This window comes from Oryza glaberrima, chromosome 4 (genome assembly GCF_000147395.1).
Source record: "Oryza glaberrima chromosome 4, OglaRS2, whole genome shotgun sequence".
Classification (NCBI taxonomy): Eukaryota; Viridiplantae; Streptophyta; class Magnoliopsida; order Poales; family Poaceae; genus Oryza; species Oryza glaberrima.
In genome coordinates this window covers 26339368-26557201 of record NC_068329.1, presented here as the reverse complement: position 1 = coordinate 26557201, position 217834 = coordinate 26339368, and the positions used below count along the sequence as shown (strand labels likewise).

The window sequence follows — 217834 nt, the reverse complement described above, 5'->3', positions numbered from 1 at the left end:
ATAAAGGACCATTTTTGTTTGATGCCAAAATATATCCTATCAAATTATTGTTATTTTAAATAATAGTTTAGCTAGTGTTTGGTTTGTTATCAAAATGTGTCAATAAGACGTCAAAAGATTTGGCACTATCAAAATCTACATACCTATATTTTGGCATAATAGTAAACCAAATAAGCCCAACTTAGTTTAAGATGCAAGCATGCAAGCCTGCCTGCGCTGCGCCTAACATTATAATATCTCTTCAGTTCATATCAATTTGATATAGAGACATGCGTTTCGAGAAGTGATTGGGGTTATTTCTTCCATTAGTTCTAACAGTACTCGTACGTTCTTCACGCTTTCTTTTATAATATCAAAACTTTTACAGGTTAATTTTATAATTATTACTCCCTACGTTTTCAAATAATTATCGATCTTGACTGTAGTACTATCTATTTTAATTTTGACCACTAATAACTCTTAAACAATAAGATTATGATGAACGGAAGTTTATCCTTTTTAATTATTTCTATTGTGTTGGAATAGACAACTGGTAAAAGTTCAAAGATGAATCGAGTTTGGTGATAATTATTCAAATTTGGGTCATTGGGTTTTTATCTCTTAGAGAGCGTGTTATAGGAGACACATTCACGGATGTATGCCAGTATAGTGTTGCATGTGTGTGCGCGCTTCTGCTGTGTAATCGCAAAATAAAAATTACGATGAATGAAAGTTCATCCTTTTTAATTATTACTATTGTGTTGGAGTAGACGAGTAGTAAAATTTTGAAAATGGATGGAGTTTGGTGATAATTATTTAAATTTGGAGGGAGTAAAACTTATTACTAGTACGATTTTCATTTTTGATAACGTGGTTTGTCCAAACTAGCTAATAATTTGCTTATTGGCTTATTAGTCACCATCAAAAATTGAAATATTAGGGTGTGTTTGAGGAGAAGGGGATTAAGGAGATTGAGAATATACGCAAAACGAGGTGAACCATTAACTCATAATTAATTGAGTATTAACTATTTTAAATTTCAAAAATGGATTAATATGATTTTTTAAAACAACTTTCATATAGAAAATTTTTACAAAAAAACACACCGTTTAGTAGTTTAGGAAACGTGCGCGTGGAAAACGATGTGCATTCTCACTCCCTATCACCCAAACGAACGCAGCCTTAGAGTAGATTCTTGAGGGGTTGTACTCTTGGCTTTTAATTATTGTCAATAATATAGATATAAAGTTTTGTTATAACTTATTTTTGGTTGCTTTAATTGTTTTTTATGGCTTATCTGCCGAAGCTCAAAAATTTAGAGTTGTTTATAGTCTACTTAATTTGGTTCCACCAACAAAAATTAATGAGGCAAGCTTTCTACCATTATGCCAGAATCAACCAGGTTATTGTTCCAGGCTACCAATAACTTGAAAGTTGTTAAATCTATCTATTATCTATTATATACTAAAAGTCCATGAAACTTCCTATAAACACTCTCAAGCCGCCACGTGGCGCTCTAATAAAATAGAGAAAATCCTAGAAATTCTAAGAAAAAAGCAAAACATCTATCCCTTAATTTTCACTTAAATTGGTGGGTCCAATATTATACACCGTTAGATAAAATTAATCTTAAAACAAACTAAATACCATGGTCCCACCTATCCTCTTCCCACACATTGGCAGGTGTAATATATACGTACGTATGTACATACGTACGCCTCCTTCCCCCCCTTTTTTTTTTCCTTTTTTTCTTTTTTTCTTATTTTTTCCATTTATATATATATATATATATAATGGATATATTTTTAAATAATTAATCATAATTTTACAAACAAATAATCTACCACCATATAACTTAAACCGGTGTACTTTTTTACTTTGTACTACTATTTTCAAATAATACACTATTTTAAAATAAATTTTACACAATTATATCATGTACCTATCAAATAAACAATATCTATATTAACTAATTTATACGTGCACTAAAACTGATGGCCCCATTATATAAATCATCGGATCTACTTTTTATTACATTGGTCTATTATTCTCACGTAATGCACTGTTTCAAAGTAAGGTCTACACCATTATATTATGTACCCATTAAAATAAAAATTTAAAATCTATATTAACTAATTTACACTTACACTAGAACTGGTGGACATATTATTATAATCATCGGATCTATTGTTTGCTAATAAATAAAGCGTCCGAAATTCTCTTTTTGCTCGCTGCACAATACACGTCTGCACCTTTGCCTTTCGCACATGTAACAAAGCGCAGTGTCTGAGACATCTAAGGTGATCACAACCGATGTAGCGCTACCGTTTTGCCACATATCAAATCATATATGGAGATGATTAATTTTATTAATAACATGAAAAGAAAATTAAAGGTGTGATGCAACGATTAATTATTTTCCCGATTCCATATTTTGGATTTTTGTTTGCACGCTTTCTAAGTTTCTAAATGGTGTCTTCTTTAAACAACATTTTAACGTTTTAGAAGTTAATTCATTCGTTTATACCCTCAAATAGCTATCACATAAATTATATACTTCATCAATTTCAGCTATCCTAAACCTTACTACATATTTTTTTTTTCATGCAAGTCATGGTGATTAGTAAATTGGTGATCAATGGATTATCGAAGTCGTAAGATGAATATATAAGAGTTACTCTGAACAATTGTAAATAGGTGTCAAAATTAATTGCTATTAGTTAGACATCTAATGGCTTGCTAGCCACAAAATTAATTTCTCTCTACATTTATATAAACAAGGACGAAGCTGGAACAAATATTACCATATGTCCCATACATATATATTGCGCAGTTAATATTCTAATTAGTCATTTAAAATTCCTTAAAATGCTCTCAAGCTGCCGCGTGGTGCTCTAATAAATTAGGGCAAATATTAGAAATTCTAAGAAAAAAATAAAATTATCTATTACTTAATTTTCACTTAAATCGGTAGGTCCAATATTATAAACCGTTAGATTAAATTGATCTTAGAACAAACTAAATATTACGGGGTCCCACCTCAGCATAGGTGCGCACCTACGTGCACGGGTTCGTACGCATCCCCTACCTTTTTTCATTTTTCTCTTTCTTCTTTTTTCCCATGCATATGCTTCCCTCCCTTTATTACTATATCATACGCCTTTATGAGATGATTTAATCAAAAGAGTTTTGAATATCTTGCACTCGCATTTTTCATTTGCGGCCATACTACACGGTATGTATATAGATGGACTGTATGATAATTAACTACCAATAGTTTCTTATTTACTCGAGAAAAAAAACATGATTTAAAAGTTGTAAGTACTAAACCCATCTCCTACTCAAAAGTTCGTGAATGGTTTTCTAAGATACCTTAAGAAAAATAGAACCCTTAAATTATTATAAAATAAAATTATCCAAACTTTAGTTTGCCTAAATCTATGAGACAAAATTTTTGAACAAACAATAATCTTACCTTTCAATAATATAAATGCCCGCGCATACGCGCGGGCCACCTTCCTAGTTATATATAAAAAGTGTGTAATTACCACGTGACATACTTCAATATGAAGTATTATAGTCTATTTCTAAGTGTTTATAAATTTGTTGCTAGAAAGGAACCACCAAAATGGTGTCTGGTAACAAAAGTAGAGTGAAATGCAGGCACTCCTTTTCTTCTTATAAAGGAAGCCTTTATTGAATTCAAGATAACTATATCAAGATGATATAGTCGTGAAAATACATCTAGCCTCTGTATAGCTAAGATATACACAGCCCAAAAAGAAACAAACAGTTATGAAAATGAACTCAAAAAAATTAGTAATATTAAGGACCATCAATCTGATCGAAGAGATTAGACCACCACCCATAACCATGGATCCACCTGCTCCAACCAATTGTTGACAGGGAACTGCAACCAAGTCATGTAAATCCGGTGTCTTTTGGAGCATAAAGACCCATGTACGAAGCTATTGGATAAGTAAGTAGATAGCCTATATTAAAGAAGATGATTTTTTTTCTTATCAGAAAAATATATCTTTCACGCATAGCCATAGCGAGCAGTAAGTAATAGTTGCGTCAATAGAACTAACGATTTCATATTGCATCGTCAATTTCGCTTAGATAGATTAATTGTCATCATTTGTCAGTTCTACCCCTTGTAACGGAAATACCAAAGGAAGATCATTCTACCCCTTGTAACGGAAATACCAAAAGAAGATCTTTGTTTTCAATGGCATCTTTAATTTCCATGGGTGTTTGTTACTCCCTCCGTCTCACAATATAAGGAATTTTGAGTTTTTGCTTGCAACGTTTGACTACTGTCTTATTCAAAATTTTTTTGCAAATATAAAAAATAAAAAGTTGTGCGTAAATAAATAATAAGACGAGTGGTCAAACGTTGCAAGCAAAAACTCAAAATACCTTATATTATGGGATAGAGGGAGTAGGATTTAGGACATCTATATGTAATAATGCTTTTTTTTTTTTGGAAAAAGGCCAAAGCCCAGCTTTTATAACAAAGCGTAACAGAGTCATACAACCGCTGGGATCATGATACCAGCTCAAGATGTCAAGCACAGAAACTAAGTAGGACAGGACGCTGCTGGCACAACCATAACAAGCTAGATATAGATCTGTCCAATTTGGGTTTATGTTCTAGGTAAGTTCATCTAGGTCCAGTGACAAAATTTGACATCCGCCCAATTTAGATGGCCCATTTGTGGCCTGAGAGCCGTGGATACATGCACGTTTAATACCACATTGCTAGTTTAGTTGGGTGGAACCAATTTATAAGATATTGTCCATTCAACCATACCACTCCCGGATTAACTTTTTTACACGAAACGAGAACAAAAATGTAAGTAGGTTGCTATGTGTAAGTGTGGCCGCTCATTTGATGGATTGGCTTGCACGGTAGTGTTACACTAAACAATATTAGCACCACATGGAAGCAAAGCATTCCAAGCTAGTAGTACTAATTTTTGCCCAATAAAATCCTTTCTCAAAGAGAAGTTTTAGGAGGATATAAAGTTAGTTAGAGCTTATGCAACCGTGGACCTGTTTGTATCTACCAATATTATACAAAACGGATATTGTTCTTGCAAAGTTGTATTTCCTACCTGTTTATCCTGCCAGAACATTTTCGACAAACACGCACGCAAAAGCTCTATATGTTGAATATTTTAGAATAAACAGTACTAGCAGACAAATACAAGCAGCTTCAACGAAAGGTGAGGATGTATGTAGCAGAAACGGAGAAGACGAGCCGCCGTTGAAGAACTATTGCAGGGTATGCACCACCTGGGATCAGAGAAAGAAAATGAAGAGAGCTACAGCGCTCGCTATCCTTGCGGCAAAGGTACAAATTCGCCCAGGTGTCGAGTTCCTCATCCATCCAGATCAGCGCTTATATATAGCTTCCTTGCATCATCTTTAATTAATTAGTTAAACATCAATATTAATATTGCTGTTTACTACAGGTATCTTGGTTCAATAAGTACAAAATAATATTTGTTTTTCAAAAATAAAACATTTATTCTCCGGGCGAGTATATATACCTCGTACAAATGAGCGAGTGGTGGATGCACGTACATATCATGCTGCATGTATCCACAGACACCGTTACAATGACTTGAGTCTTCAGATACATTTAACCACAAGACACATCCACATGCTCACATCCAGCTACAACAGACACATACCATATCCTGCATATGGCATTAGTCCTCGCATAGTCGCATTGTCCCTACTCACTTGTAGTGAAGCTAGAAGTACTATTGATGAATGGGAAATGGTGTTAATCCAGTGGGCCAAATCAAAGGCCAGATGCCACGTATATACATTTTTTTAGCAGTGCATGTATTTACTTCCTGCATGATACTGCAGGTAGCTAGAGGATGCAGCTATCTAGTTCCATATACAAATAGTACTGCACAGATATACATGTATATACCAGTACAATATTATCACATGTGTGTAGTACTGAACTACTGATGTACATATACGTATTCATGGGGTGAGCCCGTGAGGGGATTGATGAGTAATGTATATCTCAAAAATGTTTGGCCATTAGATGAACAGGAGAAGTAAATGCATTTCCTTGGCGCAGAGACAAAAATATGTACCATCTCCAGCGAATCCAACATATGCCCTCCTTATGCAAGCAAAGAGGAAGAGGAGGCCAGCTAGTGTTCCTTGGCATCCCCTATATTGTTTCAGATTCTCACTGGCAGACACGCATGCACTATTCTGCCAACTTTGAGAGGAGTAGTGTGTGCGTGTTTGTGATTCATACTCTAGCTATTTCACGCACCGTGTTTCACTTGAGGTCACATCCAAGGGCATATCACTTCCGTTGCAAGCTAGCAATGCATGCATGTCCCGATCTCTGTCACATCATATCTATCCCCTTCAGGAATGCAGGTCGATCTCACACACTCTTGTTGTTCTTCTTCTTCCATCTATCAACTTCAAAAACCCCATTTTAATTTTACTTGTTCAGCTGCTATCCCTATACCCCAGCAGTACATCCACATAGAATATAATCTTCTTATATCTGTTAGATAACCATAAACACAGTGCACACACATCGAGCGACAGAGAGAGAGATAGAGTGGTCATCATCTCATGCATAAGTACAACAAGTTGACACAGCCTAAAAAATGAGGTCCATATACCTAGACCTTGAAACAAAATTTAATTCTCACACACAATAATATGAAGAAGCAGAGAGACCAAATGAAGAAAAGAAAAGTAAAAAAAAAAATCTCATCTTTCCTTTGCTGACATTGTCACAATCTTTATGGTTATTAGCTGGGATCAAGTTTATGTAACCGTATGCATGCATAAACCCTCATGCATGGCTTTATGCCCATGGGTTTAGCCTCTCTTCCCTTGCTCAAATGAGCTCCCTGCCGAAGAGTTAGTAGTAGTAGACCAGTCTAGCATGTCGAATGGATCCAATTCCTTGGCCATTGCCTTCTCCTGGGCATGATCGCCACCACTTGGCTTGGCTTCCATGTACTCCTTCGAGAAGATTAAGCTCATGGGATCTGACTCCAACTCGGCGAGGTCTGCGAAGAAATCATCCGGCTGGCCAGTCTCCGGTATCATCGGCTTGTAGTTCTCACTGAAAACATGATCCATGAGCTCACTGTGGTCTACTACTCCAGCTGCAGTAGTGTCCATGACTCTCTCCAACTCCAATGCTTCCGACGATCCTGCCAGTGCCGCCTCTTCCTCCTTCACAACCACAGGAGAAGCACTATTCGTGGTAGTGATTGTGCTGGTGGTCGTCGTCGTCGCCGTCGTCGCCTGATCCTTCTGCTCTTCTTTAACGCTTGGCTGCTGCTGTGACTTGTCGTTCTGAGAGCCCTTGGAACCCGAGCCGCCGCCTCCGCCGCTGTTCTTGCTGTGGTGAGACCGGGTTGAGCCGGCGAGGGCGTTGCGCTGGGTCGGCCATGGGTGGTTGTGCTCCGAGGTGTAGGTGATGACGAGCATGTTTGGGTCAGTACGGCTGCGCTCTACTTGCTTCCTTGCAGAGCAACCTTTTGAACTGCTGCATCTATAATAGCCTCTGCAAATTGTTCATTTCAACAAGATATATTTGTTTAGATCGACTAATTAAGCTTGCATGCACTTCATCACTTGTTCTGATATTAAACCAATGCTGTAGGTAAATTAATAAGTACTAGTAGTAGTACTCCTATGTGCTTCCTCTAAGTTATGGAAGATATATCCGGCCGTTTCCAATAAAAAAAATGTTTTGACTTTCATACTGAAATCACAGTGGTCTCAAACTGGTTACAGTACTTGATTTAATTTTACTCACTTCATTACACTTCCATTTTTATTTTAAGAGAAAGAGAAACATCATATCTGATGTGTGTACAAAAAAAAAATCCTGGTCTTAACTGCATCTAGCTTGCCAGAAAGATATAGGAGTATACTCCATCTAATGGTGTGAGCTAGCTAGTTACCTGCAGTGTCACCGAGAGTTGAGACTTGCTGATTTAAAACTTGTACAAATTAATACATGGATAAACTAAGTACTACACCCTTGGAATAAGGATAAACTAATCTCAGCAGATATTATTTCAGTACATTTTATCTAGCTAATTAATTCGTCACACATTTATGGAGTACTATCTGTATGTGATGAGGTGTGCAACCCCAAAAATACCACAAAAATTACAGAAGCTAGTAGAACTAGTTGGATATGAGAATTAGCTAGAAGCATGCATGCATCTTTCATGCTACCCTATACCTATCTAACCATTTGTTTAGTATCTTCCAATTAATCTCTTGACTTCCATGCATGGATCGTGCAGACGCAATGTGGAGTACTGGATAAAATTATATAATGATGATGGACTATATATATACATGGATGCCAGATGATTAAAAAGAGTTTGTTCAAACATTTTAATGCATACACACTCAATTCAATCAAATTTATTACCTTATCAAACCAATTAGCTTATGTTAAAACAGAAAATGCATTTGCTAGAATGATAAACATGCATGTACCTTGGGTAGGGTGAGCCCTTGATAGGCTTCTGGCCGTACTTCCTCCAAGCCCAGAGATCAGAAGGCACCACCTCACCACTGGGTCTTCCTCCCGCCGCCGTCGGCGCCGGGATGCACACCACCTTCCTCGCCTGGTTCTTCCTGCAATTTAATTAGCACTTGGATAAGTATCACTTATATATCTCACAGTTTTTTCTTTTTTTGTTTTACATATCCATATGTGTACGCACGCAATGTCGCAGCCAAGTTAATTAACTCGTTTGCAAATTTTGCATCGATCAAATCGAGGCGATGCGTATGTGCTAGCTTAGGGTTTCAAAAGCCGACCTTGCCGGCCGGAAAAAAAGCTGTGGCCGGTTAGGTCTAGATGCAGATATGCACATCACCCGATATGCAATGCGTTTTTGCCAATCCAGAAATATTCCCACCGTTCACCATGTGTTCATGATAACTCTTGTGCCTAAAATTTTGAGCTGTAGGTAACATCTGTGACCTTGCCACAGCCCGAAGAATCCTCGGAATTCCTCCTCGATCTCTCTTCTTACTTTCTTCGGCGGTGCAGTGCAGAACACGGAAAAAAAGAACAGCAAATTTGCTTGTTTCGAAAAAAGAACAGCAAATTGGATAGCGAAAGAGAGAAAAAAAAACAAGGAGAAGTTGTACAATCACTTCCCCCCTAATTAATCAAAATCCGGTCACGAATTACGAAATTAACCCAAGATATTGTGCATGCAACCAAACGAAGAATTCTTTTTGGATCGATCTAATTAGATCTAGCTATAGGATGGTGGTTGCCGGCCCAACCTGCGCTTGATCCCGCCGGAGCGCGGCGACGACATCTGCATGCCGGCGACGGCGGCGTCGATGGCGCACCCGGCCGCCTGCCCTGCCGTGATGCCGAGCTTCATCATGTCGCCTGCGGAGATCGGCGGGTACGGCCGTATGGCTCGCGGCGACAGCGGCGATGGCATCACCCTCGGCGCCGCCAGCCCACCGACGGCCGCCATCGGCATCCCTCTGGGCAAGAGAGGCTTCCTGCTCATGTCTAACAGGTGTCCACCGCTCCCACCACCACCTCCGCCGCCGCCGTCGCAGCCGCCGCCGACAGCTGTGTCGAAGCCGACCTTCGCCATCGCGTCCGGCATGGCGTCCAAGAAGTCCGCGCCGGACGAGTAGTCGCTGCTGAACGGGTCCACGAGGCCGGAGAAAAGGTCGCCGCCGCCACCGCCGAAGATGTCGGCGCCTGCCGCTCCCCCGGCGCCACAGCCGTCCGTCGTCGACGACAACGACGGCGGCGGCGGGAAGAGCATCGGCTCAGCCGGGAGCTGCCACTCGGCGGCCGTCGACGGGAGGTCGACGACGACGCTCCCCGGCATGGCCCCTCCCCCGGCGCGGACGATGTCGGTGAGGTCGCCGCCGGCCTGGTCGCCCTCCATCCTCTGCAGGAAGTAGTCGCACATGGCTAGCTTAGCTAGCTAGAGCTTCCTCTCAGCTAGGGCTTTCTCTCCACCGATCTCTCTATAGTGGATGCTATTTGCTTAGCTCGACGCAAGCATCCACTTCCAACCGCTCAATAATTCTCCTCCCGCTTCTGCACACAATTCCGCACCAAAGCTACCTAAGCTGAAAGCTTCTTCTCCGTTCTTGACACTAGGTAATTGAGCTGATCTGCTTGTGCTAGCGAGCTACTAGTCAGCAGCAAGCGTGTGAGCAAGCAAACAAACTTGTTGGGGTGTTGTGGAGAGGGGGCAGAAAAGGAGGTAGGGTGGAAGGGAAGCAGGGATGTGAGAGATGGGCAGTGGAAAGGGAGCTATCTTTTCTTTACACCAAGCAAGCAAACAAGAAAACAAAGAGAAGAGAAGAGAGAGAGAGAGAGAGAGAGATGGGTAACTTGAGTTGGCTTCCAAGATGACAATAAAGAAGTATGTAGCAGCAGAGATGAGAGAGAGGGAGACGTGGTTTTAGTAATATTTTTTGTGGCTGTGGATGTGTATGCATGTATATGCAAATGCAAACGCATACATACACGGGCGCGCGCGGGGCCGGACGGACGGACGCTGACCTCGCCCGCCCAAGCGGCCGGGGGGGAGAGAAGAGAGAGAGAGGTGTGTGCGATCCCCACACGCAAGGCGGCATGGCCGCGGCGGGCGCTTGTCGCGCGCGCGCGCGGTAAAACCAAAGAAGAAAAAAAAAACGTACGCAGCGCGCGCGTACCACCACGGCTCGCTCATGAGATCTCTCTGTCTCGCGCGCGGCGCATCGCGTGCAAGGTAAGAACAAAAAAAACTGAATCGGAAAGCGGACGCGCGGCGCGTCGTACCCTTGCCGTCTTGACCGGCGACGGGCGGCCACCGGCCGGACGATCGAGCTGGCGTGCTCCGTGACACTCTTCCCTGATGAACGGCACCAGTACGTGCTGATTTCTTGCCCCCGGCCGACACTCTCTATCGAGAAGTATCGGTATAGTACGAGTCCTATAGCAAAAAAGACATGTAATTGATACCTATAATGCAAACCGAGCATAGCTTGACAGTTTAGGTTCACGTTTGCCGTATGGTATCTGTGTTGATTTTATCAATCTCAAAATATATTGATCCAGTTTCTTGAAAGTGTTTATAGATATAGTGTACGTGCGTGTGTACATTCATTAGGGATGAGTGTATGCTGTGTTTTGCAAAAGAAAAGAGAGAGAAGGAATTAACCCTATAGTTAATTAGCCCATGGTTTAATAAATCTGGATAATGTGATAACCACCATTTCAATTTTGTATAGGAATTAACAAGTGATATAATAGTTGCCCCGGGCTTCACAGTTAATATACTGACTGAGCCGTGCTCGATCGATGACACCATGTACATGCATGCGGCATTGTACACTTTGTACACAGTGACTCATAGTCCTGTTTACTTTTGGTCATGTTACCGCAGGGCACTGTGGCAAACATGCATGCATCGTGGATGTGTGTGTACTTTGATCTCTGAAAATGGGCGTGCAATATTGTTCGCCTTTATCCTACGTACTCATGAAACTTTATTAACCGGTGCAAGTGATGAATAGGTAGGTTGGTTGTACCACAGCCATTGACCCAGCTGACTAGCTAGCAACACCATTACACCAACAACGACAGACAGACATACATATATACAGCCTCACCATGTATTTCACTTGACCTCTTTCTGTACCAAAGCATACTACTTTCAGCACCTATGTAATCGTAGCATATAGTAAGGTGTTTGAATTCTTAATTGGATCTTAGCTGATTCGAAAGTGACATGATCATAATTTTCTTGGGAACACATACTACATTGCCATCCTTTTATATTCTATTTTATAATATCTTTCAGTTGTTTCCTTATCGATTTGTTTTGATATATTTCCTTCTGAATGAACGTGCCCGTGGTATTGAAATGAAGCACATCTCAGTATCACACACACAGCTAGCGATATGTGTGTTGCTTGCTGGAGAAAATTATTTATAATCGATCCGGCCGGCCTGCAGGCACAGGAGTAGTATATATTGCTAAGCTAGCATAGTTTTATATTGTTCTCGTCCAACTATCCACTTCATGTAAGATTACATATTTTAGCAGAGAAATAGTTAACTAATAATTAACTATATAGTTGTAAATAAATTAGTAACTGTAAATATATAGGAGTAGCTAATAATTAATAAACAGAACGATAAGAGAGATGCACATACCCGGCCTACAGACATAAATTAATTAATTATATTGCACTTGGATTATTCTCATTATTCAATTATGTCGATAGCACAAACTGCGAATGCAAAACCAATGATGCACGCATATATGTGAATTCCTTTTGCTAAGCAACCATTCAGACATATCCCACTGCAATCGATTAAGCACATAGATTATGCTCATTTGGAATCTATCAATTCACTTAGCTAGCTCTTGGTACTTAACTAATGTGATGATTATGTATTGTTTAAGAATCAATTGCAAGTGGGTTCTTGAAGGTGATGCTGCAGCAGAATTGAACAAAGGAGAGTTGCTTTCTGTAGGAAGTTTCTTTGAATCTAATGACATCCTGGATATGGGATCGCATGCGGCCGGACATAATATCCGTACCTTTATTTTTAATCAAACTAGAATGATGTAGACGAAATATTGCACATATTATGACCAGTTGGATAAATACTTTCTTCAGTTCAGACAGGTATATATATATACAGCGCTATTTGGACGCACAGAAGATACGGTGTCCATATATTTGAAGGAAATTTTTTGGCGCAAATTAAAGGACATGCTTGATTGATGTGGAGATGATACGGTATTAGAGTTCGATATTATCTCTTCACTGAGATGGATATTGATTAAATTTTGCTCAAGCTTATCGATCGACTCTGCTCTAATTATATGTTATGAGCTTAATTCGTTCGTCAGACCAGTCCTGTACCTCTGAACAGGCGACAGGATAAAATATATATCTGATGACTCATGATAGAAACATATTAATTCAGACTTTTTTGTTTTGTTCTCTCTCTACTAGTACACCAGTAGCATTGATTAGTGATCTAATCCCAACTAAACCAAAGTGTTATAGTGTCCATAGATCCTTATTAATCCATGGAATAGTGAGAACTTGACGTAGGGAAGAAAGAACAGAGTATAGTAGTAGATCAGTATAACAAATTGATTAATAACTAACGTGTGCATGAATAGACAACAGTTGTAAAGAAATAATTAGCTGAGAAAAGTTTTCACGCATGCATGTCCGATCCATCCATATATAGCGTGATAGTCAAACCATATTCAACCCACGTCGTTCTCCTTTTTACCTTGGCCTGCACAATGTGCCATTTGTTATCTAGGCATATCTTGGTAAAATAATTAAGAAACCATGAGCTTATGATTTGATCAGTTTGACTTCGTGCATTACTGGAGTTGAGTCAAGGCTAAAGAGTCTTGTCACTTAACCACACACAAATACAAGCACAGAGTATTTTTTGAGGTATGTGCACTAATGTTTCTTTTCCTGACAACTACACATTGTGTCAGTTTAGGGTTTCTTTTCCCATCTCTATCTCTCTCTAGTAGCTGCCCCAAAGATTCCAAATTGTGCCATGTGCCAAACTGCCAATGGCCTCACTAATTAATCACTAGTAGTATACTACGTATATACTTTTAGTACTCCTACACTGATCAACTTGGATTGACTTCTTGACTTGCTGTAGAGTAGTACTGTCCAAATTAAAGCAAACGCTAATCACTTGTCTCTCCTTAATTTGTTTTCACAAAGCACCAGAAAGAATTGTTTTGGAGTTAGTCACGGAGAACTGTCTCTGAATTTTGGAATTGATCGGAGGCAGCCTGTGTCAGGCCATATGGCACATTAGATATACAGTAGTACTATATACTGATCACTTCACAGTTTTTAAATGGGTAACTTAAACAAATGGGGATAGGGTAGTCTAGATGTAATACATTTGCTCATTGTGTGTCATGCTGCGATTAATGTGATCTGTTTAATTAAATGGTGGAGAATCCGCATCAAAGGGTGGGCATATATTTTAGTCAGGATCATGATCAATTGAAGATATGAACGACAACCCATTTATGAGTAAGCGCACTTGGTGTTGGATTAATAATCACACTAATCTTAAGATCAGTGGCTAAAATATTTGATATGAATAAATGCCACTTTTTTTTTAAAAAAAAGGTATATATATGGCGCTTTGCAATCGTGCATTTGCTAGTACTATTTTGGGTAACTCGCAAACACACACATGGTGACAACATTCCACACAAAACAAGCATTTATGCATGCATCTCGATCGTTGAATATCTCTCCACTTTTTTGTGGAGCTAGCTAGTTTAAGCGCGGTCAAATATGTGATACTCATCTGCTCTTTTTAAAGGTTCATATGCTGTTTTTTCTTTCTAATTTCACTTCTCCTGGTTAATTAATTTTGGCTTTATTTTTACTGAAATGTTAATTAGTGTGGTCCTACGCTCAACAAAATGCAAGTTTGTAAGCTTTGTCTACTTAACTAGGTGAAACCTCGCGCGTTGATGTGAGAGTTTAGTATAATATATAGTGATAATAAGTATAAATAATACTCCCTCCGTCCCAAAATATTTGACGCCGTTGATTTTTTAAAACATGTTTGACCGTTTGTCTTATTAAAAAAAGTAAGTAATTATTAATTCTTTTTTTATCATTTGATTCATTATTAAATATACTACTACTACTCAAGTTTTTTAATAATATTCACAAAAAGTTTTTAATAAGACGAATGGTCAAATATGTTTTAAAAAGTCAACAGCATCTAATATTTAGGTACGAGGGAGTATATAATAGATAGCTACATGGCATAAGCTTACGTAAGTTGATATTTTTTATGATAATTTAAATAGTATATAGAATGATGATCCAAATATAAAAGTAAGGTGATGCGGCTTATGAGAGAGAAAAAGGAGGGAGATAATTTGAATCATAGATTAGTAATCTAAGGACTAAAAACAATTGATATGGCTTACTAAGAGAATAAAATGAGGAAAATAATTTTGACCATAGATGTGATGTGATGTGATATACTTAATGAGAGAAGAGAGGAACAGCATTAACTAAGTGAAGATGAACTATATAAGGATATCATACAAAAATGCTGGAGATATATATTAAAATATTATGTGAATTATGTGGGATGATGATTTAATATGCTTGCATTTTAAAACTACAGAATTTAATACATTTTAGAATTATAGATAATATAGCATGCTTACGTTATGTTTAAGATGTATTAATTGTTAGTGGATGATAATGTAGCATCTTTGCATGTTGAGTTTTAGAATTTAGTGAGTTTTAACTCTACAGTGCTCCTAAGATATATAGAATTACTTCCTATTAATTATATTCCTCCTGTTCTGGACTAGCTACTACTAACATACAAGGGAGCTGGGAGTTGAAAGACATATATACACATACATGATAAACACAGAGTTTAGTTTGTACTTAAAATAAAGACAAGATAACACCTACCTTTCACTTGTTCCAGCCGGACAGAATGCTAGCTAGCTGCAAGCTCATGCATGCCGTTGTCTTTGTTTAGAGGTTCCTGAAATTAAGCATAGTCATATAACTTTATTAACAAGCTTTAGTAATACTTTAGATCGATCTTCGTGACGTTGGGATAAAGTAATCGGTCTTGGTCCCTTCAGACTATGGCAAAGGTATGGCTTGTCCTGATATGGAGATTCATTGTTTTTGTTGATGAGATTCCAAAATACTTGTTTTTGGCCTTACTAATTGTTGATCACACACCTTACACCAATTTTTCCGTATATACCAATTTTCTATTCACGCCCTTTAATTTGTTTTCGCAGGAGTATAATTGTGCTGTGAATTATCAGGGTTTTGCCAAGAAAAAACATTTGTCATACTATATTTATCAATTTTTCCATACGTTATTGCAAATGACAATTGTTGGTTCACCTTTTTTTTCCAATATTGATAAGATTTCTTTTTCCGTATGAAACTACACCCTCTGTAAAAAAAATAATGTAGAGATGATTTTGAAAAAGTATTTGTCAAGTTCATCTCTAGAAGTTTTTTTCTTTAGAAGGCGAACCAACAATTGTGCATTTGCAATAACAAAATATGAGAGTAACAGTGGAAAAACAACGGGTGGTTCGCCTTTTTTTTTTGGGGGGGGAGGAAAAATGCATGATGCATGATTCATGGTTACTCAAATGATTAGCCCATTAGGTAATTGTATTTTCATTGCTCTGATCTTTCTTTTTGATTAGCTATACTTTCTTAGAGTTATTAGTTGAGAGAATCCATTATATGCCACTGACTTTGTCACACGTCCACGATTTGCCACTGACTTTATCACGTTCTACAATATGCATCGACTTTTGTTTAACTTCTACGATTTACCATCGCCGTCCGGTTAGTCTCCGTTAGTACTCTACAAATTTGTCGAAATGACCAAAATACCCCTGAGACAAAAACTTTCAAAATTCGGATACAAATTCTAAAATATCAGATTTTAAATTTTTGGCCAAATTTTGGATGTTTACAATCTTATATTTATAATATGATATTTTGTTAATTTTATCCAATTTTTTCAAGTTTTTGTCCTAGGGGTATTTTGGTCATTTGGACAAAATCGTAGAAGTTAAGCAAAAGTCAATAGCATATTATAGAACATGACAAAGCCAGTGGTAAATCGTAGAGGTGTGACAAAGTCAGTGGCATATAATGGATTCTCTCTTATTAGTTTGAGCAATTTTATGATACTTGAGAGGAGTCACCGCATTTTTCAGCGTTGAAACATCGTATATCTCCAGCAGGAGCGTAAAAGCTCTTTAGAAGTTTACATATCTCCACCATACTAAATTATGACGCCAAATAATTATACTTTCCTGGTTCAAAATAACTTCATCTTTTCCCTGGGATGCTCAAAATAAGATGAAGCGTAAGAGACTAAATCGATCATATCAATATGAAAATATATAGTATTGTTAATTAGGTCGGTAGGTGAGACTTGGTAAGGGTATTAGAGAAATAAAGCTTATCAATTTACAGATTGAGGGTATGCAGGAGATAGAAATGTTTTTTTTTTACAAATGGTTGAAGCTAAAAACAAACTTGTTTGAAAATGAATGGAGTAATAACTTAAAAAGGAAAATTTGCAAAGCATCCTGCCGGGTGCCAATTAATTAATTAATGAATGCAAGCAGCATTCATCACTCGATCGATCCCCAATCCTATATTCTAGTATTCCCAGTAACCGATGCCTCTTTCAAAGTTCGTTACAAAAGGGAGGGAGAGCTATAGCCAGGCCACCAACCTTCACATCATGGATCATATGATTTTGGATTTTGTCCAGCTCACGCACGGCCGGCGCCATTAATTCCATGCCCAACTCCCACGTTCACGCCTGTGCCGATCACCTTAAAAAAATTCCAGCGCCATCACATCGATCTGATCAATATATCGTCGTAGTAGTAGCAGTAGTATCTCACTTGAGAACAAAACAAAACAGAAGGCCATGGCTGCATCTCTCTCTGCATCCAGGCCCTAGCTTAGCTCTATCAGTTTTTATCGTCCCCATCTCTGATCGATCGATCGATCTCGATTCAACCTAGCTAGCACCAAGTGGAGTATAATATATATCACATTATCATATGACGTCGCAAGTATGCATGCATGTACTACTGCTGGGATTCTCTGATCTTGGTTGTGCTTGCAACCGTATGCATGCATCATGCCTGCGCATGTATAGGAGGAGATGGGCCAAAGAGGGAATGAGAAGCATCCTGCCATGTGACAACCAGCCATATATTCTAGTGCAACCATGTCACAGCAGAGAGAAGGGCATCTCATCTCTATCACTAGCTACTCTTTGGCACTCGTAGATGATTAGTTCGTACAGAAATCTGCATGTACAATTCTGCAAATGGCATTGTTTTATTTATAAAGAAAAAAATTTAGAGGGGGAGAGATTGTACTATGAGAATTAGAATTATAGAGGTTATTAATTCGCAAGGCATCACATGGACCACCAGCACCAGGATGCAAATATTTCATGCATGGTGTACGGCGTGAAAATTGTAGCCTTGTTCATCTAGAAACCACTAATGTCGAACCTATATATGTGCTCACTCACCCCTAGGTTTCTTGTAATACTGAATTTAGACTTTATCGCCTCTTCCTTTTCTTAAAGACGTGTTAGTTATTGTTGTCATTTCACCTGCAAGGAATGATTTAATTTGTGCTTTTCATCAATATATGTTAATTAATATATACTGTGTGTCGAGGAACCATTTCTTATTACCTCCACTATTTTTGTGGGATAAGTGATGGATCGATCAACAACATCAATTACATACACAACAAAAATCCGTAATTTTTTGGCAGCCAACTGATTTCCTTGGCGATTCTAACTGTCAAGAATAAGTAGTTTCCTTAGCGGTTTCTTGGCAGCTAAGGAAAGATATATTCTTGTCGGTTCAGACCGACAAGGTTACATTTCTTGGTGCTTTCGAAAGTTCGCAATCTTCTTAATTTTCTTGGCGGTGGCTGTCCGACCGCTAAGAAAACATTCCCTTACGGTTAGCAGCCAAGAAACCTGAATATCCTTGGCTTTATAGACTTGACGGTCAGCTAACAGAATAATGAACCTTGGCGGTTTTGATGCTATGCTTGACAGTTTTTGACCGTCAAGAAAATTACGGATTCTTGTCTTTTATAAGAGACACTGGCATATATATCAGTGCCATTTATCTTATTTCATTGTAGAAAAGAGATGAGATGCGTCCTTTGCCATTGCCAGCACCCCACAACCTAATATCGAGTGCTCCAATATATTCTCTCGAATATGCGGTGGCACATCTCGTCATTTTCAATTCGGATCCACCATATGCATGCATGTAGGAAATATATGACAAGCCAAACTTTGTATATCATTCTAGAATATAATTAAGGAAAAAATAGAATTAATTGTTGCGCCCGTCCTCAAGGTGGCATAAAGGATTTGCCACTTCATGTCATAGATCAACCCCACGTGTCGTAGTTGACACGTGTGTAATTATGCGGTAAATCTTGAATTACAAACTGTTGGAGAGCAAAATAATATATCTTGATCCCTTTTGGTGATACTATTGCTAGCTTGTCCAAGCAGAGGTTATTTAGACCAAAATCCTAGTTGGAAAAATGAACAAGAATAGCTCTCAGCTAGCTTGTTTACTCTAACACAAGGGGTTCTTCCCCACACTAGCTTGCTAGGCTATTAGGGGGAATTCAAACATAAGCAAGTGGTGGTAATCAAAATTGTTCACAACCATAGACTACTCAACTGGCATTAATTTTCGTACGTGTGTACGTACACGATCTTCGACGCCATGTATAAGCTTGATCGATCGTACGTGTGGTTGATGCTGAAAAGTGTGGTTTAACATGCATGTGCTACCGGCTCCATTTTAAAATATAGGTATTTTATCGGTAAGCACGGATATTAAAAAGTATATTATATATGATTGGAGAAAAAATTATTATTTGAGAAGAGAAATTAGATAAATAAATTAAATGGAGAATAATGTTGATTGGTTAAGAGTAAATTGTAAGTGAAGAAATAGCTTTATTTTAAGATCAAGATGCTAGAAATAGCTGCATATACATTTTAAGACCGATGTGGTAGCTTATACATATACAGTATGGATCTACACAGTACGTAGTATGCATCTACACTTACTTACACACATATGGGGAGTCGTGCTATGTTTGTAGGGGTAGTGAGAGCATCGTGTCTATCGATTTGATTTGCGTTGCAGCGCCTTACGTGCCGGCTTGCAGCCTGCCCTGCAGCTAGCTAGCTGTGCAGAATAGATGCACGTACGCACGCATCGATCGAGAATTTACGAGCGATTTGTTAATTTTTTTGATCGCTGAGTTTGAGAAAGTTGGTGGCGTTTTCTGCACACGAATTCAAATGGTGTCCAAAGGGTTACACTAATTAATTAAAATGGCCTGAAACAATTTCGATCATTTCATTTGGTTTAGGGTTACACTAATTAATTATTGATAACCACTCGGCCTGTCCTTTTACACTCGAGAATTTGAAACGACGATCCACATCGTTCTTTATTGTGCATTCGCTCATCAGGTCTAGCACCATTTGTTGTCTGACCTCGGTTCATCCGGTGGCTGCTCGTTTCAGATCTGGTGGCATGCTCGCTTCAAGTTTATCTAGTGGCCGACTTATAAGGCATGCCTGCCTGAGCACTTTTTATGGGTTTCGACTCCCTAGTTCTACTGGTTTATTTGCAACTGTGTGTCACACCCCAATCTGGTACCGCCGTACAACGGCACCTGACAGGAGCGTGTCGTAGGGAGAACGGCGCAAACCGCTTCCTACGAAACCGCGATCTCAGTACCAGTCCTAGGACATAGCGCTGGTACCCACGGTGACAAATATGAGTCATTGCAATCCTTAAAATAAATAAAGGACTTATTTACCTTAACTTAGGTTGCAACTCAGAATAGCCTGAGAATGCAACCGACGACGCGGACGAGAAAACACCAACAACAACAGCAGCAGCGGAACCAACGGTCTAACACCCAACACCACAGGCGATGGCTGGGAACCAGGACGAAACCCTAATCTTCACTTCACTTCATCTTCACTTCAAGGCAGAGGAACTATATATATTTATATAGAGCAAGGGTGAGTACTTTCATACTCAGCAAGTCACGGGAATTTAGGTGTTTAATGCAAGCTTGGAAGAGAGGCGAGGTTGTTTTGCAAATATTTTGTTTGAAATCATCTTGGAATCACTAAGTGATTATTTCTTTTCAGGTTTTGGGTTGAAATGAGACTTGCGTCTCGATTCAACTTTAAGAGATGCTTTTCAACAACTCAAATGGTAATGTACTGACCACCTGGGTCAGATCATTACTTCTCGGCTCCCAGGGCCCTTTCACTTGATTAATCGGCTCCCAGAGCCTTTTTCATTTTCTCGGACTCCTAGAGTCCAGCTGCCCAGCAGCACAACAATCTGCTTACACTCGGGAAGCCTAGTCTATGATGCCCGCAGACATCCCGAATCACACAGATTCGTTTCTGACCACTCAGGTCATCCATCTGCCACATAGGCTAATTCTGGTGACGATTCCCATTCCACAACAACTTTTCACAAAGCACAGGCAAACAAATCTACGCAACGGGAAACACCTCACATCCGCCCATGACCGTGGGCACGGCTGTTCGAACAGTTTGTTAACCTCTGCAGAGGGGTACACTTTACCCACAACGCGAACTTGCTCTCATCACCTAACCCGTGTTCATGACGCACGGCTGGAAAAGGGAGATTCACGACAAGGCATTTCCAAAGCTAACTCTGGGTTACCTCATGCCACATAGAGGGTCTCCCTGACCAACATCGGGCCAACCCCGGCTTTCCTTTTAGGACTCCCGGGTGCCTTCCTCTGTTTCGAACTTCCAGGATGCCTCTACCCCCACATCCCGGCTTTCCGCCTCTATTGGTATACAAGATTTCCCAAAATCAGCTAATTACTTAGCCAGGGTGTCCCATACCACCATGTGGTTGCACTTGTTATGCTTGATGAATTTCCCACAGGAATCGGTCCTTATATGCAAATACGGGATGGCGCCACCCAGGCACAACACCCGCATCGCGAGTTTTCACAATTCATTTTATTTTCAAACACACCGACACCACATGTCAGGTTTTCAAGGCTTCTCAAACCCATTTCCCAAATTTTCAACAAACAACGGTGTATGTGGAATAGTTCTTATACGCGCTCAGAGAGCATAGATACCGAAGTACCAAAGGTGGAGCGACAAGGAATCAGGGTAGTACAGCCTACAGGAATTAGTACGACTATTGGGTAGGTCCATCAGTTTGGCACGCAAACTGAGGCCAAGCATGTTATAAATGTGTGTTGCTAATAATGCGATTTGCAAACATATTAATAATGATTTTCCAATTATAGGAGCAATTGGTCAAAGGGTGACTTGCCTTGCTCAAGGCCTTCACGGAGCTTCACGAATCTTCGAGATAACCACGATCGACGAAAATCCGCAACCGCAACTATACGCAAACAATCGAAAACCTAAACAAAAGACCAAAAGAAGGATCCTATTTAGACTAATTAATAGTGCCATTAAATAGATCTCAATTTTATAGAAATACTGGAAGTGGAACGGAGTCGATCGGAGCTACGGATTGAGAGATATGAATATTGGAAGTTTATCTGAATTTTCTGGACAAGGAAATGATTTATCGAATTTTTCTAGAATACGAGAGATGGTTTATTGAATTCGTGGAAAAGAATATTCCCAAGAATATTCTTTAATTACTCATTGACATGTGGGGCCTACAAAAGGTGAGAGAGGAGTAAATTGGGAGGGAGCAGATATGGACTTTTAGCTCATGAGAGATGGACACTGACTTGGACGGAGGGAGGAAATATGGACTTTTAGGCCGAGCGTGAGACGCGGCCCAATGGGTTGAAGGAGGCTCGGCCGAGCCATTGGGCCGGCGCGGGCGCAAGGAGGCGGCCCATTAGGGGCGCGCGGAAGGGAGAGGGGGCGGTCCGGGTGGACCGAACCCACCATGCGAGGTCCCGGGTGGGGCCCGCATGTCGGCGACACGGTTCACGGAGGGATGGGAGCACGCGGGCGGCGTTTAGGGTTTCGGGTGGATATGGCTCACGATTGGTGCGCCGGGTGGACCGAGGCGCGATGGGCCCACGTGCAGCCGCATGGCGCACCGTGGTCCGTGCGCACGGAGGGGGCTAGCCAGGCTGGCCGGTTTGACTCGGTCTAGCCGAGTTGGCACCGACATGGCGCCTACGTGGCAGCCACGCGGGCCGGCGAGAGGAGGAAGACAAGACCGACCAGAAGATGGACGGCGGGCGGCGGCGTGCGTCGGCGGAGCGGCCGCGAGGCGAGGCGGGAGGAAGGGAGACCACCGGAGGGAGGGAAAAGGAGACGCAGACTCCATTCCTCGGCTCGGATGTGGCCGGGACTGGACGGAGGCGGCGGATTTCGATGGCGGCCACCGGCGGCGAGCAAAAGGGGGAAAACACGCCGGGAGAGAATGGGGTCAATTCGTGGTGGCGGGAGCATCTCTAGGACTCTGGGAACTTGTTCCCGGGGTCGGATGGGGCGGAGAGACTCTGAGAGAGCCCGACGACGGCGAGGCGCGGTGCGGGGAAGGGCGGAACGCCGCCGGGGAGGGAGAGGGGTCCGGCGGTCAAAGCGGCGGTTCGGGAGTGTTCTACGGTGATCCAGGAGGGTGACAACGAGGAGGATTAGGTGAAGAGCTCACCGATGGCGATGAACGGCGTCGGTGGCGAGCAAACGGGAAGCCGGCGAAGGAAAACGGCCGGGCTTCGGGGAGGGCGGTGCCGGGTCTGGAGGATGGTGTTCGCGGCGGGCAGCACCGCATTGGCCGAGCGGCGACGCAAGGCGGCGAGGAAGGGAACACCAGCGACGGAGGAGGCCGCGGCGTTGGGCGAGCGTTCTTGGCCTGAGAAACGGTGCGATGGTGGAGAGGCTAGGAGCCGAACGAGGGAGGGGAGTGCGGGTTTTATAGGTGGAGATGGGGCTTCGAGGGGAAGGAACCAACGAGGGCGGTCAAGGGGAGCTCGGCTGGCGGCCTCGCGGTCAAGTGGCGACAGATGGTCACGGGAGGCAGAGGATGTGACGCCAGCTGAGAGGGGGAAAAGCAGAAAAAGGGGGAAGGGAAAGGAGCTCGGCTCCTTGTCGATTTTGGACGAGGAGAGGGAGGATGGAGCACGTGGGAGAGAGAGGCGCTTCCTCCGCGTCTTTGGACGCGAGCGCACAGAGCAGCGGGGTCGGGCGGCGACAGGGCACGGGCGGCGCAGGCGCTGACGGCAGCGGCGACCAGGCGGTCGGCCACCACGGCGCGCGCGCGTGGAGCAGCTGGCACGGCCGAATTTCGAACGGCGGTGGCGGGAAATCGGCGCCGGTGGGGGAGCTCGACGAGAGAGAGAGAGAAACAGAGAGAAGAGAGAGAGAATAGAAGGAACAGAGCTCTCTCTCTCTCGGCCATGGCGCACGCGCGAGCACGCGAGGGGAGGAGTGGCGGGGAAGGTGGGCCGAGGGGAGGAAATCCGGCCCATCCAAAACATGGGGAGGCGAAATAGACTTATACAGAGAATTTGAGTTGGAGAGGTTTGGGGCTTGGATTTGAATTGAGATTCGAATTCAAATTGCATGTTTGAACTCAGCTAAATATGAAGGAGGCAAGGAAGGGAGATCAAGGTGAGAAATTGATATTTTCGGGATAGATTTGTATTTGGCGGTTAAAGGGATTATTTGAGAGGGATTCGAAGGAAACCACATATTTTCGGAGTTGGGACAATTGTTTGGGAAGGAGTTCGATGGTAGATAGGTGATTAGATCGATAGACGGATTGATTGGTAGGTAGGTAGATAGATCGGTTGATAGATAGGGAGGGATTCAAGGGAATAGATTGAATGTCGAAATTTGATTTTGGGAGCTTGAATTGGAATTGGAAATTTCGGGGTGGCAATTTATGTTGATGAGAGGGAGACAAGGACAGGATTGAATTGAGATCCTTGGCACAACTTAGACTCGCATACAAAGGATGAAAATTTTCGCAATTAGGATTTTGCCGAATTAGTTTTTAACGTCTTGCGAAAGGCGGAGCGTTACATTGTGAAAGGAGCGAAACTCTAGGATTTTCGATTACTCTCTCTCGTTAGTCTCAGTGATTCTGAAGTCTATCCTACAGTAAGGCCGTCTGTGGTCATCTGCTGGAGCCGTTGTTTTTGTGGGCTTGTTAGTAGTGTAGTGGGGTTCTGCCACCACCCTCCCTAGAAGTATCGTTTTTTCTGTAGTATTTTTCTTTACTTTATCAATCTTTTTGTTTCTTTCTTTTTGCCCCCCTGTCCCCAGGCAATGGCCGTCTGACCAGTTGCATTATGTAATAAAAACTCTTATTTCTTTTAATATATTGATGTGTAATTTTTTTGCGTATTCGCAAATATTTGGTTTAGGGTAGAATGATCGGATGGTAAAAAGGCCTCCCTCCATCCAAAATGTTTGACGCCGTTGATTTTTTTAAAAATGTTTGACCGTTCGTCTTATTCAAAAAATTTAAGTAATTATTAATTCTTTTCCTATCATTTGATTTATTGTTAAATATACTTTTATGTATATATATAGTTTTACACATTTCACAAAAGTTTTTAAATAAGACGAACGGTCAAACATGTTTAAAAAAGTCAACGGCATTAAACATTTACGGAAGGAGGGAGTAGTAAGTTGCATATTTTACCACTCCACGCAAATGGGAATAGTTAAACTCGAGGTATCAGATCAGAATATATAGTGGAATACTCTTGTTACGTCATCTTTGTATGGAAGTCTACTATTGAAATAATTGATCATCAACCTAGCTCGCAACTTTGTGGTCAAAATGTTTCAAATTAAGTTGAGCTAGCTAGCTAGTACTCTGCTATGGCCTATAGCTAGGTGTATTAAACTTAATTAGTGACACATCTACGGTCTTGTTTAGATCACACCATAAAATTTTTCATCCTGTTATATCGAATGTTTGTACACCTGCATGTAGTATTATATATGGGCTAAAAAATAACTAATTGCACAGATTACGAGTATTTTGCGAAACGAAACTTTTAAGTCTAATTGCTCCATGATTTAACAATGTGGTGCTACAGTAAGCATTTGCTAATGACGAATTAATTAGGCTTAATAAATTCGTCTCGTGGTTTATTGACGGATTCTGTAATTAGTTTTTTTATTTGTGCCCGAGCACTCTATATGACACCTTATATAATATCCGATGTGATACGCCAAAACTTTACACCCTATATCTAAACACCCCCTACATGTATGACTATAGCTTGATGCAAATGCTACTATAGGCCAGCCATCATCTACACTCCTACAAAAATATATATTTGCATGATAGTTGAATTTGATCCAGTAATTTCAAAGTACATTGGATCCCATATTTGTGCTGCCACCATATGCATGTAACTGTGTGTCATGTGTGGATGGTTACAGTCAAGCTAGGCACCTCTAATTTGAATACTTGATCCATGCCCAAAGGCGTCCTATAGAAGCATAGTACCATAGCCAGTTGCTATACTGTTCTAGAAGTAACTTTGGATCTCGATTAGCACCTACCTTTGCTAGCTAGGGCTCCCCGCTAAGAGGCAGGAAAGCATGTGTCTCCAAATTGACCATGCATAAACCATACCCCCTACTGAAATTAACAAGAATTATATATAATCCCCCCCACCCCACTCACACCTCAATATCAGCCACTACCTCCGTCTCGTAATAATTATAACTCTAAATTATTTAGCATATATTAAGATTTGAGAAGAAAAAAAATATGTTGCTCCTCATTAATGGTGTACATGTAAGAGTGGGAGAGTGGCTAAGATTAAAATAGATAGAAATTTTTATTTCCTTCAGAGAGTTTACATAACTCAGAACGAAGCGTTTAGAAACTTCCACATATGGCGCCGCTTTATCGTGAGTAATCTCATTGCGTGTATACCAGATTCGCCACAATGACATAAGAAAGACAGGGCGATCATCCTCTGAAATTGATTCCAAAAGATCAAGGATCCAGCCAGACCCCTCCCCAGACCCGTGCAGGATACGCTGTACTTGCATCTCAGAGCTCATTAGGTCCCGGTATCGCCTGGCATGCGGGCAACGCCACAAAGCATGGGCCACATCTTCAGGCTCTAGGCCGCAGATACTGCAGATGTCCGACAATTCCAGGTTTCGTTTCTTTTTATTCACCATAGTGGGAAGACAGTTTGAGATAGCTCTCCATGAGAACACTTTGACCTTTTGGGGGATATTACACTTCCAAACATGGTTCCACGCTTTCTTAGTATCATTTCCTGAGGAGCTAGAGCTCTCCCCAGCATTTGCGAGCTGAACCGCTAACATATAAGCACTTCTAACCGAAAACTGGCCCATTTTATCAGGATGCCAAGCGATAAAATCCTCATCCTGCCGACTGGAGAGCCTTATTGATTTGATTATTTCACCATCCAAAGGCCAGAAAACCCGAGAGATGACATCCCTAATGCAAACTTGGGATCTGGGATGCATGTAATTGGAGAAGACAGGCCCAAGTGCAAGAAGCAATCTGTCTTGGCAAAATGGGAGAAACCTCCGAGTGGATGGATGAAGCTGAATGTTGATGGCTCCTATCAGGAGAATAACACAGGGGGCATCGGTGCTATCCTGCGGAACAGCACTGGAGATGTAATATTTGCAGTCTGTGGCTTTGTTGAGCAGTGCCAGAGTGCGCTGGAAGCAGAAATTTTGGCTTGCAAGGAAAGTATCAGACTGGCTCTCCAATGGACCCTTCTACCGATTATCATTGAATCTGACTGTGCGGAGGCGATACAGCTGATTCTTTCTGAAGGGAAGCTGCGATCGGCGCATACGTTTTTAGTCAGGGAGATCCAAGGCATGGTGAAGGGGGCCAGGGAGATGAAGCTGAAGAAGGTGAACAGGAACTGCAATCGCATCAGCCATGTTTTAGCTAATAAAGGTCGGTGTGAGTCTCTTACGGACTTTTGGCCGGACGGAAGTTGTAACTTTATTTCCGAACTTATGTCTGCGGACAGCTATGGCTAAGTAATAAAGTTCCTGTTTTTCCCCGCAAAAAAAAGATAGAAATTTAATTGAGAAGTGATTGATGGGATAATTAGTATTTTATTATAATAACTATATATTTTAAGATAAATTTAAATCCTATAAATACAGTTATTATGGATTGAGGAAGTATCATGCACATGGATGATGGATGGATAACTATTAATTAATCTAATTAATGGCACAAGCTAAACAAAGATCACCACTTGATCAGCATACTCATGGAACATATACTCCCTCTATTCATAAAATTTAACTAATTAAACACAAATTAATCAGAATGTTAAAATATTACTTTGCCTTTTATTAATGCCGAGAGAAAACAAGGATTGGAGGAGGAGGAGATCAGAGTACTACTTGTTTGATGGTTAAAAACAAAAAGAAAACAATGAAGTCGTATTAAAGAGATCTAATGGACCAATCTAAGGACCCGTTCGCCGTTCGTTTGGGCAACTCGGTTGTTATATGTTAGCACAATTCTGGAACTAATAAACGGTGCGCTTTGTGTAAAAATTTATATTTGTTTGAAAAAAAAATCAAATAAATCAATATTTCAGTTTTATAGTAATTGATATTCGATCCATCATATACTAACGATTCACTCCATTTTTCGAGCCGCCAACAACTGCGGTCTTACATTTGATTTAAATTGAGCCTAAAACTACACTTAACTAACAATTCACTCCATTTTTCGAGCCGCCAACAACTGCGGTCTTACATCTGATTTAAATTCAGCCTAAAACTACACTTATTTAGGAACAAATATTTTGCGTAAAACTACGGAGATAGAGGGAATGGGTGTACTAGCCGAGTAGCCATTAGCTCAGCTCCAACCTTTTCCTGTCCATCTTAGCTAGCGTGTTTACGTGTACGTGATTAACGTAAGCAACACAAAACACACAGCTCCTAGTGAAGAGTTTCAAGTCCGGGCGCCTTGTGATAAGCTTGGGGAGACGTGCGGGGGGCATGTGATGGAAGCTCGCACATGGGCTAAATTAAATGTGACTGGGTTAGAAAACAAGATAGTAGAAGGGGGCCTTTGCTTGCATTGAGAGGCATTTGGGTCATGGACGGATAGATCCATCTCCCCCTAATTTCAGGTCCTTTTTTAAATAACTCCCCAAATCTCATGTCATCTTCTCGAAGTGAGCTCCGATGACTCCTCTCACGCGGAAAAAACTTTGACTCTCGGTGAAGAAGTCAAACTGAGTCCAGGTAGAAGGCCCAAATTACAAGCAAAAACAAATGTACTAGTATTAGGCCTAAATTCGGCCTAATTCCAAGTAAAGTGGGCCGTTTCGGCTTTGGCATAATGGGCTGGCTGGATGATGGGCCGTGGGCTTTCCTTCACGGGGCGCGCGCCGCGACGAAGCGTGTTGGAGGGGACCGAACCCCCCCCCCCCCCCCCCCCCACTTCAGTCACGTCACGTGAGAAAAAGCGGCGCAAAGCGAGTGAACCGCTTGGAACCGGAAGCGACTCGAGTCCAAGCCAAGCCACGCGCTACACCACTCGCCGCTTTCCCCGCCGTTCTCCTCCTCCTCCTCCACGCGCGGCGGCGAGGCGGAGCCAAGCCCTAGGAAGGAGCGGCGCGTCACCGGCGGCGGCGGCGGCATGCATCACGACCCCAACCCGTTCGACGAGGGCAACGCTGACGACAACCCCTTCTCCGTGAGCCGACACTCCTCTCCTCGCACGCTTCGTTTTTTTGGGTGATTTTTTGTCTGGTTACTGGGTGTTCGTGGATCGTGGAGTGGTGGTAGATCTGGGATTTTTTCGCGTGCTGTTTTTCTGATGAGGTGTGGCTGTGGCGCTGCAGAATGGGGGAGGTGGTGGTGGCGGCGGCGGCAGCAGGCAGCAGTACGGGTTCCGCCCCACGGAGCCCGCCGGCTTCGGCGCCGGCAGGGGGGACGCCACCGTCGATGTCCCGCTCGACACCATGGGCGTAAGATGCTTTACGTGATAGTGCTCCCTCTTTTTTCCCCCCTCCTTTCTCCTGTTGTTCTCGTACGCGAATCTGAGGGTTTTGGGGGCGTGTACGCTGCACAGGACTCCAAGAGCAAGGCAAGGGAGCTCTCATCGTGGGAAACAGATCTGAAGCGGCGGGAGGCGGTGGGTTTTTGCTCTCCATTCCACTTGTAAACTTTTAAAATGCTGGTTGATTCGGTAGTGTATCATTGTGGTTTTGTTGTGGCTGCAGGATATCAAAAGGAGGGAGGAAGCGCTGAGGAATGGTATGCTCTTGTTTGACTGATGGTGGACTCAGTGATAATTCAATTGCCAGTTGTGTTAAGAGGAGTGCGCTCATTTTCGCATTATTTTTTTTCCTTTTTGATGCAGCTGGAGTGCCAATGGAGGATAAGAACTGGCCACCATTCTTCCCGATCATTCACCATGACATTGCCAATGAGATACCGGCTAATTTGCAGAAATTGCAGTATCTCGCGTTCGCAAGCTGGCTTGGTAGGTGTAGATTGGACATTGTTATTGCAATTTGCTACATCAATTGTTTGGTAGTACTACATTGTTTGCTTATCTAGCTGAGTCTCTGGATTAATCAATTGTGGTGGTAGCTACGGTGCGCTTCAAAGGCAGCTTTGATTTTTCTCAGTATGTCCTGTCTGTGTTATTTTAATCTACAGGTATCGTGCTTTGCCTCTCATGGAACTTCATCGCTGTCATAGTCTGTTGGATCAAGGAGGGAGGTGGGTTGCATGGGTTTCTATAAATGCCAAAGTGTTTTTGTACATTGGCTCATGCTTAATGGTTCTTGTCTTATGCTTGTAGATTCGAAGCTGTTTTTCCTTGCCACTATCTATGCCTTGCTTGGAATTCCCCTGTCGTACTTGATATGGTATAGGCCTCTCTACCGTGCTATGAGGTATATTTTTCTGCTTTACCACTCTTTCTGTTAATGTGTCTTTCAAAGAGTATTATTTTTGTTAGCGCATCTTGCTACAGGTGTTATATTTTAGTTAGCGCATTTCAGTTATCTTGCTTATTTCCATCAGTGCATTTTACAGAGAATGCATCTCTTTTGCACAAAAGTTTATGCAGACCTGCACTGCTCCTTTGTGGAGCTAGTATAAAACATTTCAGTGGACCTGAACTATGGTTTGTGCTGTATAGTTCTGGAACCATGGCTTTATTATTGTATCTGACACTTTCTTTTACTTGTTAAACAGGACTAACAGTGCGTTCAGTTTTGGATGGTTCTTTCTCTGTTACTTGGTAAGTTATAGCTGAAAACTGTTTTTTTATGTTTTCTTGACATTACAACTACTGCTTATCAAATGGATCATATCATCTTCTTTTCATTGATATTTGGCACAGATCCACATTGGCTTTTGCATTATTGCTGCCATTGCCCCGCCAATTGTGTTTCATGGAAAATCATTAACGTAAGTTATATCAAGTGTTTGCTTATTAATATGCAGTTATTTGGTATTTAAATATTGACTGATGAATTATGAAATTCTAGAGCTCATTCTTGGTAGTATTTTTGCATGTTCTTGTTTCTGAGATATTAATATTACATGTTTATTTCTCTTTTGCTTATCAGGGGCATACTGGCTGCCATAGACACCTTTTCTGAGCATGTGATAATTGGGGTGAGTTGAATTGCCTCGTTCCATTTCAAATCCTCCTGATAAATAAGCAAGCTGGATAGCTTTTCTGCAATATGTTGTGTGTCCAGCACTTTGAATTAACCTTAAGGTGCCAACTAGTAGGAAATTAAGTACTGATGTTTTTCTTTTCTTGCAGATCTTTTACTTTGTGGGGTTCGCGCTGTTTTGCTTGGAGACACTGCTGAGCATTGGAGTTCTTCAGGTCTGGAACAAAATCGTGTTCTCATAAACTGATATCCCCTCTGTCAAATGAGCTATCAATTCTATCCATAACTCTTCGAGGGATCTGTCGTCTTCTCTGTCCTTATATATATGTGTTTTAGCACTAGTTAGCTTAGCACAAGAGAAGCCCACGTTATTTTAGGGTAAATCAGGGTGCACACATGAAATGAATGTAAGGCAGATATTAACTTATGAATGCTCTATGCATGTATTAAATGCACCACATATTTCTTAACCTCTGGTCTGCTTAAAGCATTAAACTTGTTACTTCTCTTTCCATATTATAGATATCTGCATAGTAGTAACTAATAAAGTAGTAATTTGTTGTCAGGATACTGAATGCATGAGGAAGTAGTCCGTATTCCTTGTAAAATTACATACTACTTCTGTAGATTATTATGCATTGAGATTAGAGCCACAGTTTCAAAAAAATGGAAACTATTGTAGTAATTCGCTATGTAAACTAAAAGTTAAGTACTTCTGCTTTCACATTGCTCTGCACCCTTTCTTAGTTTAATTTCAGAGCTAGTAAACCTCGTGAATACAATTCATAGTTCACTAAAATAAATGTCAAGGGGAAGTAATTTTCCTAATTTCTTGGTACTACAATTCCATTGTACTGCCCAATTTTCATTACCTATTAGTTAGTGTAAGTTTATACTCAATGTTAATTGAAGATTGCTTTTTTTTTTGGTTCCTGCAAGTCATCGAATACCCAGCTTGTCCATGGTTATGATCATTACTTGATTTGTTTGTTTTTTAAAGGGTACAAAATGTGTACATTTAATATTTTTTATTACTTCTCTATCGGTGGATGCAGAGAGTGTACATGTACTTCAGAGGGAACAAGTGAAGCTATTCATCATGATGGAAAGTTTCCGGTGATCACCAGTAGCACACCTCTTCATGCATCGCTTCTGTGCATACAAATCAGTACACCCTGAGAATGTCTCTTCATGTCAGTTTATTGTGAAACCTTTTCAAGCTTGTTATGGGGTAGGTTGTTAGCATCGTTATCATAGGTTTGTGTCTGGAACGAGGTGTTTTGATTCTTGGCAAACTGTAGTCCGTATGTGATTGGATAGATCGCCGGTTTGCCTGTTGGTTACCGTTAAATGAGCTAAGGCTATTCTCGCTCGGGAAAATAGACACAAAATTGCATTCAGACCTGGATCATATCTATGCACCCTTGCGGATTGTTGGCTTGATGCTGTGCTTCCCGATTTTTACTATCCATCTAACTCAAAGCAGATTCATCTGGCACAATTCGTTGCAAGTTTCCAGTTTTATCTGCACAATTGTATGTGATGCCTACCTGGAATTTCTATCTACCTGATTTTTTTCCCCTGCTGTTAAAGATGCTACCGCAGTCCGGTATGCTTGCTGATCGCATGGTACGGTTGCTGTTACTCTTTGACAATAAGGCAGAGAAGCGGCGGTGCATGCAATCATGCAGCGTGGCAGGGATCTTCTCTAGAACCAGCGCCCTGAACTTTGAATTGAAACCAAAGCACCCCTGTGGGTCAGTTTGGGCGGTCGTTTTGGCGTTCACAGCAACTTGACAAACTATGGGCCATCTTCTGTGTTGCTCCAATACTCGACGCGTCCGCTTCTGCAGTCCATTTCAGCCAGCTCCTCGGTGGAAACCCATGTTTGTACCTTCTTTGACAGAGTCTGTTCTAGGATGGCTAGCCTTGGTCATCAGTGACAAGTAACATCGCACGTGATTGCGGCTATCAGTTAGTTTAGGCAGTTAAAGCAAGCTCAAATCAACGGATAAACAATTGAGCAATGCGCTCGTGGCAAATCCTACAACTCACGTGTGGTGCGTTAAAAAAGGAAGAGTAGAATCAGTAGTACTTAGTATCTTTGTATGGTTAACCGAGTGTGTTTCAAGAGAATCACCATTTTCACCAATGGAATCATAATGCAATTCGCCAAATACACCAAACAAACACATACGTTGGCGCCCTCCGTTTTCAGCCGGCCACCCTCGTGCCGCCACCACGTAGGACCACCATAATCTGCAACCCCGCGAAAACCACCAGTCCACCACCAAGATTTCTCCTCTTCCGCCGGCCGGCCGGCCCTGCTGCGCGCGTCTCTAGCTAGATATCGGCATGGAGGCATGCAGGACAAAGAAAGCCCATGAAAATCCAGTCTCAATCATCTCAAGCTAGCTAAGCATCCTGCAGTACATCTAGCTCAACTCATTTGATCGATATTTCGTCGCTGAGCTGAGGCTGAGCTGACAGCGAGCTAACAGAGGAAGCAACTCATCAAGCAAGAACGGACACCACACTGCAAGCTCTCCCTACTCCTTGGTCTCACTCTCTTGGACCTAGCTTTGCAACGCCCTGATCAATGGCGGCCAGGTCGTTCAGCTCGGCGAGCACGACGACCATCCTGCTGAGAAGCGGGAGGTGGAGGAGGACAATAAGGGCGGCGGCGTTCCCGTTCCGCGTGTCGTGCTCCGCGGCGGCGGCGGCGGCGGCGGGCGGGACGGTGGTGATCGGGCTGGCTGCCGACTCCGGGTGCGGGAAGACCACGTTCGTGCGTCGCCTGACGAGCGTGCTCGGCGCCGGCACCGCGGCGGCGGCGGCGCCTCCGTGGGGCGGCAACCCGGGCTCCAACACGCTCCTCGGCGACGCCGCCACGGTGATCTGCCTCGACGACTACCACTCGCTGGACCGCGCGGGGCGGAAGGAGAGGGGCGTGACGGCGCTGGACCCGCGCGCCAACGACTTCGACCTCATGTACCGGCAGCTGAAGGCCATCAAGGAGGGCCGCGCCGTCGCGAAGCCCATCTACAACCACGCCACGGGCCTCCTCGACCCGCCAGAGCTCATCACTCCCCCCAAGATCCTCGTCGTCGAGGGCCTGCACCCAATGTGATTAATTTTTGCAATTTTTCTTCTCATGTTGATCTACAACTTCTACTACACTATATGCCGGGCAATGCACATTAACGTGTGTTGTGTTTGCGTTACTCCAGGTATGATGAGCGTGTCAGGGGCCTGCTGGACTTCAGCATCTACCTGGACATCAGCAGCGACATCAAGTTTGCATGGAAAATTCAGGTCTGTTTGTGTCACGATTTGCTCGGGAACAGTGACAGAGTTCAGTTCTCTTACTTATGAATAGTACTAGCATTTTGCGGCGTCCCATTTGTGCAGAGAGACATGGCAGAGCGTGGGCACAGCCTGGAGAGCATCAAGGCCAGCATTGAAGCCCGGAAGCCCGACTTCGATGCGTATATTGGTAAAAACACACTAATCCACCACTAAATCAAAAGATCGAGCTCAACAAGGTCAACACTGGCATCCATTTTTGTGTACGTCTTCTGTGCAGACCCGCAGAAGCAGTACGCCGATGCCGTGATCGAGGTCCTGCCGACGCGGCTGATCGCCGCCGCGGACGACGACGGCGACGAAGGCAAGGTGCTGCGCGTGAAGCTGATCATGAAGGAAGGCGTCGAGCACTTCGCGCCGGCCTACCTCTTCGACGAAGGATCGACCATCAGCTGGATCCCCTGCGGCAGGAAGCTCTCCTGCTCCTACCCTGGCATCAAATTCTCGTACTTCCCGGACACCTACTTCGGCCACGAGGTAGTAATTATCAACAACCCATCACCGATTCAGCAGATGTGAGGAGAAATTGCAAAATTGATGTGGTTTTGTGAGCTGCAGGTTTCGGTGCTGGAGATGGACGGGAAGTTCGACAAGCTGGACGAGCTGATCTACGTGGAGAGTCACCTCAGCAACCTGTCGACCAAGTACTACGGAGAGGTGACGCAGCAGATGCTGAAGCACGCCGACTTCCCCGGGAGCAACAACGGCACGGGGCTCTTCCAGACCATCGTCGGGCTCAAGATCAGGGACCTCTACGAGCAGGTCGTCGCCGAGAGGGCCGCTTCGCCGCCGGCACTGGCTGCCGTTGCCTGATCGCCGCCGCCGGGCCACCGGCATCCGCCGGAGTTCGGGCGTATCGGTTAATTTGTATTTCTTGTAACTGTAATATTTGTATGGTGTATTCATGTGATTTGATTGCATTGGCTTTTAGCCCAATTGGGCTTGGAAAGTTGAAACGTGAAGAGCTCGTTGGCGCTCTACCTCTAATCGTCTATCTACATGCCATTTCTTCCCACGAAAAAGGAAGATATCCCTGCCAACGTTAGCGATCCAAGTGGAACGCAACCTTTATTTAATGGGCCATATTGGGCTGAACTACCGCATGAGCCTGCTACAACGCGGCCTGTTTGAGGAGCTTCTATCAATCTTCATCGGAAAAAGTATACTTTGATTCCCTTAACTATCTCCGAGTATGATTCATATCCTCCAACCACAAAACCGGGTATATCGACTTCTCCAACTATCAAAACCGGTGCAAACAATATCCTTAGGTGGTTTTGGCTGACGTGACGCCTACGTGGCTCTTACGTGGCATTAGAATAAAAACAAAATTTAAAAAATACTTGGGACCCATATGTCATTCACACACAAAAATGATATTGTGGGACCCACATATCATCCTCCCTCTCCTCTTCTTCCTCCCCTCTCTCTCCCTTACCTCTCTCTCCCCCCGACCTCTTCACCAGAGCGGCGGCGGTCGGGAGCGGCGGCAGTGGCGATGGGGAGGTTGTTGGAATTAATGAATGGGCCTTAGCCCACTCGAAGATTAATTCTTTGGAAAATCACAAAAGCCCACCTCATGGGATGGCATGCATGTGGAGTTTAGTACCACCTTACTTATTCTAGGAGAGGGGGACCTCCTTAAAAGGGAGGATGCCCTCCTAGCCACTTGAAGCATGTGTGGTGGAGAGAAGAGGGGAAACACACGCGCGCGCGCTCGCTCGCCTCGCCTCGCCTCGCAGGGCAGGGCGGCTTATCCGGTTCAGTTACGCGCAGTAGAGATCGTGCGGGCGCCCTGATCAAGCGACCCTTCTCTATATAAACCGACCCGCCGTCTTCACGCAACATACGCGAAATCAATCTAGGGTTTGCCTCCTACTCTGTACCGCGCCGTCGCTCGTAGACTACTCCATCTCGCTCGCCGGCGTGCACCGGCGATCGGGAGAGCAGGTCTCCGGAACCTCTGCCTTCGACGTCCTGCACCGGGAGAAGGCGGCAATAAGGTTTTTGGGAAGCGCTTCGCGCGACTGCTCCCTGTTCGTTCACGACGGCTCGCCTTCATCTTCGCTCGCGTGTTTCGTGCCTTCGTAGACGCCTGCGAAAAGTTTCGACCAACCAGCCGGTCTCTCCGTCACCTCGGTACGTGTTCAATATGTTGCGCATATTTGATCTGTTCATGTTATACTGTGTAGTTTACATGTGTAGATCTAATGATGCGTTCATGCTGGTTTTCATCTGTAATGTCATGATTTATTTATGGAATAGATTAAATCATTATATGCCTATAATCTCAAGAATCCAAAAACCTTAGTATAGGCACTGTGATTTTACTATGGCTGGTTTTGCCGATGCACTGAGGCCAGATAAATTTACCGGTGTGCATTTTAAGAGATGGCAGATCAGGGTCACTCTGTGGCTGACAGCTATGAAATGCTTCTGGGTAAGTACTGGCAAACCTGAAGGAGTTCTTACTGCTGAACAGCAGAAGCAATTCGAGGAAGCCACTACTCTCTTTTTGGGATGCATTCTTAGCGTTCTTGGCGATCGTCTGGTCGAAGTGTATATGCATATGACCGACGCTAAGGAGTTGTGGGATGCACTGAATACTAAATTCGGTGCTACTAATGCTTAGCAATGATCTGTATATCATGGAGCAGTTTCATGACTACAAGATGGCTGACAACCGTTCTGTAGTCGAACAGGCTCATGAGATACAAACCATGGCTAAGGAACTCGAAATCCTTAAGTGTGTCTTACCCGACAAATTTGTGGCCGGGTGCATTATTGCGAAATTACCTCCATCTTGGAGAAGTTTCGGTACTGCACTCAAACACAAGAGACAGGAATACTCCGTTGAGGGGTTGATAGCGTCTCTTGATGTTGAGGAGAAAGCTCGGGAAAAGGATGCCGCGTCTAAGGGTGATGGTGGGCAGTCCAGTGCCAATGTTGTGCACAAGGCCCAGAACAAGAGCAAGGGGAAATACAAAGCTCAGCAGACCACCAACTTCAAGAAGCAGAAGAAGAACAACAACAATCCTAATCAGGATGAGAGGACTTGCTTTGTGTGTGGCCAAGTTGGTCATCTGGCTAGGAAGTGTCCACAGCGCAAGGGGATGAAGGCACCTGCAGGGCAGACTTCTTGAAGTCTGGTAATTTACCTACTGTTTTTTCAGTTAATCAGTCTACTAATTGGTGGGTTGACACTGGGGCCAATGTACATGTTTGTGCTGACATCTCATTGTTTTCTTCTTATCAGGTCGCACGGGGTTCCACCGTCCTAATGGGGAATGGGTCACATGCTTCTGTTCATGGTGTTGGCACGGTAGATCTGAAGTTTACTTCGGGAAAGATCGTGCAGCATGTCCCTTCTATCAACAGGAATCTTGTTAGTGGCTCCCGTCTGACTAGAGACGGATTTAAGTTGGTTTTTGAGTCTAATAAAGTAGTCGTGTCTAAACATGGATATTTTATTGGTAAAGGTTATGAGTGCGGAGGCCTGTTCTGTTTTTCCCTTTCTGATTTCTGCAATAAGTCTGTGAACCATATTTGTGGCAGTGTGGATTGTGAGGCTAATGTTTGGCACTCACGTTTATGTCATATTAATTTTGGCTTGATGTCTCGGCTTTCCAGCATGTGTTTAATTCCTAAGTTTTCCATTGTCAAAGGTTCTAAGTGCCATAGTTGTGTGCAATCGAAGCAACCTCGCAAGCCTCACAAGGCTGCCGAGGAGAGAAACTTGGCACCACTAGAACTCCTACATTCAGATCTTTGTGAAATGAATGGGGTGTTTACGAAGGGTGGAAAACGATATTTCATGACGTTGATTGATGATGCTACTAGATTTTGCTATGTGTACTTGTTGAAAACGAAAGACGAGGCTCTAGACTATTTTAAAATTTATAAGGCAGAAGTTGAAAATCAACTTGACAGAAAGATAAAAAGGCTTAGGTCTGATCGTGGTGGAGAGTTTTTCTCGAACGAGTTTGACTTATTCTGTGAGGAACATGTCATCATACATGAGAGGACGCCTCCCTATTCTCTCGAGTCTAATGGGATTGCTGAAAGGAAGAACCGCACACTGACTGACTTGGTGAATGCCATGTTGGACACCGCGGGACTGCCTAAGGCATGGTGGGGGGAGGCATTGTTGACCTCAAATCATGTGTTAAACAGAGTTCCTAACAGAAATAAGGACAAAACACCATATGAGATATGGATTGGGAGAAAACCATCACTTTCTTATTTGCGCACATGGGGGTGCTTGGCGAAAGTCAATTACTAATAACGAAGAAGCACAAACTTGGACCTAAGACTGTGGACTGTCTTTCTGGGATATGCTCATCATAGCATTGCCTATAGATTTTTAATAGTTAAATCCGAGATACCGGACATGCATGTTGGTACAATTATGGAGTCTCGTGATGCTACCTTCTTTGAGAGCTTTTTCCCAATGAAGGATACACATAGTGGTTCGAACCAATCATCTGAAATAATTCCCAGTTCAATCACACCACCAGAACAAACTGAACATACACATGAACATGTCTCTGAGGAGGATGTCAGTGAAGCTCCTCGAAGGAGTAAGAGACAAAGGACGGCTAAGTCTTTTGGTGATGATTTCACTGTGTACCTCGTGGATGACACTCCTAAGTCAATTTCAGAAGCATATGCATCTCCTGATGCAGACTACTGGAAGGAGGCTGTCCGTAGTGAAATGGATTTCATTATCGCTAACGGGACTTGGGAGGTGACAGAGCGACCCTATGGGTGTAAACCTGTGGGGTGCAAGTAGGTGTTCAAGAAGAAGCTTAGGCCTGACGGTACTATTGAAAAGTACAAGGCTCGGCTTGTTGCTAAGGGCTATACTCAGAAAGAAGGCGAAGATTTCTTTGACACTTACTCACCTGTTGCTAGATTGACCACAATTCGTGTGCTACTTTCCCTAGCAGCCTCACATGGTCTTCTCGTTCATCAAATGGACGTTAAGACAGCTTTTCTTAATGGAGAGCTGGATGAGGAGATCTATATGGATCAACCTGATGGGTTTGTAGTTAAAGGTCAAGAAGGCAAAGTGTGCAAATTGTTGAAGTCTTTGTATGGTCTGAAACAAGCTCCTAAGCAATGGCACGAGAAATTTGACAAAACATTGACATCTGCAGGCTTTGCAGTCAATGAGGCAGATAAATATGTGTACTATCGCCATGGTGGGGTGAGGGAGTTATTTTGTGCTTGTATGTTGACGACATACTGATATTTGGGACAAACCTTGAGGTGATAAATGAGGTTAAATCATTCTTGTCTCAAAATTTTGATATGAAGGATTTGGGAGTAGCTGATGTTATCTTAAACATTAAGCTAATTAGAGGTGAGAATGGGATTACACTCTTGCAGTCCCATTATGTGGAGAAGATTTTGAATCGCTTTGGCTACATTGATAGTAAGCCTTCTCCAACACCTTATGATCCTAGCTTATTGCTTCGCAAGAACAAGAGAATTGCTATGAATCAACTGGAATACTCCCAAATCATTGGCTCGTTGATGTACCTGGCTAGTGCAACTAGGCCTGATATCTCCTTTGCTGTGAGCAAGTTGAGCCGATTTACCTCTAATCCGGGAGATGATCACTGGCGTGCGCTTGAGCGAGTAATGCGCTATCTGAAAGGTACTGTGGAATTGGGCCTTCACTATACTGGGTATCCTGCGGTACTGGAGGGTTATAGTGATTCTAACTGGATCTCTGATGTGGATGAGATCAAAGCCACTAGTGGATATATCTTTACACTGGGTGGTGGTGCTGTTTCATGGAGGTCTTGCAAACAGACCATTTTGACGAGGTCAACCATGGAAGTAGAGCTGACGGCACTGGATACTGCTACTGTTGAGGCAGAATGGCTGCGTGATCTATTAATGGATCTGCCTATTGTTGAAAAACCGGTGCCGGCTATCCTTATGAACTGTGACAATCAAACGGTAATTGTCAAAGTGAATAGTTCTAAGGATAATATGAAATCGTCTAGACATGTGAAAAGACGATTGAAGTCTGTCAGGAAATTAAGAAACTCCGGAGTTATAACGTTGGATTACATCCAAACAGCGAGAAACCTGGCAGATCCCTTCACGAATGGACTATCACGAAATGTGATAGACAATGCATCGAAGGAGATGAGTTTGAGACCTATGTGAGTTATACTATAGTGGTAACCCAGTCTATGTGATCGGAGATCCCGTGAATTAGATCCTGGGAAGAACAAATCATTAGTAAACTAGAGGAGAGTACCAATATATACCCTCTCCAAGTGAAGATGCATGTACTCTCGTGAGCTGCAAAGCAGGTTGGCTATGCCTTAATGAGTTCTGTTGGCTTTAATTAGCGAAGATGTTGTCCTGCAGAGCATTCTTGAAAGAACTCACCTTTGTGAGCTTGACTGTTGGTCGCAGTCTATGAAGATTTTGGGTGAATCTTCTAGGAAGCTTACTAAAGACCTAGGAGTATGACTTATACGTTCCACCCGAGGGGTAGTCTACAGACGGTCTAGTACCAGATAAGACTTTGAGTGAAACTTGCTTGCACAAGACTTGCAATTCAAGGCGTAGTCCATTGTTCAAGTTGTGAGTAAGTGTAGCTTGGAAAAGGTATATAAACAGTACATTGTGAGTAATCGGTCTCTATCGAACCGCTGGTATATAAACAGTACATTGGAAAAGGCAAATCTTAGTGGGATTTTGAGATTTGGTGGGGGATTGTTGGAATTAATGAATGGGCCTTAGCCCACTCGAAGATTAATTCTTTGGAAAATCACAAAAGCCCACCTCATGGGATGGCATGCATGTGGAGTTTAGTACCACCTTGCTTATTCTAGGAGAGGGGGACCTCCTTAAAAGGGAGGATGCCCTCCTAGCCACTTGAAGCATGTGTGGTGGAGAGAAGAGGGGAAACACACGCGCGCGCTCGCTCGCCTCGCCTCGCCTAGCAGGGTAGGGCAGGGCAGGCGGCGCGCGTGCACGACGTACGCGTCGAATGGTCCGAAAAATTGGCTCCTCACCCTTGCGCAAATGCAGCCTCCTTTTGCAGTTTTGTTTTGCTGCAAATTCGGATTCATTTTTTGTTTTGGAAACGTTCCAAAAAATCCGGTGCGTGCAAACGGCGTGGAGTCCGGATAAGTTACGCGCGACTTATCCGGTTCGGTTACGCGCAGTAGAGATCGTGCGGGCGTCCTGATCAAGCGACCCTTCTCTATATAAACCGACCCGCCGTCTTCACGCAACATACGCGAAATCAATCTAGGGTTTGCCTCCTACTCTGTACTGCGCCGTCGCTCGTAGACTACTCCATCTCGCTCGCCGGCGTGCACCGGCGATCGGGAGAGCAGGTCTCCGGAACCTCTGCCTTCGACGTCCTGCACTGGGAGAAGGTGGCAATAAGGTTTTTGGGAAGCGCTTCGCGCGACTGCTCCCTGTTCGTTCGCGACGGCTCGCCTTCCTCTTCGCTCGCGTGTTTCGTGCCTTCGTAGACGCCTGCGAAAAGTTTCGACCAACCAGCCGGTCTTTCCGTCACCTCGGTACGTGTTCAATATGTTGCGCATATTTGATCTGTTCATGTTATACTGTGTAGTTTACATGTGTAGATCTAATGATGCGTTCATGCTAGTTTTCATCTGTAATGTCATGATTTATTTATGGAATAGATTAAATCATTATATGCCTATAATCTCAACAGAGGTTGGGTTCTTGATTGGTGTCGGATTCTTGGTTGGTTGATGGGGTTTGTGAGGTGTGGCGCTGAGTTGGAAAGATCCGATATATACTCCGGCGCGGATAGGTCGGGTCTCGCCGCTGCCGCCGTGAGGGGGGAGATGGATCGGGACGACGAGTAGCTGCGCCGCGCGCTGGCGGCATTTGGAGGAGGAGGTAGCGGCGTGTGGGAGCTCGTGGATGCCGCGCTGGCCTGTGCCGCGCACGACCGCCCCGACGAGCTGCGCGCGCGGCGCGACGGTATCGTGGAGCGGCTCTACGCCGCCGCCGCCGCCGGCGGCTGCAGCAACTGAGGTTTTTTTTTTTTAATTTTCTTTCACCACCTCGCCGACGAATTCAAAGAAACCACAGAAATTTGACACGAGCTGCACGTTTTTTCGTTTGTTTCCTCACAGCCGGAGGACGAGCTGCTGAGCTTGCTGCAGAGCCTGGCAGACATGGACATCACGTACAAGGCGCTCCAGGTGAAAACAAAAGCTTTTTACTCCCATTCTTCTTTCACCGTCACTGCTGTTCTGTTCCCCTTGCAACAAAAGGAGAGGAGATGAAGTTGAAGTTCCTGCTTTGTGCTTTTCCAGGAGACGGACATCGGACGGCATGTGAACGGTCTGCGCAAACATCCCTCCGGTGAAGTCCGGCTACTCGCCATCTCATCCTCGTCTTCCTCATCGGCCTCGCCATGGACCGGCTCCTCAGCGGCCGCGACGGCGGCATCGTGGCGCGAGTCCGGATCTGGCTCCGCGACGGGGAGCACCACGGTGGTCGCCGTTGCCGGCTCGACGGGCATCTCGGCCACCAGCTGCTTCTCGTTGCCATGGAAGCCGCCGTACCTGTACGCGTCCCGCCGGTGGAGGCCGCCGCCGTGGCGCCGCGCCAAACCGCCGCCGCCGCTCCTCCGGTGAAGAGAAAAGCCGGGGGGAGCGAGAGAGATAAAGGAGAGAGAGGGGGAGGAAGAAGGGAAGGAGAGGGATGATGATATGTGTGTCCCACAATATATTTTTTAGTGTGAATGACATATGGGTCCCATGTATTTTCAAAATTTTGTTTTTATTCTAATGCTATGTAAGTGCCACGTAGGACAAAGACTCGGTCAAAACCACCACGTAGGCGCCACGTCAGCCAAAACCACCTTCAAAACCACCTAGGGACATTGTTTGCACCGGTTTTGATAGTTGGAGGAGTCGATATACCCGTTTTGTGGATGGAGGATATGAATCATACTCGGACGATAGTTGAAGGAGTCAAAGTATACTTTTTCCATCTTCATCTCCTCCAAACAGTCTAGATTGTCGCCCAAATTCTGAGAATATGTAGTTGTATAACTAACACTCCGTGCACGCAAAGCAGAGCAACATATTAGCACATGATTAATTTATTATTAGTTAATTTTTTTAAAAAAAGATTAATATGATTTTTAAAGCAACTTTTTATAGAAAATATTTACAAAAGACGTATTGTTTAGTAGTTTAAAAAGTGTGCCACGTCAAACGAGAGATATGAGTTGGGAAAGTGAATAACCGAACTCAGTATAAAAGGGGAAGTGAGGGGTTAACTTCGTGGGGTCTTTGGAATTTGTATTGAAAATCCAATTTTAGAATTCATTTTATTTTATTTGAAATTTTATTTAATATAATGTTGGGTTTTAGATGAACTATTCTTTCAATATTACTTATTTTAATTCTCGTATTTTAGTTTGCTAAATTGTATTCCTAGTTGAATTCTTTGGAATTCGTATAAAAATCCACTTTGGGGATTTATGTTATTTTTAAATTGTAATTTTAATTAATCTTATTTTGTATTCTAGATGGACTCTTATTCCAATATACTATATATTTTATTCTGGTTTTCAGTAATTTATAATTTGTATTTCTACTTGAACTCTTTAGAAATTGTATTGGAATCTAATTTTGGGATTTATTTTATTTTTAGTTTCTAAATTTAATTAATCTTGTTTGTGTTTTAGATGGACTCTTCTTTTAATATATTTTTCAGATCCGAAATTTAATTAATATTATGTTGTATTCTAGATGGATTTTCTTCCAATACTTATTTTTTAAAATTTATAATTTCAGTAATTTCTAAATTGTGTTTCTACTCGAGCCTTTGAAAATTGTATTTAAACTCTAATTTCTGAAAATTGTATTGAAATTTTTTAAATCATATTTCTTAAACTCTAATTTTCTTCTGATTAAGTTAAGAATTTCTAGTCTCCTTTTCAAAATGTCTTAATAATATATTTTCTGATTCCAGTGTTAGTCTCGTACTCCCGTCGCAGGTGGTGCCGGCGTCCGCTACGAATTTGCCGCCGCCGCCGCATACTCTCTCCTCCTCCCCTCCTGACTCCCCCAACTCGATCTCCCCGTTTTTGTCGGCCTCAACTTCCGTCTCCTCGCTTCTTTGCTAGCCTTCGCCGTTCTCCATCCACTCCGCAGGCAGCGTGTGGGTGTCGTCATCGTGCGCTCTCGCTGCTTTCCCTTCCCGCTGTAGCGACCCACGTATTCCATTTCCGAGATAGAATACCGGTCTACGGCTCATTCCTTAGTAAGAACCAACTTACTAAGAAATGGGCACACTAAAGTAGCATAGCAGAAACAATTATAGTGAAACCCATTAAATAAAAACCATAAGAAATTAGTTTTTACCAAAATAGTAACACTAACAATACCTTGCTCTTCTAGATTTTTATCACCTTCAACAATAAGTTGATGTAGAGAAATGCAACACTTAGATCAATTTTGTCGAATCTTCTCTTCACCTAATTGTTAGCTCAACACTACAAGGAATAATATATATATATATATATATATATATATATATATATATATATATATATATATATATATATATATATATATATATATATATATATATATATATATATATATATATATATACACGCGCGCGCGCGCAAATATGCCCGTGCGTTGCACTTGGTGAATATCAACTAAATATGAATGGTTAGGATTGCTGCATAAAAATCTTGAATTTGTACATACCTCACAAATATCTTCAAATTTTATACAGGGAAATATCAAAACATATTTCATATTGTATACACATTCAGATTCATGTCGTATCTCAAACTTTATAATTCATGCGTGAGATATTTCAAATTTTCTACACGTTCAAAACATATTCCAACTTTCACAAATTTTCACAAACAGGGGAGGGGGGGCAGTTATAGATCTGACTTAACCATCCTCTGCAAAAGAAAAAAGGTAAAAGGCATCCGCAATGACAAAGAAACATGCACTTAAGGAAATAAAAATCATCTTTTCATTGGTTTCATTTATCTAAAAATAATTTACTGAGTGACCAAATAATTGATCATAATTTCCCAACAATTTTAAATGTCTTAAAATAGTGACAAATAAGTTTCTGTAATTCTAAAATTAATTAAATCAGTTGCTTAAAAAATAAACTGATTTCGGCCTAAAAGGCTCGAACCGGCCTGGCACTGTGCGGCATACAAGCGCTTGTGCTAGTGCACAGCGGCCCAGCCGATAGTGCCAGCCCATGAAGACGTGGCGGCCCAGCCAAGCTAGAAGTCCTAGCGAGCAGCACAGGCGACCCAATGCGGGAGAGAGAATGGCCGTCCTAGATTGCAGCTGTTCCGGCATGTCCCTAATCCCATTATCTTCTCTTCTCCCTGATCCCCTTCTCTCCGGCACGTCCGAGCAAGCGAGTAGAGCGATGGTGGCGATGGCGGTCCGGCGAGGTGGCGCGTGCGCGACAGGGAATCCGTCGTGCGGCTCCAGCTCTTCATCAGCGGGGGGCTGCCTCTTCCCATCCTTTGCACGACAATGGCATGGGCAGGGACGGATGGCGCCAATCGGTATACGGACAAAAAATTTTCGTGTAACAATTGGAAAATTATGTATTTTTTAAGTAGTTAAGATATTTAAAAATAAAATAATGAGCAAGTTAGACAGTGGTTGGACAAGTTTGTCTTGTTTTTCACGTGCACGCTTCCTAAACTACTAAACGGTATGTTTTTTTAAAAGATTTTCTATAAAAAAATGCTTTAAAAATCATATTAATTCATTTTTAAATTTAAAATAGTTAATACTCAATTAAATATGCGCTAATGCCTCATCTCGTTTTGTATATTTTTTTAATCTTCTCTTTTCCTCCCCTCTTTTATTCGCCGCTTCTTTTCTTGATATCTCTCCCCCACTATAGTTATTTTATTTTTTCTCTTCCCCTGTCGATCTCTCCAAAGGCTCGGTCCAGAAAGTTCCCTCTTTTTCTCATCTTCTCCGCCCTCTTCCGATCCCCTTCTGTCTCCTGCCTCCTTCCTCTCGATCCCCTTCTTTGTCTCCTTCCCCTTCACAAATTCCATCTCAAGCAGCAAGATCTAGACCTAGCACTCATGGATCAAGTGAGCAGCTGTATCGTGAGCCTCAGATCCAGTGCTAGCAGTAGGAATAGATCAGTATTACGGCGGTATTGGCGGCGGAGCTCACGAATGGCCAACGGAACGGCGAGCCTGCAGGAGGGGCGGAGGCGGCGGGCCGGACCTCGCCTCCGCCAGATCCGACGGCGTGGAGGCGGCTGCGGCCCGGTGGGGACGGGAGGGGAGGCGGCCGGCTGGACCTCGCCACCTCCAAATCCGGCGGCGTGGAGGCGGCTGCAGCCCGGATGGCGTGGAGGCGGTGGGCCAGGCCTCGCCTCCGCCATATTCGGTGGCATGGAGGCGGCTGCGGCCCGACGCGAGCGGGAGGGGCGGCGGCGTCGTCTCTCTCTCTCTCTCTTTCTTCGGCGGATGGCATGGTGGCGGCAAAGGTTCATGTGTGTTCCCCCTCCCACGGTGACGCCGTCGTCTCTCCTCCGCCGCGGCAGCGCTGCTCCCCCTCCCCCTCCCACGGTGGCTGGCTGTGGCAAGCGGCAAAAGGGGAGGCGGCGGGCAGGGGCGGCGCCCTCCCCTCCATAGGATCTAGTGGGAGGAGAGGCAACGGTGGCGCGGCGTCCCAACAGGCGGCGCCTCTCCCCCTCCACCGCGGGGGCGCCACTCCCCCTCCCCCACTGGCAGCGGCGCCGTTCCCCCTCCCCCTCCCACGGTGGCGGGCGGGTGCGGCGTCTTCCCCTCCGCCGGATCCAGCGGGAGGGGAGGCTCCCCCTCCCCCACCGGCGGTGGAGCCGTTCCCCCTCCTGCGGTGGCGGGCAGGGACAGCGCCCTCCCCTCCTCCGGATCTAGCGGGAGGGGAGGCAGCGGCGGCCTGGCGTCCCTGCGACGACGGTGGTGACGGCGGCACCCTCCCCTTCCAGCGTCGGTGTTTTTGTGCTTGTGATGTTCCTGTGTTGTCGTTGTTGTTGATGAGATATGTTCTTGTGATCTTGTAGTAGTGTTTTCTCTAGGATTTTGTGATGATTCCAATTTGTATTTGGATTGAGATTAAGATTTTGTTTTTGGATTGGATTGGAATTGGAATTGGATGTGGGATTTGGAGAGGAGGTGCGCGTGGGGTTATGGAGGGACGAAAAATCGGTGTGACGACCGGAAAAATCCAAATATTTCATACTCATTTGAATTGGGTATATACTCAATTTGAACAATGGTGCCCGGACACCATGGAGCACCAAACAAATTTACTATTGCTCCATGGTGCCCGGCCACTATTGTTGAAATTGAGTATATACCCAATTCAAATGAGTATGAAACTTTTTCAATTACTTAGGTATTAACATTAACTACTTTACTAACTAGTTCAAAGCAAGTTTGAACTGAATTTGAACTTGTTTTTGTTAGGTTTTGATTCTAGGTATATAGCATCCATATATATAATTAGTTAGGTATGTAATCATGGATTGTGAAATAAAATTAAATTTAAGTTGTTTTATTGATAGGTATAGATATGAATCGAATTATTATAACTAGGTATATACTCACAATTTGAAAATTTTAAAAAATTTTAGTGATTTTGTGCATTTGATACCATGGTGCCCGGGCACCATGATGCCCCATATGAGTGCCCCATTCTGTACTCCAACCTGCTTGTATCCACCGTTCATCAAAGGCCCCTCGCATCATCCATGCTACCGGGTCTCATCCTAGAATACCCGCTTTGATTTTTTCGTTTTTAAAAACAATAACATGCATGATTCTTAATTATCCCATTCTTTTCGGATCAACAAACTGTCCACGTAATTAAATCAAATGACTAATCCTAGCGTACTACTCCCAGCCATTCAACGTCGCCACGAGCGGCGGCTAGCTCTCGTCCCTCCTGTACCAATCGTCGTCGGCGGTTGTGGTGGCATCTCCGACGAGATTCCCTGGTGAGGTCGTACGTGCTCCACTTCTCCCCGTCGACAGCGAATGAAGTGCTGCAGTTTCTAATCCTCGGCGGATCCATGGAGGAGGTAGACAAGTAGTATATATAGTCTTCTTCTGAGTTGATCTGAGTCCCTCCCGTCCAGATCAAATCTTCGATGGTGCTGGTAATACAAGTCCTTTGTTGTAGACCGAAAAGATTCCCTGAATCACTTCGATTAATTTGTCTGCTTAATTAGATCCATTACTTCTCGTTTGTTTGATGCGAGGCCCTTTGTATGATTAGGCATATGATTTCTTTGTTGCATGCAGTGTCGTAGATTCAAGAACCGTGCATGCACGTGCTGGCCGGCTGATCGGCAAAACCCCTCGCACAGCAGTGGTGGCGCTACTCGATCTCGATCGTCGGCCGGCGTTCCCAGAAGGCGCAAACGGGCGGCGTCAACTCATCCTCCCAGCCCTCACCCTCAGCGTTCCCAGCCGAGTGGTGCGCGGCCGCTGTGTCAGTGCAATTTGTTTTCTGGACCGGCGAGAGCTCCGGCAGATCAACCCCATTGCGTCACACTGAAAATTGCAATATACTATTTTGCTGACAGCTTCTACAGTGAAGGTACCAATCAATGAGCTAGCTAGTGTAAGACTGTAAGCTCAGTCGATAATAGCACCTCTCGGTAGTACATATTTTTAGGTATTAATACTCTGTTACTAGATATATAGTATATACTGATTTTAAACTAAAAACAGTATGCACAGCTACTAAACTAAAAAACAGTATACACTAGCTGGTACAAACTTAAAAAAAATACTATATACTGATGTGGCCAGTACATACTTTTTTTAGTTTAAAAACAGTATATACTGCTACTAACATAAAAAATAGTATACACCGTCTTTAAAAACTATCAGCACAAAGATAACATATTTGATTGCTCCATTAATTCACAACGGCAGCCGTACATGCTGGTGATGAACATGTTTCCGGATGACGCAAACCAAGAAGCCGGAAGAATGAAACGGTATGTGACAAATGAAACCAGACTAATGAACCACTATGCATAACATCGCTATGAGCATTTGCCAGTGAGCCAGTATCAGTATGTGATCCTGATGGGCATGTCTTAGTATATATAATATACTGCTACTACATTAAAAAGTATATACTGCTTAAAACAAATTAAATATGCGTTTATACTACTTCTAACTATAAAAGTAGTATATGCCCGACTTAAGTATATATATATATACTGGATTAAAAAAGCATTACATACTGGGATAGAACAGTATATACTGAAAACAAATAGTATATTCTACTATAAACAGAACAAAATATGTACTGAAAAAATATAGTATATACTAGTGAAAAGAGTATATACTTGTACTAACTAAGCAAAAAGTATATATAAAATTTTGAATGTCGCCATTCCTCACCGTCCGGTGTGCATGCATATGAAAATTTGAAAAAACAAATAGAACACAACCGACATGCATGCAGAAATTTGAAAACAATTAAACATTATTTTTTAAACCCAACTATTCATTACCAACTAATGGATATCCAACAAGGAGGAGGGAGTATGTACACCCAGGTGTACAAAACAGCCGTAGCAATCCAACAAATATATATAGGGGATGAGAACGATTGGTACTCAACAAGTCCAACTATAGCAATCCAACAAATATATGCCCATAATCCACCTGCATAATACATATATCTCTAAATCCCATAATCCAACAAGGAAGTTTTATGCATGTTCAGAAACACAGTGTAGTAAAAGCTCATATTAAGCAATTATAAAATCTACTGCATATAAGGCACCACAGGTATTAGAACCTCCGATAGGTTCCTTTCCTGTCGCATTCGCAGTTTCTACCCGAAAAGGGAGTGACATATCACAATTCATACACTCTGCAGAGGTGTGTCGCTGTACCCATAGAAGCCTTAAACCTTTTAACACCCGTGCTACACCGCCACCACGCCAGCGCCTAAGCACACTTTATGGTGTATATCGGCAAGGCTAAGGTCACAAGCTTTTCATCAATCCCATCTGGCAATTATCTCTGCGGGTGATTCCCAGAACAACGGCGAATCATCGGATCCCGCAACAATGGCGATCCACATCATCTAATCGGATTCCGCAACAACGGCAACCCTCATCGGTAGCCCACGCTCACAGGATTCGCGAAAGTCCTTAAGCCCGCAGGATAAAGCCATTAAGAAAGAACTAGTAAGCCAGCCTGTCCCATTCTAGGTCATATGGTCGACACGATCGCTACGGCGCTTGAATGCCATATAACAGTTGTTATTTAACCTTATGATGATAAATATATGCAACTGAACCCCCACCACCATAGCAGGTTCAGAATACATCTATAATATGATTGACTGCTCCACCAGTCAATCCAATCCATCAGCATATTTATTTCAATTATAGAAAATATAATTTAATGCAAGGTGATACATATAGATTGTAATTACGAAAATATAACAAGAGTTGATCAAAGGTGTTGGACTTGCCTGAGATACCCAAAATTGAAGAACGAATAAACCAATGAAGATTTCCAGAAATCCAAGATAAACGCCCAACTGAAAGAAACAATAAAACACAACTAAATACAAGAATATTTATATGAATGCGATGCACATGATATATTTAACATGAATGCACATACTAGATCTATATAGGTTATGGACTTACTTTTATTAAACTTTCATTTTAAGGAAGAGTAGTTATTTTACTTAGAAGAAAATTTGCTTCTCAAGAGAAAAATATATTTAATAGCCACAAGTTATATTGATTTATATAGAAATATACATCTTTACTTTCTTTGATCAATAAAGTAGTTCATAAGATATATTTTGAAGGAGATACTTCTATTAGGATTATGATATGCAAAGTTAAGTTGTATTTGTATGTACTTAAATTACCAATCTGATAAAATGAATAGACCAGTGACTGTAATAATATATCAAGATTTTCAAGAATTTATTTTAAAGAGTTTAAACCAATTTAAATATTCTATAATAATTTCTTTTTTATCCAAGCTCTACTTCTCAATTTCTTTAGAGTGTGTTTGGATAATAGGAAATGGGGGATGGAATTGGGATTGGGAAATAAATGAAGGGTTAGGATTAAATGAAAGAGGGAGAATAAATGGTTAGGATTTAAAGATGGGTGGAAAATCATTTCCCTTTCCCATTTGCCAAACACTACCTTAGTTTCCACCATCTACAGCCCATTAGCAAAAGCCCAACAAAACACAACCCACCTAACCCACCTTCTTGATTCTTCCTCTTCTCTCTCTCTCTCTCTTTTTTTTTCCTCGTTCTCTTCTCCTCCCTCACGCTCTCTCCCAGGCCGCGCCATCAACGCCGCCGCGCTCCCCCGCTCCGGTCGCCGGACTCCAACTCCGGTAACCCTCCAGTACCCGCTGCCGCCGCGAATCGGTTCCCCTGGCTCCCACGAGCCTGCTCCTGCTAACCCTAGCCATCCGCCTCCTGCTGCTGCAGCCCCCATGGAGATGGCCGGTGGAAAACACAGCACAACTGGTGGCTGCACCCTATCCCCATTGGTGAACACCCCAGTGTCCAATTCTTCCTCTCATTCTTCCTCTCTCTTCTGCTCCTCTGATATGATATTTGTGCTCTCCTGTGTGGTGTGTGTGGTAATATACTGTGGATTATGGTGTATGGGTGATGTTTGTGAATTTTTCCTAAATAACTCTCGTGATGGTGATATACTCATGACTGCCCTTGCTGGCTCTTCTTGACTAATTGGTTTACTATGGCTAAATGATGCCTAGATGCTATGAATGGATAAAATACCCACATACACAAGCATGCGCTTTTGCAATATAAGATTAAAAATAGAAATCACATTATCAGGAGTGGTCCTTATATATGCTTGTATTCAATGGTGATTAAAATATTGAAATCTGCTATATGCTAATATGTTAGCAGGATCAGCTCCCCTATGCTACTATTCAGAGCATAATACAGGAATTCAATATTAATTCCTACATGCATGATGCAGTATGGTAGTATGACAAAAGTGATCAAATGACCTATGAACAATGAATATTGATCTATATGACAAAGTATACTGATTACTAAAAGCTCTGATAAGTAATTTTGTGTTTTATGGTATTGATCATAGCAAGGTTATATTACCAACTCCTACGGTTCTGATTTTGATATAATTCTCTTCTAGGTGACTTGCTGTAGAGGCCCATAGGTTTCGGTTTATGGATTTGCATTCAAAACTAAAAATATACATGTACACCTGCTAACCATATTAATCCTATAGATTCAATATTACTTATTTTAAGAACTCCATTCGCATGATGATTCTTGCTACAGCTAATTAACATAATTTGGCTGATAATGCGATGCTACTATTTCTTACTGCTTACTAATTGATAAATGATTTATCTACAATTGAATTATCCTAATTGACAGAATTGCTATAGTTGTCCTCCTTCATGATAACTTAAATCTATGCTAGGGTTCAGATACTAATTTCCAAGTCCATGGCTAAATCTAAAATCTGATTTTATCTATATGTCGAAAAAATCAATATTTGTACTATGGACAAAAATCTGCAGTTAGTAAACTTGATAAAGACATAAGATTGATGATATCTTTATATACATTCTACTGTTTCTTGATTTATCACCTGAACACTTGTTTATCTATAGTAAAATTTTAGTTACACATATATAACTATACTATCCAGATTCTTATGATCAAAGCCAGGTTCTTGCATCAATAAAGCATCAATAATCCCATGCATGTACTGAACCCTGATTTCTTCTATTAGCTACATGATGACATAATTAATCTCAGCCAGAATTTATCTTCTACTTGACATTTAGATGAAAATATTTATATCATATTAGTTACACATTCTGTTTTGAAGCTCAAACTATTTAATATGAATATTTTACTGAATCTAAGATGCTCTGGTTCATCTTCTAATGGATGCAAATGCAACACCCAAGTCCTACGCATACTAATATATGCATCACACAAGAATCATGCCATGATATGATTTTAGTTCTATTCTAATCTCCAGATTACCTGGTTAATGACTCTAGTATAATTATGAAGGTTGTATGATTTTCTCTTCTCTGGTTTCTACAGATACTCCCCCTGGACTCCGGTTCAAGGATTCTCCTATTGGAACTCTAGCTTCTCCCCTTGCAGTTGATGCACCAACTCAGCTCCTCCTCCTGGAGCTGAAACCCCTCTCCTCTTGAAGCTCAGGTACCTCCTGCTTGATTGAAACCCTGACCTGCTACTGAATTATTTGGTTTCTTGTTCCTTGCTGGTTTTGCCTCCTAATCCAATTTACAACAGTTTCCTTTTCTCTTTCTTGATTTGAAGATTCTTGCTTCTCCTGGATCTCAAGCATCTCCTACTCATCTACTTTGATTTGTCTATATGATTTCCTGGCCATGGTCGCTATGGTTGCTCTGATTGTTTTGTACTAAACTAATGAACTACAACAGCAACTATCTCTCTCTCTCTGTGTCACCCTAGTCTCCTCTGCTGCTCACTCTAGGCTGCTACGGCTGTGGTGTTGCATGACTGAGGTGTTTACTATTGATATGCTACCTATGATTATTTCTCTGTCTTCAGCTGAGTCTCTAGCCGAATTGCTGGCTACTACTGCTTGATTCTGTGGTTGATTGTTCTTGCGACTGAGGAGTATTTTACTATGGCTGCTGCTTGAGATTGGTTTCCAACCGATGTAACCAAGACTGGTTCTCTAGTAGCTGGGTTGATATATGGGTTAATTTTTTTCTTTTGTGACTCACCTGCTTGCATGCCGGTTGGATAAGGGCTTGCTGCCACCTCAACAAAGCTGGTTTGGTGTGATAATCTCAAGCTATATTTACTATCAATAGAAATTTTGTAAAGCCTGACATGTTTAGTGCTTTTGCACTTGAGTCCCACAAGTTTAGTAAAATTTAAGATTACTACGAATTTAGGGACTGATATGCAATTGCCCTAGAACTCAAGAGTTTTTCTGAAAAATAAATAATTATTGAATCTTTGACTGAGATGGTTCAGTTTATGATATGATATCTATAATCACCATGTATATGCACAATATATAGAATGCATACTGTATAAAATTTCTAGTGTACAATTATATGCATGTATGTATGCAGACCTATAGTGGTAAACTGTAAATAAAGAACTGTGATTTCTACTGTGCATATGTGTACCTCGCTTCGTAACGACTAATCTACACTATATTTTAACCAAAACTAAATTATCCCACTCCTCACCAGGTTTAGTCTAACTAAGAATAAATCAATGATGCATATGGATATGACTAAATAAATAAATGACAAGGAAACAATCGAGAAACCATTTAATATCCAGAATAAAACAACAATCAATATATTTATAGGTCCTAGCCAGCATCGTGGCTCAATCAACACCGCTCTCAGCCAGTGTGACCAAGTCATTAGCATGACTAAGACTATAGCTAAATACCTATGATGTTACACCCGCCTCCGGTGAGCACCCGTGCCGACACACATCCTCTTTCTTTGCCATCCCTCCCGTTCTACCCACACCCTTTTTCTCACGAATTTGCCTCAACCTTATCTTCTCTTCTAGATCTGAAAGCTAGGTTTTCTCTTTGCCTTTTTATTAACCTTTTAGTTTTACTAATAACACTAATTTTTGTTCCCCATTAGGTACGCCGCCGCAGGATGCCACGCAAGGTTGTCTCTGGGCCTGACTACGATGACGAGTACGACGATGACTATGACGAGTATGATGAGGACTACGATGATTACGGTGAGACCGGCCACAGTGACGACATTCAGCACCCCGTGAAGGAGGAGAAAGGTATTATGTCGAAGGTTTGAAGCTAGTACTAGACAGTGTACACCTCAGCTTGTAAGAATGGTGAAATAGCTATTAGAGTCGCTTCATGATGCACACTTAACATATCTACTCGTGTAGGTTAGTTACGGCGGTGTAGGTTACAAGGAGCGTTCACGCGGTTATCATAATTTGCTCAGTGGTGTTAAATGTTGTTAATGACGTTACATTGTTTCCATCCTGCATTCGTACTTGCTATCGCATCCTCTATTGCCTGAATATGCAAATAAGAACACGGTATGCTTAATTACTCTAAAACTTCCAATAGCATTGCTTGTTCAAACAAATGCAGTGATCGTGTAGCTTATGTCTGCCGATTACCTGGCCTTGCTCTAATTTCCTTGCCCATTTATCCCATCATATGCACTTCAGATATTTGTTGTCTCGAAGGCATTGTTATTCAACATGCATTTTTTGGAATGAGTCAAATATCATTCATCCAGTTAGTCCATCAAAATAAAAACTTACTGCAAATCAAATCTACCCAAATTGGGTGAGAATCGAAACATAGCTGGCTGCCAGTTAGAACTACCAGGGTTACCTACTGGTTGCTTACTGAATCCTGGTGCATATGCATATTATTGTTCTATATATTTGAGGCCTTTTGAAATAATTCATATGCCTATACATTTAACCGTTGCTTTCCTCATAAGCTCCATGCACTGAATGCTTCACTTTGTTGTTGTACAGTGAGTTTTTTTTTGTGATTTATTCAGCATATCAAGCTAACTGCGTCTAGTACAGCTCCTTGATCTCTAATATTATGTCACCACTCTATTGTGCAGAGTCATCGAAGAAGTCCTCAAGTACGGTGCCTGTGCTTTGGAGATGCTCCATGTGCATGTTCGATAATCATGAAAGCATGGTGTATTGTGAGATGTGTGGGGTTTTTCGAGAATCCTTTATGAAATCTGCCAAGGATGGTTCAATAAAAGGTAACATGCTTCACCCATTCTAATTTTCTTTGAATCACAATTTGTATTCCAACAAGGAATTCTAATGTAATCATAGTGTACTTATAACTATTAAATTACAGTCCATGGGATACCAAGTGATTTTGGGACACCTTCGATGCCGAAATCTGACTGTACCAAGATGCCAGTGAATACTCGTACTACAGACTTTGATGGTGACCCTGAGATAAAGAATGCTAGCATACCTCATGAGAAAGGTACTGCTGGTGCAAATGGTAGATGTTTTACAATTTTGTGTATGCAACTCTGTTCTACCTTTAAACTAGCTTCTCCTTCTATAACACCTTATTGAGTTATGAAAAGGATAATTCATAATTCACCATATAAAAGAAGCACATTAGATCATCTTATGTGCGGGAAGCAGATTTTGATCCTTTTCTTTCCCAAGCACCATTGTTACTTAGTGTGGCTGAACAGATTGTTCCCTTGCATACCACTTAAAAATGTTTCACCTGTTGGGCAACAACAACCCACAGCTCACGTGTCATGCACTCCAAAGTCTGAACCAAGCTACTTTTGTAAGGGTGACTTATTTGTACTCGATTTGCAGATCTTCCCAACCAGTTGTATCATCTGTTGGTTGATAAGCCTTCCTGTTGAAAAAAAAAATCCTGTTAGCTGTGTTTTTTATTGTCACCTTAATTTAAATTATTTTATTATTCAACAGTTGGTTCCACGCAGTACACATCTGCTGGTAGCTCATCAGGCGCTGGGAAAAAGGTGAAACACATTGCACTTCCTGAAGATGTGCCTGTCGAGAGGACAGCTCAATTGATTTCTGATCATTTTCAGCTGAAGGAGGACCAGAGTAGTAGGGCTAGCAGTTCTGCGCAGAATGAGGATGTGGCCCAGAAACTTTCTTCTGACATACAGAAGCTAGGTTTAGAAAAGAATGAAGTAGATACTGCAAAACCTTATTTACCTGAAGAATATAAGCCTGAGAAGTGGATGTTCGCTAATGAGGAATCAGGAGTGCTGAGCCAACTAAACCTTGCAATAGTATGCTATACGCATCTTCTGTTCTGAATATGGCATATGTTCCTTAACAATTTTGTTATTCTAAAAGTGCTTTGTCTAAATAGGTTACTGTCTACGAACAATTTGTTTAGGTAGGTCATGTTGATTCTGGCAAGTCAACACTCTCTGGGAGACTGCTACATCTGTTAGGAAGGATATCGAAAAAAGATATGCACAAGAATGAGAAGGAGGCTAAAGAAAAAGTAAGTTTATTATTGTTGTTATTGTACTCTACTTGATCCTGATGTTCCATTCATATTCTTTGTATTATGGAAATTATTTTTTACCAGGGAAAAGGATCATTTGCTTATGCGTGGGCTATGGATGAAAGCAGTGAAGAAAGAGAAAGAGGCGTGACAATGACTGTGGCCGTGGCTTATTTGGAGACTAAGAAGTACCGTGTAGTTTTGCTTGACTCTCCAGGCCATAAAGATTTTGTACCAAATATGATATCTGGCGCAACGCAAGCTGATGCAGCTATTCTTGTTGTTGATGCTTGCACTGGTTCATTTGAAGCTGGCATGGACGGTGAAGGAGGGAAAAGTGTTGGCCAGACAAAAGAACATGCTCAGCTTATTAGAAGCTTCGGCGTTGAACAGCTTATTGTTGCGGTCAACAAGATGGATGCCATCGGCTACTCGAAAGAAAGATTTGAGTTCATCAAGGTTCAACTTGGTAGTTTTCTGCGGTCATGCAATTTCAAAGATTCATCTGTTACCTGGATTCCTCTTAGTGCTGTCGAAAATCAGAATTTGATCAAAATTCCTTCTGATGTCCGTTTAACTTCCTGGTAAGTTATGTTTTGACACACTACTTCCATGCCATTCGGAACACTACATCGTGTAGAATTTTTCAACAGAGGTGGCTGTTTCATGCATCTTGCAATTTCTAACCTTTTCACATGGTAATATCGACATATCGTAGTAAGCACCCATTTGGGTCAAATCAGATAGTTTGGATGATTTGAACATATATGAGAATAGCATTACTGATCTTTTGAAATATTTGGGACCATACCGTCTTCTCAGAATAAAAAAAATCATATATCTGAACAACAGGAATCTTGAACTGATGTCCTTTCAGGTATCAAGGATTTTGTCTCTTGGATGCTATAGATTCCTTGCAGCTTCCATCTCGGGATGTTTCAAAGCCCCTCATTCTTCCTATCTGTGATGTTATCAAGTCTCAGTCAACAGGACAGTTTGCAGCCTTTGGAAAATTAGAGACTGGAGCTATTCGAATTGGTTCAAAGGTACATTCCTCACAAATCAGCAGGGACTGTTGATACTTGTATATTTAACTGAGATCAGCTCCAAATATGAGGATAGAGGAAAGATTGATAAATAGCGTTTACATTGTGACATTTGCTAGTTGCATATTTGCATGCCAATCTTTCAGTAACAGCATGGTGTCGGAATTTGGTCTTTTTTCAAAAAAAATATATTTATACTTGCTTTTGTACACAAATATTTGTCTTGACATTTCTATCTGTTCTGACAGCTTGGAACTTGCTGTTGCAGGTTTTAATTTCACCTTGTGGGGAAGTGGCGGCAGTGAAATCCATCGAGCGGGATTCAAATTCATGTGACATAGCAAGAGCTGGTGATAATGTAGCGGTTAGTTTACAGGGTATCGATGGGAGTAAGCTAATACCAGGTGGGATTCTTTGCAACCCTGGTTTCCCAGTGCCTGTCTCTAACTTCTTGGAGCTAAGGGTTCTAGTGTTAGACGTCACCATTCCTATCCTTATTGGCTATCAGGTAAAGATATGACCAAAAGCTCTCTTTGATTATTTTCTTCCCTGATGCAATCTGATAATAATACGGGCCTAGGTCGAATTTCACATACATCATGTGAAGGAGGCTGCGAGGGTTACGAAAATCGTGGCATTGCTTGACAAGGCTGGCAAACCAAGCAAAACTGCACCTCGTTTTCTTAAGTCAAAGCAGAATGCAGTTGTGCAGGTAACAACTGATCACAGATCCTTGTGAGGAGCCATTGCTTACGAAGTCATCATCTGCGATGTTTTGATTTTCTTGATATTTGTCAGGTTACCTTAGACGCTCCGGTCTGTGTTCAAGAATTCTCCAAATGCCGAGCTCTTGGCAGGGCATTCTTAAGGTCTTCTGGAAGCACGATCGCTGTTGGAGTCGTAACGCGGGTACTCCGGCAAGATCAGAACTGAAAGACCTCCGCCCAACATCTGAAAATTTGAACGTATCTGCAGCCGTGCTTTGGGGCCCATATTGTAGCTGACTCAAAACGGTACTGTAGTATTGTCGATCAGAAGTTTGGCGACGGCATTTTTCACTGTGTGGTCGTCGCCATTTCCATCGTGCATTTCAGAATTTGCGTTGAGATATGGCCTGTAAAATAGTCACTTTCACGAGTTCCAACCCCCAGTTTTGTGAATCACGGAATTTCTTTTGCGATCCTTCACTCTCTTTTTGTCTGGCGGTTATATATTTGGTGGTTATTTGTAATTTTCTTGTGCCTAATGAAAAAGGGGTTTCAGGATTTCATTTTTATTTAGTTCCTTAATAGGCCAAAGCAACAACACAAGAAAAGAAGACACTAACATACTGCATATAAATCGCATCCGATCTGACCAATACTAGCATAGGGAGAAAACTTAGGGGGCTCCTAATCGGCGCGTAGTATTAGATAGTTAGGATTTTCTTTTTTTCTATGAGAAACAAACAAATTGAAAAGAAATATATATCTGAAGTCAAAATTTTAAAATTTTAAACCCAGATTTGTAAACTTTTAACTCGAAAATTGAATTTTTTTTAAGTCAAATTTTGAAAACTTTCAACTTTTCATCTCAAATTTAAAAAACTTTCAACCCAGATTTGAAAACTTTCAATTCAGATTTGAAAACTTTCAACTTGAGATTTGAAATCTTTCAACTCAGATTCGAAAACTTTCAACTCGAGAATTGATATTCGAAAACTTTCAAGTCCAGATTTGAAAATTTTAAAAACTTTCAATTTGATATTTGAAAACTTTCAAATCAAGAGTTGAAAATTTTCAAATCGAGATTTGAAAACTTTCAAGTCGAGATTTAAAAACTTTTAAGAAAACTTTCAACTCAAAATTTATAAACTTTTAAACTCAAAACATGCTAAAGATAAAAAAATCAGAAAAAAGTGGGAAAGAAAAGGAAAAATATTAAAAAAAACCAAAAAAAATACACGGAGAAGGGGCGCGCGCCGGTGCGGCGCTGGGCCTAAAACTCGCTCCGCCGGCGGTCGCTAACTAGCATTCGCGGAAAACTTAACCATTGACTGTTCGTGATTTGTGAGTGTCTTGCGAATGTATCATAGCATAGCATGATTAGCGCTCGGCTCACTTTGCGTTTTGCGACGAATGGCTGATCCGCTCAATCTAGATCGCACATATTTGATCGAACGGCCAGTAAATACCCAAAGGGCTTCGGAGTTTCGAACCCCGAACCCCCTGTCGATGCATGCTTGTTGGACTCTGGCAATGTCGGCCCATACACAGCCCGGCCCAGATGTTACAAGCGAAGTCAGAATGGAACACCGCCATATCTCCACCATTAGACCGGCTCAAACGCCCCCACGGTGGTCTTCCTCCCCGACGCAAGCAGACGAGCCCACGGCCGCTGACGCCGCCCGCCGCCGGACTTCGCCGGTGAGCTTTTCTTCTCTTCCGAGCTCACCCCTTCCTGCCCGCTTCCTGTGGTTGGAGTTGGAGGGGGGGGGGGGGGGGAGTTATCTCATCTGCAGTGTTTGCTCCTCCCTGCCCTAGCCGATCGATCTCCCCGTCCCCAATCTCCTCGCGGGCTCGGCTCGCCGGCCGGCGGCGCTGATCTCCATCCGCGGGAGCAGCGTCACCGGCGTCCTGCCGCATCCTCTCCGGTGCATGGTCTGGTTCGATTTAGTCTCCTCCGGCGGCCCGTCTTCTCCGCCTGTTCGTTCGTTCGGCCCCCAAATCCCAGGCCGCCTCCTCCGCTGGCGGCGCGAGGCAACGCTTCCCGGCGACCTCGGGCGGCGTCCCCTTCTCCCCGATGGTCTTCGCCTCGCGCGACGACGAGGCCTGCTCTCCGGTGGCCTCTGCCTCGCGCAGCTCCGCCGCTTCCTGCGCGACGGTTGCTATACTCCTTACTATCGCGACGTTTGCTGCGGGTTCTGTTTGATTTGGGGCGACACTGTCAATGCGCTTAGCTTCTCTTGCAATACGGAAGCGTTACTCCTTGCCTTTGCCTTAACCTAGCAAATTTCCGAAAGAACAGTTTGTTTCCGAAAGAATTTGGGGTTCAGCTGAACCTCCATGCCCCATGTTAGATCAGTCCTTGCAGTCTTTAGTGATTTAACCATATGGCGACCGCTTCAGAGTTTAGCCTGCTAAATATTCTTTAGCAAATTTCTTATCACACCTTTATTTTGCATTTCTGTTTAGCAATCTGTGCTATCACCGGGGTGTTGAGCGATCAAATTACATTTCATAGTTTAACGAGCACAATTTAGTATTGATTGTTAACAGTCCATAATAATAGTACTAGACTACTAGTGATAGATTGGGCGGGGAATATCTTCATTGGATGTTTATCATGATTAACAAAATTATTGAAGACTGATATTGGTATAATTTCCATGTTTTCAACTTGCAGGAATTTCGCCATTCTGATATAAATTAGTGCATTGCATCAGAAAAATGGTTGTGGGGTTAATAAATGCTAACCCTGTAGTTTATGAGAAAAAAGAGAGGCGTTCTCGGCAGGCACCAGAAACCACAGATGAAAATGCGGCAGAGGCTATTGACCAGCTAGAAATATTTGATATCCTTTCTTTGTTTCCTTATCTACATGCTGTGTACCTCTCTTTCCTGTTATACTTACCTCTATCTGGAGTTCTGCTGCCCTCAATTTTTCTTTTGTTTGCACTCCTTAACCTTCTTACATCATATTAGAGACATAAAGGATCCAGAGCACCCATACTCACTCGAAGAGCTTAATGTTGTAACTGAGGATTCAGTTGAAATCAATGATGAACTTAGTCATGTCAGGTAAGTTTACGTCTCTCTATCATTGGATGCTACAATGGGTTGTTAATGAAATTCAGTCACAACAATTCACTGTTATTCTCTTCAGGGTTACTTTTACCCCAACAGTGGAGCATTGCAGTATGGCGACCGTCATTGGACTTTGCCTGCGTGTGAAACTTATGCGGAGTCTTCCCCCTCGATACAAGGTATGATACATGGAGCATCTCTATGGTAGCTTGCAATCGTAAGAAGTCTGAATGAGCCCTTAATATATTGCCTGACATATACAATTTAGAAAGTCCTATAGTACTGTGACAGACATGTAATTTAGGTAACAACTATTTTCCCTTTACCTTAAAAAATATTTCACATGCTCTTCATTTATTTTGCTCCATGGTACTTTTCAGAACTCATTTAGGCATATGCCTGAATGTATACCTCAAAATATCTGCAGAATAAGTTTCTAATTGTGCAGAAACCTGTGTTGTATGTGAAACTTAATCATTATGGTTAGGAACACAGATAGGTTGTGAAGATACCATCCAAGGCATTTCATGATCGAGCTGGAGACTGATACCTAGTGATTCAGTCTTGCACATTCCATGAACAAATCGAAGACTACTCCTTTTTTTGGTGAATTGCAGTTTGGGCCACTTTTTATTACCATGGATTCACTTTAGACCACCCTTTGACCATCATTTTCACTTTGGGCTAGGTATTTTCACCTTTGTTGCAATTTGGACTACCCTAAACCACTTCTTCAGCACATCAATTCCAGCCCACCGGTGAACTCCTCCACCTCTTTGCAGATTCATATCTTTGCTGGAGGAGAGGCCAGACATGGCTAGGGAAGAGAGTTGGGGTGGTCCAAAGTGCAACAAAGTAAAAAATACCTGGTCCAAAGTAAAAGATTAGACAAAGAGTGGTCCAAAGTGAAATTTTGGCAATAAAAGATGGTCCAAAGTACAATTCTCTCTCTTTTTTAGTTCATTAACATGACGAGGAAATTATGTCTTCCTGCTGTTTACTATTCATATTTCTTCGGAAATTTTTGGCAGCTTAGTCATTTATAATTTGTGCAGGTGGACATAAGGGTGGCGCCTGGATCACATGCAACTGAAACTGCAGGTACATATGTTTTAGAGGCTACAGTTTATGCTTTCACTTACCACATTCTCTTGCTTGGCTGAGTATCTCATTGTATTGTCCCTTTCTTGTAGTGAACAAGCAACTGAACGACAAAGAACGTGTTGCAGCTGCACTGGAAAATCCAAACCTTCTGGACATTGTTGAGGAGTGCTTGTCACCAACGTTTGCTTGAGACCTGAATACAAGTATACAACTGGGAGCCTGTGTGTTGAAATGTTTCAAAACTACACTGAATTACCCTACGACGTGTAGCATGACCTTGTCATTTGAGATACCTTATGTGGTGCAGGGCGTGTGCATGAATTTTGATGGTCTGTACCTTTCTATAAGGATACTACTGCTCTACCGTTTCATACCTTTTTTCTTTTTATGGCCTGTGACCTGCCAGAGCATAATTGAAACGATATAAGGAAATACTCGTATATGAAGTATATTGCGCTGTAGGCTTTTTACCTCTCGAATATGAAGTACTGTCTGGATGTCAATATCCATGAAAAGAAACTGAAGGATATTCCATGATTTTATGCCATCTCTGTAATTATATCAGGTTGCTCTTGAACTATGCAGTCAGTTAGTACTGTGATACGATGTCTGTCAGTTGTATCGAGTCTGTCGATTCTGTGGAGCCTCTAGAGGAATTAATTATGCAAAACATGGGCCACAGATTGAATATTTTATAGGTTTGTAGTATATGTTCTGTTGAAGTTGAACCTCATCAAGATGATTTTTCAACGCACAAATGAGCCAGAAAAGAACACATCATTGGGCACGATAAGCATGTGGCATGTTTAGACTTCAGACCATGATTCCAAAAAGTTTGGACTTCAAATTGTTGTTATCACTATTTTGAGGTAAAAAAAAAAAAGACTCGAATCGTTGACTGATAAAACCTGGTAATTCTGGCCAAACCGGTATTCCCAATCCTTCTTGTACCATCGCAAAACATCAGCCACAGAAGAAAATTCGAGGACTTTGAAGTTTGAATTGGAAGTTGGAATTGCCAAAACCAAAACACGTTTCTACAGTGTTTACACAGTCCCATACGCTAACGCCAACGCCAACGCCAGGCAGAGAGGGCGATCACCCAATGCGACCCGGCGAGCGAGAGACGAGAGAGCCGTGCCCGTCCGCGGCGCGCCTGACGGCGACGAGCTTTGGACGAGATCGCACTCGCACTCGCACGCCGATCCCGATAAAAAGATCGGCGCGGGCTGCCTACTAGTAATAATATCTCCGGTAGAGGCCGGGCCAGCCTGTCTGACGTCACACTAGCAGCGAAGCCCAAGCAGCCGACGGAATCCCGAATCCCCACCCACCCGCCTCCTCCTCCTCTCGTCCGCCCCTCCTCCGATGGCGGCGTGGGCTGACGCCGCGCTGCTCCGCGCCTCCTCCTCCCCCGCCTCCGCCACCGCCGCCGCGTCCTCCTCCTCCTCGTCCTGCTGCCTCGCCAGGCCGCGCGCATCCCTGGAGTCCAGGCTACACCGCCGCAAGGTGCGTTACGTGCTCCCTCCCCTCCTCGCTCCCTGTCAATTTGATGTGTCGCTGCCGCTGCGCGCTTCTGTTCCTCCGTTGGGATTCGCTCGGCAACTGTTTGTTGAATGCCCTGACGGGGGTTCTCGTGAGTGTATTGGCAACCTGGGATCGTCAGCTATTCTGTTCATCCATGTATGTATGATGGGGCTCCTTAAAAATTGGAGCGCCTCCTTGCTAGTAGTAAGATTTATTTAGCTGAGATTTTTGGTGGAAAGTGTTGGATGTACGTCGGGTTGCAAAAGAAAGGGGGTCTGGAGAATAATTTAGGAATATAATACTTGGTTAAATCATTTCCAATATGGTATGCAGTCCGCTTTGCTTTGCTATAGTAACCGTAACCAATAGCTGTGTTGCACTGTGTGCTCTGTGCTGCTTTACTTTGAAATACATCTTCTCCTGCTATAGCAACATTGATAAGGTGCTTCCTTTAGTATACGAGATATGGTATTTAGGCTTTTTGATAAGGTGCTTCCTTTAGTATACGAGATATGGTATTTAGGCTTTTTGGATGCCGGGTTTTACTTTTCAGTTTTCAGCATAAATTGTACACGTTTAGTTCTTGTATTTGATTCGAGCTACGCTATAGATTTTTGATATTTTGTGATTCCTGCCATTGCAAAGCCAACTCCTAAGATGTTCTGTCAGATTATCCATATTTCTCACTTGTTATGCTCATTCAATTGCCAAGGGAGTTGGCTGTCCAATCTCTTGGTTGATTTTTTTAGACAACGTGAGGCTTGTATTGTAGTTGACATTGGATAATGATCATCACATTAAGCCTTTCTGGCCATTGGGCTTAGCATTAGTCTCCTAATTTACCAGTGTTACAACTCAATGCTTATACCATGATTCTTAATGGAATGATAAACACTGATATATTGTATAGCAGTAATATACTAGTGTACACCCCTGCCCCAACCTAAGTTATCGGGTCAACTGGATGATGGTTTGTTGTTCTGCAGAGCTTTCTTTATACCAGTAGCCCCAAATCTGGTTTCCTAATTAATAGTTGTCGAGCAAGGAGCTTGAAGGTTAAAGCAAAAATGGATTCTGGTGATGGCCTTACAAGACTTGCTCCACTTATGTTAGAAACTCCAAGCGGTCAACTTCTGGTCCAGATACTCCAATCACACCCTCACCTACTTCCTGCAACAGTTGACCAGCAACTTGAAAACCTTCAATCAGAGAAAGATGTTCAAGAGAAAGAAGCCTCGAAAGTTCCCCAGGACCTCCTTTACAAGTAAGTATCCCCAGAATTGTAGGATGCCATTTCCTTCATGATCATTTATGCTATTCTATTATTCATCATGTTTTAGTGTTTTACCCTCAGATATAACCCCACTACCTGGCATGTATTGTTAGTCGCACAATATTTAAAAACAAGTCCATATGTTCTACTGCCAAAGGCTGCAATTCAGTGCATATAAAAAAAAGACGTGGAGAAAAATCTTAGTATGCATAGCATAGATGATAAAGAAATGGTAAGGACAGAACATTAGATGTTCTAGTGGAGGATGCATTTAAAGAACTGACTGAAAAGCTAAGCTGATTGAATTACAGGAGAATAGCAGAAGTCAAAGAGAAGGAAAGGCAGAACACCTTGGAAGAGATCATCTACTGTTGGATTATTTATAAGTTCATGGAGAATGACATATCAATGACACCTGCATTAGCACCATTAGGTGGCCCTGTACGTGACATCTCCTCATTGCCTAACCAAGAGGATAGGTTGCAAAGCATACATTCCCCGGACGCTCTTGAGATGATACAAAATCATCTCAACCTTATAATGGGTGAAAAGGTAGCAGCCCCACTAGATACAGTTGTTGAAATCAGCAACTTAAATCTGGGAAAGCTTTATGCAGCATCCATCATGTATGGCTACTTCCTAAAGAGGGTAGATGAGCGATTCCAACTCGAGAAGAACATGAAGACTCTCCCGCCAAATCCTAAGCAACAGATAGTACTTGAAAACCTGAAGCCTAATCCATTCTGGGATATGGAATCATTGGTGCAAATTACACCTGATGGGGAGGAGATCGATTTGGATGATGAAGAATCAAATCCAAACAAGCTGAGGTCCTATGTTTCACGCTTGGATGCTGATACGTTGCAAAGGTATGCTACTATCAGATCAAAAGAGGCCGTCTCACTGATAGAGAAGCAAACACAGGCGTTGTTTGGACGGCCAGATATTAAAGTCTTAGATGATGGCTCTGTCAATGCAAAGGATGGTCAAATGATAACAATAACTTTCATAGAACTCACCCATCTTGTTTTGGAGGCAGCTGCTTTTGGATCCTTTTTGTGGGAAGCTGAGAGTCATGTAGAATCCAAATACCATTTTGTTAACAGTTAATTGTGTATTCGTTAATCTGGAAATGATTTGTGTACACTGGATAGGATAGGATCCAGCTCTGATATGCTTTCAGTATGAGCGATGAGCGAAGCCGCAACAGCCATGGAGCATAAATCAAATCATCCTTGTCCATTTCTCCATGCTCCTAAGGCCCTAACAGATTTGTTGTGTTAAGAGCATCACCAACAGTCTACCTATATGATTCCCAAAACTGATTTTGAGGGATTTTAGTCCAAAAATCAGCTCCAGCAGATCCCCTACTCTCCTACCCGAGTTTTGGAGTTCTCTTCTCCCGGTTCCTCGCTCCGTTTATATGCGGGCGCGAAAGGCGCTCCCAATCACGCAATCCCGCCTCTCTACTTCGTTCCCGCGCGTGGGAGATAGCGATCTTTCTGCGCGTGAAAGAAAAAAAACGCTTTCTGCGCGTGAAAGAAAAAAACGGAATTTTCTTTAACAGAAGGGCCTACTTTTAAGTTTTGGGGATTGAATTTAGGCTATCTGTTGGATGGAGGAGTTTTTTCACTTCCTATTTTCGGTTTAGGAAACCCAAAAACAAATTTTTAGGAGAAAATTATAGATAATCTGTTGGTGATGCTCTAATCAAACGGAGATGATTGATCGAGAATGTAATTTTCTAACTGAAAGAAAACGGCACTCATATGCCCTGTCAATAGACCATTTTTCTCTGGTGATCATTGCATTTGAAAAAGTATATTAAGAAAGGGAATATAATGTATAAAAATAATGATTTCTCACTGATAGTCGCTGCTAACTTCTGTTCGTACAGACTAACATTAGAGAGGAGCTGAAATGCAGAGCGACAGCATGAAAAATATTAACAAACATCAGCTACCACTACACACGATCACACTGATCACGATCAAACGCTATCTCCATGGTGGACAGATCATACCCGACGTTGATGTTACGCTGAGGATACACTCCCAGTATCGCCCTGTTCCCCGCAGCAACAGCTAGACAAACCCAGTCTTCTGTTAAATTCTCGTCAGTGAAGAACAGCGAAGTGCCAAACAGCTCGAGATCCGCGCCTCCACCGAAGCCGAGCGTCACTGAAACCGCCTCGACATCCGTCATGTTTCCGAGGTAGCAGTAGAGGCTTGGATGCGTGAGGTCGTACCTCCTGGTGAGAGAGATGTCCTCCTCGATCCTCCTCTGCAGAGGGTAGAAGACGCTGCCCGGTAGCCAGAGCAGCGTCGTTCCGGAGTCCACCAGCATCGGCATGGCTGCTGCTGCTTCTTCTCCGGCAACATATACGGGTACAGGTTGCTGCTGATTCAGGCGACCGCCGTGCTGGTACACCACGCTCTTCAGGCGAACGGCGTAGCCGCTGCCGTCCTGCTTGAACGGGGCCCTCTTCCCTGTCATTCTTGCGTGAGAACCAAACCGGAGGAAGCTCGCCGATCTCTCCTCCTCGTCGTCGTCGTCGTCGTCGGTTATCTCTGATGCTGGGATGCAGTACGAGAACCTATCCACACCCAGCTGCGTCACGAACGACGGCTTGCCGATGCCAAGCGCGAGGATGCCGGTGCTGTAACCCCTGACAGCCTTGGAATCCTCGACGTGCGCGCAGCCGAACGCGACGTCCCGCTCGAGCTGGTACCCGCCGCCGTCGCCTGCCGCGCCGAAGTGGAAGACGTCCGACACGAGCTCGCCTGACACGGCGCCGCCGTCGCCGTAGCGCCGCCTGAACAGGCACCCTGCAGATCCGCCTCCGCCATCGACGACGGCGGTGCACAACTCGCACATCGGGTCGAAGCAGGAGAGGCGGCGGAACGTGCGGGACTTGGACGGATCGTGGGGCGGGTACGGGGTGAAGGAGGAGCAGTTGGTGCAGGGCTCGCACTGCGTCCACGAGAGGTCGCTGCCGGTGTCGAACAGGACGTACCTCGGCGAGATCCGGTCCGTGGGCGTGCCGATGCGGAGCTGCACGAGGTAGGTGCTGCCGCCTTGTGGCCGGCCGTACAACGGCACGAGGAGCTTCTTGTCTCCGGCGGCGATGGCGGTGGCAAGCTGGATCTCCTCTTTGGCAACGTCGATCATGGTGGTGGTGGTGGTGGACCTCCGGCGAACGAGGGGGAGAGAAAATCCGCCACCGCCGCCGTCGATGGAATCAGCCTCGTCAGAAGAAGGTGCAGCAGCAGCAGCAGCAACTGGCTCATGGACGATGGTTGCATCGCCGGAGATGAACGCCAATGCAGCAATGCTAACAAGAACAGTGACAGGGAGAGGAGAAAACATGTTGCAAAGATTTGAACGAATTGATGGCTGGCTAAAACTACAAGCAGCTGCTGAAATGTGCATGGAAACATAATTTTTTTTCTCCTGGCTGAAGCCTGAAAATTAGCAGCAAGCATGCATCAGTCATGACGAACAATTCCTGTTCTGGTAGCTCACGCCGCCACGGCGGCAAGGCGGCAATGGAGAACTAGCTCTGCATCTGCTTGGGCCAAAAGCATTTCATGGGCCGGATCCGCAAGCCCATGAAAGGCCGAGCGAAAGAGCCCACGGCCCAAAAACTACAAGCGCGCCACTCGGAGAAGGATTCGACTACGGCAATTAGCAATGGATGGTAGAGGATTAGTACCACATCGCTTGGCGACGTGAGAAGGGTAGCAGGGGAAGGGTATAAAAGGAGAGGCAGGACTGCGTACAAACTTACTTACCTGGACGGGGTCTATGGGCGATCAAGAAGGTCCATGGCCTAGGCTAGTGGCCTCCATTGCACTTGGGAGGAGCACTGGCTTACCATCTCCCCAAGAGGGAGAGTGGACGTCATAATTTGTGGCAAGAGGGGGTACGCGTCCGCGCGGCCCCTACCAAATTAAATCAAATTTTTAGATGTTTACAGTGTCCTAGATTGTTTATACCAGAGATCCGTTTAACACTGTTGAATGAATTTGCTAATTGTTTCACCGGGAACATCACATACTCCCAAGTTTGTTCATATCTAAATTCATCGACCAGAGGATGAAAGAAAGCCCGCCGCCGTCAATTGAGTCGTCGTCGGAAGTAGGAGCAGCAGCAACTGGCTCATGGACGGCGGCTGCATCGCGGGAGATGAACCGTACAACGAGTGCTAATGCAGCAATGCAGATCAGGACAGTGATAGGGAGACGAGAAAACGTTGTTCTGAATATTTGGGCGAATTGATGGCTAGATGGTGAGTTGCTGAAACATGAATTCCTGAAAGGTACATGTAAACATTTTCTGCCTGCTGCAGGTTAGCAGCAGGCATGATGCATCAGCATCAGTGTCCTGATTGATAGCTAGCTCACGCGGCGATGAGGGGCAACGCGGTTACGCGAGCACCGGCAGCGGAACGGCAACGGAGAATTGGAGAGTCAAAAGTTGCAGAACTGCAAGAAGTGTCAAGGCTGTCAGCTTCTGGACTACCTCTCTTTGTCTGGGCCAATAACCGTTTCACGGGCCAGATCTGCAAGCCCGTGACAAATTGTGGGCTGGATTTGCAACGGTGTGAATCCTGACTCCTGAGACGCAGAGAGAAACAGGCCGGCCCAAAAACTACAAGCGCGCTCTTTCCGGAAACGAATCGACTACGACAGTTGGCGATAGATATATGAAAGATTAGTACCACATCGCTTGGCGACTTATGAAGGGCAGCACGGAGGGGTATAAGTACGAAGGCAGGGGAACCATGCAAACATACTTACCTGGACGGGGCCGATGGGCGATCATGAAGGTCCATGACCTAGGCTAGTGGCCTCCATTGCACTTGGGAGGAGCATTAGCTTACCATCTCCCCAAGTGGGAGACTGGACGTCATAATTTGTGGCAGAGGGGGTACGCGTTCGCGCGGCCCCTATCAATTTAACACAAAAAAATTTCGAATTTTATTAAATCAATTTTGAATTTTAGATGTTAATATTAATATTTGTGATTGCTACATATATGGGAGAAATTGAGCTACCCAGAACATATATTGCAGAGGCGAGACAGAGATATACTCCATTGCTGGAATTAACCAATATATATCTCATTGAACTCAATTAAAACACAGCAATAAAACTCCATTGGAGCGAAACCAATTCTATAATATACTAACTGGGTAACTGAGCGCACTGAACTTGGTTAAAACACGAAAAAGAAGAGCATTTGGAAACCTAAAAACCCAAATGATATATACAACTTTAAATAAGAACAGCATCAGTCCTGCCATATTAAACGAGTAGAGATTCAGATTCTGATTGATTTTACTGATCTAGTTTCGCACGAAGAACACATCTACGGGGGAAATATGTATATTGGATGGATGATCGATCAGAAGACGGGACATCCCTCCACAATGACGCCCTTGGCGGTGGGGCAGGTGGAGAGGTCGCAGTGGTCGATGTTGATGTCGCTGTTGCCCCACCAGTCTGGGGTGATGCCGCGGCTGGACAGGCAGAAGTAGATGAGCACGCCCATGATGGCCACGCCGGCGTCCATCGCCGCCGACAGCACGTAGTTGTACCGCTGCCACCACGCCTTGCGGCGGCGGAACACCAGGTAGTTGAACACGGCGCCGACGGAGCACCACGCCGTGTAGTTGAGCGTCGACGCCGGCGGCATGTTGGCGGTGGCGCCGAGGAGCACGGGGAGGTGGATGAGCCTGATCCAGCCGGCGTGCCGCGGCAGCGCCCTCGCCAGCAGCCACACCACCGCCGGCCCCGCCAGCCCGCCGAGGAAGAACCAGTTGAGCGCGCCGTAGTAGCCGAGCGGGCCGAAGATCCGGCGAGGCCCGACCAGTCCCCAGATCACCGACGCGTCGAAGAACACGCGGGAGCCCGGGCACGTCCACGGGCTCCCCTCCGGGAGGTGCTTCTTGTCGCAGATGTGCGGCACCGTCGACAGCAGCCACCACGCCACCGACATGTTCACCGTCCCCGCCACGATCGACCCGATGAACTGATACGTATATTTTCTTGGTTATATAATGGATTAAGTTGGGATTTTAACGATATGAATATATGTGCCGGTAGTAGTACCTGGACTAGAAACATGGATCTTGGAGGAATCTTCATGTAGTGGCCGAGTTTGAAGTCAGTGAGGAAGGAGACGGCCTGGTTCATGCTGATGTAACCATACACCTTGAAGCACACGTTGGCTATCGGCTTCCCCGGCATGATCAGCCCCATCACATACTCCGTGATGATGTTCAGCCCTGGGGTCTGCAGGTGAACGTCATAATTACAACACTCCAGTACCTCCAAACTTCCAAGTTTGCAGCTAAGAGGTAAGAAACAAGATACTAGTACGCACCGTGTTTGTGGTGGCGGTGATAACACTGATGGGGAGCGTGAAGAAGAAGGCCACGGCCACGGCGCAGAGTAGCGCCCACCACGGCAGCTGCACCTCGTCCTTGAACACGGTGCAGAGCAACAGCGCCGCCACCATGGCCAACGCGAGCATGCCGTAGAACCACCAGTTGGGGATGTCATCGTACCTCCTCATCAGCCTCGTGTGCACGTCCGGCTTCTCCCTGGCCGCCTGCCGGAACCTGCGATACATCTCCCTGCATCCATCCACGAACGCACGCACACAACATCAAATCGATCGATCGATCAAAACCATCAAAACAAAACACACAAATTAATTAAGACACGTACGTTCCATAGAAGAGCGTGACGTGGGACAGGGTGGCGGCGATGGTGGCGAAGCCGAGGCCGTAGGAGGTGGCGAAGAAGAGGCTGAGGTGGATCTTCCCCTGCCGCGCGTAGGCGTCCGTGTCGAGCTCGAACCTGTCGTTGACGATCTCCGAGATCCTGTACTCCTCGCCGGTGTGGTCGAACAGGCTCGCGGAGAAAAAGGGGAACGTGCTGGCCTGGTACAGGTTGAGCACCCAGTAGGCGATGGGCAGCATGACGTAGACGAGGAGCACGAAGCCGACCCAGACGTTGACGATGGCGAAGAACGGGTACACGAGCGGGCTGCCCAGGAAGGAGACGACGGTGGCCCAGTCGAGCGTGAAGGCGCCGACGCCGAGGCCGCTCATGCCGGACCCGATCTGCTGCATCGTCACCGACCTCGGGAACGCCCAGCACAGCCACGACACCGCGCCCACGGTCGGGAACAGGTAGCCCGGCACCACGTACCACGCCGCGCTGCAGATCAGCGCGATCAGGAAGAACTTGGCCCGCGTCATCCGCAGGTTCTCCTTCTCGTGCAACGCCCTGCATGCACGCACACGCACGCGCGCGTATGTGAATTCCCTATGAATTTTCCGTGAATCCATCGACCGATCGATCAGGGTGATCGGGTGCTCACCTCAGGAGGGAAACCTGCACGAGACTCTGCGGCCACCACATGTGCGCCGGCTCCACCACGTACTTCCTCATCAGCCCTGCCCATCCGTAGCCCAACACCTGTGTATGCGTACGTGCGTCCAGTGATCGAAACATCATATTAGTTGCAGCTACGCAAGAATGGATCGTTGCATGAATGTGTGTAGTACGTAACCTGGGTGGTGATGACGAGGAGGAGGCTGGTGGGGAAGGAGATGCTGCGGTGGTAGAACGCCTTGATGATGTTGATGATGTCGATGGCGTAGGCGCCGCCGTTGCCGAACGCGGCGCCGGCGTTGGCGAAGATGGATATCAGGACGTGCTCCTTCACGTTGAATGGCCCAGGGTTCAGCGAGCACTCCCGCCCGAACACCGTGAACTTCCTCTTCGGCAGCACGCGTGCCAAGAAGTGCCCTATTGGCAGCGCCGCCACCTGCATCCATCCATCCATTGCACATATATATAAACAACATTACATCCATGGACTCCTCGTGGTTTTGTGCGTGAATTCTGCATCGACAAACTGACCTGGACAGTGATCTGGGTGATGACGATGGGCTCAGAGCGGTAGGAGAAGAACTGGTTGATGTAGGAGAGCATGGCGCAGGAGAGGAGCCCGATGGTCCACATCCGGAACGTCCATACCGGCAGAGACGGGTCGTCGGTCGTCGGCACGGTCAGCCGGACCTGCTCCACCGGCGACTGGTCATCCTCGCCGGCGGCGGCGGCCGCGCGGGCGCCGAGATGCTCAATCTCCATTGCTACCCCGCGCGAGGAGGCGCCTGCAAAACCTCGCGCTTCAGAATAATCTGTCAAAGTGACGGAATTGCTGGCATGGGCTTGCACGGTGCGCCGCCGTGTATATATCCCGTGGAGATAGTCAAGATCTGCAAGGGATGGGAGGTTATGTGGTTACAACTTACAAGATGAGAGAATCTTGGGGTCAAGGAGGGTATCTTTAGCCAGACATGCGCCCTGCACACCGTAATAATGGGAATCTCTGTTTACTGCTGATTCCTATCACGTTACATGTTCATAACTTTTACTACGAATCTGACAATCTCACAATCCATATTCATTGTATTAACTCCTATTCTTTTAAAATCTTTTATATTTTAAAACAAAAGGATTAATTACTAGTAGGTAGCCAGCTTCTAAGAATCTGGAAAAGCTGGGTTTTCAGGCTTCTGACTTCTAGTTCATTTTCTAGATTCTACAACTGCAGCTTCTCAGAATCTGAAAAAAAAAAACTATACTGTTTTGGGAGCTTCTGATTCTAGGAGAAGCTGCAGCAGCTAGAAACTCCCCCAAACAGTCCCTAGATATCGCGTCGGTAGGGGAGTGGATATGCACGTTCAATATGAAAATATTTACTACTCCCTCCATTTAATATTGTAAAATACTTTGATATTTTTAGCCAAACATTTTTTTTTCCTTTAGCACAGAACAAACACACTATCAAAAAAATATTAAAAAAATTAGATTTAATAGACTAATTTGGTGGTATAGATATTGCTGTATTTTTCCATAAATTTAGTTAAATTTGAAATGCTTTGGTTTAGAAAAAAAAAAGTTAAAGCAACTTATAATATGAAATGGACGGAGTATTTTATATGGGAAAACTCTTTTACTCTCTTTAGCGTGTTCTCTCGTTTACTCAAATACCATGAAAAAAACAAAAAAAACAATTGACAGCTTTCGTAAAACATACGCATACCACTTCACAACTTTTCATGCCTAAAATCAACTTACAATTGAGAAATATATAAAAAGGGACAAATATTGCATATAAACATCACTTCTACTATTCATGCCGGAGTTTGTTTCTTCCCCCTCAATGTGTTGATAGATTTTTATCTTGATTTTTGGCTGAGTACTATATATCGTCAATTTTGTTTTAACACTTTTCCAAAACCATTTACATTATATGTGTGAATATGACTGTTGTCAAATTTTTTGAGAACTTTTCATAATTATTTGTATGATGTTTGAATAAGGGGATGATATCCCGTTTGGATGGGATGATACATCTTATGTATCGCCTGATACTGGTTAAGTACGAGGACATGATACCTTTAAGGTATTATCCCGTCTGATACAATTATGTAGTATTTTCCTTAAATAAATAGGACATCCACTCGAGAAATTAAAACAGCTTCCCTTTAAAAATATCATGGTTTGTCTAGCCAGAACTAGAAGAATTTCCTCCTTTTGAAATATTACGGTTTGTGTGGTCAAAATTAGGTTGTGCACAGCTTTGCATCCTTTGTACCATTAATGGGGTTACACCCACTATAGTAAATGTTTAAGATTTTCTACTGTTTAACATGATAACTATGGGAGCGTATCCTATGCACACAGGCCCTCACATGTACACACCGTGTACACCAACTAAAAATTATCACAAAAAATTCTAGGAAAATTCATACATATACTTTCAATAGTATTACATCTACGTGCAAAGTCGCATCTTCAAATTCATTCTACATAGAGAATAACAAAAAAGATAAAATTCTGACAAAATTGCAACCTTAAAACTGTCAGATTTTTTGTTTTTTTTGTTACGGCTAAAATATAATGAATTTGACGTTAAGATTTTAACCCTAGGTGTAATACAATTGAAAGTATGTGTATGATTTTTTCTAGATTTTTTGGTGACATTTTTTAGTTGGTGTGCACGTGTGTACACGTGAGGGCCTGTGTGCATAGGATATGTTGCCGATTACTATAGGACGGATGAACATGTCTATCTGTAACATTTAGAGCCACCTAAAGTATACAATTCAGTTACCATATACTACTCATATAGGAGGATTATTTACTGCTACCTCCATTTTAAAATATAAGGGCCCCTTTGAATAGCAGGAATATAAAAACGGAAGAATAGGAAAAACGCATGATTCTGACAGGAATACAGGTGCAAAACAGAGGATTGGAAAACACAGGAAAAACACAGTAATGACCGTTTGATTGGACCGCAGGAAAAGTGCATGAATCGGATGAGAGAGATAGACTCAAAGGAATTTTTTCAAGAGGTTAGACCTCTTGCTAATTTTCCTCCAAAATCTCTATAGGATTAGCCATTCCATAGGAATTTTAAAGGATAGTATAGAATTCAATCCTTTGTTTCAAAGGCTTTCATAGGATTTTTTTTTCCATAGAATTGAAATCCTTCAAATTTCCTACACTTTTCTTACAAATCAAAGAAGCCCTTAATGATTTTATCTATGTAGTTTCTTAGACGGAGGTAGTAAAGTATCATGCGACAGCTATAACACTCGTATTTGCTGTATTTTGCCTTGCCGTTGCGTCTGGCTGACCGGCTCCCCAAACTCTCTCGGCCTCCCTGACCGCACGGAGCTCTCAACGATCATGGTACAGGGATAGGGATATGTATATGCCCTTGCACGTCGGCGACCGGTGCGACGCACAGGCGCCGCGCACCGCGGCAAGGAAGCGCAGGCCTGCAGGATGGGGAGATTTGCGCGCGCGTGCAGGCAGCGCGCTCCTCGCTTCTTCTCCCGCTGCAGGACAACCCGCCCACCCCGCGCGCCGGTTCGTGTCGCGCAGTCACCGGGGACGGTTGACACGCACGCAAAGCAAGCACGCGCGCGCACCAGACCGCGCTCACGCTATTTTGTGGGCTTTCATGGGAGTTGGGACATTTATCTGGGCTGCTTGGAAGGGGTGGTCAAATTTGGTTGCGCTGAGCGGCCTTCGGTAAAAAGGCCGGGAGCTGGGCCCAAACGATGGATAAGGCGCATTGCGCAAAGCCGCAAACGCCTTTCAATCGTCGGCTCGTCGCATGAAATTCCCAGCGACGAAAACAATTACTAAAAGGGAGCTAAACAGCTTCTAGTTGGAAAATGTGATAACTACCAGCATGCAGAAGCAGAAGTCGACGTGTTTCGATAGCAGACTGGAGTACATCTGAATCAAGCTTCCTGCAACTATTCAGATTCTACGGAATTTAAGCTCAGCATAAATGCCTGCCTTTGAGAATCGCACTGTGTGCCTATGTAGAAGAGGGGGGGGGGGGGGGGGGGGGGAGCATCGCCTTGAGCCACACAACTCACAACACATAGGCAGACACCACCGTCTACACCATGTCGACGTCGAACAATGGAGGGCCAACGGTTGCTGTCAAGCTGTACATCGACAAGGAGAAGAAGAAGGTGCTGTTCGCGGAGTCTGACAAGGAGTTCGTCGACGTGCTCTTCAGCTTCCTCACTCTGCCTCTCGGCACGATCGTTCGCCTTCTTGGTAAGCAATCACAGATAGGATGCCTCGATGAGCTGTACAAGAGCGTAGAGGCCCTCAGCGAAGATTACTTCCAGACCAAAGCTTGCAAGGCCATGCTTCTTAGACCCCGCAATGCTGCAGGAAGTCATTGCGATCGGCTTAAGGTAAAAGTTGATGACACCAATGAAAGATTAATTTATGTTTGCCCAACATCCAGTTGTGATGCTCGTAGTTTTAGCTCATTCTGGGGTGTCTGCAACTCTTGCACTGTCACAACTACACTGATATTGAGGGAAACGCCAGTGGATTGTCGAACTGTTGAATCCAACGATGATGGGGTTTTTGTCAAGAGTGATCTGAAGTTCATCATCTTTGATGATCTCCATGTAGCTGCTGCTTCTACAAGTACCATGTTTCCCTTGCTTGGTAAGTTTGGGCTACTTGAGCAACGCAATATCGAGGAAAAGGTTCTTGAGCTTAATTCGCACAAGGTAACAATATCTCTTTCTGAACCGGAAATGCATTGTAGTAACTGGAGAATTTGCATATTTAATAGTAATGTTACAGACTTACCTATCGTCATGTTTGTATTTCAGATAATTAACTTGCTCAAGAGGGCACTGGTATCAAAGCAATCTTTAACTGGACTATTATGTGATCATCCTGTCGAAACGGACTCTGTGAATCTAGATCACCTCCGAGAGAAGTTGTTCCCTAAACAAGAGAACACGACTGATCCCAAGTTCAACGCTGTCAGGATAACAATTGTTCAGACGAAGGATGACTCATCAGTGTTATATGCTGAGGTCGGCTATGATTTTGTGGATCTTGTCTTCGGCCTCCTTAGCCTTCCACTTGGATCCACAATCAAGGCTTATGGACAGGTGACCTCCGGTGGAAGTAGTGGTCTTGATAACCTCTACAGAAGTATAAATGGAAGCGGAATAGGATGCGTAAAACAAGAATGCCAAAGCCTGCTACTGTCCCCAATGCTAGCACCCTTCTTTGGTTGCGGTAGCAGTGTTCTGCTACAAGTTCAAGAATCACCTATAAAAAGTTGGTACTCTACAAGCTGTTATACGTGCCTCAGGCTCTATGGTAGTAGCTCAACTCTTTTTTGTAACGGTGGCCATTCCAAACATGGGACTGTTAATGAGTTCAATCCAAAAAACCGCGTGGGCAGTAGTACGTCAGGTGATGCATATCTCAAGGGTGGACTCGGAAAGTTCATTGTGACCAACGATCTGAATATAGGTCCTTAATCCTTTGACAGTTCGCTCCGAGTAATCCGTGCAGCCAAGATTCCGAACGAGATGCTTGTGAAGAAAGAGCTCACCCTCGACAGAACCCAGGTAGATCACGATTTAAACGAAACTGGTAGTACTACCACTTTTATCTACTACTATTATCCAATTTGTATGTTCTCACCAGGTTTTCCATTTGCTGCTACAGGTTCTGAAGCTACTGAGGCCTGCATTGGTGACTCGCAACGCACTCAGCAGCGTGCTTTTGCCACCAAAGAAGTGACATCTGCACACCTTGGTCATAACTCTGAAGATGGGATGAAGATGTCTAATAAGGAGTACTATTTCATCAGTTCGGTTTACTTGTTTTTAGAGGTTGTTTCATGTCGGAGGAACTTAGTTCTTTATTGATATGGCCTATTTGTGATCAGTGAAATTTCTTTCGTACTTTCGGGTCAATGTTACCACCGCACTTTATGTGTGTAATGCAAAAGCAACGATCATTTCATCTGTGCCCTTTGCGGCAGTTGTGTTGCTCTTTATGTTTCTCTTCTTGGTAATTCTCTGTGTGTACTTTCTATCCCTCAGGATTTCTGCACTTGCGTAGCCAAAGCTTTGCCCTGTGTAAGACAATTTGACATAACATATTCAGGTTGACATTTCGTTCCCAAGTGTCCGTAAAAAAAATCATTCATCTATGAAATGTAGACATTTTCTTTTCAGTTAGTTTTATACTACAAAAGAAGCAATCATTTCATCTCGCCTAGCTTGTCGTTACTGCTCCAAATTCTAAAGACGGGTTAAATGTCATAAGTTGTTCATCCGTTTGTTCTTTATACTGGAGTACTTTTTATAATTCTTCCATGTCGAAGGAACGTACCCATAATTCTTTATGTTTCTGTAGGCCCATGGGATTTGGGATCAATGGAAATTTCTTTCATGTTTTCTAGTAAGTTATGCTAGTGGCCTAGTGCACTTGAAATATGAGGAAATACAGAAGCAACAAACAGGTGCACCATAGGTAGACATTATTGTCAGCAAGTTATACATGCCTTCTGATTGTGTTAAAGAAAACTCGTACAAAAGTTCGTACTCTACCCATGCGTTCTTCCTATTCTAGTTCTGCGTTATTGCAGTGACCACAGACATCACAAGTCCCTCTGTTGTCTTTAAACCATCTCTCTGATAGTTCTGCCATCCAGCCATCATCATCGCAAAATTATATATGAAGATGTAAATTAGCACTCCATGCGGCCGGCGACGCTCAATTCATGCATTCCAATTTCTACGAGTGTTTTGTTTGAAACAGATTGCTAGCGAATTAAATATTTGTAAAAGAAAGATAAATTATATATTTTAATAAATAAATAAATTTAACAGATAACTTAAAAACAGATTGTCTAAAAGTAGGAAAAAGTTTTTGTAGTAAATATATTTTTTGAATCGTGGAGCAAACAATACATTTCAATATTTCGATAAATAATGTGAAAAGAACTAAGACCAAAGAAATTTTGCATGCGTCCCGCGCATCCCGGCGATAAGGACAACACTTAGGGTGTGTCTGGATAATGGGAAATGGAGGGTGGGATTAGTATTGGGAAATAAATAAAGGATTGGGATTAAATGTAAGAGGAAGAATGAATGGTTAGGATTTAAAGATGTCTTTTGGTATGTGAGAATTCATTTCCGTATCCTATTAGCCAAACACTGCCTTAGCGTCAAACATTTGATATAATTAAATAATATTATCCGTTTTGTAACTATTTGTTTTTACCTTTTTGCCCAATGCTATTGCATTTACGTGCTATATCGGATGAAAATTATATCAACGCGCCACGTAGAAATGAAGTAGAATGAAACCACTCCCAAAATAACTGAGGAACTCGTACACTGCTTTAATAAACCAGGAGACGTTCTTTGTGGTTGAAGGACGCAAATCAAACTTGTTACATACTTGAGGGGTGCAAAATGGACGTTTTCAATGTGAGTAATCTGTTGTACTCTCGGCTCGGCCGTTCAGGCCCAGCAAAAGTGACGGCCTGCAAATGAGTTACGGGCATCACAGCAAAGTAGACTCATCAACTCCCCCACCAGCCACCTGCCGTTTCAGATTCTACGCGACTCATCGTCTTCCTCTTCCCTCGAGCAGCCAGCCACTGGAATTATTTAGCCAAACCCTCAGCAGCAGAAGCATTCATTCCTCCCGGCTCCCCCCACCCAACGCACACGCTTCACCTCCTCCTCCTCCTCCTCCTCCACCACCACCACCATGGCGGAGACGAAGATCGAAGGGCCAACCATCGCCGTGAAGCTGTTCGTCGACAAGGAGAGGAGCCGGGTGCTGTTCGCGGAGTCCGACAAGGACTTCGTCGACGTCCTCTTCGGCTTCCTCACGCTGCCTCTCGGCACCGTCGTCCGCCTCCTCGGCAGGCAGTCGCAGGTCGGATGCCTCGACGAGCTGTACAAGAGTGTGGAGGATCTCAGCGCCGACTACTTCCACACCAAGGCCTGCAAGGCGATGCTTCTGAAGCCTCACAACACCGCAGCGGAGCAGTGCTGCCTGCTCAAGGTCAAGGTAGATGACACCGATCAGTCGGCGGTTTATGTTTGCAGAGATGCAAACTGCAGCGCCAATGGCGATTGCGGGGTAACCTCGGTCGCTGGTTCCGTTTGCAAATGTGGCAAGGTCATGGAGTACATTGGGGAGTGGCCACAGGATGGTGGTAGCACTGCTGCTGCTGGTTCCGACGGTGGAGTTTTTGTCAAGGGATGCTATAAGTTCATCGTCACTGATGATCTCCATGTCGCACCTGCATCGACATCTCTAATGATGTCCATTTTTGACAAGTATGGAGTGCGTGATCCGGCTAATCTTGAACAAAAGATTCTCCATCTCAATGCAGAAAAGGTTTCTCTATGTTGCTTAGTATATCTTGGATTTTATATAACATTTAACTTGGATTTAGTTGACCTATGATCCATTTCTCGCAGATAACTTGCTTGCTCAAAAGATCACTGACATCCAAGCAAACTTTAACTGGGTACTACTTCGATGTCCCTAATCCAAACGATGAAGCAAATCTCTATGTGCTACCAGAGAGCTTGTATTCTGAACAAGATGCTGAAGTGGATCACAAGCTAAACAATATGAAGATAAAAGTTCTTCAGAGGAAAAACAACACCTCGCTGCTGTATGCTGAAGTTGGTGAAGATTTTGTCGATCTTCTCTTTGGCTTGCTAAGCATTCCACTTGGCTCCATATTAAAGACTTATGGTAAGTGGTCATCAAATGGATGTGTTGATAATATTTACATGAGCATAGATGGGAGCGCCAAAGGTTGTATGAATCCAGAACGCCAGATGTTGCTAGTATCCCCAAATGTGGCTTCTTTCTTTGGCTGCAGCGCTACTAATATGTTAATACAACTTGGAGAAGCAGCTCCAAAGCAGAGAAATATCAGTGGCTGCTTCAAGTGCTTCAAGATTGCTGGGTTTTCTTGTTATGGCCATTGTAGCGACCAAATTTGGAACACTGGTAAAAAGGCTTACGTATATAAAAATTGCCTCGGCACTACAAAGACTTGTAAGCTTTGTGAGATTAATCCAAAAGTACCAAGCGGAGGTAGTCACAAGGGCGAAGGGTATGTCAAGCCAGGGGTTCAAAAATTCATGGTCACTGATGATCTGCATATTCTTCCTCTGTCCTTGACAAGCACCCTACAAGTAGTTAGTGAATCCAAGGTACAGGCTAAGGATCTCGTGGAGAAAGAATTCACTCTAACAAAAATCCTGGTTATCATCTAGAACTATTCCAACTACACTGCTTGCCAGAAACAGTAGTTGATTAAATCTGACTATGGGTAGTATGCTGATTAAATCTGTGCAGGTTATGGAGCTTATAAGGGCTGTTCTGGTGACTCGCAACACACTCAGCTCCGTGCTTCTGCCTCCCAAGAAGAAGAAGAGACTGCATCTCCAGTCTAGTCTGTATTAGGTTACTGCCTCGTCGTTCCAGTATTTCTGTATCCTCAAGTACTAATCCGAGTATCCAAGTTGCCGTAGACGAACATGCTGGTGCTTTTGTTTAACTAAATGAAAACATTTACCCAAGATTTGGTAGGGCCGAGCGAACGCGCACCCCGCTGCCAAAAATTGTTACTGCCATCTCCCACGGGAGGAGATAGAAGGCCCAGTAGCCTTCTTGATGGGCCATTGACCACCGTCCGGTAAAGGAAAAAGTGCACCAAAGGTCCCTCGACTTGTCAGCGAGATACAAAAACATCCTCCAACCGCAAAACTAGATATGCGGGGTCCCTTATCTATACAAAACCGGTCACTCGAGATCCTTCGGTAGTTTTGATCCTGGTTTTAGTCTACGTGGCAGCTGAGTCAGCGTGGACCCCACGTGTCAGCCAACCACTCTCTCTCTCCCCTCTTCTCTCTCACTTATCTCCTCTCGGGCAAGCCGGGGCGGGCGGGGAGGAGGTCGCTGGGGTGGCCGGCTACACGGCCGACGACAAGACGGCGGGAACCGGGGCGGCGCTGCATTCACGACCGCCTGCCGTTGGTCTCCCGCCGTCACCCGGAACTCCGACGTCGGCAAATTCTGACAACGCCCGCTAGCTAGTCTGACCACCATGACCAGTCTCCCTCGGGATTCCACGAGGTAGCGAGCAAGGACCTGCTCCTCCTCCTCCTCCTCGTCACGGCGCCGGCGCCGACGGCGCGTGCATCACGCTCCAGTACATCCCCAACGTCATCATCCACAACATCCACGTCCACGACTGCGTCCCCGCTGAAAACGCGAACATGCGCGCCTCGCCGACGCACTACGGGTGGCGCACCCGTTCCGACGGCGACGGCATCTCGCTCTACTCGGCGCGCGACGCGTGGGTGGACCACTGCGCGCTGTCGCGGTGCGCCGACGGGCTCATCGACGCCATCATGGGGTCGACGGCGATCACCGTGTCGAACAGCTACTTCTCGCACCACAACGAGGTGATGTTGCTGGGGCACAGCGACGAGTACCTGTCGGACTAGGCGATGCAGGTGACCATCGCGTTCAACCACTTCGGGATCCAGCTCGTGCAGCGGATGCCATTGTTTGCCGATGTTTGCCGTGTTCTTGGCTTATTTGCCGATGCAAGTAAATAAGCGACGCCATTGTTTGCCGTGTTCTTGGCTTGTTTTGCTTGTGAGTTGTGACAGCATAAGAGGGGAAAAAAATATTTTTTTTTGTGTGTTGGATTGGATTTCGTCTGTTTGTTTCTCATTTTGTTTCCCGCGGTGCTCCCGCCGCCGCCGCGCCGGCCGCGTCGCCTCGTGCTCCTGTCGCCGCCGCGTCGCCTCGTGCTCCTGTCGCCGCCGCGTCGCCAGCCGTCCCGGCGGCCTCCTACCCACCCGCCCCGGCTTGCCCGAGAGGAGAGAAGTGAGGGAGAGATGGGAGAGAAAAGGGGAGAGAGAGTGGTTAGTTGACACGTGGGGCTCATGTGGGGCCCACGCTGACCCAGCTGCCACGTAGACCAAAACTGGGATTAAAATTGTCGAAGAATCTCGGGTGACCGGTTTTGTATAGTTAAGGGATCCCGCATATCTGGTTTTGCGGTTCGAGGACGTTTTTTTATCTCGCTGATAAGTTGAGGGACCTTTGGTGCACTTTTTCCTCCGGTAAATATAAGTTTTTTATGCTACCTGTGCATGCCGCACAGTTTTTTTGTTTTCTTACGGTGAACCTGTGCCTCAATTAATTTCCCCTACTTCGTGTCCTCACTCACTCAACTTTCCATGTGGTATTACTCTATTCTTTTTGGTTACCAAAAGGCAAATGCATTTCTCAGTGTTCTATTCCAACTCCTTTTGGGCCTATTAAGTATTTACGAGTCGAAACGAGACCCACTACAGAATCCGCAGTATCGATCCAATGGGCCTATACAGATTTCAGCCCATAAAAGCCTAGTCGCTAGGCCACCTCGGGTTCGGCGGCCAGTTGGGCCCACAGCTAAAAGGCCCAAAGGAGGTGGGACCCACACGACCGGCGTGCCCCACACGTCGCCACGTCACCGCCCCCACGTCTACGCGCTCTTGTCTTGGACTTGGACGCCATCGCCGCCGCTTCTCCTATAAAACCCCCGCCCCCGTGGTCGCCGCGGCCGGATCCATTTCCCAGAATTTTTTTTTTCTTCTAATTTTCTTCTTCCCGTTTCCCGACTCAAGTCAGCGGTTAGGGTTCCGAGATCTCCGCCTCGCACGGCAGCCATGGCGGTGAGCATCCTGCTCTCTGTTTTTTTTTCTCTCTCTTTCTCTTGATTGTATTGTTCGTGTCTTCATGAATCTCGTTTGGGGCCGGATGGTGGTGGCTTTGGCATTTCCGATCCGAGCATTTTGTTGTGCTTTGGTATCGGAGCTTGAACAGATTTGGGGTTTATGCTACGGGTTCTTGATTTGGGTATAAGCTTAGTGTCGGCCGCATCTGGTTGACTACACGGGAAAGTAGCGATTCGTGGCTGGCTCCGCCTAATGGTGTTTGGTAGAAATGAAATGGACTGGCATTGGTTTGGCAGATTGCCAGGAAGCAGCCATTACCCCATTAGTTATCACTTGCCAAGTGCTACCCGGCCAAATCTCGATTTTACTACTTTAGCCAGCATTTTAGTCCTGTATGAGCTATATGGAATTACTGCCGCAGCAAATCTCACTGTAGATTGTTCTCTGGGTGCTGGAAATGTTTAAAAGATGCGGTCTCCTAGTTGATTCCTACAGATGGCACTGCTGATAAGCCATCAGTATGATTTATCTAGCTTGCTTGTTTAGTTGATATATAGCCTTATTCTGTCTTTATGCCTACTTGCTTATGCCCTAGGAGGCAAGGACTGATAAAGAAGGCCATTTAAACTTTGGTTCGTTACTTGTCCTCCTTGCAGCTTAATTAGTCACTAGTGACTCAAGTATGTAAGGAGACAAACATTATAGTGGCTTCCTTGCTGGTGGGCAAAACAATACCAACTATGCTGGATTGCTGGTTTATAATGTATGGTGATATTGAAGTATTGAACTGTATGCTATACTGACTAGAAAGCAAGTTGCAACTATAATAAGATTTAATAGTACACACATACTATGCACATAAGCATATAGGCATTGAAAAGCTTCATACAGATGGTCAATATTGTCCCCAAAAGGTTGTCTGGCATTACCCTATTTAAAACCGTTTGAAAAGAACTGGGAGCAGAGGCCTTGCTTACGTCACAGGATGGAAGCACTGATTCCTTTGTGTAGATTGGGACTGCATGCCGTTTATTAGTTAGGTCTATGCAGCAATTGTTCCCATTGGATGTGAGAATGGTTAGTTGCTTACAGCTCCTGGCAAACTACAATGATTTTATAAGTACAATTGGACCATTTGGTATGATTCAAACTGTCTGTAAGAAATTGGGCATTTGGACATGCAAAGTTTGAGGGATGAAACAAAGTTCACATTTGCATTAACCTTTTTAAGATCTTATAAACATTTACGGTGTTATTTGTATATATTAGCACACCACCATCAGATCACTGATTAGAATTTTTTTCCATGTATTGTTTTAAGGCAAACACTTTTAGCACAGTCAAGGTGAGCAATGTGTCACTGAAAGCATCACTGCGAGATGTAAAGGAATTCTTTTCCTTTTCTGGTGACATTGTGCATGTTGAAATGCAAAGGTCAGTGCCATTTTCATGTTGCTTGTTTTCCACATTTGTACCATGAATTGCAATAACCTTTTAGTGCTTTGCAGCAGTGATGAGCTGTCTCAAGTTGCCTACATTACTTTTAAAGACAATCAAGGATCTGAGACGGCTATGCTTCTTACGGTATTCTTTCTCACATCAATGGAAATATAAGTTTTCCATTGGTGCCCTTGTATTGTTCAGAGATTGTGCACAGATTGATGGTTGAAGACATACTTGATGAATGTGGTCGACCAACTTCATTAACCTAAACCTTTTTGGGGTATGAAACAAAATACACTGCAGATTATTGGGAAAAAACTCGAACGACAGGGAAAAGACCGCCCCCACGGCTTTTCCTAAGAAGAAACTCAGCCACAGTCAGCTGAGAAAAAGGCCACGAACCCTGGCCCCTTGATACGTTGATACTCCCCTCGGGCCTTAACCCGTGCTTTGAGGCCCTTGCTCCATACACAAACACAAGGGCCCACCCACCATAGGCCATTTCTTAACATGTGTTTTAACCAAGGGGCCAGCGAGTGACCTTTTTAAACCAACTCTGAAAATTCATTCCTGAGGGGAGTCGAACCCTGGCGCTGGTAGGTGCTACTGCAGTGCGGCAACCACTAGGTTATAGACTCGTCAGCACACACTGCAGATTATTGCCATGGCATTCTCATATCCTAACAAAAAATGGTCTGAAAAATATTGTTTGATTGATTTAAGAGAAATACTTTGTTAAGACTTGCAAAAAAGGATACCTAAGTTACATTAAGGAAACCTTAATGATAGACCAAATTCCCAGACTTGCTTGTTTGAATTCTGCCATTTACACAATCCAGAATCCAACTAATATTTTAATATCTACTAGGAAAATCCTGAGCTTTTGATATGAAGGATAATTTATTTGCAAAAATATAATTGGTCACATTACTATGTCCTTATATGCTGCCTAATCATATATCCCTGCTGGAACAGCTTATGTATTCGAAAATTTGTAACATATATTTTGTTGTTGTCCCAGGGTGCCACAATAGTTGATATGGCTGTCATTGTCACGCCAGCTACCGATTATGAGCTACCAGCTTCTGTTTTAGCTGCTCTAGAGGTACAATTAGAACTGCAGAATATTTACAGTCTGATATGATATTCTTCTGGTGGTAATATAACTCCATAGCATGCTTTGCAGCCCAAGGATAGTAAGCCTTCTGCCCTTCAAAAGGCAGAGGACATTGTTGGGACCATGCTGGCCAAGGGATTCATTTTAGGTAGGGATGCACTGGACAGAGCAAAGGCCTTGGATGAGAAGCATCAACTCACATCAACTGCAACTGCTAGAGTATCTTCCTTTGACAAGAAAATGGGTTTAAGCGAGAAGATCAGTGTTGGCACTTCGGCTGTAAATGATAAAGTGAAGGAAATGGATCAGAAATACCAAGTCTCTGAGAAGACAAGGTCAGCACTGGCAGCTGCTGAACAGAGTGTCTCTACTGCTGGATCTGCCATCATGAAGAACAGGTATGTCCTTACTGGAGCAGCATGGGTAACTGGTGCTTTCAATAAGGTTGCCAATGCTGCAAATGATGTTGGCACAAAAGCAAAGGAAAAAATAGCATCTGAGCAGGAGCACAAGACTGTAGAGCTTGAGTCTGCAGAACCTAACAGCTCAGAAGGCCATGGAACACAAAAGGATGTGGATGGTGAATTCGCCAAGATACAGGTCTCTGAATCCCCTGAAGATATTCCCATCTCTACGACTGCAACCGTCCCCATTACTGATGAGGATTCCAGTCAGGCGTCTCCACCTGCCGCCTCTCCCAAAAAGCCAGAACCTGCGCAGGGGTTGATACTATGATTCCATTGATACATGAGTGTAAATAGACACGAAATGGTCGCTGAATTCAGGCTGTAGTGTTGTTGTGATCCTTCAAACTAAACCTCTTTGAAGTTTGGATTTGGGACCTGGAATAGGTTGCAGTTTGTAGCATCTATTTTTCTCAATTGAACATCATTTTCTTGCATTAGCGACCTTCTTAATAGGCACCAACCATTGATATACCATTTTGACATGGGATATTGATGTGGATTTGGTGGAATATATGAGAAATTATGTTTGAGTACTTCACTGTAACTCGACATTAGTATTCCCTCTGAGGTTTATTTTGAATTGGTTATGACGTCCAAAATTAAACTTTGGTTTAGTTTCGAAGTATTTGTGTCATTATTAAACATGGTACAATCATTTGTGTCATGGTATAATTATGTTATATATAAATACTTCCAAATATGAATATACAGTACAGTTTTGTGTCATTAATTAAGCATGTATAATGTTGGACTAACAGTAGACATCTATATCCTGATGATCTGATAAAGCATGATATTGGAGTATTTTCTAAAACCTATTACTCTGAGATTGTGCTGCAGAAATGCTATTTTCCCCCATTCTTAGCATACTAAAGTTTTGAGTAAAATCCATCACCGGTCCCTAAATTTGTACCGTTGTGTTATCGCGGTTCCTAAACTTGCAAATCGACCGTTCAGGTCCTCAAACTCGTTCGACTGTGTCATCCCGGTCCCTAAACTTACAGATCACTCGTTTAGGTCCGCCAGCTTGTGTCACCCTGGTCCCTAAACAGGACAGTCTAAAAACTTTATATCAAAAAATAATTCATAACTTTTTCATGTGAACTCTAATGAAGACAAACTTTATATCAAAATTGTAGCCCTCGACGCGACCTACAACTTTGTAGTTGAAAAGTTTTTGAATTAAAACTGTTTAGGGCTCCAAAATATTGTTGCATGTTTATAAATTTTGAAATTTTAATTTTAAAATTACATTTCGGGACAAAAAATGACTTAAAATAAAAAAAATTAACTACAAAGTTGTAGATCGCGTCGAGGGCTACAAGTTTAATATAAAGTTTATCTTCATTAGAGTTCACATGAAAAAGTTATGAATTATTTTTAAATATAAAATCTTTAGACCGTCATATTTGACCCAGATGATATTCAAATCCTAGTTTAGGGACCGTGGTGACATAATTGAACAAGTTGGAGGACCTAAACGAGTGATCTGCAAGTTTAGGGACCGGGATGACACAGTCGAACAAGTTTGAGGACCTGAATGGGCGATTTGCGAGTTTAGGGACCGGGATGACACAACGGTACAAGTTTAAGGACCGGTGATGGACTTTACTCTAAAGTTTTCATTGTTTTAGTGCATAAAATACATCCATTCTCTCTGAAAGTTCTTCTGGCTACAAGATATAGGATTCAACTGCAGTGTGTGGTGTACGGTTTACAGGTGGAGATAGACTGATGGAGTACTAGAGGTCTAGAGCAAGTGCCTGAAAAATAAAGGGAAAGGGAAGTTGGGCCGCAGACCATCTCCCTGCAGTTTCAGACACCGACGTTTTTCAACCAAAAGATTATTTGGATGTCACCATTATTATTCCACTGATCACTGATATGTACATTCATCATTCACATATGGATGTGGGATTGTGGTTATTCCTCAAATGTTTTCATGTTACACTTTTCTCCTTACTTTAAGCCAGCTAAAGAATATCATTGGATAATAAAGGTCAAACGGTTTTATTAGCAATGTAGGAGTACTACTTTGCGAGTTATTTATGGCTGCAAAAAGGTCCATACACATTTGTGTTTATACTTCAGATTTGAGATCAAATATCCAAATACACGTTTTCAGAAAGAAAAAATATATATATATATATATCACTTCGGTTCTTCTTGCTATCACATAGTAATTCACATTAGAACAACTTGTGCTTCCGATTCCCAACCTTGCCTCCAAAACTGGACATTTCTGCAGAACAGAACAGAACAAAAATGCAGTGCTCAACAACAAACACAAAACGAACTCATACTAAAAATTGCCACACTAAAATTTCCAAAATTTAATATGCCCAAGTGCTACGAATGAATCAAGAATCAAGATGAAATGTGACCATGCACACAATTAAACACAGGCACGAACCGGAAGCAGAAGGGTCATGAGAGAAGAGGAAGAGGATGACGAAGCAGAGGGCGGTGAGCAGCGGTATGAGGTGAACGGACCGCTCCTTCGCCGACGGCCGGGCGGCCGGTGCCTTCTCCGGCTTCGCCTCCAGGTCGTCGCCGTCCTCCTCCTCCTGGTACAGCCTCGGCATCGCCGAGAGGCTCAGCTGCCTCTGCATTTCCCGGCACGGGCGAGGCGTGGCGTGTTCAAAGAGGTTCAGAGAGCAGCAGAGAAACAGCCTCCCTCTTCCTTAGCTTGGCTACACTCCAGGTAAGGTATATGCCCCCGGTGATGTACAAGTGTGTGTACGTTAATACGCATCCAGCTCTGTATATATGCTCACCAAAATAGTGTATCAGGAGAGATCGATTACTGAATTAACAACTACTAGTAGTGTTGTTCTTCTTTTGATTATGTGCTCTGAATTTCACGCATTGGCTCACATGCGCCTCTCGCTTTGCTTTACTGATACCTCGCTTAGTTTGAGTTGCTTAACAAGAGTCTGCCAGTCTGGTGCTTTGAGTACATGAGAGGGATGTTATCTGAATCCCCCCCTTTTGGCCTTTCATTTTCTGAAGCAAAAGCCAGAAGAAATGTACTACTAGTCTACTACCACTCCAACTTAATAGTAGCCTGTACATGCTGCAATACTACCACGAATTATAGAATTATTTCAGAGCGAATTCTTCTCAAAATCTGCATCTCGATTGTTCGACAGTGTTGGGTGAAACGGCACATCGATGGGGCTATCCTCGTCTAGGGTCTCCATCAGGTGTCCATGAAGCGGCGTTGGCAAGTTGGCGACGTTCCTGAGCATTATGTGTGGCCGCCGGAATGCGGTGTCAGTCACCGGAGCATTGCAAGTCAACATGGTCGAGGAGAAAAAAAAAAAAGAGCCCCAAGTTGGGCACTTCACTGCCACATCGTACATCGTGCTGAATCAGCTGTAGCTAGAACTTCCCTGTCAATGCCGGGAGAAATCAAACGGGAGTACACCTTGTATGATTTCGTGGCTGGCTGAGGGGTATATGTTCATACGGTGCTGGCACCTTAGCAGGCTTGAACTATGGGATGGATGGATGCTGCTATCAAACGGGATCAAAAGTCACGAGCTGAGTCATAAATCGGCAGATCTAATTGCATTTCGTTGCTTAATCCTTTCCCTAAAACAAAAACTCTTGTGTTTTCTACTGATTCACTGGTACAGAGAAACTCATATTGAGAGATCCTAAGCAGAACAGAAGGGGGGAAAAAAAGTCCGTTTCATCATTCATGTACAAATAGTAAGGCCCATGTTTTCTTGAACGGGCCCAAAATCAGGCCCAAAAAAGTGACGACTTCGACGTACACTGTCCTACCTTCCACTTCGAAAAGGACACCCAGCACGTCGTACAGCTTCATAATCTTGGTTTTTTTTTTCTGATACATTATTTCAGCTCATCTTCTTATCTGCATCACTGCATATGTCGTAATCTTCTCAACTGAAAGGAGCAAAAAAGCTTAAAAACGATAATCCAATTTGCCCGCAAAGTTTCCTACATATCAAAAGGCAAGAAGGCACAGTAGCTTTCAGCTTCAGTGCTTCAGTGCCCTGTAGCCTGGTGATGTGCACCCTGAACTGAAAGGGATTAATTCATCCGTGACGACGAATTACGCTGGGCTTACAGCAGCAGGGGGGGTGTCATTACGACCCAACAAACTCGATCGAGCAATGGCACAGTGAATCTCACCAAATTCGCTAACAACGAAAGCCATCTTTAGAGACTTGGTTTAATTAATTCGAGCTCCCTACCTAATCTCCTACTGAAAACTACAGCTAGTGTAGTACCGCTAGCTTGCAGTACTGCCCAGTTGAAAATCTAAGCAGCAACAAGCAAGTAGCAGTCCAGTTTGTCAAAACTCTAAAAAAAGGAATCGCCATTTACCAATCATCAGGTACGGTGCTAGTAGTACTGGGGTTAATTAATTTCTGCGTTATCTCAACATCGTCGTCGATCATGACGAGGTTGAATTAATATCGATCAGGTGGTTGTCAATCAATAATTCGGCACCCTTATGTAACTCTAATCATATGTAGAGTAGTAGTAGCACATCCTGTTTGCATCTTTCGTACTGCAACAGAGTCGTCACTTTCGTCATTTTTTACCTGTAAATCTTGTAGCAGCAGCAGTTAAAATTTGTCATTTGTGGTTACCTTTCTGAATTAGGCGCGTCTCTGAACCCTGAAGTTTTGTTTCATTTGGAAGCAGCTGGTACTGTCGGCACAAACCAACCAGCTAGGCGTTGCGAGTGATCAAAGATACTGTCTTTTGTTATCCTCTGAAACTGAAAGGAATGTGAGCTGATTTGATCTAACGAGATGTGTTTTCACCTGTAACTTGGACAAGATCGTAGGGCTAAAAATATCCGATTAATCACCAGCTAGCTGTGCAAACCAAACCATCACACAACGCGTTCAAAGTTCACACCGATCACCACCATCAGTCGTCGGCTACAACCTTGAACAAGAAAAATGCTCGATCGAAGCTCGTTTCACTGACGTAGGTAGACGACACCAACCTGAAGAAAAAAGACGTGTAGAGCTAAAAAGGCTAAAGGCAGGGAGAGGAAAATCGATGTTCGTCGCAGTCGACGATCGAGCTAGCTAGCGAGGAGAGGAGCAGCAGCGATGGCGAGATGTCTACACAAGTCGCAAAGTTTTCCGGGATCGTTTGACGTATCGGGGCGACGGCGTACGAACGCCGATGGAGACACGGCCGTGCCACGGCGAGCCAGCGGCGACCGGGAATTTTTCCGACAGAAGGTCAGCGTCCGCCGCGAATCGCCCGGCGATCTTTCACACACTCCGTCCGGCGGATCGTCGCCTCGATTCTAGGTCGAATTAACAATTCGTCTTTGATTCCTTCTGAATTTTGAATGATGATGAGTCGCAAGTAGTAGTACTGAAATACGTACTGTGATGCGTCAGTTCCATCCTCAGACTCTGAAGCCAATGGGGGTGCGAGAGCCAGTGTGTCTCGGCACTGTTCTGATCGATGGTTACGTGATATAGGTAATCTAACCACCCTGGCTGGCATATTTGGAGCCGTCGGTTAAGAATAGCTAGTGGATGACAGAAATTTGATTATATTAAAATCCTCTAAGAAATTATTGGTTCATTTTTATTTCATATATGAACACGGGGTTCTCAAACTTGCTCCATTATTATGTTATTACTTGCAGTATGTTTGGTTCGGGAGAAGGGGCGGGCCCAGCTCAAGTCAAAGACATTTAGATAAATACCCAAATTTCTTGATTAAAAAATTTAGTTATATATAGTACGTGATGCGTATGTGTATGAAAAAGAAAAAAAAGTTTGTATTCAATCCAAGAGGTAGGGCTTGTTCACTTTGCTACCATTTTTAACCTTAATTTTTTTTTTGCAAAGTTACCAAAAAAAGTGGCTATATTTAGTTTGTTGTCAAATTTTAGTAAGTACTCTTCCCTTTTCATAATGTAAGTCATTCTAGCATTTCTTACATTCATATTGTTGCTAATGAATCTAGACATATATATCTATATAGATTCATTAACATCAATATGAATGTGAGAAATGCTAGAATGACTTACATTGTGAAACGGAGGAAGTAGATATGAAAAACTTACCAAAATTTGACAATACCAAAACCTGGTAAGGTTGAAAATAGTAGCAAAGTGAACAAGCTCGTAGTATACAACACATATTATATATCTACGCTAAATAGTGTACCGTTAGTACTATGTAATATTATACATGCGAAATATTAGAATTTTGGTGGTAATTTTTTTTATCCCTTCATATTTTGAATACACAACTTCGGATTGTTACTAGGAGATAGAGGACGTTGTCTCTTCCACCTTCACTCCCATGCTTGAATTGATCCACGGCTTCCACCACCTACACCATGGCTTTGCCTTCTCATGACAATTTTCGATTGTACTTTCAAAATACTGGCAATCCATTATAGTTATATTTATTAGTACAATATTACCTTTTCAAGTTAGTACAATATTCCCTTAAAAAAATAGATATATTAATTCTTAAAAATGAATAAAAGTACTGCAAAATATATAATCAAATTGATAGGATAATGGCTTGATGGACATTTTATCTTATCGTTACTCTCTCCGTCCCACAATATAATGGATTTTGAGTTTTTGCTTACAACGTTTGACCACTCGTCTTATTCAAATTTTTTTTGCAAATATAAAAAATGAAAAGTTGTGCTTAAAATACTGTAGATAATAAAGTAAGTCACAAATAAAATAAATAATAATTTCAAAAATTTTTGAATAAGACGAGTGATCAAACGTTGCAAGCAAAAACTCAAAATCCCTTATATTATGGGATGGAGGGAGTAAGTCTTATCTATATCACACTCTCTATGTTCAGCCTGAAATGTTAATTTAGTTGCTTAGTACTGATTGTTTTTCGTGGAGTTGATTAATTATTGTCTTATCTTTAAGCATTTAAATAGTAATCTAGACATCTAGCTTGTGCATAAAAATTCTCCAAAAAATAGTACATATTTATATTTCTTACTAAGTACATTTGGGTTAAACATGTCCCATCAAGGCATATGAACGATAAAAATTTTGATTACACCTCCAAATCTCTTTATGAATATTCAAAGCAGCCTAGATAGCTTCAGGTTGTACGTTGTTGTAGCATGCAAATCGAATATCAAGAGTTCATAGTAAGGAATGACGTTCGCCCTATCTGTATATATATCTCGAAAGGGCTCATATGTTAGTACTCCCTCCGTCTCTCTTTCTAGGTTGAGTTTTTTTTGGACGGAGGGAGTAGCACTTAGGGCAGGTGGACTCATATGTCGTAGCACTTACGGCAGGTGTCATATAGGTGTCATACAACAGAGGGAATCGATCGCTTCATCTACCAAACCCCTAGTACATCTTTTTTTCATCTGCACCCATGTCCAATTTGATCCAAACCACCCCTGCTCACCCCTACTTCTCCTCCCGATCATTTAACCCTATCTAATGTCATTCTATTGCAATCGTATTTATTTGTATGAAATCACTTATTTATTCTAGCGTACTGATTTCTTGAGATGGAATAACTAGTACTTGCAATATTTAGAATAAACTTAATAGGATGTATAATAGTAGCTTGAAGGTTATTTTATCTGACGGTTAATCTTTTTCATATAGTATCTTAATAGTCGCTAGGACGGCATGTAGACCTCGTACTCTCTCTCCCGTTCTAGTTGTCTGGTACAGGGTTTGAAATTTCGAAAGAAGGATTTCTGTCGCAGGTGGGCGATAGAACCAAAATTTTGGATTTTTTTCGTACGATTTTTTTTAAATTTTGACTGATTTTGAATGGATTTAGTAAAAATTGACCAAATTCATAAAAATTTGCAAAAAACCGAAAGTTTCGGGCGAGATATCAACATTTCGGTGGGGGCGAAATTTCAGAACCCTGGTCTGGTACTGGATGTTTATAGTGGAGTTAAAGTAATATTTATCTTTAGGCCGTTAAGTTGTGTGTCATTTTCATCTCCACCCTTTCTTCATTAATGCCGACAATGCTAACACTTACAATAATATGCTATTCCGGACACTAATGAAATTAAAGTACCCAAAAATATACCTCTTGGCTTGAAGAAAAAATAGTGTGCAACTTATTATTATTATTATTGGGTCAAGTTTTTAAAGAAGCCATAGATGTACAAAAATAATGGTGATGGTCCAGAAAATTAATTAAGCAATATCATATTTCAACAACTAGATTATGATCTTTCGCTGTACTTAGATATTCAGACTTCTTGTCATGGAAACGGTCGCTCTGATTCTAGCCACTTGCGGGAAAGCACTATGTGGTTAGGCCAGAGCTTTGCCGTGACCTTTTTGCCATTTCTTTTGAACAAATAAAGTACTATTGTGCTTGTATACTGAAGCTTTTATGTTTTATTTAGGGTGAATAGTCCATACGGTCCCTAAAGTTTCGTTTCGGGCTCAGTTTAGTTCTCGATGTTTCAAATCGTCCAAACGAGTCCTCTAAATTAATCATTTGGGTTAATATAGTCCTTGGACCAAAAAAAAAGTGCCACGTGAGCACGCCAAGTCATCCTCGCATGCAGCGGTATGAATAAAATGACCATTCTACCCTTATATACCATATAGAAAAAAAAGAAAAGACACAAAAAAAAAATAGGCCAGCCCAGGCCTAGCATTGTTACGGATGGGTGGCCGACAAAGGAATTACACGATCAATGCTTGGCTACAGCAATCATAAGTGACAATTCTAAAACGATCATACACATGTGAAACATTTATCTTCTTTTTTTCTTTCTTTTATATGTGGTATATAAGGGTAGAATGGTCCATTTCATTCATACCTCTATATGCGAGGATGATTTGGCGTGCTCGCGTGGCACTTTTTATGCGTCCAAGGACTATATTAACCCAAATGATTAATTTAGAGGAGTTGTTTAGACTATTTGAAATCTCAAGGACTAAATTGAGCCTGAAGCGAAACTTCAGGGACCGCATTAGTTATTCACCCTTTTATTTATCAAGGCAATTTCAATAACACATTTCATTCAATATTTCTGAGGAGTACGATGACTAGGTGGAGTTCTAGTATATTATTCATGAATTAATAATTTGGAGAAGGGGGAAATAAATAAGTACGTAGACTTCGCCCGTGACGGCAGATGAAAGAAACTATTCTCATTAATGTGTAGGTTGCCTATGTATCTCTTTTATAGATATAGAGACCAAAAATATTAGTGTGTAGGCATATTGTTTAAGGAAAAGTTTTTTTTCTTCTCCAAAGTTTTAGTTAGTCCAGATTTTATCTCATTTACTTCAAAACCACATAGAATTAGTTTCTAAACATTGGAAACACAAATTCTTATGGCTCCATCGTTTGGCTTATTCAAGGGCATATTTACAAACGAAAAATAATTTGTGAATAAAAATTTTATATGCGTGTTCTTACCGATCTAAAAGTAAAGGCTGAAAAATAAACTTCGATGAAAAAACCTTAAAATCAACTACAAATTTAAGGTTGAAAATTCAAATTTTGACTTATAAGCATAAGCGAAAAGATGAGGCTACTTTTATGTATTGGTCTGGCTTGATAAGTTGTGAGTGTCAAATGTTTAGTTTTGTAGTTTGGGGAGGTGATGATAATTTGAACTAGTGCGATAGTTAGGGGTAATCCGTTCATTTTAGTAAGTCATGAATCACATCTTCAAAATTGGAAAAGAAGATAGATTGCCTCGCATTTTGCTTCATTTTAAAGATATATAAGAGCGTGTTTGGTAGGGCTCTAACTAGAAGTGGGGTCTAGTGGAGCTGTCCGAACCCTGCTCCACCTACGTAGGGTTCTTTTAAGATAAAAAAAAAAACTTGCTTAGCTTCTTTTTTTTTAGCTAGAACCGTATGGTAGAGGTGAATAAAGCTAAAGTCTTGTCAAACATACCCTTGAAATCACACATAAAACCAGCCAGAGTATGTAATTTGTCTAGTTTTGGATGTTTAGAGGCTGATTGTAAGTGGATTAAAGTTGAGAAATGAAAATAAGAGAAACTAAACCAATGAATGAAAATACTCTTTTTTTTTAACAATAACCTCGTCAACGAACTGTCTTTATCACGAGTTTTAATTTTAAATTGCACATACAAAAAGGGAAATTTGCAAACGTGGTTATTATATTTCCAGAGCGCCCCCCTGTCAATAGACGTTGATAATTGGCCCATGCCTTGGCTCATTGCGATGATCTATTTAATCATGTCGATCTATAGCTAATAGCGTGATAATTAAGCATTAGATTGACTGCTTGATTACACATGGTGGGAGATTTGCCGGACCATCAAAGCCATCAAGATATCATTTATATGACTGACATATACTCCATCAAAAGTTCATTCAGATAAAAAAGGGGAGGACGCATATGTCAAAACTCACGACCTGACATGTCGACGCTGACGGCGACGGGCTTCGCGTTTCACCTCACAGTAGCAGTGGTTACAACACTTGCGCACACGGACGTGAAACCGACGCGAATATGCGCCCAGCGAGATGGATAATCCACAAGTAATCCTTTCATGGCCGGCCGCAAGGTAAAAGAACGAGACGCATATGCATCGTTGCCGGCGATTTCTCTGTTTCTCGGTCAGAAAACACAGGCTCGGAGAGGGAGCCATGTGTGTATGCCAGCGACGTGACACTGGGCTGGCTGTGTCTGCGTCACTCGCGCCTTTGGAGTTTTGCACACATCAACACATGCGGATCGATCGGCCAATTCGACGATCCATCTGTATGGCACGCACGCAGGCAGACCGATGTGCGTCCCGGAACGAACGGGCGTCGCCACTCGCCAGCCATGGCGCGCGCGCGGGGTCTCCGCTGCGAGACCGGAAGAAGCCTCGTCATCCGTGGCTGCATGCAGCGCAGGCCGGCGGCGTCGCAATAAACCCCGCGAAACCCACGCCGCGCGAGCGAGACCTTCTTGAAGCTGCAGGCAGCAGGTCACGTACTGGACGAACACCGGGACACGACACGCTCGAAACCGCCGCCTGTGTCAGCAGCAGAAGCCATGCATCAGAATGTCGTAGCGGCACACACGTACGTGTGTCCCTCTCGTACTCCGCTACCGGCGCCGCGCGAGCCGTACTACGGTTGGTTTCGGCCTTTTTGCCGGTCAAACGCGCGCGCGGCGGCCGGCGGCGCCAACTGCTGCGCCTGCAGTCGCCGCGCGCATCGCATCGATCACCCCCGTCCCCCGCGCGCGCGGTTCACACAGTGGATTTCTCGTTTGTCTCCGTTGCCTTTCCGCACGCGTACGTGGCTGGTGCAAAAGCAAGCGACCTTCACGTTTCATCAATTCTGCTGCTTCTGCGGGTGATACGAAATCACTGTGGAGCGGTTTTTTGAAGGCTCTTTTGGTGCCATGCGCGCAACGGCGACGGGATCGATCACGAATTCTCGATCATATGCAGCAGAGCTAGCGAGCGTGCGTGCATGGCCATTAAAAAGGCCATGCTGGTGTTTGATTAATTATCGGTTTTTGGGGGTAAGTTCACAGTCAGCAAGTCATCACCTACCTGCACTGAGGTGCCATGATTCTGCAGGTGTGCTCGCTCGCCTCTTTTTTCAACTTTATATCTCCTTTTCTTTCTCTCTCTGAAAGGGGACATTCTAGCTACAGTAGTCTACACCGTACCGGTCTCGGTCGTATTTTTCAGGACGGGAAAGCGCACATGCTTCATGGGTTCACTCTACGTGTCTTTCTTTAGCTACATCTGCAGTATTTTTCTACACCCAACAGCACATCGAAAATGCACATATTGTGAGGATACGAATCTGCAGTGACGCAGAGAGAGTAGCGTACAAAGTGCAAACTTGATTATTTTACAAAAAAAAATTTACTGCGTACAGTGGTGGCATACCAATATCTTTACCCATTTTTAACTGTAGCTGCATATTTGGGTCGTCGGTTTTGGATCGGACGGTTGGCTTTTGCATCTCCAATGCTTCTCTGCACTGGATCCAAAATGTTATAAGTGCTAAGAATTTTTTAATTAGTATTTCTAGTCTCTCAAACTATTTTACTCGATCATTTGACCCTCTAAACTATTGATGACAATTATGACACCATTGTTGAATTTTACATTTTTTTAAAAAAAAAGACTTTCATGACCGTTTGCTTAATTTTTGAAATATCGTTGTTTAAATTAGTATTTGGTACTTCCAACCTACATTAACAGTGATAAAGAAAATTCTGAAAACTATTGAGATGTAAGTTGTGTCAGGGTTATGAATACCACATACCTAATAGTAGTCGACTACATCTCGGCAGGACCCACCACATACCATGTCTTATACGGAAACTTATCTCTAATATGGAGGAAAATCTGGATAAGGAAAGATAACCAGAGTTCTACATGGAAACGACAAGAACTACTCGGATCGTATCCATATTGGTTTCCTTAGTTCTACTTGGACAAGGGGACACCTATGGATACAAATACAAGGCCCCCTAGGAGGAGAGGGGACACGGACAACCAACACACCCACCACAATCTACGGAACAATAGAAGGCACAACATACAAACCAACATACGCCAAGACAAGACGCCAGATATCGACTTCAGGGATAAGCACGGATAGTCCCCTACGGTGTCTCCGGATACTGTCAGGAGAGACGAAAGCGTTATCTCTGATCTCGCCGGGCACGGATTCGAGGAGGAAGACTACCATGTTGTCGACTACGAGTCAGACCTTCAGACCGTCATGTCGACAACAGTTAGATAGGTTACCCCACATATTGTACTGGTGTGATTATGATGAATAAGAGCAACAATCGGCTTCGGCCAACAGGATGTAGGGTTATTACCTGACAATTCAGGGGCCCAAACCTGTATAAAAATCCTCGCCCCCATCTCTTTTGCCTCTGTCTCGCGTATATCCTAGTACCGACGATCCCCATACTATGCAAATACCAGAATCGCGACATCAAACGTCGACAAGTTGTAATACACCTATCATCCATTCAGATTTTAGTGCAAGAGAAAAAAAAAGGCCTGTTTTCAAAAGTTCAGAGTCTATTTAGAGGGTCAAGTGTTCAGTAAAATAGTTTGACAAAGAAAAATTGACTACTTTCTTCTTATTATTTTTTAATGAAGAGTTCTCATTTTTTTTGAAAGGATGGCAAAATCAAATATTAATAGAGAAGCAGAAATACAGGTAAAAAATATGTAGAGGGTCAGCCAAAAAAAACAGCCAACCCACAAAAGGAACGCACTAGGTGATATCTCCCAAAATTCCAAAGTCCTATAGCTTTGTCGCTCAATTATCAACTTCAGTAAGCTAGTCATACTTTCTAAATATAACCAGTGCATGCTTCATGTCTCTAATCTCATTTTCAGAGTGTTTCTTTGAGCAATATATAAGGATATCTAACACCAATTATATAGAGTATTGCATTGTTTGAACAATGTGAAAAGGGACTAGCATGTTTCCTCTCGAAATTATTACCGTGTTAGTTGGGAAAAAGGAGATCTATGGCATTTAGTACAGCAAAGGTCAGGATTATAATGGCATAATATGTTTTAAAAAAGAAACATTTTAAATAAAATTTAGAAATAACTGAAAAATTGACTCACAATATTGGATAGTTCAATCCATCACAAATACAATATACAAATATATGAAATCTGGAATAAAAACAAATAGCTAAAGAAGCCAACACTATCATTCTCAACCTCTATAAATTATCATACTAATATTATTCAGAGAAAATAACAAAAGATCTATATGATGATTGTGGCATGGATCTAGATTAAAATGGAGTAAGTTTAAACATATATAGAATTGACATCAGATACAATTTGAAAATAATTAAGTTCAGAATAAAAATAATAAAATTGTAGAGTCTATGTCAAAAAGCTATCTAGCTATAGATAATATTAAGAAATAAAAACAAAACAATAACAACGCAAACTGCAATAATTCAGTTGTATCCAGCCCGCATATATAAATTAGAGATGAGATTTCCTACTGTGGCTTCAAAGTTTGGACTAACTCTGGAGAAAATCCGAGTTAAAAAGGCGTATAAACACATTAAAATAATCAAGATGATCATGCAGGCAAGATCTGCTTGCAACTGACACAGAAAAGAAATGCCTTTCTGATCTTCCTCAAGCGCTTGCTGCCTCCATCCGGTGTAAACATGCTACCGATGAGGTTAGCTAAAATGTCATCCATGATCTAGGTAAGGGGATCAGCAGGCAGGTCAAGAAACTTTAACTAAAGAACAAGGTATTTCATTCTTTTTTTCATTTCCATCACCTCCCGGTCTACAGAGACTGATGATCTATCGAACTGCACACGGTGACACTGCGCAAGTCCAAAGATGCGACATTTTCTAGGGTTTTCCACAATCAGAGAAAGCATGTCAAATGTTAGGTGCAGGGGAAGGTAAAACGGCAATAAATGTAGTTACCCTAACTCAAAGACTCATCAAGCCAAAGAATCTGCATTCTTCAGTCTCCCTTGGAAAGGGACTGGTTGTTGAAGGGCATGCACCAGTTAAGTCATCACCAAAAACATTTTTTTTTAGTCCTGCAATCATCGTAGCTATACATCGATATGGAACTATACTATCTTTAAAGCTAGTAGTAGTAGTACTAGTATGCGATTTGCTGTTGGATTAGATCATAAGATGTATTGCAACTCTCACAACTACTGTAGAATGTTTTAATGGATTAGAGATTCTGAACCATTTGCAGCCTAAAGAAACCAAGATTCTGAGCCGTACGTGATTGTTTTCTCTGCTGGATGAGTCATATACGGAGTAGCATATTGTCGGACTCGCTACAGGAATCATGGTTTCAACAGAAAAGTGATTCTTACTGACATTGGAAATACTAATTTACAAACGAGCGTGTAGTGTGAAGGGCATGCTCTGTTTCTTTCTGTAATGAAGGAGACACGAAGTTCATTTTCGAAATGGCAATGTGACACTTGCGAGTTAATAGTATGTGTGTTGCATTTTCATAATGAATAAGATAATGTTATCGCCTTTCCCATTCAATTAAATAAGAAAGACGACGTGGCACCGGCCGTGTGCTGTTGGCTGGTCAAAGAATTTTGTTTCTACAATTGGCAGCCAATTAGCTAATGACACGATTAGCTTATACAAGAAGGGTTGCATTTTTGAGAACTCTGGGCAAGTACTGATTGATTCGACACTTTGATACGGCTTTGCTCAAATTTGGTTGCATACAGGACTGAATTTGATGTGTAATCTAGCCTTGGGTAACATCATTAGGACAGGAGAAGGTGCAGGAATATCATGCTTGTGGACTACAACAAAGAACAGATATGTTTTACATTTGCGTGCTTCCACTGATCAGCATGAGCAGTAAATTATTATTTGGCTAATCAGATTTCTGTTTGACAAATGACGAGATGCGTCTCGCAGAAGAAATTAAGACAAGGACTCAGCGAGTAGGTAGTCTATTTTTGCTCTTCTATTTTCAACTGCATTAAAAAGTTGTATGAGTAGGTAGTGGGTGCATATTGAAAGGAATACAAGTTGATACGAGGGGAAAAAATAAAAGGAAATATATCCCAAAACATGAGTTTGTGGAAGTGTCACTACTGTTAATGTAAACATTATTAATTCTCAGAGTTTATATAACAACGTTGATATTAATATCTTTAAGAGAAAGACAACAGAGTGGTCCATGTGTACCAAATGCCAGCAATTTTTTTTTTTGCATCTATGCAGTCTTGGGTACAGATAAAACTAGCATTCCTGACAGAACATTTCAACTGCAAAATTAGCGGATATTCTTCCCTCCCTTTTAATGTGCCTGCTGTCAGTGGAATTTGTAGACATGACAGTTCAAAGAGATCTTAGCGGTGAGAATCTGCCCTTCATAAAAAAAAAATGTTTTGATCACATCCACAGCTGCAGGTACTGAAAATTTAAATACATTTCGATGATTCGATCACATTCATACACCCATACGAAGGAACTTGTCTTTCTTCGATAAAAGGTACCGACTATACAACTATACAAGTGACAGTATAGAAAACTACCGTACTCATGAGTACTATTAAACTCAACAAGTTTAACTATCTCCTGTCAAGTTGCAATCCACTCTAAATTTCAGTTCCCGTTGGTGTGGATGAATCCTAGACCACGAGCCTAATCTGTCCTCGGTGCAGTGCAACTGTGCAAGTGCAAGCAAGATTTGTATTCTTTCGACCCGTCAGAGTTTCATAGAACAGTACGAACTGTTGCAAGCGTGCGATTGATTTAATTCCAAGCAAAGCGCTTTAATTCTGATCCCTATACCCTACCATTCACGTTGATTAGGACAAAACAGTGGAAAATAAGGTAAGTGAATTGATCTTAATTATAGCCACCCATCCCTGTCCCATTTAAATCTCCTCTTCTTCTTTTTTTCACCCTGTCAAAAACGTACATGATGCTTTTCACTGTTCCTCCATAACCCTCGGTTCGTCTGATGATGCAACACCGTCGCCATTGTCGAGATCGGCAAGCAATCACACACGTCTAATCACGGTGAGGCCACGCGAGATGCCTACTGAGAGATACACACCCAACTGGGCAACTTGGGAGAGATGGCGAGATCGCCCGCGAGGCCCCCACGCGATCGCGGCCGCCGGTGCAACGTCGGCCCCGACCCCGCCGGTGCCACGGAAATCAACGGCCGCGGGAATAAACTACGCAATGCGAATCACCCGCGGTGCAACAAAAAGGGAGAACCTCTTTTTTTTTTATCACCTTTTTCGCCGAGCACCGAGGAGAGAAGTTGATATGATATCCGTGGGAGATTGGGAGACGAGGTGTTAATTACTACTCCACCGATTCAGATCATAAGACGTTAAACTGTTTCGAGTTTAATTAAGTTTATGAAAAAATATAATAGTATTTATAATATTAAATTAATTTTTATCAAATTATTAATTAAATATATTTTCATAATAAATCTTGAGTTGAAAATGTTATTATTTTTTTTCTATAAACTTAAATTTTAAACAGTTTGATTTTAACTAAAGTTACGTGCAAAGTAGGCGTTGTCGCGGCGAGCGCGCGCGTTGGGCGGGAGGGGTTTGGTTGGTGAGCGACGGAGTCTGCGCGGTGGGAGCCGCAGCTCGGAGCTCGGTGTCACCTGTCGCGCGCGCGGGGTCGCCGTCACCCCTCGTCAGCGACGCGCACGTCGCCACCAAGCATACCACACCCCCAAGCCAGCGAACTCGCTGTATAAATACGCCCCGAGCTGCCAGTGTCCCGGCTGCAGCTTGGCCGCACGCCTGAACACACACAACAGCAGCAGCAGCAACAGAGCACGGAGGCAGAGGCAACACCGAGACACGAGTTGTTGTGGGCGGCGGCGGCGGCGGCCGGGGACGGACGACGTACGATGGGGAAGGGCCGGGCACCGTGCTGCGCCAAGGTGGGGCTGAACAAGGGGTCGTGGACGCCGGAGGAGGACATGAGGCTCGTCGCCTACATTCAGAAGTACGGCCACGCCAACTGGCGCGCCCTGCCCAAGCAAGCAGGTAACGCATCGCCGCCGCAGAGAGAGGCAGAGAGAGCAGCTTGTTGTTGTCGTTGCAGAGGTGGAAGAAAGAGCAGGTTCTGATGAATCGTGGGTGTTTTTTTTTGTCGTGTGCAGGTTTGCTCCGGTGCGGGAAGAGCTGCCGACTCCGGTGGATCAACTACCTCCGGCCGGACCTCAAGCGCGGCAACTTCACCGCCGAGGAGGAGGAGACCATCATCAAGCTTCACGGCCTTCTTGGCAACAAGTACGTACGCCGCTGTAGCCATGGGAATTTCGAGTGCGATTCTTGATTTGAATAAGTTGGATTCAGTGCGCTGATTGTCTGAGTTTGTGATCGAATTTTCTCAGGTGGTCGAAGATCGCGTCGTGCCTGCCGGGGAGGACGGACAACGAGATCAAGAACGTCTGGAACACGCACCTCAAGAAGCGGGTGTCGCCGGAGCAGAAGAAGGGTGGGGGCAAGAGCAAGAAGAAGACGACCTGCACCGACGTGCTCGTCCCGTCCCCATCGCCGTCGTCGTCCACCACCACCACGACCAACTGCTCCAGCGGCGACTCAGCCGGCGAGCAGAGCAACACGAGCAAGGAGGAGGAGGAGGAGACGGACAAGATCGAGATCCCCATGCTCGAGCTCGACCCCTGCTGCTTCGACTTCGACATGCTGGTTGACCCCGTTGTCCCGGAAACGTACTGCCCCGCGGTGTCGGCGTCGGCGTCGGCGCCGACGTCGCCGTGCTCGTCCACGTCCCCGTCGTGCGCCCGTGCAGGCGTGGACCCGCTGCTCGACCTGCCCGAAATCGTGGACCTCGGGCCGGAGCTATGGAGCATCATGGACGGCGGAGCCGGCGACGGGTGCACCGAAGCGCCGCCGCCGGCGTGGAGCAATGCGGCCGCGGCGGCGGCGGCCAATGCAACAGTGGCCACCACGACCAGCCTGGAGGAGGAGGAGGGGAAGGAGTGGTGGTTGGAGGACTTGGAGAAGGAGCTCGGGCTGTGGGGGCCCACGGACGACTACCACTGCCACCCGGGCCCACAAGGTCAGCCCGGTCGCGCTGGCCCACCACCCTCCGCCGTCGTGGAGGACCCAGTGTCGTGCTACTTCCAAGCGGGCCCCACGGCAGCCGCCACGTGGCAGGGACACGAGCCCTCGGCTGTCATCACGAGTAACCCCATGGATTACTACGTGTAAGCTCGTCGTTAATTACCCATTTTTATCTCTAGATTAGGAGATATACGATTACCCAACTCGACCGAATCGTCCAGTGATGCTACATACTTCTAGTACAATACACGCGTATAATTGTACGACCGTATATAAAGGAGTACTATACCAATCCAATACGAAGACGGCATCGATGGGAACAACACATGCAAAGATGCATATATGCTTTTGGGCAGTAAAAAAGGTGATAGTTAGGCTAGGATGCACAAAAAAGGTGTTAATTTTTTTTTTGGGATGTCTATATATGTTGGGCAGATTAAGTGGTGCATGCAATCACAAATGAGTCAAGATTGCCGGTACGAGTTAACCAGAGATGTAACTTATGTACTTTTAACATCAGTTTCCAGCAGATGTTGGTATTGAATCAACGACCAAGTACCGAAGGACTGATGTTTACCGGTGTATGTATGCATGATCTCATGGCTCTGAGAAACACAACAATTAATGAGAGTTTCAGAGTCCAGCCAGATCTCATAATCTTAAACCACTAATATATATATATATATATATATATATATATATATATATATATATATATATATATATATATATATATATATATATATATATATATATATATATATATAATGTTTGCATTTGATATGTGAAATGATGTTGATAGATTTATCAGAAAAATGCTTTTACGTGAAACATATATTACCTCTGTTTTTTCATAGATGACGCAGTTGATTTTTGGGACATGTTTGACTATTCGTCTAATTCAAAAATTTTACGTAATTTAAATTTATTTTGTTGTGAGTTGTTTTATCACTAAAAATACCTTAAACGTGATTTATATCATGTATTTGAACAAAATTTTTAAATAAGATAAATAATCAAACATGTTTTCAAAAGTTAATGATATCATCTATTAAAAATTGGAGGGATTATATAGGACATGGTGTCCATATCCCAGATGCCAAAGTAAACCCCCCAAAAGAACAGTAGTAGTAGGCCCTGCAAGGCTGCAACAGTAATGCATGTGTGTATATATCATCATGCATGTCGTCACTATGATGCAAACGCTTTACCATCAAATTCCTAACACCATTTATATCTAGACCAATCGCCATGCTTTGGGCTCTAGACTATACATGCATGCGATGCAGTTGTGTTTTTGACAATTGTGATGCCACCTTTCCTTGTCTCCTTTCACACATCTGCCCATGTTTCCTACTCTTCTCCTCTGCCCCCTCTTGCACTAGTTTATGCTTAATATTGTGTCTTCTTGGATGTGAGCAAAATGCATGATTAGGGACGTCATCACAGAGCATGATAAGGAGGTAGGTTACCTAACAGAGGAGGAATCACATAAGCATTGTTATTACAACTCTAATCACCCTTGAAGCATCATTGATGGGTCGACTTAACCAATGGGGCTGATTGGGCCTGAAGCTAGACTTACGGCCCATCAATTGGCCCTGTAATTTTTTAAAAAAAGTTTTAGTACCATACTGCTTGCTTAAGGGGAGATGTGAGGGAGGAGGGGGTATAAAAGATAAGCCATGGGTGCCAATGAAACATACTTACCTGGATGGGGTCTATGGGCGATCAAGAAAGCTCATGGCCTAGGCTGGTGATCTCCATTGCACAAAGGAGGGGCGCTAGCTTACCATCTCCCCAAGTGGGAGAGTGGACATCATAATTTGTGGAAGTGGGGGTACGCGTTCGCGCGGCCCCTGTCAATTCGAGTAAAAAAAAATGTTGGGTTCAAATTGTAATCTTCAGGTTTAAAAATTGGTTCAAATAGAAATGTATTTTGAGTTTTCGGATTCTGGAATGACGATTCTTTCCACGGTTTTACGGGGAGTATTATCAGAATTGCGTTAATAGGCTTAGGCCCATACATATTGGGTTTTTATCTCTGTTTAGTAAGATAGGCCTGCTGTGGGGCTCCACGCACAAAGGCCCATGCGTTTGCTGCGGGCTTACCGACATGTTATCTACCAAAATTTACAAAAGAAAAAAAAAGTATGATATTTGTTGATAGATATTACAAGAACATAAATTTGTCTGAGTGCACTAAAAAATATGGTAACTTATGATAAAACGTCGAACTCATTAAAATACATCATCCATTCAATTGATGAGAGAGAAACCATGTATTCCTTCTATTCCAAATTATAACTACTTCTAGCCTCTAGACTTTGTCTCAAAATATATTAACTTCTTCACTAATATTCTCTTCTCAAACAATCATATACCTACACCATTCAATTTTCCTACCTACCTCCACTTCTCATCTAATCATAAACCTCCTCTATTTAATTCTACATAATTTCTTAATAATCGTATCCAACTTAAAAAAAGCTCATATTACGGATGGAGTAAAATATTAGTTTTGCCCTCATCTTCTTCTCTCTTCTCTCCCTCTTCCTCCAGCACTGAATTTGTCGCTGGCGCTCCATGCAGTCGCGCCACTACTCCTCACGCACGTCCTTGCTGTGCGTGAGCACAGGCTACGCACGCATCCCACTGCAAGTTCGCTACCGTTGTGCAACCCCACAACGAGGTCGCCGTCGCCACTGCTCCTCACGCCGTGCACATTACCATTCTAATAAAAATTCTTTCTCTAGCTCTAATAAAAATAGTATTTTAATGCTTTAGTGTCATGTAGCACATTACCATTCTTCTAGAGTGTTATCGTGTAAATTAACCTTTTTAAGGTGTATAATAGCAAAGATCACTTTTTTATTGTTTGTAGCATTTTTAAAAAAAAACAAAATTAGAAAAAAACATCACTTGTATTAAAAGAACAATTAGTCATAAATATAAGCACTTCATAGACATGAATTCAGATTTCACCATAAGTAATTTTGATAATAGCAAGTTGCAGGGCTAAAATTTTATTAAAACTGGGTCGTATAATTTGCTAAATTTTCACAATGGCAGGTGGCATTGTTAAATCTGCTTTCAAAATTTTCTGCAAGTGTTTAGATTTTATTTTAGCTTCCTTATATCAGAATTTTTTACAGTACCAATCAATTGACATTAAACCAAATAGTACTATAGTAGCAGTCTTTATTGGTATTGTTAATGTCAAATTTTTGTATATGGTTATTTAATGGGCTATAAACCAAGCAGATACGGCCCCAAAGGCCCCAAGCCCCCAGCAAACACAAACAAGCGTACTACGTACGATTCCTCCTCCGACGAGAGAGAGCTCGCGCCATGGCAGCAGCATCCGCCGTCGCCTCGTCGTCGTCGTCACCGGCGCTGGAGCCCCACCCCGACCTCTCCCCGGTATTCTCGTCGCCGTCCGCGGCTTCCTCCTCCTCGTCCTCGTCGCGCGACGAGGGAGCGCGCGGGGTCTCGTGCGAGGGGGGCGGCGGTGATGACGTGTTCGACCTGGACGCCCCGTGGGTGGCGGCGGCCGAGGCGGAGTCGAGGCTGGAGGAGGCCGTGACGGCGGCGGCCGCGGCGCGGGTTGGTCTCTGCTGCACCGAGGAGAAGGGGAAGGGGAAGGGGGAGGAGGAGGAAGATGAGATACGAGACAACCGGCAGCGGCAGGAGGACGAGGTCTGGTACACTGATCTACTGATCGGATCAGGAAATTTCAATAATTTGTTGATTTTGGTCTGTGCTTTGGTGAATTTTCTTGCAATGGGGTTGCTGTATTCGTAGTCTCGTGTGATATTGAGCTGGGAACGTTTGGAATTGCAGGGTTTTGGGCGAGGGTTTTGCACAAAGTTGCGATCTTTTTTTCCCCTTCGAGAGGAAAAAAAATGCAGGCTTTCGCTTTCAATTTGAGGAAGCGATCCAGAGATCATTAGCATATAAACTGCATTGAGGAAAAGGAGCTGGTTATACGCTTTGCATGCGATTTTGTAATCATTTAGTTCTTTACAGAAGAAAAGAAATCATTTTTAGTGGGGGAACCAAAGGAGGAATTGTTGTACTCTGTAGGTTTTCTATTGAACCGATAATAGTTACATTTCATCGTAATAAGGGTACTGCTTGTTGGCAACATATCCTATGCACACAGGCCCTCACGTGTACACACGTGCACACCAACTAAAAAATGTCACCAAAAAATCTAGAAAAAATCATACACATACTTTCAATTGTATTACACCTAGGGTTAAAATCTTAACGTCAAATTCATTATATTTTAGCCGTAACAAAAAAAACAAAAAATCTGATAGTTTTAAGGTTGCAATTTTGTCAGAATTTTATCTTTTTTGTTATTTTCTATGTAGAATGAATTTGAAGATGCGACTTTGCACGTAGATGTAATACTATTGAAAGTACATGTATGAATTTTTCTAGAATTTTTTGTGATAATTTTTAGTTGGTGTACATGGTGTGTACACGCGAGGACCTGTGTGCATAGGATACGCTCCCCTGCTTGTTTACTTGATGTGACCATTTGTTGCAGCTGATGGCTTTGGAGGCAATATATAGTGATGATCTGGCTGTATTCGGAAAGAAAGGGGGGCTCCGCTATTTCGAGGTTCTTTGTGTTGGTCATCATTGTCGTTTCTACTGTTCTTGGATGGTGGAATTTTGTTTTGATGGTTTGCCTTCTGTGTTCCAGATTTACATACATTACGATTTGAATGATGGCGCTGAAGTGTGTGCTAAGCTTTCTTCAGCTAATGAGAAAAATCCAAAAGATGGAAGATGTTGCGTTGGAATAGAAGGGCATGGTGACGAACCAGAAGATTTTTCTTACACTTGTAATTTTGAGTACTTGCCTCCTTTGGTCTTGACATGCTTGCTTCCACTGTCCTATCCTAGCAAAGAACCCCCATATTTTACAGTCACTGTTAAGTGGATGGATGGGCCTAATGTTTCGCAGCTCTGTAAGATGCTTGACACCATTTGGGCAGAGTTACCAGGGCAGGAAGTGGTATACCGGTGGGTTGAGTCGCTAAGAAATTCTTCTCGGTCATATCTCTGGTTTGATGGAAAAATAACGTTAGGTCCAGATACTCCAATGCAGAAAGGAGATAATCGTGCAATCTCAAGAAGTCTCTCCTTGGAGTCTGTAATTCCATCCATGCTCAGTTACAGTAGTAAGAAGCGCTATCAAGCATTTCTTGAGGATCTCCACATGTGCATGATATGCCTCAGCCAGAGCAAAGGTAAGCTCCTAAAAAACACCATCCTTCTCACATTGCAATCATACGAACCAAATTCGCTCCATGCCTTTCACTTGTTGAATCTGTGCCATAGCTCTAACAATTAACTGGCTGAAACTTTCATGCTTCACACATTAATTGTAATTGTGTGCTAATAAGGCCCAATGAACCTGTTATTTCACCGGTTTATTTCTAAGATTTTTCATAGGAAACTGAACACGCTCAATCTGAAGTTCTTTTCCCTGTAAACTAACTTAAGTTTTGAAACAATTAGGTTCAAACTTCATCAGGCTTCCATGCCAACACCTCTTTTGTGTGAAGTGCTTGGGGACGTTATGCAGGATGCATGTCAAGGAAGGTAGTGTGTTTCAGTTGGTATGCCCTGATACCAAGTGCAATGCTTCAATTCCACCCTATGTGTTGAAGAGACTTCTTACAGAAGATGAATTTGAACGTTGGGATAGGCTTACTCTTGAGAAAGCACTGGACTCCATGTCAGATGTGGTTTACTGTCCAAGATGCGTGATCAGTTGCTTGGAAGATGAGGATAATAATGCACAATGTCCAAAATGCTCCTTTTTCTTCTGCTCGTTTTATAAGGAGCCATGTCATCCTAGGAGGCAGTGCTTGACTCCAGAGGAAAAGCTCCAGCGCTGGCAGGTACAAAATGAAATATATCCAGTGAATTCTTTTCTATATTAGCAGTTGATTGTCATTCTAGTAGTAGTGATCTGTTAATCTCCGATAAACATATCTGATGGTTCATCAGTAAATCCTTCAATGATATACAAATTATGAGTACTCGGTGAGAAATCTCATCAAAACTATTTCAAGGGTACCATACAGAATACGCTTTTGGCACCTTTGTGCTACAGAGTTATTCAATGAGTTGCAAAATGCTGACATTATACTCTAGGGACATTTTTCCTTTTATTGACTTACTTGTTTCATGTTTGCAGGCGTCAGGGAGGATGTCTGAGAGAGAGGTGGCACAGGAAATACTGAACATCAAAGCATTATATAATGATGTCCGATTATGTCCAAAGTGCCGAATGGCCATCAGCAAAACTGCAGGGTGCAACAAAATGGTGTGCGGCAACTGCGGTCAGTTCTTCTGCTTCCGCTGTGGCAAGGCCATAAAGGGTTATGATCATTTCCGGTAGGCCATCAACTGTAACTTCTAAAATGAAGTATCCCTTATCTTGGAAACAGGGGAAGGCATCCAGGATATTTGAGCTGTATATATCTATGCATGTATGGTTTGACAAGCTCTTGCCCATTGCAGCGAATGTAAGCTCTTTGCGCCTAGAGACATATCAGCGTGGGAGAGACAAATGGAAGAGCAGTATGGAAATCATGTACGGCTTTCACTGCGCCCTGTAGGCGGTACAATCAGGTGTCCAAAATGCCGTGAAAGAAATTTCAAGGTAAAGAAACCTATCTTCTCCATCTATTCATGAGGCATGAATGTTGCAGCATTTGGTAAATTTCCCTGCGTATACATCTAACCAATGACAATACGCATCCAGGATGATGAGAAATATATCTTCTGCTGGGCATGCCGAGCCAACTACTGCACAATGTGCAGACGTGAAGTCCAGGACAAGAGGGGGCACTTTGGGTCACCGGAATGCGTGGGGCTTGAAGATTTCTAGCATCTGATCTGTGTACTCCTATAGTCACATTTTTACAGTTTACGAAGTTAGCTGTTATGTCAAATGCTCAATCTGACGTCGGGTGTAATCGATTGATGAGAACCATATACTCCTATCTAAAAGCTGCAACAAGAGTTGTTGTCACCTTTACCTTATATTCATGCATGGTTAATTTATACTTCATTTTGCTGACATGTTCTGTTTCATTGGCAAGTGCAACAAAAGCACCTGTAATCTGTGTGATCAGCACTCGTGCCAACAGTTCTTACAATATATGAGCAAGGCTTGAGAATTGAGAGAGTTTATTGCTTATTACTCCCTCCATTCCAAATTGATCTACATAAAGTTTTTTTTGAGGTTATTCCTAAATGATCTACATATTTGTGTTCATTCATTAAGTATATTTGTTATTTGTGCATTTGGAGTAAATGGACATTGATGCATGCATCCATGCACACAGGTATTTATAACCTACATGCAATATCTTGATTTGTCATTGGCTAGAAAATAGTGGGGATGGTGCATGCATCGAGTTTGTTGCTAGAGTAAGGCCCTGTTTGTTTTAACTTAAGATTATTATAATCTAGATTATTAAATCAGATTACTCTAAGCTGGATTATAATAAGCTGACATAGAATAAGCTGAGCTGTTTGTTTCTCTAGATTATAAAGGCATCTAAGGGTAGTGGGTCTTTAGCCACCCAATAATCTGAAAAAAGCTCCTCCACAGGAGATTATTAGATTATAGTAATCTGGCTTATAGATTAAATAATCTATCATAATAATCTACTTGTTTGTTTCAGCTTACTCCTAATAATCCAGATTATAATAATCCTAAGCTGAATCAAACATGACCTAAATATAGTATGAGAGAGTTATTAGTTTTTCTTGGTCTTGGTGTACCTATAAAATATGTAGATCAATTTGGAATGGAGGGAGTATGAGTATGAGAGAGTTATTAGTTTTTCTTGGTCTTGGTGTACCTATGAAATATGTAAATCAATTTGGAATGGAGGGAGTATGTATGAGTAGTAGGTAGTAACACACGCAGCTAGTCAGCTACACCCTACAGATCTGCTATTTGCAGGCTATCGCATTGATCTACAGCTCCTGGAAACGTCAGTTGCCGTGAATGATCTTAATAAGCGTCGTGTAACAGCTGAAACTCTTGAAGGAGATTATGTCTGTTAATCCATCAAACACACTATAAAAAATGGCCAAAAGTTCGCATTCGATATTCAGACGGTGCAATCAGCAAAGCCTGCAACCATGAAGAAACCCACACGCCAAATGGTGCCAGCCCTCGCCATCCTGGCTCTCTCCGTCGCCGGACTCGCCGTCGCCGCCGCCGCGGCGCCGCCCACCCGGAGAGGGCAGGAGGTCCACCTGTTCGAGGCCACGGTGCGCGTCGCCGACGACGGCGTGGAAGATCCCGACGAGTACAACTACCGGTTGCTCGCCACCGTGCTCGGCAGGTCGCCTTCTGCTTCTCTGATCTGAGCTCCATTGTTCACATCATTTTGCTTCTTCTTTCTTTTTTTTTTTCTGACGGTGATCTACATTTTTCGCATGAAGCGTCGAGGCAGCTCAGAGCGTCACGTATGAGACTTACCCTGGGACATTCAGTGCGTTCCTCACGAACAACCAGGCCCGGAGATTGTCCAGTGAGTGAAATTCATACCGCTACAGCTCCAAATTTTCGAATAGAGTAGATGATTTATTAGATTACTGATGAATGCATAATCTGTTCGTGATTTCATTTGACAGAAGTACCGGGGGTGCTGGAAGTTAGGCAAAGGGACGATCCTGTGCCTACGGATGGACAGTGATAAGAGTTTGTATGAGGATTTGTACCATCCAGCGGTTCCAAATCCCAATCACAAAAACATGGAAGATTTATGTCTGAGCTAAAAGGAAGAGTATATGGAAAGGTTAATGTGCTTTGAATATTATAAGATTGATTAAAATTCAGCAAGCTTTGCACGAACTGATTATCCTCTACGTCAGTTTACTAATCTCCCACAACAAAAATATGTGTGCAAAGTTGCTCCTTGAAACTGCATAGGATAATATTAACCGCATGTAATAACATGTACCGTAATGATGCAACGGCTCTAGAAGGAAATACGCCACAGTCGAAACCGATGCTCTCTGCCAACAGATCATCACAGAAGTGTTACGAACCAGAGTCATCGTTTTTGTTTGCCTTGAATCTGAGGGGGATCTCAGGGTCGACACTGTGCTGCTTGCATCCACGGGGACCATAATGCTCGGAGCTCTTCCGAACCATCCTGCGGCACTGCGCACAGTAATGAACCTGGCATGCCCAGCAGAACATATGGTTGTTGTTTCCCATCTGCTCACAACAGTGACAACAATATTTCATTTACCAACATCAGGAGAACTGAAACTAAAGCTATTGAACACAGTCCTTACTTGCCAGATCACGGCAAATGGATGAAAAGTACATATTATATGTGAAAAGTTATCTTCCACTATCTAAAAATGTGATATGTTAAAACTACAACAATACCTTAGGATTTGGTTGGCGACAATTTGGGCACGGATGCTGTCTTGACAGTTCCCCCTCCAGTTCTTTCTTCACCTCCTCAATGAGGACGGTTGGATTCTTCTTCGTTGCCAGATTCTCCTGGTATCTGCAGGGCTCACTTTAAAAGAAGAGCACTGTTTCAGAATTGGTATCAAGAAAATAAGTACATGAAAGAATATTTAGTAAACCATTCTAGACTTTGAGATCTAAGAAGAATGTACCTTGAATGGCCATGATTCTCTGCCTTGCCACAGCCATAGCAGAACGATTGCCTACAGTTACTGCATAACATATGGTTGCAGCCTGATACTCGGGAGATGGCAGTACCACAATGTGGACATCGAACAGAAGAACAGAGCACTTCCTTGATGCTGGATATTTCATTTGACAAGTTCATTTTACTGGCAAAGCTGTCTTTGCTTAAAAAAGGCACCACGGTGCGATCCTGTATTGTGATCCAGATACAATTATCATTGCATAGAACTCCACTATAACGAATAATCAACAAAGGATATATTATCCGACATGACATCATATTTTACTATAACCATGAAAAGAATGTGTCGTTGTGGCCCCCTTCAAATGAAAGTAATATGGAGTGTATGCACAGTTACGGACTTACTGTATACAGACTACAGATATATGAAGTTAAAGAAAGTTATCTTATTGATCCTATTCTCTGGAAACAAAAAAAGAAAATCTAGAATTACAGATTCAGCAAGGAAATGAACTCAGCCACACTGGACACCAATCCCAAATCATATAAAACAAATCATTTGGTTACCATCAACAAGACATTGAGCTAGTTAAATATAAGAAAATTCAACTTCTTAATGCAAGGACAAATTATTTATAACCAGAGGCATACCAGAAATTCACATGTGTCCTGGATATTTTATTAATTATTTAATCCATGCTCTAAATTTCTACGAACAGCACCTCACTATGTTCATGGCTCGTAATTCAACTTTTAAAAGTTAAAACAAAATTCTTAAAGAAAAAGAGAAGATTTTTTTTAAAAAAATACAGAATAATCAGATATCTCTTTAGGAAATATCTAGGATAATTTTGGCATTCACAGATCATCTTTTTCTTGGAATGTTGTATTGAAATTAGACTCTGATAGTGAGCATTCACAGATAATACTAATTGGTGGCATTAGCAGGATTTTTCCATAGAACATGGGCTGTTATACATTTTCTACCTGTAAGGAATTTAGCTTTTCTTCTATAGTCATGCACTTCTCCCCTATGTGACGGCGATCTCTGCATCGGGCGCAGAAGCTGAAGAAGCACTTGGGGCACTGGGCATTGTTCTCCTCGTCTTCCAGGCAAGCTGCTCCACATCTTGGACAGTAAGCCAAGTCTGACATTGAGTCTAGAGTCTTCTGAAGTATCAATCTTTCCCAGCGTTCAAAATCTGTATCTCCTAGCAACCTTTTTAATAGACTTGGAGGAATGACGCCCCCGCACTTGTCGTTAGGACACAACAATTTCAGCACTGTTCCTTCTGTGACATGCATCCTTGAGTACGTTTCCATACACCTCCGACAAAAGTAATGCTGGCATGGAAGTGTAATAAAATCAATACCTGAGGGAAATCAATAGACATGGATTTAATTAAGAAATTGTCCAGATTGTAGATATGATGGAATTTTACCTAAGAATGGGACAATAACATGATTACATGCCATGGTACTGACTACAAATAATCTTTTTTGTGATTAGAAACTTGGTAAAGAAGCTTATAATGGAACAATATTTTAAAAAAAAAGCACCTTTTTTGCGGGGGAAAAAACACTTATTGTGATGAAATTATGAAACAATAGGAGGTAAACACTGAAAAAGTATTATCTTCAGAACACGGAGTTCAGACTAATAAGATATAGGTATCTATTACAGAGCACAGCACAAAGAGAGTTACTAGAGTATCAACTGAAGTGTCCCAATTACCTGCGTACTCGGTGAAACAAATCATGCAGTCATGAAGGCCACTTAGAAAAGATTCATGGCATTGCTCCTCATTGTAGCTGATTAACCATTGTGCAACAGACTCTACAGACGCAATCTCTGCAACAGCACGAACATCCACAGGACCCATCATACTACCAGGCTGTTGTATGAGTATCCCATCATCAAAACCAAGATGAGAAAGCGCAGAGCTCTGCAGCCATTGCACCCACGCATAAACAACTTCCTGTCCAAGTTGCTGTGTCCAGATTGTGTCCAGCATGAGACAAAGGGAGGAAACTTTCACGGCATCCAACCACTGTGAACTGAGAGTAAAGTATGGAGCGCGATGGCTTGGGTATGATGGAGGCATAAGGCATGTCAATGAAATTGGAGCCAAGTGCTGGACACTGAATGTGTCAAAGAATCAACTATTTTGGTCATGGTTATCACCCTGGGATAGCTCTGTGGATATGCTGGTACCATCAGGAATTTCCCAGTGCACATGGACCTTCAAACAAGTGACAACAACAAAGATATCAATAAGTTTTGTGGCGTCTCTGACAGATAATCATGTGACTAATATAAAGATGTACCTGGAAACACCATAGACCAGCCTTTGCACTGAAAATGCCTATATTGTCTCCATAAATTGCCTCCAGTGCCAGCATCTAAGAAAATCATATGTAACATCACAAATAGCGGTTTAGATCATGTTTGGACAAAGAGGGTGACGGTTCCAATCACTGATTTTTTATTTATTTATTTTTTCTTACAATATAGAGTTGCCTGAACAAATATTTACTTCTAGTTAGGCTTCAGAACATCAATATAAAGCTGTACGCAGGCTTACAGGAAGCTTTCTTAGACCACTTGCAGAGTAGCAAAAAATTTTATCCTACAATCAATGCAGTTGTTTCAGATAACACCCTCTATGAGAGAAGAGACCAGACCACAGAGGGGGATAACAATTCATGATCTACATACAATCTGTAACTTAACTGACTTGAAGGCGAAATCGGCATGTTCTAATTTGTCCACCACGACTGAATAGTGCACTGAAATGTGCACTGAAATGAACTTTCTCTACACCAACACACACACTGCACACCTGCATCCTATCAACTCGATGCCTCCATTGTACTACACTACTCGGACAGGATCGCACGAACGGGGATGCGAATCCCCCCGAGCTCGCAACGCGGTTCTGACCCCGAGACGGGGTAGCATCGCGGCGGACGGGACGATTCGATCGAGGAGTGGGGGGCGCGAAGCGGGTACTTCGTCTTGCTGGAGCTGGTCGTTGGAGCGCAGCTGCTCGTCCGGCAGCAGGTCGGGCTCCTCCCCCTCCCGGCGAGCCCGGAGCAGCATCTCGTGCAGCAGCAGGTGCAGCCCCGCCGCCGCCGCCTCGCCGCCGGACTCGTCGTCAAGCTTCCGCTTCGGGCTCTCCATCCTTCGCTCCAGGCTTCCAGTTCCAGAGCTAGGGCTTTGGTTGCAACGACCAGATTCGCACTAAACAGGAGCGCCGCGCGGAGCTCCGCCGCCGTACGAGCAACGGAACGGAGAGGAGGAGACGTGGCCGATCGATTCGGTGCGCGCGTGGCAAGGAACCCACCGCCATTTCGGGACGAGACGAAGCGACGCGAGCAACGATGTGGCGGTGTACTACCGGATACACGATGCGGTGCGCTCCGTGTTGCACGCCCCAGATTCGAAGTGGGCCTTCTGGTCTGGATTGGTAATGGGCTCGCAACAAAACTTGGTGGGCCTAATTGGGCTAGAACGTCGTGGGCGTAATCGGGTTAAGATATCTGGCCAGACCAAAGGAAATGGCATGAAGCAGCGGTTTTTTCTTTTCTTTTTTTTTTTTGAGGGAACTGTAGTATGGGCACATTTTATTACCACAATGTTAGTTTGGACTATGTAATTTTGTTTTTATTGTGGTTTAGACCACCCAAAACTAGCCTTCAGCACATAAATGACCTCAAACCCATCGGCTCCAACACATTAGTGTCTGCTAGAGAAGAGTGTTTGTGTGATCCAAATTGCAACAATCGCAGAGGTGACTACTCCAAAGAAAAATATTAGGCAAAGAGTGGTTCCAAGTAAATCTTTCATAAAAAAAATTCGAAAAGGAGAAAACTTTCATAATAGAAGATGACACAAACTGTAAATATGTAATTCACTCACCTTTTTCCCCCTATATCCTGCTGCTACAACTATGTTACAGGTACACTCGCACACTTGACACATCAAACAAACGAAATCATTTCAATGGAAAACATTATTATAGAGAGAACATGTCGTTTGAGGTTGAGAGTTCGGTTGCTTTGACAAAACAATTCATGACAGACCATACATTGTCCGGATGAAAGAAGTAAACCATAGCTGAAACCGATCGATGCTCCGCCAACGGATCACCTCTCAAGTCTATGTGTTCTGAACGAGAGTCACATTTTTGCTTATCTCGAGCCGGAGGGATCTAGGGGTCGACACTGTGCTGCTTGCATCCACGGGGACCATAATGCTCCGAGCTCTTCCGCACCACCATGCGGCACAGCGCACAGTAATGAACTTGGCATGCCCAGCAGAAGATATGGTTGTTATTTCCCATCTGCTCACAACAGAGATAACATTTCATTTACCAACATCAGGTGAAAGGGAAACTACAGCTGTTGAATATACAATCCTTTATTAAGTTTTGTCATATTCTTATCTTCCAATCACCGTAATAGGAAGAATCACAAATACATATGATATGTGAAAAATCCTCATCCATTATATAAAAATATGATATGTCAAAACTCAGCATTACCTTGGGATTTAGTTGGCGACAAGTCGGGCACGGATGCTGTCTTGATCGTTCCTCTACCAGTTCTTTCTTCATCTCTGTGATCAAACTACTTGGATTCACCTTCAGTGTTTCTCCTGCCGAATTCTCCTGATCAATTCTGCACTGTTCACTTAAAGAGGAGGGGGCAATGTTTCAGAAAGGATATCAAGAAAATAGATACATGACAGAATTTCTAGTGAATCATTCTAGACTTGAGCCATCAGAAGAATGTACCTTGAATGGCCACGATGCAGTGGCTTGCCACAGGCATAGCAGAACGGTTGCCTACAGTTACTGCATAACATGTGGTCGCAGCCTGATACTCGTGAGATGGCAGTTCCACAATGTGGACACAGAATAGAAGAACGAAGCACTTCCTTGATGCCGGATATCTCATTCGCCAAGTTAATACTCCTGGCAAAGTTTCCTTTGCTTAACTGACGCACCTTATTGCGATCCTGTATTAAATGAATCACATCAAACATTGTAATCCAATACAAATTATCCTTGCATAGAACTCCATTATGGTAAATAATCAATAATACATTACCACAAATGAAATCATATTTTGTACAAGAATGTGTTACTGTGTCCCCAGGAAATTAATACATGTGCGGTTACTGACTGTATGCAAACTACAGATATATCACATGCAAGAAAGTTATCTTGACTCCTCTTCTCTAGAAACTTTTAAAAGGAAGGGTTCTAGGACCACAACTTCAGTGAGGAAATCAACTTATCCACAAATGGTATCCTTGGACACCATTATCTGGTCATCACCAGTAGCTGGACACTGAGCTAGCTAAGTGCCTGAAATTTTAAATAATTAATGCAGAACAAATTGTTAAGCACCAGAGCCATGTTGGAAAGGCACATTCCCATGCTCTAGATTTCTATGCCCAGCACTTCACTAGATTCATAAGTCACAATTCAACTCTTAAACAAAAGTTTAAAATAAAAGATTTTTTTCACCAAATTCAGACTAACCAAATAATCTCTCTTTTGTCATTCCTGAGTACTCTTGTTCTAAGAAGGTTGTTTTGAAACAAGACTCTGATAGTGATTGATTCATAGCTAATATGAATCAGTAGCATTTAGCTGGATGTTGAATATAGCATGTGCTGTAATTCCATTTTGCTACCTGTAAGGAAAGAAGTTTTTCTTCTGGACTAATGCATCTCTCTCCTATATGACGAAGGTATCTGCAGCGGGTGCAGAAGCTGAAGAAGCACTTGGAGCACTGGGCGTTGTTCTCCTCGTCTTCCAGGCAAGCTGTTACACATCTTGGACAGTAAGCCACGTCTGACATTGAGTCTAGAGTCTTCTGAAGTGTCAATCTTTCCCATCGTTCAAAATCTTTGTCTCCTAGCATCCTCTTTAGTAGACTTGGAGGAATAATGCCCCCCCACTTGTCATTAGGACACAGCAATTTCAGCACTGTTCCTTCTGCGACATGCATCCTTGAGTACGTTTCCATGCACCTCTGACAAAAGTAATGCCCGCATGGAAGTTTATTGAAGTCAATACCTGAGGGGAATGAACAGACATATGGATTCAATTTTAAAGTGCCCAGACTGAACATAAATGATGGAACTTTGACTGCTATGGTTATTCATTAGAACAATGGGACATGAATATAATTACCTGTCAGAGCACTGACTACAAATCATTTTTCTTTTTGTGATTACAAACTCGGTAAAGAAGCTTGTAATGGAATAATGTTTTGAAAATTTCAGTTCTGGTAGTGATGAAATTATGAAACAATAGGAGGTAAACACTGGGAAAAGTATTATCTTCACAACACAGGTATGAACTGAAGCATACCAATTACCTGCACGCTCCGTGAAACAAATCATGCAGTCATGAAGGCCAATTAGAAAAGATTCATGGCATTGCTCCTCATTGTAGCTGATTAACCATTGAACAGCAGATTCTACGGACACAATATCTGCAACAACACGAACATCCACAGGACCCATCATACTATCAGGCTGTTGTATGACTATACCATCATTAAAACCAAGATGAGAAAGTGCAGAGCTCTGCAGCCATTGCACCCACCCATAAACTACTTCCAGTCCAAGTTGTTGTGACCAGATTGTGTCCAGCATGAGGCAAAGGGAGGAAACTTTCACAGTGTCCAACCACTGTGAACTGAGAGTAAAGTACGGAGCATGATGGCTTGGGTATGATGGAGGCATAAGGCATGTGAATGAAATTGGAGCCAAGTGCTGGACGCTGAATGTGTCAAAGAATCGACTGTTCTGGTCACGATTATCATCCCGAGATAGCTCTGCGGATACACTGATGCCATCAGGAATTTCGCAGTGCACATGGACCTTCAAACAAGTGACAACAGAAAAGGTATTTGTAAGTTTTGTTGGTCTGTGACGGATAATGAATCATATGTGACTAATAAACATATGTACCTGGAAACAACGTAGTCCATCCTTTGCACTTAAAATGCTTATATTGTCTCCATAAATTGCCTCTAGTGCCAGCATCTGAGAAATCATGTGACATAACAAATAGCAGTTTAGAGTATGTTTGGAAAAAAAGATTGGCGGTTATACTTACTGATTATTGCTAATATTTTTACAAATTAGATATTTACTTTGCAACTATTGCAAGTGTCATTCTAGTTATGCTTTAGAGTTTAGACTAATAGATGGCTGTACGCGGGCTTCCAGTTTCGAAGTTTGTTTAGACCACTGACAGTGGCAGAGTAGCAACATTATGTATTTATGAATCTTGAGAGATTTTATAGTCCGTGAAAAAATACCTCGAGGTAGCTAATTTTACGCTAAATTTTTTGGTACCTCAAAATACTTAGTATCCGGAGGTATCAAATTTTACGCTAGAAATAGTAGTAACTCCTGGTATTTTTTTTAGAATTTTGCAAAATTATAATGGCATGGTTCCAATTTTCCCTTTTTTTTAAGGATGTAAAATTACTCTATGATCTTACAATCACCACTGTTAGTTTCAGATGGCAACCTCGATGAGACTCGATGAGAAAAGGACCACTGAGAGGAATCGATAACACTGATCATGAACTGCAAGTCTGCGATCTGTAACTTAACTGACGAAGCCTAGAACAGTAGAACTAGAAGTAACCCGACGAATCCTAGCCCGCAAGGGCTAGAACTGCAAGGGGTAGAGGCACGCGGCGGACGGGATGACCGGACGACGAGGCATCGATTCGATCAAGGAGTGGGGGGGTGGGCGAGCGGAGCGGGGGTAGGTTACCTCGTCTTCCTGGAGCTGGTCGTTGGAGCGCAGCTGCTCGTCCGACAGCTCCGGCTCCTCCCCATCCCGGCGAGCCCGGAGCAGCATCTCGTGCAGCAGCGCCGTCGCCGCGGCCCCTCCGTGGGACTCGTCGTCATGCCGGGGGCTCTCCATCCTTCCGACTGGGTGAGGCCGTTAGGGTGAGGGCGCCGCCGCGCTTTGCAGCAGTGGAGGAAGCCGAATCCATGTGAGCTCCGCCGCCGCGCGAGGAAAGTAGGAGACGTGCCCGATTCGGTGCGCGCTCGCCAAGGAAGCCCGACGCCACCACGTTCGATTCGGGGAAGAGAACCGTACGGTGAAGGGGTGTACGATGCGGTGCGCAGTGCTCTCTTTTTTTTCCTTTTTCAAAGTGGGCCCTCTCGTATTGGTAATGGGCCCCCTGAAAACTTAATGGGCCTAATCAGGCTAAATATCTGCATAATAAGTTCACCTTAGATCCCTCAAGTTGGCGCCCAGTCTGAAATTCATCCCTAAACCAAAAACCAGATATAATGCGCCATTCAATTCTTAAAACCAGTGCAATTCCACATTACACTAGGTAGAATGTACTCCCTCCGTTCCCCCATATGCATTTTCCAAAAAATGCGCAGAAATGTTTATATCTTGAAATAGAGGAGTACATTATTTCACTTTGTACTGAATTTAGTATATACTTTCACCTTACACTATAGTATGTCAGAATAAGTTTCACGTTGCACTAGGTTATTTCATACAATTGAAGAGAAATCTTGTAAAATATACATAAAATTTATGAAACCCTTTGAATTTAGACCGTACTATTTCACAGTCTCATTCGGGATTTATGAATTTCCATGAAATTGTTTATAGGCCTTGATTAATCTTCTGTTAACTAAAACATATTACCACACAAGCTGTAAAGTAATAGTATGTCCATTCTAAAGTCGTGGTACAGTCGCGCGCATCAAACTAATTAAAATCCTCAGTAACAATCCCATTTTATTTACACACCAATGCAGGACAGAACAAACACTATCTGGCATCTCGAAAAGAATCTTGCAAGAATTTTTCCATAGATTGTTGTCATGTTTCTGTTCCTGATGTAAGAGGACAGGCATCCTGAATATACACAGTATTCTCAATAACAAGTCCGGAGCTAAATGAATGAGCGGCACAAAATTCCCTCCAATATAAATCGTTGAGCTTTTACTGGTACAAGGAAGCAGGAGACTTAAAACAAGACTCACGGCCAAACCTTGGAATCTCGAAGAAAATACACCCTGGTGCAAGGAGTATATGTATTCGCATACGCGCACAGAACCTCTGGAAATAGCATTGTCGTCGAGGTATTTTTGGTGATGCGTAGTATACGAGAAGAACTCTCAGGGATCTGCAGTATGCTGTTTGCATCCTTTTGGACCAAAATGCTGTGAGGTCTTGTGGACAGTTTTCCGGCACAGTGCACAGAAGTGCTTCTGGCATGCCCAACAGAAGACGTGGTTGTTGTTTCCCATCTGATCAAGTTACCGAAGCAAATGCAAAATTAGGAGCTAGGGCAAAGGTATAGTGTATTAGAAAAGAAAATTAGCAATGCGGTTTAAAGACGCTAGGACATTCTCTAGAAGCATGCAGGGTTGGGGTCAGCCCTACCCTATAGCTCAAAGCAAGAACCAAAATGCATGATAACAGGGGCTGATTTAGTAATGTTAAGGTGGGCAAAGGTTGTTTTCAACCCCAACCCCCATCCCACCCCCCAATAAAACAATCTTTATCTAAAAATTATATGTTTACACGTGCTGTTATTCTACATATTAAAGCCCCGCGACCATGAAAAGAAAGTACGGAGTAACACTTTTCGTTAGGTTAATGCAAAAGACACCTTTGACCAAAAAAAAAGGTGGTTGATATTACCTTCGGACATGGTTGCCGGCAAGTAGGGCATGGATGAGCAAATTGCCGAAACATTTCAGCTTGCACTTGTGCAACATTTTGACGCTGGACCCTCGGATTCATTTGCATGTTCCATCTATCAAGCTCTTCCTGAGGGAAAAGCTTACATGAACCCCTGGGCATAACAACATGATTGGTCTTTGTCAAGTTTGTGTATGATAATGAGCAGAAATTGCATATTGCCCCAAAAGAAAACTAACCTGAAATGTTCATAACCTTCAATTGCACTGTTACATTGGTAGCAGAAGTACTGGCCACAATTACTACATGACATCTTATTGCATCCTTCTATCTTATGGATAGCCATCTTGCACCGCGGGCACATTTTTGAGTCCTTCATAATTGCCTTGATGCTGCGTAGTTCCTCCAGAAACTTATGCTGATCTCCCTGTAATTTTCCTGCTTCTTGGCGTTTCTGTCAAATAAAGAAAGTTACTATGCAGAGAAAAATACAAAGCAAACAACAGAAGCAAATGAGACATGGTTTGCAATAAGAATAAATTATAGCCTGATTGTTACCACACTAGAATCAATCTAAATGCAATTGTCTAACATAATCACACTGAAGATGAGAGAGAAACAACACGTACACCTATGATATTGCAACCCGCAACATACCAATCCATAAAGTGTAGCAAACTGCATACCAAATTAGATTTTAAAAAACAGTTTACGCAACTTACAAAAGGTAAGTTTACTATTACTCATAATAGGTAATTTATAAATCCGAAGGGACTCTGATAATCATAGAAAAAAACTATTTATGCAACTTATAATTTATATAAAAGAACTGCATACCAAATTAAGCCTACAAGTGGAACATCAATGTCAGATCATAGTTTAGAAAGGATTGATAATTCAGATCTATATAACACAGCAAACCATATTATAATACTTTTTATGGTTTCTATTGGATAGCAAATCATTTCTCAATGGAACAGATTACTATCTCTAGTTTCTACCGCTGTGGAAATCTGTTAAACATGACAATAGAAGTCTCGTAACTAAACTAAATGCAACATAAGCTAAATTTATGTGGAATGCAGTTCTCCCACCTCCAAAATAAGTAGTTTTTCTTCAGGCGACATACATTTGTCCCCAACATGACGGCGGTCTCTACAAAGCGTGCAGAAGCTGAATAAACAACTTGAACACACAGCTTCATTATCTCCATCCTCCAAGCAAGCAGTTTCACATCTCGGACAGTAGACTACATCACTCATGGAGTCAAGAGTTCTCCGAAGTAGCAATCCTTCCCAACGTTCAAATTCTTCTTCCCCAAGAAGCCTTTTCAATATATTAGGAGGAACAACAACTCCACATTTTGTATCAGGACATAGCAACTTCACCACAGTTCCTTCCTTGACATGCATTTTACAATATGTTTGCATGCATTTCAAGCAGAAGAAATGATGGCATGGAAGTTTGACGAAATCAGTTCCTGATGATGTAACAAATTAGACTGAAAACATAGTAATATAGATAATGAGGATTAAGCAAAATGTAACAAGTGAGTTGGATACTTGGATTCCCATCATAAAGATCTGCCACATGATTCTAAATTTTTACATGCAAGTACAGTCTTTCGAAGAATATACCTTTAAGACACTTCACAAACAAGAGCAGAAAAATTGTTACATGAAATGAATACCTCTTAACATGGTATCGATATAGCAGTGTCAAAGTTACAATATCTATGCGTTTTGGGGGCTAAATAACACACATTGTGGTAGATCTAACCCCAAAATAGTTCCAAGTTGTACAAGCATGACCACAGGCTAACATAAACCTATTGTGGTAATTTGTTATTGTAAGCCCAAGACTTTCAAAACTACAGCAGGTAAAGACTATAATACTACAATTGTTCTATGGTAATGAAAAGGCAGAAAAGTTAGAACAATTCCAAGCTGTACCAGGACTACAGACCAACACAAACCAACTATGGTAATTTGTTGTTGCAAGCACAATACTTCAAAACTGCAACAAGTGAGACTATGACACTAGGATAGTTCTGCAGAAATGGAAAGGTGGAAAAGTTACCAGGAAACTCGCTGAAACAAATCATGCAGTCATGGATAGCACGTAAAAAGGCTTCATGGCACTTATCATCATTCCATCTCATCATCCTAGGAATTATAACATCGGGTGCAGCATTATGTGAAAGAGCACGCTTATCTCCACACTCATGATCATACGCTGAATCACTGCTTAAAACTATCTCACTAGCAAACCCTAAGTGAGATAGGGAAGAGCTTTGGAGCCATTGTGCCCACTGATATGTTACTTCCACGCCCTTTTGCTCCTCCCAAACTGTGTCCAGCATTTGGCATAGTGATGAAACCATCATTTTGTTCATCCACTCTGCTGAGATAGTGAAAAGAGGAGGCTGATGACTAGGGTATGGTGAAGGCAGAAGGCACGTTAGCAGGATTGGCGGCAAGTGCTCAACTCTAAACTTGTACACGAGATTATCAGAGGCATCAGTATCATGGCCTGCTCCATATTTCAGTGATCCAGAACCATAACCGAGCCTTGCCGATACATCGATACCATCTGGGATCTCAATATAAACATGAACCTGCAATCGTATCAGCAGATGAAACCCTCTCCTGAATGTTATACTATGACCTCAAGATAGAAGATGAGGAAAATACCTGGAAAGACCGTTGGCCTCCCTTCTTATTGAAAATGACTACATTGTCTCCAAAAATGGCCTCCAAGGCAAAGATCTGAGCATAGAATTTACATTGTATCAGACTAAAATAAGTAAATGATCACACATTCAACTAGAAAAGTAGATGACAGCAAACCAAGAATCACTACATTGTACATACAAACACTCCCTTTCAACTGCTTGGCTCCATATTATACCTAGGCCATTCAACGTGCATAGTATTTTCTCCCTTTCTTTCCAATGTGATTAGCAAATTGTAAACCTTACCAGATCATAAAATTTTACTAACATTGGCCTAAATGCAGGCATGGCATAGCTATATGGCATCTCTTCGCTTTGCCTCAGGTCCACAGGTAATTCCATCATACAAAAAGTTTGCTGTGTGCCTAAGAACAGACTCTCAGTTGGCCAGAATTTCACCTACTGTCTTCACATCTATGACAGAATCACAGAAGCCACTCAATTATGCTTAGCCATCTGCAGACAAGACCAGCTACGAGTCTATGACACACTCAAGCGAGAGAAAACAACGCATCACCTCATCCTCCTGCCTCTGATCATTTGCGGCCGCCTCCTCCTCGGTCAGCTCCACCTCCTCCCCACCAAACCCGACCAGCTCCTGCAGCTTCCTTACAGCCTCCTCCTCAAGGCTCCCACCCAATTCATCCCTCCCAGATGAAGAAGCTTCCAGCGGCGGCTGAGACGACGGCGGAAGCTCCACCGGAGCATCCTCGGCGGTGGGGCAGGCGGAGACGTCGAGGCGCCCTACGGCCTCGGCGGCGGCGTCGACGGCCTCGCCGCCGCCGCCGTCGTGGGGGATCTCGGAGACGGGGTTAGGGTTTTGAGAGGCGGGCTTCGGGCCGGGCCTTGGGCCTCCCTTCCCCCTGGACGACTTCCGAGGCATCGCGGCGGAGCAGAACAGCTTCGGGGCGTGGGGGGATGGCCGGACGGGAGGATGCGTCGGCGGCGCGCGAGTCGGACCGGAGTGCGCGGCCGTGGAATAGTAGCTACTAATAGCTCTGTAAGGTGTCTTTGCGGCGGCGGCGGCGGCGGCGACGCGGCGTGATTTTGGCGGCGAGGCGTGAGGCGGTGGTGGGGTGGTGTCCGGTGGAGGCCGGCACGAGGGGCACGAGTATCGGGCCGCGTGATAAGCAGATTCGGAGAGGCTTCGGTTTGGGTTGGGCCTTCGTGGAAATGTGTGGACTGTTCGTCCTTATTGTGCCGTGGAATTTTCAGATATCAAAAAAAAATCAAGGAAACTATTTTTTAAAAAAATAATAATAAATCTAAAAAGGTTGCGATTCCTATTCGAATTCTGAAACACTGAACAGAAGTTCTCTAACTTCCATATATTGGGGACCAATCCTCAGTGCTGAAACTTGCATCTCATTTCAGTTTTTTAACTATAAATTGTCATGAAAGTTAAGACTTTCAACTTGAAGATTCCAATTTTGAACTCAAAATTTATATGTCAGCCTATTGGAACTATAATATTTGTAAATTAAGTTGGTTAACCATTTAAGATTCGCTGCATACCAATCCCCTTCAAGTATACAGTACATCCTAGTATGGTCAACCGTCAACCTACCTTCTGCTCATCTGCTGGCTCTGCAATGACAAAACTTATTAAACGCTATTGGTACTAGAATGCAGATTGATTGATTGCCAACACATGCGGGGAAACGCTACCATCAGGTGATGCAAACAAAGCAGTCATCAGACCAGGTGCGTAGTGCTGTGTTTAGTTCACACTGAAGTTTAAAAGTTTGGTTGAAATTGAAACGATGTGGTTGAAAAGTTGTGTGTGTATGAAAGGTTTCATGTGATTGAAAGTTGGAAGTTTGAAAAAAAACTTTCAAACTAAACAGGACCTAGATTACTCTTGAATGGGGAGTTTGTGTTTTTGTTCTTTCAGGTCGGCATTCTGAACATTCGAAGCTCGCGGGGTCCCAGCTATTTTTTTGAACTAGTAACTGAACGCTTGGTCAAGAAAGGATGAACACTGGGAGGCTGAGTCGTCGGACAAAGAGAAAAAAAATGCTGCAACGACCGAGAAATTCCCTTATAATCCGGTCCGCTCAACGATAATCGAACAGTCTAGGATCGCAAGCAAATACAATTTTTTGACGCTGACAAGAACGGCTGTAGCCCTCTTCTTATCATGCAATTCTAAATGTTTCCTCAATTCCTCGTCTTTGCAACATACAAACAAAGCAAGAATTTTCACAGCCTGGGAGGCTGGGACAATGGTGTTAGATGAAAAAAATAAAAATAAAAAAAAGAACTAAATTGATTTTGAATTAAGGAGGGAGTGGGGTTCGAACCCGGACCGGCTAGCCAGGAAGACCCTGGGCCTTTCTCACAATGGTGTTAGATGAGAAAATTCAGTATTTGCGGAGTACTCTTTTCAGGCAAACCATTGAGTGATCCAATTTGCAGACAGTACATTTTCCCTTCTTTTTTTTTTCATAGTAGTATGTAGATATTTCTTTTTGCAATTGCACGACATAGACATGCATTGGATGTGTGCTCTCGGTGAAAACTTAATGAAGCAAGCGCAACGACGAAACTATGAGTCCATTTATTACTCTCGAATTCTCGATACATTTGCCATGAGATGATCCCAGGTGTTGGCCTGATCTTAACTTCTGCAGTAACAATGGCTAGAAGGTCTCTTCATCTGAAGTCTGCCTTGGAACCTGTTCAGGCTCGGCGCTGCTCCTCTGCTCCCTCATATACTTCGTGACGGCCTCAGCAATAGCAGCTAAACCACCGGTGCTGACAGAGGATGCCTTGCTTGCGTCCTCAGCTTCGAATTCAATGGTCGATCGTAGTACAGAAGAGTTGTCTGTTTTTCCGATGATCTCTATTCGCACGACATATTTCTTAAAGCCTTGATCTAGAAAACCACCTTCTATTACTTCTGCCTCCTTGATGTAGTTCTCATTGTCAATCTTGATGAACTTTTCTTTCATGAATTCTCCCCTATGTGCCCCTAGCAATACAAACAGCCGAACAAAACTTGAGAGCCATACCTCCCAGCACGCAAAATGATATGATGAATCAGCACATAATTAATTACACGTCTAGCTAAAATAAAACTTAAAATGGATTTTAATATATTTTTCCTGTAGAAAATTTTTATAAAAAACATTCCGTTGAAACGAGGAAGAGAAGTTAGGAACATGGAAATAAAAACACAAAGTCAAGAGGCCCAAAAGAAACAAACAGATTTTGATTAAAAAAACTTTGCTAAACTGAGGTGTATTTGTGTTCGGTTCGATCAGGTTCTAACCAGGAGCGAAGACGACATGCAGGACAGACCCAACGCCACCGTCTCCCTCAACGAGCTCAACCTTGGAAAATACTTCAGGAACCAGCTGAGGGAGCAGCTGCGCAACAAGGAAGCCGCCATAGACCTCCCACACCTCGGCAGCGGGGAGCCCAGTCTCCAGCTCGTGGCAGACGCTCCCTTTCATCGCCTCCTGTGCTCACGATTTGAGTGAACGATCAGACTCTATCTTGCCATGTTCAAGGTACGCCGTACGTGCAAGGACTGTAACCCGTTGGTCTAATCTACCACTGAACAGGTCTATATGTAGATTTATAATATTAGGTAGTGACTAATCAAATACTGAGATGTTTTGAGATCGATGGAGTAAAGACCTCATGAACCCTCTGAGTTCGTCAGGAGGAGATGGGAACAAATCTCGTGCACATGAAAAACGGAGCGATCCATTAGCGCGTGATTAATTGAGTATTAGCTATTTTTTTAAAAAAATGGATCAATATGATTTTTAAGCAACTTTCGTATAGAAACTTTTTGTAAAAAATACACTGTTTAGCAGTTTGAAAAACGTGAGTGCGGAATACAAGGGAGAGGTGTTGGAAACACTGGCTGCCAAACACGAGAAAATTATAATATTGGGACTGCAAACATGAGGGCTTCGTTGTTTTGACACTCCGAGTGGATGACAAATGGGTCTATCTATGTCTACGAAATGTGGGTCCAATGTCATTATAGCAAAGATTAATATTTGCAGTGTCATAATTGCAAATCCCCCGCCAAACACAGCCTTAGTCCCTTTTAGAATATGTTTTGAAAAACAAGAGATAACAATGATTAACAACACCTCGAACTAAAGAATATAACGTTGCTTAGCAAGTGGTTATACAAGTTACTCACCTAGATGGAATGTGGTAGCAGATGCTACATAATAAATATTCGAGATAATAACCTTAGCTAAGGCTTATTGGAAAGCGGGGGGCTCACATTTTTGCAAAAATCATGTTTGGAAACCGAAGAAAATCATGTTTGGTTCCTTTCATATTAGGGACGGCTCTCAAATAAGGTTTTGGGAAGGTAAGTGGTTAGGTAATCCCTCATTTGGATATCAATATCCTGGTCTCTATAATATATTTAGGCATAAACAGTCAATTATCCCACATATCTTTCAAACAAACCCACAAAAATTTTCATGGAGACAGGATTTAATTGGAGCACAATCAGCTGCATGACATAACTTATTACCTCGCAGAGCTGATTTGGTTTCGATACAGGAGCAAGATAAAATTCACTGGAACCTCACTCCAATAGGGTCTCCTCGATCAAATCTCACTACTTAGTTCTTGTTCACACGGGCATCCTGAATATCAATAGACGTATTTGGAAGATAAAAGTATTGCTAAAAGCTAAGATTTTCCTTTGGTACTTACGCCAGGATGTAATTCTCACCAAGGATAACCTAGCTAAGCGAAAAAGAAAAGTTAGTAAGAAGTGTTGCTTTTGTCATAAGGACGAAACCATCCAACATTTGTTCTTCCAATGTCACTTATCTCGTTCGGTGTAATCTGTTATTCATATGGCTTATAATTTACAACCTTCTCAAAATGTTACTCATATGTTTGGGCGTTGGCTTTTATATGCTCCAAAAAACATGAGAAAATTGTTTTTGATTGGTGCATTAGCTCTTTGTTGATCTATTTGGGTAAGCATAAATGAGGTTATTTTTATAATAAAATGGTGTTTTCTCCTTTGCGGGTTATTACTTTAGTTACCTGGTGACTATACATTTGGGCTATCCATAGCCACTAATTTTGTTCCAATCACACTCTTGTGCTTGGGATGGGGTTTTAGATGGTTTCTTTTTTATTGTGTGCATTTCATATAGAGATTAGCGGTGAGCTCTGTTAGATTGTAGTATCTTGGTTTGACTGAGTCTTAATAAAACTTTAATTATATAAAAAAGGAATAATGATTAACACACGTACTGCGCAGTATCACACGATGGTTTTACAAGCAAGCGCGACAACGAAACTGTGCGTCCATTTATTACTCTCGATACATTTGTTAGCTTGAGATAATCTCAGGTGTTGGCCTGAGCTACTTTCTGCGTCTTGATATACTCTGCAAATTTTTCAGCGGTCGCAGCCAATGATGCGGTACTAACCATGGCTTGGAGCTCTGGATGCTCATCACCGATCTCATACTCGATAGTCGATCTTATAACCGAAGTGTTGGCCCCTTTCCGAATGATCTCGAACCGGATCATGTACGAGAGGAAGCCCAGCTTCAGGATGTCGCCTTCCACCGCCTCTGCCTCCTTAACGTAATTCTTGTTGTCAACTTTGATGAATTTCTCCTTGTAGCTTTGCAATCCAGGAATTCCTAACAAGTGGCAGAACAAGCAAGGATACTCATCAGCAATCAAGATTCAGGACTTTTTTTTCTTAAAAAACGAACATACCAGCTGATGGTGCGAGTCACATATCAATATAGCTAAAAAGAATACAAGATTATAACTCTGAAAGGTTATAATCAGATTTAAAAAAACAAAAACACACCCACAACCTAATGACTCTAAACTCATACTCCGAGAAAAAATACTCCATTCGTTTCATATTATAAGTCGTTTGATTTTTTTCTTAGTTAAAATTATTTAAGTTTAACTAAATTTATAGAAAAATACAGTAACATTTCCAATAAAAACAAACTCTATCAACATATGTTGATCACCGCTAACCCCAACAGGGCATAGACACACCGCCCTAAACTGCAGACACCCTACAGTCTCACCTGGAGGAAAAGTCAGTCGCACGATGGTGCCGACGCCGCCGTCGCCGGTGACGAGCTCGACCTTGGCGAGGATGTGGGGGAGCAGCTCGGGCAGCAGCTCGGCGGCGCGGAGCGTGCCGTAGATCTTCCACAGCTCGGACGCCGGGACGTCGGTCTCCAGCTCGTGGCTCTGGCTTCCTCTCATCGCTCTGCCTCTCTCACCTGTGCTTCTTCAGAAATTCTCTGAACTGTCTGACGACCACCTAGCTATAGACCAAGCGTTAATATAGGCGACGCGGTCGAGAAGAGCCAAGCTTAATTTGTTTAGTTGGAATCCACAAGACTGAGATGCTATGTATGGAAAGAATGAGACGTGCTGTTGTTCAATCCACAAGAATGAGATGCTATGTATGGAAAGAATGAGACGTGTTGTTGTTCTTGTCTGGAGCTTTGGGATCTCCTCCGGACCTCAGAATCGTTTTGTCTGAAGAAATAAAATCATTTTGCAGGCCTGAAATGCCAGCACTTTGGTGCCGTCCGTTGCAACTTGGCAAGTACCTATGTTGCTGTTGGGTAGTGACGAGAGCGATGAATAATCCATGATTGATTTTGCTTTGGGTTATTCAAGTGCCTGATCCGTCCTCCCTCTCCACTTATTAATCTGAAATACAGATGCTTTGCTTCGTGCTATCATATGCAGATATACCATGCGTCGATGTCGTTAAGCTGGAGTTTATAAAAAAAAACACTTGATTTATTCGCTGGGGGAAGATTTGTGTCTCCTTTCAAAGATTTGGTCTAGCAAACCTAGCGGTCGGAATTCAAAGTGCTCTCAGTGGCTTCTCTAATTGGAGACATAACGAAATCCTAAACGCTAGGGACCAAATTCCTTCGTTTTCTCGCTTTTGTCCCGTTTCCTTTATAAAATTTTTAAAACCTGTACTACGGTATCTCATGACTCATGAGGTGTACTAACACCACAAACTTCGCTGCATTCCCTTTTGTCGCGTACTATAAGATGATCAGACCGATGACAACGACGACTGCAGATGAACGGAACAGCAGCCAAATCAATCGTTCTATCTATAACTAACTGTAAACCATAACGCTTATCTATCTATCTATTATATTATTAAAACATGCTTGAAACAAGTCACCACGTTCGCTGTGGGGGCTAAAAATTCCCACATTAATCGGAGAAAAAGAAAAAAAGAGTCCAAATAGAAATACAATCTAAAAAATAGTTGAGATTCGGAATTAAAAATAAGCAATATTGAAAGAGTAGTCCATATAGGAACCCAATACAAGATTAATCAAAATTTAGAATAAAAATAAAATAAAATCCAAAATTAGAAAAAAAAGAAAAGTCCAAGTAGGAATACAATTTAAAAATGATTGAAATTCGGAATTAAAAATAAGGAATATTGAAAAAAAAAGTCCATACATAGATTAATTAAAATTCGGAATAAAAATAAAAAAATTCTGAAATTAGAAAATATAAAAGAGAGTTTATCTAGAAATACAATTTAAGAGTAATTCAAATTCGGAATAAAAAATAAGCAATATTGAAAGAAGAGTCCATATAGAATCGAATACAAGATTAATTAAATTTCAGAATAAAAAAACTAAATTCTGAAATAAAAAAAGAAGAAAAATAAGAGTTCATATAGGAATACATGTTTATAATAACTAAAATTTGGAATAAAAAATAAGAAATATCGAACGAAAATACCATCTAGAACACAATACGAGTTTACTTAAAATTTGGAATAAAAAATAAATTAAACTCTGAAAATATAAAAATAATTATAGGAGTTCAAGTAGAAATACAATTTATAAATAACATAATAACGGAATAAAAAATATGAAATATTAAAAAATACACAATCTATCTAGAAGCACAACGATGACAAATGATAATAAAAAGGAGAGAAGCAATAGAGCCGTAAAGGAGTAGGGTGACAACGGTTAATGGGGCATTAAAAAAATATAAACAAAGCCCCAAATAGAATCCCAACGACGATTAAGAGGATGGACGACAGAAACGTAGTTAAAACAACACGATCACAATGATTGGCAGCACTTCTAGAAAGTAAAAATATAAACAGCAATAATAATCACGTTCAATTTTTAAAATCTCAATGATAATAAAGAGGGAAGGCAGCAAGCGTAAAGCTATAAACAAAACCCTAAATAGAATCCCAATGACGATTAAAAGGAGAGATGACGGGCAGCATGTTAAGCAGCACAATCACGGTGGTTGGTGGGACTTCTAGAAAATAAAAAAATAAACCACAATCATAATCACGTTTAATTTTTAATATCTCAATGATGATTAAAAGGAAAAGCATTGGGTAGACCGTAGAGGAATATAATGGCAATGCCGCTGACGATAATTATGTTCGATTTTTAAAATCCTAATGACAATAAATAGATGAGGCAGCGGACGGGACGTAGAGGAGTAAAGTGGCAGCGTTTGACGAGACTTCTAACAATTATAAAAATGAAAGCCAACTAGATAATTAACTCTAAAATTTATAAGGTCTAATCTTAAAGTTCCAAGGAGATAAATAGAAGCCGTAGTAGATCGAGTAAACAAATAAAGGGGTGACAAAGGAGTAAGAAGTAGCGACTGGTGTGACTTTTAAAAATAATAAAATTAGAAACATGAAGATGATAAGGTCCGGACTTTAAAAGTCCTAAGATAACGAGATACCTATTTAAGAAATTTTAAGTACACTCATATGTTAAAAAAAAGATAGTTTTGTATGGATACTAGCCGCGTAATTGCGCGGGCCATCCAGCTTGTTAGTAATAAAAAATAACTTAAGAAAAAAATTACATGTTATAAGTACATTTCTTAAAAAAACAAATTACTATTGAAATATTAAAATGAGTTTTAAAATTAAGATTAAAAATTTAAATTTTAGACACGATGATGTAGCGCCATCTGATATGACGAGGATGGCCACGGCCCATGACTCCATGGGCCATGAGGGAGGCGTGCGTGAGATCGAGATCTGGCCCGTCTATCTACTGGGCTCGCACGAGCACGGCGCGGCACCACCCCAGTCGCACGCGGACTGGGCTGAGAATTCATGGGCCGGGTACCTGCGTAACTAGGCCAATCCGCTGATCTGAAACGGGCCAAGACCCATGGCCCATGAGAACTCCGCGACGAGACGAGCCGTGGAGGCATGGAGGCAGAGGCCTCTGCTGAGCTTGACCACCGTACTACTGCCGTGCGCTTGGAAACCCAATCAGTCAAGCCTGAAAAAAAAAATCAGTCAAGCCAGTATAACTGCTCTCTTTCTTTTCTTCAAAATGCCAAGCTTGAAATAGTTGTTTCAGCAGGTTTTTTCTAAGCAGGCATAATTATTGCATATTCAGCGTACTCTTCACCAAATTCACGACCCACCGAATCATTTTCTGAAGCCTCAAGCCGCCCTCTGCAGGACTTATCACTAAATCATAAAAAAAAACAGTATTATGAACGAAGCATAATAGTGCCATGACTGCACATGTGACATGTACGTGTAGTTAGTTACTTGTCGCAGGAGACCAAAACGTAGACGCAATTTGAATAAGATAATTGGCAGCCATGCAATGCATTATACAAACGGTAGTCCTCGGAGTGACGTCACAGAATTGACACTCGGAAGGTTCATCTTCATCATATCAGATTATCAGTCCTAATATTTGGGGCTGCCTTGCCTGCTTGTGACACACTGGCAGCAGATGATGATAATACGCTAATAGCTAGGCAACATGAAATCAATTGTTCTCTAATCTTATAAACAAGTACATTAGTCAATATTCAAATAAGTAGGTTTCCTCGAAAATATGGAAAAAAGGCGTACTTGCTCTGTCAGAGATTTAGGTGATTGTTTGGATCAACAGCTAACCTTTTTGATTTATCTGTATTTATTTATTTCTGCGAGGAGACAGCCGTGTGATTAGTCCGCGACGTCAGGATGGATGGCTCCGGATTCTTGCAGCTGGTCTCTTCTGAAAATTCAGAGATCACGCATGTTTTATGGGGATTATTATACTTCATAGACACATATATATCTCCAGTTTTTATATAGTGTAGCCACTTGTTACCTGCCCTGCGACAATATATAGTAACTGATGTGTGTGTGTGTGTGTGCAGTCTCCGTGCGTGTGAACCGTAGCATGCAAGATATATCGTCTCTTACGTCGATAGATCTCCCCAGCGCCACCTGCTCTCTTTGACTTGCAAACAACATTCAGACACCAAATCAGTAGCGAAAACGAAAACGAAAAATAAAATAACAATAGAATAAACGCAAGTTTCAACTGCATGTCAAGTCTCCTTTCTCGCGCGTGCTTGTCATGCACGACGTAGTACATGTACATGCCATGGCTATATAGCTTCATTTACAACCTAGTACGTATACACCTCAATCCATTATAAATAGCAACTACAGGGTCTTGTTCCCTTTGTGCTCTTCGTCTTGTCAGCGATCGCCATCTTCAGCTAGGTTAATTAGTAGGTGCAAGTTTTAGCAAATTTAATCAGGGATCGATCGATATGGGGAAGTCGCCGTGCTGCTGCCACGACGCCGGGGTGAAGAAAGGGCCGTGGACGGAGGAGGAGGACAGGGCGCTGGTGGAGCACATCAAGAAGCAGGGCGGGCACGTCGGAAGCTGGCGCGGCCTTCCCCGGGCGGCGGGGCTCAACCGCTGCGGCAAGAGCTGCCGCCTCCGCTGGACCAACTACCTCCGCCCCGACATCCGCCGCGGCAACTTCTCCGACGACGAGGAGCGCCTCATCATCCGCCTGCACGCCGCCCTCGGCAACAAGTGCGTAACGACTATACTTGCTTTTCCAACGACGATATGTCTAGTTTCATACATACATATATATATATAAAGTTTTACGTTACGAAACGGAAGAAGTACTTGCTTTTCCGACGACGATCGATCGAGTATCGAAGTGTAAACGTCTTATGATTTTTGTGTTAATTAATTAGGTGGTCGACGATCGCGACGCACCTGGACGGGAGGACGGACAACGAGATCAAGAACTACTGGAACACGCACATCAAGAAGAAGCTGCTGCGAATGGGCATCGACCCCGTCACCCACCAGCGCCTGCCACCCGACCTCCTCGCCGACGGCGGCGGCCTCGGCGCCGCCTCCCCTCTCCTCTCGCCGCCGGGGCCGGCGGCGGCGGCGGCGCTCCAGCCTCTCCTCTCGGCGGTGGCGAGCCTCGGGAGCCTCGACACCGCGCTGAGGCAGTTCCAGCTGCTGCAGCACCTGCTGAATTCCATCACCTCCTCTAGCAGCGACGTCGCTGCGACTGCTGGTCTCATGGCCACCAACCTAGCTGCAACAAACACCATGGTGAACTCGAGCAGCAACGTCGCAAGCTTCCAGGAGCAGATGAACGCATTGGCACATGCAAACTACCAGCCAGGTTATCTCCGTGATGTCGTCCCAAGCTTTCCAGGGCAAGACATGGCGCCGCAACTGAACAGTACTAGCAGTACACCTAGTACGGCTCCAGTGCTCAGATCAAGCGCTGAACCGGCTGATCAGTGCTGCAACGATGCTGCATTGGTGCCTGGAACTTATCCACGGGAAGTGGCAGCATCTGTTGATCACTGGAAGGTGCAGGATTTTCCCAGCTTGGAGCCCCTGGAGCTACCAAATCTACCAACTCTGGAGAGTGATCTTGATCCGTTCTGGAAAGAGATACTAGAAAGCAGCTTCCGTTCATAAAATTCGTCTCAGTCGATCGGGTATTATGATATGAAATGTTTGGTAGTGAGATGTACAAAATCTACACACGTCTTAATTAGCTTCTTTTTAAATTATCATCAGCAGATCATTGACTGTTGTCGGAGTTCGGACTTCTGACATCATTAATTGATCGCTGTGTACTGAGATTTTGATTTTTGTAATCACAAAATACAGATTAATCTGGATTTGATAAATGGAGTTCAATCATTGGGTTAGATTCGATATTCCGTCCCTATTGAAATATTTCCGTGGCATCGACCTTCTGAAAGTTTGACCACGTAGATTATGCTAGTATGCCATTATATTTTGATTTGTTAAATAAGAACGGATAGCTAATATGTGTTTGAACTGGTTTGATTTGTCATTCCGAAATTTTGCAATATAAATTTATATAAAATAATATAAAACTAATTTGGCGTTATATATGTTACATATTTTTTCTCTAAACTTGAAAAACTTAAAGAAATTTAACTAGGAAAAAACTCAAAGCTTGTATATAATATGAAATGGAGAAAGTACTGTACCAGTGTCCTTCATAACAAGACCCTAAATCTAGCTATTTGTCATGACCAATCAACACAGCGAGGATTCCAATGATTAAATAAATCTTAGAAAATTGTTGTGTTAGATTGTTAGAGTTTGCGCTGAGCATATGTACAAACTTAGTTCGTTACAAATTAAAATAGAAGTTGAAATTGTAATAGGACTCTTATCCTAGCTAGATTTTTTCTTAAATAAGGAGCCACACCTAACATAATCTTATGGCAACTGTAGCATTTACGAGGGAATGACTGTTCTGTAGCCTAACCAGTCGAGAGTCCTTGCCCTTGTTGCACAAAGCCGATTGCAAGATGAATATCTTTTGTTTCTGGAAATGAGCAATACATGTTGTTTTGGCTGATGAACATCCAAATAAAACCATTCAAAAAGTTGAAATAAAAATGCTTGTTTCCGATGTTAAAAATGCTAGTTAATTATACTGTTCATGGCAATGTGATCATGGCATAATAATGCCTCTATCAACTGTGCAATACCATAATTACCTCGAACAACTTGATTAGTTGGAGTAGGAAGTTGCTTTGTATGGGTGAATAAGATGGAGGTGAAGGTGACGGCCTTCTAGAGTCGATATAGATCAAATCGATCTCTGCATAAACAGCGTACACGATCTCCAGCAACAGCTAGGATTACACTCTGTATTAAAAACATCTTAAAAGAGCCAATTGCAATATATACAGGTTGGCATTTTGGAAAATGGGCACTTTTATATCAATCATTTTTGCAATATCTAATTAAAAACCACTCAATTACACGTTGAAAAAAGGCTTATATATTGTTGAAAACGCTAGTAATGTTATTGTCCATGACTGTGTGAAAATGAGCCTGTCAACTATGCAATAACAGTACAACATATTAATTATCTCCCTCAAACATCTTGATTAGTTGGAGTAGGAAGTTGCTATGTGGGGGTGAAGAAAATGAAGGTGAAGTTGACAGACTTCTCTGAAGAAACAGCTTACGGTACTCGGATCATGTACGTATATATTGCTTAGATCGAGTACTTGTACCGCTATTTCTACTCCAGTGACGACCTCAACAATGACATGGCGTGCTGATCGAACCCCACATTGACAGCAAAAGGCTCAGGATTGGTTAGCAATTAGGTAAGTAAAAGGTTTGCCCGAGGTTTGAAGCCATTGACTGAATGTACGTCCCAAAACAAAACATGGAAGATGTGAGTTAAATCCGAGTGATCATTGAGTCATTCTGATTAATTGTAGACATTTTAGAGTTTTTGGGAAAGTCCTTCACGATGCCGTTTCAAAAGGATAGGGACTATATATACAATTTTTTAAGCAGAAGGCTAAACGAACTCTCTTGACTTTTGCCCTGTTGTGCGAATTGCATGTCAGTTTATCTTATCCATGCACGAAAGTTTCTCAGAGCTGAAGAAGAAATGCTTCTGAATAATTATGATCTCGTCAGACTTTTGTGTCTTCCTTTTTATTTTACAAGTGGAGTGGTCGAAATCAGTGATGTATATGATTATATGAAGATCCAATTAGCGTCCATACGTAACATAGATTAAGTCGACATATTAATTAAGTGATGAAGAGTGAAGTTAATTACATCAAATTCAGTATATATATACTTAATTCACTAGATCCACCATTTGGGTTAAGCATGGCCATATCTGAATATGAAGTTTCATAGTATTGAAAATCTATCTACCTGACTAGTATCTCCCAATTTCCGTATCTGTAGTGATACATATAGTACAATAATACGTACGTACATCATCCATGCACGTCGTTTGTACGCATGCGTGTACAAATTAATGATGGCATGACAGTGACACAACTATAACCGGACCGAGTCCACTTGTGAAAGATCGTTGCTGTCTGCTCATATATTATGTACTACTACTTGCTCGTCCAACAAGACCACTGAAACTGCGAGCTAAAGGCCATATGCTTATGAACACGACCGAACGGAGAAGATTCTACTGGAAACGGTAGCCTCTCTCTCAGCCTGCCACGATGTACGTGTAGCTGTGCCAATCATCCAGCCCGTTTTTTCACCGGTCAGTACACAATTATTATAACTACTACTATAGAGGCCGAGTCTAGTTTCAAACTACTTTTTCGTTAAACTTTAAACTTTTCCATGTTCTATCATATTAAAACTTTTCACACATACAAACTTTCAACTTTTCCGTCGCACCGTTCTAATTTTAAAAAAACTTTCAATTTTAGCGTAGCTAAACACACTCATACTTCATCCGTATCCGGTTATAAAACGTTTTGACTTTGGTTAAAATCAAACTATTTTAAGTTTGATTAAGTTTATAGACAAACGTAGTAATTTTATAACACTAAATTAGTTTCATCAAATCAATAATGAAATATATTTTTATAATAAATTTATCTTGGGTTAAAAATGTTAATATTTTTTTTTACAAATTTAATCAAACTTAAAAGCAATTTGAAACAGAGGGAGTAGTACTTTACATTTTTCACAGTGGCTTGACTGATCAGTTCGTGCGTGAAGGGGAGCCGCATCCGGGCGTCGTTTTCCGGTCGTTAGCGCGCGCAAAGGCGGTCGCTTTGCTCACCGCATCGCCGCTGAAAAACCCGTCGGTGCGTGACGCCCGCAACGGCGACACGGCCTCGCCGGCGAGAGAGATTTTCAAGCCGCGTTTACCAAAGCGACGCCGACGTGCAAACCAAACCACTAGTACTAACAAAGCTAGCCCCACATATACCGGATGTCGGAGGATGCCTGGCTATGTTTATGTATGGGTTTGTTCAGAGAAAGAATGTTTTAAGAAATGGCCACCGTTTTTCCGGCCGTCAGGTGAGGTCAGGTCTCGTGCTGCGACTTGGTAGTATCTGAGATTCGATGTTTATGCATGAGTAGAAATCTGACCACTAGTGCTGCTACTTGCCACCAGCGAAATTAATGAGACAGACTGAAGGATCGAGTTCGATCGATTATTCCTACGAAATTAAGATGCTTAATTTGTTAGGTTTCACGTACGTACGAGAGAGCGGCGGGTCGCCGGCACACCTCTCTATCAGTCACGCGCGCTGTCGCACTCGCACGTCACACCTGAAAATTGCTCGCTTTTTTTTTTCTGCAGCCTCAACGCTCACCAAAGATTAGGGGCCCTTTCAATCAAAAACTTTCAAGTAAAACCACCACGTAAAAGCTACTGCATGATCAGTCGCCATCCCAGCGAAAACGGTGCCAATCCAGGCGAAACACTGGAAAACGAAGGCCTTGGTTTAGTTCTCAATTTGTTTTCCTAAAAACATCACATCGAATCTTTAGACACATGTATAGAGTATTAAATATAGATTAAAATAAGAATTAATTGTACAATTTGCATGAATATCGAGAGATGAATCTTTTAAGTCTAATTAGTCCATAATTAATCATAAGTGCTACAGTAACTCACATGTGCTAATGACAGCTTAATTAGGTTCAAAAGATTCATCTTGTGATTTCCAGGCGAGTTATAAAATAAGTTTTTTCATTCGTATCTGAGAACCCATTTCCGATATCCGGTTAAACATCCGATGTATCACACAAAATTTTTCACTTTTCGCGAACTAAACAGGGCGGAAATGTGAAGCGTCCTCTTCGCCAGGATCTAGGCGGATCGGATGCAGAAAGGAAGGGAAAGGAAAGCGTTCTCACGATTCAACGGCGGCGCGGCAATCCGGCCATGCCGCCGGCGCCGGCGCCGGCACGGCCCGGTGAATGACATAGGCTGAAGGCCCATCTAAATAAAGTTTGCATCTAGGAAAAAGTACACCGAAGGTCCCTCAACTTGTCATCGAGATACAAAATCGTCCCCCAACCACAAAATCAGATATGTGACATCCCTCAACTTACAAAACCGTTTAACCATTTACTCTAGATCCTTCGATTGTTTTGACCCTGATTTTATCCAACATGACGGCTAAGTCAGCGTGGAACCCGTGTGGGCTTCACATGTCAGACTGTCCAAGTCAGCTTTCTCTTTCCCTCTTCTCTCCCTTCCTCCTCCTCTCTCTCTCTTCTCTCTTAGCATGGCGTGCGACGGGTGGGGAGGAGACCGCGCCGCTCGCCCACGCTGCCCGCGCCGCTCGCACTCGCCGGCCGAGTCCCGGCCGTGCTGCTCGCCCTCGCCAGCGCCATGTCAACTTTTCAGCTGTCGGCGAGTTTGCCGAGATGAGCGGCGGCTGGCCCTCTGCAGAACGGGGCCATCTCTCTACCGCCGGATGCACTCAGGGACAACACCCCCGCTGCCCCTGCCGTCGACAAGCTCGGCCGCGCGCCCGTCGGCGGCCGGCGCGGTTGGGCTCCATGCCACGGGAAGCTCGACCACTACCATGGCCCCGGCACATCGCCACACGGCTTGCTGCGCTCTGCGGTCGACACCGGCCGCCATGTTATGGGGCATCTCGTACGTCTTGGTGAAGCAGTTGCCCGGCGGTGAGGAGAAGTCTCCATCTAGCACCACGGTGATTCCATTAATGCTCATTCGCACACGTTGCATCCCCAGCTCCATCCCCTCCAGTCTCTGCATGGCCTATGCCAAGGCGGCAAGGCCGTTGCCGACAAGCTCCTTTGCCGCTGAAGAAACCCACCACAACCGTGATGCCGCTCCCGCAGCTCGACGGCCACGACCTCGCGCCGACGTCGTGGTCGTCGGAGGTCAGCAAGGCCCTGGAGGACATCAAGCCTACGCTCAACTCCAACACGACGGAGAACGCAAAGAGCCCGCATGGCAGGCGGTGGAGACGTGGCGCCGAGGTCGTGTCGGCGGCAGGAGGATCCCCCGTCGTCGTGGACGGCGGAGAGGAGGCCGACGCGATGGCGGTGGGAGCACGCGGATAGGAGGCCAGCGCAACGGGCAGCCTTTGGCGGCCGGCTGCCGGTAGGGGGAGCACAGTGGAGAGGAGGCTGGTGCGACGGGCGGCGGCCGGTGGCCGGCGAGGGAGGAGCGCGGCTGAGAGGAGGGCTGGCGCAACGGGTGGCAGTCGGCGACACGGAGCACGACGCCACGACGACGACTCGGGGTCCCTCCCGTCGTCCCTATCCCAGCCGCCGCTCGCCCCGGCCCTGCTGCCGCTCGGACTGCCGCCGTACTTAGCCGCTTGCCCTGCCGCCGGAGTTGGGCTGAGACGGGGCGCCAACAGCAGTCGTCGCCGCGCTCGCCCGCCGCCACCGCGCTCGCCTGCCACCGCCACTGCCACCATGAACTGGCTCAAGCTCGGTTGACCGCCGGCCGCCGTCGCGGCGCCGTCCTCCTCCTCTCCCGCTTCGCCTCGTTGACGCCCGCGCCTTCCCGCCACCCGAGGCGCCCGCGCCTCCCCGTCGACGCCCGCGCACGGCCGCTGCACGCCCACGCCGTGGAGCTCCGCCGGGCTGCCGCTGTCGCCACCGCCGACCGCCGTGCGCCGTCCTCCTCTCCCGCCTCGCCCTGCCCAGCGACCGCCCTGCACACAGAGAGAGAGAGAGAGAGGAGGAACCGTGGAAGACCGATCGGCCTGCACAGAAGAGAAGAGAGGGAGAGATAGATGACTCAGCCTGACACGTGGGGTTCACGTGGGTCCCACGCTGACTCAGCCGCCACGTAGGGTAAAACCGGGGTCAAAACCACCGAAGGATCTACTGTGACCGGTTTTAATTAGTTGAGGGACGTCCGGTATCTCGTTTTGCGGTTGGGGATGATTTCGTAACCGGGAATGCTACATACCGGAATCCCGTCCGAACGGGACCTTTGCTTATTCAAAGAGGAACGATACCAGACCATACACGTCCCGAGAAGCAGCAGCATCCTGTGCAGGACACGGTGCCGCTCCAGCATGCACGCATAGCTGACATGGGCGGCGGCGTTATGGCGCCCATGCTCGCACCGTCAACACACTACTCCGCGCGCGACCGCAAGCTCCTTGCCGGCAGCACCGGCGCCGGCGCATGGGAGGAGGAGCCCAGCGCGGACGCAGCGGCAGATGAGGAAGTAGAGCGCGAAGGTGCTGCCCTCGCCGCGTCGTCGGCATGGAGCACGACGAGCACGTACTTGGCAAGCACGTCGAGGCGGCGGAGGAAGCGGCCGCCGGCGACAAGCTCCGACGTGGCGTGGACGGTGGAGGATGCGGTTGTCGACGACGAGCTCCGGAGTGGGACGTGGATGACGAAGGACATGCCCATCGGTGAAGAGCTTCGTCGTGGGATGTGGATGACGAAGGACACGGCCGCCAGCGACGAGCTCCGACGTGGCATCGACAGTGGAGGATGCGGCCGTCGGCGACGAGCTCCGGCATGGGGCGTGGATGACGGAGGACGCAGCCGCCGGCGGCGAGCTCTGACGTGGCGCGGACGGTGGAGGATGTGGCCGCCGGCGACGAGCTTCGGCGTAGGACGTGGACGGTGGGACCATCAGCAATGACGCTTTAGTGCCCGGCTCCTGATATCTAGTAGGTATCGTCTGATACCTCGTAAGTATCATCACCTTCTACGTGGTAAGAATCGCATGATATCTAATAGGTATCATCTGATACCTGACAAGTATCACCTGATGCATGGTAGAATCGCATGATACCTGATAGGTATCACCTGATACCGGTTAGGTATCAGGACCTGATACCTAGCAAGTATCACCCTCTACGTGGTAAAAATCGCATGAAACCTGATAGGTACTATCTGATACCTCACAAATATCAGGTAGAATCGCATGATATCTGATAGGTATCACCTGATACCGGTTAGGTATCAGGACCTGATACCTCACAAATATCACCCTCTACGTGGTAAGAATCGAGATATCATCTAATACCTCGCAAGTATCACCTGATACATGGTAGAAACATATGAGGTATCAGAACCTGATACCTAACCGGTATCATCCCGTTCAAAAACGAGATTCCGTTGCATAGCAGCCCCCTTTCGTAACTCGATGACAAGTTGAGGGACCTTCGGTGTACTTTTTCCTTGCATCTATGGGCTTCTGTTGGGGCCGATCCAGTTGTCGGGCCTCATGAAATCGAAGTCCCGTTTCGGCCCAACATATATGGGCCACACATAAGTACCAATCCCGTTATTGGGCTGCACATAGTTGAACCCGTATAGGTCCAGCTAATATGGGCCTCACGTTAGTCACATAGGATGAATGGCCCAATTAGTGGATCCACATGTCAGCCTACAAGATAGGGCCCACATGTCGGGGACACCCTTTCCCATTTACACCCGCCACTTAGCTTAAACCCATCCCCTGTCTCGCGCCGCCGCCGCCGCCGCAGCAAAACCCTAGCCTCCGCCGCCGTCGTTCCCTCCCGCCGCCTCGCGATGGCTTCGTCGCAGGGCCTCAAGAAGAACTACCGCTGCGACCGCTCGCTGCAGCAGTTCTACACGGGCGGGCCGTTCGCCGTCGGGAGCTCTCCCGGAGGCGGCGAAGGCGAAGTCGAAGGAGGCGAGGCCGAGGCCGAGGCGTTCCTCGCGTGCGCCTGCGGCGGGGAGGTGCGCCTGGTGTCCGCCGCCGACGCGTCCGCCATCGGGGAGCCGATCGAGGGCGAAAACGAGGCCGTCACGGCGCTCGCGCTGTCCCCCGACTCCCGCCTCCTCTTCACCGCGGGGCACAGTAGGCTTATTCGAGTCTGGGACCTCGCGTCCCGCACTTGCACACGCAGCTGGAAGGTAACATCTCTTCTGTGAGAACTCGATGTGTTGTGCACTTATGCGGCGATTTCATGTACTGTCTCCAATTTGAATGATGTGCAAGGGATATGGTGAATTCGCCTTACTTTTAGCAATTTCATTGGAGTCATATTTGCGTCCCTGAAAGTATATTGTTGGCTTAACACTCTGTGCTGTGAACTGTTCATATTGTGCGTTTTTATGATACAATACAAATAAGCACACTAGATAAACCTCACAAACCTCTATTTTTGGATTATATTGTGCATTGCTTTGTTTTTATGAATGTGGAACTTATGTAGTGGTGGGACTGTAATACCTTTCCCCCCACCCTCTCCTCTTACCGAGTCGATCCGAATGATGTGCCTCAATCCGTTAGTGAGTGTAATGTTACACATATTAATGACTAAAACGACATGTTATAGTGGTCAGCCAAATTTACTGTCTCCATGTAGATTCAATTAAATGAGAAAAAAATCTGTTCATCAACTGATTTTTGCAATCATAAGTTCATCAGAAGTGGGGCTTCCCTGATAACTTTTAACTTCTTTCGCCACTCAAAGTAGTTCACTTCAGTAAATTATTAATTTATTATGGCACATTGGCAAGCTTTTCCCGGTATAACATGTGTGATAAGCTTATGTATTTCTTTTATGACTTACAGGGGCACGATGGTCCTATTAGGGCCATGGCCTGCCATGCTTCTGGTGGGTTGCTTGCAACTGCTGGAGCAGACAAAAAGGTGTGCGTTTGGGATGTTGATGGTGGGTTTTGCACACATTTCTTTAGAGGCCACGCAGGTGTTGTGACGACTGTTATGTTCCACAAAGATCCAAAGCGCCTTCTGGTAAGTAGAAGTACGATATGTGAATGTCATCAATGAAAATGCTCTTTGAGCTTGTTAGGCTAAGCCGCTTGATTTCCATAATCAGATGTACTTGGTTTTAATGATATATTTACTCCAGTGTTGTTTATTCAGTATTCACCTCTTCATTGTATTCTTCTACTCTTGGTACTATAAAAATTACCCTTGTTTCTTTGTTCTCTAGCTATTTTCTGGAAGTGAAGATGCCACTGTGAGAGTTTGGAACCTTGAAAGCAAAAAGTGTGTCGCTGTGCTGAAAGAGCATTTTTCAGCTGTGACATCATTAGCCTTATCTGAAGATGGACAAACATTGCTTAGTGCTGGGCGGGATAAGGTAAGATTGAGATACTGAATCTCTTCTAATTAATAAAAAAAAGCGTTATGTGGCAATGCCTGTCATGTTCCAGCAATACTATAGATGTTGCCTGTGATGCCTCTGTTTCAGTGTTGCATGTTCATATTTTTATTTGCTACCGGAGTTCTAAAATCAGTTGGCGTTGATTGGAACAATCATAAATTACAAGGTTTTTTTTGTGCTCTTTGAGTGCATCCATGTACATAAAACTACCCAACCGAATGCAAGTTACTCTACTAATAAATTCCTAGGCTCTATAACACCATGGTAGATTTTAGCTGTTCGTATTGCCAAGTTTTAATAAAGAACAAATAGGCTAGTATATCATTGTCCTGTTCGTTTTTCTAGATGAGTCCTGTTGGCTAGACTTTCAGCATTCTTGATTATATACTCTACTATGTCCTCTGTGTGTGTGTGTGTGTGTGTGTGTGTGTTTCTCTCTCTCTCTGGAGCTGCATGCAATTTTGAGTATATATGGAACATCTGCAGATTGTGAATGTGTGGGATGTTCGTAAGTACAACTCAAAGAAGACAATACCAGCATTTGAAATGATAGAAGATGTTTCCTTCATTGGACCAAGAAGTAATTTATTGTCTTGTTTGGGTGAACCGGCAAATATAAAACGCAAAACAGATGGTTATTTTCTTACGGTTGGTGAACGTGGAGTAGTTCGCATCTGGTGCTTGGAAAGGTACGTCAGTCGTTGCATTTTCAGTTCAGTGCTATTTTGCTTAGCTCTGGACTGCATGAAATTGATTGCTTCTTGGTCATTCCACAGCGCTCAGTGTATATATGAGCAGCAATCATCCGATGTAACCGTTAACACAGAGAATGAGGAGTCTAGAAGGGGTTTTACTTCTGCTGTTATGTTGTCAGATGATCAAGGACTGCTATGTGCCACTGCCGATCAGCAGTTTTTGTTCTACTGTCCCACGAGAACTGACGGAGGGGACTTCCAGCTGAACTTATATAAACGCCTAGTAGGTTATAATGATGAGATTCTTGATTTGAAGTTTGTTGGGGAGGATGAACAATATCTTGCTGTAGCTACTAACTTGGAGCAGGTGAGTTGCCCCTAAATCTTAGTACAGTTCTTGTGGACATATGTATTTTAGCTTTCTCACACTATTTCCTCCGTATGTAGGTCCGTGTTTATGACGTTGCATCGATGTCATGTTCTTATGTGCTGTCTGGCCACACTGAAATTGTTGTTTGCATCGACACTTGTATTTCTTCTTCTGGGAAGACACTTGTTGTGACTGGGAGCAAAGATAGCACTGTAAGTTGTAGTGGCCTATTCTGACTGAAACTGACATATTTTCCTTTTCTTTTTTTTTGTTTTGTTTTTGCAGTCTTTTCTCGTGTTGCATTTGACTTTTGCATTTCGCAGGTGAGACTCTGGGATATGGAAAGGAGAAGCTGCATTGGTATTGGTAAAGGTCATCTGGGAGCTATTGGTTCCGTTGCATTCTCAAAGAAATCTAAGAATTTTTTTGTTAGTGGAAGCAGGTTAGTTTTCAAGTTATTTCTGTTCCACTTTAGATAATCAGTTCCTCTGATTTTTGTATGCTATGTAATTCTGTTTATCTATTGACCAATCGTTATATTCATTTCCTCCGATTATTCATGTTTCTCTGATGCATCATGTTTATTAGCTACTGACAACTCTTGTGAGACTAGGCTTAGTTCTTTTCTTCAACTCCAAACTTCAACTTCCTCATTTTCCGTTAGCACGCTTTTCAAACTGTTAAATGGTGATTATTTTGCAAAAGAAAATTCTATATGGAAGTTGTTTTAAAAAAATCAAATAAATCTATTTTTCAAGTTTATAATAGTTAATACTTAATTCATTATGTGCTAATGAGCTTTCTCGTTTCGTGTGCGTTGCAAATCTTCCTCTAGAGTCGTGCAAAGAACACATTAATTCAGATGCCATGTTTTGGTTTGATTCTCCCTGTGCATGAGCATGAGTGGCGAGTGTTATGAGGATATCCAACTTTGCCTTTGTAGCAGAACTATTCATGGACTCCTGAGTATTAGTTTTGAGAATAATAGTACCATTTCTCATGTAATTCTTTCCAGTGTTTTACTGTTGACATTGTTCTAAAATTGAGGTTTTCTTGTTATTAGTGATCGGACCATCAAGATATGGAGCTGGGATGATACACTTGATGATGTTGGCAGTGAAGTTCCTCTCAAAGCAAAAGCTGTTGTAGCTGCACATGACAAAGATATTAATTCTCTATCTGTCTCGCCTAATGACGGTCTTGTTTGCAGTGGTTCTGAGGTTAGATTGCAGTATGTTATACTTAATGGTCATCGGCTTTTTATTTGGCTTAAATCATCGAACTTGTCATTAGATCTCATTACCTTGCTTCTGCAGGACCGTACTGCATGCATATGGAAACTTCCAAACTTAGTGTCCTCTGTTGTCCTTAAAGGGCATAAAAGGGGCATTTGGTCAGTCGAGTTTTCTCCTGTGGAGCAGTGTGTCATTACATCATCTGGTGACAGAACAGTCAAAATATGGGCTGTTGCTGATGGTTCATGCTTGAAGACATTTGAGGGCCATACATCTAGTGTTTTACGAGCCTCATTCCTTTCACATGGGACCCAATTTGTTTCTTGTGGTAAGAAGAAACAGGACAAATTCTTAAGGTACTTTTCAAGGGAGAAACTTTATTGACACTATTCTTGCGATGTTCCTTGTCGTAGGAAGCGATGGCCTTGTTAAGCTATGGACCATCAAAACAAATGAATGCATTGCTACTTACGATAAGCATGATGGGAAGGTATGATAGTCTCATCTGCTCTGTTTTTCATTGAAAACCCTAGCAGTATATCAACCTATTATTATCACAATTCCAGTATGTCAATAGTGCAATCTCTTCATTGAGTTGAGAATTATAACACTATCTATTGAAGTTTTTACCAATATTTATAGAATTAGGAACGAACCTATTTGTGCTCAGTCAAGCAGAAAACTGTTGCCATTGTTGTTCATGGCTTATGGCTTTCTGACAATCTACATTCACTTTGGCTATGCCATGAACTTGCCTTTTCTGATAAATTGGGACCTCTTTTGCTCTAAAATTCCTCTTTGGGAAGAACATGTAGTTTATGAAATTGTTCAGTATGTATTTCAGTACCTGACAAAAACTTTGCAATATCGAGATCATTAATATTTAATAGGCAATGTGGAAGAGATCTTTTCTGGTACATGTTTAAGATGGACTTGGCAATTGATTCAGTCATTCAACAGGTTTGGGCACTGGCTGTTGGCAAGAAAACTGAAATGCTTGCTACTGGCGGAACTGATGCTGTTCTTAACCTTTGGCATGACTGTACCATGGAAGATAAACAGGAAGATTTTCGTAAAAAGGTAAGTGATGTGTTCTATTATACTTTCAGTGCAGTGCTTCTTGAGTTCTTGTAAAGACATAAGAGATGTACTTGTGTCTGTTACTGTGTTGAACACATGGTCTGATGACTGATGTCAATCTAGTAATTAATATCTTTTTTTTTTCTGCCCACCAATCTTTGTGGGTTTAGACTTTTCCCTTGTATTTCCAGATCAGCTACACTTGTTTCTTTTACAAAGGTGGCTCTTGGAATCTATATAGAAATATTTTTATTTAATTTCCATACTTGCAATACTCATTACATTCACCATTGTTGCAGGAGGAGGAACTGTTGAGAGGTCAGGAATTAGAAAATGCAGTATCAGATTATGACTATGCAAAAGCAATACAACTTGCATTTGAGCTTAGAAGACCCCACAGGCTTCTTGAGTTATTCACACAGCTTTGCAGGTACTCATAATCCTTTATTGAAGCTCACTAGTTTTTCTTTGATTACAAATTGATATATCACATGAGTGTGCAGGGAGTCTGATCTGGAGGACCCAATAGAAAAAGCCCTTATTGGTCTTCCAAAGGAAGGGCTTCGCGTACTTCTTGAGTATATCCGGGAATGGAACACAAAACCTAAGCTTTGTCATGTTGCACAGTTTGTGCTTTTTCGGGTATTGAGGAGCTTGCCTCCCACTGATATCCTGGAGGTACTTCCTTTCCCCCTTTCTGAGTTATGTCCAAGAGCCTCATATAACAAACTTTTACTCTTTTTATGACACCATTTGTTTCTGCAGATAAAGGGCATCAGTGAGCTCCTTGAGGGACTTATTCCATATTCACAGAGGCATTTCAGCAGAGTTGATAGACTAGTACGAAGCACATTTTTATTGGACTACACCTTGACCCGGATGTCTGTTGTAGATCCGGACATAGATGAGGGCACAACCAGAGATGACGCAAATGGCTCATCAGTAGAGAATTGTGAAATTGCACAGGCGAAGCCTGATGCATTGGTAGCAGAAGAGAACTTGCAAAAGTCGATAAAGAAAAGAAAATCAAGCAAATCAAGCAAAAAAGGCGGTAAGAAGGTGAAGATTGCGTCCACGGGGGGCAGTAAGGATGTTCCTATTGAGGCTTAAATAGTTGACAAACCGCAGTTATATGTTATTCGCACCACCAATTTTGTAGCTGCTGTTTTATCTGGTATGTTGCAGCATGAATCACATGTTTTACCTTTTGACCCACTGTACAGAATGCACTCTTTGCTTGAGTTAGAAAGATCTGGTGTCTTTCAGTTCTAAATTTCTAAGTGCTTCAGAAAGTTTTACCGTCCTTGATAGTTGTTGCTATCTTCTGCGTTGGGTACTTGGGTTAGTTTGCCTTGATTAATTTCCATGTGTGTGTATGGCAGTGGCACGGAAGCGGTACCCAGCAGCAAATAAAGTTGCTTGCTCCACTTGTAATTGTTGGATCTGCGATCTGGATGTCGGCTCTCTTCATAATTCCCGTCCTTGTCATCTGGCAGAAATTTTTTATGGTTCGGTGGAATGTTGCAGCTTTTGAGGTGCTCTTGTGTTTCTCGTTTCATTTCTTTACAATAGTGTTCCACACAAGGAGTTCACTGATATGGTTCAGTAATTTATGGAACTGATAGGAACTCATCTTTTCGCTTATCCTTATCAGCCCAAATTTGAATTTTCAACCTTAAATTTGAAGGTGATTTTGATGTTTTTTCATCGAAGTTTATTTTCAGTTTTGCTTTTAGGTCGCTAAAATCACGTATATAAACGTTTTATTCACAAGCTACTTTTCGTTTGTAAATATGCCGTTTTGCTTATTCCAAGATAGGCGAAACAATGGGACCATAGTGTATTTGCTACGCTATTACTCATTCGGTTTTCATGGTATAGTAACGTTGGCTTCTGGCTTCTTGTTACACAGCAGCTATTGTGTTGCTTACCCGCACAAGTGTCTGCTGTTGTTTTGTTGTGAAAATTCTGTGCGAATATGCAGGGTTTCTAAGAAAAAGATGACTTTTAAGCACATCAGCATCGGAAGGGATATATAATGTTTGGATACCAGTACCAGCCAGCAATCCATGATCCCTGGAATCTGGTAGTGGAATGCTACTCAGGATCAGCCAACAACAATCTAGGGTCACCTACTTCACCTCAAGATATTCCACTCAGGATGCCAACGCCAAATCTCTTCAGAAGTCGCAACGCAGCCAGGACGCATCCTGCAAATATCTCAAATTTATATTTTTGCCTGTCTTGTTCTGGTAAAACGTACACAAAATTGCAAAGAGAAAAGGAGAGTAAATTTGTATGCCATGCAAAAACACCCTGCTCCATGAAGCAACAAAGATCATGTGCCCATTGGACCATCAAGTCTCAAGTCTGAGCTTTGAAAGCTGCCCCTTGTCACTTTGTATAAGGCAATTTGCAAACTTGGAACTTTAACTTGGCAGCTAGTAATCACAGGGGTTGCAAGCTACAAAGCCTGGTCCTAAACACCATGTGAGAACTACATCAGGGCATGCCAAAAAAAAAAATGCTTACTGTTGAGATCTAGGCCTGGTACACTCCACTCTCCACACAGTCGCACACAAAGGAGAGGAATCGGTTCTGACAAGTACTACAAAATTCCATGTCTCTGTCTGTGTCCAACGGCTGGTATAATAATGTGCCATTGTATAATCTCAGCAGCAGCTGCAGCAGTACATGTGAGCAAGCAAGCATGGATCATCACCACCTTACCTAAGAAACTGCATTGGATGAGTACTAACTACTCTTCTATAATCAAATGGGCACATTGATGTTGATACTAGAATACAAATTTCGTATCACAAGAAAGATTATTAAGTTATACCAAAACTCGGTGTTCATTTAAAACCGTAGTAGTAGCAGTTTTCAGTTTCACATGGCAATTCTCAGTACATTCATTTAAAGCTAATTAAAACCATAGTACCAGTTTTCGTCTTCTTTCTAGATGAAACAGACGTTTTTTCTTTTCTTTTCTATTCCATGCCGACCCCTTGATGTAGCTATCAGCTAAACAAACGGATTTCACGTTTCTGCATTTGGGGAGAGCAGATGCCAGCTGCCACCCTTCAGAAAACAGAGGTGTCGGCTCAACTTTGACAGCATCCCCCGATGATTAAGCTCGTCCACACCGTGGTAATCTAATCTCCAGAACCAATCAAACAAGCTGACCTGTAAACTAATCTTGTTTTTGGTCTGACCACCGGTGATTTTGACCAGACAGAGTTGTGCATGTGCATCACAATTGGGAGTGTTCAGTGTTCAGTAATTAAACAGCAAGGCACACATGAGTTGAACTGTCCCTGAATCAGCTTTTGATGCAGCATTAAACTGATGTGTAGCTTACTTACCACATAACTGTAGGATAATGCAACATCACCAAGAGGTCGAATGCTGAATCTTCAGCAAATAACTACTGCAAGTTGATCAGCAGAGGCCGAAGTTATTACTGGGTTATGTGCCTTATGGTAGAGGTCAGATATGTAAAACAATTTCATTATCTTAAAAAAAAGAAAGAAAGAGAGACCAAAGTTACTGCATTTTGAATGGTTTGCAGCAAAGAGTCTTCTACAGATTGGTGGCTGTATGTCACACTCACATTTTCTTGTTGTGGCTAATCAGAGCTAAACAGTAAAGCTTGTTTCATATCACAAAAATGGACAACCTACCCCCTCAATTTGATTCTGTTCAGATCAGTGCTCAGCATGGCGAAGTACACAACTGCTCCTCTCCCGTGAAATCTGCAACTGTTTCAACACTTGGGCATTATCTTTTCTGAGCCTCTGATCTACTGTGATCTTGCAGCACATGCAGAGTGGAATTCTCTGTCTCTCTCTCGTCTTGCCGTTCAGCAGAAGGTGCCAGTGGCAGTTAGCGGTTAGCCGAGCCGAGTGCGTGGAGAGTGGTGGTGGGTACCTGTAAACTAACACATGGATAGGCGAATCCAACGAAATAAACAAGATTAGCAGGAGTTAACCCTGACCGATCTGACGAAATAAACAAAAAAACAGCAGGGGGTTAAGTCCTTAAGACCGACCAATCCATCATTTAGTTCCATGTGATGTGGTCTTTGGGGGAGAGAATCAACTAACCGTTCAACTGTTTAAGCAAATTTTCAAACCTCAAATATTCGCAGGATAATGTGGTCGCCTCCATCAACAGGATGAATTTAAAGATGTGATTTTTTTTCTGTTCATTTCATCTAAAAATCGATCTTTATTGGATGAGGATGGAGAAAACTCTCGCTGTCTTTGCTGATGCTGCTGCTGCCGGTGGACAGCAAAAATGTGACCAAAGCCATACTGCCGTGCAGGGTTAACAATGGCGATGTGGCCGACCACTTGTCCCAATCAACGCACTAATCACAAAGTTAAGACACTCTCATTGCTCCCAAAGTACGCGTCAGCCTCAGCCAGCCCAGACGCCAGAGACGGAAAAACGAATGAACACGATTAAAATAAAAGCACACCTATTTTTTTTTTCCTTGGCTGAAAAAGAAAGCAAACTGACCAACGTGTTTGCTGTTTTCAATTTTTAGATTAAATGTCACATCAACTATTTGATCTAGTTTAAGTTTCTATTGTTATCACTCAAATCATCCAGTGTTTTGTGCATGTCACTTTGTTGTAGGGGGACTATTAAAAGAAACTCTCCAAAAAATTGTCATCTGACCCCCCCCCCCCCCCCCCACACACACACACATTTAACATTTGGCCTACAGTTAATAAGCCATAAAAAACAATTTATGGTTAGAATTTTTTTATAGAAGTCCGTAACGATTAAAAAGCTAGTGTTAAAAATAAACTACAATAAAACTTTAAAATTCAACTTTTTAACAATTTAAGTTTAAATTTAAATTTTAACAATCCATTATAAGCTAAAAGATAAACGACAAGAGGAGGCTAAAATGATATTGAACTAACTAACGTGAAAAAGGGCGGAGTGTAACATGTATTCTCTCCCGCCCCATAAAAAAAATTAAATCCTGAGAATAAGTGTATGTCCAGATTCATCATCAGGATTTAATTTTTTATAGAATGTAGAGAGTATGCTGAATGTCCGAAGGTTACATAAAATTTGTCTTGATTTGAAAATTTCGCAAAATCCTACAGACCAAACAAATCCTGACCAAAAGCATGTTTATCTTTGCACCAACGCCAAGAAACAACGAAACAACAACATTTACACAAGGAAAAGGCAAAATATAATCAAAAAAAGGGAGAGAGAATATTCGAACCTCTCTCTCCCCTCCCATATAAACTCACCAAGAAAAGCAACCGAGGAAGAAAGGGAAAGAGGGAAGAGAAGAGAAGAGAGGGAGCCAAAGAAAGCTCTCATCTTCCTCTTCTCAAACTCCATCTCTCTCTCTTCTTCTTCTTCTTCCTCTCCTCCTCCTCCTCGCTTGGACCCCGGATTTTTTGCAAGGGGGGAAGGAGGCGGGAGGAGATGGGGAGGGAGGAGAGGTTCCCGGTGTGGGAGGCGGCGCTCGGCGCCGGGGTCGCCGCCGCCTTCGCCACCGGGCTCGTCGGAGTCTACCTCTCCATGCCGGACTCCGACTACAGCTTCCTCAAGTTGCCGCGCAACCTCGAGGAGCTCCAAATCCTCACGTAATCATTCGCTGCCCCCCCCAACCTCGTTTCTTGTTTCAGTTGGCGTACGGTCAATTTCGTTCACAAAAGCTCCATTTTGGGGGCGCTATTGTATATTCAAAATTTCTTTCTTTGTTTTGTGTCGTGAATTTTATGTTTATTGATCAATTAATTCCTGCAAGTAGATTGTCGCCTTCGTTGAGTTACGAAGACACGATTTCTGTCTTAATGCGCGTTTGTTTTGATGGTTCAACCGGAGGGTAATGCATAGATGACAGATGCAGTTCTTATGCCATTCTAAGCTTTGCAAGAATCCAATTTTTTTCGTTTTTTGGTGCGATTTGAAGGTTAAAATTGCCCACCTTTTGTAGATCAGCGTTTATGGGAATGGAACAGTTGACTGGGGGGAAATTAGAGGGAATTAGTAGAGTTTATCTCGTGATTTCGGAAGTATCTTAGCGTTCGTCTCTGGGGATTTTCTTTTGTTTCTATGCAAGAGGTAGATCCTGGATCTGGTGAAAGTAATTTGCAAGCTGCGGATTTCATAAATCTGGGAGCCTAACCTGTTATTTCCTTTTTCTTTTTTGGCCATTTCAAACTGCCCTTAAAATCTGTGAATATAGGAACTCTGCAATTAGTAACGTGTGTTAAGACCTGGAATATTTGCGTGATTTAGGCAATAATACCAAACGTCGTAGCTCCATGATTAACTCAATGGAAGTAATTTTAACCCATTTGAATATTGTTGAGTAAGAAATCCCTCAATCTTTCTCTAATTACCTTGTCGCTTTCTCGCCAGCTACTAATAATTTGTACTCTGGACTGAGTCTATGCATGTTCCATGCTCCTAAACTGAACAATAATACATATATTGATCTGCTCTATACGTGTGATATGAGCTATCGGTTCGCTACTGTTATGTCATGTGGATTGCGTTGTGGCCCAGTTGCTATCATTAGTTATTTAATTTTAAGCTATAAATGAAGTTCGGTTATGTGCATAGGAATAGTCCAATTGCTACTGTTAACAGTGTATATGGTCCTTGGTTTCTGTTTCTAACTACAAAATGTTTTCTTTGCAGTGGACATCTTGAGAACTATACCAGTGATTACACCATACAAGTGTTGGTGGGTTACTGTTCTGTGTACATCTTCATGCAGACCTTCATGATCCCAGGAACAATATTCATGTCATTGCTTGCCGGTTCTCTGTTTGGGCAACTCCGGGGTGTGGCCCTCGTGGTATTTGCAGCCTCTGCTGGTGCTTCTTCGTGCTTTTTCCTGTCGAAGCTGATTGGAAAGCCATTGGTGTTCTCACTGTGGCCAGATAAGCTCATGTTCTTCCAGAAGCAGGTTGGCATCAACTCAAATATTCTAGTTGCTCTGCTTATTGTGTTGAATATCCGATTCAAGATCCTCAGGGGCATCCGTTCATTACTGAAAAGGTGCAACTTTTCTTTCTTTCCAGGTTGCCAAAAGAAGAGAAAAGCTGTTGAATTACATGCTTTTTCTCAGGGTCACCCCAACATTGCCAAACACCTTCATTAACTTAGCTTCACCCATAGTAGATGTGCCCTACCATATATTCTTACTGGCAACTCTCATCGGTCTCATCCCAGCTTCCTATGTTACTGTCAGGGTAAGTTCCTAACATTTTTTTTTTTCATTCTGGTTTGCACGATACCTACTTTGTGTAACCCTGTTCATTGTTTCTTCTTATATCCAGGCTGGGATTGCTCTAGGAGAGTTAACATCATTGAGTGACCTGTATGACACCCAATCGATAGCGCTGCTGTTCTTGATCGGGATTGTTTCGGTCACACCAACATTGTTGGGCAAGGACGAAGCGCAAGAAAAAACAACGGAAATTGCAGTTACTGCGTCATGATCACCGAAGCGCCGATCCGCATGCCCTCACCTGTACATATGAAGCTCCAGCATGCAGGGTTGCTTCAGAAGTAGTAGGAGCATCAAAGGCCTGACAACACCATGGTTTGCAAAGACTACACAGCATGACAGGACCTCCAACCCCAAGTGCTTCCCTGACCCCTCTCCATTACTGGAAGCCTGCTTGGGTTGCCATCGAAACATTTACGAAGTGAAGTGTTTAGCCACCCAAATTATGGAGTCTGGGGAGGCACAATGCCCATCAGGCAAAGCTGCTTTGATGTGTAAGCATTAAGCCAAGTAGTGTTGTTTAGATGGGACAAGCAAACTGATCTGATCCCTGTATATATTGATCAGATTCATTCAATCCATATTCAGTGGTTCAATCACAACCTGTCTCTGTGCTGGTGCCGGTCTCCTCCTTGCTCTGCTTGCGATGCGTATGATCGTGTGCCAATTTCTGCGTTTTGGTTTGTGGTCATGTTCTTTTGTGCCACACTTTGCGACCACGATACCCTTTTTAAACAAGATAGGAAAAAGTACACCGAAGGTCCCTCAACTTGTCATCGAGTTACAAAATTGTACCTTAACCACAAAACCAGATATCGGGGGTCCCTTAACTAATCAAAACCGGTCACAATAGGTCCTTCGGTGGTTTTGATTCCGGTTTTATCCTACGTGGCGGCTGAGTCAGCATGGGACTCACGTGGGCTCCATATGTCAGGATGCCACATCAGCACACACTCTCTCTTTTCCTCTTCACTCCCTTCCTCTCTCATTTTTCCCTGGGCGTCGTGGATGGCGACACCTTCGTCGATGTAGCGGGGAGGTTAGGAGGCCCGCCGTGGCCGGCGGCTGGCGGGGGACGACCGCGACGGTCGTCTGCCTTCCCTCGGCCTCCTCCTCCGCGTGCCGTGTGGCACCATTGCCGTGGTGGAGAGAGCGGAGCGGGGGCGGCGGCCGCTCCGTGAATTGCGATATTTTCCTAAGCCGCGGCCACGGTTTGCTTCGCTAGCTTGCAGTATCTGTATCGCACAGAGAGTCAAGGGGACGGAGCTATCTATAGCTAGCAAAGCCCATGTGCAAGAGGAGCTGCATGGCGCCGTCGGAGTCGTGCGCGGTGCGGCGCCGGTGGTCAAGCGGCGGCTGGGACGTCGTCGGACCGCCACCACCAGCTTGTGCTGCAGGCGGAGGCGGGCCAGCACGGCCACCACGACCTGCTCGGAGGCCGCGGCGCCGCACCGCTCCAGGAGGCCCCTGGCCCGCGCGGCGTTCGCGTGGAACCCCTCGGCCGTGCCGACAACAGCGTCCACGTCACGGGCGACGTCCGGCGGCAGCTTCTGGAGGTCTGGAGGTCCGCGAACGAGGTCACCATTAATGATATAAGCTTGTATCCAAATTCCCATAACCTCTATATTCACTGGTTGATAAACTCTTCTAATAAGCTTCAACGGCATGCTGTATTGTTCATTTGTCCCACAATCAAGGACTAGTTCTTTCAGTCCTTTTTTGATGGAAAAACTTCTTTACTCATCTTGCTAATCCCTTGCAGGAAGCAGATGTACTGAACTATATCCAGTCAGTCCTTACTCATCCTTAATTGGCTCATTGTTTATGGAACATTTTAGTTATTTTTCATCCTGCAGGCGGAGGCGGTGGAGAAGAAGAAGGGCGGCAGGGGGGCGGCGGCGGTAGGGATCATCATCACCGCCGCTCCGCTCCGCTGGCCGCGCGCTCGCCTGCCGCCGCCGCCCGCCCGCCTTCCGCACCGACTCCTTCCGCCGCGCCTCCATGCTCAACATGCTCGGCATCTCCGCGGGCGTCACCATCGCCGCCTACGGCGAGGCGCGGTTCGACGCGTTCGGCGTCATGCTGCAGCTCGCCGCCGTCGCCGCCGAGGCCACGCGGCTAGTGCTCATCCATATACTGCTCACCTCCAAGGGCATGTCGCTGAACCCCATCACCTCGCTGGCTCGCTCTCACATTGCGCCGTGCTGCCTAGTGTTCTTGACGCCGCCATGGTACTTCGCCGAGCTGCGGATGCCGCCGCCTCTCCACTACACTCCACCGGCCGCTCGCTTGCCGCCGCTCCGCTCCGCTGCACGCTCGCTGCCGACGCCGCTCCGCTCCGCCGCTCGCTCGCTCGCCCGCCGCTGCTGCTCCGCTCCCCTCGGTCGGTCGCTGCGTGCTCACCCGCCTCCTCGGGTCGTCTTCATCGACCTCCTACGCCCCGTCCTGGAGCAGGCGGCGCCGCCGCCGCGGCCGGCCGCGGACGATGTCGTCGCCGCCTTGTCGCCCATCGCCGGCGCCGACGCCCTCCTCTCCACCCGCTGACCAGCCTGCGCAGAGAGGTGAGAGAGAGAGAGGAGGAAGGGAGAGAGAGGGGTGACATGGACACCCTGACATGTGGGGCCTACGTGGGTCCCACCCTGACTCAGCCGTCACGTTGGATAAAATCGAGGTCAAAATCACCTAAAAATCTAAACTAAACGGTTTTGTAAGTTGAAGGATGTTATATATCTGGTTTTGCGGTTGAGGACGATTTTGTAACTCGATGACAAGTTGAGGGACCTTCGGTGTACTTTTTCCAACAAGATATCATTTTGTTGGACAGAACTGGTGATTGTTCAAGCTTCAAATTTGAAAGGAAAACGCAGCCGTTAGTTGTTCAAAGTGATGAAAAATGGCCAAATGGACTTTCCTTTTCGTTTCAGAGAAAAACAAGGTCCATTGGACTATTCATCAATTTGTTCTAGATGGCTTAACATAATGGGCCAAAACTATCCCAGTATATGTATTACGGCCCAACAACATTTTTCTGAGAAGAGGCCGAACAATAGTGTAGGCAGCCCACTACAAATATCTGGGCCCATCCGGTTTAGCCACTAAATGGGCTAGATTTGACTGGGCCGATGCGGAGCCAACGCCGACGCAGCCGCCAGCCGCCACCACACCACACCGCCGCCTCCGCCGTGAGCTCGTGGGAGGAGCAGGCGGCGCCTGGGCGACAACGAAGCCGCCGGACCGGACCGCGGACCACATGCTGGGCCCTCTCCGCCGCGCCGCCGTGGCCGCGGGCGCGGCGTCCGCGTCGGCGGCGAGCCTCCGGCAGGTGAGGGTTAGCTTCCGTACTACTCCGCCGGCGTGTGCGTTTTACGAATCCCCCGGTTTATTCGGCGAGGGTTTCGGAGTGCCTCGATTCTGAACCGTGAGTTGGAGAAGGAGCTCTAGTTCGATAGCTGATTTGGAGGAGTTGGCTTCGTGGTTTATGCTCGTGCGATGCGTCGTTGGGTGATCGAAGGGCTGGTTGAATGTGTCGATTTCTGTTGAATTTGGTGGGATTCGCCCGGAGAGAATTTTGATGGGATTCTGTGCGAGACGCAAGGTTTTTTAGTTCTGTGATGCGAAAATATTGCGATTGTTCAGTAGCTCTGATTTTGAAATGCTAGTGTATATTGGGGAGTCTGACGGTAAATTTTGGCTTCTGAAATGGTGCAGTTCCAGTGCGCTTACCATCGAAGCAATGAGAGATTACTGCCCTGTCGAGGTAAGCGTGGCCATACCATACACTTTTCATCCTATATATGCTTGTAAACTCTGATTTTTTATTTTTTACACAAAACACAATGTTCTACTGTGCAAGATCACATGATGACTTTTTTAGATGGTGGATAGAATCTGGCCTCTATATCCACAAGGGGATATACACAGCCAATTACATGATGACCTGACGACTTGATTACATTGTTTGGTGTTTCGTCTACCAAGTTAGATGTTCGGTTCATTCGAATTGCACCAGTCAATACAAACAAAATATTTGAACTACTTTAATGTACTATTTGTTGCACAGAGAAGACCAAGAAGTTTCATATGGTCTTAATTGGGCTATTGCTGGAAGAGGTGTTGTTGTAAAAGATAAGGTCTTCTATAACCTGGAGAAATCGGAACTTCAGAAAGGTGGTGCTGCTTACACAGGTATGTGAGTATATGTATTATGCGTACATACAATTGATATGATTGATGCTAATGTAGAACTTGTTACCTTCTTCTGGGCATGGAGAGTGCCTGTCTGGCATTCCACTTCATGTTAGAGGAAATGTCATTAGCGGGATTCCTGATGTTTCAAGAGCTCAATTCGCAAAGCTTCTTAAACTGGTACATTTGTATTTTTTATTCAATTATTCATGCGATGTTATCTCAGAATTGTAAATTGATCTGGATTAGTTTGCCACCTATTGCAAACAGTATTTAAGGTTCCTCTTATCAGTTGAGCTACAGTGCCTCAATTTAGCTGGCCTCCTTATGTTTTGATGGGCTGTTATCTTTCTATAGGTGACCTTTCATCTTTCATCGATCTCAAGTCTGTATGTCCAAGACGGTGCTGTTGGTTCCTCTGTGGAGTGTGATGCAAAGGTCCGTGTTATTAGCGATAACCCCTCTGCTGTTCTGTTGCTCTCCAATATCCTTTGGAAAACACCAGATCGTTCTATTTCCCATGACACATGCCCATTGACTATATATGTTGCCAGCTCGATAAGGTAATCTTTTCTTTGCATCAGCAAAAGCCACCAAACCTTTAGCTGATGATAGCGCCAAAAACTAATATTTCTTGATGCATGTTTTTGGACAGTGCTAATGTCAGGAATTCTCTTGGTTCTGGATCACAATACGCCAATGGATTTGCAGCAGCAGACATAGAACGCTCGTCACTTATCCTATGTGGTAAAGCATTTGCTGATTCCGCTATGCTCAAAGGTGCTCTTAGTGCTTTGACTGCCCCTGTATTATCAGCAAGGGGAGGACTACCATTTCCTGGGTGGTAGGATGTGCTCTTTTCTATCTCTCTCCATAAGTATATTTTCCCTCTTTCATAATTATCATATTTGTCTTCCATAGGCTCCTGTCTTTTGGTGGTTCTGCTGTATTGTTGTTTGCTCCAGTGGATGTCATAAAATCCTTAAAACTTCAGGACGTTCTCGTGTCCACTGACAGTGGTGTAGTTGTCTCCCTTAAAGGATCTAATGTGCTATTCGCCACAAAGGCTAGGGAACCAAATTTGTTTACCAGACCAACTCAAGTTATTATTGTATCATCGGATAGGTAATGAAGAACCTGTGCTTCAAAGGGTGCACAACATCATTTGCTGTTTTGCCTCTCATTTACAGAATATTGTGACAAGATAGTTTGCAAAAGTAACAAGAAGTGCTTCATTTTTCTGCATGTTTAAGATCCACATAAATTGTAGCTAGAAGGAATGGGACAACATATATGTACTGCTGTTTGTTGCGTTATCTACAGTTTTTCTAAAACTGAGTTTGCTAACAATGTGTTTGGTTTCCTTTTACGTTCAGTACTGATGCCCTACCAGCATTATCAAAGCTTTCTCCAGGCCAGGCTGCTTACCATTTCTTAGCAGGATATTGTGATGGTAAATTTATCCCAGCTTACAGCAAGGACCCCTCCCCTCTTGACCCCATTGCCCTAGCAAATTCCTTATTTTCTCATGTAAGTTCCCTTCATGATTACCACTCTTAGCATTCTGGTATATATGCCAAAAGACCAATGTTCTACCTTTCCAGCTGAAAGAAGATAATACACCTACTTATCTGATAAATGCCAAGAGCTCTGGAAAGTACATAGATGGTAATAAAATTTCTGGCTTTTCATGTATATAATTCTGTTTGCTTTACTTTAGTGAAGGGCTTTTAGCTTTCAAACATTGTCAAATACAGGCAAGGAGTTCGTGAGGCTAATAGAGGTGTTATTATCGAACAATCTGCCAGACCGCAAATCTGAAGATATTAGAGGTAAATAATTCATGAAACTAGAATGCAGTTAACATCAACCATATAGTGTGACCCTTTTTTGATGGAAGAATGCATGGCTTTTACTGCAGTGGGGGAATTGAAGGGAAAGTACAAGAGCTTTTTATCCAGAAAATTCGGCAAATATTTACCTAAGGAGTTCTCTTTCTGAGAATCATTATCAATGCTTTAGTGTACATTTACCACACTGGATAGGTTTACTGTCTACATTTTTAACTTGATCTGGGATTGTCACCCCTTTCTCCCTCATCTCTCAAGTCTCAACCACAAAATACGTTACTAATACGTTATGATTTTTTTTCTTTCTCTTGGTTTTGGCATGGTTAATTAAAACTGTGCCTGTTGTAAACGAATTCCAATGTTGTGCACAGGCATGCTAGCTTTTGTGCACAGGCAAGAATTTAGTACCAGCAGGACTGCAGAAGCTTTCTGTGTATTTCTGAGCTCCAAATCGTCCCTTTGACCCTTTATGTGGAAAGCCGCTTCCCACCCAAATCCATTATCCCAGCAGTAAAATATTTGATGTACAACATTGGCACATCTGTATGCTAAGGAATTTGCAAGCTGCTCTTTTTCTTCATGTTGCAATTTTACTGTTCCCAGGACACTATTCCTTCTGGCACAGCTTTGTGGACTACTGGGATCACAAAGGTACGCAGCGTAACGTGCCAATGTCTCAGGACACAAAGGCCGTGCCCATCTGGGGCATGCCCATGTAATGTAGGGATATTGAACCCGGCCGTTTTGTTCATGCAGAGATGTCAGATCTTCACATGGTTTCACTGAGGAGGAACTGGTCCGGTGGTCCCCTTGACCATGGTGGCCTACGCTTCTCCTTTATCTCCAGTTCCATCAACAAGAGAAGCGCTGGACGTCTCTCCAGGTACAAAGCTTGCATCACTTCCGCATCATATTGAGTAGTAGTAGTAGTATCATCTGAATTCACATATTTGGCGTGTATTGGAAACAAACCAAACCGATTTGGCGGTCGACATGGAACTATCGTCTATCCAAGTGATGAGCAGAAAAGATGCTCATGTGGACCTGGTTTTTTGGAACTGCAGATAAGACTCATTTACTGTCACGTAGTATTACTGTCATTTCAGGTCCTTGTTGCAACGGTCGAGATCAAAACACATTGCTAAGTAGCAGTACTGGTAATCTGATAGGCTTATATTGACTTGGAACACAATAGGAAGCTCTCTGTTAGAACGTTCACCCTTCAGGAACAGGCAGCACAGTACTGGTAAGTTAGCTGCCACTGATCTGCAGCCAATAAATTGCGATGAATTTATGGTCTCATTGAAAGATCACCATTCTCACCATAGGGCCTGTACCTGCATAACCGGCTGCTGCCTTTCCGTGCCCATCCTTGCGAGTCACATGAACGAATTAGGCATAGACAATGCAGATTATTGTATTGACTGTTAAGTTCATGTGGTTAGTGGAAATGTTGAATCTGAATAGTAGCTGGAGCAAATCCATTATTGATGAGCAAACAATCTGATCAAAAACATGCTTGCTGTCACATGCATGATAGGCTTTTTGTCCAATAATGCATAAGCCATTACCATTATCACCCTGTAAGGCCAGCTCAAGAACATGGAGCACCATGAAACTTTATGCTTGAGATGAATAGTGCACTTAAACTATATATGTTCTCAAATGAATCTGTACCAATCAAATTGAAAATTTCTGCTCCTTTTACAGCAACATTATCAAGGCATATTATACATCAATAACAATAAATACAATAACTAGAATATGAATGACGATCAAACATGCACAAGGAATAAACAAACGGTTGTAAATACAATCGACCATTTGTATTCTCTTAAAACACCCAACATTTTTTTTTACCATGAAGAGGCAATACCCAGAAGCTAGATGACCAGTCAAAGAAAGAGATGCCATATAGCACAAAACAAAGAAATGTCATCAGAATTTATGCTAAGGTTGGGTTTTCTTCTTCAGCAGACCACCAAATTTCTTCAGCAAGGGCTTCTTCTTTTGCAGCTGCTGCTTGGGCGGTGATGCGTTGCCATTGCTCGCCGTCGTGGAGTGCAAACCATTGCCATCAACAATGGAATCTCCCGTGTTGGACTCTAAATCAACTTCTGATTCACCATCGTTTCCCTTCTCCTTAGATGAGGCATCATCAGTAACCTTGCTGTTCTCCCACATCTTTGCAACTACCATTACCGGTTCATCATCCTCGCTGTCCCCCTTGACATTACTTTCTTCCTTGTGACTACCATTTGTAGCTCCATCTTTTGCATTTGCAAGCACGGAGAGCTCCTTTATCTTCTCAGAAGCAATAAGTTCCTTTGCTTGCAAATCATCGTTCTCTTGTTTTATGTTCTGCAACTCATTTTCTTTGTCTAGTAGCTTTTCCTTCCACTGGAAGGTCTCGGCCTTGGCTTCCTCGCATGTTTTGTTAGCTTCCATTAGCTGAGCTTCAAGATGCTTCAACTTCTCCTGTAACTCAGCATTTTCACTTTCTTTGCCTTTTACAGCCTCCAAGGTCTTGTCCATCTGAGCTCTGGCGTTGATGATTTCTTCTTCTGATTTTTTAATTGAGTTAACAAAACTTAGCTCTTTGGACTGCCATTCCTCAGACGCACTCTTGGTTTCTGCTTCCATTCTCTCAACTGACTTCTTGAGACAAACTTTTTCATAGTTTGCTTCGTCAAGCATTACCTCATAGCTCTCCTTTGTATTCTGCAGACTTACATTGAGCTCCTCTACCTGTGCACGAGCACGGTCAATCTCCTCTTGTTTATCTAGGTACTTCTCCTGCGCCACTCTCAGTTGAGCTGACATTTCATGCAAAGCAGAGGCTTGACCCTCCATGGCCTTCTTAATCTTCTCAACTTCAGCTTTGCTAGCTTCAAGTTCCTTGGCTAGCATGTTCTTCTGTTCAATCAGGGTTTCCATTTCTGAACTGGCAATCTTGTCATTGTTAAGGTCTTCTTCCGCCGCTTCGAGCTTCAACCTAAGGTCTTCTATCTCCAACCTTAATTCATCAGCTTCCTTATCAGCAGTATGAAAATCTTCTTTCTGCTTGGCTACTTCATCCTCCAAAGACCTGACCTTATCCTGAAGTGCTTCGATTTCAGATTCTTTTTCTTGGAGCAGAGTCATTTTTGCATCCAATTCTTTCATTGCTGATTCTAAGGACTCGCCCTTGAGAATGTTAGACTGATCAGCTTCCTCCAACCTGACCTCCAATTCCAGTGCTTTTGTCTTCCATTTGCCAAGTAACTCCTCTGACCTCGCGCGCGCCTTCTTAACATCAGCGATTTCAACTTCAAGCTGTTCAACCACACCTTCCAATTCAACTGCCCTCTGCTCAGCGACATTTGCTTTCTCAAGCTCAAGCTTCAATCCAGAGTTCTCTTCTTCAAGCTTCCTAATGTGCTCCACAGCACCTTTCGACGAGCTCCCTACCTCGGAATCAAGCAGCCCTTTGAGATGCGCCACCTCCGCATTGAGGAGCTTGATCTTCTCGGCATTCTCATCTGAAGCCCTCATGGCATCATCTGCCTGGGTAAGCGCCGCGTTCTTGGCATCGATTGCATCCGCTAGCTCATACCTGGCCTGCTCAAGCTGCTCCACCGTCGAACGCAGTGCGGCCATGTCAGCCTCCTGTTGGCTCTGCATGCTCGCCAGCTTCGTCCGCAGCTCATCCTCCATGCTCGCGCTCGCCTGCTCCGCTTCGGCATCGCCGGACTCCTCCGCCGCCGACTCCGCCGCCTTGCTCTGCGCAGCGAGCGCCTCCTGGAGCTTCGCATTGGCCTCATCAGCAGCCCTCTTGGCACGCTCCAGTTCATCCAGGACTTTCCCCCTCTCCTTCTCCTTCTCCACCAACTCCTCCTTGGTCTTCACGAGCTCCTCCTGAACTGCAGCCAGCAGCGCCTGCTGCTCCTGCTCCTGGGACGACGGCTTCACGGCCACCGGCTCTTGAGGCGACGGCTTCGCGGCCACCGACTCCTGAGCGGGCTTCGTCGCCTTCCCTTGCTTCTACAAACCATTAAAAAAAACACTCAGATTCCAGCCAAAAAGCAAGCAGTTTTCAGTTCAGCATCACCGGCGAGAGGAGGAGGAGCATGAATTGGCATACCTCTGGAGGGGTGGTGATCCGGGAGGCGCTCTTCTTGCGGTCGGCCGAGCCGGGGGACTGGGACTTGTCGGCGGAGGGGCGCGGCGGCGCCTTGGGCACGGCCGGCTTCCTCGCAATCTTGGCGCTCTTGGGCGTCGGCGGCGTGCCCTTCGCCTCCGCCTTGCCGTTGCTCTTCGCCTCGGCATGGCCAGATCTGCAGCGCCAAGAAAAACCGAACCGCCGCCATCAGATCAAAGAACCACAAGGCCAGATCTATCTTGCCCACACCAAAGCAAGATCCAGCAAGCCGGAGAAGCTTGCTGCACCGATCAAGAACTCGCAGCAGAGTGCGCAGGAGGGTTAGCCAATGCTTACTTGGTCTTGGAGCCCTGCATTGCTGCCTCTGCTTCCGCTTCTGCTTCTGGTTCTTGGTTCGTGCACCTCTACTACTCTAACCAAAGGAGTCGCCTTGAATGCGAAATTGGAGGAAGGAGTGGTGAGGTGAGCGGTTGTGGCCGCTCTGCTGTGCCACTAGTAGAAGAACATGGAGGAGTGGAGGGTGGAATTAACTTGCTGCCAAAAAAAGAAGGGAAAAAAACGCAGCTTTTGATCAAATATCTCTGCGGTTTCTGCTCACGTTTTCCTCTGCTGTTTTTATTCGGAGCGAGAGAGAGAAGTTGAAGCGAAGGGACAGACAAGCAAAGGTCAGGAGACGGATGAGCTGGAATGCGTTAATCTTCAGGATTAAGAGCTTATTAGTAATAAGTTGTCATTCTGTCATCATCACAGCGGCTGCTTTACCGGAGAGTTTGCGGCTGTGGTATCCCTTTCGCTAACCACCTCGTTTGTTATACATATCCTAGCAAGCAATTCAGCAAAGCAGCAAAAATATTTTTCTTGGATGAGATAAAGCAGGCGAAATTGCTGTAGCTTTTATTCCTTTGTTTCTCTCCCCTCCCCGGTCTCTATTGCTTGGAGACTTTTCATTTTCAGTACTCATTTTGCCAGACGTGACGCTTCAACCGCTGCTCGTCTTTTCATCGGTAGAATTTGGGAGACACTGTGGATATAGGAAAAATTGAACGGCTGATGTGCCGGTTACTACAACCGTTCGATGGCCACATTCTTGATACGCTTCAAGAGTTGGGAGGACATGTCGGTGCGTCGTCTTCGTCAGGTTTCAAGGAAACTCGCGGGCTCGTGGCGCCCAGCCGACATGTATGATTAGTACTTCCATTTGTTTAATCCTGCACGAAATAATCTAATCGCACTGGCACGATGGCGATTCCTGAGATGGCAGGGACAACAGGATGGAGCACTGTAGTCGCGGCAAATTCGCTTTGGAGTTTGGCCACGGTGCCTCGGAGCGTGGCTCGAAGATGCTGGCGTAGCGGTCAAAAAGAGAAGGCATGTCAGGCAACCTTGGAGAGGGTCCTGTACTCCTGTTCACTTATTTATTACATATTACTAATTAAATAGTTATAAAAAAATAAAAAAGACAAGATATATTAATATATAATATATAATATATCACTTTACAAACATGTAAATTCAAGACGAATCAGCACTTTGGGCAGAACGTCTAAAGTAGTGTCTCAAACTTGGTATGCTATCTTCTCGACTCCTAACTTACTTCAACATTTGTAATGGCTTGCCTCCGGCAATGCCCGCTCCCTGTAATCTGAGACCTTGTTTTTATTAAGTGCAATGGAACATTTAGGTGGGGAACCTCTCTCCTCCGATGATTATTCCAAAGAAAAAAAATGCAAATTCAAAGCTATAAAAGAATTAAAACTCTAATTGGTTGTAGAACTTGCATGTTTATGAAGTGATATACTGTACTTCCTTCATCCTAAAATATAATAGATTTTGAATGGATAGGATGCATCATATTAATACGAATCTGAACAAGTTGTATGTCTACATTTGTAGTACTAAAATGTATCTATCCATCTAAAATGCATTATATTTTGGGAAAGATGAAGTACATACTAATCTATTTTGATATACAATAAACAAGTGGGCATTCGTCTCAAATTTATTTCTAGCTTCGAAATTAATTCGACAAATACATAATATTGTAATTAGATTATGACATGCACATTTATTGAAGCCTATAAAATATAACAAAGAGGATCAATAATGGGCATCATAGTCATTTCACTCCACTGCCAATTATTCTAATAATTGCTAAAAATAAAATCTTTGTGGAACAAAGAAATTAGTATTTTAAGAAAGCAAAGAAATTAGTATTGCTAGAAATTAGTATTTTATGCCAGTGACTTAATCCTGACCATAAATTTTCACACTTATATCTATGAACGCACGTTCCTATCCCTATAAGGACCTATAAAGACTGATGAGCATCTCTTTACATTATCCACGCTCACTCGTCGTGTGAGCACTTCTTTATATTATTAATACTTTTGTTCTAATCAGTTTAACTGATTGAAATGTTTTACTTCTCAAATTAATATTGGAGAGGTTTGTACCTCTATTTTTTGAATATAAACTGACTACATGTATGGATGAAAAACATAGTAGATGTATGGGTCCGCTTTAGTAAATATACACTTATAATAGATAAATTTCACTATTTACCATCCAGTTTGCATGCTTTTTAGGAATTGTCACTCAGTTTTTATCCTTTCAGATTTTGTTATCGATACTATGAATTTCCTCGTTCCATGCTACTCCCATCGTTCGTAAGCCCCGCCATTGTCTTAACTACTAGCCAGGCCATCTTCTTTGCACCCGACGCCCCACATCCGGCAACATCCTCTCCACGCTCACAACAGGAGTAGGTTGTAATAGGAGCTCACCAACATGCTGGGGCACACACCCATCCCGCTGCTCCTCCGAAGACCGCCGAGGTACATCGATGGTGGCTACTCCATCACAATAAGCGCGTATACGCAACACGTGGAAGGACATAGACGTGTTGTGGTCATCACAGTTTGCGCAGGAGGGAAGGGAGCAATGATGCCATGCTCAACTTCAAGGGTGACTGCTTCGAGTTTCTCCCTTCCTACTTTGACCGCCACTCCTGCCTAGAGATGACACTCTAGCTGTATGTGCTGGAACTCGCCCACAGGTTCAATCATTCGCTCATTGATGGCATGGACCATAGCATGTAGCTTCCCGTCTTCGTCCGTCGCGAGGCTCGTAGCCGTGTAAGAAGTGACGACGACAACGGTGATAACCATTAGGAACAATGGGTGTCCCATACGGCATCGGACATCACCTTTGCACATTGGGCGTGGCATCGGTGCACTCGTCCTGACTCGGCCACATGTTCCGATGTATTTTTACAGCAACCACGCGTACACCAATGGTGGAACGTACAAATAGACTCGCTAGCGGTGGGGCGAACGACGAGAGTAGCATTGTATTAAGAAATACACAACTTCTCTAACAAAAATACAAAAAGCTTGCGATTTGAATGACAATTTCTAAAATGACCTACTCTCTTTGTCCCATAAAGAACTCAATCGTGAGTTTGAATATGGACATATTCATTCTCATGATTGCATTCTTTTTGGACGAAGTATGAATTAGATTACGAATAATGAAATTAAATTCTCCTTATAGTAACTAGTAGCACCATGTTCACGATCATTGGGCCAAGCGTCACACTGCGGGGGTACTGTTCGAACACATTAGGAAATACTGTAGACAAGAATCACTTAGCAAGAGGAACTGTAGAACACTAGAAGCTGGTGTGCGCCATTGGATCTTTGAGGTTAGAGGACAGAGAGTGCAGTCCTCCCTCCTTGTCTAGCTTGTGGTCGTTGTTTACTGCTACAGGTGATCCTGGCCGTGCAGACATGGGATGCACTCACGAAAGAAATTTTCTACCGCAGATGTACTCACTCTCGAAAACAATCGTTCCGCTGTAATCAATCCAGTATAGTACCATGCGTACGTGCATAGTTTAGTACTCCTCCTCTACCCAACTGTACATACAAGCAGCTGTGTGTGTTTGGGATCCAAAGATCGAAAGCGCGAGCCACCAACCGAGGAGGCCGAGACTACACCCCCCGCGTTTTGACTTCTCTGGAGCAACGAGAAATCATCCAATCCCAAATTCCCAATCAACCAGCTAGCTAGCACAAGCACAGGGGGACGAGCGGGCGCGGACGGCGAGATCGATCAGCCGTCCGCGTGCGGTGCGGCCAGCTCACCAGCGGATCCGGGGGGCACCAACCAGCCAACGACTAGTGGCCGTGACATGCTACAGGCACAACACAACACAGCACTACCAGTAGAGGGTCCACGGATTAGATAGCAGCCGGCCGGCGAATCCTCCTTGTCTGACGCCGAGGCTTCACCGCTCGCTCGCTCGCCGTGGTCGCCCAATCAATGCGACGACATGCCCGCGCGCACCGAACGCGCCCCAGGACGGACGTGTCGCGTTCGTGTGTGTGGGGTTCGCTCGATCCCCCCATGCATGCATGCACCTGAGTCGGCGTCGGCGTCGGCGCCTCGGCGGCGGGCGGAATGACATGGGAGAAAGGTGCAGCACCGCTCGGGTCGATCGGTCCTTGGCCAGTTGTTAACCCGCTCCATGTACAGCATGGCGCTGTACTAAGAATACTTTGGTGCTTGTACACATGTGCGGCAGCATGATTGCGTGAGAATGTTTTGGAGGTTGGGTAGAAATTTCGTGCGGGTCAACATTTTGGCGAAGCCTTCCGGGACCATGTGCTGTTGCGTTGGGTATGTGCAAGTTCGCAACTGGGCCGTAGCCGTAGGACTATTGCTACTATCTCGGTCGCGTGGCTTCCAACCAACAAGCCCACGAAATTCTCTTTTTTTCCTTTTTTTTATAAAATGAAAAGAGTTCATATCTCCAGCCTCTACAGTTAGACACAACAATTAAATTTCCGTATTTAAAATAAAGACAAAAGGTGACGTGAGAAACCCTCAACTTCCAAGGCCCAAAGACCAACTGGCTGATGAACTGCAAAAGTACAAGAGTAAAAAATGAATAGATAAAAAAAACTGTGGAGAAAAAAAGGATTGGCTGATAAACAGTTGAAAAAACTGAGGGGATTCGCTGATTAATAGAAAAAGAAAAAGAGAGGAGTAAAAAAAATGAATTGACTGATGAGGTGGAAAAAAAATATGGGACCAATTGGCTGATGAACAGTAAAAAATCGTAAAAAGGATCGGCTGATGACAGAAAAACAATAGTAAAAATGAATTAGGTGATGAACAGAAAAAAAGGGATTTTGGATCAGCTGATGAATTGGCTTTGATTAACAGGGAAAAAATAAAAAACATGGGGTGAGAGAGGCTCGAACTCTCGACCTCAGGATCACTCGCTGTAGCTATGAGACCTACGCGCTAGCCAACTGCGCCACCACCCCGTTGTTGTTTGCAGTAAGCCTAAAGAATTATATTACAACAATTTTTCAAATTCAGATTTGACTATCCTGATGCAATCAGGTAACAATTTTTCAAATTGGGGTTTGGGCCCAAGTTAAAACGGACTCATTATTTACCCCGTAGAGTCGCAGCAACGCAGGATGTCCACCAGCTTCGGATCTGCAGCAAAATTATTAGGAAACCTTCCCTACAAATAGCGCAACACCAAGGAAACAGCATAGCAGATCGATAGTTCGATACCGAGGTGAAACCACGATAGGGAAGATGGCAGCAGTGGATGACGCGGAGCACGAGACGTCGCCGGCGTCGGCGTAGGCGTCGGCGTCGAGCGCTCCAGCCACGAGGAAGCGGAAGAGGCCGGGAGCCACCGCCACCGATGGCGCGCCTGCTCAATCTGCTGACGATGCAGGCGGCATGTGCGACGACGTCCTCCGCAACATCTTCTCCCACCTGCCGGCGCGCGCCGCCGTCGCGTGCACGGCGCTGTCGAAGCACCACCGCCGCCTGGTGACCGGCGCGGAGTTCCGGCGCCTCCACCTCCTCCTCGGCGCGCCCCTCCCCCGCCCGCACGTCGCGTACTTCGCGACGGCGCCGATAACGAGGAGAGGGGACGACAGGGTGGTCAGCAAGTTCCACGGCTTCCACGTCGCCGGCGCCGGGATGGGGATCGGCGCCCACGCCCCGATGCGCGCGCTCACCGACGGGAGATACGAGAACAAGAGCTACGTCAACACATGCAACGGCGTCATACTCCTCGCCATGAAGAAGAAGACCCCTTCTCGATCATTCATCCTCTGGAACCCGGCCATCGCGGACGACGAGAAGAAACTGACCATCCCTGAAGGTTTACAGGATAATGGGGAGTATTATGTAGCTGGACTTGGCTATGGTCGCAGGAGCAAAACCTACAAGCTACTCTTGTGCCGCCTCAAGTGCTTGAGCAGCAAAGGACCAGGAGGCTGCCGTATATTCTACCGTTGTGCAGAGTTGGTGGTCTACACGCTCGGCGCCGGCGCCGGCGCCGGTGACCAACCACGGACGGTGCTGTCCGGCCTGGACACGAAGATCAAACGTCAGTCACTCTACCTGGACGGCACGATCTACCTTCTCGACGCCGAGGACTCCATCGTCTTCGCCTTCGACGTCGACGACGAGACGGTCACCGCCATCGACTTGCCGGGAGAGCGCTCCATAACCAAGCACGCCAGCTCGAAGCTCATGGAGATGTCCGGCCGCGTGTGCGTCGTGACGAAGGACGGGACGCACACCTTCTCCGTGTGGCTGCTCGCGGCGGAGGACGATCACCGGTGGCAGCGGAGGTGCGCGATCGGGGAGAGCAACATCTACTACAGGTCGATCACCGCCGCCTGGGACCACGGCGATGCGCAGCTCCTGCTGGTCGACGGCTCGCCGTACCTGTACGACATCACAGACGAGAGGATGACGAAGACGGAGATGCCGATCGACGTGAAGCCGGAGGAGGCAGCCTACACGCTGTGCTGGGGTTACAAGCCGACGCTCGTGTCGCCGGGGAGCATCGTCGGCGACGGCGACGGCGACGAAGAGGAGGGGCGGAGGCGCCGCGGCCGGGATCGGACGGCGGACATAGTTGCCGCCGTGAGGCCCGTCCGCGAGCGCGACGTCCGGAGAGGGAGGAAGGCGACGTTGGACGTGACGTGTTTCATGGAGATGCTGGTCCGCATCATGCGGGAGCTGCCTGGCGGCATGCAGGACGTGATCGACATGCCGTTGCTGAACGCCTCTCTGGACGTTAGGTATCGGTATTCTGATGATGAGGACTGAGCACTAGTCGCGTTTAGTACTCTGTTGGAATGACAGGACAACGTAGCATAGTGTTACCTTGAATAATAATTGAAAAACAAGATTTGGAGGTTGATACGTCCCTCCAAATATTTTTTTAAAGATGAAATTGTGAGTATATTGGAGATTCAATACATGACTCTATGGTTGAAACTGCACACTCTTTGTCATTAATTACACTATCAAGTGTATCTCCGTTGCCTTGAATAATAACGTTGTGAAAACTAAAAAGATACTCCAGTAGTCCACTTCGGGTCTGCGATAGTGTGTGAATTCTTTTTCAGGACGGTCAATTTATCGTCTGACAGAAAACAAATTGAAACCCTTCCAAATCCTATAGATTTTAGACCATTTAATTACTTAAAGATTCGTGCAAACTCCCCAGCCTAACCCCATCCCCTTTACTCTTCTTTCTCGCTCCCCGCTGCCATTGCATGCCCATCCCCTACTTCGCCTCACCACGCCACCGCCTGGCCTTGTCGCTTGGCTGAAAAACACAAACGACGCTAGCGATGCCCCTGGCTGGTCTCCTCCCTCTCCCCTCTTCCCTCACTCACCTCCTCCTCAAGCCAACGACATCGAGGTTCATGCCCTCACCTCGCCGTCTTCCCCCATCTTCGACATCGTCGTCGGATCCGCCACTGTCGCCATCGCTCCAAACCACAAGCTCACTTTGCCCCCACCGTCAACGCCTACTTACCGCCTGCTACTGACCCTTCGTCTTCGACGCATTGCCTCATCCCCTGCGCCCATTCCATCGCCCACCACCGGACCGCCTCTCCAACAACCATCCATCTAAAGCCAATAAACTCCCCCGGCCCCCACCACCCCCCCTCCCCAACCCGGGACCCTTATCCGTGGGTCTTAATTTGGAGTTTTGGATGTTGCCGACGCTGGAACAATAAAGGTTGTTGGAGCTGGAGAATAAAGAATTGGAGCACAAAGTATATACGGTGACAAAAAAGGTTTGGGGCCCTAATCCGTAGGTCTTCCTTCGGATTTTGGGATATCACCGGCGTAGGAGAAATAGAGGTCGTTGGAGCCGGAGTAGAAGGGGTTGGAGCACGAAGTACATCCGGTGACAAAAAAAATGTGCAAGATTTTTTTTAGATAATGGAATATAATATCCCGGCCTTTACTCAAAAGAGCTATAGCAAATGTGCAAGATTTAGGATGGATTTTCTGTCAGCAGAAGGTTAGCAATTCCGTTCTTTTTTTCTTCTACAACTTGTTGGGATAGGGTTGATAGTATACTTACGTTGATTGTTAGAGCATCACCAACATTATCTTGATATCGTTTCAAACTTCACATTTCGGGCAATTTTGTTCAATAATCCAATCTAATACTTACCCTAATTGCATTTATAATATTTGGAATTACCGTTCTCCACTCCTAACATAGTTTGGCTTTCAATCGTGGCGCCAGGGGTGGGAGCGCGCGCTATGGTGACAGGAGGTGTGCGAACTCCACTGCGATAGTGGGCGAATTCTCGTACGACCTGTTGGGGCAGGGGATAAATGTGTACTTACTCCATTGTGGATGATTGTTAGTGTGTGTCGATGAAAGGAATAAGTTCACTTTAGGTCCCTCTATTTGTCACCCAGTACGATTTTCGTCCCTGAATCGCAAAACCGGATACGACCTGTCCCCCAACTTGCGAAAACCGGGCATATATGGTCCTAAGGCGGTTTGGATAGCAGTTTTGGCTGACGTGACGCCTACATGGCTGGTTTGACTAGGTCTCCATCCTACGTGCCATTGACGTGGCGCTTACGTGGCAATTCGATTTGGGAAAAAAAATACCCGTGGGACCCACATGTCAGTTACACAAAAAAATTAATTAGAAAAGGTGGGGCCCACATGGGCCCCACATGTCAATCTCATTCCCCATCTCTCCTCTCTTCGTCTCTCTCCCCACTTTCCTCTCTCTCGTGCAACGGCCGACGGGCGGCGGGGTGACGGGCGGTGGCCGGCGGGGAGAAGGGGCGGTGTGACAGGCGGCGAGGAGGATGGCACGACAGGTGGCGACTGGTGGGGAGAAGAGGCGCCGGGACGGGCGGCGACCGGCGGGTAGACGCGGGGCAGCACGGCCGTGGGCGGTGGCGGCGGCGAGGTCGGTCCCCTCCTCGCCTGTCGTAGAGAAGGGGCGCCGGGACGGGCGGCGACCAGTGGGGAGACGCAGGGCAGCACGGCGGTGGGCGGCAGTGGCGGCGAGGTCGGTCCCCTCCTCGAGAGAGACGTGAGGCAGCACGGCTGTGGGCGGCAGCGGCGGCGAGGTCGGTCCCCTCCTTGAGGGAGACGCGAGGCAGCACGGCTGTGGGCGGCGGCGGCGGCGAGGTCGGTCCCCTCCTTGAGGGAGACGCGAGGCAGCACGGCTGTGGGCGGCGGCGGCTGCTGTTGGTGATGGCATCGTCATCGTCACTACACGCTCCTCATCATCGTCGGCTACGGGGTCAAGAACCGACCGACAGGGAGACGAGGGGCATCGCGGCTGTGGGCGGCGGCGGCGAGGTCGGTCCCCTCCTCGGGGGGACGCGGGGCAGCACGACTGCTGGTGATGGCGTCGTCGTCGTCACTACGTCTTTCTCACCGCCGTCGTCGGCTACGGGTTTCGGCGTCCTCCAACAACGGCGCCAGGAGCCCCCCTGGGCCAGACACCATCGCGGCGAGGATGGTGACGGCTCGACGTTATCTGCCCACCCTCGCTCCACCCCGCTTCGGCCACCGCCCGCCCCGCTTCGCCCCGCCGGCGCCCGCTCCGACCACCAGCGACGCGGCGGCAGCGGCGACCACAGGTCCATCGCGCAGGAGCGCCGCCGGCCGAGTCCACGCGGGTCTCCTCCCCACGCGCCGGCGGCCGGCGTACACGAGGTCCACGATGACGTGCAGGCCACGGGCTGGAGCTCGACGACAGCTGCCGTCTCCGCCAGCGCGGCGGCAAGCGGCAAGCGCGCCAGACCTCCGCGTCGTCGGCGCCGCTCCCACGCGACGCTCGCCGACTCCGACCACCGCCGCCGCCGGAGAGGGAAGAAGAGAGAGAAGGGAAAGGGAATAAGAGAGGGGTGAGGCTGGCATGTGGGGCCTATGTGGGGCCCACCATTTTAAAATTATTTTCGTGTGCAGCTGACATGTGGGGCCACGCTTTTTATTATTTTTTCGAGATATAATTGCCACGTAGGCGCCACGTTAGCCAAAACCGTCTTCAAAACCGCCGAGGGATCTCATTTAAATGGTTTTGAAAGTTGAGGGACCTATTGCACCCGGTTTTGCAACCAAGGGACGAAAATCGGACTGAGCGACAAATAGAGGGATCCAAAGTGAACTTGTTCCGTCATGAAACTGCTCGCCGGCCTCACGGCCTCACGGGCAGCCCACGTCAAATTCACGTCTCGATGCAAAGCACTGTGGGCCTTGTACTGCAAAGCACTGTGGGCCCTAAGTACAAGGGACGGCCTGGTTGGCGCGGGTCAAACCACACCGATGGCCCAAAATCCCTCTACGGTCCAGCGCAGCGTGCCGAACAGAATTCTCTCTCTCAGCGGGCCCCGCCGCACAAAACAGGTTGCCCGATGACAAGCGGGGTCCACTCACAAGTCACAACCCCGCGTTTTCTAACCCTCGTCTTCCTCCGGCGTCAACATCAACAGCGGGCCTAAGCAAAGCATACCTCCGGAATCATTTCAGTCAAAAATTCGCGGGCTCGGGCTAAGCCCGAGTAGTAATAGTATTAGTGTACTGCTACAGAAAGCGTGCGCCGTGCGAGCTTTTCTTGTTGGCCCGACGAAAATAAAAACGAAGTGTTCTTGTTGACTTTTTTTTTTTTTTGGAAAGGTGTTCTTGTAGTAGCAGTACTACTTTGTGACAAATCATCTCGAACGAAAGATTTTCTAGTAAATTAACCATTCTGTGATGCTAATACAAATTGCCGATCAGTAAATAATTCGATGCTTCCCTTCCCCTCGGGCTCAGACCTTCCCTTCCCCTGCGGGCTCGGGCCTCGGGTTTTCGGGCTGCCAATGTCCCATCGTTCATCCACGCAGTCATCAGACGATTCAGACCACGGCCATGGCCACCTGCCCGCCATTTATATATACAGCTCACCGTCTTCTTCCTTCGCAACTCATCTCCGCCATTAACCATTTCTGAAACCAAACTCGCGCAATGGGTAACGCCGCCTTGTCCGCATTCCATGGCGACGTCGAGCTCGGCCTCGGCAACGGAGACGCGAACGCGGTTGCCGGAATGGTGGAGGCGGGGCAGGACGTCGCGAGGCTTCGCCGCGCGCTGTTCGCCGGCGGCGTCGGGAAAGCCGCGGCGGCGCTGTACCTGGCTCTTTTCAGGTCGCCGGCTGGGCTGTTCCTCCGGAACAATCCCCTGTTCTACTCCTACTACATCGTGTTAGTCATCGTCGTCATCTTCGGCGTGGCGGAGGCATGGGTGGGCCTCTGGGCCTCTCACGATCGCCGCCGGCGATCGGTTGGGATGACAATACTCTGGCTTTCAGTTCTCCCGCTGCTCTTCCTCGCCGGCATAGGTGGCTCTGCAATACTGAAACTGAAGTAGTGAAGTGAATCAAGTACAGTGTGGTACTTACTACTACTGTACTTGGTATCATACTCTGATTTTCTGCATGCATAAATGCATTGGTACTCGATGTTTTTACATCCAGATTGCATATGATATTTGTAGTATTTTTTTTTTGTTTCGATTTGCGTACGCGGTTGCCATTTGTGTACAAGTCTCGCGCGTTTCGTGGTGTGTTTGTAGGTGCAGTTCTGAACAGTGGAGGAAGAGGAACAACTCAGGGGCTCGTAGTAAAGCTTCTTCTGTCAAAACGTCAATGCTTTAGATTCGCTGGATATGAAAGCAGTTCCTGTTCTTTTACATGAAAGTTTTCCACAAAAATTCAGAATCGTAAATGAGTTCCCCGTCAACTTGTTACTGAATTTTTCGCACGCACGCACAGAAACGGACGGACATAAACTGGTTTGCCGCAAGCGGCCGCTTCGGGGAATAGTCGAGCAGATGGTGCGACCTGCGAAGGGATTCAGAATCAGACGGAAGGAGCCGAGGAGGAGGAGCGCGCAAGAGGGGAACTGTGTCTGACAGTCACCGACTGCTGCCGTGTTGCGTCCATCTATCGGGTTTCTATGAACCGTCGGATTAGATTTACACTGTTCAGATTAACAAGGTATACTGGTTGGGCATTTAGGCCTCCAAAGTTCGGCCTTTATTGTGCCTCAGCATCGCCTTGGAAGAAAGGCTTGTCCCATATTGGCCCATCTATATCTGGGCTATAATTTGGTCCAGCCATTAGGGAAGACGTGATAGAAGGAGAGACATTTGGCATAGAATAAGTCTATTTTATCTCCCTCAGCTATTGCCCTCGGTCAAATCATATCCATCAACTATAAAATCGGGTATATCGCTTCCTCCAATTTTTTTAAAAAAACTAGTGCAAATAAACTCCTTCGATGGTTTGTGAAGTAATTTCTGCTGATGTGACAGCGTGGTCAAACTCACTGACATGTAAACACGGGACCACATGTAAGTGATAAAAAAAATAAAAAAAACTATTGTAGGACCCAGATGTCAGCTCCATGTCTTCTTCTCCCGCTCTTTCTTTTTCTCCCTTTGTCCCCCAACCAATCCAATCATATGGCGGGGATGGTCCGCGAGCCCCTCCAATCTCATCCCCCATCCACCGTGTTGTCCTTGACGAGCATCTCTACAACGTCGCGTTGTTATCATAGCCTCGATTCTCGTCTCCTCTGGCTATGCCCACGCTTAGCGACACCGTCGTTATTGGAGCTTGCTAGGATGGATGTGTAGCTTGTTGGACGGAGGCGTCGACGGACCTTGGCGGCGGGAGTGGAGCTCGGTGAGTCTTAGGCTTGAGAAAATTATGGCTACCCCAATGCCTCCAGGAGGTTTTCTTAATATATAAAATGTCTTTTGGATGTGCCAAACAGCCCTCCCAGGTTGATTTATCCACAGCCAAGGATCGCTTGCAAAATGGCCAACCGCCCAACCGTTTTATTGTTGACAAATCATATTTTCTACCATTTGGGAGGACGATTTTAGAAGGAAACTCTCCAGATGGTGGAAAACATACAAAACAATTTTAAAAATAACAAAATGTTTGCTCAAATCGATATGGCTTCATAAAATGTTTGAAATGTGCTAAAAAGTAAAGATCGGACTAGATAATTTTTCTATATGGCATACATACATAATTATATGAAAAATGACATACATAGTTCAATTAATTCATGATATAAAAGGGTCCGCAATATAAATCGCTGCTCGACATAGGTAGTTAATAACATAGGCGGACACCATTGGACTAACGTTGTACATAATTTCAAGAAGGAATGTTTCCAACTATTCCTTATCTCCTGGTCACCTACCGACGTTGTCGCTCCTGTTCAACATGTTGTCGACGTTGTTCCTCTTTCCTCCACTCATACTATTTGTTTTTGTCTTCATGACCCCTACACGCGTTATCGAACGGTCTCACCACGTCAGCCCATCTTCAAGACGCCGGCCCACAAAGCAACGGAGAAGGTCGCTGCTGCTCCCTCGCTAGGAACGCACAACCGAACACCACCAGCACTGACGCAAGCAATCGGTGGGTCATCACCAACGGCGGATCACACGTCGCCGCACTCAGACAGGTTGGGCAACCTCTTCAAGGCTGTTACACTACCGCTTCTTGACCGACTGTCGTCTACGCCGCCGGCCAAAAGCCGCCCGATTCTTGCGAAGCGCTGTCGCATTGCTCGCCTTGCCGAATACAGCTCTACTAACCCTCGTCGCAGCTCCAGGCTTGCAGGAAAACCAAATATGCCGCCGATGCAGAAGTGCCACCAGGTGTTGATGAAGCGCCTCGGTCTCCTCCGCACCGACGCCTCACTTGATGAAGTTCTCGCTGAGTACGTGGCGATGTTCAACGGCCCATTGCCGCCGCACATTATTGCGGCGCTCACATCCATCCGCCGCACATTATTACGACGACGACGACAATGGTGACCAGCCACCGGAGGAAGCCTTGCTCAAGGTGGTGGGAGAAGGTATCGCTGATCTCGCTGATGAAGTCGACGAAGTGGCGGCTTAGCCTTTTGGCTGCAACATGGAGCAAGCTATGCTTGCATGTATCGTCGTCTCCTCTATATCATGTTGTCTACTCTACTGCACTGCTATGCTTCTCTTTTGTTGCACCATGTGGTGCCCTCGACGCAGCAAGACCTTCTACCATGCGTTGGGCTTGATTATCGAACTTCTGGGAATGTCTATCGGTTTGTAAGACCTTTAAGCGGTATTATGTTGTGTGCTTGCTTCGAGATGATCTGCTCTTCGTACTACTGCATCTACGTGATGACACCATCTACATGCATGCCTTCAACGCCCCTCCACACAGCACGGTCATCACCACGCCGAGGATGTCTTGCACTTGCACTCGCATGCGCCGTCAAAGACAAAGAGCCCCCCATCTCACATGGTAGTGCAAAATTTTGAACTTCTTAGTTGGAACGTCCGCGGTTTGAACTCTCCTGCCAAGTGCAGCGCGGTCCACGACTTCATGGCAGAAACAAATTGTACTATCGCCTGCTTCCAAGAAACAAAATTGCGGGCAATGGACGACGGGCTTGCAAGATTTTTAAGTGGTTACAAGTTGGATAGCTATGCCATTAAACCGGCAAGAGGAACACGAGGGGGAATCCTCCTCATGTGGAACTCCAACTTGGTTGACATAAATGAAGTCAGACTACGCCGGTTCTCAATGACTACTAGAGTTAACCTTCTCCACAACTCTGAAACCTTCTTCATAACAGCGGTCTATGGGCCTACAAGGCACCGCGAAAAATACGCGTTTCTAAGGCAAATCAAACGTCTTAAACCGGCTGACCGCGAACCGTGGCTACTCTTCGGTGACTTCAACATGATTTACAGAGCATGCGACAAAAACAACAACAACCTTAACTTAAGGCGGATGGGCCATTTTAGAGCAGCCCTTGAACACTGCGAACTAAAAGAAGTCCACTTGCAAAATAGGATATTCACTTGGAGCAACGAGAGACGCAAGCCAACACTTGTCAGACTAGACAGATTCTACTGTAATGAGAATTGGGACCTCGGCTTTGGGCACCACATCCTACATGCGCTCTCCTCCGGAACGTCCGACCATTGCCCACTCCTGCTCACCAACCCACAAGGTCCACGACGACCGAGATCTTTCAAGTTTGAAAACTTCTGGACTTTGCTACCTGGATTCAAGGACGAGGTGCAAAATTCGTGGTGCCAGGACTCTACACACCATGAGCCTCTTCACCGGCTAGCAGATAAATTGAGTCGCACCGCAAAGGCTCTAAAGTTTTGGGCAAGAGGCATCTGCTCAGAGGCAAAACTCAAGTATCTTATGGCACTAGACGTAATCCACCGTCTTGATGTGGCACAGGAGCACCGAGATCTAACGCAGGCAGAATACAAATTGCGCTTAGGCCTTAAGAGGAGACTCCTCGGCTTTGTGGTTATTGAAAGGGCCAGGAAAAAACAAGCTTCACGTATTACCAACATTAAAGAAGCGGACGCCAACACGAAGTTCTTCCATTGCAAGATAAATGCAAGGAGAAGGAAAAACCACATCCATCGCCTAAAAAAGCACAACGGCTGGGCTATCACTCACGAGGATAAAGAATCTACCATTGCTGAACACTTCTGGCATGTGATGGGGCGGCCAGAGCCAAGATCTTGCGACCTCAATTGGCCTATTCTCGGATACACCCCGATCGATCTCTCCGGGCTAGACGATCCCTTCACAGAAGCAGAGATCCACAAAGCAATAAAAGAAATGCCAATCGACAAGGCACCAAGCCCAGATGGTTTTATAGGGAAGTTCTTTAAATCGTGTTGGGACATCATCAAAAATGATGTAGTGGCCTCCTTCAACGCCATACACGATTCAAGAAACACGCACTTCAACCTCCTAAAATCTGCCAACGTGGTGCTAATCCCCAAAAAAGAAGGGGCAGAGGGAATCGGAGACTATAGACCGATAAGTTTGGTCCATGGCTTCGGGAAAATCTTCTCCAAAGTGCTAGCAATCCGACTACGGCCGCTAATGCAATCGCTGATCCCAACGAATCAGAGCGCCTTCATCCGTGGGAGAAGTATACATGACAACTTCATGTATGTAAGGAACATGGTCAGGAAATATCATAGGACCAGATGACCAATTCTTCTCTTCAAGCTGGACATTTCCAAAGCTTTTGACTTCGTCAGGTGGGACTACCTCCTCACTCTCCTGCAAAATAGAGGATTCCCACCAAAATGGAGAGAATGGATAACGGGACTCCTCTCGGCATCCACCTCAAAGATCATCCTGAATGGAACGCCTGGGGAGGCAATCAAGCACGGAAAAGGGCTTCGGCAGGGAGACCCTCTATCTCCTCTCCTCTTCATCCTAGCGATCAACCCCCTACAACGTTTGCTAGACAAGGCCACTGATCTTGGGGCGATAAGCAAATTATGAGGGAAAGCGGTACGTTTCCGCACATCCTTGTATGCTAATGACGCAGCTGTCTTCATAAACCCGAACAAAGAAGATGTGAAAGCCTTCACCGATCTCCTTGGTCGCTTTGGCCACGCAACTGGCTTATGCACGAACCTCCAAAAATCACATGTGGCCCTAATCATGTGTCATAACTTGGACCTCGATGACATCCTAATGGACACGCCAGCAACTAGAGCAAACTTGCCTATGAAATATCTGGGTCTACCCCTGACCACAAGCCGGCTACGGAAGACAGACCTCCAACCGCTATATGACAAGTCGATGAGTCGCATTGTTGGCTGGCGAGGAAGACACATCGGTCTAGTGGGACGCTCTACCCTGGTAAAGGCGGTGCTTACCTCACAACCTGTCTTCCTACTCACAGGGCTTAAAGCTTCCAAGGAGTCCCTCGAGGTCTTAGATAAACAAAGAAGAAAATTCCTTTGGGCGGGAGGAGAGGCTTTGACAGGGGGGAAATGTAAAATCAATTGGACGCGAACCTGCCTCCCCACTGCTTCCGGAGGCCTGGGCATCCTAAATCTTGAGAAATTTGCAAGAGCCTTACGGCTGCGTTGGCTTTGGCACGAGTGGAAATCACCCCGAAAAGCTTGGGTGGGCTCTGGCACGCCATGTGACGACACTGATAAGCTCCTCTTTGCGGCCGCCACAACCATAACGATTGGAAATGGTGCCAAAATAAGCTTCTGGGAATCGGCCTGGACGCAGGGGAGGAGATTGAAGGATATTGCGCCGCTTGTCTACGCAGCCTCCAAAAAAAAGAACAGAACGCTTCAACAGGCTTCGCAAGCGAACCAATGGCTTCTTGACTTGGACCTGCCAGGGACTGCAGGCTGGACGACAGACCTGATTGATCAACTTGTCGGGGTTTGGAGCACTGTTCAGGCTATACCCCTGGTAGAGCACGAGGAGGACAATATAACATGGAAGCTTACTAACCACGGCGAGTACACGGCATCATCGGCATATAACGCGCAACTTCTTGGAACCACCGCTACCAACTTCAACAGGCTAATCTGGAAAGCCTGGGCGCCGCGTAAGTGCAAGACCTTCGCCTGGCTAATCATCCAAAACAGAGTCTGGACCTCTGACAGGCTGGCGACAAGAGGTTGGCCAAACGGTTCCATCTGCCCCTTATGTCGTCGAACCCAGGAAACAACCCTGCACCTCCTAGCAGAATGTAGATACACAAGGAGAGTCTGGGCGGCACTAGCGGAGTGGGCGACGTGCGAGCAACTAAATCCTAGCCAATGGCGGCAAACTTCAACGGTGCTAGATTGGTGGGAGGCTACTGCAAACATACAAGAGACATCTAAGAAGGCACTCTGCACTTTGATGTTGTTGGTCGCCTGGGAGATATGGAACGAAAGGAATCGCAGAACCTTCCAACAGAAGGAGCTTTCAGCTACCTCTCTTTTAGCCAAGATCAAGGAAGAGGCCAAAACTTGGGCCTTAGCAGGAGCGAGAAGTCTTAATAGCTGGCTTTCTTTTAGTTAGCTCGGACCAAAGGTCCTAGCTCCTTTCTTTTTTTCCTTTCGCTTTGTAAAGTTCTCCTTCTCTATTCAATGAAATTGGCGCTCGTTGATTCGTTCAAAAAAAAAAGAATACACACGGCCTAAAATCGTCTTGTGTAAAGGAATTCGGTTGAATAATTACAGTAGTACATGACACCATTTTCATACTCCTCTCCCCTCAGCCATTTCTTCTTTTTTATTTATAGATTCTTTTTTATTTATAGATTTTTAGGCAGTTTGGGTGGGAAGTTTATACCTAGCCACTCAAGAAAAAACCAGCCTAGAGGGAGGTGGCGAATGCAAGCACCCCCCTCCCCCTCCCCTTCCTCGATTATCGGTCGGGCAGTCGGCTATTCTGCAAGCGTCTTTTTAGCTACAAATAAAATGCCATATGGAAGGACAAGCAAGAGACCGTTTATGAAACTACATGTGGCCCAGCCACCGCCTCTTAGGTTAGGCCGACAACCTTTAGTCATGTTTTATACTATGAAAAATGAAAACCTCCGATAAGAGTATATATCTGCAAAACATGAGAAGGAAAAAAAATAATTTTGTTATTTTTTTGGAATAATAATTTTGTAATGTTAGAATTAATAAAAAAATCCGTTCAACAGTCGCGTCAAACTGGAATCCTATGACAAGCGGGGTCCACTTACAACCCCGCGTTCTCTGACCTCCTCTGGCGTCAACATCGACAGCGGGCCTAAGCAAAGCATACCTCCAGAATCATTTCATCCAAAAATTCGCGGGCTCGGGCTAAGCCCGAGTAGTAGTGTACTGCTACAGAAAGCGTGCGCCGTGCGAGCTGTTCTTGATTTCTTGTTGCCCGGCGAAAATAAAAACGAAGTGTTCTTGTTGACTTATTTTATTTTTATTTTTATTTTTTGGCGAGGTGTTCTTGTTTACTGGACATGTAGTAGTACTTTGTGACAAATCATCTCCAAAGCTTACCTCTAGAATCATTTCAGCCGAAAATGCGCGGGCTCGGGCTAAGCGCCTAAGCCCGAGTAGTAGCAGTAGTGTACTGCTACCGAAGGCGTGCTCCATGGGAGCTGTTCTTGTTGGCCCGGGCAAAAAAGTGTACTCTTGTTGATTTTTCGTTTTTTTTTTCGACGATGTACGTGTTCTTGCTTACTGAACATGTAGTACTTTGTGACAAGTCATCTCCAACACAAGATTTTCTAGTTAACTAAACTATTCCGTGATGCGCTTATACAAATCGCTGATCAGTAAAGAATTCGGCGTCTCCCTTCCCCTCGGGCTCAGGCCTTCCCTCCCTTCCCCTGCGGGCTCGGGCTTTCGGGCTGCCTATGTCCCATTAATTGTTCATTCACGCAGTGATGTGAACACGGCCATGGCCACCTACCTGCCATATATATATATCCTACCTGCCATATATATATATACATCTCACCATCTTCCTTCGCAATTCATCTCCACCATTAACCATTACCAGTGCTAGCCTTCGCTCCAAAAACCCCAGCTCACAAAACCATTTCCGAAACCTCGATCGCGCAATGGGTAACGCCGCCTTGTCCGCACTCCATGGCGACGCCGAGCTCGGCCTCGGCAACGGGGACGCGAACGCGGCTGCCGAAATGGTGGAGGCGGGACAAGACGTCGCGGAGCTTCGGCGCGCGCTGTTCGCCGGCGGCGTCGGGAAAGCCGCGGCGGCGCTGTACCTGGCGCTGTTCAGGCCGCCGGCCGGCCTGTTCCTCCGGAGCAATCCCCTGTTCTACTCCTACTACGTCGTGCTCGTCGCCGTCGTCCTCTTCGGGGTGGCCGAGGCATGGGTGGGCCTCTGGGCTTCTCGCGACGGCCGCCGGCGAGCGGCTGGGGTGACAATGCTCTGGCTGTCAGTTATCCCAGCTCTCTTCCTCGTGGGCACAGGAGGATCTGCGATACTGGAACTGAAGTGAATACTCTACTTTTTTGCATGCGTAAATGTATTGGTACTCGGTGTTTTTACATCCAGATTGCATATGGTTTGTGTAGTTTTTTTTTTTGTTTTTGTTTTTTCATTTCGATTTGCATAGGTGGTTGCCATCTGTGTAAACGGAATACGAGTCTCGCGCGTTTCCTGGTGTATTTGTACGTGCAGTTCTGCACAGAGTTATTCATGTTCTGCATTAAGCTTTTTTACAGGGCAAACTAATTTTGTCCATTGAGTTGTTTTTATGTTGATCAGTTGATGTGATTACTTGTCTTATCTGCATCTCTCGAAATATGCTCGACTAATCTCGTATGTTTACTATTGATAAGTTAAACCTCAGCTTGCCGAATTAGGACTCTTTGAAGTTGATTCCCTGTATGTATGAAGATGCTGAACAATGGAGAAACAACTCAGAGTAAAGAAGCTTCCGTCAAAACTCGAAACGTCAATGCTTTTAGAGTAAAACATAGCTGGATAAGAAAGCAGCTGTTAGAATCAAGTTTTTTTACATGAATTTTGTTCACAGAAATTCAGAATCGAAAATGAGATCTCCTTCAACTCGTTACTGAATCTTCGCACATTCGCAACATCGCCGTTCTTCCCTGAATTGGATCAACAGTTCAACACTCCACAGAATCGGACAGGCATAAACTGGTTAAGGGTAGAAGGAATCCGGCGGAGCTGCGGCGAGAGGCCGCTTCAGGCAATAGATGCTGCGATCTGCGAAGGGATACATAATCAAACAGAAGGCGACCGGGCTCCGGCAAGCCGTCGAGGAGAGCGTGCGAGAGGGTTTCTATGAACCGTCGGATTAAATTTACATTTTTCAGATTAACAAGGGATACTGGTTGGGCGTTTAGGCCGTCAAAGTTCGGCCCATGTTGGGCCTCAGCATCGCCTTGGAAGGTTTAGACCATATTGGCCCATCTATATCTGGGTCCTTATTTGGTCCAGCCATTTAGGGGAGACATGAATTTTAGCCCACCAAAAGTACGGCCAGTATAGCTATGCTGGCGGAAGAAGGTTTAGGCCCATATTATCAATCTGCATCTGCACCATTTGTAGCAATCCGAAGTCGGCCAATCCGTTAAGGGGACAAGTGATTATATTACGACGGAAGGTCTATTTTACCTCCCTCAATTATAACCCTTTCTAGATGGCCCCTTAACAGTATACTTTCTCAACTATTAAAACCGGCACGTTCTACTTCCTTAATCGGTTTTAACGATGGTTCCATTGTACATGACATGCTTATCTGATTTCATCTAATATGGCACCTACATGACGCTTACATGGTATTATAGTACGATGAAAATAAGGAGGGTCAAATTTATGCCCACTAAATTTGAGCTGAAGTAATACTGGTAGGAGCACCAAGTATGATGTACTAAAATATTATAACCGTCAGATCTAATATGAACGGTTCTGGCAAACACCCACGCTCAGCTGATCTGAAGTTGTGAACTCTGAGGCTTGATACTATCGCGCTGTCGTCTGCATGCATAACTTCGTTGGACGTAGAAGAAGGTACGATTTCTGGGGCCCAGCACCTGTGTAATTTGGGGCAATAAGCACTCCATTCATCATCGATCCTACTACTAGGTACAGCTAGGCAGCGTTCGAGAGGGTGAGAGAGTGAGTTTGTTTGTTTCGTTTTCTGCACGCACGTTTCCCAAATTACTAAACGGTGCGTTTTTTGTAAAAAATTTCTATAGAAAAGTTGCTTTAAAAATCATATTAATCCATTTTTAAAATTTAAAATAGTTAATACTCAATTAATCCCAATCTCCTTAATCCCATTCTCTTCAAACACACCCCAGTCCCTGAGACCCTGACCCTTGTTAGTAGTATCATTGATGCTGATCGCACACCGGCTTGTTCTTTCTAGAAGCACAATAATTCGTGCCACATTCTATCACGCTTTTCTTGATTGGCAATTAAAACTGTTGAACACGTTCACGCCCTGACCATCATCGGACTCGGAATTAAAGTGGTAGCTAGGGTCGTAGACACTTCCTTACAGATGATCTTGTCCTCTCTGTTTCGCAGCTTCACTGCAGGGCAACGTTCTGCTATTTTTCGGCTTGTAGTCTGCGGAACATCTCTTGCATCTGCCGCACCAAATTCTGTTTTTTTTTCCAAAACCTTGTAGGGCCTCAGATTTCTCAAAACTAGAGGCAAAATCTGATCGAGGACAATATAATGCAGCACGCTACGCCAACTCGCCCAAATCATTCTCATCTTGGAGTTCTTTCCTTCCAAGCTGGCGCTTCACCAACACGGAAAGAGCATGGTCAGGTGTGAGATGGTAGTCACCCCTATCTTTTCTCGGACTCACTTTTCTTGGCATGAATCGCCATGCCGAGAAATGCTCGGTTGCTCACAAGTCACGGCCTCACACAACGGGACACGTCCTGTAAAGGCTGCCATTGCCCATTACTAAGATTCTCCGGTGAACCCAACCAAGCCAAATTGGGTTCGCGTCACACTGTGCGTAGCACAGTGCTCCTGCAATGCTGTGCGGGACGACGTCCTTGGCCCTGGACCTGGCCCTGCACGAGCACGAGCACAGTCCCGCGGTGCCAGCACGTACACACATCGGTGCGCGGGTGTACGTGCGCACTACGCGGACAGCCGCAGCTTAGCAATGATGCGTGCGTGCACCGGCCCGGCCATGTCTTCCTGCCCGCGGCGGTGGATCGATCACGGCATCCAGAGAGCAACATGGCGAGCCATGGCATTGTACGCGACGCTTTGGTCGGCGCGGGTTCCAATCCAATGGAGAAACCTATTGGAAATGGAATGGCCGTGACACCGTCCGGGAAGACGGTGACGCGAGCTACAGGACACAGCGCGCGTGCAGGCGCCGCGCCAGCGCGCCCCCACGAGGCATCGCTCGCTGGACATTTGTGTTTAGCATTGCAATTAGCAGAAATTGAGGGACATTGCCAAGAACACCAACGCGTCATCGGATTACAAAAGATCAAAACAGCCTGTTTATTAGAACACCCAATCACCCATTGTGAACGCTAATGAACTCACATCAAATATTTACACCCTCTTTTCTTGTGACACCAAAATCAGCTCGGATCCTCAGATTACGCGGGGGGGCGGGGGGGGGGGGGGGGGGGGGGGGGGCGGCGGGACAAACAGATTTAATCAGCAAATTAATTAACGGCATCGTAAGCGCACAGAAAGCACCAACCGAATGATGATGATGATTAGATCCTCCACGCTGCTGCGAAAATCGCCCGGAATGATCACGCATTCACGCGCCGATCGGGCGATCTCACCTGACACCCTCGCGGCAATCGCCGGCGGCGCGGGACTTGCGGTGGCGCAGCGCCTTGATCGAGCCCGGGATGAACCGCCCCCACCCTCTCGACTTGGGCGGCGCCCTCGTCTCCACGGCCGTCGCCGACACCGAGCTCGACCGCGCCAATGCCGCCCCGTCGTCCACCTCCACGACCCTGTCCGACGTCGCCTTCCGGAACGACACCCACCCAAACGCCCTCGACTTGGGCCTCTCGTCCCTGACGACGATGCCGCGGCCGCCGCCGCCGCCGCCCGCGGCGACGGATCGGGACCGCAGTCCCATCCGCCGCTCCCGCTCGATGAGGCTGTACACCCTCCCGACCACCGCGGCGCTGCCGGAGGCGGCGGAGGAGGACGAGGAGGACGGGGACGAGGACGACGCGGCGCAGGGGCAGGGCCGCGCGTGCGCGCACTCGGGGCAGAGCCGGAGCAGGCGGTCGCGGAGGCAGTACGGGCACACGCCGCCGCAGGGCGGCGCCGGGTGCTTCCGGCAGCGCCACTCGTCGCCGGCCATCGGTCGGATCGGCCTCTCGATCTCCTCCAGTCTCCACCACCGTTCGTCCGTGCGTGCGTGCGGTTGCTGTTTTAGAGGCGTGAGAGGGAGTCGCGGAGTTGATCGATCGAGAGAAGGACGCGGGCGGGGAAGCAGATCGATGGAGAGAGTTGGGGTCTCTCTCTCTCTCTCTCTCTAATCAGCCCGGGGGCCACGCCACGCACGCAGCATTTTGGGACGGTTCACGAGGGGGCGTAGTCTTGAGCGGTATCTACGGGATTGCCATTTGCCAGGGAGAGGACAGACACGTGGCGCGTCGGGGGTAAGGCCTTTGGGGAGCTGTGGCCCCAGTATACAGAGTGCTTTAATATGTTTAGAGGACTGTTGAATGATGCAGCGCTGCTTTGAACGTTTGGACACTGTAGATCATTAGCACGTTTTGGCAAGTACCGGTGATACCTGTTTACACCCAAATTTGGCATTTAGGATTAAAATAGTAAAGATTGCCAAAATTTGGAAGTCTACCGGTTTTCTCCGAGTGGGCCGGCCTGACCGGCAGTGACCGCCGGTTGAGGGCCGGTCAGACCGGTGGTGTGTGGCCGGTCTGACCGGTAGGTCCGAGTCCGACTATGTTTCGTCGGGTCTCGAGGTTTTCTTGCTCGGGAAGGCATGTTTCGGGTTTCCTTTGGTTTCTACTCCAGTTGGACATGGGGGAGTGCCTGTAGAGGGCAAAACCAACCCCTATATAAGGGACATGGCCGGTTCACTGTAAAAAATCAATCTACAATCAATCAATCGAATCGTTTTTCATATTGTTTTTAGTTTTCTCTTAGTTCGTCCATCTTTGTCGGTTTGCGCCGTAAACCATCCGCCGCCGCTGCGAGAGTGCGACATCTCTTTGTAGGTTTGTCCTGAAAACCTTCCGTTTTGCCCACGAGACGGGTAGTTATCTAGAAATCGGCTCTGCTAGCCGGTTTAGTTATCAAATCATCTAGGTTTAGCTCTTTGCTAGATCGAGGTGGTTGGCGACTCTAGGATCACCGCAAGGTTTAAGGTGCTGAGATCGTGCTTGTCAACTTGTCAAAAAAGTTGCCAACACGATTTTTGGCGACTCCGCTGGGGAGGAGATCCGTTCATCGTCAACTCAATTTCGACTTCGCCATGACGAAGCCGCCATCCAAGACGGAGGTGGAGCCAGCCAATGTGATACCGGTCACATTGGAGGATTTCGAAGGAGAGGACCGCAAAGCTATGAAGGAGTACATCAACGAACTCACACGGGAGGCGTTAATGAGGGCAAGCACTAGGACTCGTCAAGGCGTGATCATCAAGCCCGGGCCACGTCCTAAGCTCGCCCCTGATTTGGTAAGTAATGATGAGGTAACACAATCTATCCAACAACAAGTAGCATGTACAATAGATTCATCTATGATTGCTTTCAAAGATAAGTTAGACGCAACTTTTGAGGGTAAATTTGATGAGTTTTTAAGGGTTAAATTCGGCCCTCTTATGGCCGATTACATGTCAAAGGATAAAGCCTCTACCACTGCTAACCAGCCTCCTATAGATCAAACGGGTATAAGAACCGATGGAGCGGCGCACACGGCCAGTCCGACCGGGCCTGACGGCCGGTCAGACCGCAACCTAGCCGTCGGTCCGACCGGCCAAACGGCCGGTCAGACCGGGTATTACCCCGGCGGTCAGACCGATACTCAGGCCGGTCCGACCGTGCCTCTGGATGCCGGTCAGACTGGGCACTGGGCCGGTCAGACCGGCGCGATTATACCGATACAGGGAATCGATCCGATGACTAATGCTAGTTATTTGTATTATCTTAGAACATTTGATCCTCCTGTATCTACTGCTGCAAATAATCCCCAAGTTCCCCCACATGTTCCTAATGCTTATAATGATGTTGCTAGGGGGTATCCTCTCGATACTAGACAAGGCTAATATAATCATATTGCGCCACAAACACAACCTATTAGGCCACCAAATCCACCGCCAAATCAACATGGGCCTAATAATATAGAGGATATAATTAGTGAGATTATTAGGAATAGATTCGGGATTGAAACTAGGAATCGTGCTAGGGTTTACAAAAAGCCGTATCCTGATTGTTATGATAATGTGCCGTTTCCACGTAATTATAGAGTTCCCGAATTTACCAAGTTTAGTGGTGAGGATGGTAAGACCACATGAAAGCATGTAGATCAATTTTTGGCGCAATGTGGTGAGGCTAATAGTGATACTTTTAAATTGCGCTTGTTTTCTTTATCTTTGTCCGGTAATGCTTTTACATGATTTACTTCTTTACCGGCAAATTCTATTCATACTTGGGCTCAATTAGAAGAAAAATTTCATGATTATTTCTATACTGGAGAAACTGAGCTTAGGTTATGTGATTTAATATTGGTTAAGCAAAAGTATAATGAGCCTGTCATTGATTATATCAAGAGATTTAGAGATGTTAGAAACCGATGTTATAGCTTGAATATAACTGATAGAGATTTGGTTGGTCTTGCTTTTAATGGTTTAATTGCTCCTCTTAGAGAAAGACTAGATGGCCAACAATTTTTTGATATTAGTCAACTTATGCAAAGGGCTCTGGCTCAAGAAAGCCGGGTTAAGGATAATAAAAAACTTGTTAGATCATATGGCAAAAAGCCTAATGTTAATGTGATTGATTACCCTGAGGCTAGTGATAGTGAGGAGGAGGGTGATCATGATATATATGTTGCTGAATAGTCATGGACTAACAAAAATAAGCCTTTTGTTTGCTCCAACCTAATGCCGACTCCTCGCAAAGATCGGCAAAGTGAGGTTAAATATAGTTTTGATGTGGCCAAGTGTGATAAGATTTTTGATTATATTTTACAAGAAAACAAATTAGATTACCTAAAGGCCATGACATACCATCTCAAGAAGAGTTGAAACGTCGAGCATATTGTAAATGGCATGATTCTCATTCTCATTCTACTAATGATTGCAATGTGTTTCGACGACAGGTTCAATCAGCCATAGATGAAGGACGATTGAAGTTCACCGATGGCTCCAAGATGAAGCTTGATCATGATCCTTTTCTGGTGAATACAATTAATTTCAATAATAAAAAGGTGTTGATTCGGCCGGAGCAAGCCGAATCTACTAAAGGAAAAGGTGTAATCATTGGTGAACCAAGACCAAAGATGATAGTGCCAAAGAAGCCGGAGGTTGGTGTTTGGAAGGAAAATAAGAGTGAAGCTTCAACTTCTAAAGCCCCTAGGAGACCAAAGTGACTTTTGATATGCTTTTGGAGAAATATGAGAAGCAAGGTGGTGAGAAAATTCGCAACAAAGATAAAAGACCAAGATCACCTCCTAGGGAGCGATTTGGTCATTCACCAAGACGGTCGCATTCACTTTCATATCATCATCCACAAGACATGTCATGGGGTTCTTATCCAATGCCGCCGCCGGGTTATCCTTATCCTTACTTCATGCCATGGGGGGCGACGCCGCCAATGTTCAATCATATGCCTCCAATGCAATTCAACCAAGGGTGGGGAGGACCGAGGAGGCCAATTCATGAGCGTTTGTCTTCACCAAACAATAGCCGGTGTTATGGTAAGAATCGGGCTAATGAAGAAAAAAGGGAAGGAAAGCGCGTCAAGGTGGAGGCGAGGACTTCGGAGGTGATTACTATCAAAGTAGGGTCTCATGATGTACAAATACCTTCTGGAGATGGAGTTGGAGTGTCCCCAAACAAAAAATCCGAAGCCGATACCAGCTCATCGCAGTCGGCCGGTCTGACCGGGCCCTCTAACCGGTCTGACCGCAGCCATGTGGCCGGTCTAACCGGGCCATCAGACCGGTCCGACCGCCGACCCGATCCGACCGACGTTTCAGGCCGGTCTGACCGCGCACCAAATGTCAGTCTGACCGGCGCATCTGGCCAGTCTGACCGGTGGTCTACGTCCGGTCTGACCGGGTTCCAGCACCGGTTTGATAGGAGGATTGCAAAGGGCGATGTGAGGGCTTCATCGTCTCCAAGCAAAATCAATAAAGGACATTATTTACCTTCTGGAACAGAGCCGAATCCTAGGTGGATGCCTATGGATTTGACGACTACTCAAAAGAGAAGGTTGCAACGTCTTCGGGCTCAAGAGATAAGAGAGAAAAAAGCCGAAGAACAAAGATATAAAAGGTTTAATGAGTTGCGACCACCACCGGTATGGAGGCGTAAATCCATAGAGAAGGAAAAGCCGGTTGTTGTAGAGGAGAAGGAGGAACAATCGGTTGATAAAGGTGAATCGTCTCCAAAAGAAGACATGGATATCAACATGGTATGTATGTTGCCTATGGAGTTTTGTGCTATGGATGAAGCCGAGGTTGCTCAATTCTCATTAGGTCCTAAAGATGTGGTTTTTGAGAAGCCCGATGAGTCAAACCGTCACATGAAGCCTCTCTATCTCAAAAGCCATGTTGATGGGAAGCCGGTCTCTAGGATGCTAGTGGATGGAGGTGCCACCGTGAACTTGATGCCGTACTCATTATTCAAGAAGTTGGGGCGTGAGGATGATGAGTTGAAGAAGACCAGCATGATTCTCAATGGCTTCAATGGTGAACCAACGGAGGCGAAGGGTATCTTTTCGGCGGAGCTCACCGTGGGAAACAGGACGCTACCAACCGCTTTTTCATCGTCGATGTGCAAGGTAACTACAATGTTATTTTGGGTTGTTGTTGGATTCATGCCAATTGTTGTGTGCCTTCTACCTTGCATCAATGTTTAATTCAATGGGACGGCGATGATGTTGAAATTGTTCAAGCGGATACATCGGCCGAGGTTGCAATGGCCGATGCTACTTTTGAGTGGCGTCATGGGAATATCCAATGCTTATCGGGGAAGGATCTTTCTAGCTATGATTTTATTAGTATCTCCGATGGCAAGTTTGTACCTATCTATGTAAAGCCGGCTAGTGTGGCACGGCTAAGCCATATAAATTTGTATAATGAGTAAGGAGGCTAATTTAGAGTGGTTACAAAAGAGGGTGCAAGAATATCGGTTTACAAAGAACGATATTGGTGAAACCGTTGAAGATTTTGATGAAGTAGAGAAGCTTGGAAAAGGGTTTACATCGGCCGATCCTTTGGAAGAAGTAGATATATGTGATGGAACTAAACCAAGGCCGACTTTTCTAAACAAAAACATGGGAGCCGATTATAAGGTTAAGATAATCGAGCTACTTAAAGAGTATGTTGATTGTTTTGCATGGGAGTACCATGAGATGCCGGGTCTTAGCCGTGAGCTCGTTGAACATCGGCTTACAATTAAACCGGGTTTTAGGCCTTATAAGCAACCACCTCGTCGTTTTAATCCTTTGCTATATGACCGAGTCAAAGAGGAGATTGATCGGTTGTTGAAGGAGGGGTTTATTAGGCCGTGTCGTTATGCGGAGTGGGTCTCTAGCATAGTCCCAGTGGAGAAGAAGGGGAGTGGTAAGATTAGAGTTTGCATAGATTTTAGAGATCTAAACAAAGCTACTCCCAAAGATGAGTATCCTATGCCTATAGCCGACATGATGATTAATGATGCCTCGGGTCATAAGGTGATTAGCTTTTTGGATGGTAATGCCGGCTACAATCAAATCTTTATGGCGGAAGAGGATATGTACAAGACGGCTTTTAGGCGCCCGGGATTTGTTGGTTTGTTTGAGTGGGTTGTCATGACTTTTGGGTTGAGAACGCTGGTGCAACATATCAAAGGGCGATGAATTTAATCTTTCATGATTTGCTAGGTATTATCTTAGAGATCTACATTGATGATATTGTTGTCAAATCGGATGGTATGGAAGGACACATAGCCGATTTGAGGTTAGCTTTTGAGAGGATGCGCCGGTATGGTTTGAAGATGAACCCACTTAAATGTGCTTTTGGTGTGTCGGCGGGGAAGTTCTTAGGATTCATGGTGCATGAGAGAGGAGTTGAAATTGATCCTAAGAAGATAGAAAAGATTCGTGATTTCAAAGCGCCGACATGTAAGAAGGAGGTTCAAAAGTTGCTAGGTAAGGTGAATTATTTGAGGAGGTTTATTTCTAACCTAGCGGGTAAAATCGATGCTTTTGTTCCTATACTTCGTTTGAAAAAGGAAGCCGATTTTACTTGGGGGGCAAAACAACAAGAGGCATTTGAAGAGTTGAAGAGATATTTGTCTACTCCACCCGTTGTGCGAGCACCTAAAGCCGGAAAGCCTTTTCGGTTATATATTGCCTCCGAAGACAAAGTCATTGGTGCAGTTTTGACGCAAGAGGAAGATGGCAAGGAATATATCATTACATATTTGAGCCGCCGTCTTTTGGATGCCAAAACGAGGTGTGTTTTTATAGAGAAACTTTGTCTATGCTTATACTATGCTTGTACCAAATTGAGGCATTATTTGTTATCTAGTACATGCATAGTTACTTGTCAAGCCTATGTTGTTAAACACATGTTGCAAAGGCCAATTCTAAGTAGGAGAATTGGCAAATGGGCATATGCTTTGATAGAATATGATTTGACTTATGAACCATTGAAATCTATGAAAGGCCAAATTGTATGTGATTTTATAGTGGACCATCATATAGATATTGCTTATGAGGGAGAAGTTTGCTTAGTTGAAGTTATACCTTGGAAGATTTATTTTGATGGTTCTTCTTGTAAAGAAGGTCAAGGCATAGGGGTAGTTTTGTTTTCACCTAATGTCATGTGTTATGAAGCATCGGTTCGTTTGGAGTATTATTGTACAAATAATCAAGCCGAATACAATGCTTTATTATTCAGTTTACAAGTTATGGAGATGGTTGGAGCTAAATACGTGGAGGCTTTTGGTAATTCGGAATTGGTGGTGCAACAAGTTGCCAGAGTCTACAAATGCTTGGACGGATCACTAAATAGGTACATCGATTCATGTTTAGATATTATTACCAATTTTGATGATTTTGCTATTAGACATATTGCTAGGCATGATAATTCTAGAGCAAATGACTTGGCACAACAAGCATCTGGCTATAATGTGAAGAAGGGATTATTTCTGATATTAGAAGAGCCGGTGCTTGATTTTAAATCTTTGTGCGAAATTGGCAAAACTGGAGACCAAGGGCGGTCTGACCGGCCGCATGCTGCCGGTCTGACCAGCGACCCCGAGCGGTCTGACTGGCCCTGGCCGGTCAGACCGATTCTAGGCAGAGCGCTAGGGGGCACGTTTCAATCAATTTAGAGGCCGAATTAAGTGTGAATTCAGACATTTGTGCCCAGGGAACAGAAAAAGATTGGAGAATTCCTTTGATTCGATATTTGAAAGATCCTACACTTAAGGTTGATCGGAAAATTCGGCGGCAAGCATTCAAATATACATTGCTTGATGGAGATTTGTATCGCTGAAATATAGATGGTGTCTTGTTGAAGTGCTTAGATGAAGATCAATCTAAAGTGGCTATGGGAGAGGTACATGAAGGAATTTGTGGGACTCATCAATCGGCCCACAAGATGAATTGGTTGCTTAGGAGAGCGGGGTTCTATTGGCCGAAGATGATTGATGATTGCTTCAAATATTATAGAGGATGCGAGGCTTGTCAACGGTTCGGCAATGTTCAATTGGCGCCCGCTGCCGTGTTGAATCCCATAATCAAACCATGGCCGTTCCGAGGATGGGCTTTGGATTTCATTGGTCAAATTTATCCTTCGTCATCAAAGGGGCATAGGTTCGTGCTAGTTGCTACGGATTACTTCACCAAGTGGGCCGAAGCCGTGCCTTTGAAGAATATGACTCATACAGAGGTAATTGACTTTATTTTGAAGCATATAATCCATAAATTCGGTATTCCACAAATATTAACTACGGATCAAAGTGCTTCTTTTATGTCTAAGGAAGTGAAGAGTTTTACCGAATCTTATGGTATTAAATTGTTGAGTTCTTCTCCTTACTACGCTCAGGCTAATGGACAAGCCGAGTCGAGTAATAAGACATTGTTGAAGTTAGTGAAGAAGAAGATTGAGGAACACCCAAAGAGGTGGTATGAGGTGCTTTCCAAAGCATTGTGGGCGCATAGGATTTCTAAACATGGTGCCACTAAAGTCACTCCTTTTGAGTTGGTTTATGGTCAAGAAGGCGTTTTACCGGTGGAGGTAAATCTTGGTTCTCTTCGTTATATCAAGCAAGATGATTTGTCAAGTGAAGATTACAAAACGTTGCTGGGAGACAATCTTGATGAAGTCATCGACAAACGCTTGAAGGCATTGGAAGAAATAGAGAAAGAGAAGAAGAGGGTGGCCAAGGCGTACAACAAAAGGGTGAAAGCAAAGTTGTTTCAAGTTGGAGACTTGGTTTGGAAGACAATTTTGCCTTTGGGTACACGATCCAAGGAGTTCGGTAAGTGGTCTCCTAGTTGGGAGGGTCCTTATCGAGTATGCGGCATTGTTTGAGGGAACGCACATTTTTTGGAGACACTTCAAGGGGAACGTTTTCAGCGAGCAATCAACGGGAAATACTTGAAGAAATACTTCCCGAGCGTTTGGCAAGACGCTTAGGAGGTACTATGGCCGGAAATTGGATTATCGTCCTAAGACCAAAACATGTTCTATGCTTTTAGATTTGCTTTGTTCATCAAAAAGGTAGGGGGGCATGTGTTTACACCCAAATTTGGCACCTAGGATTAAAATAGAAAAGATTGCCAAAATTTGGAAGTCTACCGTTTTCCTCCGAGTGGGCCGGCCTGACCGCCGTGTGTTTGCCGGTCAGACCGCCGGTTGAGGGCCGGTCAGACCGGCCAGACCGGCGGTGTGTGGCCGGTCTGACCGGCAGGTCCGAGTCCGACTGTGTTTCGTCGGATCTCGAGGTTTCCTTGCTCGGGAAGGCATGTTTCGGGTTTCCTTTGGTTTCTACCCCGAGTTGGACGTGGAGGAGGGCCTGTAGAGGGCAAGACCAACCCCTATATAAGGGACATGGCCGGTTCATTGTAAAAAATCAATCTACAATCAATCAATCGAATCGTTTTTCATATTGTTTTTAGTTTTCTCTTAGTTCATCCATCTTTGTCGGTTTGCGTCGTAAACCGTCCGCCGCCGCTGCGAGAGTGCAACATCTCTTTGTAGGTTTGTCCTGAAAACCTTCCGTTTTACCCACGAGACGGGTAGTTATCTAGAAATCGGCTCCGCTAGCCGGTTTAGTTATCAAAACCCATCTAGGTTTAGCTCTTTGCTAGATCGAGGTGGTTGGTGACTCTAGGATCACCGCAAGGCTTAAGGTGCTGCGATCGTGCTTGTCAACTTGTCAAAAAAGTTACCAACAGTACCAACTACCAAATGTACAACTTGCCCCACGCTCCATCGGATGCAGCAGGAACTAGCCTTAATCCTAGTTTTTTTTTTTTTTTGCGATGAAAGGGATATGTATTACTCAGCCTTAATCCTAGTTAGAACATGCCATGTACTGTAACCAAGTTGGATAATCGGTGCTCCTCTGCCGTCACCTTTCCTTATGTTCCGTTTGGTAGGGCGTCAAACTCCAACTCTCTACTCTAAATTACAACTCCAACCCCAATGAGAACTGCCTTCTATTAGAGCTACGGTGGGTATGAAAGTGGTTAGCTCCACGTCACCACGTTTCTCATTGGCATTTCGTTGAACACCTAGTTGGTATCACCCTGCCGCTGCCGCCATTGCTCAACCCGCACGCCGCGCCACCTGCCCACCACCGCCGCCCACCGTTAAGGAGGGAGATGGGGAGGAGAGATAACGGGAGAAGATGGGGTGTGAAGGTGTAGTTCAGTGGTATTTTTGTGTAAATACATTAACAAATTAAATGGTTGTGAGTTTTTTTGGATGGGGTGGAGCTCTGGAGCAGAAAAACCTAACTTCACCCCCGTAGTATAAATTTGTGAAGCAGTTCTGTTAACTCCGCTCTGTAAAATGGAAAATCTATACAAACTAGGTAAGTTGGAGTTAAGAAATAGAACTGTGACAAACGGATCTTGATATAGGAGCATCGTTTTTCTCTTTTGTAGTTTTGCCTTAGCAGTTTGTTTTTTTTTCATTTTAATTTTCCTTGTTCCTTGGCAATGACTTTCCAATTGATTTCGTGTAATTGGAACTCTACTTTCTTGGTGAAAAATGAAAATAATTGGACCTGGCCTCGGAACGATGACGATCGATCGAGTCCATGCGGGCGCACAAGCATGATCAGGCGGCTGCCGTACAATGCAATGCCGACCCCCACATACTGCAATGCCGTCCCTCGTGGGAGAGTTGCCCAAACCTTTGCTCCTCTCTATTTTCTCCCGGAGCTTTCCTTTTCTATCCACCGCCGCCGCGGCGATTTGGACGAGTTGTCGAGATGACGCGCAGATGAACCTAGCTGACGGCAACGCAGCAGCTGTACGTGGTGCAGTGGTGGGACTGCACAAAAAAACCGCACCTCCGATCCACGCACATTTCTGAATTCTTAGCGACATGGGTTTCCGGAAGGACTGAGACTGAGGCGGACATGCGCTAAATCAGTGTTTTGATTCTGCACAGTGAATTCCTACGTACTGGCAGCTAGCTAGCTAACACAGTAGATTATTCCCCCACACTGCGTGCACAAATCTAATTAAGCTATGGACTTAATCCGTAATCAACGTGTTATCTTCATTGTCCTATGCTATATCTTCGATCATTAATTGTCCCAGGATGATTAGACCAGAGATAGGTATGATGCGATCATGTAATCTAGAGAGATCTGAAGAGTGAATATATCGGATTGATCCATGTCGTTCTCGTCAGTTGGTGTGCGGCGGAGCAATCATGGGCCCCAATTTGGTGCCGGCACATGGCGACGGCCCTCTATATTCAATTGCGAGCGGCGCACATCCAAGCCGTCCTCGATCGTCGTCGTCGCCGTCACACATACAACCGCAGCCGGCGGCAAGGACACACGATCGAGGGTGGATATGATATCCAACGACATTAATCTATTCCGGGGATAAGTCGTGCTTCGTTACCGCTACATTTTATTATTAAGATCTCGCCCGTACGTCCTGCTGTAGTCACGTTGCTGTGCATGGCTCTTTCATTGGAGACAGGGCCGTCTCGTTGCGATTTATAAAGAGATCTTGACGCATGTTAGGTGGTTATGGCTGCTTAACTGACAGGTAGTCTTGGAGTGACATTTGGATGTAGAGCTAGACAACAACTATGAGGGGGGAAATCAGTTGATCTGTCTTCCACATCTTTTAAGTGCAAACTGTAACGCTCACCACCTAACTGCATGTGTTTGGACATGAGAATGCTCCAAAAAGAAGGGACACATGAAAGAGAAGCTTCTGCTACGCGTTTAACATAAGCTGCACAATGCATGCATGATCCCCGTTATCTTCCTCTACGACCAGACGACCACCGATTCCTCCCTGCTGGCCTGACCACCGTCACTTAAGTTAAAGAATTCGCTCTAAAAAAAATTTGGAATCTATAATCTCTTGCTTTGAACTTTTTTTTTAGGAGATCTTGCTTTCGACTTGAAATCCCGTATGTCTAAATTAGCTCATGGGCCCCCTCTCTCCTACGTACACAGTACATTGATTCAAATGCGTACCTGATTTTTCCGTTCAAAAAAAAATGCGTACCTGATTTATTATTACTAGGATTAAGTCCACTTTAGGCCCCTTAAATATAGGTCCACGCTAAGTCTGAACTCTCTTTCCAGCCCGGGCCTGCTCCAGTAAGTAACCCGTGTGCGTGCTAGCCCAACGGGCCAACCATATGTGATGGGCCATATTGTTGGCCCATCAGAAGCTAATGTGCTTGTGACTAGGGCATGCTCGTGTTGCACGCTCCAGCCATTTTATCGTTTTTCTCCGACAGAGATGCCATCTTCTACATTCAATGCTCCACGATGAAACATCGCGATCGCGAAGTACATTCACACGATCATCAGCCACAGTAACCTGACTGGAATGTGACCGGAATGACACCGTGCGGCCGGCTCCTTGTCCTAGCCAAACTCAATCACAGCGGAACGAACGGCGACGATGGCCAGTGCACGAAGGCTTTCTCCCCAATCAGAGGGGCAGGTGTCCCGAGGCCGGCTGAGGTTAACCACAAGCTCGCGCGTGCCACCACCACCGAGGCCTCGCCGTTGGTTGGCGCAGTTCACCGGAATTCTGCGCTCCGTCCGCGTCAGTCCACCGCCCCATCCTGCGGCCAATATGGTCCCCTCCAACTACCACAATCTCTGTCGCGTCGCGTCATGTCGATCACACGTACGCGCGCGAGTTGATTAGTCTCCCAACTTAATTCCTCGCCAGGTAGCCGGGAGGCCCGGGAAGTAGGGCGAATTGTTGAAATCAGTGCTGCTGTTAGTACCGCTGTTTAGTTTTTGCATTAACCCGAGTCTACGCTTATGGTCGTGTTTAGTTCACGTTAAAATTAAAAGTTTAATTGAAATTAAAATAATATGACGAAAAAGTTAAAAGTTGACGTGTGTAGGAAAATTTTGATGTGATAAAAAAAATTATAAATTTGAAGAAAAAATTTGGAACTAAACTCAGCCATATGGCAAGTATGTAGAGTATACTGTATGTACCCGCCGGCAGGCAGGCAGGCTTGACTGACAAGCGGTCTAAGGACAGACGACCATACAAATTTCTTCACACGATGAAACTCATCTTTCCCATGGAGAGTTTAGGACAAGGTCGCTGTTGGGATCAGGCCACATGATGGGCCACGTCGTGAGGCGGGCGTCCCGAGGCGAGGCGATATGCGCGCGCTCCCCCGGCGTGCGGACGCGACGCGCGCGCAGCCAGAAGGTTCAGCCAATAAACGTGGCAGGAGACGGATGGTGGGTGGGTGACCATGTGCGCGGCGCGACACGTGCGACCGACCCGACCTCACCTCTCCCCCCGAGGCCTCCCCCACTCGCAGCGCAGGCTTCTCACTCGCCGTCCGTCACCTCGCCCAGGAACACGCAGGACCGATCGCTTTGGCCTTTTTCGCTTCGTTAAATTCTTGGGTCCAGGCGCCCTCCTGGGTCAAACCCCCCCACGCCCTAATCTTCCGTGATTAATCTCCAGGTCTCGCGTAACACGGATCGATCGAGGATTTGGGATTGAGATGGCGTTATCTGAAGCTAACTGGATTGGTTTGAACGGTTGACTTTTAGCTGATCGTTTGCTTGGGGTCAAGCAGTGTCCGTGTCACGGTGCGAAAGTACTAGTACTAGTAAAAGGTTTGGACTTTGCATCACACAAGAGGCTTGACCGAAATTTGCATTTGTTGTGTTCTATGGTTGTGGAGGTCAGCAGCAACTGGTTTCAGTGGTTAGTCCAGCCAGCACATGTAACCGAATCAAGGACGCCGGCAGGCTAACCTACAGTATACTATTGCGCTGCTGCGAGACATTTGGCTGTGTTTAGTTGGATCCAAAGTTTGGATTTTGATTAAAATTGAAGATGATGTGACTGAAAAGTTGTGTGTGTATGACAGGTTAATGTGATGAAAAAGGACTGAAGTTTAAATCCAAACTTTGGATCTAAACACAACCAAACACACTGAACTAGGGGAGTCCGGGATTCTGGAAGCATGCACATTTGTCAAGCCCTCTCTTTCAAGGAAAGTACCCACCCGAGTTTCTGAGACCACCCGCACGAAGCAACCCATTCCTGCGGCGGCGTGTCAGGCTGCGGCGCGCGCGCGCCAGAACTTGCCATCTACTCCCTCGCCGTGCCCAAGATAACCCCAAAAAATTTGGCAGAGGAAGCCGGATGGAAATGTCCCCGGAAGCTATGCGCACGGGAATCAGAGCGCGGCTGTCCACGGATATGGTTGACAAATGTACGCGTCACGCAAGGCTTCGATCGCTTGTAGCACATCACGCGACGTCGGGAGAGCCATTCCTTGGCCATCATCGAACGGCAATCATGGTGGCGTCGTCGCCTCGCTTTCGGATTTCGTTTACTACTGTATTTGCTGCTCTCTGCGCTGCAGTCGGTTTCAGGGTTCAGCCATCCCGAGGGCGAACAGGTGGTGTCTTCAGGCGTTCTGGGTGCTTCTCTCCCTTTCCTGGATCCTGACGGCTGTTTCTGATCCTGGCCTATGGAAGAAATCGATGTGGTGTGCAGCAAGCAGCACACACTACCGTAAAGGCTCATGAAACCCAAGCATTCAGCTAGGAGAACTCCAGTAAAATAGTGCCGTATTCGCTTGTCGCATCCGGACGTTGCAGCATTATCCGGCAGCCGCCATGAAATCAGCAGGGCGACATGTTCTTTGTCCGCACCCTCCTCCTCGTTGAAAATGTCATGCTTAGGACGGAGAATTATTATGCGTATGCTTTGCTTTTGTCATCTCTGTGTTTACTGAAGTGCGATGGATCGAAGAAGACTTTGGCCTCTCTTTACCAAACCGAACGAACAACCAGCCTTTCTCGCACGAGCTAGGCCACCACAGCACCACTGCCGAAAAAGAGAGAAATTATATACTATCATCCAGCAAATGCCGTAGTGCAACGCAGGGCTAGCTAGTTAGGAGGAAACTTTTGATCAATCAAGCACACATGAACGAATGAACGGTCGTGGCCTAGCTTGCAGCAGTGATGATGCTCCGAACCGAGTGCAATGATAGCATGATCCGATGCGCCCATGCATGTTTCATTCCACTGCCTTTTAAGCGTACACAGCTCCTCTTTTCCGGGGTTAAGCTAGTCCTTCTTCTGGGGCCCCAGAGAAGCGAAACACGTAACAAAGAAGGAGCAATGCATCTTTCCAGATGATTTATGAAGGGCATGAAGAGGCTGAGCCTAAAAGAAGAGGAACTGAATAATGCACTTGCATGATTGATGAGCCGAACTAGCCATATGTGCGCGGCGTAGATGGCAGCTGCTTGCTTTGGGCCTGATATATAATGGTAGCCTTTTGAGGTGTCTTTCCTCTGAACCGAGATGCTGTCCAACCAGATCAGATAGCAATATGGGAGATGATCTGATCATGTACTCGGCGCCTGCATTGCATATATTCTTCAGGAAAACGACGAAGGAATAGTAGCACTGATTTTTTTTTCACATTAATTCCTGTCTTCACCTTGGCTAGCTTAATTTTTCTGTGAGCACAGGTGTAGCTAGCATGCATGTCAGAACAAAACATGCATGAATTATGAGTTAAGCTAGGTCATTGATATGCTAATTGATGTCCTCGAAATATGGTTTGTTCATGATTCGTGCCTATGTATGTACTGTACTGTATTACTTGAAGCCGTGATCCAGGGTGTGATCGAAGCGCATCACGCTTACATCAGAAGACCAATAATGCGTGCATAATGCAGCATTATTGTGGAGACTTCGAATAATTACTATAGAGAAAATGATAAAAAATAAACAGATTAATGTCAAAATCAATACACTTTTCTTTCGCGGTAATTAAGCAGAATTTCCCTCTGCTGCTTTTGCAACTAGCTAGTTAGGACCGGTTAGTTTCATCATTCTAGCCAATTGTTGATTGGTTAGTGCATCGTTATCATCTAAGGGATTAGGACTGGTTCCAAGAGATGATGTGATGCGTAACTGCAGCATGATTAATTTAAGCGACAAACGCTTTGTTGTAACCGCCCCTTGATAACCAGTTGCTACAAGTACATAATTCAACCCAAAATTTGTATATGGATCTAGAGGTGAACTTGAGATGAACTAAAGAGAAAAAAAAAACAATTCCGAGCATGATGCATGCCTGAGCTAAAGAAGTCTTAAACTTAAAAAATTCATCTAGGACGACAGAAATAGTCTGAGGGTGTTACAAGAGTAGTTGACCAAATTACCAAATGTCGTACGATGGCCATGAAAAAGAACTGCCGCGGACGATTTTTTTTTCTAAAAAAAAGCAGACGATTTTTTCCCTGTTCTTGAACCTACTGCGGCATTTCTTCTCAAACGATACAACATCTAGCAAAATAATTTGGTTAGTTAGAAATAGACCAATAATCCAATACTAAACGCATATACAAAGAGTTTAATTACACGTCCTAATCATGAACCAGGAACAAGTGAGGAGGCACTAAGAAATAGGATCTTGCTTCCGCAATACGAAGCATCTTAAATTGTTAATAGTGAGCTACTACATCCGAGACAAACATACACTACTACCTACAGAATGTGAAAGGAAGCATCCGATCCCTCTTAAGCCCAATTGCATTGCACTGCCCCCACTGGGGTTAAACTGCACCGGATGCATCGATCGGTGATTTTCACCTTTCTCCCTTCGATGCTTTGGAGTGGTGATTTGCTCTCTCTTGAGTGTTGATTAGTGGTGCGGTTTAGTGGTAACTTTTCTGCCGAGAAAAACGTGGCTGATGAGTGCTTTGCTTTGGCGCTTCTGGCTACACCCTACACAGCCACTCCCCCCCTACAGAAGCTACAGAAGCATTTGGTGGAGCAAGTGACCAAGAAACCGCGCGCACAAAGCACCAGGCATAAACTAAACACACCAACGGAGTGGAAAACGAGGACGAGTTTAGTCGGGCCGGATCCACACAAAACCCCGGATCCGGTTACGGCTACAACGACGTCACGGCGGATGAGACGAGAAACACCGCCTGCGCGGCACAATTGACTGCGAGTCTACCACTCTGCAACCTGCACGCGGCCGATGTAAATTCCCCTGGAAAAGACAATGTGAGAAGCGTCAAACTCGCACAGACTCCGTGGCCACTCCTCCCTGTTCATTTCACCGGCGTGTTCAGTATCTGCACCCTGCAGCAAGCAGTCACCGCCACTGGATGCGTCGCGATGGAGCGAGCGAACAATAATCTAAAAGCCGGTTTTCTGCTGGTGCCGTGCGAGCGTTGAAAGGTGGGGGGCGGGTGGCACACGGTGTGGCGGCGACCCGGAGGAGGAGCGGATCGGATAAGAACGAGTAGGGGCTGCTACGAGACGAGACGAGCAATATAGTCTCCCCGCAAAGCATCCGGCCCCCTGTTGGTTTACCACCACCACCACCACCACCCGGTGCGGTTCGGTGATAGTTGCAAACCTTTCTCCGGTCTACAAAGACCTCAGCTTTCCTACCTCCACTTCTTCTTTCTTCCACAAAGCCCATTCCTTTTCCTCCCGTTCTTCTCCCCTCCCTTCTTTTTCCACCCACTCGAATCCTCCCTTCACATTCTAGTTCTAGCTCCGCACCTTTGCTGCGCGCGCGGATTTGGTTCAGGGTTTGGAAATGGCAATAGACGATGAATCGCCGCTCAGAATCAATACCACCAGAGGCGGCGCCATGGTAACGTGATTTCTCTTTTTCTTGCTGGTGTTGGCTCGATCGGTTTGTTCGTTGTTGTTTTTTTCTTTCTTGGCTGATTGATTGATCCTAATGGCGGCGTTGGATCGAATGCGGCAGGGAGGAGGAGGGGAGTGCGACGGGGCGGAGAACCAGCGGTGGCCGCCATGGCTGAAGCCGCTGCTGGCGACGAGCTTCTTCGGCCAATGCAAGCTGCACGCGGACTCGCACAAGAGCGAGTGCAACATGTACTGCCTCGACTGCATGAACGGCGCGCTCTGCTCGCAGTGCCTCTCCTACCACCGCGACCACCACGCCATCCAGGTGAGCAAGCAAACAAGCCTCGGCATTTCTTCCTCCTCGGCATTGGATTAGCTGGAGCAGCTGATTGCACCCTTTCTTTGGAAGAAACGGCAGCTGAGCTGCTGCTCCTCTGTTCGGTTCCCATTGGAACACTCAAAGAGCTAAGCGAAGCTTAACTCGAACGAGAAAAAGGTCTCTTGAGACTTGCAGTTGCAGTTGTGTCCAGTTCAACCAACGGCCTCTCTTTCCCCACACGCATTAGGAACAGTCCAAGGATCGGAATAACCAACTTTCTTGAATTGGCAGCGAATGCCTCTGTTCTGTTCCATCTCCAGCAGCTTATCTCTGACGAAGACGATGCTTTCTCTTTTTGGTGTTGTGCGCAGATACGGAGGTCCTCCTACCACGACGTGATCCGGGTGTCGGAGATACAGAAAGTGCTGGACATCACCGGCGTGCAGACGTACATCATCAACAGCGCGCGCGTCGTGTTCCTCAACGAGCGCCCCCAGCCGAGGCCCGGCAAGGGCGTCACCAACACCTGCGAGGTCTGCGAGCGCAGCCTGCTCGACACCTTCCGCTTCTGCTCCCTCGGCTGCAAGGTACGTTACGTCCCCCCGTTGGCCGCCGCCGCACGAACACCTGGTGTTGCATCGCATTGTGCTGACAGATGCCTTCTTGGACGCGCAGATCGTCGGCACCTCCGGCGACTACCGCGGCCGGAAGAGGCACGCCGGCGGCGGCATCAAGAAGACGAAGAAGCTGCACAAGGGCGCGGCGGCGGTGCCGTCGGACTCGGACGACTCCTCCACGACCACAAGCGGCGGGAGCGACAAGAGCAGCGTGGTGCAGAGCTTCACCCCGTCCACGCCTCCGGCGACCGCCAACAGCTACCGCACCGGCAAGCGTCGCAAGGGCGTCCCGCACCGGTCGCCGTTCGGCAGCCTCATGGTGGAGTTCTAAAGCAGGGCAGAAGCAATGCCGCCATGCCGGCCTCGCCCCCGAAACAGTGGTACACTGTAGCATACACATATCCATATCTATCTCTATAGTTATAGCATACATAGCCAGTGAAAAGGAGGAGCTTAGTAATAACAAGATCCCCCATTGCACCCCTGTGCTTCTGGATGAGGAGGCCGGTGCAAATGCAATGTGGGACAGTTACTTCATAGTTACAGTTACTGTGCTAGTAACAACGGTTTGGGTTTGGGTTCTCTCTTGTGGAAGAGGAGAGGAGGTAGTAGTTACTCCCTGTCATAACTACTAAGTTTTGCTGAAACCTTATAGGTCTTTATTACTCTTTTAATTACTCTGTGTTTGATATGGTAGATGTACATATATGTATATCACAGATGGTGGGGGGAATGGTAGTAGGAGATGGTACTCCCGGTGTTCATATTCGTGCTTGCCTGTAATAAAGACGAGAATGCTGCTCCTGATGCCTTCAATGTCAGTCAGTAATTTCCTTCTCTGTTTTGCATTGCTTGGTTTCTGCTTCTTCACCCCTTCTTCCCTTGTACTGTAGTACAGCAATTGGGAGTGGCTCCGGTGAACGAGATCGTGCAATGCACGGAGAATTGTTGAGAACTAGGGTAATGCGACTTGAGATTCAGAGCTCTGTAGTACTGTATGTTTGCAGGTGAAGGAATGGCTGCTGTGGCTATAGGACGGGGTCGATCAAGTTGCGCCCGCCGTGCGGCCCCCGCCTAACTCCATTGAACCGCCGTTTGGCCTGTGGAAAGCGGCCGCCCGGTGATGCCGACGTTGTCATCATCATCATCGTCCATGTTGGTTGCTTCCTCCCATACGGGAGAGGAGCCATCCGTCCAACCGCCGTCCGGGCATTTAACGCGGCAGTGGTGGGCACACACTCTCTCTCTCTCTCTCTCTCTCTCTCTCTCTCAAAATAAAGAGGGATCGATCTAGAGGCGAGATCCGTCGTACAATGCCCAATGATACGTGTATATACTGGCATGCCACGTGCGTGTTTGTATATATATATGTAGACTCGAGATTGAGATTCCCAATCGAGGGAAAGGTGAGGTGCACGCGCCGGACGGCCCCTGCCGGCCTAGTAGGAGGATGCCGGGGCGAATGCGTGCATGTGTCCGTCCGTCCGTCCCGTTGTGCGGCGCACACGCGCGCACCGTCGGCGTTCGGCAGCGCGGCGCAAAATAGTGACAGGCGGGTGGTGTGGGAGGTGGGCTCCGTGGATCTGAGTTCCCCCATGCTCCCGTGTCGCGCCCGTCGGGATTGGATCGATCCGCCGCTGGCGAATTCACCGCGGCGCGCGCGGGCGTGAGCCGAGCCCATCACGCACGACACGGCCGTTCTGCCCCTGCAGCCGCGCGCGTGGCGTGTTGCCACCCCCCGCACTCAACGGCCCCCGTATCGCACGCACAAACACACACGCGACGACTTTTTCCCTCCCACGCCGCCGCGGTGATGTCACGGGCTCACGGCCCCCGCTTCCTCCTGGGCGACCTAACCCCTCACGTCTCGCCGTGTCGCGGCCGGTCGCGGGCGCCGTCCGTGACGCGGCCGTGTGGATCACTACGGGTGGGGAGGAGGGACGCAGATTGCGGTGGGGTTAGGTTTTTTCCGCTGATGCGTGATGGGCCACACGCGCGCGCTCGGCCGGTCCGGTGGTGGATGGATCGGCGAGCCCGAGCGCGAGGAGGATTTGGATGCGGACGTGGATCGGGGTAGATCGCGCGTAAGCTTTGGGATATTTCCGAGTTTCTATTGGCTTTCCACAATGAAAGCAACGCGGGGGCCGGGCCACCGTACTTGCTTCGTTTATTCTATGGCAAGTGTTAGGCGGCACGGGCTGCCTTCCACGGAATCTTTGCCAACAGCGGCTGACAGGTGGGCCCATCAGTGACGCTAGGCACAGTGACAAAATGTGGCCATTCATTCAAAGTTCAGTTGATTATAACTGTCACTGTGAAACTGTGGTGGCTTAATGGGGGTTCAGCTAACTGCTAACCACGCCATTGAGAGGGATCCGATTCAGGTGCAGTAGCTAGTGTGACTGCAAGATAAGCAGTCACACTAGCATCACATGATTCAAAATGGACGTTCCAGATATATCTGAGCACTGTAGCGATTTACTGTAGAAAGGAACTGTTCTGATTTTACTATGCTGAATCCTTTTAGGCCGTTAGATTTTGACATGGAGGGCTTGGATTGTGTGCAGTAGTTACCATGCAGTCCTAGTAGCTACTGCATTTGATCTCAATCCCATTGAGAGCATATTTCTCTCCTTGCCTTTTTCTGCTATGCATTTGTGAGTGGTCACTGGTCAGTGGGTGGATGGACTGTTGGAGTTCATGGCTTCATGGCCACCATTTTGTCATCATATCTCCACACAAAGGAATTCCCCCCAAGCAAATGTGATAGATAATCGAGAGCTGTAGTGGTGTGGTGACAGTCAGTAGTATCCCACTCCTTCGTGGGAGCACCTCTTTTCGATCAGATAAGTTCAGAGGTAGAACAAGAAGGTTCATAAATAAGAGAAAACAAATGAAAAGTTGTGGAGGCAATAGATCCTGAGCAATCTTTGTGACAGGGAGAGAGGCATAGGATATTAGCATGAGGAAAAAAGTGTATGCACATACAAAATCAGTAGCCTTTTAATATCTCATGAGCCCCCTAAACTCTTACTGCGCTCTATAGTTCTTTGTATAGTCCATCAGATCGCTTTCCTCGCTGCAGAATTCACAAGGCACGGGCAGCCAGTGTTTTGTTTTTCCTCCCTCGCTTTGAAGTCCAACGAAGAAAAGTTCAGAGATGTGTGACTTTGGTGAGGCCAAGTGGTGTCGGTATTTTCCTCGCAATATGCATACTAGTTCAAAAGGGGGACGTTGAAAGGTTCTGCACCAAAACTAGGTCCCAGGAATCAGGCGTTGTCAGGAAGCTCCTTCCTTAAGAAACCAGCAAAGCTAAAAATAATGCCCGGGTCCTACTGAAATTAGGCCTGAATCAAATGACAGTCATGATAAGCTCCTAGCAGGTGATCTTAGAATAGAAACGACACTAGCTACGTACATTGTTTCTATGCCACCAATGGCACAAGTCCTCCTGGACCGGTTTGTTATGGCAAGGCTGTGTGTAGTTGCCTCCAGTTCCTGAAGTTACTTTGGTCTTATTATGGAGATGGACACTGGATCTTGACGTCTGCTCTGTCGGTCTAGCCCAATCGTAGCGGAATGAGGAGACATTGATACTCTGACAGAGGATACGATGCAGAATGCAGTGATAAGGGCAGTACCCTCGATCTACTCCAGTAAAACAAAGGCAGTAGTAGGTCCGTAGTAAAAAAACAGTATCGAATACTCACCCATATTTAGTGGTTAATAGTAACTGGATATGCATATGCACCTTCGGATTTGGACGAACCAAATGCATTTATAGCACCCAGAAATATGGTTACTTGTTATTCGTCAGGCAACAGGAGCAATCTTTTTTTTTTTTTGAGAACTGCAACAGGAGCAATCTTGTTATTCCTTCAGTGTAACTGTTTGTTTGACAAGGTACACTTTTGAAGATGCGCTGAATCTGGATGTTCTGGTACTTTATATCCTAGCATGACTGTGAGTTTGGAGTATCAGTGGATGGCCATGACATGTGTGAAAATATTTCAAGACATTTTGTGCCATGTGATGTTTGCAATTACAGCCTTGCAGGACTGCAGGTTAGCCTCTCACTGTCTCACACCACTACCATAGAGAAGAAAGAATAATCTTCATCAAACAGTCGAACCCGTGAACAATCGATGATCTTGACAGGATC

The 217834-nt window shown here is 44.6% G+C and overlaps 26 protein-coding genes, 1 long non-coding RNA gene, 4 other non-coding genes and 2 pseudogenes across 40 annotated transcripts; 21 read left to right on the top strand and 12 right to left on the bottom strand.

Annotated features, from left to right (window-relative positions):
* Window positions 1-6566: 6566 nt before the first annotated feature.
* LOC127770027 (probable WRKY transcription factor 4) lies at window positions 6567-10422 on the bottom strand. Its single transcript, XM_052295695.1, has 3 exons — window positions 9313-10422; window positions 8509-8649; window positions 6567-7555 (listed from the first exon to the last, which is right to left on the bottom strand). Exons 1-3 carry the CDS (start codon window positions 9966-9968, stop codon window positions 6859-6861), a joined length of 1494 nt encoding a protein of 497 aa, XP_052151655.1. The 5' UTR covers window positions 9969-10422; the 3' UTR covers window positions 6567-6858.
* Window positions 10423-29149: 18727 nt separating this feature from the next.
* On the top strand, window positions 29150-32763 carry LOC127771768 (secretory carrier-associated membrane protein 6). Its single transcript, XM_052297702.1, has 12 exons — window positions 29150-29375; window positions 29524-29649; window positions 29754-29816; window positions 29905-29938; window positions 30045-30167; window positions 30347-30409; window positions 30492-30585; window positions 30890-30935; window positions 31038-31105; window positions 31267-31315; window positions 31470-31535; window positions 32376-32763. Exons 1-12 carry the CDS (start codon window positions 29319-29321, stop codon window positions 32406-32408), a joined length of 822 nt encoding a protein of 273 aa, XP_052153662.1. The 5' UTR covers window positions 29150-29318; the 3' UTR covers window positions 32409-32763.
* Window positions 32764-33919: 1156 nt separating this feature from the next.
* On the top strand, window positions 33920-35499 carry LOC127771767 (phosphoribulokinase, chloroplastic-like). The gene is made up of 5 exons (XM_052297701.1): window positions 33920-34446; window positions 34551-34635; window positions 34732-34816; window positions 34907-35163; window positions 35245-35499. Exons 1-5 carry the CDS (start codon window positions 33920-33922, stop codon window positions 35497-35499), a joined length of 1209 nt encoding a protein of 402 aa, XP_052153661.1.
* A 3438-nt stretch (window positions 35500-38937) lies between these two features.
* LOC127770924 (uncharacterized) lies at window positions 38938-44088 on the top strand (annotated as a pseudogene).
* Window positions 44089-51883: 7795 nt separating this feature from the next.
* On the top strand, window positions 51884-55415 carry LOC127772354 (uncharacterized). Its single transcript, XR_008017358.1, has 3 exons — window positions 51884-52282; window positions 53853-53975; window positions 54096-55415. It is a non-coding gene; the product is annotated as an uncharacterized LOC127772354 (long non-coding RNA).
* Window positions 55416-55427: 12 nt separating this feature from the next.
* LOC127772353 (uncharacterized) lies at window positions 55428-60070 on the top strand. 2 transcript variants are annotated; one of them, XM_052298385.1, is made up of 11 exons: window positions 55428-55577; window positions 56399-56548; window positions 56650-56784; window positions 57255-57307; window positions 57380-57586; window positions 57697-57807; window positions 57895-58394; window positions 58688-58856; window positions 59125-59364; window positions 59437-59568; window positions 59655-60070. In XM_052298385.1, exons 1-11 carry the CDS (start codon window positions 55439-55441, stop codon window positions 59787-59789), a joined length of 1971 nt encoding a protein of 656 aa, XP_052154345.1. In that variant the 5' UTR covers window positions 55428-55438; the 3' UTR covers window positions 59790-60070. The 2 variants fall into 2 exon arrangements, with proteins under 2 accessions (XP_052154345.1, XP_052154344.1); XM_052298384.1 differs by having other exon boundaries at window positions 57255-57586.
* A 1078-nt stretch (window positions 60071-61148) lies between these two features.
* Window positions 61149-64224, top strand: LOC127769383 (protein AE7). The gene is made up of 6 exons (XM_052294942.1): window positions 61149-61261; window positions 62241-62410; window positions 62532-62635; window positions 62721-62820; window positions 63697-63742; window positions 63835-64224. Exons 2-6 carry the CDS (start codon window positions 62285-62287, stop codon window positions 63933-63935), a joined length of 477 nt encoding a protein of 158 aa, XP_052150902.1. The 5' UTR covers window positions 61149-61261; window positions 62241-62284; the 3' UTR covers window positions 63936-64224.
* A 755-nt stretch (window positions 64225-64979) lies between these two features.
* LOC127769503 (UV-B-induced protein At3g17800, chloroplastic-like) lies at window positions 64980-67787 on the top strand. Its single transcript, XM_052295089.1, has 3 exons — window positions 64980-65254; window positions 66259-66536; window positions 66857-67787. Exons 1-3 carry the CDS (start codon window positions 65114-65116, stop codon window positions 67653-67655), a joined length of 1218 nt encoding a protein of 405 aa, XP_052151049.1. The 5' UTR covers window positions 64980-65113; the 3' UTR covers window positions 67656-67787.
* Window positions 67788-68414: 627 nt separating this feature from the next.
* Window positions 68415-69977, bottom strand: LOC127772246 (aspartyl protease UND-like). The gene has a single exon (XM_052298256.1). It carries the CDS (start codon window positions 69975-69977, stop codon window positions 68511-68513), a length of 1467 nt encoding a protein of 488 aa, XP_052154216.1. The 3' UTR covers window positions 68415-68510.
* A 354-nt stretch (window positions 69978-70331) lies between these two features.
* On the top strand, window positions 70332-70493 carry LOC127772403 (U1 spliceosomal RNA). The gene has a single exon (XR_008017392.1). It is a non-coding gene; the product is annotated as a U1 spliceosomal RNA (small nuclear RNA).
* Window positions 70494-71339: 846 nt separating this feature from the next.
* Window positions 71340-71499, top strand: LOC127772392 (U1 spliceosomal RNA). Its single transcript, XR_008017381.1, has one exon. It is a non-coding gene; the product is annotated as a U1 spliceosomal RNA (small nuclear RNA).
* A 250-nt stretch (window positions 71500-71749) lies between these two features.
* LOC127771535 (oligopeptide transporter 4-like) lies at window positions 71750-74769 on the bottom strand. The gene is made up of 7 exons (XM_052297457.1): window positions 74486-74769; window positions 74133-74390; window positions 73941-74038; window positions 73283-73846; window positions 72936-73188; window positions 72662-72844; window positions 71750-72581 (listed from the first exon to the last, which is right to left on the bottom strand). The coding sequence occupies exons 1-7, from the start codon at window positions 74714-74716 to the stop codon at window positions 71955-71957; spliced, it is 2214 nt and encodes a 737-aa protein (XP_052153417.1). The 5' UTR covers window positions 74717-74769; the 3' UTR covers window positions 71750-71954.
* Window positions 74770-78063: 3294 nt separating this feature from the next.
* Window positions 78064-83501, top strand: LOC127770922 (uncharacterized). The gene is made up of 8 exons (XM_052296693.1): window positions 78064-78468; window positions 78550-78690; window positions 78796-79213; window positions 79496-79551; window positions 79652-79678; window positions 81614-82351; window positions 82435-83184; window positions 83330-83501. The coding sequence occupies exons 1-8, from the start codon at window positions 78064-78066 to the stop codon at window positions 83435-83437; spliced, it is 2643 nt and encodes an 880-aa protein (XP_052152653.1). The 3' UTR covers window positions 83438-83501.
* Window positions 83502-85570: 2069 nt separating this feature from the next.
* Window positions 85571-89155, top strand: LOC127772042 (binding partner of ACD11 1-like). Of its 4 annotated transcripts, none has more exons than XM_052298016.1 (6): window positions 85584-85704; window positions 86364-86470; window positions 87029-87141; window positions 87219-87291; window positions 88172-88255; window positions 88337-89155. In XM_052298016.1, the coding sequence occupies exons 3-6, from the start codon at window positions 87134-87136 to the stop codon at window positions 89000-89002; spliced, it is 831 nt and encodes a 276-aa protein (XP_052153976.1). In that variant the 5' UTR covers window positions 85584-85704; window positions 86364-86470; window positions 87029-87133; the 3' UTR covers window positions 89003-89155. The 4 variants fall into 4 exon arrangements, with proteins under 4 accessions (XP_052153973.1, XP_052153976.1, XP_052153975.1 ...); XM_052298015.1 differs by having other exon boundaries at window positions 87216-87291; XM_052298013.1 differs by lacking the exon at window positions 86364-86470 and having other exon boundaries at window positions 85571-85704; window positions 87216-87291.
* Window positions 89156-90436: 1281 nt separating this feature from the next.
* On the bottom strand, window positions 90437-91572 carry LOC127772002 (uncharacterized). The gene is made up of 2 exons (XM_052297969.1): window positions 91148-91572; window positions 90437-90976 (listed from the first exon to the last, which is right to left on the bottom strand). The coding sequence occupies exons 1-2, from the start codon at window positions 91344-91346 to the stop codon at window positions 90924-90926; spliced, it is 252 nt and encodes an 83-aa protein (XP_052153929.1). The 5' UTR covers window positions 91347-91572; the 3' UTR covers window positions 90437-90923.
* A 14437-nt stretch (window positions 91573-106009) lies between these two features.
* Window positions 106010-107944, top strand: LOC127769616 (myb-related protein Zm1-like). Its single transcript, XM_052295215.1, has 3 exons — window positions 106010-106258; window positions 106375-106504; window positions 106609-107944. The coding sequence occupies exons 1-3, from the start codon at window positions 106120-106122 to the stop codon at window positions 107447-107449; spliced, it is 1110 nt and encodes a 369-aa protein (XP_052151175.1). The 5' UTR covers window positions 106010-106119; the 3' UTR covers window positions 107450-107944.
* A 1060-nt stretch (window positions 107945-109004) lies between these two features.
* Window positions 109005-109164, top strand: LOC127772367 (U1 spliceosomal RNA). Its single transcript, XR_008017359.1, has one exon. It is a non-coding gene; the product is annotated as a U1 spliceosomal RNA (small nuclear RNA).
* Window positions 109165-110586: 1422 nt separating this feature from the next.
* Window positions 110587-114554, top strand: LOC127769706 (uncharacterized). 2 transcript variants are annotated; one of them, XM_052295327.1, is made up of 7 exons: window positions 110587-111001; window positions 111861-111935; window positions 112020-112569; window positions 112841-113226; window positions 113526-113725; window positions 113852-113993; window positions 114096-114554. In XM_052295327.1, exons 1-7 carry the CDS (start codon window positions 110654-110656, stop codon window positions 114219-114221), a joined length of 1827 nt encoding a protein of 608 aa, XP_052151287.1. In that variant the 5' UTR covers window positions 110587-110653; the 3' UTR covers window positions 114222-114554. The 2 variants fall into 2 exon arrangements, with proteins under 2 accessions (XP_052151287.1, XP_052151288.1); XM_052295328.1 differs by having other exon boundaries at window positions 110889-111001; window positions 111146-111935; window positions 114096-114551.
* Window positions 114555-115411: 857 nt separating this feature from the next.
* On the top strand, window positions 115412-116166 carry LOC127769740 (uncharacterized). Its single transcript, XM_052295370.1, has 3 exons — window positions 115412-115695; window positions 115796-115884; window positions 115988-116166. Exons 1-3 carry the CDS (start codon window positions 115490-115492, stop codon window positions 116047-116049), a joined length of 357 nt encoding a protein of 118 aa, XP_052151330.1. The 5' UTR covers window positions 115412-115489; the 3' UTR covers window positions 116050-116166.
* Window positions 116167-116176: 10 nt separating this feature from the next.
* LOC127769741 (uncharacterized) lies at window positions 116177-120328 on the bottom strand (annotated as a pseudogene).
* A 407-nt stretch (window positions 120329-120735) lies between these two features.
* On the bottom strand, window positions 120736-125129 carry LOC127769403 (uncharacterized). Of its 2 annotated transcripts, none has more exons than XM_052294988.1 (7): window positions 124803-125129; window positions 123983-124057; window positions 123385-123892; window positions 122695-123080; window positions 121788-122011; window positions 121536-121683; window positions 120736-121334 (listed from the first exon to the last, which is right to left on the bottom strand). In XM_052294988.1, the coding sequence occupies exons 1-7, from the start codon at window positions 124953-124955 to the stop codon at window positions 121203-121205; spliced, it is 1626 nt and encodes a 541-aa protein (XP_052150948.1). In that variant the 5' UTR covers window positions 124956-125129; the 3' UTR covers window positions 120736-121202. The 2 variants fall into 2 exon arrangements, 1 of the variants encoding a protein (XP_052150948.1); XR_008016784.1 differs by having other exon boundaries at window positions 121192-121334; window positions 121536-121676.
* Window positions 125130-125836: 707 nt separating this feature from the next.
* LOC127771792 (uncharacterized) lies at window positions 125837-130574 on the bottom strand. 2 transcript variants are annotated; one of them, XM_052297727.1, is made up of 7 exons: window positions 129962-130574; window positions 129404-129478; window positions 128790-129327; window positions 127805-128190; window positions 126950-127164; window positions 126711-126864; window positions 125837-126313 (listed from the first exon to the last, which is right to left on the bottom strand). In XM_052297727.1, exons 1-7 carry the CDS (start codon window positions 130325-130327, stop codon window positions 126182-126184), a joined length of 1866 nt encoding a protein of 621 aa, XP_052153687.1. In that variant the 5' UTR covers window positions 130328-130574; the 3' UTR covers window positions 125837-126181. The 2 variants fall into 2 exon arrangements, with proteins under 2 accessions (XP_052153687.1, XP_052153688.1); XM_052297728.1 differs by lacking the exon at window positions 129962-130574 and adding an exon at window positions 129691-129926.
* A 1512-nt stretch (window positions 130575-132086) lies between these two features.
* On the bottom strand, window positions 132087-132902 carry LOC127772347 (norbelladine synthase-like). Its single transcript, XM_052298378.1, has 2 exons — window positions 132719-132902; window positions 132087-132418 (listed from the first exon to the last, which is right to left on the bottom strand). The coding sequence occupies exons 1-2, from the start codon at window positions 132900-132902 to the stop codon at window positions 132087-132089; spliced, it is 516 nt and encodes a 171-aa protein (XP_052154338.1).
* A 1736-nt stretch (window positions 132903-134638) lies between these two features.
* LOC127771400 (norbelladine synthase-like) lies at window positions 134639-135793 on the bottom strand. The gene is made up of 2 exons (XM_052297309.1): window positions 135500-135793; window positions 134639-135091 (listed from the first exon to the last, which is right to left on the bottom strand). The coding sequence occupies exons 1-2, from the start codon at window positions 135681-135683 to the stop codon at window positions 134790-134792; spliced, it is 486 nt and encodes a 161-aa protein (XP_052153269.1). The 5' UTR covers window positions 135684-135793; the 3' UTR covers window positions 134639-134789.
* A 4161-nt stretch (window positions 135794-139954) lies between these two features.
* On the top strand, window positions 139955-141477 carry LOC127771306 (transcription factor MYB41-like). The gene is made up of 2 exons (XM_052297187.1): window positions 139955-140305; window positions 140476-141477. Exons 1-2 carry the CDS (start codon window positions 140034-140036, stop codon window positions 141224-141226), a joined length of 1023 nt encoding a protein of 340 aa, XP_052153147.1. The 5' UTR covers window positions 139955-140033; the 3' UTR covers window positions 141227-141477.
* A 7515-nt stretch (window positions 141478-148992) lies between these two features.
* LOC127771393 (protein TORMOZ EMBRYO DEFECTIVE) lies at window positions 148993-155693 on the top strand. Its single transcript, XM_052297296.1, has 14 exons — window positions 148993-149434; window positions 150099-150281; window positions 150484-150633; window positions 151144-151346; window positions 151434-151719; window positions 151800-151934; window positions 152046-152164; window positions 152786-152942; window positions 153039-153285; window positions 153371-153447; window positions 153918-154037; window positions 154337-154467; window positions 154541-154715; window positions 154803-155693. The coding sequence occupies exons 1-14, from the start codon at window positions 149087-149089 to the stop codon at window positions 155145-155147; spliced, it is 2676 nt and encodes an 891-aa protein (XP_052153256.1). The 5' UTR covers window positions 148993-149086; the 3' UTR covers window positions 155148-155693.
* A 3636-nt stretch (window positions 155694-159329) lies between these two features.
* On the top strand, window positions 159330-161918 carry LOC127772344 (uncharacterized membrane protein At4g09580-like). The gene is made up of 4 exons (XM_052298374.1): window positions 159330-159658; window positions 160722-160992; window positions 161108-161278; window positions 161366-161918. The coding sequence occupies exons 1-4, from the start codon at window positions 159498-159500 to the stop codon at window positions 161525-161527; spliced, it is 765 nt and encodes a 254-aa protein (XP_052154334.1). The 5' UTR covers window positions 159330-159497; the 3' UTR covers window positions 161528-161918.
* A 2535-nt stretch (window positions 161919-164453) lies between these two features.
* LOC127770314 (phosphoenolpyruvate carboxykinase (ATP)-like) lies at window positions 164454-167787 on the top strand. Of its 3 annotated transcripts, XM_052295975.1 has the most exons (11): window positions 164454-164638; window positions 165025-165073; window positions 165382-165501; window positions 165587-165681; window positions 165859-166064; window positions 166157-166345; window positions 166423-166626; window positions 166878-167031; window positions 167106-167169; window positions 167259-167333; window positions 167423-167787. In XM_052295975.1, exons 1-11 carry the CDS (start codon window positions 164567-164569, stop codon window positions 167500-167502), a joined length of 1308 nt encoding a protein of 435 aa, XP_052151935.1. In that variant the 5' UTR covers window positions 164454-164566; the 3' UTR covers window positions 167503-167787. The 3 variants fall into 3 exon arrangements, with proteins under 3 accessions (XP_052151935.1, XP_052151937.1, XP_052151936.1); XM_052295977.1 differs by lacking the exon at window positions 166423-166626; XM_052295976.1 differs by lacking the exon at window positions 164454-164638 and having other exon boundaries at window positions 165028-165073; window positions 165191-165501.
* Window positions 167788-169023: 1236 nt separating this feature from the next.
* On the bottom strand, window positions 169024-172104 carry LOC127770313 (WEB family protein At5g16730, chloroplastic-like). The gene is made up of 3 exons (XM_052295974.1): window positions 171829-172104; window positions 171475-171667; window positions 169024-171374 (listed from the first exon to the last, which is right to left on the bottom strand). The coding sequence occupies exons 1-3, from the start codon at window positions 171846-171848 to the stop codon at window positions 169302-169304; spliced, it is 2286 nt and encodes a 761-aa protein (XP_052151934.1). The 5' UTR covers window positions 171849-172104; the 3' UTR covers window positions 169024-169301.
* A 4634-nt stretch (window positions 172105-176738) lies between these two features.
* On the bottom strand, window positions 176739-176825 carry TRNAM-CAU (transfer RNA methionine (anticodon CAU)). Its single transcript is given in 2 exon segments — window positions 176739-176774; window positions 176788-176825. It is a non-coding gene; the product is annotated as a tRNA-Met (tRNA).
* Window positions 176826-177082: 257 nt separating this feature from the next.
* LOC127771655 (uncharacterized) lies at window positions 177083-178816 on the top strand. Its single transcript, XM_052297581.1, has one exon. It carries the CDS (start codon window positions 177259-177261, stop codon window positions 178645-178647), a length of 1389 nt encoding a protein of 462 aa, XP_052153541.1. The 5' UTR covers window positions 177083-177258; the 3' UTR covers window positions 178648-178816.
* A 16004-nt stretch (window positions 178817-194820) lies between these two features.
* On the bottom strand, window positions 194821-195719 carry LOC127771466 (uncharacterized). The gene has a single exon (XM_052297381.1). The coding sequence runs from the start codon at window positions 195511-195513 to the stop codon at window positions 194974-194976; it is 540 nt and encodes a 179-aa protein (XP_052153341.1). The 5' UTR covers window positions 195514-195719; the 3' UTR covers window positions 194821-194973.
* Window positions 195720-212429: 16710 nt separating this feature from the next.
* On the top strand, window positions 212430-214488 carry LOC127772136 (protein RGF1 INDUCIBLE TRANSCRIPTION FACTOR 1-like). The gene is made up of 4 exons (XM_052298126.1): window positions 212430-212740; window positions 212858-213061; window positions 213427-213642; window positions 213731-214488. The coding sequence occupies exons 1-4, from the start codon at window positions 212684-212686 to the stop codon at window positions 214001-214003; spliced, it is 750 nt and encodes a 249-aa protein (XP_052154086.1). The 5' UTR covers window positions 212430-212683; the 3' UTR covers window positions 214004-214488.
* Window positions 214489-217834: the final 3346 nt, after the last annotated feature.

What these genes read in the sequence shown, in the direction of transcription:
- LOC127771768 (XM_052297702.1), top strand. Translation starts at nt 29,319, where the DNA reads ATGCATCACGACCCCAACCCGTTCGACGAGGGCAACGCTGACGACAAC. An exon ending in CGCGTTCGCAAGCTGGCTTG is followed by an intron (nt 30,168 to 30,346) that starts GTAGGTGTAGAT and finishes TTTAATCTACAG; the next exon opens with GTATCGTGCTTTGCCTCTCA. An exon ending in GGTTCTTTCTCTGTTACTTG is followed by an intron (nt 30,936 to 31,037) that starts GTAAGTTATAGC and finishes TATTTGGCACAG; the next exon opens with ATCCACATTGGCTTTTGCAT.
- LOC127771400 (XM_052297309.1), bottom strand. Translation starts at nt 135,683, where the DNA reads ATGAGAGGAAGCCAGAGCCACGAGCTGGAGACCGACGTCCCGGCGTCC. An exon ending in GCGACTGACTTTTCCTCCAG is followed by an intron (nt 135,092 to 135,499) that starts GTGAGACTGTAG and finishes GCCACTTGTTAG; the next exon opens with GAATTCCTGGATTGCAAAGC.
- LOC127770313 (XM_052295974.1), bottom strand. Translation starts at nt 171,848, where the DNA reads ATGCAGGGCTCCAAGACCAA. An exon ending in ATGCAGGGCTCCAAGACCAA is followed by an intron (nt 171,668 to 171,828) that starts GTAAGCATTGGC and finishes TTGGCGCTGCAG; the next exon opens with ATCTGGCCATGCCGAGGCGA. An exon ending in GGATCACCACCCCTCCAGAG is followed by an intron (nt 171,375 to 171,474) that starts GTATGCCAATTC and finishes AATGGTTTGTAG; the next exon opens with AAGCAAGGGAAGGCGACGAA.
- LOC127772344 (XM_052298374.1), top strand. Translation starts at nt 159,498, where the DNA reads ATGGGGAGGGAGGAGAGGTTCCCGGTGTGGGAGGCGGCGCTCGGCGCC. An exon ending in GAGGAGCTCCAAATCCTCAC is followed by an intron (nt 159,659 to 160,721) that starts GTAATCATTCGC and finishes TTTTCTTTGCAG; the next exon opens with TGGACATCTTGAGAACTATA. An exon ending in CTTCCTATGTTACTGTCAGG is followed by an intron (nt 161,279 to 161,365) that starts GTAAGTTCCTAA and finishes TCTTATATCCAG; the next exon opens with GCTGGGATTGCTCTAGGAGA.
- LOC127772042 (XM_052298013.1), top strand. An exon ending in AGACGGCTATGCTTCTTACG is followed by an intron (nt 87,292 to 88,171) that starts GTATTCTTTCTC and finishes TTGTTGTCCCAG; the next exon opens with GGTGCCACAATAGTTGATAT. An exon ending in CTGTTTTAGCTGCTCTAGAG is followed by an intron (nt 88,256 to 88,336) that starts GTACAATTAGAA and finishes CATGCTTTGCAG; the next exon opens with CCCAAGGATAGTAAGCCTTC.
- LOC127770922 (XM_052296693.1), top strand. Translation starts at nt 78,064, where the DNA reads ATGTCGACGTCGAACAATGGAGGGCCAACGGTTGCTGTCAAGCTGTAC. An exon ending in TTGAGCTTAATTCGCACAAG is followed by an intron (nt 78,691 to 78,795) that starts GTAACAATATCT and finishes TTTGTATTTCAG; the next exon opens with ATAATTAACTTGCTCAAGAG. An exon ending in AAGTAGTTAGTGAATCCAAG is followed by an intron (nt 83,185 to 83,329) that starts GTACAGGCTAAG and finishes AAATCTGTGCAG; the next exon opens with GTTATGGAGCTTATAAGGGC.
- LOC127771792 (XM_052297727.1), bottom strand. Translation starts at nt 130,327, where the DNA reads ATGCCTCGGAAGTCGTCCAGGGGGAAGGGAGGCCCAAGGCCCGGCCCG. An exon ending in GAAGGTTATGAACATTTCAG is followed by an intron (nt 126,865 to 126,949) that starts GTTAGTTTTCTT and finishes TGTTATGCCCAG; the next exon opens with GGGTTCATGTAAGCTTTTCC. An exon ending in GCCGGCAACCATGTCCGAAG is followed by an intron (nt 126,314 to 126,710) that starts GTAATATCAACC and finishes TAACTTGATCAG; the next exon opens with ATGGGAAACAACAACCACGT.
- LOC127771393 (XM_052297296.1), top strand. Translation starts at nt 149,087, where the DNA reads ATGGCTTCGTCGCAGGGCCTCAAGAAGAACTACCGCTGCGACCGCTCG. An exon ending in TTGTTTGCAGTGGTTCTGAG is followed by an intron (nt 152,943 to 153,038) that starts GTTAGATTGCAG and finishes TTGCTTCTGCAG; the next exon opens with GACCGTACTGCATGCATATG. An exon ending in TTATTCACACAGCTTTGCAG is followed by an intron (nt 154,468 to 154,540) that starts GTACTCATAATC and finishes ATGAGTGTGCAG; the next exon opens with GGAGTCTGATCTGGAGGACC.
- LOC127771767 (XM_052297701.1), top strand. Translation starts at nt 33,920, where the DNA reads ATGGCGGCCAGGTCGTTCAGCTCGGCGAGCACGACGACCATCCTGCTG. An exon ending in GTCGAGGGCCTGCACCCAAT is followed by an intron (nt 34,447 to 34,550) that starts GTGATTAATTTT and finishes GCGTTACTCCAG; the next exon opens with GTATGATGAGCGTGTCAGGG. An exon ending in CGACTTCGATGCGTATATTG is followed by an intron (nt 34,817 to 34,906) that starts GTAAAAACACAC and finishes TCTTCTGTGCAG; the next exon opens with ACCCGCAGAAGCAGTACGCC.
- LOC127772136 (XM_052298126.1), top strand. Translation starts at nt 212,684, where the DNA reads ATGGCAATAGACGATGAATCGCCGCTCAGAATCAATACCACCAGAGGC. An exon ending in CCACCAGAGGCGGCGCCATG is followed by an intron (nt 212,741 to 212,857) that starts GTAACGTGATTT and finishes CGAATGCGGCAG; the next exon opens with GGAGGAGGAGGGGAGTGCGA. An exon ending in TCTGCTCCCTCGGCTGCAAG is followed by an intron (nt 213,643 to 213,730) that starts GTACGTTACGTC and finishes TTGGACGCGCAG; the next exon opens with ATCGTCGGCACCTCCGGCGA.
- LOC127769383 (XM_052294942.1), top strand. Translation starts at nt 62,285, where the DNA reads ATGGTTGTGGGGTTAATAAATGCTAACCCTGTAGTTTATGAGAAAAAA. An exon ending in GATGAACTTAGTCATGTCAG is followed by an intron (nt 62,636 to 62,720) that starts GTAAGTTTACGT and finishes TATTCTCTTCAG; the next exon opens with GGTTACTTTTACCCCAACAG. An exon ending in ACATGCAACTGAAACTGCAG is followed by an intron (nt 63,743 to 63,834) that starts GTACATATGTTT and finishes CCTTTCTTGTAG; the next exon opens with TGAACAAGCAACTGAACGAC.
- LOC127772347 (XM_052298378.1), bottom strand. Translation starts at nt 132,902, where the DNA reads ATGAAAGGGAGCGTCTGCCACGAGCTGGAGACTGGGCTCCCCGCTGCC. An exon ending in GCATGTCGTCTTCGCTCCTG is followed by an intron (nt 132,419 to 132,718) that starts GTTAGAACCTGA and finishes TTGTATTGCTAG; the next exon opens with GGGCACATAGGGGAGAATTC.
- LOC127772002 (XM_052297969.1), bottom strand. Translation starts at nt 91,346, where the DNA reads ATGCAGAGGCAGCTGAGCCTCTCGGCGATGCCGAGGCTGTACCAGGAG. An exon ending in TCATGACCCTTCTGCTTCCG is followed by an intron (nt 90,977 to 91,147) that starts GTTCGTGCCTGT and finishes TCTGTTCTGCAG; the next exon opens with AAATGTCCAGTTTTGGAGGC.
- LOC127769740 (XM_052295370.1), top strand. Translation starts at nt 115,490, where the DNA reads ATGAAGAAACCCACACGCCAAATGGTGCCAGCCCTCGCCATCCTGGCT. An exon ending in CTCGCCACCGTGCTCGGCAG is followed by an intron (nt 115,696 to 115,795) that starts GTCGCCTTCTGC and finishes TTTCGCATGAAG; the next exon opens with CGTCGAGGCAGCTCAGAGCG. An exon ending in CCAGGCCCGGAGATTGTCCA is followed by an intron (nt 115,885 to 115,987) that starts GTGAGTGAAATT and finishes TTCATTTGACAG; the next exon opens with AAGTACCGGGGGTGCTGGAA.
- LOC127771535 (XM_052297457.1), bottom strand. Translation starts at nt 74,716, where the DNA reads ATGGAGATTGAGCATCTCGGCGCCCGCGCGGCCGCCGCCGCCGGCGAG. An exon ending in GTGCAGGTTTCCCTCCTGAG is followed by an intron (nt 73,847 to 73,940) that starts GTGAGCACCCGA and finishes GCGTGCATGCAG; the next exon opens with GGCGTTGCACGAGAAGGAGA. An exon ending in GTCACGCTCTTCTATGGAAC is followed by an intron (nt 73,189 to 73,282) that starts GTACGTGTCTTA and finishes GGATGGATGCAG; the next exon opens with GGAGATGTATCGCAGGTTCC.
- LOC127770314 (XM_052295975.1), top strand. Translation starts at nt 164,567, where the DNA reads ATGCTGGGCCCTCTCCGCCGCGCCGCCGTGGCCGCGGGCGCGGCGTCC. An exon ending in GAGATTACTGCCCTGTCGAG is followed by an intron (nt 165,074 to 165,381) that starts GTAAGCGTGGCC and finishes TGCACAGAGAAG; the next exon opens with ACCAAGAAGTTTCATATGGT. An exon ending in GGACTACCATTTCCTGGGTG is followed by an intron (nt 166,346 to 166,422) that starts GTAGGATGTGCT and finishes TGTCTTCCATAG; the next exon opens with GCTCCTGTCTTTTGGTGGTT.
- LOC127772246 (XM_052298256.1), bottom strand. Translation starts at nt 69,977, where the DNA reads ATGCACATTTCAGCAGCTGCTTGTAGTTTTAGCCAGCCATCAATTCGT.
- LOC127769503 (XM_052295089.1), top strand. Translation starts at nt 65,114, where the DNA reads ATGGCGGCGTGGGCTGACGCCGCGCTGCTCCGCGCCTCCTCCTCCCCC. An exon ending in CCAGGCTACACCGCCGCAAG is followed by an intron (nt 65,255 to 66,258) that starts GTGCGTTACGTG and finishes GTTGTTCTGCAG; the next exon opens with AGCTTTCTTTATACCAGTAG. An exon ending in CCCCAGGACCTCCTTTACAA is followed by an intron (nt 66,537 to 66,856) that starts GTAAGTATCCCC and finishes ATTGAATTACAG; the next exon opens with GAGAATAGCAGAAGTCAAAG.
- LOC127771466 (XM_052297381.1), bottom strand. Translation starts at nt 195,513, where the DNA reads ATGGCCGGCGACGAGTGGCGCTGCCGGAAGCACCCGGCGCCGCCCTGC.
- LOC127769403 (XM_052294988.1), bottom strand. Translation starts at nt 124,955, where the DNA reads ATGGAGAGCCCCCGGCATGACGACGAGTCCCACGGAGGGGCCGCGGCG. An exon ending in CTGCATCGTGGCCATTCAAG is followed by an intron (nt 121,684 to 121,787) that starts GTACATTCTTCT and finishes CTCCTCTTTAAG; the next exon opens with TGAACAGTGCAGAATTGATC. An exon ending in GTCGCCAACTAAATCCCAAG is followed by an intron (nt 121,335 to 121,535) that starts GTAATGCTGAGT and finishes TGTTGTGAGCAG; the next exon opens with ATGGGAAATAACAACCATAT.
- LOC127770027 (XM_052295695.1), bottom strand. Translation starts at nt 9,968, where the DNA reads ATGTGCGACTACTTCCTGCAGAGGATGGAGGGCGACCAGGCCGGCGGC. An exon ending in TCCGGCGGGATCAAGCGCAG is followed by an intron (nt 8,650 to 9,312) that starts GTTGGGCCGGCA and finishes ATTAAATTGCAG; the next exon opens with GAAGAACCAGGCGAGGAAGG. An exon ending in AAGGGCTCACCCTACCCAAG is followed by an intron (nt 7,556 to 8,508) that starts GTACATGCATGT and finishes AACAATTTGCAG; the next exon opens with AGGCTATTATAGATGCAGCA.
- LOC127771655 (XM_052297581.1), top strand. Translation starts at nt 177,259, where the DNA reads ATGTGCGACGACGTCCTCCGCAACATCTTCTCCCACCTGCCGGCGCGC.
- LOC127769616 (XM_052295215.1), top strand. Translation starts at nt 106,120, where the DNA reads ATGGGGAAGGGCCGGGCACCGTGCTGCGCCAAGGTGGGGCTGAACAAG. An exon ending in CGCCCTGCCCAAGCAAGCAG is followed by an intron (nt 106,259 to 106,374) that starts GTAACGCATCGC and finishes TGTCGTGTGCAG; the next exon opens with GTTTGCTCCGGTGCGGGAAG. An exon ending in CACGGCCTTCTTGGCAACAA is followed by an intron (nt 106,505 to 106,608) that starts GTACGTACGCCG and finishes GAATTTTCTCAG; the next exon opens with GTGGTCGAAGATCGCGTCGT.
- LOC127772353 (XM_052298384.1), top strand. Translation starts at nt 55,439, where the DNA reads ATGCCACGCAAGGTTGTCTCTGGGCCTGACTACGATGACGAGTACGAC. An exon ending in CCCCGTGAAGGAGGAGAAAG is followed by an intron (nt 55,578 to 56,398) that starts GTATTATGTCGA and finishes TCTATTGTGCAG; the next exon opens with AGTCATCGAAGAAGTCCTCA. An exon ending in TAGCATACCTCATGAGAAAG is followed by an intron (nt 56,785 to 57,254) that starts GTACTGCTGGTG and finishes ATTATTCAACAG; the next exon opens with TTGGTTCCACGCAGTACACA.
- LOC127769706 (XM_052295327.1), top strand. Translation starts at nt 110,654, where the DNA reads ATGGCAGCAGCATCCGCCGTCGCCTCGTCGTCGTCGTCACCGGCGCTG. An exon ending in GGGGGCTCCGCTATTTCGAG is followed by an intron (nt 111,936 to 112,019) that starts GTTCTTTGTGTT and finishes TCTGTGTTCCAG; the next exon opens with ATTTACATACATTACGATTT. An exon ending in AAAAGCTCCAGCGCTGGCAG is followed by an intron (nt 113,227 to 113,525) that starts GTACAAAATGAA and finishes TCATGTTTGCAG; the next exon opens with GCGTCAGGGAGGATGTCTGA.
- LOC127771306 (XM_052297187.1), top strand. Translation starts at nt 140,034, where the DNA reads ATGGGGAAGTCGCCGTGCTGCTGCCACGACGCCGGGGTGAAGAAAGGG. An exon ending in CACGCCGCCCTCGGCAACAA is followed by an intron (nt 140,306 to 140,475) that starts GTGCGTAACGAC and finishes TTAATTAATTAG; the next exon opens with GTGGTCGACGATCGCGACGC.